Consider the following 288358-nt stretch of genomic DNA (forward strand, 5'->3'; position numbering starts at 1 on the left):
GATGCTGGAAATATTGAGCAATGCACACAAAATGCTGAAGGAACTCAGCAGATCAGGCAACACCTACAGAGAGGAGTAAAGAGTTGACTTTCAGGCTGAGACATTGAAATGCGTATTCCTCTCCATGCCAGCTGCCTGGCCTGCTGAGTTCCTCCAGCATTTTCTGTGCGAAAAAAACCCCCAAAAATCAATGATAGGTTTGTATTCAAATACAAAAAACCCTGCCATTGAAGTGGAGCAGCACCAGTAAATCTCAGCTCCAAAATTTGAGTGACTATTGAAGTAACCTTTGCTAAATCCTAAAAAGAATCCCGCCTACTGTGGCCAGGAAGGTGTATTGGCTCAGCGTCCCAATAATCTTATGTAAATAGAATAGGGTCACTGAACCTGCTTCACTTACATCATTCCATGGCAGTTATCCCAGTTAGCTGGAGTGGCTGATAAATATACTGTACATGGTAACGGACAGTGCTGGTTACAGATGCTTCATTTCACTTTGGAATGTAACTGGTGTAACTATAAAAATGTGCTCAAATACAGGTATCTTGCCAGAATACTGAGCATGTGATGACTTCACTAGTTTAGGGAACTCAGACACACACATGTTAAAAGGACGTATCATGTGTAACCTGGCATTGAAATGTAAGTTTTGCTTCAGGTGAAAGTGCTCTGAAGTTTAGGCAGATAAGGTCGTATCACTCATTCTAACAAAAGTCGTCTGTCTTAAAATTCATTAGCCTGGAAGTAGCACAGACATTTCCTTCTCGGTCATTTGTTTCCATAGAGTATAGTGGTAAAATAATTATTAAAAGGAAATTCGATAAGCCCTTCCCTTACCCTCAGCTAATACTTGCTGACAACTCTCTTGCTCTCCCTTTAGACTGCCAAGATATAGATGCTAGTGATGATAATGCAGACTTCTCTTCCATCAACAGATTAACTGCTTGCCAAAGCAAGCAACAAAAGTCACCGCAAAAGGATCAGTAATTGAATTCTCTATTCTTCAGCCATAGAATTGTGACCCCAGTCAAAGCTTTTCCCTTTCTATTGTAACACTGCCAGTGAAATTGGTAATATTACTAGAATGCCCAGGGCAACAGATTCATCTGGGTCATTGGCCACTTGACCTCTGTGATGCTATACAACAATGATAAATTTAAGGGGAACTTAGGAGTAAATGGTTTAATGACAGAGCAATTGGATTGAGGAGCTAACTACCAATAATAATAATTATTATTTATTTTTTCTCAGCTCAAGCTGGTAAACCCTGAGGTACTGGCATAACCAAGCACACTCATTTCTCAGTTGCTTGGAATTTTCAAACTATTCTAGTAGTGTTTAGTATTGTGACTTTCTGAAGATTTACATGGATATTATTTTGTAGCCCTAATTGTTCAATGCTATTTATAGTCACTTTGGGACGATACCAGTTGTAGATATTATTATTGGGATAACATATACTTTGTTCATGTTCCATAGTCTTTCAATTTCCTCCTTAAATTCAGCATATTTCTGGTGCTTTTTACTTATTTATTTCTGTAAGTTTTGTGTGCTTGGAATGGCTATATTGATGAAATAAGTTGTTCTTTCTTGTTTATCCTGTATTATTATATCTGGACAGTTATTATGGATTGTCCTATTTGTAGTAACTGATCAGTCATAATATTATATGTGATATTTTGACCCTAAAACTGGATGAGGCTTGAACTTATGGTAAGGTGTGATTTTTTTTATGACTTTGTATCTTAAAGCAAGGTTTCGATGAATGATGCTTATCACTTGATTGTGCCTGTATAAGCAATCAGGTTGTGTTAAACTGCTGCAGGATCCTGAAATGTGTTGGATTGTTTCTGGTTTATTTTCTCCATTTATCATCTTGAATTTGTTGGTCTTTTGTTACGTATTTTTGATTTTTTTTTGTGTGTTAACCACCCTTGTATTGCCTCTGGGAAGAGCTCTTCCCTTGGTTAACTTTTTCTTAATTAGTAATAATGACTTCATTTGTCTGGCTTGTGCTTTTATTTAGGATTAGAGATGTATACTCCTTATTGGAATTACATATACTTGTGTGAAATGCTGATTCCTGTTTATTATTATTAATAATAGTAGTAGTAGAGGTAGAAGTAGTAGTATTAAATCTTTTTTAATTTACTCAGTATATCTTCTTTTCATATTGGTTGTTTGTCAATCCTTATGTATAGTTTTTCATAAATTATATTGTATTTCTTTAAATGCATTCATGAAAAGGAATGTCAAGTAAGTATATGGCTAGATATAAATACTTTGACAATAAATTTGACTTTGAGAATAATTATGATCAAAAGCATGGTTTCTTTCTAGGGAGCACTGATAAGTATGAAATTGAAAAAGACAAGCCTCGGATCTAAGTGTCCTGTGTTATTGATTGTGGGAGATAGACTGGGACAAATACCACATGTTACTCTTGATACCTTTCAGCATGGAGTCTCAGCTGATCCAAACATATGTTAATGGTTCAAGTAATAATTTATTTGACCCTGGAAAATTAGGTATCAGTAATGTGTGCATAACAATCTTTTTATCTGCCCATTTAGCAATCCATGGAAAATGAATTTACTTTTTCTAAAAAATTGCTACTTCTGTTTCTAGAATCCTTTCAAGATGTCACAGAGTTTTCACAATCAGAGAAACTCCACCCAGCTGAGAACTCAAAGGTTAACTGAAGCTGGAAGATAATCTAGATGTTAACCACATGATTTGGATTCATGGCTTGGTTAGTTAGCTAATGTTCTGTTAGTCCTACTTTAATTAAGTATAGTAAAGAATATGATCTTTTGATATAAATTATCAGACAGAGATGCCCAAATAGTCCCATTCACCTCTTTGGGGCCAATAGCCCTATTGGTCTTTTTCCCTATTTTGAAACTTGCTTTTGATATTACAACTAAATATGTTTTTACCATTCACAAAAACAATGCATTCAAGATCAAACCCATTCTCTATTCATCATGTCTACTGTTTGACTGCTTGAAGAGCCATTCTTGTCATTTACTGTATCCCAACTTTCCACTGTTTTGAACAAATTTATCAAATCTGCTCTTCACATTCTCGTTTCAAAGAAGAATTGTTATGTTTTGTAACTCCAAAACTAATCAGAAGAATAACATGGAAGAGTAGTGAATACACAAGAATAAGCCCAACTTCTCATATCTTAATTTTCTCTGCATTTTTTTTTTGAGATCTGGCCATTGTTCTTCAAATATGGTACGGCGTCCATTATTATTGACTTTCGGTCAAGATGGCAGCTGCGTATAATGCTCCTTCCGTCAATATCTTATGGATAGATCAAGAAACTATTTATATTTCTTTTATGTCTTTTAGTCAGTTTTTCATCTTGAATGTGACTCTGGAACTGTTGGAGCCTGGGATTTGCAGTCTGAGATTTGACATTGTTTGGGTGTTTCAGTGCTCTGCAGTCTCCAAGAGGATTCTGGGAGGCAGAGGCAGCGTATACAAACCTCATGGTGAGAAGGCTGTGGGATAGGCTACAGCACAGAGATTGAAGAGTTGAGCTGAATGCGGAAGGTGAGTGCCAACTACCTGCCTTTTGATAGCTGGTGGAATCACTCTTCACAGAGAGGGGAGGTTGCCTTTTGATCACTGATGGGATCGCTGGGAAAGCCTGCCACTGGGCTCGGAGAATGTTACCCAGGTTTTCTGCATTTTGCATCTGCATTTGGACTCTGGACTTTTTTCCCCACAGGAATATTATCAAGCAGCTGGGATATGTAGATTATATGGTTGACACAAGATTGTGGGCCAAAGACCCTGTACCGTGCTAAAGATTTTATATTTCGTGTTTTTTGTCCGATCTTTCTCATTTATTTTGTGTGTAAGGGAAGGGGATTTGGGGGGGGGGGGGGGGGGTCAATGCGCCTGTTCCATTTTCGTTCATTTTTTTGAGCAGGGGGAGGGATTTGGGGGTTGACAGCTGTGCTGCCGCTCTTTTCTTTCTTAGTTTCATGGTGACCTGGAGAAGAAGAATTTCAGAGTTGTATACTTCGATAACTTCTGAAATTTAAATATGCACAATAAAACAAGAGCAGAAGCAACCGACCCCCCACACACAGAAATATCCCTTCCATTCAGTATGGTCATGAGTTCAATTCACCTCAATTCCCTTCTCTGCCACATTGCCATAGCTCTCAGTATCCCCATCTTTCGAATAAAAAATATTTATCTCACTTTCAACACCTCCCGTAAGCCAGCTCCACAACACCCCAAGGCAGAGAATTCTAGACATTCACTGCCGCTGAGAGAATGTTTAACATGGACCATACAACACAACAGTACAGTACAGGGCATTTGGCCCACAATCTTGTGCCAACCTTTTAACACACATGCTCCAGTGCCCTGATAATATTCTTGTGGAATTTATTCTAAACAAAGTTACGTATCCTAATACAGGTATAAGTTCAATAGCTACACACACAGACCAGTCACAGAGTTCATGTTAGAGTGTAATTATGCATGAAGAGCTGCTAAAAGACATCACCTGACAAGTATTTTATATATACTATTTTTAAATAGCTGCCTATCGTTACACTCTGTGGTGTCCAGCCTGGAATATTTCTCATTGCAGCACAGAAATCTCAATTTACTAATGAAAGAAAAGCCATCAACGGAATATATGACACCAACCACACTTCAGGAAAGTTACAAAACAAAATAGAGGATTAAGATACAAATCTTTAAAAATCAAGTAATTCTATGATGCTGATGCTCTTTGACCATGAAATACAAACGTACATTCGGTAAAACACGTTTAATACAAAATAACAGTTATTACCATATTAACTTCATGTAAAAACAATTTTGGAAGCAATTAAACTGAATAACAAGAGTCTGATCATTAAATAGCAACCCTTGAAGGGAGAACTCTCAGAACAATCATTATATTCAGCGTTGGAGTGGGACTGGAGAGATAATTGCAGGTATGAGAAGGTATTTACAAGCCAATTATAACAGCCATTGATCAATGCGGTGCAGTTTTGTCTCCACCTGGTTTACTGCATTCTTTGTGCATAACACGGCTTGTGCCTTTCATCAGCAGCAATGGCATTTTGCCCTTTGTTCGCTAAGTGTTCTTTTCCTCCCTAAAATATGCTCCATTAGGGCTTTACGAACTTAGATACTCATGTAGGAAAAATTCTCTGGCATTTTACATCTGAATAGGTCTCTAATTGTCTGGACCAGTTTTCCATGTTACAAACCAGAAAGTCAGTCCGGATTTGTTCCACTTAAATTGAAATTGCAGAAATGTTCCTTTGGGAAGTTGATTTCCCTTAATCAGAAACCACTATTAATTTGTGGCTAATTTTACTAGTTTTAATTCCTCTTTCCCTGCAAATGAAAAAATAAAACTCTAACACAGTCCCAAAAGCTCCTGTGGTCTGCATATTCATCCAGTGGTAATACGTCAAGATTCAAGATTCAGGATTCCACCTGCCCTGCTTAAGGACTGTTTGTCTCATTTCCTTCAGGGTAAAGGCTACCAACATCCACTCCAAGACCACTGAACTGAAAAAAAGGCAGTTACCTCCACCAAGCTATCAGTCTGATCAACACCTCCACACATTAACCACCCCACAAACCCCACCATCCACTACATCCACACCAGCCACTCCTCTCCACTGCCTCTCAGCACCTTTCACTGCCACGATGCACTGCCACTTTATGCACACACTTCACACTTCAAACTTTCACTGACACCATCACTGTCCCACTTTTTCCTCTGCCCTGTTGTTACCTAAAAGAGTTCCTCTTGCCAAGAGTCACTTCATCACTTTATCACTTCAGTTCCCTAATGTACAGATACTCCTGTACATAGCATCACTTTATGTACGTATAGTCTATGAATATAAACTAATCTTACGTATATACGCCCACACTCAAGCATTGCGTTCTGTAGGATTGCTTTCATATGTATATTTATTGTGTTTTTTATGGTGCATCTGATCCAAAGAAACAATCGTTTCATTCTCCTTTACACTCATATACTAAAGAACAACGATAAATAATCTTGAACTGTGAAATGAAAAACAAAAATCTAATTCAGTCCTGTGGTCTGCATACCCATGCAGTTGTGATATGCAAGTGAAGTTATTTCGGAGTTACTTTTTCTTCACAAGTGAGTTGTCTGCCTGTGACAGACGCTGGAGGTGCAGCTGGAGGTGCAGTTCATGGAGGGAACTGGACAGTCAGCATTTCAGGCTGAGGTTCTTCACCTGAACTTGGCCAAGGGGAACTCATTATCTTCAGATATATGAGCACAAGCATAAGCCTGGTGTACCTGGTTAATTAATAGGCATGTGGAGGGCAGGGGAACAGATAAGAAAGGAAAGAGTCAGAATTTATTTAATGAAATCAACACAAAATTTAATAATCAGATTGGACTAATTTCCAAGTGTAAGGAACATTCCAAGTGAACCAACATAGAAACTTGGCCAAGCTTTGTTTTGCTCCCTTGGGTATATGATTTTGGAACGTTTTCAAAATTGAAGCTGTTCAACTGGTGATTGTCCACAAACATGCACTTATGTTTTCTTTGGATAATAAATGTTCATGTTTGGCTGAACAGGAAATCATAAAGTGAACAGAGCTGAACTCTTGAACCTTAGCCTTATCTTGACATGTGCATAATTCTAGGCAGGTCCTAAAATTTGGCTATTATACTGTCTGACTCACTTGTTGCATTGACAAATGTGTGGTCAGAGTACTACCAACCTATTTTGACTAAGGAACCAGCAAATTCAATAGGCCTCCCTATGCAACTCTTTTTCATTCATCCCTCTCTACTGATCTCCCTCCTGGTACTTATCCTTGCAAGTGGAACAAGTGCCACAGCTGTCCCTACACCCCTCCCTCACTACCATTCAGGGCCCAAAACAGTCCTTCCAGGTGAGGCGACATTTCACTTGTGCAAACACGAGGAAATTCACCTGTGAGTCTGTTGGAGTCATCTGCTGTATCAGGTGCTCCCAGTGCGGCCGCCTGTATATTCAGCGAGACCCAATGTAAATTGGGAGACCACTTCACCGAATACTTATGCTCCATCCTCCAGAAAAAGTGGGATCTCCTGGTGGCTACCTATTTCAATTCTACTTCCCATTCCAACATGTCAGTCCACGGCCTCCTCTTCTGCCGTGAAGAGGCAACACTCAGGTCGTAGCAGCAACATCTTATATTCCGTCTGGGGAACCTGCAACCTGATAACATGAACATTGATTTCTCAAACTTCCAGTAATTGCCCCTCCCTTCACCATTCCCCCTTTCCTGTTTCCCTCTCTGACGTGCACATCACCTCCCAGTGGTACTCCGCCCCTTCCCTTCCCTTTCCTTTCTTTTCTTGTCCTATCATATTCTCCCTTCTCCAGCCCTTTATTTTTCACCAAATTCCTAGCTCTTTATTTCACCCGCTCCCCCTCCCAGTTTCACCTATCACCTACTGCCTTGTAGTTCTTCCTCCCCTCCCCCACCTTGTTACATTGACTTCTCTTTTTTTTTCCAGTCCTGATGAAGGGTCTTGGCACAAAACATCAACTGCTTACTCTGGGCTGCTGAGTTCTAACTAAAATGGAATTGGAAATTGGCATGGCTGTTTCAGTCATTCCTCAAAATGAGTTTGAACGGCATTTCAAAGATACAGGACTGAAGCTTGCAGATATCCAACTAAGAACTTATACTGGAAAAAGGATAACTCCTGTTAATTAATAGGCGTCTGTTAGTCTTGAAAGACCATGGATTTGTGCCCATGCTGTAAGTCTCCCCTCTCCATGCCACCATCGTTGTCCAAGGGAAGGGCAAGGGCCAATACAGCTTGGCACCGGTGTTGTCACAGAGCATGATGTGGTTAAGTGCCTTGCTCAAGGATAGAACATGCTGTCTTAGCTGAGACTTGAACAAGCAACCTTCAGATCACCAGACCAATGCCTTAACCACTTGGCCAATATTAGAATGATATGCTGTACGTAACAGCAAAGTGCCTCAACTAATAAGCCGCTTTAGGCTTGTATGTGTTCAAGACATGAAGGGCCAACATTATGGGGACATGAGTGGTTGAGGCAACTACAAATTGATTGTAGATCCATTCACCATTTGCGTGCAACATCCCCTGTAAAAGTCAATTAAAAGAAAATTAAGAAAGATACTGAATTATGCTACAAACTTACCCCATGGTGTACACCATGAACTGTTGCCCAACAGAGGGCAAATATTTGTTGGTGCCAACCTCTGTGCCTCTGCTTGGAAAACATATTGGACCAAGGGAGGCCAATGCTGCTCAGAGGAATCGTGAACACGATGAAAGCAGTGATCCAACTACAACAGTTTTTGTAGGCAACATAGAACATAGAACAGAGCCATTTACAGCACATTACAGGCCCTTTGGCCCACAATGTTGTGCCAACCATGTAAACTACTCTAGGAACTGCCTAGAATTTCCCTGCCACATAGCCCTGAGAAAGCTTCTGATATGTTAAACAGGCTGTTTCTTTAGAAATGTGGCTAGGTTTTAAGCTGAAAGAGAGTTCAAGGAGCCTCAGAAAAGTTACAAGCATTCAGCTTTTGTGAGTATAAAGAACCAGAATCTATTCTTTGTGCACTAAGGTTATTGCGCAAACTTCAAGTAGGAGACTGAGAGCTGCTTGTAAAAGTAGAAGCAAAGACCAAAGCACATCTGGATGAAAGGAAGTCCAACACGAAACGAGTCAATGGAGTAACTAAAGCGAGGATCCATCAGATGATGTGGATGAGGACATCAAGAGGAGAGACCAGGTCATAAAGAGAGCAATAGAAAATACACCAGTGAGCTAAACGCACCTCCCCTAGATCAAGATGCCCACAATATCTATCCTTTGTTTGACAGGCAGTGGAACAAGACAAATGAGTTTCACTCAAAGAGATAAGTGAAATGATACTTTTGACTGCATTAAGCAATGGCTCAGTCAATTGCATTGCTGAAAACAGACTCAGAATTGGGTTTAATATCATTGGCTTATGTTGTGAAATTTATTGTTATGCAGCAGCTGTACATTGCCATACATACAAAGAATTACAGTAAGAAGTATATACATGTTTTAAGTTAAATTACATAAGTAGTGCAAAAAGAGAAAAAAAATGTAGTGCGGTAGTGTTCGTGGGGTCAATGTCTGTTCAGAAACCTGATGGCAGAGGGAAAGAAGCTGTTTCTGAATCGCTGAATGTGTGTCTTCAGGCTCCTGCCTAATGCACCGGTAAAAATCAAATCCAGTAGTACTAGCAGTTGTGTGGCCACTTGAGTCACGTATGATGTTCTCCTAGGGGGTTGTCTATTAGTGGGTCGTCAGGTGGCTGTTGAGGCCGATCCAAAATCCACAAAAACTTACTCTGGGACGTTAATGGAGAATGCCTTACGTGACTTTGTCTAATGTGTGGAGGCTGATACAAGGGCCATCACAACACGGTCCTTGACAGCTCGGGGTTAGGGATGCGATACAACTGGGGCTTGTCTCTACTGTCTTTGTGATGTGTAATCATCTTCCACCAGCTCCACTGTTAAGGTCTTGATTGGGTTGCTCTTTGTCGGGAACCTCACCCTTGACCTTACTGCCATGGGTGGCCCCACCAGGAGCCAAGTGCAAGATGGCTAAACTCTGGACAGCATCACTCTCAGGAACCTGTAAACCTCTTCACCAGGTCAGGATGACAATCCTCAGAGAGGCAATCCAATAGGAATACCCAACCTATGCTATCTCATATGTGACCTGTCTATACCTCAACAAGGCTCAGCAATGGTTTTTCAAAGTTTAAAGCAAAAAGTAAATTTATTACTAAAGTACGTATATACCATCATATACTACCCTGAAATTCATTTTCCTGCAGATATTCACAGTGGAACAAAGAAGCCCAATAGAATGAATAAAGCATGATATAACAAGACTGACGAACAACCAATAGGTTTGTAATCAGATCAGAGTAGAGGTGAGTGAAGTTATCCATGCTAGATAACTTTTAAGGATGTAAGCAATACCTTTAAATTTGAGTGTAGAAAAATATTGAATATTAGGCAATGTACTGTACTTTTTATTATTAATACCTTTTCACAGTAAACTGCATGACTTAACGCTTTAAATTTTATTTTGCTGATTTAACTTTAGAAACTGCAACTCTCAGAGCCTAATCCAATGACTTTCAGATCTGAGAAGTTGGCAACAGTGGCCTGACTGGAATGACTCAATAACTACAGCAGCTGGACAACTGCTTTGCAACTTGGAATAACTAAGTTTCCAGTGCATTAGCTACTCTAGCATCCACAGTCCTCCAATCAAGTTTGCAGCCACAGTATTTGAGAGAAAAAAAAAATGCCATCCAGAACAAAGCAATTATATGTAATGGGTCACCCAGTCCTGAAATGCTAACCTGCAATCTGACCATGTGTAGAAAGATCGGGACTGCTGAAGTTACTTATTTTTCTATTTCTAAGGTCTGGCCTGCTGGACAAGTCCCACAGCCTTGCTCTTAGAAACACATTGCACTGGCAAAGAAGCAAAATCTAATCCAAACTAACAGAAGCTATCCCTTCTGCTGTCATCAACTCATTTGGATTCAACCTATCAAAGATACTCTCTTTGTTCTACCCAAGTATAATCCACCTTCTCTGCTACTGAAAGCTGAAAACAGGAGAGTCTGCAGATGCTGCAAATCCAGAGTAACACACACACACACACAATGCTAGAGGAACTCTGCAGACCAGGCAGCAACTATGGAAAGGAATAAAAATACAGGTTCTGATAAAGGATTTCAGCTCCAAACAGCGGGTCTTGATTCTTCATAGATACTGCCTGACCTGCTGAGTTCCTCCAACATTTACTGAAAACCAACCAGTTTTCTCTCTACCCCAGTTCTGATAAAGAATTAGGGTTAGGGGATATCCATTTGCTTTCCTGCTGAAGTTGTCTGACTTTCTGAATGTCTCCGGCATTTCATAATAACTATTTAAGTTAATTTGACAGCATTCCTCAGCCTGCAACTGGGGACTCGCAATGAAAGTAGCTTTTAAGCTGTTAGCCGGAAACGATAATCAAATTGCTAACGAACACCTGTCAAAATTATGGTTGACTTTACTTCCTAACGGATGCCGATAATCACTCTCTAGGTACAACTGTGCGTCGGTCAATGAGTTACAGGTGCAAAGTTTGTCAGGGTTCATAAACCAAAACATAAAATCCGAGAAACAAATTTATTCCATTTAAGAGAGCGAAGAGAATAAATATCTTACGAAGAAAACTCTAAAAATGCTTTCTCGGACTAAGGAGTACTTCAATCAGAAATGCAGGAGTGAATTATTGCGCATGATTTATATTCTTCAATTGTCTCGGCTATCTGCAACAGTGAGGGTACCGAACATGACTGACAGTGGAATTATCCAATCAAGTTCAGACTGTCCAGGAGTGGCTTTCTTGCTACATGCAGCCGTTATATAGATTCATATCCCCCACACCAACACACGGCCACTGTTTTACTGCCATTTTCCTCACTTTACGCTATGTTTTGATACCGGAGGAACACCGTAACCTTGGCGGTTGCCCGAGGCCTTTACAGGATACCCACCCACCATCAGCAAACTGGTAGAAGTCTGCAGCGGTAACCTGTTCCTTTTAGTTGTGAAATACCCAGTTCAGCAACTGCTCGATCTCGTTTGTGAGTTTGAAAAAAAAAGAGGTCCGCGGGAGTTGCACTTGCAATTTTCAAAGATATTCGGGGATAAGCTATTATTAAAATTCACGCTTCCAAAGTGTAATAATTTCACACTGGAGAAATCCCAGCATTATGAAAATTGAATTCTCTTTACAGATTTATAAATGAAGTTCATCTTTTACGGTGAAAAAGGCAAATGTGTAGTCTGATTGGACAGACCCGCACGGCACTTTTCACTAGATTGTTGACGCCTGCACATAGCGGCGGCGGGAGCATCTTTTTTTTAAAATTTAATACTGTTTCAGCATGTGATCTCGCAAATTTTGATAATGATATATTTATATCCCCATTCTCACCCAACGTTAAATAATGTTCTATCCTGCCTGGCTTATAAACATTCAATGCTTTAGTTTTTATCGGACTTAAACTTTCTAATGACTGTGTTAAATCGGTTGTATTATTCCCATGCGCCAGCCGTTTTTATGAATTCAGGTCAGCTGCTTATTTTAAACAGCTGTGGGTGAGGTGGGCTCCGGGCAGGGGCTTCCAGACAGAACAGGACAAATAATCTGATCGTTCCCGAGCTGTAATCAGCGAGGGAGTTGGTCGGGCGTGTGGACTAGATGCCAGATGTGAACGCGCCTGTCTTCCGATTAAAATTATCTGGCTAATATTAGGGTATAGACAGCTGGTGCACGTCGGGGAGGCGTGGATACCTGCTTTCGCCCGCGCATTCTATTACTTTGGCTGCACCCTCGTCCCCAGCAAGACTTTGCGACCCTAACTATACAACTCTCTCTTATCGCCATTCCAGACGTGGAGGCGGGTGCGCAAGCGAACGATGGGCTGCGGTAAAAGTTTCTTGAGAGCGCTGGCGGCGGCCCTGTTTTGCTTGCTGACGCTACGGCCACTGTCCGTGGATACCAGGAGCCTCCGAGTGAAAGTTGGAGACAAGCATGACGTGAGTAATTTTGTGTAAAGGAGAAAACTGATTCAGGAAGGAAAGATTATATTAATCCGTAGTACATGCTGCCGAGTTGTAGTCAGATGATGGATTTCTGATGCTGATGTTTTAAGGTCATAAGCTAACTGCGGACGCAAACCAACCCACATCCCCTCCACAGGGAGTGTAACCACAATAGCAGAAATGTATGTTCTTTACAGACGGGGATCTCTGAATATTTCGTGCGGTGGAATTACTGAAGGATCTTGCAGGCGGGCTGCATGTGAATCGGTTATTTTAAACGGGATTAAACCACCGCGGGACGCAATGTGTTCTCTTTAGGGAAACTTTTCGGAACGAGAATTTTTGGTTGCAGAATCGCAAACGATGAGTTAAGAATTGTTGGGGGGGGTGCAAAATAGTGCCCTTGTGCTTAAGGCAACACCAAATCCGTGCAGTCTTGTCCATGAGCTTTCCACTCTCTGGGTAGCAATCAGTTCTGGAGCTACCGTATGAGATAATTCCGGACTACCGTGTGAAACGGCAGAGATGGGCTCAGGAACCTTTAAGGCAATTTGCGGAATACGGTAGATCCCCCGGAGAATTACACGCTCGGGGCCAAAGTTGGATCACCACAAAGGGACTTGTGTGCTGCAAGTGCTTGTAAATTATACCGAGAACGGGGACTAGGGGAAGATCGATTTGTATGGACAGTTGATGTTTCGGCTCAAGACGCTTCATCTGTACCATTTAATTGTTGGCTCCAGATGGTAGCGTATGCAGTCCCTGGCATTTCCATCTAAAAAAAATCGGTGAAGCTATTGGGGTTCGGTCGAGCTCCCTGAAGAACTTCAGTTCCCAAGGAATGTGCACACTTCATTTTTTTTTTACGACGCCGTGGCGTTCAGAGTAATAATTCACCAGCAGGTCCATTAGGGCGGGGCTGATTTAATTTTCAATATGAATTATCAGGCCAGATGGTTTGCGAAACATATTGCCAATTCATTATACAGTATGAGCCTACTTCGCAGATTAATGACTCTGCCTGTTCCGACGTCATCCCTCCTGTTCGTTCTTGTGGGCTATTGACATTCAACTCTCTGGAATTCCATCACAGTCCCCAAACCGCCCCTCCCTCCCTCCCATCCATCCCATCCATCCCATCCATAGGATAGTCCTTATGACCTACCCTTCTGACAGCCTTTGAATAATTTTTGATCACCTGCTCCATTACTCAGCACGTGACATGAGTCAAATATTTTTGAGAAGTGCGATACAATAACAGCTGGCATTTAAATAATGCCTAAAATTGGTTGTTATTTAATAATCGCGGTACAGGTGAATATGAATTGCTATATATAAATAAATATATACCATAGTGATACAAGAGAGGTAGAGTTTGGTGAGGAAATGTCATGGTTTGATTTTCAAGGTCCTGGGAGAGGGGACCCAGGGTAGAGTATCTAAGTTTGGGGATGATACTAAATTGAGTTGAAAAGCAAATTGAGCAGAAGATAGGGAGAGTCTGCAGAGCGATAAAGATAGGTTAAGTGAATGGACAAGGGTCTGGCAGATGGAGTACAATGTTGGTAAATGTGAGGCCATTCACTTTGGAAGGAAAAGTGAAAGAGCAGATTATTATTTAAATGATAAAAAGCTGCAGCATGCTGTTGTACAGAGGGACCTGGGAGTGCTTGTGCATGGATCACAAAAGGTTGGTTTGCAGGTGCAGCAGGTTATCAAGAAGGCAAATGGAATGTTGGCCTTCTTTGCTAGAGGGATTGAATTCAAGAGCAGGGAGGTCATGCTACAACTGTACAGGGTACTGGTGAGGCCACACGTGGAGTATTTCATGCAGTTCTGGTGTCGTTATTTGAGGAAGGATATATGGCTTTGGAGGTGGTGCAGAGGAGGTTCACCATGTTGATTTCAGAGATGAGGGGATTAGACTGAGGAGAGATTGAGTTGCCTGGGACTGTACTCACTGAAATTCAGAAGAATGGGAGGAGGTCTTAATTTTATATGTTTCAGTAAGAAAGAGATAGATAAGATAGAGGCAGGAAAGTTGTTCCACTGGTAGGTGAGACTAGAACTGGGGACGTAGCCTCAAGATGCAGGGGAGTAGATTTGGGATGGAGATGAGGAGGAACTGCTTTTCCCAGAGCGTGGTGAATCTGTGGAATTCTCTGCCCATTGAAGTAGTGGAGGCTACCTCAGTAAATTTAATGCAAGGTTGGATAGATTTTTGCATAGTAGGGGAATTGAGGGTTATGGGGAAAATGCAGATAGGTAGAGATGAGTGCATGGTCAGATCAGCCATGATATTGACTAGCAGTGCAGGGTCGATGGGCCGGATGGCCTACTTACTCCTGCTGCTATTTCTTATGTTCTTATGTCCTTGCCTGTCTAGCAGAAGAAAGCTAATTCCATCATGTGGTGTGAACAGTTAATAAACACTTCTTCTGTTCTTGATATAGGATGACAAATTGCTCATATCAAACAACAAAATAAGTTTTTTTTGAGGAAGCAATTCAGTGCCTCAGAGAAATATAAAATGTAATATCATTGCAAGCACTCATGCACAGTTTTTGAGGTGGTTAACACCGAGACGGCCTAGAAAACCTTGGCAGCTGCTATTGTCAATTCATTGCTTCTTCGTTAATAGTCCTAAACTCTTTGTGGGGATGCTGGCTGGACATGTTGAGCAGGCTGTGTGGTATTCAAAAATAGACACTGGTAGTCTTGGCCTTCTTCACTGAAGATTTTAATGTCTCACTGCTGAGGAAGGATAACTCGCATTATTGAGGAATCTCATCCATTGCCAACTTGCATCAAGTTTTGGGTAGTATCTCAGCCAGCTTTTAATGTGTGATGAGAGTGGCCGGAAGTTCTGACAGTGGCTTTTCAAAAGCTGGGCTAATAGCAGTTCATGGACAATGTTTCTTGTTTTGACAAAGATTCAGTAGACCCCTTTGGACTGGAGGTTCTGAGGGTGATATTCAAGTTACTAATTTATCAACACCGCCAACTATGAATGGCAACAGCAAAAATACTTCTATGTTTAAAAAAAAATGGAGGGAACTCCAAATATACTACTAAATCATGCAGTAATTATTTTGAATGAGGATAAAGAAAATATTTCTGCTGATGGCATAAGTAAGGAATTTCTATGAGATAGTAATAGAAACAAAATAAGGCTATTTATTCCCGTGTGCCTTTCAATGAGATCTTGGATGATTTTCACCTTCGCTCCACTTTCCTGCACTTGTATAATCATCGATTTCCTCAAAACCTAAAAATATCTTTATTTTGTTTTAGTTGGTCTTCAGTCAACAACAGTATATTATACCCAACATTATGTTTTCTAATTTAATAACCTCTTGTCAAAGGCCTTTGAAAGTCCAAATGCATGGCTTCAATTCATTTATCTCTGTCTATTTTCTAAATTACAGTATTAAAAACATCTGAAAGATTTGTCAAAACTGATTTGCCTTTCATAAATTGACTCTGCCCAATTGTATCATTCGTTGACAGATATCCTGTTGTCATTTCTCTCTTATTAGATTCCAATGTTTCCCTTCCAGATGTTAGACTAATTAGTCCATGATTCAATTTCCTCTCTCCTTCCTTCTTATAGTGAAGTTTTAATTGCTAACTTTCAACCTGTGTGAACTGATCTAGAATCTATGGATTTGTGAAATATGACAGCTAGTGCATCCACAATCATCACAGCTATCATATGCAAGAGCATCAAGTGCAGATAAGTAGCTCACTGTTACTACTGTTTTACTGAAGTATATGTCTTTGATCTAGTCCTTCATTCTATACATCTGTCATTTCCAAGGCACTTTTGGTGCTTTTTTCCTTTAAAAGCAGACACAAATTATTTGCTTAATTTCTTGCCGTAAGTCCTGATGAAGGAGTTTGATCTGAAACATTGACTATTTATTCCCCTCCATAGATGCTGCCTGACTTGCTGAGTTCCTCCAGCATTTTGTGTGTGTTGCTCAGGATTTCAAGCAATCTGCAAAATCTCCTCTGTTTACTTGCTCTGCCTTTTCCTTATTTGCAGCAGTAATTTTTCCTGTTTCAGGCTGTGAGGAATTCACATTAACCTTTATTAATCTTTTCCTTTTTATCTATCTACAAAATCTCCTGCAATATTTAGTGCTTCTCATTTGCCAGTATTTTTCCTTTCCTTATCAATATTTTATTTGCCTTAGCTAAATCCTGAAAATTTCCTAGTCCTCAGACTTCTATTTTTTTTTTGGTTAAGTTTTAGCTTTATCCTTCGATCTAATAATATCTTTTACTTCTTTTAATGATCACAGCTGGCTTACTTTTCACATTGGATATTTTTGTCTTAAAGGGATATATGTTACGAGACAGGAAATGTGTGGTGGGTGAGGGCTTGGAATAATAAACCACAACACTTCTTGATTAGCCCTGCGATCAAATAAGGGACTTGACCCTGTCTCCTGTTTGGAATCACCACACTCTTTATGTGCTTTCTTTCTTTCCCACCCCCCCCCCACTCCCTCCTTTAACTGGATGGTAAAATGAGTGCCTATCTCACTGGCTTTCCTCAATCTTGAATCTGGCAAGGTAGACTAAATGATAACAACATTAGGTAGTATAGTTAGGTAACGTAACCTGGGTACACGTGGACAAACCTAAAAGCCCACAACAGCTGTTGAATCAGAGGCTGGAGCTGTGCCAAATATAGATGATTTTGTTAGTTTTTTTTAATCACTGCATTTAAAACCTCTGACAACTTAACTAGATAATATAATATTTTTAAAAATAATAATCAAAAACCTGGTACGTGATTATAAATAATTAAAACATTAAGCTATACTAAAATTATTTTGAAAGATAGTTTGCCTTCCTCTTTGCCTCTCAAACTGCAATCACAAAATCCCCACTGGAGGTCCCATTTTGTGGTTCAGAGCAGAGAACTGATTCCACTACATAATGCTGGAAAATCCCAGCAAGACTGCACTTTGTGAGTAGAGAATAGTGAAAGATAAAACGACGTTTGTCCTTCAGTGTACCCTGGTCCTCTGCACTGAAAATCAAGAAAAAATGCCATGACCTGTATCACTAATAATAAACTTAAACACAAGATTCTTCATATGCTGGAAATCCAGAGAAACACGCACTAAATGCTGGAGGGATTCAGCGGGTGAGATGACATCTAAGGAAATGAATAAACAGTCAACGTTTTGGGCCGACACCTTCACCGGGAGTGAAAAGGAAGGGTGAAAAAGCCAGAATTAGAATGTAGGGGGAGATGATAGGTACAATCTTGTGCAAGTTAGAAGGTGCTAAGTAAAGTTAGGTGGGTAGGGAAGGAGATAATGTGAGCAGCTGGGAGGTAATAGGTGGAAAAGGCAAAAGGCTGGAGAAGATGGAATCTGATAGAGGAGAGGGCACTATGGGAGAAAGGGAATGAGGAGGAGCATCAGGGAGAGGTGATATGCAGTTGAGGAGAAGGGAAGCAGTAAGAGGGGGGCCAGAATGGGCGACTGAAGAAGGGGAGAGGGAGAAATTAGCAGAGGTTTTAGAAATCGATGTTCATGCCCTCAGGTTGGAGCTACCCAGAGAGAATATGAGGTGTTGCTCCTCCAACCTGTGATTTCATCATGACAATAGACAAGGCCATGGACTGACATGTCAGAATGGAAATGGGGATTGGAATTACAACAGTTGGTCACTGGGAAATCCTGCTGTTTGTGGTTGGAGTGAAGGTGCTCAACAGTGCCGTTCCCCACCAATGTTCAACAGGCCGCATTCTGGATACAGAAGACAACCCCAAAAGATCCATAGGTGGAGTGTTGCCTCACCTGGAAGGACTGCTTTGGGAGGTGAGGGAGGAGATGAATGGGTAGGTGTAGCATTTCTCTCACTCGCAGGGATAAGTGCCAGGAGAAAAATTAGTGGAGGGGCTCAAATGGGCAAGAGAATCAGGGAAGGAGCAATTCCTGTGGAAAGAGAGGAGTGTACAGCGGGGGGGGGAGGTAAACATGTGGTTGGGGGTAGGAAACCATTAAAAACGTTCAACAGAATTCTGCTTCTCACGCTTTCCCTGTTTCCCCTACCTACCTGGCTTCACCTATCACCTTATACAGCTTGTACTCCTCCTCCCTTTTCAATTCTGGTGAAGGGTCTCAGCCAGAAATGCTATCTGTTTATTCATTTCCATAGATACTGCCTGATCTGCTGAGATCCTCCAACAGTTGGTGTGTCCCTCTGATAATAAATCTGATTCTGATTTGAAAGTCCCACAATTATGGCCATTAAAATGGAGTGTCTGTGGTTTCCATTCTGAAGCAGCAACAAAGCTTAGCAAGTCTCACGCTTTTTGATAGATAACAAAATTGCACTTCATTTTCTAAGTTAAGGATGGTCTGGAATTGAAGATGAGATAATGAGCACATTTAAAGTGACCACATTCAAAGACTAATAGTCAAAGTTTTTTTTTATCGTAAGCTGCAAATTACCAAATACCCAATGAGATGAAAGTGAATCCATATCAAAAAAGGGAGATGCTGAATTACAGAGTTCTTAAGTGAGTGACAAAGATCAAAGCATAGTCTTTAGAGGTGTAATTTGTCTGGTGTATATCCTTTCTGGGGGGAAAAAAGGTCTATTCTGCATCAGTGTTATGCTAAAACCAACATTTGCTTAACTTGGTATTTCTAAATGGATGACACTTGTGTATGTAGGGAAAAAGTCAAAGATTCAAGATTCAAAGTATATTTATTATCAAATCACATATGCAGTATACAACCCTGAAATTCATCTTCCTCGCAGACAGTCCCGAAACAAAGAAAACCATGGAACCAACCCGTTCAGAGAAAAACATCAAACATCAAACCCCATCCCCCCCACACGTGAAAAATAAAATTGCACAAAATGCATTAAAAAAAACGATCAAAAGTACTGAATATAAAACACAAAAGGCATCGTTTCAGTACAATTCAAAAATTGCCCAACAGTAGTCACAAGGAAAAAGCAACCAGAACTAAATCTAGAAATAGAAGACATCGTAAAAACTAAATTAGCGTCCAAATCTACAATCCGTTGCAATTAAACCCAGTTCTGACCCCATCCACTGACATCATCGAGGGAGAGGTCACTCGAAAGCAAGGACCTTTCCTCAGGAGCAGTAAGCAAGACCGCCACACACAGCTACCTTCTCCAGCAGCAGAGAACGAGAGCCTGGTAGACAGTGCTGAACACTCACTTGCCTCGATGTTTTCAATCTTCCTAAACATCGAAAGTGGAGTCGATCATGGGCCTGCGCCCCATCTTCAGGCTTCCCAGCCTCCATGCTGCATGCTTTGGTTGCAGCCTCATGAAACCCTGTCAGAGACAGCAAAGTGCCAATCACAAGATCACACCACCAGCATGTAGATTACAGGGTTTAACATAAGACATAGGAGCAGAAGTAGGCCATTCAGCCCATTGAGTCTGCTCCACCATTCATTCATGGGCTGATCCAATTCTTCCAGTCATCCCCTCTCCCCTGCTCTCACCCATACCCTTTGATGCCCTGGCTAATCAAGAGCCTATCTATCTCTGCCTTAAATGCACCCAATAAATTGGCCTCCACAGCCGCTCATGGCAACAAAGTCCACAGATTTACCACACTCTGTCTAAAGTAATTTCTCCATATCTCAGTTCTAAAAGGATGCCCTTTAATCCTGAAGTCATGCCCTCTTGTCCTAAAATCCCCTACCATGGGAAGAAACTTGGCCATATCTCATCTGTTCAGACCTTTTAACATTTGGAATGTTTCTATGACATTCCCCCCTCATTCTCCTGAACTCCAGGGAATACAGCCCAAGAGCTGCCAGACATTCCTCATACGGTAACCCTTTCATTCCCGGAATCATTCTCGGGAATCTTCAATGAACCCTCTCCAATGTCAATTTCTAAAATAAGGAGACCAAATCTGTACTCAATATTCCAAGTGTGGTTTCACGAATGCCTTATAGAGCCTCAACATAATGTCCCTGCTCTTTTGTTCTATACCTCTAGAAATGAATGCCAACGTTACATTCAACTTCTGCACCACCAACTCAACCTGGAGGTTAACCTTCAGGGTATCCTGCACAAGGACTCCCAAGTCCCTTTGCATCTCTGCATTTTGAATTCTGTCCCAATCTAAATAATAGTCTGCCTGTTTATTTCTTCCACCAAAGTGCATGATCATACACTTTCCAATATTGTATTTCATTTGCCACTTCTTTGTCCATTCTCCTAAACTATCTAACTCTCTCTGCAGGCTCTCCGTTTCCTCAGTACTACCCGCTCCACTACCTATCTTTGTATTGTCGGCAAATTTAGCCACAAATCCATTAATATTGTAGTCCAAATCATTGACATATAGTAGAACCATATCTGAAATTTTTAAAAAGCTGTAAAAGAAGTGAAAGCAATTGCTTTGAGAGTTGTCTTGAGTACGTCACTTTGGTGGCATTGTTTGCTGGTGCTGTCTTCTTCAGAACATGCATTTCAGTAGAAGGTTCAGAGTGTTTTTTAAAATCTTTTAAACGTCTGTCCATTGAAAGCATGTTTCCTAACAAGGGCCAAGGTCAAAGGAGCCAAAACCCTGACCAAATATTTTAACTGTGAGCAGACTGATCATAAATGAGTGGGAGTTTTCTGTTGTTCCAATTCACTTAGTTGGTGACTTCTGTGGGTTGCCTGCACGTGAATCGGGCAGCTGTAATTAGATTTTAAAAGGCAAGGGAAATACAGGCATCCTGTGATCAATGGGAAGGCAGACTGGAGAGACTGACCTGCTGCAGACACAGTGCAGCCCACTGACAGAAGCAATTGAATGAGCAGCAGAAAATTGACCATATGTAGTATTTCCTGGAGGTTAATTACCAGATTTTTCCACCCACTCTACAATACTTTATGGTTGAGGTGGATGGCTGGGATGGAAAATAATTCAAGGACCTTTCCTCTGAGCACCTGTGTATCTTTATGGCATAACCGTAAAATCCATATATACAGAACATGTGTGACTACATGTATCAAGTCAGTAAATGACATCATTCTACTTGTCCTCCAGCACTGGGAATAGGACTGGCTGTATGCTTACTGGGAACCAATTGTGATGGTACAGAAAGAGATTGGTGGGATTGATTGTATTGATTTAGATACAATTTTAATCACGTACAAAACAAAAAAAGACCTGCAGATAGCAGAGTATGATGACCCACGAGTTTGCTTGCCAGTAATTAGTGTCATAGAACAATACAGCACAGAAACAGGCACTTCAGCCCATCCAGGCTGTGCCAAACCATTAATCTGCTTAGTCCCTTGACTTGCACCCAGGCCAGAGATCCCAGTAACCATCCCATCCATGTATCTATCCAATTTTTTCTTTAATATTGAAATTGAACCTACATCTACCACTTGTGCTGGCAGCTCATACCACACTCTCACCACCATCTGAGTGGAAAAAGCTCCCCCCTCATGTTTGCTTTAAACTTACCACCTTCCCCTCTTAACCCATGACCTCTAGTAGTCTCACTCAACCTCAGTGGAAAAAGGCTGCTTGCATTTATCCTATCTATAGCCCTCATAATTTTGTATACCTCTATCAAGTTTCCCCTCAATCTTCTATGTTCCAGGGAATAAAGTCCTAACCTATTCAATCTTTCCTTATAACTCAGGTCCTCAAGTCCTGGAAACATCCTTGTAAAATTCTCTCTGCACTCTTTCAATTTTATTTACATCTTTCCTGTAGGTAGCTGACCAACATTGGACACAATACTCCAAATTAGGCCTCACGATACAATTTCAAGATTATGCTCCAACTCCTGCACACAATACAGTGTACCAAGGTGCCAAAAGCTTTCTTTACAACCATATCTAACTTTGATGCCACTTTCAAGGAATCATGGACCTGTGTTCTGATATCCTGCCGTTCCACTAGACCCCTCAATGCCCTACCACTCACGGCGAAAAACCTACCTTCGTTGGTTTCCCAAAGTGCAACACCTCACACTAGGCTGCATTAAATTCTGTTTTCCATTTTTCATCTGTATGTGCAGCATTACTAATTAGTTACCAGTGAATGAAGAGGAGAAAATCAGTTTCTTTCTGGACATCCACATAATATAACATCTGCCACCAATGTCCTTTTGGTAGTTTTTATTGTTCTCTTTTTGCTCCTGATTCCAGCATCTGCCATCTCCCATATCTCCATTTTCTTCAAAAGGTCTGCTGCCAGTCAAACAAGACTAGTCCAGCTTCCTTTTGACCTCTGATCTTACTACAAACTTCAAAGCATTTTATTCCTAATTATTTCTGTTGGTAACTTTCTAACAGCTGGCCTATAACTGAGTGTTGCTAATTATCTGGCATTCCCGGTGTGTGGAATGGAACTGCGACAATTTGGCTTCAATCTTTTGGCAAAAGTTCTGCTCCTAATGAATTATGAAAAATCAGTTAATCCTCTGCTACTTCCACACTAGGTCGCTCTCAAGCTGCCGACGGCTTACAGAACAACATCTGTGTATTTAAAAAAAATTTCAATAAATGAACATTTTATGCTATTATTTGACAAAATTGAGAGCATAGAAATGTTGCTCTGTACAAGTTGAAGGATGGATGTAGCATATCACAAGAAATCATACATGCCCAAGAAATGAAGATGCATGTATTTAATTCACAATTTATTTCAGTACTTTTCAGAAGAAAACACATGTAGGGCTTGACAGGATTTAAGTAAGGATGACATTTTGTTTGGCTGATATGTCTAGAAAATGGGCTTGCAATTTCAATATCGGCAGATGGCTACTCAGTCCTGTGATAATGAGAAGTTTTCTTCACTCAGAGCACAGTGTCTTTGGAACGCTTTACCTGGACGTTTCTTGAGTCTCAGTCTTGGAGTACATTAAAAACACTGATAGACACAGAGAAAATCAAGAGATATCAGATAAGTGTGGGAAAGTGGTACCAAGGTGAAAGATCAGCCATGACATTGAAAGGTGGACCAGGTCTGAGGGGCAGATTAGTTAACCAACACTCTTATATCTCATGTTCTAGATAAACTATCATCAAACAAATAAAATCAGATCCAGTAATCACTTATGGTAATTGCACCCCCCCTTCACCATTCAACATTCCCCATTCTCATTTCCCCCTCTCACCTTATCTCCTTACCTGCCCATCACCTCCCTCTGGTGCTCCGCCCACTTTCTTCTTTGGCCTTCTGTGCTCTCCTATCAGATTCCCCCTTCTCCAGCCCTTTACCTCTTTCACCAACCAACTTCCCAGCTCCTTATTTCACTCCTTCTTCCACTTTCACCTCGTGCCTACTACCTGGTATTACTGCCTAACCTTTCCCCACCTTCAACCATAAAGGCCAAAAAACTGCTGGAAATGGTGAACAGGAAATGCTGAATGAAATCCAACATTTTCTGTTTTTTAATTTCAGATATCCAGCATCTTCAGTTTTATTTGCTAGCAAAGCCTGTTTATTCCATATTCCCTGTTGCCCCTGAGAAGGTCGAGGTAAGGTAGCTTCTTAAACCACAGCTATCCTCCTAGAAAATGCACTCTCTCAATATTGAAGCAATAGCAAACTATTTCCCAGTTAATACGATATGTTATTTTTGGAAACCAATTTAATGGAAGAGATTTAAAACTTTCAGTCTTACGCATAGTGTCTCATAGTAGATTTTCTACTTACAAAGCATCTCACTGAGAAAAGGCTTCTCTTTGATACTTCCTACTATATTGTGCTGAACTCTGGGACACTAATTGAGGAAGTCCTGAGGTGTAGCAGCATGCTGGTCTCATTCATCCCTTCTCTAAGGGAAACGTTATAATTATTGCCACTCATGCATTCAGTTTCCTCAGTTCCTTCCTGTGGTGCCTCACTTGTCTCGTAAAAATGTTACTTGTTTTTAACTTCATAGGTTTTCAAAGGAAGTAAGGCTAAACCACAAAGCTCCTTGTTTTGGAGCCAGGGGAGACTCCCGCTTAGAGCCATCAATATCTTTGCTTTTTAAATCGCCCACGAAGAACACAGTGTCCTTTGTATTAAAACCTTACCATTACATATTTGCTGATATAACAAACGTCACTGTACTCCCAGAATAATTCATTTTGTCAGTGCTTTAAAATGTTTCCTGCTGCAGTTGGGCGCTTTTCCATTACCTTTTAGTTTTACGAGCCGAAATGGTTAGGTTCCACAGACATTGTTACATGTTGTACAGGGAAACCTGTCCCTATAGAGGCCATTTTGAATCCCTGTTGCCAGTGAGATTTCTTATGATCGGTGCCAGTCAGAAATTTTGTCACAGCGCATGTGTGACTGAATTTCTAATTTGCACCGATGATAAGAAATGGTGAAAGCAGATGTTTGAGAGTTTACGGACAACTAGTGAGAATGTCAGCAGCAGTGTTGACTGATAATAAATAGTTAACACCAGTCCCCTCCCGTGTGCGAGAGATCAGCAGTGGACATTCCCTCAGGTAAACAGGGAGTGCCTTTGGTAACGCATGCACCAGGAATGACAAAGGAATGGAGGACGATCACAGGAGGTTGCAAACCCGTGGGTTTAGGGTCACTCTTTATGCTGCTGATGACAGCTAGCTAAGGCTCAACTTCCACTGTTGCCTGTAAGGAGTTTGCACGTTCTACCTATGATGATGTGGGTTTCCTCCGGGTGCTTCGATTTCTCCCACGGTCCAAAGATGTATCAGTTGGTACCCATTGGTAAGTTAATTGGTCATTGTAGCTTGTCTTCAATTAGGCCCAGATTAAATTGCCGGATTTCTGGGTGGTGTGTCTCGAAAGGCTGGAAGGGCCTATTTCACACTGTATCAAATAAAATAAAATAAATAAATAAAAGTACAAGATGAATCTCCCTCCACTGGCTGGGAAACTACATGCTGGGGCTTAACAATTAACCTGCAAAAGAAAGGGAGACTGTGATCTCCCGATATCGGGAAGTACAGGCTGACAGCTGAAGATTCTCCTCAGGTTTTACGGGGTTGGTGGTTTTACTTGGGTCTGGGCCAACAACAGAGCTGTCCCAACTTAAAGCATCAGATTCTTCCCAACTGGAGACAGACTGAAAGCTACTATCAAAGATCAAAGTAAATTTATAATCAAAGTACATTGTATTACCTTGAGGTTTATTTCTTGCAAGCATTTACAGGAAAATAAAAAAAATACAATAGGATTTATGAAAAACTGTGCATAAAGACTGAAAAACAAACAAAATAAGACACATTGTGCAAATAATCATAATCAAAAAATAACACTGAGAACATGAGTTGTAGAGCCCTTGAAAGTGAATCTCGATTGTGTCAGTTCAGCATTGAAGTGCAAAATTTTTAATTAACATTTAAGGATAAATTTAAATCTTCTAAACTTCAGTGTCCTTGATATCATACTATCCAAACATTTTAATAGAGCTTTAAAAGTACTAATGTTAAAAACAATGTTATAGGCTTATGTTTTGCTATCAATGTTTATGTTTGGCATAAAATTCTCAAACATTTGATCTTCTGAGATCTGGGAAGAAGGCCTAAGGCTATAGGAAAGATGTGGAAACATGTGATCTAATCCTAGATTTAACTGGACTTGGTGAATGATGCAGGAAAGTAAACTTTGCCGTGTGCTTCGTCTGGCTCGAAAAAATCCCCCACAGTCACACAAAAAAAACCTGGAGTCTGATCACTAGAGTTGCCAGACCAGAGCTCTTTCATTGTGGTTCTGTTATATAAGGGTCATTGAAATTGATAATTGGGAATAGTTAAAAACTCCATGAACATAAATCATGTGGCTGCCAGTTTTGAATGCTTAGCCAAGCTGTTAGTCTTTGCCCATTTATTGTTGAGCAGACCTATTTTCTGTTACTATTAGTATCTTGCACTTTTGAACCGTTTTGACTACATTTTGCGTTCTTTCAGGTCCTCCACATATTCCAGCAAGGTTCCATTTTTATAAACTGTTCATAACCTGGACAGTTCACAAGTCAGAAGTGCGACCACAAGCTGGGTTTCCAGGTGGCAGAAGAAGCCTACAGTCCCTTAGCTGCTGGCAAAATATCCTGCTGGTCTCCCTAGTGCTTGATTGTACATCTGGGTTGTTAATAAGTCTGATATTGGTAAACTGGGGATACAGCATTTTAAAATTTAAAAAAAAACATCGTTTTTTTCAAACACTATTTCCTGCCTAAGCATTGAGGTAAATGAATTCAGAGGTGCAATTGTAAAATTCCTCTGGTCTAAGAGCAAAATGCAACAGACGCTGGAAATCTGTAAATGAACAGAAAATGTTGAAATGCTGTGTTGACTTGGTGGTGTCTGTGGAGAAGAAATCATAGTTAATATCAGAGGTCTATCACCTTCCACCTAGTTTAACTAGAGGGCACGAAAGATCATTGACCTGAAACTATCTCTGCATCTCCCTCTACAGATGCTGATTGACCTGTTGAGTGTTTCCACCTTTTACTGTGCTATTGAAAATTCTGTGGTATGGTACTTTTTTGAAAAACAAGTTCAACAGAGAAAGAGCCGGAAACATAATGGAGGTGAATTTCTGCAGCAAATTTCACCCATTTGTCTTTAATACTTCGTTGATGTATGCAGCTCACAGTGAGAACCTAAAACTTGTTTAGTCCTCTGCTTTTCTGCAGACTATAATGATTCACTCTGGCTCTGTCTTCTAGTCCTGCTGAGTAGCTCTGATATCTTACATTTTTTTTAATCCGCCTTTTGTAGTGTTTTGCTGTTGTGGTAGGTTTTCTTTCAGTATCAAAGTCAGAGTTTCATCAGTCAAGTTATGGTGGTTAAGGCACGATTGGATGTTACATATTTAGAAACTAAAGCCACCTGCAGAAATGTGGAATGCTATTTGCTAAATTAATAAACTTAATTTCAAACGGTTATGTATTCAATGGAGAAAGGAGTTGCCCCTTTAACTTTGTATTAGTCCCGTCTGTTCTTTGAGTTCAACAATATTGCCATTCTTCACAGAAAAAAATATTGCCTTCATCTTGATCAGCAGTAAAATTTGAGCTTATCTTTATATGCACAAGTACAATATATGGGCAGGTACAATAAAAAATCTGCTTGTAACAGCATCACAGGAACATATAACCATACCAACAGCGTTCACAAGAAAAATATAATTGAACATAAGTTACACACTTTTTTACAAAAAAGAAGACAATTTAAAAAAGAGTGGTCCTTTTTACTGCAGAATGATCAATGTTGTCATATTGATGCTAAACTGTAGTGATTAGGGTTTTGGTTAAAAGGGAGTAGCTGCTCTTGAATCAGGTAGTGTGAGAATTCAGTCTTCTGTACATCCTTCTCAATGGTAGTGGCAGAAAGATTGCAAGGCCTGGATGTTGGGTGACTTTGATACTGGATGTTGCTGCCTTGATGCAGCACCTCCTGTAGATACTACAATGGTGAGGATATGCAAAGAGGGAATTGAGGCAATGTGGTGTAGGTAAAGGAGGAAATCAGGGCAATGCTTAAGAGGGATATTTAGCTCAAAGTCACAATGTGAAATCTGTATGCATGGAACAAAGAAACACCTAATCACAAGTTAAAGTCACGTGCAGTAAGGATGTAACTGTGACTGTGTGTCTCTTTACAGTAGGTACCTACAGTGGTGTGAAAAAGTTTGGGCACTCCGGTCAAAATTTCTGTTACTGTGAATAGCTAAGCGAGTAAAAGATGACCTGATTTCCAAAAGGCATAAAGTTAAAGATGACACATTTCTTTAATATTTTAAGCAAGATTACTTTTTTATTTCCATCTTTTACAGTTTCAAAATAAAAAAAAAAGGAAAAGGGCCCGAAGCAAAAGTTTGGGCACCCTGCATGGTCAGTATTTAGTAACACCCCCTTTGGCAAGTATCACAGCTTGTAAACACTTTAGCCAGCTAAGAGTCTTTCAATCCTTGTTTGGGGGATTTTCGCCCATTCTTCCTTGCAAAAGGCTTCTAGTTCTGCGCGATCCTTGGGTCGTCTTGCATGCATTGCTCTTTTGAGATCTACCCGCAGATTTTTAATGATGTTTAGGTTGGGACTGTGAGGGCCATGGCAAAACCTTCAGCTTGCACCTCTTGAGGTAGTCCATTGTGGATTTTGAGGTGTGTTTAGGATCATTATCCTGTTGTGGAAGCCATCCTCTTTTCATCTTCAGCTTTGTTAAAGACAGTGTGATGTTTGCTTCTAGAATTTGCTGGTATTTAATTGAATTCGTTCTTCCCTCGACCAGTGAAATGTTCCTCGTGCCACTGGCTGCAAAACAAGCCCAAAGCATGATCGATCCACCCCGTGCTTATCATTTGGAGAGGTGTTCTTTCCATGAAATTCTGCACCCTTTTTCTATTTTAGAAAAATAGAAAAAAGAACTTTTAGAAGAAGTTCTATTTTAACTTCATCCATCCACAGGACTTGTTTCCAAAATGCACCAGGCTTGTTTAGATGTTCCTTTGCAAACTTCTGATGCTGAATTCTGACACAATGAACAAAGGTATGTTTGGAGAAAAGTGTTTACAGACTGTGATACTTGCCAAAGGGGGTGTTACTAAATACTGACCATGCAGGGTGCCCAAACTTTTGCTTCGGGCCCTTTTCCTTTTTTTTGATTTTGAAACTGTAAAAGATGGAAATAAAAAAGTAATCTTGCTTAAAATATTAAAGAAATGTGTCATCTTTAACTTTATGCCTTTTGGAAATCAGGTCATCTTTTACTTGCTTAGCTATTCACAGTAACAGAAATTTTGACTGGGTGTGCCTGAACTTTTGCTTGCCACTGTAATAAAGTGGCCACTGAGTTTATTTCTGTCTGTTTGTGATCTGCTGCTTCTGTAGCCCATCCACTTCAAATTTTGGCATATTGTGCATCCAGAGATGCTCTTCTGCACTCCACTCTTGTAATATGTGGCTGTTTGAATTACTGTCACCTTCCTGCCAGCTTGAAACAGTCTGGTCATCCTCCTTTGACTTTGCTCGTGAACAACGTGTTTTCACCCACAGAACTCCCACTCACTGGATGTTTATTTTTTGTTTTTCACACCATTCTCTTAGAACTCTAGAGCCTGTCATGCATGAAAATCCCAGGAAATCGGCAGTTTCTGAGATACTCAAACCACCCCATCTGGCACCATGGTCACAGTCACTTAGGTCACATTTCCTCACCATTTTGATGTTTACTCTGAACAACAATTGAACCTCTTGACCATGTCTGCACGTTTTTTTAATGGATTGAGTTGCTGCCACATGATTGGCTGATTAGATATTTGCATTAACGAACAGATCTACCTAACAAAATGGCCACTGAGTGTATTTCTAGACTGATGAAACCAAGTTAACAATAACACTGTGGATTAAAGATTAGCTTTATTTGTCACATGTAACACAGTGAAATGTGTCATTTGTGGCAGGTCAAATCAACGAGGAATGTGTTGGGCAGCTCTCAAGTGCCGTCATACTTCCAGCATGAACATAGCATGCCTGCACGTCATTAACCCTAACAGCACATCTTTGGAAAGTCGGCTTAGAAACAAGAACACCCAGAGGAAACCACATGGTCATAGGGAGAACATATAAGCACTTCACAAGCAGCAGTGAGAATTGAGCTCTGATTGTTGATCATTGGCGCAGTAATGGTGTTATGCTAACCACTACACCACTCTACTGCTCCATGTAAAACACAAAAATTAACTATCAAAGCCATTATACCTATGTAAATATAAAAAGGTTAGTGAAGGTAACTTCAGGTCTTTTAAGGTCAGAAATTGAGTATAACATTGTGAGGCAACACGCGATGCATGTGGAAGGGCACGTGGAAGGACAACATCACCTGCCTGTGCTGGTGTTTCCTTCCTGCCAAATGTGTTGAATTTCTATGCTCGTTTCAAGGCGGAAAATGATGTAGTGGCAATGAAGACTACTCCTCCTCCCGATGACCAGGTGCTGTGTCTTACCGTGGCCGACGTGAGGAAAACTCTATGCAGGGTCAACCCACGGAAGGCTGCTGGACCAGACAATACTCCTGGCAGAGTGCTCAGAGGGTGTGCAGAACAGCTGGCAGATGTTCTCACTGACATCTTCAACATCTCCCTGAGCAGCGCCACCATTCCAATGTGCTTCAAGGCCGCCATCATCGTCCCTGTGCTGAAGAAGTCTTCAGTGTCCTGCCTCGATGACTACCATCCCATTGCTCTCACATCCATCATCGAGAGGCTCGTCATGAGGCACATAAAGACCCTGCTGCCTCCCTCACTGGACCCCCTGCAGTTCGCGTACAGTCCCAACCGCTCAACAGATGATGCCATCGCCACCACCCTCCACCTGGCGCTCACCCACCTGGACAAAAAAGACACGTACGTTTGGATGCTGTTCATAGACTTCAGTTCAGCATTCAACACAATCATCCCTCAGAAACTGATTGGAAAGCTGAGCCTATTGGGCCTGAACACCTCCTTCTGCAACTAGATCCTAGACTTCCTGACTGGGAGACGTCTGTCAGTCCGAATCGGGATCAGCATCTCCAACACCAACACACTGAGCACTGGGGGCCCCCAGAGCCGTGTGATCAGTCCACTGCTGTTCACTCTGCTGACCCACGACTGTGCAGCAACACACAGCTTGAATCACATCATCAAGTTCGCCGATGACACAACCGTGGTGGATCTCATCAGCAAGAACAATGAGTCAGCATACAGAGAGGAGGTGCAGCGGCTAACGGACAGGTGCAGAGCCAACAACCTGTCTCTGAATGCGAGCAAAACAAGAGATGGTTATTTTCTTCATGAGAGCATGAAGCGACCACTCTCCACTGAACATTGATGTCTCCCCCGTTGAGATCGTTAACAGCGCCATATTTCTTGGTGTTCACTTGGCGGAGAATCTCACCTGGTTCCTCAACACCAGCTCCATAGTCAAGAAAGCCCAGCAGCATCTCTGCATCCTCAGAATGCTGAGATAAGTCCATCTCCCACCCCCCCCCCCCCATCCTCACCAGAGGATGTATCGAGAGCATCCTGAGCAGCTGCTTCACTGCCTGGTTCGGGAATTGCACCATCTCGGATCGCAAGACCCCGCAGCGGATAGTGAGGTCAGCTGAGAAGATCATCGGGGTCTTTCTTCCCGCCATTACAGACATTTACACCACACGCTACACCTGCAAAGCTAACAGTATTGTGAAGGACACCACGCACCCCTCACACAAACTCTTCTCCCTCCTGCCATCTGGCAAAAGGTACCGAAGCATTCGGGCTCTCACAACCGGACTGTACAACAGTTTCTCCCCCCAAGCCATCAGACTCTTCAATACTCAGAGTCTAGACTGGAATCTACATCATTTATTATTATATTGTAATTTGTCCTCTACTGTGCCTATTATCTTGTTCATATAATTATTGTACTGTCCTGCACTGTTTAGTGCACTTTATGTAGTCCTGTGCAGGTCTGTAGTCTAGCGCAGTTTTTATGTTGTTTTACGTAGTCTAGTGTAGCTTGTGCTGTCTCATAGTCTAGTGTAGTTTTGTGTTGCTTCCTGTAGCACCAGGCTCCTGGAGGAACGTTGTTTCATTTTTACTGTGTACTGTACCAGAAGTTTATGGTGGAAATGACAGTAGACTTGATTTGATTTGACTTGACTTGAACAAAGAAATTAAACACCTACATTGATTCTGTCTTCACAGAGGAGCATACTAAAACCTTTCAGATATATTGGGAAGAAGGGAGAGCTAGGGGGAATGTACATTGTGAGGAGGATGCAAAGACCATTTGGGTGAATAGGCAAATACATGGCAATTCAGTATATAAAGTTGTATATAAAGTTTATAAATGTGGGGTTAGTGATTTTGTTCCTGAAATCTGAAGGTCAAATTATCATCTAAATGGTGATTAAAATGGGAAGATGGTAGGCCCATTGAAACTTGAGTGTCCTTGAACACCACTTGCTGAAGGTAAGCATTCAGGTACAGCAAGGAAGGCAGGTGATGTGCAGGAAGTAATGGTACCAAGAGATGCAGAATGGGTGGAAATTTGGGCTGGAGAAATGCCTGTTAGAGTTAATCTGGATAAGTGTAAAGTGGTGCATTTTTGGAGGTCAAATGCAAGGGTAAAGTATACAGTAAATGGCATGACCCTTATGAGCATTGATGTATGGTGGGATCTTAGGATGCAAGTCGATAGCTTCCTGAAAATGGTAACGCACGCACAGCTGGTGGTAAATAAAGTATAAAGCACATTTTCTTGGTTGGGGCATTAAGTTTAACATTTAGCAAGTTATACATTTTTGTCAACAGGGTACTGAAGTAGATATTTAGTCATAATTATATTTGAATAGTGGAGCCAGATTGCATAGCCCACGCTGATTTTCCGTGATTCTATCACCAGTACGGGCAAGAACTGGGAAGAACTATTCTGTTCTGTCCACCAGGTGGCAGCATCATGCATCGTTTTACCACATCCATCAATGTTCTCAAACTGACACTGCTCAGCCATCTTTTAATTCCCTTTTGCTGTTGTGGCATCTAGGGAGGTGAAAAGTTCTCACTTTACTAGTTAGTGTCACTTTGCTCAATGGAATCTGAATTAGATGATTGAAATTAACTGGAGGTGATCATTGTAATCATGCAAGTTTAAAAGAAAATGCTATGAGCTTTTATGTAAAGTAAAAGCACTGTGGATGCTGGAGGTGAAAATTAAAACAAAAAGAATGTCTTCCTCCAGTTAAAGCATGCTCCAGTTCATATGCTCTACATCACTTAAGGGCCTCAAAGGTGTGATGTTAGAAACAGTACTGGGCAAAAGTCTTAGGCACATATACTGTATATACCTGTGGTGCTTAGGACTTTTGCATAGTACTGTATTTGTCAACGTGGAATGGAGAGTGAGTTTGTAAATCTGGCAGGTGTAAATGATGCTGGGAGTGGCATGGGAAGAGTGTGGGACAGGTGGCAGGGGAGGAGTGTCAGGGCAGAGATTGACGTAAGTGAAGACACACTGAGACCCCAGGCAATATCTTTTGATTCCAAACAATTGGTTTATCAATCATTAGAGAATGTCTCTCTGGTGCTCCCCTCCCCGCTCCCTTACCCTTTTCCCAACTGTGTTTCTCCTATCCCTGTCCGTTTCGCACTATCAGTCCACAATAGAGGCACATATCACTCTTATATGTCATGAAATTTGATCTTTTGTAGCAGTACAGTGTAAAATTACTACAGAACTGTGCAAAAGTTGCAAAAGTCTTGGGGTGTGTGTGTGTGTGTGTGTGTGTGTGTGTGCGCGCACGCGCGCACATACATATACACGCTCATGCACACACACGAATACATACCTACAGGGTCTTTAAAAAGCATTCACCCCTCGGAAGTATTCACGTTTTATTGTTTTACAATACTGAATCACAGTGGATTTAACCTTTTTGATACTGATCAACAGAAAAAGACTTGTGTCAAAGTGAAAACAGATCTCTACAAAATGATCTAAATTAATTACAAATATAAAACACAAGCTCATTGATTGCAGAAATATTCACCCCCTTTAAGTCAGTATTTAGTAGATGCAACTTTGGCAGCAGTTGCAGACTTCAGTCTGTGTGGCGAGGTCTCCATCACCTCTGGACTCTGCAATTTTTCCCCATTCTTCTTTACAAAACTGCTCAAGCTTTGTCAGATTGTATGGGGATCGTGAGTGAGCAGCCCTTTTCTAGGCCAGCCACAAATTCTCATTTGGATTGTGATCTGGACTCTGACTTGGCCACTCCAGGACATTAACTTTGTTGTTTTCAAGCCATTCCTTTGTAGCTTTGGTTTTGTGGTTGGGATCATTGATTTCCTGGAAAACAAATCTTCTCCCAAGTCGCAGTTCTCTTGCAGACTTTCAGGTTTTTCCTCCAGGATTTCCCTGTATCTTGCTGCATTAATTTTACCCTCTACCCTCACAAGCCTTCCAGGACCTGCTGCAGTGAAGCATCCCCACAGCATGATGCAGCCACCACCGTGCTTCACGGTAGGGATGGTGTGTTTTTAGTCTGATGGCCAAAAAGCTCAGCTTTGGTTTCATCAAACAGAGACCCTTCTGCCAGCTGACTTCAGAGTCTCCCACATGCTTCCTGGCAAAATTTAGCTGAGAATTCATGTGTTTTTTTTCTAACTGTGGCTTTCCCCTTGCCACTCTCCCATAAAGCTGCAACTGGTGAAGCACCCGGGCAACAGTTGTTGTATGTGTTGCTCTCCCATCTCAACCACTGAAGCTTGTAACTCCCCCAGTCATGTCATAGGTCTCTTGGTGACCTCTGTCAGCAGTCTCCTTCTTGCACAGTTTTTGGGCATGGCCTGCTCTAGGCAGATTTACAGCTGTGCCATATTCTTTCCATTTCTTGATGATTGACTTAACTGTACTCCAAGGGATATTCAGTGACTTGGAAATTTTCTTGTATCCATGTCTTGTGATTTTCAATAACCTTTCACTGAGTTGCTTGGAGTGTTGGTTTGTCTTCGTGGTGTAGTTTTTGCCAGGATACTGACTCACCAGCAGTTGGACCTTCCAGATACAGGTGTATTTTTACTCTACTCAGTTGAAGCACCTTGACTGCACAGTTGTCTCCGAAAACAGATCTCCATGTAACATCTAAAACCAATTGGGTGCACCAGTGATGATTTGGTGTGTCCTATTGGGGGTGGGGTGAATACTTATGCAATCAATTATTTTGTGTTTTATATTTATAATTAATCTAGGTTACTTTGTAGAGATCTATTTTCACTTTTTCTGTTGATCAGTGTCAAAAAAGCCAAATAAAATCCACTGTTTGATAGGATATTTTAAATACCCTATATATGTAAAATATATATATCCATCCTCTCTTTTGTCATTTAGCGTCACTGCATTTCCTATAGCACCCTTGCCTCTCATACCAATGGAGAACTGGGAGTGAAGATCTCGAAGTGTGCAACTGTGGTGCAATAAGAAGAATTAGGAAAATTAAACAGAGTTAGTTGCATGCATTTTCCTGTGGTCAAATTAATTGAATCCCTACACAGTGTGGCTAATCTGAAATCAAGTGAACCGCTGCTTACTGTGGCTTCTACAACTGCAGTTGCTGATAAATTGGGCCTCTGTTACCTCCCTCTGCAATTGGATCCTCGACTTCCTAACCGGAAGACCACAATTTGTGTGGTTTGGTGATAATATCTCCTCCTCACTGATGATCAACTCTGGTGCACCTCGGGTGTGTGCTTAGCCCACTGCTCTACTCTCTATATACACATGACCGTGTGGCTAAGCATAGCTCAAATACCGTCTATAAATTTGCTGACGATACAACCATTGTTGGTAGAATCTCAGATGGAGACGAGAGGGCTTAAAGGAATGAGATATGCCAACTCGTGGAGTGGTGTCACAGCAACAACCCTGCACTCAACGTCAGTAAGATGAAAGAGCTGATTGTGGACTTCAGGAAGGGTAAGATGAAGGAACACATACCAATCCTCATAGAGGGATCAGAAGTGGAGGGCATCTTTGCTTATGTTAGTTGCTGTACAGAGGTAGTGAGAAGTGGAGACAGAGTTCATTAAGGGGAGGCTAGTTTTCAAAGGCTCATTACAAAACCAGCAGAAGCAGTCTTGAATTCTGGGTCTGCATTCAAGTAAGTGAACACACACTGGGGCGAGTAACAAGCTTAAGCAGCATGTGTGAGCTCCCTGACGAAGAGTCTCGGCCCGAAACATCGACAGCGCTTCTCCCTATAGATGCTGCCTGGCCTGCTGTGTTCCACCAGCATTTTGTGTGTGTTGTCTGAATTTACAGCATCTGCAGATTCCCTCATGTCTGAGCGTAACTGGCTTGGCTACTCATGTGAGAAAACAGATGATAAGAAGCTCAGACATGGTTACTCACAAATAAGCTTTAGAAAGAGGCTGGAAAGAAAGGAGAAACCTAATTTGTGAAAGTACTGGACCCATTCAAGCTGGGCACATTAACCAAAAGCTCTTGGGATTGTATCTCAGAGAAAGACTGGCCCGCTTCCACTTACAAGCTACGTAACACATCAAGGTGGCCATGTTCCTTGTCACTCTGCTTGGCTGTCATTGAAAATGCTTTTATATTGTAAATATAAAAGGAATAATCAGTAACTATGGAAATTTTTTTTAAACTGCAGATTTAGATTTATTTATTAATTGGTTGTTGTCTCTCGGGGTCCGAGGAAGACTAAACATTGTGCAGTCATCTGTGGATACGCACGTGGCATCGGAGGCCGAAGGCCGAAGCACGCGTGAGGTTGCAGTTTGGACACGGAATGGCGGTTGTTTGAGCAGGTGCATACACAGATTTGTGGTGTCAGTCTCGTGCTGCTGCAAGGTGCTGATTTCAGTCTTCAATATTAACAGGCACAGTGAAATGTGTCATTTGCATTGACAACCAACAGTGCCTGAGGATTCACCCGGAGCAGCCCAGAAGTGTCACCACGTAGCACGCCCACAGTATTTGACAGAACAACGCCCAGCCCATATACAACAAGCAATAACAGCAGAACAGACTCCCTTTCCCACCCGTACACAGAGATGGGCCTCCACTCGCAGGGTTGTCTGCCTCTGGGCCTCTGACCTCCAACCCACGGTCCTGCTGGAAATCTAAAACAAAATTATGGAACTACTCGACAAGTCAGGCAGCACCTGTGAGAAAAGGAACAGTGTTAACACTTAAGGTCAAAGACCCAACATCATAACTTAGAAAGTAAAGATTTTAAAAAATGTAGGTTGTAGCAAAGCTGATGGGAGTAATGGATAGGACAAAGGGAATATCTTTTATAGGGTGAAATGGGGTAAACGTTTCAGGAATAGCTTGTTCCCATCTGCATCAGATTTATTAGCAATCCATGAAAACAAGCTCACTATTTTGCTCTCTTTTTGCATTATTTATTGATTTTAATATTTCGTATTGTAACGTAGTAATTTTTGTGTTGTACTACTGCTACAAAATGACAAATTTCATGACATATGTGAGTGATACTAAACCTGATTCTGAAACTGAAATATGCAATTAATAGTATTTTTGTGAATTATTTAGAGCTGGATGATGTGATTTGTTGTCACATTGGCTATGCTGTTGTTGAAATTCATTGTTGTCACATTAGTTATGCCATTGTTGAAATCCATTTCCACAGGACTATGAGTATCAGTTGATTTCACATTCATCGCAATACCAGAGGAATGATCGGTGCCCACCTCCACCTCAGGCATTACCGGACAGTGCCTGTGAGGTTCCCAGCTGCAGGTCAGACTCTGAGTGTGAAAGGCACAAACGATGCTGTTATAATGGTTGCATTTATGCTTGCTTGGAATCTGTGCAGCCACCACCAGGTATACTTAACCTGTGCTTGAATCCTTTGTTGTATTATTACTGTAACAATAGTGTGAAATTGCGACTAAATCACAATGATAGCTGGCAGATGCAATATTCCTTCATTTCTACATATTGCTTGGTCAATTTTATTGCTTAAGGGAAAGACAGGAATCTACACTCAAATTGTCTCTACTATGAGTTGTTTTGTGGATAAAGCAACAAAATACAAGTCTGAAATAAAATCAGAAAACGATGGGGGAGAAAACATCTATGGAAATAAAAAAGTTAACATTTCCTATGTGCCAGAACTGGGCAAGAAAGAAAATGAGTGAGATTTAATTCGCAGAGAACGGGCTGGAGATGGATAAAATAAAGAGAATAGCTCTGACAAGGTGAAGCCGGGGTTGTTGTTGAAGTCATACAGTTAATGGGAACAGTGTGAGTGAGAAAAACATTCTTCTTCTAACTTTACTCGAATCTATCTGCCTGTGGCAATCTACACTGTGTAAAGATGCTTGAAGAACAACAGCTAGCTGGGCAGGTTGGGATATTCCAGTAAGAAAGTACGATATGCAAGTTGATCATGAAAAGAGGCAAAATACAGCAGTGCAGATGATGCACAGTAGGTCAGCAGCGGTAATGGAGAGAGACAAACTAAGCCAATAGCAGATGGATGGCTTACAACACAGCTGTTCTGTCCCGATACAGACCAGGAACTCAATTTACTTGAAGTTGTAGAAATCGATACTGAGTCCAGAAGAATAAAACATGCCCAGATAGAAGGTCAGGTACTGTTCCTTATATTTACATTGGGTAATCAGTACAACCATGTAGGCTGACACAGACAGACAGACGGAATAAAAGGGGAATGGGATACAGTATCAAAGGTTTTCTCTTTGTAAATGTTTCCATTAAGCATTTGACTGAAAACTTCTCTCAATAGCAACCCTGGACACATCCTACCACTTTGTCCTATCCATTCCTCTCCACCTTCTCTGCAATTTTAACTTTATTTTCTACCCCACCCCTGCTGCCACTTCTGATGAAGGTTCTTCAGTATGAAACATTAACACTGTTTCTCTTCCCAGAAATGCTGCCTGGTTTTCATGGCATGAGTTTGATTTGCCTACACAATTTGCCTTCATTAACTTGCCTTTGTACAGAAACAAACTTTGGAACACAATATTCACAAAACACAAATTAATGAACAAAAGCTTGCTCATTGTTCTGGTATGATAAATACAAAATATTTATATATAAATCTATAATACATTCAGCACAAGGAGCAGTAAAATAGTTTTACCTCCACACATCAAACAAATGCTTTTCAAAAAATGATGAAGATTATTAAAAGCATCTTCAATTTCTTAACTAGCGTGGATATCCCAATTATGAGATGATAAAGTGTCTTTGTGATTTTGCTGGTAAACCAAATAATTAGAAGAATTAACTGAGTTGTGTTCCTTCTCATTGAAACATTTGCAGGGAGCACTCTCTTTCTCTCACTCACTCACACATGATCCAGCACAGGAAAAACCGATAGGCATCGATAACAAACAAGTATTCAATCAACAAACTATTGAATGGAAAATCCTACAAAAAAGTAGTGGATACATCCTTCATAGTTAAAGCCCTCCCCACCGTTGAGCACATCTATACAAAATGTTGTTACAGGAAAGAAGGATCCATCACCAAGGACCCTCATCACCCAGGACATGTTCTCTTCCCACTGCTGCCATCAGGAAGGAGGTGCAGGAGCCTCAGGATTCACACTGCCAGGTTCAGGAATAGTTATTCCTCAACCCCCTCAACCATCAACTTCACTTGCCCCACCATTGAAAGGTTGCCACAACCTATGGACTCAGTTTCAAGGACTCTTCATCTCATGTTCTCAATATTTATTGATTATTATTATTTCTTTATTTTTGTATTTGCACAGTTTATTGACTTTTGCACACAGATTGAACGCCCAAGTTGGTGCAATCTTTCATTGATTCTATTATGAATTTATTAAGTACACCCACAAGAAAATGAAACTCGGGGTTGTATATAGTGACATATATGTACTTCAGTAATAAATTTACTTTGAACTTTTCAGTTTTAGATTGGTTGGTGCAGCCAAAGCCCAGATGGCTTGGGGGTAATGGATGGTTACTCGACGGACCAGAAGAAGTGCTTCAAGGTGCTATTTCCTCATAACTTTTAGTGATTTAAATATATGTAATATCAGGCAATATATACAATATTCATTTAAGATAGAGACCAGATGTGCCTAATATTTAGGTTCAGTACTGAAACCCCTTTTTACTGGGCATCTCTAGAGATGTGACTCATTAGCCCCTCACTAATAGCCATTGGACTCAGCAGTGAGAAAACCACCTTTTTCAAACCGTACGTCTAGGGTCAGTATGACTTGGGTCCCACCAAAACCAGGAAGCTGGGATGTCTCAACCTCCCGGACCCCGATCTGTGTAGATATTGACCCATTGCAATTAGCGGTTGGCAAGAAATACCAGATTGTACACTGCATACAATTATTTTTTAAAGAAGTATATTTACAAATTTCAGCTTTATCGACCAGCTAGTAGGAAAAAAGAAGAAAAATTAAAAGGGCCCATTACAGTTAACCCAGTCCAAATGTGCACACGCGATGGAGCTCATCTTGAAGTTGCCTTTAACTCGAGTGCTGGACCCACAGTCTGTGTGAAAGCACACGCCCCTTTCCGAATGTCACTCGGAATCCCTGTCAAGCAAACAGGCTCTCCCATGGTAGTACTGGTTCTTCCTCCTTGAAGCCATTCACCTGCCCAAAGCATCTTGTGCAACAGGGATGGCATCCTCAGCCATCCTCCTTCCTGTCTACTCCCAGCTCCTTCCAGAAAGATCTTGCCCCACACCAGTGTTCATCACAAAAACTTCTCCGCCCAGCATTCTCTAGAACCTTCTCCCAATTCCACCATCCTGATTGGCTGACATAACATTCCTAAGTTGAAAAGGATAGCCCTTTATTTTTAGCTCGAACCCAAACCTGCTAAAAGCAGAACAGCTAAGAAAGATATACCTACAGCATAGCAGTAAAAATCGTAACCAGGCTGTTACAGTACATGTATTAGATCATGAGAAGGACATTTCATTTCACAGCTGTATAAAAGGGACATAAAATTTGGCAAAATCTACATGTAACACAATGTGGGAAAATAGGGATTTTTTTTGACAAAACATTTGGTATTTTGTACATTTTTTTGGAATCAACTGTGGAACAAATTAATTTATGCTAATTGGCCAGTTGAGCAAAATTAGGAATTTATGGCAGGATTAGCTTAAACCCATTTTATGATGTTTTAAATCCTCCTCAAAGAGAAAGTACAGTATTGTGTAGTGATAAGATCTGGCCATCTGACTTCTGCAGGACTCAAGGCTTGCTGCTATATCACTGGCTCTACTCCCCATTTAAAACACTTGTCAAACACTCAGTTGTATTCGGGGATGGCAAATCAATATTGTCTTTAGTAGCAAAGTCCATATCCCAAGATAGTCCTTTCTCTTCCTTGCTGTAATCCAGAAAAAGAACATGATTTCATAGCTGCTCCCATATCTACAGCTGGCATGTCCATTAAAATGCACAACTTGTTCAGACAGGCCTATCTTTTAAAATTTAGCTCTTTTTGCCCTCGGCACTCTCACTTATACTTGAGATCTGATGATCAGCAGGAAAAAAACCTGTAATTCAATGAATACATAAATCCACTAAACCAATGAGCATTTCTGAAGCAGCATATTGCTTGCACATGAAATGCTCTAAATCACTGTTCACTTTTGATGCTTTAGTGGCGGCATTATCCCAAGAAGCCACATTGCTAGACAAATATCATTGATCCATTGGTTATGAGCTTGTCACTAATATTATTTAAGTAACTAACACAATAAGAATAGTTGTTAGTTACGAAAACAATAACAGGCCAGCACGGAAGCATAGCAGTTAGTGTAACTCTATTATAGTGCCAGTAGAGTTTATATGTTCTCCCTATGACTGCATGGCTTTCATTCCGTGTGCTCTGGTTTCCTCCCACGTTCCACAAATGTTTGGATAAGTAAGTTAATTGGTCAGATGGGTGTATTTGCGTGGTGCAGGATCATAGGCTGGAAGGATCCGTTCGCATGCAGTATCTCAAAATAAATAAGCTGTTTTGTTTATTAACATTTGGCAGGATTTATACTGACATCTTAAGCATGGAACTTTATTGTGGATAACTTGGGTTTAAAGAAATTTGTGTGGGGCTTGTTTGCCTCTAAAATTAAGAGTGTTATAACAGCGAGGATTTGCTCTAAGTAACGTGATTTTCTGAAAAATGCGGGCATGCCAAAACTCAGTAGGACTTGCCATTCTGTACAAAGCTACATGGTTTCATTGTTGGGTGCAACATCATAAATATAGACTGCCCAATTAACATTGCCCAAGACATTTCCATGTGGAAGTATGAATCAATCAGTCTAGACCTTAAACTTCAATTTGAACAGTAAATTCTGATCCATAGTTTTAAAATGCTAACCAAATAAAACAGCAGATGGTTAAAATTTGAAATAAAAACAAAAATGCTGGAAACAATAGGACCACATCGGTAGAAAGAGAAGCAGAGTTAATGTTTTAGACTGAATACCCTTTGAGTGGGGGGGGGGTGGAGATGCATCTCTACCAAAGGAGGTGTAAGGTGCTCCTTTCCTCCGCTGGCCTGCGAGTCAGCCTTGAACAAGGTGTAGCACCTGCTTAGCCCCTCGGTCCGGGTCACGTAAAGCTAAGGGAGCTGTTGGTGGATGGTTGTATATTGTGGCTGGTACATATCACAAGTCCTGGTTATGCAACCACTGACGCTAAGCAGACAACTTCTGAAGAGCATTGGTAATGGCTGGGCTCACCTGTCTTTTACAGACAACTGCCCAAACCACTTCTGCAGAAATATTTTCTAAGAACAATCACGGTCAAAGACCAAGATCACCCACGTCAGGCACAGCACAGAATTGTCAGTATTTATTGCATTAGTATTATTTGAAAATCCTTTTCATATTGTAGGAATGAAAAAGTATGTCGATAAAAGCTTTGTTATATGAAAATTATATTAAGCAGTTCACTAAACTTTGTAAGATTACTTACCTTCACTCTGTAATTCTCAGTCTCTTGAAATGAAACAAATTCTTTGCATGATATCTCTGTATCCATAGTGGCTTAGGACGGAGAGTATCGAACAGTACAGTTCAAGAGCAGGTGTCTATCATATCTGTGCTGTCTATGACTATGTATTTTGATATACTATGCAGAATAGGCGCTTTGGCCCTTCAAGCTGTGCTGCCAGCAAGCTTGAAATTAACCCTAGCTGAATCACTGGACAATTTGCAATGACCAATTAGCCTACTAACTGGTACACCTTTGGACTACTGGAGGAAACCCATGCCATCGACGGGAGAATGTACAAACTCTTTACAGACAACAGCAGGAATTGAACCTGGATCATTGGTACTGTAAAGCGTTGTGGTAACCACTATACAGTGCTGCCCCAGACTTAAGTCGGAAGATGAAATAATGCCCAGTTCCCCTGCAGTTAGCCTTCATGGAAGTTTTATAAACAGTACTATGTGCCCGTGAATAAGAAAGGGCTACAGCTTGATTGAAATGTTACCCAGATTTCTGTTCAAGTCCAGAAATCCTTCACATCAAAGTGGGTCATGCTGATACTTCAAATAGAACCATAGAACATTTAGCACAGAAACAGTCCTTTTAGCCCTTCTTGGCTGTGCTGAACCATTTGTCTGCCTAGTCCCACGGAGCTGCACCCGGCCCATATCCCTCCATACACCTCTCATCCATGTACATGTCCAAGCTTTTCTTAAACGTTAAAAGTGAGCCCGCATTTACTACTTCATCTGGCAGCTCATTCCACACTCCCACCACTCTCTGTGTGAAGAAGCTCTGCCTGATGTTCCCTTTAAACTTTTCCCCCTTCACCCTTAACCCATGACCTCTGGTACAAAACTCCCCTAGCCTCAGTTGAAAAAGCCTGCTTGCATTCACTCTGTCTATACCCATCATAATTTTATACACTTCTGTGAAATCTCCCCTCATTCTCCAATGCTCCAGGGAATAAAGTCCTAACCTATTCAACCTTTCTCTGTAACTCAGTTTCTCAAGTCCCGGCAACATCCTTGTAAACCTTCTCTGCACTCTTTCAACCTTATTAATATCCTTCCTGAAATCTGGTGACCAAAACTGCACACAATTGACTTATTAATTTAAATTAATTTATTTTAGATATTAATCAAGCTTTCTTATTTTAAGAATAAAATAATAATAAGGCTATATTAAGTAATTGTTATCTTTCTTGCAGCTGAAGCTTGCAGCACTACAGAGGATGGTGATGAACCCCTGCATTGTCCCACAGGCTATGAATGTCACATCATAAACCCTGGGAATCCTGCAGAAGGAATTCCAAATAGAGGACAGTGCATAAAGCAAAGAGGAAATAGTGGTTAGTTGATATTTTTCACAGCCCATGTTAATATTTCATAATATCAATTGGGAAATGTAGAGTACAGTAGGTAATTAATTTTTACACGCAACTTCAACTCCAGATCTTGATATGATTGAAGTTTATTTGCTGAGAGTAGAGCAGAAGAGTGTAACAACCTGAACTACAGTCAAGTATACTGTAGGGGCCAATAGTCATGTTTGAACACCTGCTGAAACTACTTCTGCAGTCTTTTTTGTAATTCAGATTGTTACTATTATTTATTCTTATCTTACAAAAGCAGCACAGCATATCATAGAGCAAATACAATACAGCATATTTACACAGCCATCCCATGACAGGAAAACACATAAAACTAAGAAACAGAAAAAAACTTCTAATTTAAGTTTAAATTAACATACGACCAAAATTGATCCCACACGTCTTGCACTTTTCCCTCACTGTTAATTCTTCTCAACATGTGTTCATATGATGAAATCTTAACCCTTTCCTCAGTCCATTCCCTCACAGTGGGACATCTGGGTTTTTTCCAGTTTTGCAATATAATTCTTGCAGCTGTGATGAGACCCACCTTTAAAATAGTAAATTTGACATTGTTTACATTAGGTATCATTGTCCTATCACCCAGGAGACAAAGCCATGGGCACAAAGGCAGTGTAGGACCCAACCAATTCCCCAACAAATCAAGAACTTTACACCAAATGGACGAACCATGGAACACTCCCAAATCATGTGAAAATATGTGCCCCTCATTTTTACATTTCCAGCATAAATTATTATCAACAATCCCCATTTTATAGAGTCTAGTTAGTGTCCAATAATATTTGTGTACTATCTTATACTGAATAAGTTTCCCTCTTGCTTCCCTAATATGTCTACCTTTATTTGATAAAATATTTAACCACTCATTATCTTCAATATCGCTTCCAAGATCCTTCTGCCATACTACTTTGAGAATGTTACACAGTTCACCCACAGAGTGCTTTTGATTGAAGGTTGAACAGGGACTTGCCAGGGTTTATGCCCAGCGAAGGTGATGGAATGGTGGCTTATTTCTAAGTGCAGATGCTGTTTGACTCAGAAAAAATTGTGCTGAAGCTGCTGCACTTGTTTGTTTGTGATGGGAAAGGTCAGCAGTTGTCAGAGTAGCAAAGGTGAATACGTTCATTTCAATTTTATGACGATACTTCATACCGCCATGTACCAGTGATAGAGGGAATAAATATTTAGGGTGGTGGACAGATGCTGCTTTTTCCATTTGAGCTTCCTGAGTATCGTTGGAGCTGCATTCATCCCAGCAGTAGAGGACAATCACAATCATAAGAGATCCCACAGATCCTGGAAATTTAGATGAATACACATGAAATGCTAGAGGAACTATGCAGGTCAGGCTGCATCTGTGGGGAGAATTGAATTGAATTGACTTTTATTTCTTGCATCCTTCATCTGCATGAGGAGTAAAAATCTTTACGTTACCTCTCCGTCTAAATGTGCAATGTGGAAATCAGTAATTTGTAATAAATGGTATGTACAGTAAGATATATAAAAGAACAGTCAATATAGCATAGAAATGCAGTCGTATCAGCATGAATTAATCAGCCTGATAGCCTTGTGGAAGAAGCTGTCCCAGAGCCTGTTGGTCCTGGCTTTTGTGTTGTGGTGCCGTTTCTTGGATGATAGTAGCTGGAACAGTTTGTGGTTGGGGTGACTCGGGTCCCCAATGATCCCACGGGCCCTTTTTATGCACCTGTTGCTGTACACGTTCCAAATAGCGGCAAGTTCACATCTACAGATGCGCTGGGCTATCCATACCACTCTCTGCAGAGTCCTGTGATTGAAGGCAGTACAGTTCCCATACCAGGCAGTGATACAGCCAGTCAGGATGCTCTCAATTGTGCTCTGGTAGATAGTTCTTAGGATTTGGGGACTCATGCCAAACTTCTTCAACCATCTGAGGTGAAAGAGGCACTGTTGTGCCTCTTTTTACCACACAGCCAGTATGGACAGACCAAGAAATAAACAATCAGTGCTTTTGGTTGTGACCCTTCATCAGGACCTGATGAAGTGTCTCGGCTCAAAATATCAACTGTATACACTTCTCCATAAATGCTGCCTGATCTGGTAGAAAGCATTCCATTGCATTCCTGACGAGCCCAGTGTATGAATAGACCAGGTTGGAATGTCAGGAAACTAATTACTCATCACAGGATATCTAGCCTCTGGCCTAGTCTTTTCTGTCACTACATATGGGCCTGGCAATTGATTTAATGGTCAATGGTGATCTTCTGGAATGTTAACAGCGGGGCATTCAGTGATGGCATGAATGTTAAAGGATAAGTGGCCAGATTTTCTCCTGTTAAAGGTGTTCTGTGTCTGGCACCTTATTGAACAAAAGCTATTTCCCACTTTTTGACCATGCCTGAATATTGTCGATGGTCAGACACAGACCTGCTACATTTGTTAGTGCGTTATGTATATAAATGAACATTGCTGAATGTCCTCACTTCCAACCTATGCTGTCTGTTAATGGAACAGCCTACGATAGTTATGCCCTGAAGAACACTACAGTAATTGGGATGATTGAATCCCAGACATCATAACATTTTTCCTTGTTAAGCTTCAGTATGACTCGAAGTGCCACACTTTGATGCTTATTGGCTTAGTTTTACCATTGTTTCTCATTGCCACGCTTAGTTAAATGTTTTGATGTCAAAAGAAGTCACTTGCAGCTCAACTCAGGAATTCACATCTTTGGTCCACGTTTGAACCAAGGCTGTTAAACATCTGATCCTGGTGAGAACCCAAGTTGGAAATCAGTGAGCTGATCGGGTTAAATGTGGTTGAACTACACTGTTGAGAAATCTTTCATGATCAAGAGCAGACTCGTTACTTAGCTGAATTGGATTTGACCTGTAATAGGGTCCTGATCACATTTTTTCAGCATTTTTAGGTGGACACTGTATGGAAATTGGTTGTTTGGGGGCTCAGCAATTCTAGAAAGCAAGCAATCAGTATTCCAACGAGGATGTTGAAAGTATTACATCTGGTTTTTACTGTATCCAGTTCTCTTCGCCAACTCTCAGTATCACATGGAATTAATTGAGTTGGCTGTTACGACGGGGACCTTGGCAATAATCTGTTTTATTGACATACAAAATTGCAGGGCATGTGGGTTCAGTGAAAACTTTGTTGGAAGTGACTGGATTAAAAAGCCTGAGGTTGTTTTCCATTAAGCTTAAAGTGATAAGCGTCCAATACATTATTTGCACAGTACATTGTGTTATTGGTGGATAATAATGTGTACTTTTACTTTAGTTTACCTAATAATATTAAGTTTCTACTGGTAATGTTTGCATGTGTGCTGCATTGTAAAGGCAGGATTGCCATCAGCTGCTACTTTCTCCTGTTCTCCTCAGATTCTCTTCTTAGCTGATGTCTTTGATTGCACAGGGCAACTGCTGTCATCTAATAAACAAGTCTTCCTTGGGGTGGGGGTGGCAAAGGAAAATGTTGCCATACAGGTCACCATGCCTGCTCCTTAAGCAATTTGGAAGCTTCAAGTTGTTGGGTCACCGAGTTCCCAAATACCGTTATGATCCTTGCCAATGATGATTATCCGTTAAAAAAGCATCACTAAAATAAATGACCTTGTTATTTTTTCCTTACTGAGATTTTGCCATGTGCAACTTGGCATTTTACTTCCATTGACTGTCCTTGGGATGTTATAAAATCAGGAAGGTTGCAGCATACACACAATCTCTTTTCATTATCCCACAAAATAAATGCTCATCCTTAATTTCCTCATTAGTGTAAACTAAACCATTCCACAAATGTTTTAAATTCACTTAAAAGGTAAATGCTTACAATGTCAACATCCGTTTTGAATGAGAAGAATTACCCGTAAATCATCTTAGCTGATGCAACAACTCAGTATTTCTTTGAATTTCTTTATATCATTCAACATTAACCAATTCTAGCTGTGGAATATTTTGAATAACCAAAATGTTGGCATAAACGCTAACAGTATTCTTACCATGATGATGGAGACAGCAGCCAGAGAGCTGGAAATGAATTGATCCACTTGACCCGAAACAGGAGTGAATGGCACCTGATGATTCTTACCGAGTTGTAACATATTCACTAAATTAACATATTGTTCCAGCTAGGAATCATAAAACCACTTGATTTTGTGAAGCAAAATCTCCAAGAATTAAGAAAATAATTAGTTATTTTAATACATAAAGCTTTAAGAGAGAATGTCATTCAATATCATTTCAAATTTCTTTCTAATTATTTGTTTGCAGATGCACGAAATTTAAGACCGAAAGCTTTCAAAGACTACAAAGATTATTTTGGTAAGAATACATTAAGTACTAAAGTTAATTGAACACACATTGATTGCGACAATTTGTACCTCAATATAAAATGCAGTGGAAATGTAAAATTCAGCTAACCAGTGGGCTAGGAAATTGGGCCAACCAAAATACTCAGAAGCTAAATGACGAAAGAATCAAGAGAAGTGGAGTAACTTAGAACAAACCCTGAGCACATTGTATGGAGGAGCATGTGAGCAACTAGTACGCTTATCTTTTCCACCGCACAAAGCGCAGAACAAGTTAAAGGTGAACCTACAAGCTCAACTTCTTCCTTACAGTGACAGGAATGTGAATAAATTGATGGTTTAAGATCAGCACTTAAACTGGTCATGCAAATAATATGAGGGTGAGGGTTTAGGATGGGATAGGGTCATGGGAGAACTTGATCACTGACTATACCACAAAATTAGTGTCTAAACTACCATAAGGTAAAAAAGCAATGCTGAAATTAAGTGAAGTATTTTGCAGAAAAAAAATAAGAGCCTTAGGAACAAGTAGCTGTCTGTCCCTTTCAACTGTGCAAATAGTTGCAAGGATGTCTCTTCATGCATCAGATTATGCAACTTCATGCTGCATATTAAGTAATTACACTTGTGCTTTCAACTAAGACTATGTGCAAATCTCTTCTATCAGCACATGGTTGTCATGCAATACAATCTAATTAGAACACCTATAACAGCATCAAACCAAATTACATGAAGACTAACTAAAGTGTCCCTCATTAAATAAGCAAAAAGGGAAATTAAATTACTTCATATTACTCTGATTAATTCTAATCACTTGGGCCTTAAGCACTGAATATTATCAACATTTACTTCCCTTATTGCAGATTTCCAGCATTCCTGTTTTTTTCTTCTCTGTCGTTCTTCTCTGATAGAATTAAGGGATACACCTGTCAATTCGGCTTTTCAATGACAAATACAAAGGTTTGATGTATGAAGGAGTGACGTATATGATTTTTGACTGACACGTTGACATGTTTTCTGCTGACCCTTTCTCGCAGCCCACCAGACCATGTTGTACGATTACATCTCCAAGCTAGACTAATAACGTAATATCTATTTCAAAGAAGAGAGTTCACTACAGTTTATTTTGCAGTGCTTGTTAAAATCTTTAAATATGGGTAAATATAAGAGGAACTACTTGCTAAAATCTTTTTTGCAAAAATAATTCTTTTCATTTTTTTTAACCAAAATCTAATATTAAACATTTAATATTTGGAGTCGTGGTTAATGTAACAATACCACAATGCCAGTGACTTGGGTTCAATTATTTTCACTGCCTGTAAGGAGTTTATACCTCCTCTGTGTTCCTGTGGGTTTCCTCCAGGCGCTCCAGTTTCCTCCCACAGTCCAAAGGTGTTTAGGTTAGTAGCTTTCATGGTTGTAATTGGGTGGCAAGGTTTGTAGGCTAGAAGGGCCTGTTACTATACTGTATCTCCAAATAAAAAATAGCTGTGTTCATTTAAATCAACAACTAGACACTGATGATCAGATTTTAGAGTTTTCTGATGCCACTCACATCAAAACTATCAAGTCAAGTTTATTGTCATTTCAACCATAAACAAGTACACAGTAAAAATGAAACAATGTTCCTCCAGGACCCTGGTGCTACATGAAACACAAAATTACACTAGACTATGTGAGACAGCACAAGCTAGACTATGTAAAACAACATAAAAACTGCACTAGACTACCGGCCTGTACAGGACTACATAAAGTGTGCAGGGCAGTACAATAATTGGTAAACAAGACAGTAGGCACAGTAGAGGACAAATTACAATACAGTAATAAATGATGTGGATGTCAGTCTAGACTCTTGAGTATTGTGGAGTCTGATGGTTTGGGGGAAGAAACTGTTGCACAGTCTGGTCGTGAGATCCCGAATGCTTCGGTACCTTTTGCCAGATGGCAGGAGGGAGAAGAGTGGTGCGTGGGGTCCTTCACAATGCTTTACGAGTGCAGTGTGTGGTGTAAATGTCTGGAATAGCCCCTCCTACCACCAATGTACACCTTCCACCCTAGCTTCTTATCCTACCACCCATCCTGTTAACTCTCCACAACACAACTAATTCCTATTCTATCCAACTACCATCCACCAAAATACCTGGGTTCCCTTATTTGGGAGGAAAGGTTCATGATCAGATTTATCTTTCAGAATCAACAACTTAATAGAGCCAAAGATGATTCATATCAGCTCATTTTTAATATGACTGCTCATATTTTGCAGGAACTAACTCCAACAATGCTGTTGGCTACAAAAAGCACCATCATAAACATCTGGGCTAAAGTTGCTCCTGAGACAGGACAGCAAGGTGCAGTGTGAACAGGAACATAGCAATTTCAAATGTTGTAAATTTACAGGTAACCTAGATCATTATTAATGAGTCACAGAAACCACATATTAACATTTTATCATCAAACTACATCCCTGAAATTGCTGGCACAGTAATGGCACAATAAAGTTTCAAGTACATGAAATAAGAGTTTTGTGGTAAGAAAGATGAGCCACAATAAATCACTAGCAACTGCTGGGCCATTTGCCTTTAATCTTCCTGTGAAAATAAAATAAATTGTCACAAAAGTCATAATCTCCATTTAATAATGCAACCATGTCAATGTGTATTTGTTCCCAACATGCTTCATCTGAGAAATGATCAGGAAAAATCAGTTACTAATTAACTGATCAACTAATGATTATTCTACATATCCCATGAAAACTTGCATCCTGGTTCATTGTTTTGTATGATGAAATTGATTTGTTTAAAAATTAAGCAATATTAAGAGTTAACTTCTAGCCTCCAGGATTTGGAAATCCTCACCAGTCCAAAGTCAAACTCTTAAAGCAAATGGATCTGGTAATTTGCAAATAATCAGTGCGCCAATTTCATAAGAAAGGCAGCAGCTTCTCTGATTTCCAAATTTCAGTCATTACCAATATAGTATGCACTTTTGAGCAGAAGGCAGCTTTATTGATATTTGTTTCTGTGGCCAGAAACCTCAGAACTGTACATTTTCTATGAAGATAATTGTTATTTCAATTCACATAGGTTTAAGTTACTATGGCAGTATTTGGATAGCCATTCTAGTCATTAAATTTCACTGTCTAAAGACTTCATTTGACCATTCATAATTTTGCGAGTTAAGTTTGATACATCTTTACTATCTACTTCTGACAATGAGCAGTGTAAGAGCCAAAGAGTAACATCTCCATTAGAATGTGGTCAAAGACTATTTCCATATCAGAGCAATTATGTTTACAGGAAATTGCACAGAATTTTGAAACTAACAATTGATAAAGGTCTTTAGCTATTACCACAGTCATGCCAAACATGGTACAAACCTCTTGACAGTAGGTCCATCCATTTGCAGGTTAGAATCATTTGAAGAAGGAAATTACATCTGCAGTATATTACTTGATATTGAAATAGAAAATGGAGGAAGTTTGAAAAAGTTGAATACTTCGATCTTGTGTAGTACTGTACTTTATACCATCAATGAAACAAAGTACTGGCAAAGCATAGTAAGTCAAATTACATCTATAAAGAAGAAAAAAGTAATAAAATTTATCTATAAAACATCCAATAAGCTAACCTACATTTCATTTAAATATTGATATATGTTTTATATTCAAACTCTATTATGGGACAGTTGTCTCTATTTTAAGGCCTTTTACTTGCTTTATTGTTCTTCATTACAATTTGAATGTTTAGAATAAAATATAGAGAATCCCTTATATACTGGCATAGTTTAAGAACAAGTTATTCAGTAATAAGAATCAATATATGATAGCGTATGTAGTGCATTTTAACCAATGGGACTGATCCAATTGAACTTATAGTTGTCTGTTCTTATCGTTAAGTCAACCTGTTTGTCCTCAGTTACAGTGGGACTAGATATTTATTAATTAATATCAAAATTGAAATAACTCACATAATAGGGTAGGAAAGGAAAAGATTTCCATTTATGTTTTTCATCTTTAAGATCATGACACTTCATTACTAATAACTGGAATGACAATTGTGCGTGAGATAAAATATAACACTTTGCTCAGTTCAAGTATAAACTTTCATGAATCTTCTGTTACACTTATCACATTAGTAAAAGTAAATGTAGACCAATAAAAAGACAGCTGCCAAGAACTCTATTGTAAAGACATTCACTATATTGATTTCTCAGATGTGGCCACATTGAGATATAACTCCCTTCACTAACAATTCCCTTCAGATTTATTTTTAATGGGATATTAGTAAATGGAGGAAAGTGTACCGACCAGAAATTCTGCTCTGGTTGACAGTGCGAAGTGAATGTTTGCACATTGTATTAAAACTTAAAAATGTATTCCAATGAAGTCAATAGAAGTGAACATTATCAATTTCTAAGTGACTCAGTTTTTCCTTTAAAATCTTTTTAATGGTTCTACTTAGCATAATAATTTAGATTAAGATTATTAATGTTTTTCCAGAACAATGTAACACATCCCCACTTTAACTTTGAATTTATCTGGGAGCTCCAAAGAACTGTGTTGCAATGTATGTACGTTGCCCTACACCTCCCTCCCAACAGCTCCTGCCCCCCTACCCCAAATCCTAAAGGCAAATAAATAAACTCTCAGAGTTTAGAGTAAGTGCTGGCATTAATCTCAAATGATTTACCATTAAAACACATCAAGCCTACTTTTGAATCTGTAGTAACCAGACATGAAAATAACTTGACATCAGACATCACTATGCTTCACTTATACTTTGCTTGGTTCCATGCTTCGCTTTAGCAAATACTGCTTTTGACCAGTAAACACCATTAATTTAAAGTGGCCAAATCAAATCAATTTCTTCAAATACTTTCAGATATTTAAATGATACTTTCTCTCCATTGGAAGAGGTCCCACTAGATGTTTTCAAAATTTGTCCTATTCCAAATGATCAACTGAAACAATTTGGAAATTGTTGTAACTAGTATTTATTGGAGGAGAGTTTAGAATCAAATTGTGATTGAGTTCCTAATGGTTTTATCTCAAATACAAATGGAACTGAATTTGTTGGGGTGTGTGATGATAAGGAGAACATTCCTGAGAGAATGTTCAGTACTAGTGACCAAAGATAAGTTTCTTGCTCAAGTACCTAGTAGATTTTGGCTACAAACATTCCTCTTCTAAACACTAATTAAAAACAGTAGTATTCTGCAAACTAGTATTGCTTTGACAAGTAGTACATTGGAACTTTTGGAAAATATGCCATTATGTTACAGTTTAATAAACCTTACATTAATATACATTTTAATTTTCTATGCTTAATCATTGTAATATTATTCATTGTTTTAACTGCCAACTTAATCATTATAATTGTAAGGATTATTTTTAAGTTGTAACACAGGGCTAAATATTGTAAATTGAAATGTTTGATATTTATATTTCCATGTATGACTTGACTTTCTTACTCATGACCTCTGTGGTTATGTCAGTTGTGCAATTACTTTCACAACATTAATTTCATATCTTCTGGCTTTCATTTCATTTTATCTTAAATGACAAGACATCTCCACAAGTTCTTCCTGTCATGATCAAATCTATGTCAATACTTCTCTGATGACCAATATCTCAGGCATTTTACCAGGTGCTAAATACACAGTGTTACTGGTTCTAAAACATTGTGTAACTGTACAAATACCTTTTATTGTTTCACTTTGTACTGATGACAACAAAGATAAAATTCTGAATTAAACATTGTCTAAAATAATAGAAGTTGATGAGTCATAATTTAATCTCTGCTTGCTCAAAAATGTGATGTCAGATTTTGGTCAAATACGCTGCATCTGACTGATCTGTCTGTGACGAGAAGATAGGAGGTTGGATTATGCAAATAATGTTCACTGTGAGTGTTGGGGGGGGAGGCAGTGGGAGTGCAGAATTTTTTGAGGGAAGAAAGAATTTTAAGCTGAAACATGGCGAAACTCGATCAACCACAAAACCATCTACTTCTGCTCTAACTGGGATGTTTTTGAAGGCCCCAAATATTAATTAACCACTATATAAATAAATTCTAATCTATATCTTTTAATGATTATCTAAATTTAGCAGTTGTGAGCCATTCTTCCCAAGACCCCACCCCTGCTAAAAGGAGTTCACTAGCTAGATCCAGCATGTTAGATGAAACAGGAGTAGTTCCTTGGGCAGTCATTCATATCTGCACTACACCCCTCTCCACTACACCTCCATGCAATTGGTTTCCTCCCTGTAACCTTCAGTCTGCTCTGTAGTCTCACCATCTCTCCTTCACTAACGTTCTCGCACCCCTACACTCCATCATGCTTTGATCGTTGGAACCTGTTCTCAGCTGCTTTGACATTTGTCACTGGTTGAACTATCCAGTAGTCAGACCTCAACTCAGCAACACATGCAAAATGCTGGAGGAACTCAGCAGGTCAGGCAGCATCTACGGAAAAGAGTATAGTCAATGTTTTGGGCAGAGACCCTTCGGGCAGACTGAAGTAGTAGAGTAGAAAGGTGGTGGGGGGGAGGGCAGGGAGAAACACAAGGTGATAAGCAAAGAGTTGGAAAATTGGTGAACAAAAATATAGGGTTAGAGAAGGGGGAGTCTGATAGGAGAGGACAGAACTCCATACAAGAAAAAAAGTATGGAGGAGCACCAGAGGGAGGAGTGGAGAGCAGAGCGTGAGGTTAGAATTGGAGAGAGGGGTGTTGAAGTCGGGACGGTTGATATCTTGTCAGCAATCGGTAATGAAAAGGTGCAGCGCAGGCAGAAGACCAGGGTGGGATGTCCAGGAAGAGGATGAGGGTTGAAGACGTGAGAAGGGGTCATCGGTGTGAGATGGCGAGTCCTTGCCAAAGAATAGGCTCAGAGATGAAGACTCTTACTTGGATTTCCAGTATCTGCAGATTTTCTCTTGTTTGTGACTGGAGGCCTCAAATCAGATTCAGATTCATTTACTTTATTACATCTATATTGAAATGTATAGTGTATAGTGGAAGATGTATAGTGGAAGAGATGTTATCACCAATCCACACAGATTGCGGTCTTCTGGTTAGGAAGTCAAGGATTCAGTTGCAGAGGGAGGTACAGAGGCCCAGGTTCTGCAACTTCTCAATCAGGATTGTGGGAATGATGGTATTCAATGCTGAGCTGTAGTCAATGAACAGCATCCTGACATAGGTGTTTGTGTTGTCCAGGTGGTCCCAAGCCATGTGGAGAGCCATTGAGATTTTGTCTGCCGTTGACCTATTGTGGCAATAGGCAAACTGCAATGGGTCCAGGTCATTGATGAGGCAGGAGTTCAGTCTAGTCATGACCAACCTCTCAAAGCGTTTCATCACTCCAGATGTGAACGATAGTCATTTAGGCAGCTCACATTATTCTTCTCAGGCACTGGTATAATTGTTGCCTTTTTGAAGCAAGTGAGAACTTCTGCCCATAGCAGTGAGAGGTTGAAAATGTCCTTGAATACTCCTGTCAGTTGGTTGGCATAGGTTTTCAGAGCCTTACCAGGTACTCCTTCGGGACCTTTCACTTTGTGAGGATTCACTCTCTTTGAAGACAGTCTAAAATCAGCCTCTGAGACAGAGATCACAGGGTCATCGGGTGCAGCGGGGATCTTCACAGCTGTAGTTGTGTTCTCTTTTCCAAAGCGGGTATAGAAGGCATTGAGTTCATCTGGTAGTGAAGCATCGCTGGCATTCATGCTATTAAGTTTCAATTTGTAGGAAGTATCGTCTTGCAAACCCTGCCACAGTTGTCGGGCATCTGATGTCATCTCTAACCTTGTTCAAAATTGTTTCTTCACCCTTAAAATAGCTCTCCACAAATCATACCTGGTTTCCTGGCACAGGCCTGGGTCGCCAGACTTGAATGCCATAGATCTAGCCTTCAGCAGACGGCGTACCTCCTGGTTCATCCATGGATTTTGGTTTGGGAATGTACAGTAATTCTTTGTAGGCACACACTCATTCACACAGGTTTTAATGAAGTCAGTAACAACTGCACCATAGCTATCCAGATTCGAAGATGAATCACTGAATACAATCCTGTCCATTGATTTAAAGCGGTCCTTTAGGTGCTCCTGTGCTTCCCTTGTCCATACTTTCTTGGTCCTCACTACTGGTGCTGCAGTCTTCAGTCTCTGACTATACTCAGGGAGTAGAAGTACAGCCAGGTGATCAGACTTCCTGAAGTGAGGGTGTGGAATAGCACTTTGTCATTCTTGGTGGTGTAGCAATGGTCCAGTACATAGTTTCCTCTAGTATTACAAGTGAACTGTTGATGATAATTGCTTAGTGATTTTTTCAACGTCAGGCAGCAATTAAGGAGAGGAATAAAGAGGCATTGCTGTGCAGAATAATGTGTTACAGTCAAAGAGAGTGAAGTGTAGGTAGACAAAAGTGCCACGTCTTAACAAGGTAGATTGACAAGTCAAGAGTACATTTTATCACATTAACAGACTTATAACAGTGGGACAGAAGCTGTAATTTAGCCTGGATTTTCTATGCACTTTTTGTATCCTCTGCCTGATGGGCATGGGTAGAAGTGAGAATGCCCAGGATGGGTGTAAGTTTTAATTATGCTGGCTGCTTTACTGAAGCAGCATGAGGTGTAGGCGGAGTCCGTGGAGGAGATGCTGATTTTTGTGATCTACTGAACTGTGTCCACAACTCCGTGAAGTTTTTTGTGATCATGGGCAAAGCAGTTGTCAGACCAAGCCACGACGCATCCAGATAAAATGCTTAACACCTGCTTCAGGTGTGGGCAGAGATGTGCTCTATTTTGTTTTTTTATCCATTACGGCATTCAGTATACTTCTGTTGTGTTTACACACAGGCTTTCACCCTTGCTTTTTCAGGCACCTTGATGGTCACTAGAACATGGGGCAAAGCAATGTTGCAGCTATTGCCTTATAGCATCAGGGACCCCGGTGCAATCCAGATGACCCAGTGGTAAAATACAGGGTGGTAAATTAATTGGCCATTGCAAGTTGCCCCTAGTCTGTGGATATGTGGTGAAATTGGGAGGGGGTTGATGGGAGAATGAAGTGGAATGAGTGTAGATCAGGGATTTCCAACCTGGGGTCCATGGACCCTTCAGTTAATGATAAGGCTCCATGGCACAAAAAAAAGGGTTGGGAACCCCTAGTGCAGATGGATGCTCGACGATCAGTACTAATTTGGAAGGCTAAAGGGTCTTTTTCTGTGCTACATAATTCTAGACACGTGAGTTTAAAAATGCATATTTATGTATAATATCTTGCAGAACCACAGGAGACACCAGATAATGAAGGAGGCATGATAATGAGGTTATAATACTGCCAGCAGGCTACACACCGCTCAGAATAACCTTATTGTTGCTTTTATCACAGCCTTCCCGCCCAGTAATCTTTGCTGAAGATTACCTTACACACGCGTTATCAAATATCTTAAGTGAGTTACTTCATGGCCAACAACCATGGAATGCTGAAATACGAAAGTGGCACAAAAGCATTATTTTCTTTTGTAGAAACTTTCCATCCATTAGTCATATCACCTCAGAATGGGAGTGGAAGGAAGTTTAAGTAGTTCACGGGCTGCAGGTCATACTCCTGTGCTCTGCTGTTAATATCACTCTCAGACTGACTAGGAAGGAGTGGATGTCCAATATTAGTGTCAGCAATTATTTAGATAAAAGAGAATTAATAGAATCAGAAACAATTGTCAATTGTGAAAGTTGCAGAACATACCTCTTACTTATGGTGAATCAGGATGAGTCATGAACAAAAACAATAGACCTTATTTGCCTACAACTTATAATCGTACTCCAATATAGATTCTTTTGGAGCCAGCTTTTTTTCTGGATCCATGCTGATCAATGAATTAAAATAACCACATCCAGCCATCTGCTAGTCTCTGGGTTAATAAATACTTTTACTTCTATGTTTACTTAATATTTTGGGCCGAGCACAATGTAGGTCATTTCATAAACACTATGAAGTTAACACCTTTTGAAGTCTTGAACAATCTTCTACCAGGAATTAATACTGTGAACAATTAACTTCAACACAAAAAATGCCATTGACTTCAGAGCCTCTTCCCAAAATGACTTCTATCAGTTTCTCTCATTATTTCTGTTATCTTAATGCATGCTTTTCCCATTTTGTTTTTGTTTCTGTTGTTTAGATATCAGCAGAAGTAATTGTCTAGTTCTGTTTGTGGATCACTTTCCTGTATTCCTGCTTATTCAGAGATGTCTATTTGTATATATTTTTCTTTGATATCTCCAGAGTGATTTTGTAGAGCTGTCTATCCTTTCTGTTGCCGCGAGAAAGCAGCTAAAGTCCACTTGGCCATTCTCTCTTTTTCTCCTTCCATCAGGCAAATGGTACAAAAGTTTGAGGACACATTGAACCAAACTTGTGGACAAGTTCGATCCTCCTGCGATAGGACTCTTGAACAGACCTCTTGTATGATAAAGAGGAACTCTTGATCTCTTTATTTGTTACTTGCACTGCACTCTCTCTGAAACAATAACACTATAATCTGCAATATTCTTCTTTCTTCCTTTTTGAACTGCCTGGCATGCAAACTAAAACTTTTCACATTATCTCAGTACATGTGACAATAATAAATCAATTCATTTCCCCTTATTGGGCTTCATATATCAGGAATGATAGGATTTTTGTTTATTGAATAATTTATTGCTTGTAGAATATTTGGTTCACTTGCACACTTACAGTGATGGCCTCTGAGAGCATGGACAGTTCAGTCAACTAGGTGGAAGTTCACTAGAAGAGATTTCACACACACACAGCATTTATGGAGGAAAATGAATAGTCAATGATTAGGGCCAAGACCCTTCTTCAGCTAAGAACAGAGATGAGGCTGGATGGCCGAAAGGTTTAGAGTAATAATTTTTGCATAACATCTACAGAGCTGTTCATAAGTCTTAGTTATACCTGTATAGCTAGGGTGCCTAAGACTTTCACAAACAAGTGAAAATCTGCAGATGCTGGAAATCCAAGCAACACACGCTAAAAGCGGAAGAGTCTTGCTGAAGGGTCTCGGCCCGTATGTCGACTGTACTTTTTTCCATTGATGCTGCCTGGGCTGCTGAGCTCGTCCAGCATTTTGTGTGTGCTGCCTAAGACTTTTCCACAGTACAGTATGCTATGTCTTTCCAGTTGCCAAATAACACTTAATGCTACTGAGCTAATACAAAGCTAAGTACTCCTATTTCTAGATGTACAAAAAAGCTGGATGAACTCAGCAGGTCGGGCAGCATCTGTTGAAAGGAGCAGTCAACCTTTTGGGTTGAGACCCTTCATCAGGACCCTTCTCGACCCGAAAGGTTGACTGCTCCTTTCAACGGATGCTGCCTGACCTGCTGAGTTCATCCAGCATTTTTGTATGTCTTGATTTGACCACAGCATCTGTAGTGTACTTTGTGTTTAGTACTCCTATTTCTGTTTCCCAACCTCCTTTCTTTCTTAATGAATATACCGTACTGTGCGAAAGTGCTAGGCACCCTAGCTCATATATATATATATATGTACACACACACACACCAAAGACTTTTATACACAGTACTGTAATTATATGAAAAAACAGGTAAAAAGACAAAATGCTTTAGGAAAGGAACTCCAGACCTAGGGGCTCTGGTCATTGATGTTACAGTCACCAGTGGTGTGGCAATGAAATTTGGGGGTTAGTAAGAAAGCAGAATGAGCACCATTGGAGATTATGGTATAGCTGGGGAAAGACGATGCTGTGGAAATTATTTGAAAGCAAAAGTGAGAAATTTGAAATTGAAGTTCTGTTCAAAAGTGAGCTTACTCAGGTCAGAAAGCATAGGGCAATAGGGAAATAGGATTCGGTGCAGGTCAGGGCATTGGAAATAGAGTTTCAGAGGATCCCGGCTTGCAGAGAATAGAATATGGAAGACCGACCAGGAATGTGCTTCAGTGGTCAAATCTGCAAATAGCAAGGTATGAATGAGTTTTCCAGCAGTACACAGCCTGGAAGTGGTCAGAATCAAATGACTGCACAGTGTAAGCAAAAAGGTAAGTCTTGGGTTATGGCAGGAATGTAGCCTAAAACCCAAAATGGTGGCAAATGTAGGCGGCATGCTAGTGTCACAGTTAGCTGAACACTATTACAGCTCCAGGTTCAATGATTCAGGTTCAATTCTGATACAGTGTCTCCCCGTGACCGCGTAGCATTCCTCTGGGTGCTCCAGTTCCCTCCCACATTCCAAAGACGTATGGGTTATTAGGTTAATTGGTCACATGGTGTAATTGGGTACTGGGGGGCTCGTTGGGTCTGAAAAGCCTGTTACCAAGATGTACATCTAAATAAAGTGACACCAGAGTTCTTAACAATCTGCCTCAACTTCATAGAGCAGCCAAGAGAGAGGTGCGTTCAGGCAACTTCAGTCTTCCCAATATTTAATCGGAGAAAAGTTCTGCTCATTCAATACTAGACGGTGAAAATAAAAGATTGACCAATAGGGACAATAAACATAAAGTAATTCTTTGTAAGTAAGAATGCACACAGATTACCTCCAGCGTGGAAATTTTTAAAAAAAAATTAAAGATTAAAATTGCTGACATCACACAGTGATCAGGCAACCACTGTGAAACAGTAAACAGTTAATACTTGCAGAGAAATGTGAACCAGATTAATGTGTTATCTACCTGAGGAAAGAGGAGCTGGAACAAAGGTACCATATGAGGGCATATAAACTAATCAATCTCTCACAATGCATTGTTAAAATATTTCAAAGGTACATTTTGTTCATAATTACAAATGTGGAAATGATACTTAAATATAATTTCTGCTTTGCCTTCCAACAAGAACTTGGTAGTAATGTGAACATAGATTTTTTTCCCCCAATTCCTACCACAATCCCTATTCTCGAAATACAGACTCAGATTCCAGAATTTCAGATTTAATGGAATAGAGTAGAGGATACTTAGTCAGCTCCATCACGGGAACAACCCTCCCCGACATTGAGGGCATCTGCAAAACGCTGTGCCTTAAGAAACAGGATTCCACCACTAAGGACCCTAACCATCCGGGACAGGCCCTCTTCTTATTATTACCAACAGGGAAGAGGTATAGAAGCCCAAAGAGCCATACTCAAAATTTTAGGAACAGCTCCTTTCCTCCCACCATCAGATTTATCTGTGAACACTACCTCAGTATTTCTCTTTCGCACTATTTATTTATTTATTTTGTGCTTTAATGTTTGCATTGTACTGTACTGCTGCCATAAAATAAATTTCATGATTATATCAGTGATAATAAAGCTAATTCTGATTCCGGGATGCTTGAATATCCCGAATGATATGATGCATAGAAATCAACATAGAACAATAAAAGGTTGTGTCAGACACCAAATGATTAACTCTTGCAAGTGTTTTATGGATAAGCTAGAGTTCTGTGGAACACGGGAAGAAGGAAGACTTAACAGAAGTGGCTAAGATTATATGGGCCCTGGAAGATGTAAATGAGAAGACCTATTTATCTTAACGGAAGAGTCAAAGATTTAAGAATAAATGGAAGAAGGAAGATGAACAAAAAACAATAATTGTTTACCCAAAGAATGGATGAGTTCAAGAACTCACTGTTTGAAAGTGTGATAGATGCAGACACCCTCATTACATTTAAATTGTACCTACGCACTAGTTAAAATAGTTGTGATTTAGAAAACTGCAGACCAAGTATGGAATGATGGAATTAGTTTGGGAATCTCTTGCATGACCAGCATAGTTAGGCCAAATAGTCTTCTTTTAATCACACATATACAATGATTTCTATGATTCTATAAGTTTGTGTAACCTTTAATCAATTCCCAAAACATTCTGTGAAAAATCAAAGAATAAACCTGCAGATGCTAGAAATCTTAAACAAAAACCGGAATTGATAGAAACACACAGCAGATCAGGCAACATCATCAGAAAAAGAAACATAACATTCTTTGTCAAAAATCTGGCATCCAGTTTTGATGAACATTTATTGATCCAAAGTATTGTCTCTATTCCTCTTTTCAAAGGTGCTACATGCTCTTCGGAGTGTTTACAGCATTTTTGTTTTCATCCCAGAAAATATTATAATTTCATCATTTACCTCAAATTCTCCCAGAATAATCCTGAACATGAAAAAAAAATCAACAAAACTTTGTGTCACTCTAACACAGATTTAAATTTCTGTGCTTCTAGTGTTGCCATTTATTCTTCCCCTTCACAATAAATGGGAGCTTCTCTGTGCAGTGGGACACTGGAATATACACTAATCAATGTAATGATATGATCTTGTTTTAATTCAAGTCTTTTGTATTTTATTATAATTTATTGAATTGGCCCACTTTGTCCATGCTGACTGTGATGCTTATCTAGTTAATTAGGCGAGCATCCCTCTGTGCCTTTCCTATCCAAGATTAGGGGTGTAGTGGACAGCAAGGAAGGGTTTCAGTGGGATCTGAACCAACTGGAAAAATGGCACTAGTGTGAGGTGTTGCATGTTGGTAGGAAAAACCAGGGATGGACTTACTCAGTGAATGATCAAGCACTGATCTTGAAATATAGATCCACAATTCTGTGAATGGGGTGTCATGAGTAGAAAAAGTTGTAAAGAGAGGTTTTGCCATATTGGCTTCATTGAGTAAACCAGTTGCAACATTACACTGAAGTTGTACAAGACATTGGCAAGGCTGAATTTGGTGTATTGCTTACAGTTTGGGTCACCTACACGTAGGAAAGATATCAATAAGCTTGAAAGTGCGCAGAGATAATTTACAAGGATCATGTGCCAGGACTTGAGGACATGAGCTATAGGAAAAGGTTGAATAGGTTAGGACTTTATTCCCTGGAATGTAGAAAAATGGGGGGAGATCTTATAAAGGAATATCAAATTAGAGTGTATAGAGAGAGTAAGTATATGCAGATTTTTTTTTCCTTCTGAGGTTGGGTGAGGCCGAATTGAGGGGTCATGGGTTTAGAGTGAAAGCTGAAATATTTGAAGGGAATCTGAGGGAATGAGAGTGAGGATGCGCTGCCAGAGGAAGTCATGGATGCAAGTTTGATTGCAACATTTTAAATAAGTTTCGATAAGTACATGGATAGGAAGGGTATGGAGGGCTATGATCTAGATAGAACTAGGTTAAAAAAAAATAGGTTGGGTTAGGCTAGATGGGGCAAAAAGCCTGTTTCTGTGATGTAGTGTTCTACGACTGCAAGTGCCTTTTAAAAGTTTAATTGTATCTGCCACTACACCTCCTCTGACAACTAGATCCAAATAAACATCACCTCTGTTTGAAAGCATAACCCCTCAGATCTCCTTAAACTTTCCCCTCTCAACTTAAAGCTATGCCCTCTTGCTCTAGACTCCTCTGCCCTACTGACCATCTACCCTACCTGGACCACCTTAGTAACATCTATAAGTTCAACCCTTAGCCTCCCACATTTCAGTGAAAATAACTCTAGCATATGCATTCTCTCTTTATGCCTACAGTCCACATCCTGATGACTATTTTCTGTATTTTCTAAAATTGTTTCTACATCCTTCCTGAAGTGTGGAGCCAGAACTGTTGCCCAGTCCTCTGAACAGGAATACAACTGCAACATTATGTCCCAACTGCCCTCGGTCTATGATCGCAAGTATACTAAATGCCTTCTTCACTACCCTACCATATGTATCACCAATTACACCCTAAGATTTCTTTGTACATCAACACACCCAAGGTCCTTACCATTTACTCTATATGTCTTAACAGTTTCACCAACATTGAGCATCTGGATTTCTGGTCTGAATTCCTACTTTGCCCTGACCACAAGGCATAGGAGCAGAATTTGGCCATGTGGCCCACCGAGTCAGCTCTGCCATACTATCACGGCAAATTTATTGTGTATTCAATTCCATTCTTCTGGCTTTTCCACATGACTCTCAGTACCCATACTAATCAAGAACCTATCAACCTCCACCCTAAACATACCCAATGACTTGTATTCCACAACCATCCATGGCAATGAATTCCACCGATTTATGACCCTCTGGCTAAAAGAATTCCACCTAATCTCTGTTCTGAAGGCACATCCTTATATTTTGAAGCTGTGCCCTCCGGTCCTAAACCCTCTCACTATAGGAAACATCCTCTCCCTGGCTACTCTATCTAGGCTTTTCAATATTCTATAGGTTTCAATGATATTCCCCTCATTCTTCTGAACTCCAGTAACTGGAGGTTCAAAGCCATCAGATGCTCCTCAATCATCCTTTATTCCTGCAATCATTCTGCTAAGCCTTCTCTGGACCCTCTGCAATGCCAGCGCAGCCTTTGTCAGATAAAGGTGCCCAGAACTGCTCATCATACCCAAGTGCAGTCTGACCAATGGCTTAGAAAAGCCTCAGCCCCTGAATCGAGTTATAATTGAACCAGGAAAAAGTCTGAAATCGTTTACTCGTAATGAACGCAAAATGCTTGTAGATAATGAACTGATGACAGGGAAGGAGCTACTGCAGGAACTCGCGGCCAGCACGCTGAAGGGGCAAGATGTCCTGGATGAATGGCTGAAATAGGTCAGTGATAAACAGGTTTTAGGGCGCGAGGAACGATGGCGGGTAAGAAAAAACTAAAGTGCTATTGCTACGGATCAGAGAGACTGGCAGATATGTATTACCACCCGCTTTCAACACGTAACCCCTCCCACCTTCCCCAAGTTTTAACTTCTTCCGACCCTTCCCAATTTTCACCGCACCCTAACGCCCATTTATTACCAATTTCCTCCTGGACAAAGCACCGTGTTTCTTCTATCTCCAGAAGCCACCAGTCTCGCAGAATATCTCTGCCAGCTTCGGGTTTTGTTTGACAATCCAATTTGCTACCTTTGTTGATAACGCTAAAGCATTTTTTTTGTTTAAGAGAAGCGCTTCAACAAATGTGCACTTAGCAATGGTTTGACTACCTGAGGCACAAGGGGGAGGAGCAAGAAAATTCGCAACAGGAAGCTCCTTCAATTATTTAAAGGCAAGACCGTCCCTACATAATTCATCCCTAACGTTTCTCTCGGTGGGTCTCACTCCTGTATATTCGTATTTGTGGTTCCCACGATTAAATTAATATTGATTAGAGAGAAATGTTACCATGGCGAAACGGGTATTTCCCACCCTCTTCAAGAAAGTCTCTCTGATCTTCGCGCGGAGGAACTACCAGCAAGTCTTGGAGAACGAGGTGAGGCTTCGTGCTTTGAATCTGCAGGCTGAGCGAATTTCCTGTGTGACCGTCGCGTCAAGTTATCTCTCAGTTTCCAGAGCCGCGGCTGTTTGAGCACTTCACTCCTCCAGCCAGTGCAAACCCTTCTTAGCAAGTTAAAGTCATTGTAATTTGTGAACAGATTCAATCCTCGCGTGTTTCCTGAAGTCCAAGGTTTCTGCTCTTTTAACATGGAACACGGAACCGTGCTGTGTCGGCCTGTATAAACCTATCCCACAATCAACCGAACCCTTCGTTCTCCATAGCCCTCACATTTTTCTTACATTCGCCTGTCTTTTAAATATCGATATCGTATCAGCCTCTACCGCTACTCCTGGCAATGAGTACCAGGCAGACCTGCCGCTCTCTGTGTAAGAATACCTATCTCTGACGTGTCCCTGCTCATTTTAAACAGGTGTATTCTGATATTGATCATCCATTGTGTCCTTTGGTAATCTTACATACCTACCAATTCGACTCTCATTGCCTACACTCCAAGGAAAATGCTATTGGGAGAAAACAGGAAAATAGGGATGAGAGGGATAATAAAATAACCATGCTGGAATGCCGGCGCAGATTTGATGGGCCAAATAGCCTATTACCTCCTACGTATTATAGCCTTGTGGAGAAAAGCCCTAGCTTGCTTTACCTTTCCTCAATATACATGTTCTTTAATCCAGTCAACATCCTAGTAAGTCTAGTTTATACCCATTCTATTGTTTCCACATCCTTTCTAGATTGAGACAATCAGAACTGAGCACAAAATTCCAAGTGTGTTCTAACTAGAGTTTTATAGATCTGCAACGTTACCTAACAGCTCTTGAACTCAATTCTCTGATTAAAGAAGGCAAGCGCAACGTACACCTTCTTAACCACCCTATCAACTTGCGTGGCATCTTTGTGGAATCTATGGACTTGAACCCAAAGACCCCACTGTTCCTCTACACCACAATTAAATATTACCATTAACCTTGTATTCCACCCTCATGTTTGATTTTCCAAAGTATTTCACTTCACAACTTTCTAAATTGAACTCCATCTGCAACTTCTCCGTCATGTTTATTTTCCGTTGTGACCTACAACAACTTTCTACGCAGACTATGATACCTCCAAACTGCATGTCCCCTGCAAACTTAACACCCACATCTCCACTTTCTCTTCCAAGTCACAGAGACCAGGATCCCAGAAAGGTTCCTGAGGAGCCCCACTAGTCACCAACAGAATACACTACCATAATCTGCCTTCTGCAGGCAAGTCAAATCTGAATCCACACAGCCAAGTTCCCATTGATCTCGTGCCTTGAGCCCACCATAGGGAACCTTGTCAAACACCTTACTAAACTCTATATACATGATTTCTATCACTCCAGTTTCGTCAATTTGTCGCCTGGTGAATAAAAGCAAGGGAATACTTAAGAAATCAGGAGGTCTAGAAGAAGACATGAGGTTGACATGGTGAAGGAGAATCCTAAGGGTTTCTACAGATCTGTTAAGAACAAAAAGGATTGCAAGGGACAAAATTGGTCCTCTGGAAGATCAGAATGGTAATCCATGTGTAATGCCCAAAGAGATGGGGGAGATCTTAAGTGGATTTTTTGCATCTGTATTTACTTCAGAGGCAGACACAGTCTATAGAAGAAAGGCACAGCAGCATTGACTTCATCCACCCAATTCAGGTTACAGAGCAGGAGTTGTTTGCTGCCTTGAGGCAAATTAGGGTGGACAATTCCTCAAGGTCTGACAAGGTGCTTCCTTCGATCCTGTGGGAGGCAAATGCAGAAATTGCAGAGGCCTTGGTAGAGATATTTAAATCATCCTTAGCGAGGTACCGGAGGATTGAAAGATAGTCAAAGTTATTCTGCTTAAGAAAGAAAGGCTCCAAAAAAACAGGAGATTTATAGGTAGGATGGCCTCTAGTGGGAAAGTATTGGGAAGGTTGGTGGAAAGCATTCTAATTGACCGGATATGCGAGTATTTGAATAGACACAGGCTGATCAGGATAGTCAGCATTGCGCATGGTAGATCATGTCTAACCAATCTTAAAGAGTTTTTTTTTGAGGAAGCTACCAGTAAAGTTAAAGATAAGGCAGTGGATATTTTCTACGTGGACTTTAGGAAGACATTTGACAAGATCCCATTTGGAAGGTTGGTCAAGAAAATTCAGTTGCTCAGCATTCAAGATAAGGGCTAATTAGATTAGACACTGGCTTTGTGGGACACACCAGAGAGTGGTAACAGACAGTTGCCTCTCTGACTGGACCAGTCAGAAAATGGACTGGAAAATGGCAGATGGAATTAATGCAGACAAATACAAGCCATTGCACTTCAGAAGGAGCAACTAGAACAGGCCATACGCAGTGAACAGTAGGGTACTGAGAAGTGTGGTAGAACAAAGGGATTTGGGAATACAGGTCCATAATTCATTGGAAGTGGCATCACAGGTAGATAGGGGTGTATCAAAAGCTTTTGGCACATTGGCATTCGTACATTAAAGTTTGAGTACAGGTGGTGGGATGTTATGTTGAAGTTGTATAAGATGTTGGTGAGGCCTAATTTGGAGTATTGTGTGCAGTTTTTGTCAGGAAAGATGAAAATAAGGTTGAAAGAGTATTGAGAAAATTTACAAGGATGTTGCTAAGGAACTGAGTTATAAGGAAAGATTGAATAGGCTAGAACTGTGTTCTTTAGAACCTAAAAGACTGAGGGGAGATTTGATAGAGGAGTACAAAATTATGAGGGGTATGGATAAGGTAAATGCAAGCAAGGTTTTTCAACTGAGGTTGGGTGAGACTACAACTAGAGGTCTTGAGTTAAGAGTGAAATGTAAGGATTTTAAGATGAACATGAGGGGAAACTTCTTCTCTGAGAGGGCCCTGAGAATGTTAGCTGCCAGTACAAGTGGTGCATGCAAGCTCGATTTCAAGTTTTAAGAGAGTTTTGATAGGTACATTCAAGGTAGGGGTTATGAAGGGCTATGGTCCTGGTGCAGTCGGTGGGAGGAGGCAGTTTAATGGTTCACATAGACTAATGAACCAAAGGGCTTGTTTCTGTGCTGTAGTTTTCTGTGAATCTGTGACAACCCTTGTGCTTTTAGTTTGTTATAGAATCACAGAGTAATACCGGTCCATCAACCCAACCCAACCCGTCTGTTCTGACTAAGATACTGTTCTAAGCTAGTCTTAGTAGCCTGCAAATTTCATGGAGAGCAGTCTAACTGGTTGGATCACCGAGTGGGGCACTGCACAGGATCGAAATAAGTTGGAAGAAGTTGTAAACTCAGTCAGCCTCCCCAGCATCCAGGCCATATTCAAGAAGCGATGCCTCAAAAGGTGGCATCCATCATTAAGGACCAACTTCCCCTGGACATACCCTCTTGTCATTGCTACCATCAGGAAGGAGGTACAGAAGCCTGAAGGTACACCCTTACTGATTCAGGAATAGCTTCTTCCCCTCAGATTTCTGAATGGATATTGAACCCATGAACACTACCTCACTACTTCTTTTCTCTTTTTGAACTACTTATTTAAATATAACTATATATATAATAGTTTTATTATTATGTACTGCTGCTGCATTACAACAAATTCCATGACATATGCCAGTGATATTAAACATAATTCTGATTCTGTGTTTGCAACACTTAACATTTTCTCTCTATATGCTTATCTAGGTGTCTTTTAAGTATCATTATTGTATCTTCCTCAACCACTTGCTCTTGCAGCAATTGCATATGAACATGATGAAGTTACCCCAATTTTTGATTCCCTTTCCCTGTGAAAATGAATGTGTGCACCCACCTTATGTATGCCCGTTGTATGCCTCTATGAAATGTCCCTCAGTTTCATGTGATCCACACAATAAAGTCCTGGCATGCCCGAACTCTTCCTATATCTTAACCCTTCGAGTTCTGTTAACAATCCTGTAAATATACCTCAAGATCTTGTGGAAAATATAACAAACTAATTGCAGCCATGCTATTATTTAGTCCTCATGAAGTGCCTCAGTCTGAAACATTGACTGCTTTTTCCTCTCTGTAGCTGCTGCATGACCTGCTGAGTTCTTCCAGCATTTTTTTTTCATGTTCCTCATTATTTCCAACATCTGCAGAATCTTTAATCTAATATTTATTATCCTGGCTCTCAAATTCCTAACTGAGTTACAGGTATGATAAGAAGTTGGCTGAGGAATCATAAAACACCTGCATCCCTTCAGTTTGGGATGAATATTAATGCTGCTTTTGCTTTACTCTCACCCACAATTTCCTTCACCATATCCTTAATTTATTAAGTGTGTGGGATCAAGATGATTTTTATTATTTGAAACTTTTCTGCCTCAGAAGGATTAAATGTGATTTCCGGCCATGGAGCTGCTTCTGAGAAATTGGCATCACTTTAGTAGCGTTTGATTGAAGTTGCTGTTGAAGAAAAATGGATGGATAATGGTGTGGGGATTCTGGCTTTGGGATAATACGTACTTTTTATATGACCTCATCAGCTTTCTGTGTTGTGTTGTATAACATGGGCGATCACGGTCTTTTGACCATGATTTTTCTCGGCAAAGATTTTACAGAAGTGGTTTGCCATTGCCTTCCTCTGGGTAGTATCTTTACAAGACAGTTGACCCCAGCCATTATCAATACTGTTCAGAGGCTGTCTGCCTGGCATCAATGGCTACATAACCAGGACTTGTGATATGCATCAGTTGCTCATATGAGCACCCGCCACCTGCTCCCATGGCTTTCCATGACCCTCATTGGAGGGCTAAACAGGGGCTATGTTTTCCCCGAGGGTGATCTGCAGGCTAGTGGAGGGTAGGAGCACCTTACACATCCTTTGGTAGAGACGAATCTCCACCCAGCCACCCCACTTATATAACTAACAACAATGGACATCCATTTCATTAATCACTATTTACAACAATGGACATCCATTTCATTAGTCACTATTTACGCTTTCATGAGAAGCAGCTTGGAGAGTAAGTTGCTGAACATTTTTTAAAATATGAATGGGTGGCATCAGAATGGAATTTTATCAATTCAGTTTCAGTAGAGGTCTGTTTTACTTGCAATACTCAAAGACAATTTTGTTGAAAGCTAACACCTATTAATTAAAAATACAAGAGATTTTGCAGATGCTGCAAATCCAGAGCAACCCATACAAAATGTTGGAGGAACTCAGCAGGTCATGCAGCATCTGTAGAAATGAATTAACAGTCAACGTTTCAGGCCAAGATCCTTCTTCAGGATTGGGAAGGAAGGGAGAAGCCGTCAGAATAAAAAGATGTGGGGAGGAGAAAAAGGATACTTAGAAAGTGATGGGTGAAGCCAGGTGGATGGGAAAGGTAAGGGGTTGGAAAAGAAGGAATCTGATAGGAGAGAAGAGTAGAAGATGGGAGAAGGGGATGAAGACAGGGCAGCAGGGGAGATGATAGACAGGTGAGGAGAAGAGGTAAGAAGCCAGATTAGGGGATAGAAGAAGTGAAGGAGGAAGGAAAAATACATCAAAATGAGAAATCGATGTTCATACCATCATGTTGGAGGCTACCTAAACAGAATATAAGGTGTTGCTCATCTGCTGTGAGGGTGGCCTCATCATGGCAAAACAAGGGGCCATGCCCAACATACTGTATCAGAACAGGAATTGGAATAGGAATTAAAATAGTTGGCCGCTGGGAAATTCCGGTTTGGGCAGGTGGTGCAGAGGAGTTCAACAAAGTGGTCTTCCAATTTATGTTTAGTCTTGCCAATGTAGAGGAGGCTTTACTAGGAGCAGCAGATATAATAGACTACCCCAAGAGATTCACAGGTGGCTTTACCTGGAAGAATTGTTTGGGGTCCTATTAATTAATTCAGGCAGTTGCAATCAGAACTACATTTTCTTGCATAAATATTAGTAGGTTTGGGAATCTGTGAACTGTGAAATCACAAAATAAGTAACAACTCTAGCAACTATTTTCTGGTCATGTCCCTTTGCTGGATTGGCTGATCAATGGTAGAGTGAGGTTAAGAGGTCAGTCTGTGAATCACTACGAGTCTGCTGGGAAACTCAAAGGTCCTTTGTCTGCCAGTCTGAGTCTAAAGTCATAGAGAAGTACAGCACAGAAACAAACCCTTCAGCCCATCTAGTCCATGCCAAAAAAACATTTAACCTGCCTGCTCCCAAGGAATTGTACCTGGACTATAGACCTCCATATCCCTACCATCCATGTACCTAACCAAACTCAGTTGTAATTGAGCTCTCATAGCCCATTTGTGCTGACAACTCATTCCACACTCTGACAGCTCTCTGAATGAAAAGTTTCCCCTCATATTCTACCTTAATCTTCTTACCTATCACCCTTAAGCCATGACCTCTGACTGTAGTCCCACTCAGCCTCAGTGGAGAAAGCATTCTTGTATTTCCCCTATCTATACCCCTCATAATTTTGTATACCTCTATCAGATCTCCTTTCAATTTTTTTTATGTTCTGGGGAATAAAGTCCTAACCTATTCAATCTTTCCTAATAACTCAGGTTTCCTAGACCTGTCAACATTCATGTAAAATTTTTTTCTGCACTCTTCCAACTTTGTTTACATCCTTCCTGTAGGTAGGTGACCGAAACTGCACATACTACATCAAATTAGGCCTCAACAACTTCTTGTACAACTTCAACATAACATCCCATCTTCGGTACTCAATACATTGATTTATGAAGGCCAATATACCAAAAGTTTTCTTTACAATCCTATCCACCCATGAAATCACTTCCAACAAATTATGTGTCTGTATTCCCAGATCCCTTTGTTCTACCACACTTCTCAGTGCCCTACTGTTCACGGTGTAAAGCCTACCCTGGTTGGTCCTATCAAAGTGCAAAACCATGTCCTTGTTTGCATCAAATTCCATCTGCCAATTTTTTCAGCCCAATTTTCCAGTTGACGCAGATTCCTCTTCAAGCCATGATAGCCTTCCTCACTGTCCACTACACTTCCAACCTTGGTGTTATCCACAGCTTTGCAGATCTAGTTAACCACATTATCATCCAGATCATTGATATAGATGACAAACAACAAAAGAAACAGCACCAATCCCTGCAACACACCATTTGTCACATGCATCCAGTCAGAGAGGCAGCCCTCTGCTACTACTCTCTGGCTTCTCCCACAAAGCCAAAGTCTAATCCAATTTACTACATCATCTTGAATGCTGAGCCTCTTGACCTTCTTGACCAGCTTCCCATGCAGAACCTGCAATGATCTGCATGATAATGTGGTTAACTAAAGTTCATGTAGACAACATCCACTGCTTTAACTTCATCCACTTTCCTGGTAACTTCCTCAAAAAACTCTATAAACTTGGTTAGACATGAAATACCATGCACAAAGCCATGCTGACTATCCTTAATCAGTCCATTTCTATCCAAATATTTGTGTATTCAGTCCCTTAGAATATCTTCCAATAACTTTCCCACAACTGATGTCAGACTCACCGGCCTATATTTTCTTGGTTTCTGTTTAGAGCTTTTTTAAACAGCGGATCAACATTTGCTAACGTCCAACCCTCTGGTACCTCTCCTTTCGTTAAGGATGTTTTAAATATTTCTGCTAGGGCTCCAGTAATTTCTGCAATTACCTCTCATGGGGTCTGAGGGAACACCTTGTCAGCCCCTGGGGATTTATCCACCCTGATTTGCCTCAGGGCAGCAAATACCTCCTCTGAAATCTGTACAGGGTCCATGAAGTTGATGCCACTTTGCCTCAATTCTATAGACTCTGTGCCCATCTCCTGAGTAAATATAGATGCAGAGAATGTTCTCCCCACCATCCCCTGTCTGTTTTGGCTCCACACACGGATCACCATTATGGTCTTCCAGAGGACCAATTTTGTCCCTAGCAATCCTTGGGATTCTCCTTCACCTTGTCTGTTAGAGCAACTTCATGCCTTCTTTTAGTCTTTCCTGTACTCCATAAGCATCTCACGTCTTCCAACTTGCCCGAACATGCTATGCTGCACCTCCTTTTTTCTCTTAACCAGGGCCTCAATATAGCTTGAAAACCAAGTTTCCTTACACTTGTTATCTTTACTTTTTATTCTGATGGGCACATATGAGCTTTGTAATCTCAAAAATTCATATTCAAAGGCCTCCCACTTTTCAAGTACTATTGGAGACTGAGGGCCAAATTTGGCCTGCCCTCTAGTTAGAGGGTGGATGTGAGAGAGGATGGAGCTTCAGTTCGCTGTTTTGTTTTTTTTTGCTAGTTGTATTCTGTTCTGTTGTGTTCTGTGTTGTTCTGCCAAGCATGGTAGGTATGCTATGTCAGCACTGGAATGTGTGCTGATATTTGTGGGCAGCTTCCAGCGCATCCTTGGATGTGTTGGTTGTTAAGGCAAATGACGTGTTTCACTGTATGTTTTCAGTGACGTGATAGATAAGTCTGAATCTGTATCTGAGATAACTTGCGAGAGTGCATCTGGTGTGGGGCAAGTGCATTGATTTCAATTCATGGCAATTGTAGGCTATATGAAAGACAAGGTAAGTGATTTTTACTATGCTTCATGGCTTTAATTATTACAAGAGTGTTCAAATGTTTTCAGATATTTAAATTTTTAGTTGAGCTTGATATGTTTCAAGAGTTTTTGTCTCTACAACAGCTACTGTATATAATTTCAATCACACCATGCTGTGAATTCACAACCAAACTTGACTATATCTCCATCCTAAGTAGAAATGATGTGAAACTTGGACAATTTTGTTCTTTCCTCTGTATTCCAGGAACTTGTACAATATTGGGAAACTTGAATGATAAAAAAGATATGGCTCTAGGTTTTATTACTTTATGCAGTATTTCACTGATATTATGATACATATTATATAAAGCCAGTCTTCCTGACTTAAAAAAAGTTAATGCAATCTTAACCTTGAAAAGTGACAATTTAGTAAGAAAAGTTACATATTTGTTCTACAGCAATTCTTTTTCTTTAAAATCATCATGGCTTTTTGCATGTTCCATATAATTCTTACCTGAAATGGAATTTCTTAAGGTATCCACCATATAGCCAATGGAAGTGGAATACAAGGAATTGTTTATCTTTTCCATATTTTTACATTTCTATTATAAATACAAAATCAATTATTTCTTTCTCTAATGTCAATTAGCATAGCAGTTAGCGTAACACTATTACAACACCAGTGATCGGGGTTCAATCCCTCCACTGGCCATATGGCCTTTGTATCTTCTGCTGTGATTACGTAACTTTCCTCCTGGTGCTCCTGTTTTCTCCCACATTCCAAAGGCTTATGAGATAATAGGCTAACTGGTTACTTGGGAGTAATTGAGTAGCATGGGCTACCATTGCCAGAAAGGTCTGTTATTAAGCTGTAAATCTAAATAAAATGAGATATTTATTAACATTACATTGATTTGCTGGATGTGTTTCTTTTTTGACCTTCCAGACTCACAACCCACCATTTTTAATCTGGATACATGAGGGCGTTGAAGGATATGAAACAATTATTTGGCCTGACTTCCGCAGGTGATGATAAACACACATCAAGCCTCGCCCTTTTAATTCTAAAGATGTCTGCAGGAACTTTTCTTCCTATACAATTAAATAAAAATGCTAGAGCATTTAGAATTCATCTGTGTTGAAAGGCCATAATTTCAATGTCTCTCATCTTCCAAACTCACTGTCTGTACTTGCTCAACTTAGGCTGCACCCACTCACTATATCTAAACCAAATTAAAATTTATCTTATTTTCTTGGAAATGTCAAATCCTTCTAGGCATTTCTGCCTTTGGGCTACCTCACATCCTAGAAGGCATTACTTAACGATCTACTCTCAGTTCAAAATCTGTGATCTCAATCGAAGATAAAATGCTACTTCTGCTGGCCATGGGATTCTTGCAGAGGAAATGTCATCTCGTATGCTAGAATGAATCACACCTTCAAATATTGGCAAACAACAAGTATCAGCATAGCAACCTTCTTTTGTCTCATAGTATTGGTGTTTTTCTTGAAGGTAACTATGTAAATTTGTTTCCTTCACTGATTATCAAGTGGGTATACTTGAAGTACTTGAGGAGCTGTGGTAAGTTTTCACAGGAGTAACCAAAGGAAGAGCCAGAGGTTCAACAGACACTGAACTTTGAGCTCTGGCATGTTAATAATCATTTGCTTGCATTGATTGCAGAAGCCCAGCAGATGTAAAACTTAACAACCAATTTCTATTCAAACTTACTCAGCCCCATTTGCTGATAGAAGTCCCAATGATGTCTCCAAATTAGCTAGCCTCTCCCGATCATAGGAGCTACTGGGTAATTTTCCTTAAATGGTTTGGTATGACACCAAAGACTCTCACAAATTTCTCTAGATGTACTGTGGGGAGCATTCTAACTGATTGCATAATTGTCTGGTCTGGAGGGCCGATTGTACAGTATCGAAAAAAGTTGCAGAAAGTTATGAACTCAGCCGGGTCCATCATGGGTACTCACCTCCCCAGCATCAAGGACAATGCTGCAAGAAGGTGGCATCCATCGTTAAGGACTCCAGGACATATCTTATTCTCATTGCTTCCATCAAGGAGGCAGTTCAAGAGCCTGAAGACATGCACTCAATCTTTAGGAACAGCTTCTTCCCCTCTGCCATCAGATTTCTGAATGGACACGACCTCAATATTTTGTTTTGCTCTCTTTTTGTGCTGCTAATTTAATTTTTAAAAATATTGTGATGCTCTTTGGGTGGGGGGGGGGGGGTTTAGTCAACAGCCTGCCTCTGCATTTTTAATGACCAGCACTGTTTATTGTTCTTGTGCTAAAATGCTTTTGTGGGATTATGGTGTAAAGTTCCAGTTTGTTTATTGTTACATTTTAGCTTGGGTTATACAGTTATTCACTAGTGTATTTGTGGATCTCCCCCTAACTGTAACCAAGGTGTGTGATGCTCACCTCCCCTGCCTGTATGAGACTGGTTAGGTTCAATCTCCAGGTCATGCTGTCCAGTATGTTTTGTGTTTATCACAATAAAGCTGTTGTTATTATTATAAATTTTTTTATTGAATTTTCAAAAAGTTACAAAAGGAAAAAAAATCAACCCTTCCCCCCTCCCCTTAACCCCTCCCCCTAACATATCCCTGTAGAAAGAGGAAAAAAAAAGAGAGAAGAAAAAAGAAAGAAAGAAAGAATGCCTGGGTATCGGAAGATCCCCACATGCTCCATGGAGTTCGTAATAGCTTTAGTATATATATTTATTATTTCCCCAAATAACCAATAATTTTATCTTCAGAGCACCTATATATTTAATCCTACCTTTTGTAAATAAGGGTGCCAATTTTCAGAAATATTTCATATTTATAATTTAAGAGATAATTTTTTTTAATTAAGTAATTTTTTCAAGTGGAATGCAGCTGAAAATTTCATTCTTCCAACGATCTATACTTAAATGTGAATCCGATTTCCAAGTAACTGCAATAGCCTTTTAGGCTACTGCCAATGCAATTTTTATAAATTCTTTCTGATATTTATTCAGTTTTGATTTCGGTTTTATCCCTTCAATATCGCCTAGTAAAAATAATGTTGGATTATGTGGAAGTTGTGTTCCAATAATTTGTTCCAATAAAACTCTTAAATTTGTCCAAAAAGGTTGAATTTTAAAACAAGACCAAGTAGAGTGTAAAAAAGTACCAATTTCTTAATTACATCGGAAACATTGATCAGATAAATTTGGGTTTAATTTATTTATTTTTGTGGTGTAATATATAATTGATGTAAAAAATTATATTGCACTAATCTTAACTGGACATTTGTTGTATTTGTCATACTGTCAAGACATAGTCTTGACCAACTTGTTACTTCAATTTTAATATTCAAATCACTTTCCCATTTTTGTCTTGACTTATGAATTCCTTGTTTAATTGCCTGTTTTTGAATCAAACTATACATACAAGAAATAATTTTTTTAATTTTTCCTTTTTGAATTAAAGTTTCTATTTCATTAGGTTTCTGCAATAACATTGTTTGACCCAATTTATTTCTTAAGTAAGTCCTTAATTGGAAGTAACAAAAAGGAGTGTTGTTTGATATTTTGTATTTATTCTTTAATTGATCAAATGACATTAATATACCTCCTTCAAAACAATCTATCTATCTAATCCTTTTATGAAACCAATTGTATAAAAGTTGGTTATCCAAAGGAATAAGTTTATTTTGAATTAAAGGTCTCTTTGCTAATAAAGATTTCTTTATCTCATCATCAACATTTATTTTATCCCATAAATCAATCAAGTGTTTTAATATAGGAGATTCTTTCTTTTCCCATATCCATTTAGATTCCCACTTATATATAAAATCTTCTGGTATATTTTCTCCTATTTTATCTAATTCTATTCTACTCCATGCCGGTTTATCTTCTTCAAAAAAGGATGCAGTAAATCTAAGTTGATTTGCTTTATAATAATTCTTAACATTTGGAAGTTGTAACCCTCCTAGGTCAAATTTCATGTCAATTTTTCCAACAATATTCTTGACATCTTGCCTTTCCAAAGAAACTTCCTCACACATTTATTTAACTCTTGAAAAAACTTCTGTGGTAATTGTATTGGTAGTGTTTGGAATAAATATTGTAATCTAGGGAATATATTCATTTTCACAGCATTTACTCTGTCTACTAATGTTATTGGTAATGCAATCCATTTATCAAGATCTTCTTGAATTTTTTTCAATAATAGTAAATAATTTAATTTATATAAATTCTTTATCATTATTTATATCATTTATATCAATAATAGTAAATAATTTAATTTATATAAATTCTTTATCATTATTTATATCATTTATATCAATAATAGTAAATAATTTAATTTATATAAATTCTTTATCATTATTTATATCATTTATATCAATAATAGTAAATAATTTAATTTATATAAATTCTTTATCATTATTTATATCATTTATATCAATAATAGTAAATGATTTAATTTATATAAATTCTTTATCATTATTTATATCATTATCAACTCTTATACCTAAATATTTTATACCATTTATCGGCCATCTAAATTGAGTTATTAGTTGACATTGACTATTATCTCCTTTAGTAAGGGGTAGAATTTCATTTTTATCCCAATTTCTTTTGTAGTCTGACATTTTCCCATATTCTTTCAATTTAGAAGATAATTTATGCAGCGAATACAATGGGTTTGTTAAATAAAGCAAAACATCGTCAGCAAATAAATTAATCTTATATTTCTCCTGGTTAACTCTGAAACCCATAATATCTGGGCCCGTTCTAATTAATTCAGCTAATGGTTCTATCACCAACACAAATAAAGCAGGTGATAATGGAAAACCTTGTCTAGTTGACATTGTTAACTGAAATGATGTTGAAATTAGACCATTTGTCACTACTTTAGCTTTGGGATTAGTATTTAAGGTTTTAATCCATGTTATAAAAGATACTCCTAATCCATATTTTCCCAATACCTTAAATAAAAAATCCCATTCCAATCTATCAAATGCTTTTTCTGCATTTAAGGCAACTGCCACACTCATTTCCTCCCTCTTCTGTGCCAAATGAATTATGCTAAGTAACCGAGTTACATTATCTACCAATTGTCTATTTTTGATAAATCCTGTTTGATCCATATGTCTTAATTTTGGTAAGTATTTAGATAATCTATTAGATAAAATTTTTGCTATTATTTTATAGTCGGTATTCAACAAAGAAATAGGTCTATATGATGTTGGCTTTAAAAGATCTCTATCTTTTTTTGGCAATACTATTAAAATAGCTGTCGAAAAAGATTCTGGAAGATTATGCGTTCTTTCCGCTTGGTATATTAACTCCATAAAAGGAGGAATTAGTAAATCTTTGAACTTTTTATAAAATTCGGGCAGAAAACCATCCTCTCCTGGGGATTTATTACTCTGAAGTGATCCTAAAGCTTCTTCGACCTCTTTTAATGTAAAAGGCATCTCTAATCCCTTCTGTTCTTCCAAATTCAATTTTGGAAGAGTAATTTGTGATTTTAAAAAAAAAACCTTTCTATCTCGACATTATCATTTTGTGATTCTGATTGATACAATTCAGAATAAAAATTCTTATAAGTTTCATTAATTTCTAAAGGTTTATAAGTAATTTTATTTACACTTGTTCTAATTGCATTTATCGTTTTGGAAATCTGGTCTGTTTTTAACTGCCAAGCATAAAGTTTGTGTGATCTTTCACCTAGTTCATAATATCTATGTTTAGTTTTCATAATTGCTTTTTCTATTCGGTATGTCTGAAGTGTATTATATTGTAACTTCTTGTTAATAAGTTGTCTTCATTTTTCTTCTGTCATATATCTTTGAGATTATTTTTCTAATTTTGTAATCTCTTTTTCCAATTGATCTATTTCTACCATATATTCCTTCTTAATTTTAGAAGTATAACATTATCTGGCCTCTCAAATATGCCTTCATTGCTTCCCATACTATAAATTTATCATCAACTGAATGTAAATTTGTATCTTAAAAAAAACTGAATCTGCTTTTTCATGAAATCACAAAAATCTTGACGTTTTAATAATATTGAATTAAATCATCTGTAAATCGATTCCTCTTTATCCATCATTATCACTGTCATTGTCAAGGGGGAATGATCTGACAATATTCTTGCTTTATATTCCATATTTTTCACTGTCTTGAATATTCATTGATAATAGGAAAAAATCTATCCTTGAATAAGTTTTATGTCTATTTGAATAAAATGAGTAATCTCTTTCTTTTGGATTAATTCTTCTCCATATATCAATCAAATTTAAATCTTTCATCAATGATAAAGCTAATTTTGCTACTTTTGATTTTGTAATAACCTTTGTTGATCTATCTAAAATTGGGTCTAGACAAAAATAAAAATCTCCACCTATTAATATTTTGTCATATGCGTCAGCCAAATTCAAAAAGGCCTCATATAAATTTTACATCATTTTCATTTGGTGCATAAATATTCACGAGTCCATAGTTCTGAAAAAATTTGACAATGTATAATTGCATATCTCCCTGCAGAATCAATTAATACATTTTGTATTTTAATTGGTAAAGTTTTATTAACCAAAATTGCAACTCCCCTCGCCTTTGAATAAAGTGAAGCTGCAATAACATTTCCGACCCAATCTCTCTTTAATTTTTGATGATCTATTTCTGTTAAGTGTGTTTCTTGTATAAAAGCTATATCTATTTTCATTTTCTTAATGTATATTAAAATTCTTTTTCTTTTCACTAGTCCATTAATCCCATTAACATTAAAACTTTAAAAATTCAGTAAATTAGTCATTATTTTTTAACAGGGTTACTCCAGTCTATAGTAATACCTAACTTTTCAACTTTCATAGTACCTTGGGGAATCTTTTCAAAATTCTCCGTGTTGCTATGTGTCTCTCCCCCCCCCCCCCCGATTGTCCAGGCAAAGAAAGAAAGATTAAAGAAAAATAGATTATAAAGAAAGAAATAACAAAATACCCCCCTACTAATGTTGTGAATAAAAAAAATACACATTACCCCCCCTCCATTGTACGGGTCATGGCAATCGCCATGATTACACACGTGAATCCCGTAGCAATCGATCCGAAGTTCCCCCAGCTCCCCTGTAACGTAAAAAAGTATATATAAGAGAAGAAAAAATAATATCACTACTCTCGATTAATATTTCTCAAATTTTTACCTTTCTCCCCCTGTATCATATGATTAAGAATATATTTAAATATTCTTCTGTCCTTAAACATCCATCAACTCCATTCACTGTCCCTGTCTTCACCTTTAATCCGTTTCACTTTTAAATCTTTGGGTGTGATTAGCGAATATTTGGGAGTTCTTGTAACCAAGGTGTGTGATGCTCACCTCCCCTGTCTGTATGAGACTGGTTAGGTTCAATCTCCAGGTCATGCTGTCCAGTACGTTTTGTGTTTAACACAATAAAGCTATTGTTGTGTTAATGAGCTTCTTCGTCTGTCATTATGGAACAAATGCTCACAGCAATATACTGATTATTGTAATTTACATTTTATTATTGTGTGTTGCAATGTACTGTTGCTAAAAACACACCAATTTCACAACATATACCAATGAAATTAAACCTGATTTTTGACTTGGCTGTTTTTTTTTAAATTTGCTTATCCTTTTCATTGGCTTCATTCCACTCCTGTGGCCATGATACTAAACTTGTGGATCATAGTGACTAACGTTACCATTCATTCCCTCTAAGAAACAGCACCACACCCTCCTCCCTGGACAAAAACCAATGTCAATTGGGAATTACAACATGTGAACATCTGCAGATGCTGGCAATCCAAAGCAGCGCACAAAACTGCTGGAGCAACTCAACAGGTGAGGCAGCATCTATGGAAAAGAGTAACCTGTCAAAGATTGGAGCCAAAACCCTTCTTGGCCAAAACCTTTTGACTGTTTACTCTTTTTCATAGATAATGCCTGACCTGCTGAGTTCCTCCAACTTTTTTTGTGTGTGTTACTTTCAATTGGAATTAGGTTATTGTTGTGACATGTACCAAGATGCAGTGAAAATCTTGTCTTGCATATTGTTCATACAGTTCAGACCATTATACAATGCACTGAGGTAAAACAAGGTAAAAACACCAACAAAAAACAAGAGATTCTGAAGATCCAGAACAACAAGAATGCAGAATAAAGTGTAATAGCTGCAGAGAAAGTGTTCTGTAGGTAAACAAGAAGGTGCAAAATCAGAACGAGCTGGATTGCCAGGTCAAAAGTCCAATTTATTGAACGAGGGAACTATTTAATAGTCTTATAAAAGCAGGATAGAAGCTGTTCTTGAGCTTGGTGGTACATGTTTGAGATGTTCTTGAGCCCATGTTTTCCATTATTCGTATATGCCAGTGGAAGTGAACAATGTCCAGCCAGCAGCCTGGACCTGTGACTGAGAGTCAGTCATTGATAAACCAGCTGAGCATGATGGATACTAACCTGTATATTATTCAGCCAGAGCAGCTTGGTTGATGTGTTTCTTCTTGTGCTGCATTGGATCTGGAGTAACATTTAATGCCACTTTCCATTCCCATTCTGATATGTCTGTGCATGGCCTCCTCCACTGTTGTGATGAAGCCACACTGAGATTGGAAGAACAACATCATCTTATATTCCATTTGGGTAACATCCAACTGATGGCATGAACATCAATTTCTTGGACTTCTGGTAATGTCCCCCATCCCCCCTTCACCATGTCCCATCCCCTTTTCCGTCTCTCACCTTATCTCCTTGCCTGCGCATTGCCTCCCTCTAGTGCTCCTCCCTCCCCCACCTTTTTTTCTATCTTCAATGGCCTTCTGTTTCTTTCACTAATCAACTTCCCAGCTCTTCACTTCATCCCTCCCCCTCCAGGTTTCACCTATCACCTGGTGTTTCTCTCTCTCTCTCCTCACCCCACCTTTTAAATCTACTCCTCAGCCTTTTGTCTTCTGTCCTGCTGAAGAGTTTCAGCCAGAAATGTCAACCGTACTTTTTTCGTAGATGCTGCCTGGCCTGCTGAGTTCCTCCAGCATTTTGTGTGTGTGTTGCTGGCACTGTAGAGTGATTACTGTAACCACTGTGCTACTGTGCCACTCCTGTATTCTACTGTAACACAACTATTGGAGCTGCATATTCACCATTATGGTAACATGAGCCAAAAATCTGTAGTATTTTTTGTGCAAAATGAGGCATTTGAGCTATATTTTGGGGCATATCTTAACCTAATATTAATTAAGTGTATTAACCCATTTGAAGAGTTTTTTCCTTTCAACCTGATTTTCTTGGTAAATTATTAGAAAGCTGATATGCTGTAAATTGTGCAAATTGGAAATTTTACTGTAGTTGACATAATACCCACAAACATTTACAATATTCACCAACAGACAGATGCAGAACTTCAGGAACTAAAAGTTAACAGCAATAAAGAATCAATCCATCCAGTTTCTTCCAAGGAAGCCAGCGCACGCCATTTTGATGACTTAATAAGGGACCTTCAGGTAAGAATGAGATGTTGTCATCAATGTTTATTCGTATACTTCTTTGTACTTGCAGTGCACAGTATTGGAGCAAATATTTTTCTTACCTTGAGAAGAATGCCTGAAATTGCTGTTTGCTTATTCATAAAACTATGAATAGTCATGCCAAGCCAAAATCACTGTAATAAAATAAAACTTAGATTTCTTGGATCATAATTAATTCTATAACCTAAAATTTATTCATGAATAGTCAGTAGTAATTGAATCTTTGCAGTCACCCTTAATTTCATGAAGGTTAGTGTCAGTACAATGCCTTCTCAGGCTGTAGCTTGCTTGTGTATCCCAGTGGGAGTTGATAACATTTTTATTTTGGTTTGGATATCCTATATTTGAATTGAAAACTCCCTAGCCCCATCAATTTTTCATTAAATTTTCCTTACCTAGAAAGATCAGATCTTGGGTGGGCCTTGAACTGAATAATTCCAGAATAGTACTTAAAAAGACAAGAAGAAGCAGAAGACATAGGCCTTCAAAGCCAGTTCCAGCATTCAACAAGTGTATGGCTCATCTTCTTTCTCAGCACTATCTGCTTGCACTCCATCCTTTGCATAAAAAAAATTCTCCTCATCTTAGTTCTATTTGGCCTTTCCTTTTCATTCTGTGACTGTATCCCTGGTTCTACCTATGGTTTCAGCAAGGGACACACCCTTCCAACATCCTGCTGTTGAATCTTTCAATCTTCTGAACTCTGGAAAATCCAGCCCAGTTTACTCGATCTGTCCTCAAACCTGTCACCCCTGCAATCACGCCAGTGAATTTTGTTGCACACTTTCTATGGCAAGTATATCTATTTTTTTAGGTGAATGGACCAAACCTATACCAAATATTTCAGCAGCAGTGTCACCAAGCCCCTATATAATTGCTATAAGACATCTTTAGTTGTATGTTCAAATCTACGAATAATAAAGGCCAACCTCACCCATCAATTGCACCTACATATTGGGTATCATTGCCAGTGCCCCTTTCAATGTCAGCAGGATCTAATGTCTCCCACCATTGCATTTTCTATAATTGTGCTGTAACATGAACAATTTCTCATTTTCCAAATATTGCATTTCAACTTCTTACTTCCTCACTGAGTGTGTTTATATTTGAAACTTCTTTACACCCACTTTCCTAATCCCAATACTACATGGTTTGATACTGTAGGTAAATTCAGAAGTATAATGTTTGGTTCCTTCAGCCAATCTGCTCAGTTGTTAATAGCTGGCTCCCATGTACCAACAGATTACCAACTTGAGTATTTTTTTTTTTTGCTTTCCATCCTATAACCAGTTTTCAATTCATGTCCGTCTGTTACCACAAAGTCAAACCTACTCTCACCTTGTTGACTAATTTCCTGTGTGGGGCACTATGAAAGCTTTCTGATAATCCAAATATCTATTTGATCCTGGAATCGGTCAACATGTGAAATGGTCTTCATGGATGATTGCTGCTACATATGAAAAAAGATCACTGGGGAAATAGATGGGAAATAAAGTTACGCTGATAGTTGGCATTGATACTTGTACTGTGTATAAAAGAAATTAAATTTCCAAACTATTATACTACATTACACATTGCACTATACAGCAAAAGAGGTACCTAATTTGAACCATGAAAATTGCCTGGAAGATTATTGTGTATTAATCATATCATTTACAGAAGTGCATTTGTGGTTATAATTTTAAGAAAATAACTTGTCATAAATAATATCTTTGGTGATAGGCTGATTTGGAGAATGGTCTCACAGAGGTTCAGGTGCTCGAGCGACGGCATAAGTTTGGATGGAATGATTTTGAAGTGGACAAACCTGAACCAATTTGGAAGAAGTACCTTGGCCAGGTACTACCCAGCATGGTTATTTTAAAATTTAATAAAAACCTTTACCTTTTAATGTGACAAGTTACCTCTAATGTTGCTTGAACTTCATTATAACTTAATGTGTTAGTTATGATTTTTCCCTCAATCATCCAAATGTGAGAGATAGTTTTGCTTATGATACATTTTATGTATTTCATGAAATTCATTTAGATCCTGTTTTGTAAATGTAAAATGTGGATATTTTAAATGTACCTGCAGTACATTTTCTGTTCGATGCTGTGCACTGTAAAGAACATATTGAAGCCACTGCATTAGTTGTAAGGACTCTAAAGTTGCAAGTATACAGAGCCTTGTGACAGTAGTCTGACAAATTTCAAAAGTGCATTCCTGGCAGGATACTTGGTAGTGTGGAGGAGCAGAGGGATCTGGGGGTACATGTCCACAGATCCCTGAAAGTTGCCTCACAGGTAGATAGGGTAGGTAGAAGTAGATAAATACTTTGTGGAGATTTGTGATATATATGATTATATGATGTATATGTACAATGTCTGGAATACATCTTATGGAAATGTTTCTTTGATGATGAAATTTAAAAAAAAAATTACAAAAAAAAAGAAAGCTTATGGGGTGTTAGCTTTCATAAGTTGACGGATAGAGTTTAAGAGATGCGATGTAATGATGCAGCTCTATAAAACTCTAGTTAGGCCACATTTGGAGTACTGTGTCCAGTTCTGGTTGCCTCAATATAGGAAGGATGTGGAAGCATTGGAAAGGGTACAGAGGAGATTTACCAGGGTGCTGCCTGGTTTAGAGAGTATGGATTATGATCAGAGATTAAGGGAGCTAGGGCTTTACTCTTTGGAGAGAAGGAGGATGAGAGGAGACATGATAGAGGTGTACAAGATATTAAGAGGAATAGACAGAGTGGACAGCCAGTGCCTCTTCCCCAGGGCACCACTGCTCAGTACAAGAGGACATGGCTTTAAGGTAAGGGGAGGAAGTTCAAGGGGGATATTAGAGGAAGGTTTTTCACTCAGAGAGTGGTTGGTGCATGGAATGCACTGCCTGAGTCAGTGGTGGAGGCAGATACCCTAGTGAAGTTTATGAGACTACTAGACAGGTTTATGGAGGAATTTAAGGTGGGGGGTTATATGGGAGGCAGGGTTTGAGGGTCGGCACAACATTGTGGGCCAAAGGGCCTGCACTGTGCTGCACTGTTCTGTGTTCTATGTTTTACATTCAAACTTTATTGAATTGAGAGATCACACCTCCAAAATATCTATCATTCAAATTGATAATGACTTAATCTTTCTTCCCACTTTCCTTCCACCACTTGAAGTCAGCCATTCACTGACAGATTAACCTGTCTGTACTTTAACCATGACATGATTTTATTAATGGAAGATGTCAAATGTTCTTCGGATACAAAAAGAGAAAATGTTGGTAGGTAAAGTAGCATTTCTGGGGGGCTGGGGGTAGTTGAGTTAACGTTTCAAGACTGTGAGAAATGAGAGATAAGGCAAGTTCATACAAAGCAGAGAACGGGGAAGAGAAATGATCAGAGCTAAAGGTGAGGTGTGCAATGGGCTGGCGAAAGTACATGACATTGGGATTAGCTAGGAGAGCATAATGGTTGGGATGGACTGAAGGCCTGTATCTGTGCTATATTACTCTTTGTGACCCATGACAATAGAAACTATAATGCAAATCAAACTCCAGGCTTGGTTTTGCCTCTTTCCTTTCTTTGCAGATTAAAACGTGTTTGACCATTCTGAACTAAGTTTGGCAACCAAATATTTAAGCCCTATTTCTTTATCTGCAAATGCTTCCTGACCTTTTAATATAGTTTTACTATTGGCTCTTTACAATTCATGTTTACAATTTTTGCAATGGTCTCTTGATCTCACAATCCACCTTGTTATGATTTTGTACTTTATTGTCAACCTGCATTGCATTTTCTCTGCAGCTGTTGTCTGTTCAGGAGGGCTTTGGAATAAATGTTTTAAAAAGTGAGGAAGAAAGTGCTCTGTTCTATTTATAAAATCTGTGGAAGGTACAGATATTTCCATTTTATTTCAGATTGCTATTGTTTCTGATATTTTACTTATGGGCTGATCCAGCCTGTGGGAAACTAAAACAATGATCACTTTCAGTAAGTGGTGAAAAGGAAGACCAGGTTTTACAAGAGTGACATGGCGGTACAAGGCTGGCAGCTTGTCGAGCATGTAACATTAAGATTAAAATGGTGATCAGAGGTGCAATGAGAATATGGATTTTAGAGCAAAACCAAAGACAATGGCTTGCCTTTCTCTGTGTCAGATGCACTTACAGTAATCAGAGTAAAAGCAACTATGTATGTGAGTGTGACGGGGAGGGGTGGGCATGCATTACATGTATTGATCATTGGCTGTCAGCTACAGACATTAAAAGACAAGTTCATTGCCAGAGCAAAAAAAGGAGCTGGAAAAATTACTGCTGACTCCACCTACCCTAGCAGTCAACTATTCACCAAATTGCCATTAGGGAGATGCTACAGGTCCACCACCATCAGAACACGTCATCTCCAAAACTTCTTTCCTGCTTCACAACAAACTCACTCAGGGGGAACTCCCTAAATAACTTTCATGAAATTCTTTCCTGCTTGCCTTGTTCTGCTGATAATTATGGAGTCTGTTCTTAAGTTCACATTTATTTGTGTCTGATTATTGACATTTGTGCATGTGACCATTCTATTAATTGTCGATTGCCCTTGGCTGTTCGCACTATTTTCTTGTAAGTAGTTCATTACCATTATGTTTTCTGTTATGGTATTGTCCTGTGTTTTATGCTTGGCACCAATCCACAATCATTTCTGGGATGTTTCATACGCTGGCAATAAAATGATTCTGATTGAGTGGTGATATTGATTAGATTAGATTAGATTAGATATTAGATAGTTGGGCTTGCCATGGGTAAATAGATTTTTCATTTTATAAAGCTTGCCTCTGTTTCATCTGATATTCTACATCAAAATATTTGTAAATAAATATCTCTGGTTTAGAATATCTGTACATCTACTAGCAATGTTGTCAATCAGGTTCATGGGTGAATCAATTTAATTTTTTTGTCAAAATTGTTTAATGTAATTTCCTTCACAGAAGTTTAAGAAGAACAATGTAATTATAGCTCTGGATCTGATGCAGCACAACCCATCCCACCCTGCACCCACCCACAGAAGTAAATAACATAAAAATAATAAAAACACAATGTAAATATAAATACACTGGATACATAGATTAATTATATTCAATAAAGTGTTGCTAGGCTGTACATAAGCTGAATGATGAGATACAATAAAGTAGTGCTGGAGTTGGTTGGTGGAAGTTTTGGTCAGTCTTACTGCTTGGGGAAAGTAAATCCTTTGTGATGTTGCTGGCCCTTTTCCAACACCTTTCTGTACGTATATTCTTGATGGCGAGTAGGCTGGTGCTAGTTATGTGATGGACCAATTTGACTACCCGTTGTAGAGCACTCCGATCCGCCACAGTGCCGTTTCTGTACCAAGCAGTGATGCAGCTTGTTGGGATGCTCTTTACGTGTCTTTGCGTGTCTCTAGAATGATGTGAGTATGAATGTGTAAAGCCCAGGTCTTGTCAGCTTCCCCAGAACGTAAAGGCATTGTTGAACGTTCTTGATTGTGTAAGGTACATGAGGGGTAATTGATAAATTCATGGCCTAAGGTAGAAGGAGTCAATTTTAGAAAACCTAGCACATTTACTTTTCAACATAGTCCCCTTCTATATGTACACAGTTAGTCCAGCGGTCATGGAGCATACGGATCCCTGTTTTGTAGAAGTGGTCCACAGCAGGGGTGATTGGTAAGTTCGTGGCCTAGGGTTGAAGATATGAGTTATTACCTTCAAACTTTCTGCATTATCACTCAAAGAGTTGAACTGCATGTGCATGTAACGAGAGTGTCTTGGACCTCCTGGTGATCCACAGCAGAGATGACTGATAAATTTGTGGCCTAAGGTGGAAGGAGATGAGTTATACAGCTCTCGTTATGTGCACGTGCAGCTCAACTCTTTGAGTGAAAATTCAGAAAGTTTGAAGTTAATAACTCATCTCATTCTACCTTACGCCACAAACTTATCAATCACCCCTGCTGTGGACCATTTCTGGAGGTCCAGGACGCCAACTTCTACAAAGAAGGGATCCATATGCTCCATGACCACTGGACTAAGTGTGTAAGTGTAGGAAAGATAAATGTGCTCCATTTTCTCAAATTGACTCCTTCTACCTTAGGCCATGAACTTATCAATTACCCCTCATATTCTAGGACCAAGATAGGTTTTAAGAAATGTACACTCCTAGGAGTTTGAAACTGCTTACAGTTTCTACTGCTGTGCTGCTAGTGTAAAGCAGGGTGTAAGTGGAGTGACTTCTCCTGAAGTCAATGACCATCTCCTTTACCTTGTTGATATTAAGGAAATGGTTTTTTGCCTGGCACTAGGTGACAAGCTCTTCTGCTGCCTCTTTGTAGGCCACCTTGCCACTGTTGGTGATGAGCCTTACCACTATCGTTCATCAGTAAGCTTGATGATGTGATGGTTCAGATGCAGTCAAGTGTAAGCAGAGTGTACAGCAATGGGCTCAGCACACTGTCCCAAGGGGCACCAGCGTTGAAGATGATGAGGAAGGAAGAACGGTTGTGCATCTTGACTCTTCAAGGTCTATTGTTTAGGAAGTCCAACATCCAGTCGCACAGTGATGTAGTTAAACCAAGGAGCTGTAAAAAATTGATTTTCATCACAACTTGTTATCTATTATCAGGCGCACACACGCGCGTGTGTACACTTAGTCAAGCATTGGCATGAAGGAATTAGAAACTATTAGTTTTGTGTATTGATTTTGTATTGCAGAGTTAGAGGTTGAGTGTTTAACTAAGATCTTAATCCATTTTATACAAACTTGGTTCTTAAATTCTGGATATTTTCCTGTACTGAGATATATTTTGCTTCTCTCGCACAAAATTGATGCATTGTTCATTAAATTGTTGGTCACAAGGAAAAGTGAACCATTTTCAGAGTGGAACTGTGGGCACTTTTGTTTGTGCTGCCAATTACCCAGCTATACTCCACTACCGGATTCCACATGGTGAAGCATAAGCTTACTTATTTCTCTGGGAATGGGTGTAATATCTGCCAACTAATCTTCTGTCGGTTCATACGCAAGGTCCATGAACCCATTTACTTGAATGAATAGGATCAGCTGCAACAAAGAAGTGTTTTATTATGCTTAATTATGCCTGCTTTAACATTTGATTTTATTTGTGTTTTACATAATTCGAAATTCAAATGTTTTATTAGTTTTTGTTTAATTGATCTTTGCTAGCTTTGAATGCATGTCATTGGAATCAAGTACATGCAAATTGTAGACAATTATAATAAGCTGGGGTTTTATTATATTCATATGTAATATATTTAGTCTTATTATTTTTTTTCAACTCTAGTTCAAAGATCCCCTTATTCTGTTGCTCTTGGCATCAGCTGTTATTAGCCTCATCACTAAAGAGATTGAAGATGCAGTGAGCATAACGGTGGTATGTAAAATTATGTATCATTCAATTAATATTAAATATATTCTCATGTTCCACTGTAACGTTTAATCAGAGTTGGGGAGTTGGCTGAAGATGTGTTCATATAGCTGGTCCAGTTGAATTTCTGGTCAGCGGTGGCACCTGTCTGTAGATACTAGGGTCTGGCATAGTAATATAGACAGCTGGCGAGATTTTCTCTAGTTGTACATAGTCATGAATAAGGAGAGAGAACACAGAACAGAACAACAAAGTATAGGTCCATCTACGCATGATGTAGTGCTGACTTATGTAAACCTATCCCATGATCAATCTAACCATTCCTTCCTATGCAGCCCATAACCCTCCATCTTTTTTTCTTGCATCCATACTTCTTTTAAATGTCTCCATTTGTATAGGCCTCTGCCACAGGGATTTCCAACCTTTTTACTGCCATGGACCAATACGATTGAGCAAGGATCCCACACTAGGAACCATTCCTCCACCACCACACCCAGCAATGTTTTCCAGGCACCCATCACTCGCTCTGTTTTTTTTTATATAAACTACCTCCTGATATCTTCTTTAAAATATTTTCAACTCACCTTGCACTGATGTCCTGTGGAATTGGCCATTGACAGTGGGATAAAGACTCCAGCACACTTTCTATGCTTCTCATAATTATATAAACCTCTATCAATTTGCCTCTCATTCTCCATCACTCCAAAGGGAAGAGCCCCAGTTGCTCAACCTTTCCCCCTAAGTCATGTTCTCTAATTCAGGCAGCATTCTTGTAAAATGTCCTCTGCACTCTCTCTAAAGTTTTCACACCCTTCTCATAAGGAGGTGATCGAATATGAATACAATGTAAAAATGTGGTCTAACCAGAACTTTATAAAGCTGCAAAGTTATCTCACAGCTCTTGAACTCATTCCCCCAACTAATGAAGACCAGCATACCATATGAGTTCATAATCACCCGATCAACTAGCAAGACAACTTTGAGGGATCTGTTGGCTTGGACACAAAGGTCGCTCTGTTCTTCTATACTGCTACAAATCCTGCCCTTAACCTTGTAATCTGTCTTCAAATTCAGTCTTCCAAAGTTGCTTCATGCTTTTTTTGCATCGAACTCCATTTGCCGTTTCTCTACATCCTATCAATACACTGTTATTGTTGTGTCTGTGCACAGCTACATATCAATTAAATAAAAGTACGCATGTGGGAGATGGCTTTAACTCGTGTATTCACATTGCAGTGAGAGAGAGACAGAGAGGGAAGAATTTGCATATGTAGATAACAGATCAATATATAGTGCTCAGGGGAGTCATTGCTCTGAAAGAAATAGATCCATACATTACACTTCCTCCCCCCTTAGATAAATGTAACATAAAACTGTATGTGTACAAAACATTCAATTTTCCTTTCACAACCCATATTCCAAATAACCATGCTTTCACAGTAACAGTCCACAACTAACTTCACAGTTCTAAAGGTTCAGTCTTTTGGGTGGTGCTCTGTTTCTTTCAGGATAGAGCCTCTGGACCCATGGAGTGGCATCACATTTGGCAGGTGTCTTGTCAAAAACAATGTTTTCAGTTACCATTGTCATGTTGCTGTCAGTGACATGGTCATCACTGAGGGGCAAGTCCGGTGGCTGTAATGTGTCCCATTTTGTCGGATGCAATCTAGTCAGTGTGTTGTTCAGTTGCACGTCCAATAGCTCGTCCACGTGATGTCTCCATGTATGATCTCCAACATCTGCTTTGTACATCACTGGTCCAGTTCTGTAGCTATCCTACCAGGTGGCTACTTGTCTTCTCGGAAATCATGCTCTAGGACTTCCTGTCCAATCTTGAAGCTGTTTGCTGCTTTACTTAGCAACCAGCTGAACTATTTATTCTTCACTTCCCTCCGTGGGTCTGTGCGAGATCTCAGATTCCTACTCATGAACAGCATAGCAGGTGTTTGGGAGTAAACCCCAAGGGAAAAATCCAGACCTGGAGTCCCTAAAGCAGTCCAACATTGAGTTCAATACTGACTGGCAACTCCTGTGATGCTACTGGACCCAAACTGTATTGGTTTCTGCCATCAGTTGCGTGGAGAGGGGGAGCTTGGACAAAAGCTTGCTCTCCACATTGTACTGCCCAGGCTTGTGTATCGAGACAGCTAGGATGCAACACCCATGGTCAACTCTGACCAACGAAGGCCTCGTGAACATCACACTACTGAGCTATTTTCCATACCAAAGGGCAAATGGCAGTGTTGACAAGGTATTGAAACAGCTTGAGGCAGAGATAATTCTGGAGTGAAAGACCTCTACTACAGTTGGATCATTATCTGGTCCCATTGTATTTATGGTTTCCCATACTCTCGGCTGTTTTATGTTGTCAAAAGAAGTGTCTCTGATTGTTTGGAGATTGTGGTGGGAACTTGGGGTATGTGGGGGAGGTAGAAAGCAAAATGGATCATTCACCTGGCACTCCTTTATGAACGTGGTTGTGAATGCATAAGCCTTGTCTTGAACACTAGGAGTCTACCATCACTGAGGATTGGGGCATGATGAGAAAATGAGGATAAGGACATGTCTGTTGATGGGACTGAGAAACGGACATGGTAAAACAGAAAACTTAAGCAAGACCTAATGGTTGGCAGTTCAATGTGCTGGATTTTAAGACCTCAGTATCAATTTAGAAGCTTCTGCAAAAGTGTAATTTATTTAATATCAATTGCCTTTACCTGATTATGAAAATGTCTCAATATGTGGAAGGATTTCTGGAGCAGTTCTTCTGATAGAATACCTAATTTAAGATAGCTGAACTTACGTTCTGAGCTTTTCTGAAGAGGAAAGAATTGAGTTTAGAAACCTCTGGCTACCTTTTGTGCTCTGGCCCCTTAATGTATAAAAGTTTAAAAAAGACAGAAGGTGTGTATAATTTGTGAAATTGGAATTATATCATTTACAACAATTTTATATTTTTCCCTTTTACAGGCTATAATAATTGTGGTTACAGTTGCCTTTGTGCAGGTAAGTTATTAGTTTAATGTCATTCCTTTGTGAAATTAATGACATAATACATCAAAATATTATTTAGAAATGTATTTTTCTTTCAGGAGTACCATTCTGAAAAATCTGTACGAGAGCTTGGTAAATTAATCCCTCCAGAATGTAACTGGTAAGTGTTACCTTCAGATATCTCGGACAGACAAGGAAATATTGCAAAGAAACTTATTTTTTTAGAAGATACTTGAATACTGTAATTGCAGTTTTTAATCCATGATAGGAACCCACTTTGTGGAGGTAATAGTTTTCAGACAGTACCCTGAAATAGCAGTTAAAAATGCCCTTTCAGTTATTTTCAAAGTTCTATATCTGAGAAGAGTGGCTGCTCAAATTGCTGTGATTGTCCTCTCATTCATAGCATCCGTGAAGGCAAAGTGGAACATATACCAGCAAGGGAACTTGTGCTGGGTGACACCGTGTGCCTCTCCATTGGTGATCGTGTCCCTGCAGATATGAGACTGATGGAGGTTTGTTCATTCGATGTTAAAATAAAAACGTATGAGATTGTGAGGCCTTGTATCTTTCTGCCACTCAGGTAGATTATGACAGATCTGATCTTGCTCTCAGATGCTTATTCCTTCCTGTCTCCATAACCTGATCAAAAAATTTTTCTCTTGCTGCCTTAAATACGTTCAGTGATCCATTCTCCGCTGCTCCGTGCAGTAGAGAATTCCAAAGATTCACCATAACCCGAGAGAAGAAATTCTTCCTCATCTGCATTTTAAATGGGTAACCCACATTCTGAAATTACACCCCTAGCTACAGATATCTCTGAAAGGAAAACATCCTCTCTGCATTTCAGCTCTCATTTTTCTAACCATTCAGCAAATTGAAGAACTGGTCTGTAATTTGGAATTCCTGTTCAGTTCTATCTATTCTTAAAAATAATGATGAATAGCAAATCAGAACTGGGGAAAACTGCACAGAGCTTTGGAGAATTACTGGTGTAGCCACTGTAAAGAAGTGGAGAGAGTGAGCAATTTCAAGTTCCTGGGTGTCAATATCTCTGAGGACCTAACCTGGTCGCAACATGTATTTGCAAGACAGAAACTATATTTCATTAGGAGTTTGAGGAGATTTGGTTTGTCATCTAAAAACATCTAGAAGTGTACCATGGAGAGTATTCTGATTGGCTGCATTACCATCTGGCATGGTGTAGGGGGTGGGGGGAGGTGGTCTACTGCACAGGATCGAAATAAGTTTCAGAAAGTTGTAAAATCAATCAATTCCATCATGGATACTAGCCTCTGTAGAATCCAAGACATCTTCAAGGAGTGGTGCCTCAGAAAGGTGGCATTCATCATTAACGTCCCACCACCCAGAATGTGCCTTTTTCTCATTGTTACTGTCAGGAAGGAGGCACAGAAGCTAGAAGGCACACTACCAATGATTCAAGAACAACTTCTTCCCCTCTGCCATTCGATTTCTAAATGGACACTGAACCTATTGACACTACCTCAATACTTTTTTTAAAAAAAAATTTACTTCTGTTTTTGCACTTCTTATATCTATGTACCCCCGCTCGCTATGAAACAGTGACACCTCTTTTTCCCTTATTAGGGAGAGTGAGAGCCTGTGGTATGTGGAATTACCAGGTGAACGAGTAGCCTTCGGGGTACTGCAAGTTTGTGCCTTTATTGATGCTTTGCTGCACGCTTGAGTGCTCGGTGGAGGGGACTAATGCTTTTTTTTGCTGGTGGGAAGGCGGTTGTTGCTTTGCTGATGTTTATGCATGGAAGGGGGCAGCTGTCATTCATTCTTTCAGGCACCCCTCTATTTTTGTGTCTGTTTGTGAAGAAAAAGAATTTCAGCATTTATATTGTATACATTTCTCAGGCATTAAATGTACTTTTGAAGCATTCAAACTCATTTTAACTTGCCTATTTAATATACATGTACTCACTGTAATTCAGTTTTTTTCTATATTTATCATGTATTGCAACATACTGCTGCTGCAAAGTTAAGTTTCACGACATATGCCAGTGTTACTAAACCTGATTCTGATGGCTAGTGACATTCTCCAACAGGGTGTGAGAATAGTAGTTTTATTTCTAGAGAATTGTGTTTTTACACATTTATTATCTTTGATGTAGCATATGCTGCTCATTCATGTACTTCAGGATGTCATTTGGGAGTAGATGTAAGATTTTACAATATTTGCTTTTGAATAAATGTTGAAGCAGATATTGAGGAAGAGTCAACACAGATAACTGCATAGATCACCTGAAGCATCATATAATGTTCCATAAACATTCAACACGTCTTTGTCTTTGTGTGTCATAGATGCAACTGTGAGCATAATTTACTTTTAGTTTTCCATGATGCATTCAGAATTGGCATCAACTGAGCTTGTCACAACACACACCATTCTTTTTATTTGCTTTCTTTTTTTACAGCTTTTACTTAAGATAAAGCGTAAAATATTGTTTTCTCTTGGTGGACCATTAAGCTTAATGGGCCTGTTAAACAGTGTTTACAGGATATAGTAAGAAGCTATATTAGAACAGGGAGTTTTAAGATCAGTTTCACCAGGTGCATTTCCAAGTTTCTTCCCTGCCCCAGCCAAAGATATCAAGTGTTTAAAGAATTTTTTTAAATGAGCATTTTCCCCAACCTTTAAGATCTACCTTAGAACTCACAGGAGGAAAGGTCCCAACATAGAACATAGAATAGTACAGCACATTACAGTGCACAATGTTGTGCCGACCCTCAAACCCTGCCTCCCATATTAAACCATATTAAACCCTGCCTGCCCCATCTTAAATTCCTCCATATACCTGTCTAGTAGTCTCTTAAATTTCACTAGTGTATCTGCCTCCACCATTGACTCAGGCAGTGCATTTCCACGCACCAACCACTCTCTGAGTGAAAAACCTTCCTCGAATATCCCCCTTGAACTTCCCACCCCTTACCACTGTATTGAGCAGTGGTGCCCTGGGGAAGAGGCATTGGCTGTCCACTCTGTCTATTTCTCTTAATATCTTGTCCACCCCTATCATGTCTCCTCTCATCCTCCTTCTCTCCAAAGAGTAAAGCCCTAGCTTCCTTAATCTCTGATCATAATCCATACTCTCTAAACCAGGCAACATCCTGGTAAATCTCCTCTGTACCCTTTCCAATGCTTCCACATCCTTCCTATAGTGAGGCGACCAGAACTGGACACAGTACTCCAAGTGTGGCCTAACTAGAGTTTTATAGAGCTGCATCATTACTTCACGTCTCTTAAACTCTATCCCTCGACTTATGAAAGCTAACACCCCATAAGCTTTCTTTAGTACCCTATCTACCTGTGAGGCAACTTTCAGGGATCTGTGGACATGTACCCCCAGATCTCTCTGCTCTTCCACACTACCAAGTATCCTGCCATTTACTTTGTACTCTGCCTTGGAGTTTGTCCTTCCAAAGTGTACCACCTCACACTTCTCTGGGTTGAACTCCATCTGCCACTTCTCAGCCCACTTCTGCTTCCTATTAATGTCTCTCTGCAATCTTTGACAATCCTCTACACTATCTACATCACCACCAACCTTTGTGTCATCTGCAAACTTGCCAACCCACCCTTCTACCCCCACATCCAGGTCGTTAGTAAATATCACAACAAGTAGAGGTCCCAGAACAGATCCTTTTGGGACACCACTAGTCACAACTCTCCAATCTAAATGTACTCCCTCCACCACGACCCTCTGCCTTCTGTAGGCAAGCCAATTCTGAATCCACCTGGCCAAACTTCCCAGGATCCCATGCTTTCTGACTTTCTGAATAAGCCTACCATGTGGAACCTTGTCAAATGCCTTACTAAAATCCATGTAGATCACATCCACTGCACTACCCTCATCTATATGCCTGATCACATCCTCAAAGAACTCTATCAGGCTTGTTAGACATGATCTGCCCTTCACAAAGCCATGCTGACTGTCTCTGATCAGACCATGATTCTCTAAATGCCCATAGATCCTATCTCTAAGAATCTTTTCCAACAGCTTTCCCACTACAGACATAAGGCTCACTGGTCTGTAAATACCTGGACTATCCCTACTACCTTTTTTGAACAAGGGGACAACATTCGCCTCCCTCCAATCCTCCAGTACCATTCCCGTGGACAATGAGGATATAAAGACCCTAGCCAGAGTTTCAGCAATCTCTTCCCTTGCCTCATGGAGCAGCCTGGGGAATATTCCGTCAGGCCCCAGGGACTTATCCATCCTAATGTATTTTAACAACTCCAATACCTCCTCTCCTTTAATATCAACATGCTCCAGAACATCAACCTCACTCATATTGTCCTCACCGTCATCAAGTTCCCTGTCAGTGGTGAATACCGAAGAGTATTCATTGAGGACCTCGCTCACTTCCACAGCCTCCAGGCACATCTTCCCACTTTTATCTCTAATCGGTCCTACCTTCACTCCTGTCATCCTTTTGTTCTTCACATAATTGAAGAATGCCTTGGGGTTTTCCTTTACCCTACGCACCAAGGCCTTCTCATGCCCCCTTCTTAAGCTCCTTTCTTGCTACCCTATATTCCTCCATCGACCCATCTGATCCTTGCTTCCTAAACCTCATATATGCTGCCTTCTTCCACCTGACTAGATTTTCCACCTCACTTGTCACCCATGGTTCCTTCACCCTACCATTCTTTATCTTCCTCACCAGGACAAATTTATCCCTAACATCCTGCAAGATATCCTTAAACATCGACCACATGTCCATAATACATTTCCCCGAAAAAACATCATCCCAGTTCACACCTGCAAGTTCTAGCCTTATAGCCTCATAACTTGCCATTCCCCAATTAAAAATTTTCCTGTCCTCTCTGATTCTATCTTTTTCCATGATAATGCTAAAGGTAAGGGAGCGGTGATCACTGTCCCCCAGATGCTCCCCCACTGACAGATCTGTGACCTGACCCGGTTCGTTACCTAATACTAGATCTAGTATGGCATTCCCCCTAGTCGGTCTGTCAACATACTGTGACAGGAATCCATCCTGGACACACTTAACAAACTCTGCCCCATCTAAGCCCTTGGAACTAATCAAGTACCAATTAATATTAGGGAAGTTAAAGTCACCCATGATGATAACCCTGTTATTTTTGCACCTTTCCAACATCTGCCTCCCAGTCTGCTCCTCGGTATCTCTGCTGCTACCAGGGGGCCTACAGAATACCCCCAATAGAGTAACTGCTCCCTTCCTGTTCCTGACTTCCACCCATACTGACTCAAAAGAGGATCCTGTTACATTACCCACCCTTTCTGCAGCTGTAATAGTATCCCTGACCAGTAATGCCACCCCTCCTCCCCTTCCCGCCCCCCCTATCCTTTTTAAAGCACTGAAAACCAGGAATATTGAGAATCCATTCCTGCCCTGGTGCCAGCCAAGTCTCCGTAATGGCCACTACATCATAATTCCATGTATGTATCCAACTTCTCAGTTCATCACCTTTGTTCCTGATGCTTCTTGCATTGAAGTACACACACTTTAGCCCTTCTACCTTACTACCTTTATACCTTTTATTCTGCTGCTCTTTCCTCAAAGCCTCTCTATATGCACTTATTTCACTGCTCTATCGTTCCAGGTCCCATCCCCCTTGCAAATTAGTTTAATTGCTTAGTTTAACAGCCATCAGCTGATTGCTATGGACAGCAAAATCTTGACGCGTGGAAGTAAATATATTAAAAAGAGACTTTACATGTACTTGATTCATGACACAAATTCACTTGAGATGATCAGATATGTAAAAAGTGCATCCCTTGTTTTGTTTATCATAAATGGGTTTTTCAGCAAATTTGCTCAGGTATAAGATGCAATTCAGTTTTACATTTGCTCATTCATTATGGTTTCAATATCCACTCAATGTTCTAGAATTTTGCTATTGACTAATAGAAATCACCTGTCAGTTTTTGCAAGTAATGTATTTTGTTTCCAACTGTATGTTACAACTAATTGGTTTATTGTTTTTAAATTAGGCTATTGATTTACTGATTGATGAGTCAAGTTACACAGGCGAGTCGGAAGCTAATAATAAAAGTATCACAGCCTTGCCCGAACCTGGTGATTCAACTTCTCTTCAAAATATTGCATTCATGGGAACCCTAGTACAATATGGGAAGGGAAAGGTACGTTCTTTATTAAATTGCTCTTTTATAGTGCTGGTAAATGGATCTATACAAGCAACATTACCTTAAATCATGCAATATTAGGCTAATAAACTCTTCTTTCATCTGTTCCTGTTAATTCCTATTTTTATTTTGAAGCGCACTCACTTATACTCAAACTCTTTATTGCATTCTGTCTAGCTTCTAGAAATGCGCATATGCCAAGCTGTTAATGCAAAATATGCATTCAATGTACCTTAGGCTGCATGTAAGAATGGACCATAAGAGTAAATCATAATATTGTTTGTGTTAAATTCCAAGAAGCCTTTGAACCACAAGAATATTGGATGGCAGAGTTTAGTATTTTGCTCCACCTAATAAAGATCACCCATGGTAAACCTGGTATAAAGTGCATGAACCAAATGCCAAACATTCAGATGGATTAAGTTTGTTCTTTTGTATTGGTTTCAATGACATTCATGATATTTTAGGATCCATGTATTTTATTCCATATTTCCAGCACATTAATTTACTTATTTCAGGTAGTCATTGTGTATTCTTGCTTCCTACAGGCCACCACTCACAATTTTCCAATTTTGTCATTTAATTATTCTGCCTTTATTACTGACGTTGCTTTTTGCTCTGAATTTGGCGCTACCATCATCACCAGCCACTTTCTATGTATCTCCAATTCTAGTTCTGATGAAGGGTCTGCCATCTGAAGCATTAACTTTGCTTCTATTTCCAGGGATGCTGCCTGATTTGCTGAGTATTTAGAACATTTTCTGATCATATTTATCATTGAAAGTTCTGTAGATATATAAATGAATAACTTAGAGACTTTAGTTATATAAACTGGATTTTTCTGTCAGAACATAAATTTCAATCATCTGTTTTTATCTCTTTGGCTTTCTTTTATCCATATCTTCATAGCTGCTTTCATCTTCGTAATGGTTTATTGATTTGTTTTAAGACAAGAGAATGCAGATGTTGGAATCTGGGATAGCAAATAATCTGCTTGAGGATATTTCCCAGGTCTATCAGCATCTGTGGGGGGAGAGGGAACAGAATTGTTGATGTTTTGAGTCAATTCTGCATCTGAACTGGGAGTGGAATTGGGAGCTGGCCAGTACAAAAAGGAGAAAGTGAGTGGCGAGATCGGAGTCTGAGGTGGCGAGTGGATAACGGAGGAGTTAAAGATTATAAGCAGGGTGTGTCAGGTAGGACATCGGTTGGAAGACTGAGCAGGTGAATGGTAGATGGAGGCAAACAAAGGGAGAGGATGAGTGAGACATGCATGATTGGCATATTACTCATTACTTTATGCCTAGCTTACCATGGGAGACCTTTACTATGTTCCTAACCAATGAAGGTGTGTATTTATAAGATATACATATGTACACGTACTTTTAAGCATCTTTTCAGGTACCAGATTTGAAAGCAAAGAAGAAAAAAATTATGTTAGAATCAATGCTATGGTTAATCTATATCAATTAATTCTGTGGTAAATCAATACTGTGTGGCTCTATATAGATTTATTTTTACTTGCATTGTATCCAGGGAATTGTGATTGCAACTGGTGAAAACTCTGAGTTTGGAGAAGTTTTTAAAATGATGCAAACTGAGGAGGTATGTGTTTACTAGCTTATTATTCAACACCTCTGCTTTTTAGTTATTTTTGTTTATATTTGTCCAGTGTATGTTGATCCTAATGGCCAGTGCTATCATGTTTGCTGTTTGCTGGGGCAGCAGGCTGAGGGTAGCAGACATCAACAGAATCAACAGACTCATTCGTAAGGCCAGTGATGTTGTGGGGGTGGAACTGGACTCTCTGACGGTGGTGTCTGAAAAGAGGATGCTGTCCAAGTTGCATGCCATCTTGGACAATGTCTCCCATCCACTCCATAATGTACTGGTTAGGCACAGGAGTACATTCAGCCAGAGACTCATCCCACCGAGATGCAACACTGAGCGACATAGGAAGTCATTCCTACCTGTGGCCATCAAACTTCACAACTCCTCCCTCAGAGTGTCAGACACCCTGAGCCAATAGGCTGGTCCTGGACTTACTTCCACTTGGCATAATGTACTTATTATTTATTTATTTATGGTTTTATAATGCTATATTTCTAATCTATTCTTGGTTGGTGCGACTGTAACGAAACCCAATGTCCCTTGGGATCAATAAAGTATGTCTGTCTGTCTGTTTACCCCTCACCCTGGAGCACATTGCCCAAAGCTTGCTGCCCTCTGCCTCTGGATAGTGCTCTTTATTCTAGTGTGACCCTGGGCACAATATTCAGCTGGGGGCAAAATGTGGCGGTGGGCAGTCATGGAACTTTCACAATGCAGACAGTCCCCTGCACTCAGAGTGGCTTTGACAGTCTGTGTGGCCTTTCTCAGAGATGATGCTGATTGTTATTGAACATCCCAAGTGTGATTTCACCAACAGCTTGTATGGTTGTAATATGATGTCCCAACACTTCTGCCCAAAACCCTGGCTACTGAAGGCACACATGCCAAACACCATCTCTCTAACAATGTCGCCACTTCCAGAGAGACAACTTGTACCTGCAAGTCACACTTTTCTACAGCAGTCTCCGAGGACCTGCCATTATACTGTCAGGGAATAAAGTCATGTGAAGAATTTGAATAACAAACAGTGGAAGTGTATATACTTTTAATCTGTGAATTTTTTTTTCTCCTCTTGTCTAGGCTCCAAAAACCCCTTTACAAAGAAGCATGGATAAGCTAGGGAAGCAATTATCACTGTTTTCATTTACGATAATCGGTAAGCTGAATGAAGTAAATTTAAAGCCTTAATTTTACTTCTGTCTCATAGATAACATTTCTCAGATCTTTCTAAATGGAGTAGCAGCTTCTCAGAGTGAAACACTAAGAGCATTATTCAGTCATACAGATTTCTAGTATCTTAATATCTCAACCTTAACTCAGGGCAAGTAAAGAGAAGAGTTCAACCACGAATGTTGATTTCACATCTGAGCAGATGTTGACTTAAACTGTAAGACTATAAGATGTAAGGGCAGAATGGGCCCTTTTAGCCCATGGAGTCTGCTCCACCATTCCGTCATGGCCGATTTATTACCCCTCTCAAATCTATTCTCTTGCCTTCTTGTAAACTTTGATGCTCTTACTAATTAGAACTATCAACCTCTTGCCTCAAATATATCCAATGACTTGGCCTCCACAGCCACCTGAGGTGATGAATTACATTAATTCACCACCACTCGGCTAAAGAAATTCTTCCTCATCTCTATTCGAAAGGGACGTCCTTCTATTCTGAGGGTGTGCCCACTTGTGGTAGATTTCCTCACTACAGGAAACATCCCCTCCTTGTTCAGTCTGTCACAGCCTTTCTGTCTGGGGTTTCAATAAGATCCCCCTCATTCTTCTAAACTCCAGTGATTACAGGCCCAGAGCAATCAAATGAGAGTTCTAAGCCTACTTAAATCACACTTTTACAATATAAATAGAACAGTGGAGCATAGGAATCGCTTCTTCATCCAACACTATGCCAACCATGATGCCAAATTAAACTTGTGTAACCTGTTTGCACATAATTTGTACCCCTCCATTTCCCTGCAAGTTCATATGCCTGTTGAAATGCCTCATAAATGTCACTAGTGGATCTGCTTTCAACTTCCCCACCACCCCCCGCCACCAATATGTTCCAAGCACCCACCAGTCTTTTTTTTTTTAAACCAATGTTTGGCCCACACTCCTCCTTTATATTTTCCTCTCTTTCCTAATGCTGTACCCTTTGGTATTTAACATTACACTCTGAGGAAAAAGAGTCTGACTGTATACTTTCTCATAGATATAAACTTTGATCAAATCACCCCTTGGCCTATGATACTCCAAAGAAAGCAATCTGAATCTGTCCAACTTTCCCTTGATGCTCATGCTGTCTAATCCAGGCAACATCCTGGTGAACCTCTTCTGTAGCCTCCCAAAATCGTTGACATTCCTCCAGAAATATACACCAAATGTGGCCCAACCAAAGTTTAATTTGACTTGATTTGTACACTCAGTGCTCTAATTGATGAAGGCAAGCATGCTGAATGACTTTTCTATCATCTTATTTATTTTATTTTCACTTTCAGGGAGCTATGGACATGTACCTCCAAGATCCCTCTGTATATCTGTTCTTATGCTACTCCCTGTATAATTTATTCTAACATTTCAGGTCTCAAATTAAAACTCCTCGGGTTGCTCTCCCTATAATCATCTTGAAACTGATATGTTACAAAATATGTTATAATTGAGACAATGGTTGCATGTGAACGTGCTTTCCCCATGACACTGTTGATGTGCTTAGCCACAAGTCAACATACTTAAATTCCGGCATTGCTCTCCCTCAAGCCCAAGGTTAGTGCACACACCTTAGAAGATTTGGAATTTCACAGCCCACTCTCTACCAATGTACCTAAACAACATAATTTCTCTTTTTGTTCTATCTTATTGCATTGACTACATGCCAACATTTTAATCTGCTGCAGAAGACAATCTCCCATTTCATGCTTTAATTTCTTCCTTGTATGTTGCTGTGCTTCAGGCAACTGTTAGCACTTTGGGGTGTGGCTGTTCATTGGGTAAATGAGTTCATACAAAATTTAAAATGATTGTCTTTAGCCAACCTGTAGTGACTTTCATTGTCCTAAGAGACCTTAAGGTACTACAATGCATATTTCAACAAGTTATGAATATCTTTCAATCACTGTTTTTGGGTGGATTTGCAAGGTATACTACGCTACAGTAATTAACATGCGTATCATTGTAATGTCTGCAATAAGGTTGGTAATACATAATTTTAATATAGAATGGAACTTTATTTCATTGCTCAAGGCAAGAAGACTGTGGTGTTACTCTAGTCCATGCCAAAACAGTTATTTACAATGCAAGCAATAAGGTTTCATTTTAAAAATACAAATATTTAATTAATACCACTCCATGATACTCAAAGGCCATTGGCAAGCCAGGGTGTAGCATTATTCAGCTGCACAACAGCCCTTGAGAAGAAGCTGTTTATCAGTCTTACTGTCTTGGCTAATATGTTGCTGTGTCTCCTACCAGAGTGCAGGAGATTGAGCAGATAGTGCTGGGGATGGAATGGGTCTTTAATGATGTTACGAGTGCACCGTAGGCATCGAGAGTTGTATCTTTACATCTTTTGGAGGTCTCTTTACAAAAGTTAGAGCATACAGTCGGACAAGGATATAGAGGCAATCAAGATAAAATTAAGCACTTTTGAAACTTCATTGCCAAGAAGTTATCCACAGCTATTAATGCTAACTGTGCTAAAACATGGTAAGATAAATGATCATGGTGTTGCTTGCATTCCATTGCTGTAATTTCTCTTTCATTGATTTTACAGTAATAATAGGTGGAGCAATCACTGTAAAATAGAAAGTCTTAAGTAATCACACGTAAATATGGCTATCAAATTGTCTCCTTCAGGTTTAATGATGCTGATTGGTTGGTTACAAGGAAAGCATCTCCTTAGTATGTTCACTATAGGAGTTAGGTAAGAACATAAACATGTTGTTTATTAGCATAATGGACCATAAAACCTATGGCTGTTATTCTGCATTGTATGATCCAAAATTTGTCCTGCACCAGGAAAGGCTCATTAAATTGGTGATCTACAGAGGACCAAAGTATATCTTAAGCCTGGACTGCTTGCATTACTCCATGCAAAATGGCTACTTTGTGTGTATTATTTTCAGTTTTGTATATCTATGGGCACAAATAACTTTTATCCATTCACTCCCCAATGAACTGTGGTAGATCTTGGGTCATGGTGGCAGTAGGGTGATGTGAAGAAAGGCACAGTTTATGGGAGGGCTGAAGGTTTAGGAGGCAAGATGAAGTGAAAACCTGGCCAAAGGGGGAGGGTGGGGTGCAATAGGCTGTGTAGCATTTTTTGACTTCAGTCAGAGACCCATATTGTTGCACAGGATTTGGAGTGCTTCAGGGTCTAGTTCCAGGAGGGTGTTTTGGTAGAGGTGTGCAAAACGATATGAGGCATAGATGAAGTGGATAGCCAGTGGAATTTCACAGTTTGTAATGATTAATGTGAGAGAGCATAATTATAAGGTGATTGGAGAAAAGTGTAGGGAGCATGCCAGAGGCAGCAGTTCTTTACAGAATTCAACATGGAGGCTTTGTATCTCTGCTACAAGCCCCTAACAGTGCATTCCACAGTAAGTGCATGGAACACACTATCAAAGGTGGTGGCGGAGACAGATACATTAGGGACACTTAAGAAACTCTTAGGAAAGTACTTGGATGAAATGAAAATTGAGGGCTAGATAAGTGAAAAGGGTTAGATTGATCTTAGAGTAAGTTAAAGTTCGGCACAATGTTGTGAACTGAAGGGCCAGTGCTGTGCTGTAATGTTCTATATCCCTACTAATATGCACCACCTTGCAATCCTCCACATTAAACTTAATCTACCCGTGCTACCACCCAATTGCAATTGGGCGCCACGATAGTGTAGTAGTTAGCGCAACACTATTACAGCGCAGGACATTCCAGAGTTCAGAGTTTAATTCCAGTGCTATTCAGTAAGAAGTCTTTGTACTCCCTGTAGAATGCATGGGTTTTCCCCCAGTACTCTGGTTTCCTCCCACAATCTAAAAAGGTACCAGGTAGGTTAATTGGTCATTGTAAATTGTCCTGCGATTAGGTTAGGATTGCTACAGATGTGTATTTCATTAAATATATTATTTATAATATAATAAATATAATAATATATTATTAATAATATTATATATAATTCTATTTCATTAAATAATTTATTAAAAAATATTCTTTTTCCACTTTACCATGCCAAGTACTACTGTATGTCATCCTCAAATTTGTGGCATGCAATCGCAGGTTGTTAAAAATGAATTTTTTAAAAATATCAGTGGTCCTAATACCGATCCCTGCTGGCTACTGTTCACTTTCCTCGGGTCAGAAAGAGAACCACGTACCATTTGTCTGAAACTTAGCCATGTTATTAAGCCAATCATAAATCTCTTAAAATTGTCCAATGTTTTCTGTGGCTACCATCTCTGATTGCGATCCAGTGTCCCCCACCCCCACCTACTTCCTCTATCCCCAAGTCCTGTTGTCACAGACGTTGCAGACGTTCTGAGTTGGAATAGTATCAGCCTTGACATGGTTTCTTGTTTCTTTGGTAGCCTGGCAGTTGCAGCTATTCCAGAAGGCCTACCAATTGTTGTCACAGTAACATTAGCACTAGGTGTGATTAGAATGTCCAAAAAAAGAGTCATAATAAAGAAACTTCCCGTGGTCGAGACGCTGGGTAAGTCAACAACTTATCTTGTTAACTTTAACTGATTAAATTTAATATTGTGATTTATTCTAGCAGTTGAAACATTTGTATTTTGTTATTTGCATCTAAAATAAAAAGACATGCAGAGACCTTACTGAATGCAGCAGAGTCAATTTGTTAAAATATATAGTATGTTTATCAAGATATGTATAATTCTGTACATTTGCATTCATTTTACCATGTACAAAGTCTCCATCTGTGAAAGAACTCTGAATTGCCAAGACACCAGAAATACCGTGTCTTAATAACTTAATTTCTGAATTAATCCTTGAGTATTGAGATAATTGAGAACTGATTCTAATACAGGTAATTATTAATCATGCTTTTAAATTATAGGTTGTTGTAATGTCATTTGCTCTGATAAGACTGGCACCCTTACAGCTAATCAGATGTCTGCAACGCGGTTAATTACGTCAGATGGCATACAGGCAGAGGTTGGTATTAAAGTACCTTGACATTAAACCATGAAGGAAGTTATAACCTTTATCAATAGAAGAAAACAGGTTGTGGAAAATGCTCCAATTCTTATTGGCCTTGTACCTGATACATACTGTATGTTTGCTTAGTTTGAGGCAGCCAACAGAACTAAATTTTGCTCTGAATGGCAAGAAATGGCTTTAACTTTTCATTGTGTACACAACTGTCCACAGATTCGTTACCACAGACATCCATTTTTCCAGTTAAAGTAATGTTTTCTGTGAGGAATAAAAACCATAGGTCATATAATCTTTTATTCCAGCTCTGGCATTCAATAAGATCTCAGGTGACCTTTTGCCCTGTTGCCACCTCGCCTTCACTAATCAATATCTCTTGATTTCTACACTGTCTAAAAGTCGATCAACCTCTCCTGAATATACTTTGTGATTTGAGCCTCCACAGAACTTTTATGTAGTGAATTTCAAAGGTTCACCATCCACTGGGGGAAGTAATTTCTTCTCATCATTGACCAGACTTGCTAACTAATTACTTTTAGAATGTGACCCTTGATTCTAAAAATTCCAGCCAGGAGAAGTCGTTCCCACATTTACGTTGTTAAGCACTGTAAGAATGTTGCATTTAAAAAGAAAAAAAAAAGATGAGGCACTCGAGAGCGTCTGTGGAAGCAGAAACAGAGTTAATGTTGTTTCCCAGAAGAATGTTATAATGTGAGCCCATAGAGGAGGGATGTAAGGGTTTTTCTGGTTGCTCTCTCTGCAGAACCTACTCCCTCCTTGGCATTGGGGGTGGGCTGCAAAGAAAAGAGCCATCAGAGTAGCCACAGAGGTTGCTGAGCGAGCCTCAAGATGGCTATGGATCAAGAGGCATGACCTGTGACCCAGTGCTGCCTGGACACAAACCAGGACCTGATCAACTCTGGCTGTGTCACCTGGGCAAGGGTGTCTAATGTTGAAAGACCCAAAACCACCCATTGACACCCAGGATACCTCACTAATGATGAGTCCCTGTGCAGCCTAGGATGTATTTTAGCATCATGTTTCAATGAAATCATTTCTCATTCTTCTGAATAAGTAAGAAGACTGGGCATAAGCAATCTAATCTTAGACAATCATCCCAACTTAGCAACCGATCTGTTGAACTATCGTTTTGCTCCCTCTATTGCAAATATAATATTCTTCAGGCAATGAGACCAAACCTCCACACAATATTCAAGAGCTCCAAATAATAGGGTGGCATGATAGTGTAGTGTTTAGCACAACGCTTTGCAGTTCTGGCAGCCTGGGTTCAATTCTCACTACTGCCTGTAAGGACGTGTGTACGTTATCCCCATGAGCACATGGATTTCCCCTGGGTGGTCCATTCTTCCACAGTCCAAAGGCAACCAGTTAGTAGGTTAATTGGTCACTGTAAATTGTCCCATGATTAGGCTGACATTAAATCACAAGTTCTGGCTCAAAGGGTCAGAAGGGCCTTCTTCATGCTTTATCTCAATAAAATAAAAATATTTGCATTCCTACTCTTCAATCTGTAGTGGGTGGTTTTCTTCAAACTGCTGCACATGACAATTCTCACTAAATTACATAGATCTCCAAGTAGAGATTAAGCCACATGCTTTGTGTTAATACTCAGAATTTTGGATGTTGATTACAAGTATTGTCATTATTCTTTAGCATACTTGTTTTTTCATTTACGCCACTGGTGTTTAGGGCACCAAATAAAGTCCTCCAACTTTGCCAGTGTTCAGGACTTCCCTCATCATGTCATTAGCTTCCTCTCAGTTTTTACTACTGTCATTCATGCAAGACCCCAGTTGAAACTCAGGAATACCATCACAGTCATATGTAGGAGGATTCTTCTTTGCTGTTTCCATAACAGTTTTGTTTTGACCAGTCGGGGTTGTTGACCCCGAGCTGAACCCCACAATGTGGAGGACCAATAGACCAGATTGAGTCTGGTCTCTACCCTTTGACCTGTTTGGCAAGGGTGACCCTACCAAGAGCCAGATCATAAAGCCCTGACTCCAGTCAACATAGCTCTCTGGGTCATTGGGGCATTAAATCCTCCAAACTTGCCCCATATCGCAGAAAGTAAGTGTTGTCATTGGAGAGAGTCTAGAGGAGGTTCATGAGGTTAATTCTGGAATGGAAGGGAACATGTGAGGAGCATCTGGCAGCTTTGGGCCTCACTGGAATTTAGAAGAATGTGGTGGGATCTCATTGAAACTGAATGTTGAAAGGACAAGATAGGGTGGATGTGGAGAGGATGTTTCCTATGGTGGGAGTATCCAGAAACAGAGGGTACAGCCTCAAAATTGAGGGGTGACCCTCTAGAATAGAGGTAAAGAATAATTTTTTTTTTAGCCAGAGAGTAGTACATCTGTGGAATCTTTGCAACAGCCACAGACTGTACTGGAGGCCAAGTCCATGCGTATATTTAAGACAGAAGTTGATTGTTCCCTGACTGGTCAGGGCATCAAAGGATATGGCGAGAAGGCCAGTGTATGGGGTTGAGCGGGATCTGGGATCGGTCATGATAGAATAGTGGAGCAGATTCGATGGACTGAATTACCTAATTTGCTCCAAAGTCTTGTGATCTTATGGTCTTAAACCCAATAACAAGGCAGTGGTCCTTTGGAGGTCTTCAGCATTGGAAGTACTACAAACAACAGATGGATTGCAGGCATGAGAATGAAGCACAGGAGAATGGGGGAGATTCTATAAGGGTATTCAAATTTATAAGGGGTGTGGATAAGCTGAATGCCTGCAGACTTTCCCCTCAGGTTGGGTGAGATTAGCACTGGGGGTCATACGTTTGCAATGAAAGGTGAAATATTTAAGGGAGTTCTGATGGGGGATCGACTTCACTTAGAGTGTTGTACAATTGTAAAACAAGCTGCCAGCAGAAGTGATAGAGGTAGATTCAATTGTGACACTTAAGAGAAATTTGGCCAGGTGCATAGCTGGGAGGGGATGGAAGCTGTGGTCGAGATGCAAGTAGATGGGACTGATTCAAAAACCAGGCTGACATGAAGTGTATGGGCAGAAGGGCCTGTTTCTGAGCTCTCTGTAGTTCTCTATGACTCTGCAACTCTATGAAAATCACATTTAAAATGGTACCCTTAATTTAAGTCAAAATGTTAGCTGTTCAACTGGAATGGTAGGTAATTTGTGTAAATACATGACATTATAGGCCCTTAGGCATGTGTCTTTAGAGAAGAATGCAGAGGTGCAATCTCCACAATAGCAGGCTAGTACGAACAGCAAGTTTAATATTTTAATTTTAACTGCATATATAATATATGGAGATGACAAAAGTTACCGCTGGTTGTATCAAAAAATAAGCACCAAGTGCAAAGTGCCTCACTAAATATTAGATTAAAGATCTAATCTTTAAAGATTAGATTTGTCGCATGCACATTGAAACGAAGAGTGAAATGTGACTGTGTCAAATCAAATGAACAAGGATTGTGCGGTGCAGCCTACAATTGTCAGCACGTTTCCAGTGTCAAGTGTGTCTCTGGAATGTGGGAGAAAACCAAGAAGCCCACCTGGTCACAGAGAGAACAGACAAAATCCTTGCAGACAGCAGTGGGGATTGAAAGCTGATTTTACAGATGCCATAAAGTGTTGGGTTAACTGGGATGCTATCACGTCACCTCTTTTACCATGCCACTAGTATTTGTACACAGCAGTATAACAACGGGCTCAGAGTTAGCAGGAATAGTCTACTAAAAGTGAAAAAAAGGTGATATTTTAAAACCATGAGAAATGCTATTTGGCTTCAATAATGCTTGTGTTAAAAGATTAGCAAACATTGAGATGGTGATGGCTAATATTACTTTAATTTTGTTCACATCATATGTTGACATAAACAGTTTCAATGATGACAAAAGTACACTCGGTGGCCACTTTATTAAGTACACCTGTTCACTAATGCAAATATCCAATCAGCCAATTATGTAGTAGTAATTCAAAGCATAAAAGCATGCAGCCATGGTCAAGAGGTTCAGTTTTTGTTCAATCCAAACATCAGAGGGAAGAAATGTGATCTGAGTGACATTGACTGTGGAATGATTGTTGGTGTTAGACAGGCTGATTTGAGTACCTTAGAGACTGCTGATCTCCTGGGATTTTCAAGCACGACAGTCTCTAGAGCAGGGGTTCCCATCCTTTATGCTATAGACCAATACCACTTAAGTAAGGGGTTGTTGGGAATCCTTGCTCTAGAGTTTACAGAAAATAGTGTGAAAAATAGAAATCATCTGATGAGTGACAGTCTGTGGGTGAAAATACCTTGTTAATGAGAGAAGTCGGAGGAGAATAAACAAACAAGTCCAAATTGACTAGAAGACAACTGTAACTCAAATAACTACACATTACAACAGTGGTGTGCAGAACAGCATTTCTGAAAGTACAACACGTTGAACCTTGAAATGGATGAGCTACAACAGCAGAAGACCACAAACATACACTCAGTAGTCTTCTTATTATGTAGAAGAGGTAACTAATAAAGTGGCCATTGAGGGTATATATTTATTTTACCCCAAAGAAAGCCTATTTCAAATTATTAAAATTATAATAAGTGTTTCAAGGCAGTTGATTGACATCATTATTATTCTTACACATTTGTATAATGATCATAGTACAATTTGAAATACAAATAACTGGAATTGTACTTTTTCAATATTTTTAATTTTCACATAGAAGAATACAGAGTACATGAGGATATATATCATGAATCAAAAAAAAAGAATAGTACTGAATACATTATATTTAAATCACACTTGCAATCACAGTACCTATATTCATGATCAAACACATACATTAATTAAATTGTAATTTGAATTGTAATAATTTTATTTTAAAAATGAATCTAAACCCACTACAAAGATCGAAGCTGTTTGGTAAAGAAAGACGGAAAAAAATCCTTACCACATAGTGATTTATGTTATTAGCCAACATCTGTACTTTAACACCAAATCAAAGGTTTTGAAAGTAGTTCAAAAACGGTCCCAACAATGTTTGAAAGTCTTGGTTAGAATCAGAAATTGAACAATGAATCATCTCTAAATTTAAGCATGACATAACATCACGTATCTATTGATTGTGAGTAGGCAGAGCATTTAAGCAACAACGCCCTCCTAGTTATAAGAGAAATAAAAGCCAATATATGCAAATCAGATGTCTCCAAAGTTATGCCTTTTCTCCAACAATACCAAACAAGGCAGTCAAAGGGTTAGGTTTAAAATTTACTTTAAAAAGTACAGAAAAAGTTTGGAATACTTCCTTCCAGTATTTTTCAAGACTCGGACATGTCCAAAACATATGGATTAGTGAAACCTCTCCATTGTTACATCTATCACAATAGGGAGATATATCTGGATAAAAACAAGATCGCTTGTCTTTGGACATGTGGGCCCTGTGAACCACTTTAAATTGTAGGAGGGAGTGCCGAGCACATAGTGATGAAGTGTTAACAATTCCTATGAGCCATGATAAGAACTTATCAGATGTAATTTCTAATTTGAAACCTTTCATAATGGCTCAATATCCAATATTTATAGTATGTTGTTGAGAATAAGAGAGGTTCCTTTAGACAAAATTAAAGATGCCTGGGAACAAGATTTACGGATTTCAATTTTTGAGGAGACTTGAAATGAAACTTTTAAATAAGAATTGTACTTCTCATATAAAAATATATAATATAAAACTACCTAAACAGTCTCAGAGCATTTTATTGAAAGAATTTTGGCTAGATGCTCTAAAGTCAAGTATTCCTGAGTAAAGGGTGATTGATATGTTACCTTGGGTGTTGTGAAATTTTGAAGCATTTCTTTCTTTTATTTGCTATAGGTAACAGGTACAGGATATAATGGAAAGGGGAATGTGCATTTATTATCTACTGGAGAAGTCGTAAAGGCATTTTCCAATGTGTCTGTAGGAAAACTAGTTGAAGTAAGTTGTTTAAAATGCTCTGTTTGGTTGTTTCTATTACTAAGGTGCAAGACTGATCTTCGTTGTCCATGCTAAGCTGCCATTGTTGGCAGAGGTGTCAAGTATGGAATTAATGTGCTAAAAAGATTCCCACAGATTTTCAGGCCACATCTATAGAGAGGAATAAAGAGTTATGTTTTTGGCTGAGACCCTTCATCAGGACTCATCAATTGTGATGAAGGGACTCAGCCTGAAATGTTGACTCTATCTTCCTCTCTTTAGATACCGCCTGATCTGCTGAGTTCCTCCATGTGTGTGTGTGAACTTACAGCATCTGCAAGATCTCCTGTATTTATGTTCCATGTGAAGTTCTCTCTGAAAGTTAGACCTAGGTGTTGTCCCAGAGTGTAATACAATCTATCGGGACCCAAAATTAGGAGTAGGGCTTTCAGTGAGTGAGTGTAGCATTTTCATCTATGTATTGATGGAAGTGAACACTTCCCCCAACCAAAATTGTTTGCGTTCTGAAAACTAATGAAAGAAAAAAAGTTTTATGTTTTAATTAAGGACTGGTTCTGAGGCCATTATATTGAGGAATCTGTGGCCTTCATACAGCATAGTGACACAAATGATTCTCAGTGTCACCTGATCTGAATTGCTTTTGATAAAGAATAGCAGTAATATAGGGGTTTCAGTAGGGCAGCTGAGAAGTCCACCTTCTCAGTAATCTGAGAGACGTAGAGCACAGAGAAGGTCCATTGACCCAGCAAGTGCATGCTGACAATAAAGCAGCCATTTACATCAATCCTTCATCAGCCCCATTTTATTCTCCCCACATTCACATCAATTCCTCACGCCACCCTCCTCCTGCAAGATTCTATCACTTCTCAGCATGCATGGGGCAATTTATAGTGGCAAGTTAACCTGCTGGCCTGCAATTCTTTGGGATATGAGCGGAATCTGATCGCCTAGAGAAAACCCTTGCAAAGGGAGAATGGGTAAGCTTCACCCAGATGACATCTGGTCACTGGACCTGTAAAGGAGTAGCTCTTCGAGCTGCCCTGTGCTGAGTGCATGTGTTACTACATTTACAGTCAAATAAAGTGTATTATTTCAACATGTTTTAACATTAATAGCTAACCCGTGCTGAACACTTGTTTGTCATAGGCTGGATGTTTATGCAACAATGCTGCGATTACCAAAGACTCCTTTATAGGACAACCAACAGAAGGAGCCTTAATTGCACTTGCAATGAAGGTAAAGCTGAAGTAATTTTAATTTTAATGCTTTATCCGAGACAAGCTTTCAACTCCACATCAGAAAGTGCAGCTGAATCATTAGCATAAGTTGGAAGATCAGAACCTTGATAGGTGAAGGACACAGCTGTTTGCCAAAACTTAAGTGTTTTACAATCACCATCTTGATGTGAACTGCACTGAAGAGCAGAACACCACAAACAAGGGCAAATGGCCACGAAGTTGGTTGATTTAACCCTCTTGGAAAAATAGATATGCAATAGCTAAATAGTTCTGAATCAGAATTGGAATCAGACTTATTAACACTGACATACATCATGAAATCCATTGTTTGTGGCAATATTACAATGCAATACATTTTAAAATTTACTATAAGTTACATTAAGAAATATATAAAGAAATAAATAATTTTTAAAAAGCAAAATAGTGAGGTAATCTTCATGGGCCGTTCAGAAACCTGATGGCAGAGCTGTTCGAAAAGCACGGAGTGGGAACCCTCAGTTCCCTGTACCTCCTCCCTGTTGGTAGTCATGAGAAGAGAGAATGTCCTGGATGGTGAAGTTCCTTAGTGATGGATGCAGCTTTCTTGAGTTACCACCTTTTGAAGATGTCCTTGTTAGTGGGAGTCTTCTTCCTGTGATTTAGCTGGTTGAGTTTGCATCCCTCCACAGCTTTATTCGATTCTGCGCATCGGAGTGAGGTGAGAAAGTGGTGGAATTGGGTAACCAATCGGCTGTCCGTCACTGATAAGGAGGTAGTTTGCAATGTTTATCAGCAAGTTGTAATCAAGTTTACTGATGATGTACAGCTTGGTGAAAGTATGGACTGTGAGGAGGATGCATGGGGGGGGATATGGAGAGATTAAGGGAGGCAAGGACAAGACAGATAATGTGAAACAATGTGGAAAATATATAAAATCATTCACTTTGCTAGAAAAAATGGGTGGAGCATTTATTCAAGTAGTAACTGATTGAAAGCTATTGAGAGGAACACAGATCAGTTCAACTTAATAAGTCAACTCTTGGCTCCCACCTCCAAATTATTGATGTGGCCCAATTTAAAGTCATAAGCAAACTTGTGATGTATTTATGTTCCTTGACCAAATGGTATATGAGACCCAGTCACTGATCCCTGTGGTTTCCTATTAGTTACTGCCAAAAATTCCTTCACTGTTTTGTCTTTCAAACATTTTTCAACCTAGGCCGATGTATTACCCCCATTAATATGCTCCTTAATTTTGCACACTGATTTTTATGTGGAAAATCCATGTACTATACTTCACATCTTAAATGTTTCCAAGCATACTCATGAATGCTTTTTCTTTGCTTATTTTTGTTTTGAGTGACATTTTCACTCAATATAAATCTGAAAGAAAATTGCTTCACTATCACTGAAGAATCTTGATTTTAAAGTAAAATAGTTTGCATTTTACATTAAAGATGGACCTGGATCAGGCTGGGCAGAGTTATACAAGGAAGAAGGAATATCCGTTTAGTTCAGAAAAAAAATGGATGGCTGTTAAATGTGTCCACAAAGATCAGGTGGGAGCTATCTTGGTGTGGAAATTCTAATATGTATGCTGTTTTAAAACATGTCTAAGTCAGCGGTAACCTTGTTATGTGATTTAAAGGAAAATGAAGAATTGTTTTTCATGAAAGGTGCATATGAGGCAGTTATTCAGTATTGTACCAAGTATAACCTCGGTGGCACGTCAATACCACTCACACCACAACAGTGTGCTGTATACCTTCAACAACAAGCAAAGCTGGGAGCAGAGGGCCTTCGTGGTAAGATCTTGAGTTTTGCCAAATCTTCTAATCCAACGTGTGTAGTTTTATATTTTAAATTCTATTGCATTGTGTGTCATAATATAGTGCAAGTGTCAAATGTAAATTTCTGCTGTTTTTCTTTAGTATGTTATTGTAATGTTGTTAGTGCAAAACTGTCAAATATATTTTCATCTATGTTCTGCCAAGATTAAAGGTAAATCTTATTCTAAAAATGGGATGGTTTGAACCATATTAGAGATTATATAACAGTATATCTGGGACAGGAATTAAACCCACTTCATCTCCATTCAAATTGTAATGTAGCCAAAATAGCACAAGGTAATCATGGATCATTACAGCCAACATTTTTACATTTTTACAGCTGCACAGACCAACCGTTGCTCTAAGCACAAAATTTTTACATGCCAACAAACTGCTCAGCACTACTTAAAAGTTTTTTTGTAATAGACATACTTTGGATATTTAGAATGAAAACTGAAAAATCACATACTTTTGACTTTATTAACTTAAGGTTATCATGAAATATAGTACATCAAAGAAAATATTTAATATTTCATAAACTCAAGCAGTCAAAACAACTGACAGACACAATGGCAAAAAGTAAAATGTTTTGACTAGACAGCATCAGCATTCAGTGGGCTGATAGTTTATTAACAATGAGCTACTGACTTCCATTGTGGGTTTATTGTTACAATTTGTAACAGTGCTGCAACCTGAAAAACTGACAATACAAATGCATTGAAGCTCTAAAATGTTTTCAAGTAAAAGCTGTGGTATGTTTATTGCTTAGAAAACATATAGACTATATTCAAAGTTTAAAAGAAATATCTTTTCAGTATACATACTCATCACCAGGTACAACCCTGAAATCCCTTTTCCTGTGGTCATACTCTGCAAATCAATAGAACAGTAACTGTAACCAGGATCAATGAGCAACGAACTGTGCAAATGCAAATATAGATAAATAGCAAGATATATAGATAGCAAGATCAATAGCATGAAATAACAAGATAAAGAGTCCATAATGTGAGATCATGGTTGTGGGAACATCAGAAATAGAATGTATAGTTATCCTCTTTTGCTTAAGAGCCTGTTGGCTGAGGGGTAGTAACTGTTCTTGAACCTGGTGGTCTGACTCCTGAGGCACCTGTACCTTCTATCTGATGGCAGCAGCCAGAAAAGAGCATGGTGTGGATCTTTAATGAATGTCGCTTTTCTATGACAACATTTCAAGTAGATATGCTCAATGGCCTGGCAGTCTTTCCCCATGATGTACTGGGCCGAATCCACTACGTTTTGTAGGATTTTCTGCTCAAAAGCATTGGCATTCACAATCCAGGCAAAACTGCAGCCGGTCAATGCACTTCCCACACAGTCTTAGAAGTTGGTCAAGTATATTCATTAACATAACTAATTACAGGGTGTTTCACAGTTGCATTAATCCAGATGACAAAATTATATTAACATTGTTAAAGAAAATTCTCGCTGTGTGTCTAAGCACAAAATTTATACATGCCAACAAACTGCTTAGCACTAAAAAGTTTTTTGTAATAGACGTACTTTGAATATTTAGAATGAAAACTGAAAAATAGCCATGTAGCTTAGAGGAAATAGTGGTTTCAGCAGACAAGTTCATTATTAAAAACTTATATTGACAGATGACCTCCATTTTAAGCAATTATCCTTAATTTATCTCAAAAGACCTAAACTGTGGAGAACTGTGGAGGAATGTGAAGGATTGAATCCATGAGGTTTGTGAACAGGACAAAGATGCAATAGTCCCACTCCCAAGCCCAAATACCTTGCCTTTATGAGCACCTTTTGTGATCTCTCTACACTTGAGACCTTTAACCACCATTGAACTCACTGTCCTAACACCAAATCTTCCTCTCAATAACCTATTTGCAAACTCTCTCCCTTCATAATCCTATGAAGGCCTCGTCTCACACCTGCTGATAAGGTAGCTTGTTTACAGGATTTTCCTTTGACTGCGAGCCAGCAGTTAAATTCTGCAGCAGATTTGGAAAATCGGTTTGGATTAACGAAGACCCAGGCTAGAATTCAGGCCAACTTTTTTTTTATCCAGAGGGTGGTGAATCTATGGGATTTGTTGCCATGGGCTGCAGTGGAGGCCAAGTCATTGGCCTTAAGGCAGAGATTGACAGGTATCTAAGTAGCCAGGGCATCAAAGGTTATGGTAAGAAGGCGGGGGAGTGGGACTAAATTGGAGAATGGATGAGCTCATGATAAAATGGCGGAGCAGACTCAATGGGCCGAATGGCTGACTTCTGCTCGTTTGTCTTATGGTCTTATGTTTTAAACAATGGATGTGTGTGTTTCAAACCTTGATTAATTATCATTATAAACCATCCAGGGCAGGTAGTATATGATATCAATAATTATTGATCCCAAGTGGAAATTCATGCTCTCGTATTGTATTTGGTCAATATTACCACATGTACCAAGATACCATGAAATGCTAGTCTTGCATACTGTTCATACAGGTCATGGGCCAAATGGCCTAATTGTCCCCTATGTTTTAAGATCAAATAATTAAAGAGCACTGAGGTAAACAAAGTAAAGCAATAACAATGTAGAATGAAGTGTAACAGCTACCGATAAAGGTCTTAGAGGTGTAGATTCTGAGGTCAAGAGTCTGTCTAATCGTACTATTGGACCATTTAATAGTCTTATTATTACAGTGGGGTAGAATCTGTCCTTGTGCCGGGTGGTCTATGTTTTCAGGCTTCTGTATCTTTTGCCCAATGATTATTTTTTTCTCCATGATGCAGGATATATGTACATTAAAAGATCAAGACTGGTATTAATTGTCAGTTTCCTGTTTGTTCTTTCCAGTGCTTACACTAGCCTCTGGGCATGAATTAGGTGAACTTAACTTCTTGGGATTTATTGGCATTATTGACCCACCGAGAACTGGAGTCAAAGCAGCAATTCAAATGCTTCAGAGTTCAGGAATTGCTGTTAAGATGGTCACTGGAGACTCCATGGCAACAGCCATCTCTATAGGTACAATGAATTTTGGCCTATTTTGCTCTTGAGTAACCAATTATTCTGTCTATCTTCTTTTCCAAGTTTCAAAGGTACATTTAATGTCAGAGGAATGTATACAATATACATCCTGAAATGCTTTTTCTTTGTAACCATCCATGAGAACAGAGGGATGTCCCCAAAGAATGAATGATAGTTAAATGTTAGAACCCCAAAGTACCCCCCAGCTTCCCCCCCCCATGCGTAAGCAGCAGCAAAGCAACGATCCCCCCCTCCCCCACCAGCAAAAAAAAGCATTGGCACTTGCCCCCGAGCACTCAAGTGTGCAGCAAAGCAACAGCAAAGGCATAGACTTGCAGTGCCCCAAAGGATACTTGTTCACCTGGTATTCAATATACAAACACCTCGCTGATTTACGATGTTAAAAGTCCATTGCCTCACTTTTTCCGAGCCCTGAGCCCAAAGTTCTCAGGTTACTGGGCACACAGCCAGCAACGTTCCATCTCCCATGACACACCGATTTCCTGCCAGGACACCGACCTTTGGTCTGCCCGTCCCCGGAGCCCCAAGATCCTGGAACTCCAAAGGCAAGCTAATCTCATAGGCTGCATCCTTTGCATATCGAATAACGTGAAACCCCCGAAAACAGGTCCCATTCCTGCAAAGAACTGAAGTCAGCGTGTAACTCCAGGTCTTCAAAAGAACCCTGAAAGTGGAAAATAGAGATATTAACAAAGGAAGTAGAGCTGTTTCCGAAGATGCAAGCAAAGGAGTTGCTGTTGGGCAGCATTGTCTCCTCCTAAGCTTGCCTTTAGGTTTAATGCAGTTGTATTGAAGTGTGTGCTGCTCTAACGCCTGACAGAATTCAAAGCAACAACAAGTTTTACATTTTATACCCATTACAATTTATAAGTTTTTGTTTATCATTCTGTTTTTACTGTGGCAAATAGAAAATAAAGCTAAGAGTCTGAAAAGGATGAGTGGCATCATATGCTTTCTAGCAGGGATATACCATGTTGGTCCTCAGCATTGTCCAGTAGTAACCAATTGTTCCATTGGTTTAGCACTGGACAATCTCTTTATGTTCATTCATGAAATGAAAACACTGCTGAAAAGGCCAAACATTTATTGCCCATCACCCAATGCCCTTGAGAAGATGACAAGGACAACCTCCTTGTACCACATGATGAAAGTATATTTGAATAAGCTGCTTGGATAGTGAGTTCCGTTATGTGGACACGGTGTTGAGGATTGATCAGCAGTATTTTTTCTGAGTTGAAGGATAAGTGACTTGGTTAGGAACCAAAAGGAAGTGATTTTCCTTTTGGCTGTTTGTTCCTCTTGAACGAAGATGCTGTTGAAGACTTGGTGATTTACGGCACTGAATTATGCTGTCATAATGACCCCAGGGTGTATGAAGAGAATGTTCGGAGTGCAAGATGGGAAGGTTATCAAGATGCTTTATCCTGGATAGTGTGAAAATTCTCAAATCTTGGCTTATGTTCAAGCTCTATATTATATGCTTTTGATTTTTAAAAAGAAGTGTAATTACTGAACTGATAGGACCTGTGATATGGGACTAGTTAATGAATGCAGATTACTTCATTTAACACAAACACAGCTGTTATCAAATTTGAAATGCTGGAAACTATCATTCATTGTAGCCATAATTTGGTTCCCTGTGACAGAGTAATAAACTTCCATCCAATCAACAAGTCTTTATTTTCTCCTTTGTGGTGCTTTGTACGCTCCTGCATGTAATGAAGCATGTAGTTTCTGGATGTTCTTGGACTATACTGACATTTTTCATATAACTTTTATGCTGCTTTAGGTCATTTAAATTAGTAATAATTTTAAGTGGATGTTGAGTAGAACTTCAGTTATACCATTAAAACACAAAATTATTCTTCGTGGGCTACTTAAACTGTAATAGAGCTGAGACATTCAATAAATCACTGAATCCAATAAAGGAGAATAATCACAGCAGGCTAAATAGCTCCATTTATCCTCAACCTTTCCCTATCAACAAAAAAAAAGTTTGCTCCACTTGGTGCTTTATTATTGTAATGATTTTTTATTGTAATGATTAAGCTGCTGAATAACATGCTCATGGTCAATGAATAATGTACCATATTACTTAATCATATTTCTAATATAATGATTGAGGTTTGGGGCTAGCAGGCTTTCAGTCATATTTCTCATTTCCCCCATAAAATCCAGTCTACTGTGACTTTGAGTTTCCTCCTGTCATTAACCTGGACAATTTACTCTCTCTCCATAGACCCTGCCTAACCTTCTAAGTATTTGCAACATGACATTTCTATCTTTGTGGTGCTGCCAGATGTTTGCTTTGGAGTAGTAAATTGAAGCAAAGTAAATAATTTGAACAATGATATTTAAATGAAGTAGTCCATGTTGTAAAATATAACCCCAAAGTATAGCTGGAAATAATCGCTTTCAACTGCATATGCTCATACAGGGAAAAGTATAGGAATTTACAATGATGATATGGAGGTTATGTCTGGGGAGCAGTTGGATCAAACAAGTGATGAGGATCTTTCCCGTTTGGTCATGAAGGTATGATGCTGACTCGAAGTTACTCTAAATTTAATTTCTTTAAGATAATATAAAGTCACTTCCTTAGTTGTATATTCCCCTTTAATAAATATCCAAAATTTGATTAAACATGAGTTTATTTTTCAACATTACAAATAAAGTCGTTTAGTGTTGTAGCCTCCAGGGTCTTGGCACTGCTGTTTTAATGAATTTTAGCAGTATGGTTAAGCATCAAGATAGTTTCTCATAACACTTCCAGCAATTCCCCCCCCCGCAAAACAAACACCCCCCCCCCTTCTCCTTCATCATGACTTAGAGTGCAGTTTCACTAATTACTTTCTATCTCACCTATAAGCAGTGCAGCTGAGATCTAATTAGCACTATTAATTCAGGTCCCCTGCTGGTGCATGCAGCAATTAGTGCAAGTGTCATACAATAGTCCTGATAATCACCTGACATCTAGGTTTACATCATACAAATATGAGCTGAATCTGCACTGCCTTCTCTGCTTGTTTTTGATTGATGCAGTTACACTGGGATCTTGTCACACCCCACCAATATAATTCTCATTTTATTACACATTTTGAAATAAAACATTAAAACTGTAGAAATAGCATTTTGTGGCAATTATCTTAAAAACTAAAGTATTTGCTTTTTTCTCCTCTCTCTCCTGCACATTCCTCCCCATTCCCTCTGTTTCCACTTCCAGGTTGCTGTATTCTTCCGAACAAGTCCAAAACACAAGCAGAATATTGTAAAGGTATTAACCTCTTCATAATGTATATTGTAAAAATGTGTTCTTTCACACTTTCTAAATGTATTAGTCCACTATCTTGAATGACACAAAACCACTGTAATGGTAAGGTAATTGAAACTGCTACTAATAGAAGCTATTCGAGATGTCCTTCGGATATCAGCCGATATTGTTTAAACTTGATGTGCGTGTTGGTTGACCAGTAAAATATGCAACCGTTTACATCTTTCCATGATGCTCTACAGGCTCTCCAGAACAATAATGCAGTGGTGGGGATGACAGGAGATGGTGTGAACGATGCTGTTGCTCTCAAGTCTGCAGATATTGGAATTGTCATGAGAGGAACCGGAAGTGATGTCAGTAAGGAAGCGGCAGGCATGATTCTACTGGACGATGACTTCACATCTATTTTGTAAGTATTCTTGCGGTTCTGCTTAACAACTTCTCAAAATGTTAGCAATAGCATGCAAATTATTAATTACTGTAAGCTTTTACATAATGTGTGTAGTGTTTGTACATTTTGATTTACTTTATAGGTCTTTATTTTAGAAATGCAGAGTAAAATTTCTCTTGCTAAAGTGGTTAATGAGATTCCTGTGCAATGCCTGAGCATAGACTGTAAGCTCAAAGATGAAAACAGCTATTATTATACACTAGAAGGGGCTTCCTGCTCTTTTACATAGAAAACCATGTTAAAATGTGAAAGAGGAGGGGAAATCTAAACAAATACTAAAATTTATATAATCATTTCCATGAAATGGAATAACCTGGCAAGCCATTATTTTGTAGGTCAGCAGTGGAGGAAGGCAAAGGAATATTCTACAACATTAAAAACTTTGTGATGTTCCAACTGAGTACGTGAGTATAAATTTAGCTATTTAATAGACACTAACCTGTCTTTGTAGATTACACCATTGTCAAACATCTGTCTAAAATTTAAATGCTTTGTTTTAAATATGCAGGAGTATTTCAGCATTGGGTATGATTGCTCTATCGACTATATTCGACTTGCCAAATCCACTAAATGCAATGCAGATTCTGTGGATCAACATCATTATGGATGGGCCTCCAGCTCAAAGGTAGGGTCATTGTTAGTTACCCCAATTTTGTATTGAAGGCATGATCCATATCTGCGGGGCTGTACAGTTGGAAACATATTTCATTATCTATGTGTCAAGGGTGAAATTAGTTACTTAAATTTCTTTATACTCAATTTATAACTTGGGCTTAATTGTCTATGCTCAAATGAAATTGACCATTAGAGCACTACAGCACAAAAACAAGCCATTAGGGCCTTCTTGTCTGTGACAAACTATTATTTTGTCAAGTCTTATTCATCTGCACCTGGACCATAGCCTGTCATATATCCTTCCTGTCCATGTACTTACCCAAACTTCTTTTAAATGTTGAAATCGAACCCACAGTCACAACTTCGAATGGCAGCTCGTTCCACACTCTCATCACCCTCTGAGTAAAGATGTTCCCCTTAAACATTTCACCTTTCATCCTTAAGCCATGGCCCCTAGTTCTCATCTCACTCAATCTCTGGTGGGCAGTAGGTTCAGTACCATGTGCATCCACATCTTGAACACACTCAACTGAATCAAATACCTCAGACTTTTTCTGCACTTGTCCAATTTATACACCCCTTGTAGTAGCTACCTGAACAAACCAACACCACTGCCAGAGACCAAATTAGGGAGTTAATCCAGTATGATGCACTTTCTGATCCAACTCTGTAATAACGTTCAACATCGAAGAAATACATCTAATCCTTTATTAAACAATTAGCAAAACAAACTATCTTGAAGAAATATTAAGCGTACCTAAGGGACAAACAAGGAGTTATCACACCCAGTCCCTAACTCTAACTGACTAACTAAATCAGGAACACGTAACCAAACTCTTTGCTTTCATCACACCCCCATCCATGTGACTATCCTAATGAACATAATAAATGGGTAACACAGAATACAATGCAGATAGAAAACTGATGCATGGCTTCTACACCCCTCATAATTTATACCTTTATCAAATCTCTCCCCATTCGAATATGCTTCAGGGAACAGAATCTTAACTTATTCAACCTTTTTCTATAACTTGGGTCTTTCTATAGGCAAATAGTCACCCCAACAACTCAGGAGACAGGTGAGTGGGTAACAGTCAGGAGAGGGAAGGGCAAGAGTTGGATACTAGAGAACACCCTTGTGGCTGTCCCCCTTAACAATAAGTACTCCTGCTTGAGTACTGTTGGGGGGGCCTACCTGGAGGAAGCAGCAGTTGCCATGACTCTGGCCTTGTGGCTCAGAAGGGTAGGGAAAGGAAGAAGGAAGCACTAATAGGGGCTGTATTGTTAGACAGGTGATTCTGTGGATGCAGGAAAGAAACACAGATGGTAGTTTGCCTTGCAGGTGCCAAGGTCTGAGATGATCCTGATCATGTCCAAGATATCCTGAAGCAGGAAGGTGAACAGCCAGCGGTCATGGTACCTATTGGTACCAATTACATGGGTAGGAAAAGGGAGGAGGTAGGAGGTCCAGAAAACAGACCATAGGGAGTTAGGAAGTTAGTTGAGAAGCAGGACCACAAAGGTAGTAATCTCAGGATTACAGCCTGTGCCATGCGAAAGTGAGTATAGGAATAGAATGAGTGGACGATAAATGCTTGGCTGAGGGATTGGAGCAGGGGGGCAGGGATTCAGATTTCTGGATCATTGGGACCTCTTTTGGGGCAGGTGTGACCTGTACAAAAAGGAAGGGCTACACTTGAATCCGAGGGGGACCAATATTCTGGCAGGGAGGTTTGCTAAGGCTATTGGGGAGAGTTTAAACTAGAATTGCTGGGGGTTGGGAACTGAACTGAAAAAACAGAGGAAAAGGCAGTTGGCTCACAAATAGAGAGAGCTTGGAGACAGTGTGAAAGGGAGGTGATAGAGAAGGGATGCGCTCAGACTAATGGTTTGAGATGTGTCTATTTTAACACAGGAAGCATCATGAACAAAGTGGATAAGCTTAGAGCGTGGATCAGTACTTGTAGCTATGATGTTGTGGTCATTACAGAGACTTGGATGGCTCAGGGGCAGGAATGGCTACTTAAAGTGCCAGGCTTTAGATGTTTCATAAAGGACAGGGTGGGAGGCAAAAGAGGTGGGGGCATGACACTGCTGATCAGAGGTAGTGTCATGGCTGCAGCAAGAAGAAAATCATGGAGGGATTGTCCACTGAGTCTCTGTGGGTGGAAGTTAGATACAGGAAGGGGTCAATAACTCGACTGGATGTTTTTTATAGACCATCTAATAGTAACAGGGACATCGAGGAGCAGATAGGGAGACCGATTCTGGAAAGGTGTAATAATAACAGGTTTGTCATGGTGGGAGATGTTAATTTCCCAAATATTGATTGGCATCTCCCTTAGGGCAAGCGGATAAGATGGGATGGAGTTTGTTAGGTGTGTTCAGGAAGGTTTCCTGACACAATACATAGATAAGCCTACAAGAGGCGAGTCTGTACTTGATCGGATATTGGGAAATGAACCTAGTCAGGTGTCGGGTCTCTAAGTGGGAGAGCATTTTGGAGATGGTGATGAGAATTCTATCTCCTTTACCATAGCATTGGAGAGGGATAGGAAGAGACAAGTTAGGAAAGTGTTTAATTGGAGTAAGGGGAAATATGAAGCCATCAGGCAGGAACTTGGAAGCATAAATTGGGAACAGATTTTCTCAGGGACACGTACGGCAGATATGTGGCAAATGTTTAGGGGATATTTGCGTGACGTTCTGCATAGGTGTGTTCCAATGTGATAGGGAAAGGATGGTAGGGTACAGGAACCATGCTGTACAAAAGCTGTTGAAAATCTAGTCAAAGAGAAAAGAAAAGCTTACGAAAGTTTCGAAAAACTAGTTAATGATAGAGATCTAGAAGATTATAAGGCCAGCAGGAAGGAGCTTAAGAATGAAATTAGGAGAGTCAGAAGGGGACATGGGAAGGCTTTGGTGAGCAGGATTAAAGAAAACCCCAAGGCTTTCTACAAGCATGTGAAGAGTTAAGAGGATAAGACGCGAGAGAATAGGACCAATCAAGTGCGACAATGGAAAAGTGTGTATGGAACCGGAGGAGATGGCCCAGGTACTTAATTCACTATGGAAAAGCATCTTGGCGAACGTAGGGGTGGTTTACAGCAGATTGAAAAGCTTGAGCATGTAGATATTAAAAAAGAGGATGTGCTGGAGCTTTCGGAAAGCCTCAAGTTGGATAAGTCTCTAGGACTGGATGTTATGTACCACAGGCTACTGTGGGAGGTGAGGAAGGAGATTGCTGAGCCTCTAGCAATGATCTTTGCATCAACAATGGGGAAGGGGGAGGATCCAGAGGATTGGAGATTTGCAGATGTTGTTCCCTTATTCAAGAAAGAATGTAGGGATAGCCCAGGAAATTATAGACCAGTGAATCTTACTTCAGTGGTTGATAAGTTGACGGAAAACATTTGGAGAGGCATAGCTTTGTCAAAGGCAGGTCATGTCTTAAGAGCCTGATTGAATTTTTTGAGGATGTGACTAAACACATTGATGAAGGTAGAGCAGCAGATGTAGTGTATGTGGATTACAGCAAGGCATTTGATAAGGTACCCCATGCAAGGTTTATTGAGAAAGTAAGGAGGCATGGGATCCGAGGGGACCTTGATTTGTGGATCCATAATTGGCTTACCCACAGAAAGCAAATTGTGGTTGTAGTCGGGTCATATTCTGCATGGAGGTAGGTGGCCAGTGGTGTGTAATCTGTTCTGGGACCCCTTTTCTTCGTGATTTTCATAAATGACCTGGATAAGGAAGTGGAGTGATGGTTTAGTAAATTTTCTCATGACACAAAGGTTGGAGGTGTTGTGGATAGTGTGGAGGGTTGTCAAAGGTTACAGTGTGACATTGATAGGGTGCAGGACTGGACTGAGAAGTGGCAGATGGAGTTCAACCCAGTTAAGTGTAAGGTGGTTCATTCTGGTAGGTCAAATATGAAGGCAGAATATAGTATTAATGTTAAGACTCCTGGCAGTGTGAAGGATCAGAGGGGGAATCCATAGATCACTTAAAACGGATGCACAGGTTGACTGTGGTTAAAAAGGCATATGGTGCATTGGCCTTCATCAACCGCAGGATTGAGTTTAAGGGCCAAGAGGTAATGTTACAGCTATATAGGACCCTGGTCAGGCCCCTCTTAGAGTAGTGTTCAATTCTGGTTGTCTCACTATAGGAATGATGTGGAAACCATAGAAAGGGGGCCGAGGAGATTTACAAGGATGTTGTCTGGATTGGGGAGCATGCCTTATGAGAATAGATTGAGTGAACTCAGCCTTTTCTCCTTGGAATGACAGAGGATGAGAGGTGACTTGATAGAGGTATATAAGATGATGAGAGGCATTGATCGTGTGGATAGTCAGAGGCTTTTTCCAAGGTCTGAAGTGGTTGCCACAAGAGGGCACAGGTTTAAGGTGCTGGGGAGTAGGTACAGAAGAGATATCAGGGTTAAGTTTTTTACTCAGTGGTGAGTGCGTGGAATGGGCTGCTGGTAACAGTAGTGGCAGCGGATACGATAGGGTCGTTGAAGAGGCTTTTGGATAGGTACAAGGAGCCTAGAAAAATAGGGGGCTATGGGTAAGCCTAGTAATTTCTAAGGTAGGGACATGCTCGGCACAACTTCGTGGACCAAAGGGCTTGTATTGCGCTGTAGGTTTTCTATATTTCTATAACTTGCCTACTACTGACGTCAGGCTCACCAGCCTATAGTTATCAAACTCGTTCTTATAACCTTTCTTAAACAATGGAATAAGATCAGCTATCTTCCAATCTTTCAGAACCACACCCGTGACTAAGGAAGTTTTAAATACCTCAGCTAAGGCCCCTGTAATTTGTGCACTAGCCTTCCACAAGGGGGCACCTTATCAAGCCCTGGGGTTTTATCCACCCTAACCTACCTCAGAGCAGCAAGCACCACCTCCTCTGTCACCCTCATATGGCTCATGACATCACTGATGTTTTGCCTCACTTACCTCACCTGAATCATTTCATCATATGTGTTCTATGCTTTTGTCTTTACATTTTTTTCTTGAGTTTGTTTCTGCAACCTATTTTCTTGTAAAGAAGCAATCCAATCTTATTTACCTGTAGTCCGTGGAGCTCGATGCCCTTCCTTGTTATGCTTTTATTGTTCTGTGAGATTCCTCATTTAGTGCTCTTACTATAAACCCGTCTGTGTACTTTGGCATCATGTTAAGCACAGTCCATTGTGCTGTAGCTTTAAAGCTGAAGTTTAAAGATGAACTCAGATTACATAGGAAACCAGGGAACAGTAGCAGTTGAGTTTACTATTCCATTCAGTAAGATACAATAACTGTTAATCTGAACCTTATCGATTCACTTTCCTAACTAATCCCTATCATTCATGATTCCCTTAAGGTGGAGAAACTTGTCCCTCTCAGCTTTGTATGTACTAATGACTTGAGCAGGGTAGTGATCTTCAAAGATTCTGAATCTTCTGAAAGAATTGTGGGACGGCATGGTAGTGCAGCAGCTGGTGTACCTGGGTCAATTCCGCCATTTGCTGCGAGGAGTTTGTTTGTTACTATGTGGGTTTCCTCTGTTATTTTCACCATGTTCCAAAGGCATACAGATTAGTAGGATAATTAGTCGATGTGTAACTGGGTGGGCAGGAAGACCTGTTACTGTGCTGCCTCCAAATCAAGAAATTTCTCCTCATCCCTATCTTAATGAATAGACTTATTCTAAAATTATGCTCACTAGGTCTTGATTCACCATCCAGGAGAAATATTCTCACAATATCACCTCTATCAAGCCCTTTAATAGTCTTATAGACCACCGTAGAATCACCTCTTTCTCTGCAAAACTCCATGCAGCATGGGCCTATTCTTAACGATCCTTCAAAATATTCTAACCTAACACTGCTGTACAAATATCAAGTAAAACCTACAGGAAGAGTAAACACTGGACTTAGAAATAAAAGTACACTTGAGATGTTCCAAGTCATTGTGTCAAGTCAAGTTTGTTGCCTTGTGCACAGGTAGAGTGAAGTACAGTATAGATCCAACAAAAACTTGCTTTCAGCAGCTTCATGGGCATGTAAATTCAGACAACACAGAACAGAAATCCTTCCACTTCTGCTTCCAATCATGGTCTACAATCATGATTGTTCTTAGCAAATTTTTCTACAGAAGTGGCTTGCCATTGCCTTCTTCTGGCAGTGTCTTTGCCATTATCAACACTCTTCAGAGGCTGTCTGCCGGGGGCCAGTGGTCACATAACAGGGAGTTATGATATAACTCATACGACCATCCACTACACCTGCTCCCATGGCTTCACACGACTGTGCTTCGGTGGGGAAGGGGGTAGTGCGAAGCAGATGCTGCATCTAATCCAAGGGAGACCTGCAGCTAGTGAAGGGAAGGAGCACCTTACGCATCCTTTGGTATCTCTACCCAGCCACGCACTATGCAAGATAATGAGAGAAAAAGACTGTGCAAAACAAGACATCAGTGCAAGTCAGTTCAAGAACCTCATGGTAATGTAGAACCGTACAGCACAAGGACAGGCCCTTCGGTCCACAATGATGCACCAAATGTATTAAACCAGAAATTAAAGGCCTAACTAAACTAAACTAGTGGAATTTAAGGGGGGGGTTATATGTGAGGCAGGGTTTGAGGGTCAGCACAACATTGTGGGCTGAAGGGCCTGTAATGTGCTGTACTATTCTATTCTATGTTCTATCCCCTCTGCCTACAAAATGTCCATACTTTTGTATTCTCTGCACATTTCTGTGCCTATGTAAAAGCATCTTAGATGCCTCTGTCGTATTTCCCTCTACTATCACAACTCCAGGCACCCACCACTCTGTGCTAATATTTTAAAAATTGCCCCACACTTCTCTTACACCCTTTTGTCTTAAATATATGTTCTCCAATATTGGACATTTCATCCCTGGTAAAAAGATACAGTCTATCTGTGTTTCTCATAATTTTTAAATCTCCACCAGATCTCTTCTCAGCCTCTATTGCTGCAGAGAAAACAACCTAAGTTTGTCCAACCTCTCCTAATAGCACATGGCCTCTAATCCAGGCAGCACCCTGGTAATCCCCTTCTGCACCTTATCCAAGGCCTTTATGGGCATCCTATGGGGCAATCAGTTGAATCAATAATCCAGATGCAGTGTAACTAATTTTATAATGCTGCAATGTCACTTCCCAACTCTCGAACCCAGCATCTCAACTGATACAAACAAGTTAGACTTAGACCCCAGATTCCCTCTAAAGTGTTAGGAAAATAGCTGTTCCTGAACCTGGTGGTGTGGGAATTAAGGTTTCAGATACCAGTGTAAATACTATTATATATGAAGTGAAATGTATAATCACCTATTTCATTGCGATAAGGTCTTCCCTTCCATTGAGCACATCTACATGGAGCGCTGTCACAATAAAGCAGCATCCATCATCAGGGACCCCATTACCCAGGTCATGATCTCTTCTTGCTGCTGCCATCAGGATGATGATACAGGAGCTTTAGAACTCTCACTACTAGGCTCAGGAATAATTATTACCCCTCAATCATCAGGTTCTTGAACTAGTGTGGATACTGTCACTCAACTTCACATGCCCCTACAGTGAACAGTTCTCACAACCTAAGGACTCCTCATCCCGTGCTCTTGATATTTATTGTTTATTTCTTTTTTCTCTTTCTTTTTGTATTTGCATGGTTTGTTATCTTTTGCATATTGGTTGTCTGTCTGGCCTTTTGGGTGTAGTCTTTTGTTGATTCTATTGGTTCTTGGGGTTACTGAGTATGCCCACAAGAAAATGAATCTCAGGGCTGCATAGGGTGACAGACATGAACTTTGATAATAAATGTACTTTGAACTCTGGACTTCACAATCTAATGCTTATGGCCTTGCACCTTAAGGTCTGCCTGCACAGCACTTGGTAATTGTAACAATGTTTTCTGCAGTTTCTAATTGTGTTTGCCTTGTTTTAACTTGAGGTACCAATGTGATGAAATGATCTCTATGGGTGACATTTCACTGCACCTCAGTACTTGTGAAAAGATGTCAGTTTAGATCGGGGTGGCGATCCTTTTACATTCCATACAACTATTGTAGCCCCATTCAATTCTTGTAAAAACATGTTAATATAGACATATTTAGCATTTTTACATGAGATATTGATTTAATATAAAAACAAGATAAACATTACTTGCCTTAATGAGAAGAAGAAGAAGAAGAATAGCCCTTAACTCGGCAGTGGAGTTATCGGGGCACCGTCTTTTGACGGTGTTTTCGTAACAAGCTATTCTTGTTTTTAAGAGGCCAAGTTGCTCAACCCAACTTGGATTCAAACTCAGGAATGTTCGTTCCGGAGTCTGACACTGATATTATACCAGCAAGTGGGACTTACCTTAATGAGACTTTTAACAAATATATTTTGTCTTCTTTTAATTTCTTCCTTTTTCTTAATCACATTTTCTTTCTGTAACTCAGACCCAAGCACTAGCTTCAGTTTTCCTTCTATTTCACTCTGATATTGTGTTTTATAGTGTCTATTAAGATCATGTCTTCTATTATGTAAGAAAGTGTTTTCAAAAACAATGCACAATGGTTTTCCTGACGGACCCGCTGTAAATAAGAACTAATTTTCCCTCTGTTCATTGAATTCACTATCACTTTCTGCTTTTCTTTTGCACTGTGATGGGTAACTGAATGTAAAAACAAGGCTTAATTTTTGAAAAAGTACAAAACTGCAAATGTTCACAAAGGATGAACAAAGCACAACTCCACAGCGCACGAGTGTCAATTGTAAAGTGACTGGCAAAAACCTGCGACGCACCGCTGGTACAGACTCAATTACTTTTCTACAAATTGGTTTTTGGTTAATACTTTTTGCATGAGTAGGTTTACTTTTTTAATTATTATCACTGATGTGCAGTGTGCCGCTTCTAATCATCCAATGCACCACTTTTGGTGCATGCACCATGGGTTGGCCATCCCTGGTTTAGATCATTCAGCTCATTGACTCTGTACCAGACCTCGGAGAAATCCCACCATCCCTTCCATTTCTCATATACTCAATATACATTTCTACCAAAGAATTAATAATTCTGGTTGACTACAGAGCATCCAAATGAGTAGAAAATAAATAAAGTTTTTTTTTCATTCCAGATTCCAGCATTTGCAGTCTTGTGTCTCTCTAAGAATTAACCCTGGTGTATATGCATTTGGCTGGTAATTTATTTCTGCTCTTCTTTCAACAGCTTGGGTGTTGAACCAGTTGATAAGAATGCAATTAAACAGCCTCCAAGAAATATGAATGACTCTATTCTGAATAAGAGCCTAATTATGAAAATATTATTCTCATCAGTTATAATGATGAGTGGTACCCTTTTTGTTTACTGGAAAGAGGTGTGTACAATTACAAACTTTAATAAATAATCTATTATTAACTGCCTGAATCACAATCAAATAATCTATGTTCGTGCTTCCTCTATTCAATCAAAGTTTAAAAGTTAAAGCCTTATAGGCTCATCAGGCTGGTTCTTATGCCAGTTTCTGTGGTGTGAAGCAACTGAGAGTACAAGACGCCCCCCCCACCCTCCAGATAGGATGCCCCTCTATCACGAGGCTGACCCCCAGCATTTTGCCGGTACCCATTTTCAGCTAGGTGGACTAGACCAATGTGTGGTTAAGTGCCTTGCTCAACACAACACACCATCTTGGCTGAATTTCGAACTCACGACCTTCAGATCACTAGTCCAACACCTGAACCACTTGGCCACGTGCCACCTACAAAATGTAACTTGTTCATTATTATTTTTGGGAATGATAACTCACTTGTAAATTGAGAAGTGAAAAAGTGCCGATATTTTTCAGAATCCAGTGTGTTCTGTGCCATTGTACAGTGGAGGCCACACTAAAATGCTCCCATTGATTTTACAATGTGCCTAGTTCCCAGCTGTGCTTTTACATCATGTAAAATCAGAATCTGGTTTATTATTTATTTATTTGCTTTTGTTTCTTTGTTTATTTACCACTGCAGCAGTGAGTAGACCTTTTGGGCCATGCCACCCCAGCAACAGCAATTAATCCTAACCTAATCATGGCCCGCCCGATGTGTGGACGATGCAAAGCACTCTTTGCTTTTATTTCAGTCTCTAATTTCTTCCTATATTTCAGTCTACCTGAAAGATTGAGATGAGTGGTAGTTTTAAAGAGCATTAGCTGGAAAGAGTGAAGAAAGGGCCTGAGGATATTGCCAGGCCTAGAGGGCCCGAGTTATAGGGAGAAGGTTTGTCATGTTAGGTCTTCATTTCTTGGAGCACAAGAGAATGGGGATAACCTTATAGAAATGTTTAAAATTATGAGAGGGTTAGATAAGGTGGATGATAGGGTAGGCAAGACCAAAACTAGGGAGCATGGAGCATGCATTCGTCTCCCTCTCTCTCACACAGAGGGAAGTGAATGCATGGAACGAGCTGCCAGAGGAAGTGATTGAGGTAGCTACAATACTATCATTTAAGAAGCACTAGGATAGGACTTGGAGGGATATGGGACAAATGCAGGAAATTGGGACTAGCTGGGTAGGCACCATGGTTGACAAAGGCTTGTTGGACTGAAAGGCCTGTATCCATGCTGTATTGCTCTATGCCTCTATTAATTTTATGGTTATTTAACCTTAAATCTTTCATTTTATTTAAAATAGCTTCCAGAAGGGAAGATTTCCTCAAGGACCACAACCATGGCATTCACCTGTTTCGTCTTCTTCGATATGTTCAATGCTCTAAGTTGCCGCTCACAGGTACTACTAGGCAATACCTAATTATTTTGGAATTGATTTGTGTAAATTTTAAGTGTCAGTTTTTAGTGGAAGCACTTGCCACCAAAGTCTGCATTCATGTCCTAATCTTATGACAACCAAACTCTAAGCTGGCGTATTACCAAGGAAGGAGCCACCTTTTGGGTGACAAGTCAAACCAAGACCACACCTGCACTTTCACATGCAAGTGAAGTATTGGATCATATTATACCATTTGGTTTTTGCTCCTTTTTGTTTTAGGGTATGGTTTAGCCAGCTATGTCAGCTTTTATTGTCCATCCCTAGTTGAACTGTGAAGGAGGTGGTGAGCCCCCATTTCAATCACCGCAGTCCATCAGCTGAAGGCACCAATGCTAAGGTGTTGCATAAGGAGTTCCAGGACTAAAGCGAGCAAAAATGAAATGACAGTAATAGTAAATGGTTTGTGAATAGGGGAGTACGCTAGTGGTGGTGTTACCGTGCATGTGCTCTCCTTACTGCAGCGTGGCACTACTTGGAACACTTGACCCAGACTTGCGAAGTTGAGAGAATGGAACTGCCCCAGTGTGATGGTTCTTCTGCTTTAAATACTCTCCCACTCAGGTTTCCTGTCATTGTTAGATACGATAGACATCATCACTAGCGTAGTGATTAGCGCAACACTTTACACCAGACAATCCCCAATCGGGGCTGAATGTAATGAGTTTCTATATTCTCCCCGTGACCACATGCATTTCCTCCAGATGCTCCGGTTTCATCCCCTATTCCCAAGACGTACAGCTGGGGTTAGTAAGTTGTGGGCATGCTAGTTCAGCACTGGAAGCGTGGTGATGCTCACAGGCTGGCCTCAGCACTCTCCTCTGGCTGTGTTGGTCATTGACACAAAATGATATTTCAATGTACCTGTGTCATGTGGAGCTAATTGCTCTCTGTGCTTCAGGTTGCAGGTTTGGGAAGTGCTTTCAAATTAGTGGCACTAGATTTTGTAGATTTTGTAAGCCCGAGGTGTAGGGAGCGACTGTTATTGTCGTTCAATGAGATGTTAGTAAGCTGCTTTGATCTGATTGTGTTGTGCTTCTAATAAATTGCAGACTCATTCACAGTCCTGATTTGTACCGTGTAGATGGAAAAAAGGCTTTGGTCTGAAAGCGAGTCAATTGCTGTAGGATTCCCAAACTCTGACTGGCATTTGCAACCACAGTGATGTAGTTGGTCCAGTTGAGCAATATCCCAGTAAGATATATGGCAATGGTAATTCAATTGAAAGGCCAGGGGTACGTTGTTGGACTCTTTTTACATTGAAGATTGTTATTGCCTGCCACTTGAATGAAACTGATAACATCCTTACAAAGCAGATTTTCGGAAGTAAATACAAAATGCACGTGGGTCTTAGCACTGTGTTATAATGATTCGCATAATTTGAACTAATTTTGTTCTCATTTCTAGACAAAATCAATATGTGAAATAGGCCTATTCCGTAACCGTGCATTTACTTACACGGTGCTTGGCTCACTTCTTGGGCAAATAGCTGTCATCTACTTCCCACCTCTACAACGAGTCTTCCAAACAGAGAACCTTGGGCCACTTGGTATGTAATTGGAGGGTTTTTATTGCATATTCAAGTTTATTTACATTCAAAATTTTATTTTACAGAAGAATGTTGCCTATTTTTACATCTCTGTTCAGTGAGCATAATCTAGCTATTATTGTACTTAAGTTGTTTCCATTAAAGTTATTTTTTTTTATTCAGCAATCCAGGGACAGCTTCTTACCCTCTGCCATCTGATTCCTTTTCAAATCTTTTTATTATTATTATTCAAAAATAACACAGGTACATCGAAGCAACAGCACTTACAATGCCTCAAAAGAAATTATCTTAAAGATTGAAAATTTTGTGAATAAAAAAAGCCATTGAGGGCACAACCCCAGAGCCATGCTTCATACAGAAAGCTTCTAAAAATAAACATCAAACTGCCCACAAGAAAGAAAGATATATCCAAAAAAATTTACATTTAGATCATGGAGGAAATCTATCAGTTAACTGAAATGATAATAATGAGTAAATGAGTGCCATCTCTTCTCAAAATCAAATAAAGGTTCAAAGGTTCAACTTCTAATTTTCTCCAAGCTAAGACACAGCATCACTTGAGAGAACCATTGTGACAAAGTAGGAGCTGATATATCCTTCCATTTCAACAAGATGGCCCTCCTAGCTATCAATGTAACAAACACAATAACATGTTGGTCAGACACAGAAATACCATGGATATTTTGAGGAATTATTTCAAAAGGCAGTCTATTTATTAGGTTATAAGTTGATTCTGAGTGCTTTAGAAATTGTCAAAAAGACTGACTTCCAAAACTGTTTTAATATAGAACATGACCAGAACGTATGTGTCAGTGTAGCTATCTCAGTTTTACATCTATCACAATAATTGTCAACATTGGGAAATATTTTAGAGAGTCTCTCCTTTGTCACCTGGTAACGATGTACAATTTTAAATTGAATCAGTGAATGACTAGCACAGATTGAAGAACAGTTAACCAGCTTCAGAATCCGTGTCCAATCCTCTCATATAAAAGTCAAATTGAGTTCCTTCTCCCAATTGTGTTTAATTTTAAGTAAAGGACGCTTATCCCTTGTAATAATAAATTATAAATTTCTTCATGGACATTGAAGCTTTGGACACTACCTCACTTTTTTAATATACAGTATTTGTTTTTGCACATTTTTAATCTATTCTATATGCGTAATTGATTTACTTGTTAATTTATTATGTTTTATTTTATTCATTATTATTTTTCCTCTCTCTCTGCTAGATTATACATTGCATTGAACTGTTGCTGCTAAGTTAATAAATTTCACATCACATGCCGGTGATAATAAACCTGATTCTGATTCCTTGGCAGAGTGTTTCATTTTTTAAATACCAGAAAATAAAGCAATCAGTTTGAAAGTGGTTATTGTCTATAGGGATGGGATATGAATGCTAGGTTAATTTTCCACCATTATTTTAGTAAATATGGAAAAATTATTCCACCATTATTCTAGTAAATATGGAAACTTAGCTTAGAAAAATAGAGGGCTGTGGATAAACCTAGTAATCTCTAAGGTAGGGACGTGTTTGGCACAACTTTGTGGGTCGAAGGGCCTGTATTGTGCTGTAGGTTTTTTTATGTTTCTATGTACAAAGTGCAACAAACAGAATGGCCCACTCATACTACTAAATGTAGAAGAAAATAACATTTGGAGATTAATTATGCAAGTTAAAACGGAATCTTTATTATATTGTGGTACACTGAAAGGTTTTTAGTCACACCTCTGTCCAGCAACTAAGTTTCAGACTGTACAATAATTTTCAAAGTTTATTTATCCTGTCCTGAGAGAATATATACATTATTATAAATAACTGGGTCTAAAATACAATTAAAGCAAGAATCTACTGAACATTCTGGTTATTTTTAAGAGCTAATCAGATTGATTGCATTCTTAATCTTTTATAGATCTGCTATTCTTGACTGGCTTGGCCTCTTCGGTGTTCTTTGCTCTGGAGCTACTGAAGCTCATTGAAAGGATATGGCTGGCAGCTACTGAAAAGAAAACTAGTCCAAATTGATAAGTCATCCACATAAATTGGAATGTAAATACACATTATAGGACCGTACACCTCCATTTTATGAAACTTAGCAAGGTTTGTGAAATGTAATGCTGATTGACATAAAGACATGTTCTACTGAATCAGCGAAATTACACTCAAGGGAACTGCCTTTGTCTCCAGGAGGTAGTGATGATGTTACATAAACAAAATTGGATTAGAAAATGTTGTTATCTACAAATCTTCATTACAAAATGGCAAGGAAAAAACAAGTGACTAGTGAGCGAGACTTGAAAAGGGGCCGTGCAGAATGCCACATATCAGCCAATCACGCATTGGACATTTACAATACTGAAGGTGTGAAATTTGACTCCAGCCCTTGCATTTTTTGAGAATGAACATTGCCAAACTGGTTACAAAACTTCACCCAAGCACTTTTAATCAAACAAGCACACTGGAAAATACTTGAGGGATTAAGTAAAAAGCAGAAGGAGGAAGTTAGAACAATTGTTTATGCTAATCAACATGCAATAACGGTTTGATACCCAGCATTGCTATTACTTTGGACCGCAACACCACCATTAACTCAGACACAGAAACATGATCAGTAATTAGAACATACAGCCAGTGCCATTTAAAAATTATCATCAAGTATTTTCAGTTTATTTGTTGATACATTTCCACAGGCTGTTACCATAATTCTCACAAGTGTTTTTTTTAAATGTTTGTAAAGAGTGCATTTAAGTTAATACATTCTAAATGGAATGTTGTAACAATTGCTGGAGGAATACATCCCAGTTTCTCAGTCCCTTCCCAGAGTTGTGGATTTATAGGCATTCTTACGGTGCAAGGCAATTTGGACAAGTGAGAGATCACTGCAGAGTAGAACGAGGTTATTGGGGGTGGGGGGGGTGGAGATGATAAATTAATTCAAAGATTTATGGTGGCTGGGAGATGTGGTGGAAACAGATAAAACAGTGACTTTTAAGAAGTATAAGATTGACAAGAATATGCAGGGAATGGAGGGATATGGTCTATGTACAAGCAGAAGAGAATTAGTTTCTTGTTCAGTGCAGACATTATGGGTCGGTAGGCCTGTTCTATTACTGTACTGTTGTTTTAAAAATGCAAGTCCAATTCTCCATTCACCAGCAATTTCACAACTTCCTCTTTTGATGGTATCAACAAAAATGTTTGAAAACAAAATTTACGGATCAAGATAGCTCATATTTTGGAAGAACTATGTACTTATTGCTTTTCTCACCTTGCATCATTTCAATAAACTGTAGTTTCTAAATTTACAAAAACTTTGGTAATCATTAAGGATTGTTAATTTTAATATTTTTTTACACTGGCTTGGCTATAGTTTATAATCATTCTATAACTGTACCAAATGGCTTCCTGGACTATTTTAGGTCAGTTATCTGAGAGGACACAAATAGATCAAACAAGTTAAAGAGCAGAAAATTTTCTAATATCTTCTCTCATGAACCTGGTGGACACTGTGATCACTATTACTGATACTAGTACAGTTTTCCATTTTAGATTTATTTAACAAACTAATCTCTCATATGCACTAGTGCACTTAAATAAACAAATGAAAACAAACACTTTTTTTTGCTATAGGTCAATGACTAATTGCAATCAGATTTATCTCCTTAAATATAAGACTCCAAATGACTACAGGTTCTCACCCTTGGAAAGACACAACCAATTGCTGCAATAATAAAGCTGATTCCAGGTGAAAATGGGTTGACTTCTATTAATGAACTTTTTCAGGAAGATGAATTGCATTGTACAACAGGTGTTATGGAGTTCAGATTAAATTGTGATTTCCTTTCTAGTTGAGTAATATTCACTGAGTGACACTGACTTCCCTAATCAGAAGGTAGCTAGGAATTTGTGAATAATAGTACACTGTTCAATATACTGTATATCCAACAAAACGGGTAGTCTGGAGTGCACTTAAATCTCAATTTACTTTTTAAGCTTCCAAGCCAATTTTTAAGTATATGTTGGTATTTCAAGTTTGGTCAATGACATCTGAGTTAATTATTTCCCATTCTGTTCGTTTTCCAAGTTGCTTAAACAATACAGTTATCATTTATAGGGGTGTCTGTAGAAACCGGGAATAGGTCAAGTGGGATACACATGGACAAGTTAGGCCAAAGGGCCTGTAAAGTCTGTGCAATTCTGACTCTGTTTCTACATTAATCAATGAATTGAACATGGTTAGCCTTAATACATGATACAGAATAAATAGTAATTAGCCAAAAAAATCAAAATATATTTCATACCAAATTCAAATTAAACAGTCTGAATTTTCAGTAAATATTTTTAAACTAGGCAAGGAAATATTGAAGTTTAGCAAGAATTTACAAATAGCTTTAAATCAATCTGGAGCATTTTGACTAAGGGGAAATTGGATCAAAGACATTTGAGCTGAATTTATAGCTGTCTGTATGTGTTTCAGTCACAAAACCATGAAGTTTGAATATTGAAACTCACTGATTGTTTGGTTTCTCCCTTTGATATTTATTCATCCCATTACTGTTTTCCATTTTCTTCTGCAGCTTTGCATGGATGTTGCCTGGAGTCAATTCCATTGGGGAATTGGCCCATACTGAACCTTTGTTAAGAGTATCTATTCTATTTTGTTCAAATCTTCCCAGAACCGTTAAGTGCAATAACATAACAAATCATGAAAAACTTTAAAATTTGGATAGGTAGTAAGTGGAAAATTACATTTCTGCACTATTTATAGTGATATTAGACAATTAAAAGAGAAATTAAACAAACTGTATCAGGGTACCTGACTTCAACAGATCTCAAACTCAGAGGATTCAAAATTAGTACTTGGTTGGGAGATTGGCTAGGAACACCAGAAGCAGCAGACATTCAGTGGAAGTGGCACCATAAGATCACCTGCTGAATACAAAGAAAGTTGCAGAATGAAAGTTTCCCCCAAGTTGTACTCAACTTGGACCAACTTTGACTTGGGTAGAGAAAGTTTAGTTCTTAAATGCAAACAGACAAAGATACTCAAGTCTGTTATATGAGCTCTGAATCTTTAGGTTGGCAGTCATTCTTCCGAATCTCCCTTGGACCGTTTCCAAGTCCAGGGAACACTAGAGAGTAAAATTAAAACTGGGCGTGGGTACCCCTGACAGGCAGCTTCTCAAATGTTCATAGTCCTTTGATATAGTTTTACATTAAGTTAGCAAAGGACTAGGTTACATTAGATACCAGAAATTTGAAATAAAGAAAATTCTAGAAATACTCATGCAGCCTCAGTTAATTTCTGACCATTGACCGTTCATTAGAAAAAAGTGTAGAGTTACATTGTTTTTCAATCATTTCCAGTTTTAACTATAGCTTTTGCTAGTTCTCCATAAATCACTGAAGTTTCATAAACTGCATACAGCATCACCCAGATCTTTTTTCTTCATGATCTCTTTATAATATTGATCCAATCAACATTCAAAACACCAATTTAAACACCATCTCCCATTCTACAGCACATCGGAATCTATTTGGAATTTGACTACCGTCACCTGTCAAAACTTTGGCATTGTCTACACACTTCCAATGCTCTCGACGCCACCGCTACCCAGATCACTACGTAAAACTAAGTTTAAAAAGTCAGGGTAAAGAAAGGTCTCAGCCAGAAACATCAACTATTTATCCTCTTCCATAAATGCTGCCCGACCTGCTGAGTTCCCCAGCATTGAGTGTGTGCTGTTTTGGATTTCCAGCATCTACAGATTTTCTCAAGGGTAATATCTGTTAACTGTGTAAACATCACCAGTGGTAAACCAGATGTGAATTGCGGGGTTGAAACCAGGTTCTAGCCAAGCATTTCTATTTCTATTGATATAAGGCATCATCTTGTGGCATGAGATATCTTGTACAAAGCTTTGTGCAAGTATACTAGATTTTCCTCAAATAAATGAACCGATTTGATGGAGCTGCTTACTTTGGAAATAATTTAGTTTATTTGTTCAGATAGTTCTCTTTGTCATCATAAAACTCTCCTAAAGATTTGACTAATTGTCTAAACAGCATGTATCCAATTGTAATAAAAACTTTCAGACCACAAGTCATTTCCAGAATTCAAAGTGATGCAAATACAGATTATTTCTCAGAAATAAATAGGACTCAATGCACCTTTAATCATTGAAATAAAAATAGAAAATGCTGGAAATAATTAGGCAGTCAATCAGCATCAGTGCCGAAAAAAAAAAATCAGTTAATCTATCAGGTCAATGATGCACGTGCTTAGGACAGCATGATTTTGCTGCTGCTGACTTGCATCTATTCAATCTTACCCTTGTGCACTGTCTGGACAGAATTTGCACACTGCCCCAGTGGTTGCCCGCAGGGCCTCCAGCTTCCCCCCAACGATACATGTTAGGTTCATCAACTACTGTAACTTAATCTTCAGAGTAGGTTAATGTCAAAAATAATCAAAAGGGCATTGATGGGCATGGGCGAGACAATAAGTGGATACAGGGAAATAGAGAGGGACAATGCAACAGTTGTGATTTTTCCCCTAGAAGCCATAATGGAATCAATGGACCAAATGGCCCGTGTTTTATAAAATCCTATCTCTACCATTCTCTCTATTGCTAACACATTGTGGTATTTCAGTTAAGATTACAGAAAGCAAGGTTTAATAGTTCAAATTCAATATAACGAGCTGTATTTTAGATTTTACTCCCTTTCTATTCATGCACTTGATCCTATTTATCAATATAACATTAATTCAAACCATTGCTAGTATACTAATACCGTTGCATTCAATTCTTGAGTGGTTGAGGAAGTTGAGTGGTACTGCACCAATCTGAAATAAATCACAAGTACCGTAGAAGGGCTTCACCAATAACAAATGGTTAAGAGATTCTCTTTCCACCACAGTCACCATAGGATGTAATGATAGGAACAGTTTGGCAAGAACAGGATCTTACCGACATGTTTAAAATTGAGAAGCACAGACAGGGCTGATGGGTAAGGAATATCAAATTAAAGGACATAGATTTAGGGCAAGAGGGGAAAGATTTAAAAAGGGACCTGAGTCACACGAAGGGTGGTGAGCACGTGGTTGCTGCTGGTATGGTAATATCATTTAAGAAGTTCTTGTACAGGTAGATGGAGGGGTGAGGCTTAGGGAAGATATGGACCAAACTGCAAAACCGGGACAAGCTGGATGGATGCCGTGCTCAACACAGACTTGCTAGGTCAAAGGGCCCGTACCTGCTCCATGACTTTATGGCTGGGCAGAATCAACAGAAACTTATGGCTAATCACTAATCTGCTGGAGTTCTTTGAAGAAGTGATTAGGAGAAAAGGTGCAAACAATTCACATGCTGTTTTACCTTTTTCAAAAGGATTTCCGTAAAGTTCACACAGGAGATTGATCAACAAGGTTAGAGTACATAGAGTTGGTGGTGATATACTGACATGGACTAAGAATTCTTTGTCTATAAAAGCGTGAGAATAGATGGATTATCCTCAGGTAATCGAGATTCAAATACTGGAACACCACAGGTATAAGAGCCTAGAGACCAGCCCTTCACAATCAGTATCAATGATTGCATGAAAGTAGTAAATGCTGTATTTCCAAGTCTGCTGATGATACTGAACTAGGTGGCATTGTGAGTATAGAGGATGATGAGAGGCTTCAGGAAGACACAGACAAGCTGAATGAGTGAGTCAGAAAATGGTGGATTAAATACAATGTAGGTCATCCACCGTGGTATACTGTGGTAACCTACGTATATCTGTCTGGACACGACCCTCTGCTGACTGCTCCTGTCGATCCTCCCACAGACCCCTGTATAAAGGCGATTGGAGGCACTGGGCCTCCCTCAGTCTCCAAGATGTCGTGGTCTCTTTTGCTGCTAATAAAAGCCTATCGTTCACCTCCCGTCCCCGAGAGTTATTGATGGTGCATCACATACAAACCAGAAAAACTGTATTATTTACAAAACTGAGAAATTTCGCTGTTTTGTTGTTCAAAACACCACATTTAGGTGCAACTAGACATTATATCAGTTAATAGTGTGTTAGCCTTTACTACAAGAGTATTTGAATACAAAAATAAGGGAAATCTTAATGCAAAGACTACGGCCTTGCTGTGAGCATACCTGGCTATTGTGTACTCTTTTCAAAGAAAGGTTGTACTATCCACAAACTGTAAGCAACTAAGAGGCAACTCAGGGAACAGGTGAAGAGAGATTAAGTAGAAGTGTTCTGTGTTCCCTACAGACTTAGAGGACATTTAAGTGAAATTTATAAATTTCCTACAGGGCAGGGTGGAAGAAGGAAGAATATTTCCTTGGATGCTGGTCAGGGTTGCAGACCAAGGGAAATTTCTTCACTTGAAATGTGACGAATCACTGTTACAGAGAACTGTGAAGACTCTGTCATAGAATTAATTCAAAAGAGATGTTGGTAGATTCCTGGATGCTAAGGGAATCATGGGACATAGAGAAAATACAGGAAATGGCGCAAAGGTATAAGATCAGCCCTGACTTGATAATGGTTCAAAAGGCAGGATGGTCTGTACATTACATATCCTGTTAGTGGTTCTTCTAAATCAGTTCCTCTATTTCCTCATGATGCACATTATACTGACTCCTGCAAATGTGGAAATCAGCAAACATAAGGAGGAGCAATAAAGGGGAACTACAGGTTATGGGTAACCAATATTCATGAGCTAGTTTGAGAATTAATGCACGTATATCGATAAAAAAAATGAGAATCACTAACTGCACAGATACCATCTCAAAAACGTCATAAATAAAACCATTTTATAGAACAAGCATAGATGTTTCAATACTGAGCATGAATATATACTTTTTTAAGCATTCTCAACTTTGTGGAGACACTTACGAAAAGAGATCAAATCATTACATTTTGCAGCAGTATTAAGCATATTTTGCAGTTAGTAATGTTGTATTAATCACAATAAAATGTAATTAAATAACCAGTACTTTAATCCATATCATGAAATTATTGATTAAATATAGAAAATATACTACAAATCTGAAGACTCCCATCCAAGGCAAATATTCATTTGGTACACATTATAATTGCAACCTTAGCAATTTACGCCTTAACAATCATAACAAATTTAATTTGCGCTACTCAGTTAGGTGATGGGTGAAATATACTGAAATAGGTAGAATAACTTAGGTGGAATTTCTTGCTCTGAAAAAGTTACCCAGATCTTCCTTTCCTCCTGGTTTCCTGCAAACCTGTTATGTTAAGATCAGAATCATCTAATTGCTGTTACCTTACATAAAACACAGCTCAGGAATCAATTGACGATGCCTGTACGATAAAAATAAGCAAATCTTTTAATGTGTTTTGTTTGATTATTATTTCTTAAACAGAAGATTGTCTTTATCAGCTGGTTCATTTAGGATTTATCCTCTTATAAGGAATAATGGTGACATCGTACTATTTATTCTGCACTTGATCTTTAGGAATCACTTCATTCTTTCTCTTCATCTCCACCAGGATCTCGCAGTCCATCACTTACCCTCGTCTTTCCAACCATTTCCAGCAAGGCCTGAGCCTCAGGGTCTGTGTCCAGTATACTCTTGGTCTTAGACTAGAAGCAAAATGAAGCAATTATTTGAAATTAAAACTTGAATTTGAGTGCAGTAACTGAAAGCCACTTGAAATTTGGGTGACAATGAAAATTTAGTTGGTAAGGAATACTTTCACCTATAAACAATGAATGGGGGTATACTAAACTCTGTTGAATGTCAGAATCAGGTTTATTATCACTGACATATGTCATGAAATTTGTTGTTTTGAGGCAGCAGTACAGTGTAAAACATACAAATTCCTCGAACAAATATAAAACAAATGTAATGCAAAATAAGGAGGTAGTGTTCATGGGTTCATTGACTATTCAGAAATAGGATGGCGGAGGGGAAGAAGCAGTTACTGAAACATTGAGTGTCTGCTTTCAGGCTCCTGTACCTCTTCCCAGATGGTAGTAATAAGAAGAGGGTATGTACGAGGTGGTAGGGCTCCTTAATCAGAGATCACTAATGAGCACAGATGATAGTGAATTACATTGAAGTCAAAACTACATTTCTCAATATTTTTAAAATCACCCATTTTTTGAAAAATATAGACTGGGAAAAAATAAAGTCCAGACCTGATTCTGACACTTAGAATTAAGCTATTGATTTTGTAAAACATTATTTTTTTTTTATTAAGTGCAATCGTGAACAATAGCCAGATCAGAAATGCTGATCAAGTCAACTAATTCCCAAAGATAATTCTGATAAGGCATTCAGATGGTTCACTGCTGCTCAGCGATAGAACACAAAAAAAATCATATGTACAATTAAGAAACATTAAAAATAGCAGAAATACAGGAGTCATGATGATCATGATGAAGTCTACTGGAGAGAGACATTTATACACACGCTGTCCTCCACAATTCAAAGAGATTGAAGCTTAAGGTTGCAGGGTGACAAAACGTGACAGGAACACTTGTAACTAAAAACTTATCCCTACCGGGAGAAAGCAACACCTGATCTTTCCGCACTGTTCTCCAGCAGTTTAAGGACTAAGTCCAGCTGGAACATAACTCACAGGTGCTCTTGAAAGTCAGGTATTAACCCTACCTGCCAACAACCAAGCATTGCCATCCTGGTCCCCTTCATGACAGCTTATGAAGAAGCATGTGACTTCCCTCCCAGAGATGATAGGTCTTTGTGCACTTGACTCTTGAAGGCTTGGACCCCATCGTCGCAGGTGTTTCCAACCACAGCATCTGGAAGGCTGTTCCAAATTCTGATAGCACAGTGAAGGAAGCTTCTACCCAGTGTGTAGGTTCTCGCATCAGGCATAGAAACAGCATGAGCAGGCATAGATAAACTCGATCGTGTGGTGTGCCGTCTCTCATAAGATGAAGGCAGCATGGTGCGAAGGTCTGCAGGGCTGTGGCTGGTCTACATTTTGTATAGCAGAGTAGCTACAGCAGCCTGTCGTCTGTGGTGTAAGCTACTGATGGCTAGCTTATCTTACAGCCTATCTTTGAATGGAATCAAACTGGCTGAGGACATTCTGTGAGGTGTTCATCCATGATAAGCAGGCATACGCCAGGTTACTTCGTACCTGGACTTTATAAACCGTGGCTCTGCCCACTTTGTCTAGTTTGGATGCTACTAATTTTGCTTTACCTCATGATTCGGAATATGAAAATTCGACAGTACCAGATGCAACTTGTATATACTAGTTCAGATACACATGAAGCTTTCTTGTTTACCTGCTTTCTCTGAAACACTCAAGACATGGACCATAAAGACACAAGTTTCCACCATTTATACTCAGGAGACCAAATGATAATCAGGAGCAGCTCCCAAATAGTAATTCATAAACACAAGAGATTCTGCAGATGCTGAAAATCCAGAGCAACACATAAAAAATGCTGGAGGAACTCAGCAGGTCAGGCAGCATCTATGGAAAGAAATAAACAGTTGGCATTTCCGGGCAAGACCCTTCCTCAGGACCTCAGAAAGGGTCTTGGCCTGAAACACTGTCTGTTTATTCCTTTCCATATACGCAGCCTGACCTGCTGATATCTCCAGTATTTTGTGCATATTGCCCAAACAGTAATTCCAGGAGTAGATTTAACAATAATTCCAGCAGCCTCATCATTAACCTTTTGAAGCAAACGCTATCAGGAATACAATAAGCATTCATGCATTTTGCAGTTGGTCCTTTTTGTCAAATCATCATTCTCCCTGACATTTTGTGAACTTTTCATAACAGACTGGACTCAGACCTACAGAAATACAAAGGTTGTCCAATAAAAGGAATAATTTTAGCAAATATGTTCCTTGGCAAGGGGGTTACAAATGGCATTCTCTATTGAAACAATAACCTATTATTAAAGCCACAATTACCCAAAGATCTACTCTGACTCACCGAAGGTGTATCAGTTGGAGTAATTCCATAATTTTATATGCATGTAAGAGCTGGCTGGCCTTTGGTTCAACTCCGGTTCAAGGTTTTCATTTATTCCCTCCTTAACCACAGTCAGATATACAACTCTGAAATCCAGATTCAACTCTTTGCCCACATACAATTTCTCTATACAAATCTGCAGTTAAGTTTCATTCTTGAAGAAAAGCTAAAATGGTATCGCTTAGGGATGGTGCAAAATTCCTTAAGGAATTAACTGGCAATGGAATTAGGGAGGAACAATGATGGATGACATTGCTGTTATCATTGGTTGAGAACACAAAAAATACATATTAGTGAAAAGGAAAAAAGGGCAAACTATGAAAAAAAAACTTTCCTGCATGGTTTTTTGATCACAGCTAGCCACAGAACATAAAACTGTTGTATTTTTACCACACTGACTGTTGTGAAATGAGTCAAATCACTTCCCTCAGGTGTCTAAGTGCAACAGCATAAAAGGCTGCCATGGGGTAACAGGAAACACCAAGGGGGTATCTCACAGGAGGTGCACTGGCCTGGTTTTAAAAATCAATTTAAAAGAGTTCTATTGAGTTATAATACTGCTGGCCAATTGAGCAGTGGGGCTGAGGTTGATATGACAGTACTCCATTCTCCAAACATACACAAAAGACTTTAAAAAAAATAGTTATTAACGAAATTCACAGATTTCCCCCAAAGGTTCCATTTTTCTATTGGGTGTAGGGGAAAGGTGTATAACGGTAGGCAACATCAGTGGCACTGAAATTACATCCAGGAGTACTCAGGACTGCTTCTTGATGGGCACCAATCAACCCGGAAATGATTGCTAATGCTATCTAACAAGCACAAGTCAGCATTAATTCAAATAGGATCCTAATTAATTAATTGATTTAGCAATACTGTGTATTGCTACTGAGCCCTACTGAGACACCCCACCTCAGCAACCTCCTAACCCCAATTAACCCTAAACGAATCATGGAAAATTTTACAATGACCAGTTAGCCTACCTGTAACCTTTGGACTGTGGAGGAAACTGGAACGCCCAGGGAAAACCCATGCATTCCATGGGAAGGACATACAGACTCCTTACAAAACAGTGCCAGAATTGAACTCCAAACTCTGGAACAGCCCATGCTGTAATAGCCTTGTGCTAACTACTAGGGAGGAATACAAGATGTACAGTATGTACAGGTGTACAACATATTAAGAGGAATAGACAGAGTGGACAGCCAGCACCTCTTCCCCAGGGCACCCACTGCTCAGTACAAGAGGACATGGCTTTAAGGTAAGGGGTGGGAAGTTCAAGGGGGATATTAGAAGAAGGTTTTTCACTCAGAGAGTGGTTGGTGCATGGAATGCACTGCCTGAGTCAGTGGTGGAGGCAGATACACTAGTGAAATTTAAGAGACTACTAGACAGGTATATGGAGGAATTTAAGGTGGCAGGTTATATGGGAGGCAGGGTTTGAGGGTCAGCACAACATTGTGGGCCGAAGGGCCTGTAATGTGCTGTAGTGTTCTATGTTCTATGAATGCTCAGATACTGACTCTGAAAACAACTTTGACCATGAGAAATATGAAATCAAGATAAACTAGGCCAACGCAAAAAAAAAAGTAAAACTTATACGGTTCTCACTGAACCGAGGAGCTAGAATTAATTTGAGAAGCTGATATTTTCAAAGTTCCCACTACTAGAATTTGGATTTTGTAACTTGGTGTACAGGTTTTGCAGATTTTGCAATCAATGAAGAGCCTACAGCGCCCTCTGCTGGCCTTGGGGGGGGAAATCCATGTTCACCTTCCTTTCCATGACGTCCTTCATGTGCATTTTGGGCAAAATGCTAGGAAGTTCTTCAATGGAAAGTAGTAAGGTGCAAGCATAAATAAAAAAATTAAATGGAACTGCCAAAATTAATCCTGCCTACAAAATCAGGATAAAGGAACTGATCACCTAGAATAATTAAAAACTTAAACACTTTCAAAGAGCATTTAGAACGCTCTAAATTAGCACCACATTAGAGGTTTTTAAGATCAATTTTTCAAATTATCAACCAAGGAAAAATGTTTAGGGGACAAAAGTTTAGGGGTAACATGAGGGGGAGCTTCTTTACTCAGAGAGTGGTAGCTGTGTGGAACGAGCTTCCAGTAGAAGTGGCAGGTTCGATATTGTCATTTAAAAAAAAAACATTGGTATAGGGACAGGAAAGGAATGGAGGGTTATGGGCTGATTGCAGGTCAGTGGGACTAGGTGAGAGTAAGTGATCGGCACAGACTAGAAGGGCCAAGATGGCCTGTTTCCGTGCTGTAATTGTTATATGGTTATATGGTTTTTAAATTGACACACTGTGGGGTTAGGAACAGCTCACAGCTGTTTGAATAAGACCGTAAGACGATAAAATATAGGAGCAGAATTAGGCCACTTGGCCCATCGAGTCTGCTCTGCCATTTCATCACAGCGGATCCATTATTCCTCTCAGCCTGAATTGCCTGCCTTCTCCCCATATGCCTTCATGCCCTGACTAATCGAGTATCTATCATCCTCTGCCTTAAATATACTCAATGACTTGGCCTCCACAGCCACCAGCAAATTCCACAGCTTCACGCCACGGAAACCTGCATAAGCACCGGCCTGATGACCCTATAAGGCTCAGGACAGACTTTAACTTTTAACTTTAATTACTAAAGCACAAGGTTCTCTCTGACACAAAAAGTTAGTTACAACGTACCAGTTCACTTGCAGGGAGATTTCCCACCATCCAAACTTCCAGGGTATCGATAGTAAAATGCTCCTCGGCAGACAGCTGAGGACTATTGTAAGTTGTACACCGTGGCTTGGCTTTGCTGTGACCTTTACCATAGTTACTGTCAATCCACAATCCAAAGTAATTGTGCTGGCCTCCCATGCCCTGTAACACCATAGGAAAGATGCAATTTATAATTAATCCATTTTAAACATTAAAATTGATCTCATGTACTGCAACCAGCAATTTTTTAAGTGTACTGAAAATGTGATTATATGTGCAGAGGGAGCTCCCACAAACCACCATGGAATATGACCACACTATTACTGTTTTGGCATTGTTGAGGGGTACATATTAGACAGAAAATTAGGGTTAAGTCCGAGTAGTTCATTAATGTTATGGGATTTTTTAAATTCACGAGTGATAACAAAACCTCAGATGGACTTCATTTGAAAAGTAGCATTTCCAAGAGTGCAACCCTCTCTTACTGGTCTATCAGATTTTACTTAAACCACCTATGCGACTACAGAAATAACTTGCTATTCCTAGCAGTTTAAAGCAACTGGAATTTTAAAACAAAATTACTTGTCAAAACAATGGGAACTAAAAAGCTGTTGTTCTACCTTTGGGCAGTGTGCTTAGCCCCCAATTACTCACTACATACTTCTGACTGTGAGGCTCCAAAGCTATATTTAAGTTTGTTGTTGCTGGCCAAAACAAAGGTGGTGACAAATCTGTATATAGGAGGGAGATTGAAAATATGATTGGGTGGTGCCACACAACTTAAATTAACTCAATTAATGTAAGCAAAACCAAACAGCTGATTTTCATCTTGAATTGGAATAAGTCAGAGATCCATAAGCCAGTCTTCATTAAGGGAATGGAGGTGGACAGTGTCAATCGCTTTAAATTCCTTGGCACTAACACATCGGATTATCTGTCCTGGGACTAGCACATTAGTGTCATAATAAAGAGGGCACTACTGTGCCTCTACATTCTTAAAAGTTTGCGTAGATTCAGCATATCACCAAAAACTTTGTCAACCTTCGAAAAATGCGCAGCAGAGAGAACCCAATATTACTTTTCACTTAAATACTTCTACACTGCAGTTTGGCTAGCCCAATACTCACAAGTCCATTTGGCATGGTTTGTTGGCCAACATTCAGGTACATATAGTGTTCATTGTATCCGGTACAGCTGTAGATCCCCAGCTTTGGATTAAGAGTAAATAAGAAGCATCTGCTATCCCCTGCAATATACATCAAAATTATTTATTATTGGAAAATAACAAATGTACATTTATATAACAATTTATCACAGCTCAAGGATGTACCGAAGTGATTACTTGTTCACGTACTTGTTGGTCAAGTAAGAAAACACAGCAATCACTTGTATACCTTAGTTTTCAAAAGCAGCGAATGAATAATGAGACCAGAAGCAGAATTAGGCCATTCGACACACTGAGTCATGGCTGATTTATTATCCCTCTCAACCCTATTCTTCTGCTTTCTCTCCGTAACATTTGACATTAAACCTTTCAAAGTAAATTTATTATCAAAGTACATACATGTCACCTTATAGAACCCCGGTTTTCCGATAGGCGTACACAGTACAACCAAGAAACACAAAAGAATCAGTGAATGACCACACCCAACAGGACAGACAAACAACCAATGTGCAAAAGACGATAAACTATGCAAATACAATAGAAAAAATATGAAATAAATAAGCAATAAATATCGAGAACATGAGATGAAGAGTCCTTGAAAGTGAATCCATAGCTTGTAGAACAGTTCAGTGATGGAATACGTGAAGTTGAGTGAAGTTATCCCATCTGGTTCAAGAACCTGATGGTTGAAGTGTAACAACTATTCCTCAACATGGTGGTGTGGGTCCTGAGGTTCCTGCACCTTCTTTCTGATGGCAGCCACAAGAAAAGAACGTTGCCTGGTGGGTGTGGGGGCTAATGACTAATGTTGCCCTCCTGCAACAGCACTCCACGTAGGCTAGAGATGTCAGTGAACACTTCAGCCAATCGATCAGTACAGGTCTGTAGCACGTGGCCAGGTACCCCATTCTGGGCAGAATACTTTTTGTGGGTTCTCCCTCCTGAAGGATGTTCTCACATTGGCCTCAGAGGTTGAAATCACAGGGTCACTGAGACCAGTGGGAGTTCGTGAAGATTCTACCATGTGTTAATCGTCAAAGCGAGCACAGAAGGTAATGAGCTCACCTGGGAGCAAACCTTTTTGTCCCCTATGTTGCTTGGTTATCACTTTGTAAGAGGCATTAGCATTAATGCCCTGCCAAAGCTGACAAGCATCTTTAAGTGATTCACATTTGGTCCACAATTGTCACTTTACAAATGAAGTGGCTTTCAAAGGTTGTACCTGGACATCTTGAGTCTTATTTGTTCACCAGACCTGAAGCCACTGATCTGGCTGGCCCTCAGCAGATTGTGTATCTCATGGTTCATGCAGGGCTTCTGGCTGGGGAAGACTCTGAATGGTTGTGTGAGGACACACTCGTCCACGACTGCTTATTTAAAGTCCGTGCCAACCATGGTGTATTCGTTCAGATCCTTCGATGAATCCTTAAACACAGCCCAGTCCACAGACCTGAAGAAATCCTGGAGCTGCTCCGGTGCCTCCCGCAACCACCTCTTTATTGTCTTTATCTCTGGAACCTTGGTCTTTGCATCAGCCTCCATGCAGGTAGAAGGACAGCCAAGCAATCATATTTTCCCAAATTGCGGTCTAGGCATGGAACGGTAGGCATTCCTTATTGTAGAATAACAGTACTCGAATGTGCGGTGTCCTCTAGTACAGCAAGTTATATGTTATTGATAGTGATTGGGCAGAGATCAATACAAACAAGCCTGATTGAAGTCCCTGGAGGAAACACATGTGGTCACGGGGAGAATGTACAAAGTCCTTACAGACAGCAGCAATGGAAGCTGGGTGGTATGATACTGTAAAGCATTATGCAAACCACTATGCTGCCATGCCACCCCTATTAGTCCTGTTAGTGCTTCTAAGAGGTTAAGTGGGGGGTGCGGGGTGGGGAAGCCGAGAGTTCATATCATAACCTCGTATCATAACATACTAGAGATCTACTCCAAACGCATACTGCACATCTTTTTCAGCTCTAGCAAAAGGAACATTAAAACAAGGCTATGAACAGGGAGGACAGGCAGGTGATAGAGAAGCGCGCTCAGACCGGTGGTTTGAGATGTGTCTATTTTAATGCGAGGAGTATCATGAACAAAACAGATGAGCTTAGAGCCAGAGCATGGATCAGTACTTGGAGCTATGATGTTGTGGCCATTACAGAGACTAGGATGGCTCACAGGCAGGAATGGCTACTTACAAATGCCAGGCCGTAAATGTTTCAGAAAGGACAGAGAGGGGGGCAAAAGAGGTGGGGACATGGCACTGCAGATCAGAGATAGTGTCGTGGCTGCAGAAAAGGAGAAAGTCATGGAGGGATTATCTATTGAGCCTCTGTGGGTGGAAGTTAGAAACAGGAAGGGGTCAATAACTCTACTGGCTGTTTTTTTTTATATATAGACCACCCAATAACAACAGGGACACTGAGGAGCAGATAGGGAGACAGATTCTGGAACAGTGCAATAAAACAGGGTTGTCATGATGGGAGACTTTAATTTCCCCAATATTGATTGGCATCTCCCCACAGCAAGGGGTTTAGATGGGGTGGAGTTTGCTAGGTGTGTTCAGGAAGGTTTCCTGACACAAGATGCAAATGAACCTACAAGAGGAAAGACTGTACTTGATCTGATATTGGGACATGAACCTGGTTAGGTGCCAGGTTTCTCAGTGGGACTGTATTTTGGAGACAGTGATCACAATTCTATTTTTTTTTACCATAGCATTGGAGAACAGACAAGTTAGGAAAACTTTTAATTGGGGTAAGGGGAAACTTGGAAGCTATCAGGCAGGAACTTGGAAGTATAAATTGGGAGCAGATGTTCTCAGGGAAATGTATGGCAGAAATGTGGCAAATGTTCAGAGGATATTTGCGTGGTGTTCTGCATAGGTACGTTCCAATGATACAGGGAAAGGATGATAGGGTACAGGAACCGTGGTGTACAAAGGCTGTTGAAAATCTAGTCAAGAAGAAAAGAAAAGAAAAGCTTATAAAAGGTTCAAAAAACTAGGTAATGACAGAAATCTGTAAGATTATAAGGCTAGCCCAAAGGAACTTAAAGAAAACTCCAAGGCATTCCACAAGTACATGATGAGCAAGAGGATAAGACGTGAAAGAATAGGGCCAATCAAGTGTGACAGTGGAAAAGTGTGTATGGAACCGGAGGAGATAGTAGAGGTACTTAATGAATACTTTGCTTCAGTATTCAGTACGGAAAAGGACCTTGGCGATTGTAGGGATGACTTAAGAATGGACTGAAAAGCGTGGGCATATAGACATTAAGAAAGAAGATGTGCTGGAGCTTTTGGAAAGCATCAAGTTGGATAAATCACAGGGACCGGATGACAAATACCCCAGGCTACTGTGGGAGGTGAGGGAGGAGATTGCTGAGCCTCTGGCAATGACTTTGCATCATCAATGAGATGATGCAAAGAGGTTCTGGAAGATTGAAGGATTGCAGATGTTGTTTCCTTATTCAAAAAAGGGAGTAGAGATAGCACTAGAAATTACAGACCAGTGAGTCTTACTTCAGTGATTGGTAAGTTGATGGAAAAGATCCTGAGAGGCAGCATTTATGAACATTTGGAAAGGCATATGATTAGGAATAATCTGCATGGCTTTATCAAAGGCAGGTCATGCCTTACGAGTCTGATTAAATTTCTTGAGGATGTGACTAAACAGATTGATGAAGGTAGAGCTGTAGATGTAGTAAACATGGATTTCAGCAAGGTGTTTGATTACGGTATCCTATGCAAGGCTTATTTAAGAAGTGAGGAGGCATGGGACCCAAGGGGATCTTGCTTTGTGGATCCAGAACTGGCTTGCCCACAGAAGGTAAAGAGTGGTCGTAGACGAGTCATATTCTACATGGAGCCGAGAGGTAATGTTACAGCTATATAGGACCCTGGTCAGACCCCACTTGGAGTACTGTGCTCAGTTCTGGTCACTTCACTACAGTAAAGATGTGGAAACTATAGAAAGGGTGCAGAGGAGATTTACAAGGATGTTGCCTGGATTGGGGAGCATGCCTTATGAGAATTGGTTGAATGAACTTGGTCTTTCTTCCTTGGAGCGATGGCACATGAGAGGTGACCTGATAGATGTCTACAAGATGATGAGAGGAATTGATTGTGTGGATAGTCAGAAGCACAGCATTGTGGGCCGTAGGGTCTGTATTGTGCTGTAGGTCTTCTATGTTTCTAACATAAATAAATCTTACAGAATCCCCATAGAAGTACAAACAGCAAATTATTTCTATATAAGTTATTAGAACATTATTACTTTGAATTTATAAGTTCAATGATTACACCCACATACTTTCTATAACATGGATGTAAAATCTCTGCTAAAAACAGTTACAATGCTAATTTATATACACAAATTGCAGCTCCAATTGTACTAGTATCCCCGACAACAACTGTATCCTACACCAAGTATGAATCTGGCTGTTGAGTGAACGCTACTTAGGGTGAGCAGAATCTCCTTTGCGTTCTTGCCAGTTAACTTTCACCATTGAAGCCTGCTGGGAAGCTCATCCAAAGGAACCATGGAAACATATTCCTAAAAAAACTAACTTTATAGCAGTGTCTGAAGATGATTCTTTTGCACTTCCTTCTCATTAAGTTTTTTTTTAAAATTAATAGGTAGTTTTCAATTTGAATTCTAGAGTGACATCCTGAACCAATGCTGTGTTGACAGCCATAATTCAGATTCAAAGTTTGCCTGGTTTTGCAGGGATGTGGTGCTGAATTCTGAAGCAACATGTAGCCCTAATGCATAGAATTCTCGGTATTTAATGCTGGCAACAGCAATAATCTCCATCTCACGGAACTAAATTAAAAGAAAATGGCTTGTTGTGTTGAATAAGGGTTCGAAATGTGCCTTGGACTTTCAACTTACTGGCCACTTAAAACCAACTTCGTCAACTTTGAAATTAATATTGATAGAAGGTACTTGCTAATTGGTTGCCTAAGCATTTAGATTGAGAATAATTTGTACAGTGAATCAGATTCGACACGCACAGAGACCAGCCCAAGGCATGAGGGTGAATTTTAATGCTGGGTCAGCTAATAGCTCAGGATCAGAATTTTCAGCATAAATTTAACAATAGAAAAAATAAATACTGTTCCCGATTAAACATTACACCATCACTTAATGGTATTTTACCTTGGAACTGTGGCTTCAGCTCCCAGCTGCAGGAGGCAAAACCACCAAAGACGTATCCAAGTGAATCCTTCACAACCAGCAATGTTGGGCCTTTGTGAAGAATCTGAGTGGAAAGGCGAGAAAAACTTTCCCCGTGGGCTTGAGAGGAGAACAACAGCTTCCATTGTCTCTGGTTCCTTGAAGGCAAGTTGGGTTTGAGATAAATGACAGAAGGGATATCCAAAACAGTAACTATCCCAGAATACTCTATACCCAAACACAGTGGCAGCACCTGGTTCGGACTGAAGAGTTCACCTTGGTACTCCGATTTTGTAAGGTGAAGAGCCAGAGCAACCAGTGCATGGAGAAAAGTAATGATCACAGAGGCTCTGCACATCCAATCCTTTAAGGCATCCTGTCCAAGTTTTACAGTCTGCAAATGCTCCAGAGACAGATCTTCTCCTGTCATCATCAAAAGAAAGTGAAAAAATATTAAACATCATTGATCAGTGAATCAGATTCTCTATGAAACTGAACATCATCAGCAAAAATATTATCAGGTCAGCCAAGCTTTTGTGCAAGAGAGCATTTCTTTATAGCAATGAAAGGTAAAAAAGCCAAAACACTTCTCCAGTGAAGTGCTGAGGCACCATTACATTACACTGAGAAATTCACTTTATTGTTGGCACTGAAACGCTTTTCATTGGAGCAGAGACAAATTTGAGCAAATTTGACAGAAATGTTTAAAACTGTATACTGCTTTAAGTATGTATAGGTGAAAAATGTGTTTTCAGTGTTGCAAGTGTCAACTAGCAAGGCTATCTGATGCAAGGTGAGACAACGAGGAAACAAAAATAGAAAATGAGAGCAGGGCTCAGCAGATCAGCTATTATCTGCAGGAGGAGAAAAAGAGTTAACCTATTAAAAGACTTTGTCCTGACATAACTAAAACATTCACTCTGTTTCATTTTTCCTTTATCTTGTCTGATCTGCTGAGGGCTTCCAGCAGTTTTTTTCCAGATTTCCAGCATACTCAGCTTTATTTTTTTTTATTTTCAGATGATAAAGGAATATTACAAGCTGAGATCAGGAATGCAATGTCATAATAGGGGATTTGATCGGATCTTTCAAAAGGATACTGAATAAATATTTCCAGATGAAGGGTCTTGGCCTGAAATGTCAACTGTTTACTCTTTTCCATTGATGCTGCCTGGCTTGCTGAGTTCCTCCAGTATTTTGTGCCTGTTGCCAAATATTTCTTGAGATTTTTTTTAAATAGAGGAGGACTAGAGAGAAAGTAGAAAAACAGTATACAAAGAAGTCAGCACAAGCATGATACAGCAAATGGTTTCCTCTGCACTAGATTACAGAATGATTCTATGCTACATGGCCTGCTTGCAATTTAGTAATTCCATGGATCTCTAAGGAGAGAATGAGTGAGAGAGAATAATTAATAAGTCAATTACAAAGCATATTTTGCATCAATGTGGATAATTATTTGAAAAATCACCACCTCAGTGGGTTTTTTGACACTGCAAATGTGGGCCTAGAATATTAAGATTCTGTTTCTTATCATCTGAAAAAGTTATGTCTGCCCTGTCCTCTAATTCCTTAATTTTGTTGCCCTGCAAATGATGCACAAAATGCACCTTCCATTAACATCTGCCCTTCATTCAAAACAAAAACACAGGAACCATATACAGGCATTGCATTTCTCTGCAGCAATCAAAATATCCTTCAGGCGATTTTAGTCTGCTCATTTACAAGTAAAAAGTTGATATTGATTTGAAACATTAGCTCAATTTCGCTCTTCCCAGGACCTGCCAGGCTTGTAGTGTTTCCAGCATTTTCTATTCGGATTGTGAAATTTTTAGGATGTGCTTTGAGCAGCGCCCAGTCGGACAGATCAGAGGCCTGAGAAGTCATAGCTTACTCAGATTTACCGATTAAGTAGAAAAAATAGCCACTTGCAGCAATTTGGAGCTTTGAGCAGCGGCCAATCAGCATTCGGGCTTGATAGGCAAGGACAAATTAAATTATACCCACCATTGTCACAGTGGCCATTGTCAGAGGGGTCAGAGTTAGAGTGGAAATTTGGAGGCTTTAGCTTGTCAAGGTTTCCACAAGTATAGGCTCAAGTCAGAGAGGGCAAAAAAGCTGTAAGTAGACTCTGGATCTTTCCGGAAGATGGGGGGTGGGGTAATAGAGGTAGTTATACCCAATGTCAGGAAGGGAAAAGGGGTTAAACAGCCAGTGCAGAGTAGCCCTGTGGCCATCCCCCTCAACAATAGTTATACTACTTTGAATATAACTGGGGTGGGGTGGGGGGGCAGTGGTGACCTAGCCCTGGGAAGTCGCAGCGGTCAGGTCTCAGGCACTCATTCTGACTCAGCGATTCAGAAGGGAAAAAAGGCACACTGTGGTGATTAGGGATTTGTTCGTTAGGGGAACAGAAAAGAGATTCTGTGGACAAGAATGAGATTCCCAGATGGTAGTCTGGTCTTTTTTAGGATCAAGTCCTCAGCATTCTTATGTGGGAGGGTGAATAGCTGGAGACTGTGGTCCACGTAGGTACCAATTACATGGGTAGAGTAAGTGATGAGGTTCTACTAAGAGAGTTCAGGGAGTTAGGTGCTAAGGAAAAAAGCATGACTTCCAGGGCGGTGACCTCAGGATTGCTATGCACACCACATGCTGTAAAGCCAGCAAAAGGAAGATAAAACAGTTTAATACACAGCTGAGAAGCTGGCATAGGAGGGAGGACATAAGATTTTTGGATCATTAAGCTCTCTTACAGGGAAGGTAGGACGTGTACAAAGGAAATGGTTTGCACCTGAACTGGAAGGGGACTAATATCCTATTGGGAATGTTTGCTAGTGCTGCACTGTGGAGTTTAAACTAGAGTTTTAGGGAGATGGGAACCAGAGTGCCAGAACAGTTAGTGGAGAGGTTGTGGAGACAGATGTTGTTAAGACTTCAGACAAAGTCAGCAATCAAAAGGATGAGCACGGCGTGACTTATGTCCAGAGCTGCTTATATTTTAATACAAGAGGTATCATAGGAAAGGCAGATAAGCTCAGGGCATGGATCAACACCTGGAATTATGAAATTGTAGCCATTAGTGCAACTTGGTTGCAAGAGGGGCAGGACTGGCAGCTCAATATTCCTTAAATTCCGTTGTTTTAGACGTGACAGTGGGAGGGAATACAGGAGGGGTGCCGATACTAATCAGGGAAAATGTCACGGCAGCGCTCAGTCAGGACAGATTGGAGAGCCTGTCTTGTGAGGTATTAGGGTGGAACTGAGAAATAAGAAAGGTACGACCATGTTAGTAGAGCTATGCTACAGACTACTCAACAGTCTGAGGGATTTATAGGAACAAATGTTCAGAGATCACACGTTTGTTTTTGTAGGTGATATTAACTTTCCACATATTGACAGGAAATCCCATACTGTAAAAGGACTACATGGGATAGAATTTGTCAAATATGTTCAGGAAAGTTTCCTTCATTAGTACTGTATGTAGAATTCGCAACGAGAGAGTGCGTGATACTTGATCTATCAGGGAATGAGACAGGGCAGTTGACAGAAGTTTGTTTTGGGGAACACTTTTCATCAAGAAATCACAATGCCATTAGTTTCAAAGTAACTACGTGTAATGTATGGATCTGGTTCTTTTACCACAATGACTCGCCCTAGCACCTCTTATCAACTGGTAACTTATGCATGAGCATTGATGTTGTTCTGTGCACGTGCCTTGTGCCATTCTCTCTCTCTACAAAGTGAATAATACCAGTTAAAATGCCTTCCTCATGTTTAATTTAACTGATAAGTAATTGTACAGACACAACAAATTTCAAACACAAAACTGAACAAATCCACAAAGTGAATGAATGTCAAACTGAATCAGACAACACAGAGTCAGACAAAGGTGAGCTGTAATGCCTAGAACTGAATAGCATTACTGAAGCAGATCACAAAATCATATAGATAAGAAATGTGTTTGGTATAAAACTGAAAATGGAGCTGGATACAGGGTCAGTGTTGTCTATAATTTTCGAGATTGACTACAATAGACTGTTTTCTAAGCTACTATTAGAAAAGACCTCAGTGATGCTAAAGACCTACACAGGCATAAAAGAGTCTCTCAAAGGCAAACTGAAATTAAATGTGAAGTGCCGAGGCAAAATATAGTAGTTAGAACTTTATGTGTTGAAAAATGGAGGGTCAGCACTTTTCAGACATGAATGGTTGAGAAAAGTCCAATTAGACTGCCACACAATCAAGGCTCTCAATGTGTCATCAACAGTCAACTGCAGCCCCAACAGTAGCACTAACCAGAGACTGTCACAGCTGTTTAATGTTAATGAGGTATTTGAGAAAGGTATTGGTAAACACAGAGCCATGAAGGCCAGAATTGAACTAGATGAAGCACCACCACCAAGATTCCATAAAGCGCGTCCAGTGCTTTACACACTATAATTTTAAAGTGGATGCTGAACTTCAGAGCTTGGAGATGTCTGGCATTTTCTCCAAAGCTGAGTGGAGCAATTGGACCATGCCCATTGTCCTGGTGATCAAGAAAAGGAAGGCCAGAGCTGTTTGCATATGTGGGGACTTCAAAGTGAGCATCAACCCTGAGCTACGTATTGTGCAGTGTCCCCTGCCACAAATAGAAGACATTTTTGTGTCTTTGGCAGGCAGGGAGAGGTTTTCAAGATTGACTTGTCACAAGCCTATCTGAGAAGTCAGGCATTTTCCTCACTCACAAGAGACTGTTCCATAATAAACATTCCGTCTTTGGCATCGCATCAGCTCCAGTAATTTGGTAAAGATCAATGACCCAAGTGCTCCAACATATCCCAGGGCCACAATGTTACCTTGGTGACATCATCATGACTGACAAAAATGACGTAGAACACCCCCAGAACCTTGGTAAAGAGCCTACCAGGCTGAGTGAGTACTGTCTACGCACAATGAGAGAAATGTGACTTTTTTTAAGAATGAAATCTCATATTGTGGACACGTCATTGAAAAGAAGGGATTATACAAGTCAAAGAGAAGACGGAAGCAATGCTACAGGTGCTCAAACCGGAAATTATGTCACAACTGAGGTCATACTTGGGCCTTGTAAACTACTACACTGGTTTTTCCCAAACACTGCTACAGCGCTGCATCCATTGCATGCACTGTTACAGGCAAGAGCAAAGTGGGACTGGTCAGAAAAAATATGAAAGAGCATTCAAAGAAACAAAGAGACAAATAAGATCCGATGAACTGCTCACCCATTATGACCCATCTCTGCCCGTCTGACTGGCATGTGATGTGTGCCCTTATGGCGTTGGTCCTATTTTGTCACACACTACGAAAGATGAATCTGAACATCCAATTGCATTTGCTTCAAGATCACTGACAAGCACAGAATGCAACAATGCACAGATTGACCAAGAGGCCCGTAGTCTAGTATGGGGAATAAGGTTCCACCGTTACCTCTATGGAGAAAAGTTTACTCTAATGACAGAACACCAGCCCCTTGTGTCCATTTTCAATCCCAGGAAGGGAAACCCAGTAGTGTCCGCTACCTTGTTGCAACATTGGGCATTGTTCATAGGAGCCCACTTTTATGACATCGAGTTCAAGGGTACCAACCAACACAACAATGCTGACAGCTTGTCGTGTCTTCCACTGTTGACAATGGAAGAAGAAAACTCTTCATTCTGTGACCCGGCAGAGATATTTCACACAGCACTGGTGGGCCAGTTGCTGGTAACAATTTCTGAGATACAAAGAGAAACAAGGAATAACTCAACATTGTCAAAAGTCTATGAAATCACCATTCAAGGATGACCAGCTCATGGTAACCCTAAGTTTCCAGAGTTCTCAGTGGGATGGGACCAACTATTGGTACGTCGAAGAACTCTGACTTGTGGATCTCGTGTTGTGGTTCCCTGTAAACTGTGCACCAGAATGTTAGAGAATCTGCATGAAAGACACCTGGGTACAGTCAAGATGAATCTTGCCCAGACCTACATGTGGTGGCCAGAAATAGATAGACAGATTGAAGACTTGGCCAAAATCTGTTCAGGATGCCACAAAATTCAAAAGGCACCCCGACAAGCACTGTTACACCCATGGAAGTGATCATCTTCACCGTGGCAAAGAGTGCATATTGACTTTGCTGGGCCATTCATGAACTCCATGTTCCTGATTGCTGTAAATGCTCAGTTGAGGTAGCTGGAGGTAATACCAATCAAGTCAACCATCTCAGAAAATAATATTTCCTCTCTGAGGACTACCTTCTCCAGAAATGGCTTAGCTGAACAAATTGTGATTGACAATGGACCACAATACACATCAGAAGAGTTCAGACTATTCATGTAGAAAACTAGCATCAAACATTTCAAGTCATCTCCTCCCAACCCAGCAATGAATGGGTTAGCTGTAAGGTTTATTCAAACCTTCATGAAGTCCATTAAAGCTATGGGCAACGAGGACATTTCTCTGCAGCACCAGGTGGCCAACCTCCTTTCTGTATATTAGAACTCTGCTCAGATGACAACAAATCAAATACCTGCAGTGCTGTTCATGAGCAGATATCGGAGATCTCACATACACCTCCTGAAAACAGACCTACAGAGGGAACGGCAGAAAAAATAGTTCAGCCAGTTGCCAAGTAAATCAGCAACAAACTTTGAGTTTGTGTAGGAAGTCCTAGTGTGTGATTACCAAGAAGACAAGTGGACACCCGGTTGGAGAACTACAAGAACTGGACCACTGATGTACACAGTGGATGTTGGAGATCAGATGTGGAGGCGTCATGTTGGCCAGGTCCTGGATGCTCAACCAAACAGCACACCTGAGTCAACTGCATCCAACAAGCAGACTTACCTCTCTCTGATGATCATATCACCAACAACAATGCAACACTTGCAATAGAGAAAATTGTCTTTGACAACTGCCAGACCTGATGGCACTCCACAGCTACAAAAATGCTATCCTGAAAGAAACAGAACACCACCAAAAGGCTGTACCTGTAGAAATGTGAAGTTAATTATGGACTATTGTGAAAGCATGTTTATTTGGAATATGGGCTTATGAAAGGGAATTGAATGTTTTGTATATATACCGTTTTATGTCATATTAATCGAAAGTGGGAGGAAGTGTAATCTATGGATCTATTTCATTTAGCGCTATGACTCCCTTAGCACCAATAATTGACTGATAACTTACCCATGCATATTGATCTGTTGTCCTGCGCATGCGCCTTGTGCCATCTCTCTCTCTACAAAGTGAATATACGAGTTTACCTGCTCTCCACGTGCGTGTTTTTATTGAATTGATATATGTTGTACAGACACAACAATAAGCAAAAAGATACTTCTGGACCAAGGGTTTAGATTCAAAATTGGAGAAAGGCCAATTTTGATGGTATCAGAAAGATAGATATGTAATAGAAATGGACTTATTAAGGATAATCAGCATGGCTTCATGCATGGTAGATCATATCTAATCAACCTTGTAGAGTTTTTTTGAGGAAGTTATCAGGAAAGTGCATGAAGGCTAGCAAGTGGATGTTGTGTACATGGACTTTAGCAAGGCCTTTGACAAAGTCCCACGGTCAAGAAGGTTTAGTCGCCTGGCACTCAAGATGAGGTAGCAAATTGAATTAGACATTGGCTTTATGGGAGAAGCCAGAGAGTAGTAATAGATGGTTGCCTCTCTGACTGGAGGCCTATAACTGCTGCAGAGATTGGTGCTGGGCCCATTGTTGTTTATAATCCATATCAATATTCTGGATGATAATATGGTTAACTGGATCAGCAAATCTGCAGATGACACCAAGATTGGGGGTGTAGTGTACAGCACGGAAGGCTATCATGGCTTGCAGAGAGATCTGGACCAGCTGGAAAAATGGACTGAATATTGGCAGATGGAATTTAATGCAGACAAATGCAAGATGTTGCACTTCGGTAAGACCAACCAGGGTAGGTCTTACACAATGAACGGATGGGCACTAAGGAGTGCGGTAGAACAAAGCGATCTGGGAAAACAGGTCCATAATTTGGTGAAAGTGACATCACAGGCAGATAGGGTTGTAAAGAAAGCTCTCAGCACAAAAATCAATGTATTGAGTATAGGAGGTGGAATGTAATGCTGGAGTTGTATAGGACATTGGTGAGGACTAATTTGGAGCATTCTGTGCAGTATTTGTCACCAACCTACAAGAAAGATGTAAATAAGGTTGAAAGAGTGCAAAGAAAATTTACAAAAATGGAGGACCTGAGTTAAAAGGAAAGATTGAATAGGTTAGGACTTTATAATTTGGAACTCAGAAGTTCAAGAGGAGATCTGATTAAGATATACAAAATTATGCGGGGTATAGATAGGGTAAATGCAAGCAGGCTTTTTCCACCGAGATTGGATGGGACTACAACCAGAGGTCATGGGTTAAGGTTAAGGTGAAAAGTTTAGGGGAACATGAGGGAAAACTTCTTCACTCAGAGTCATGAGAGAGTGGAAGGAGCTGCCAGCACAAATGGTGCATGCAGACTTGATTTCAGCGTTTAAGAGGTGTTTGGATAGGTTCATAGATGGTAGTAGTATGGAGGGCTATGTTCCTGGCGCAGGTCAATGGGAGTAGGCAGTTGTGGCTTTGCATGGACTAGATGGGCTGAAAGGCCTGTTTATGTGCTGTGCTTTTCCATGATTCTAAGAATATTCCCGAATTCCTCAGACCTGTTCAATTTTCCATGTTTAAATAGAGCAGCAATACAGTGCAAGTACACCCTATCCTCATTATACACGTCTTCAGATAATTCTGATTCACAGTTATGCAAGGAACCTATTTCTACCAACTTCTTATATGCGTCCAAAGCTCACAGTTATGCAAGGCTATTGGGATGGGAAGCACTGCTTTCCCGCCAATAAAAGTCACGCGCGCACGCCTCACGGCCTTCCACCAGTCTCGCATTGGTTTTGGCAACTTGTTGATGTGCGATCTTGTGCTCTTAAACTTCTGTTGTTATTACCTACGGTGCATTGATTTTGTGCTTCAAATATTTAACTAAGCCTCCTAAGTGTCTTATGTCAAGTCCTGGGCCATCAGCTGAGTGGCAGAGAACCACTTTAACACTTGAAAAAAAGTTGGAAATTATAAACAGGGCCGCGTCAGGTGAAGGTAACACAGCTATGGAACGTTACATCAGCCTGGGTGAGTCCACAATCAGAAACATAAAGAAAAGTGCTGAGAAAATAAGAAGTGCAGTGATTGATTTATCACAAGTGTCTTCAAAGATTGTTAACAAAGTGCGTAACCAGATTATGACAAAAATGGAGAAAATGTTGAGTCTGTACATTGAGTATGAAACAAAGAAAAAAAAAACAACACTCAGTTCTGATCATCTTCGTGTGAAAGCTTTGGAAATTTACGGTCCCCTTTGTTCAGAGGTTAGTGAGGAAGTATCAAGTGATATTGTTAGCTTTAATGCAAGAAGAGGATGGTTTTCTAAGTTTGTTAATCATCACAGGCTTCACAACTTAGCTGTGCGTGGTGAGCAAGCTAGTGCTGAGCACAAAGCTGCTGAATGCTACCTTGAACCAAAGCAGGTGCTCGATGCAGACGAGACTAGGCTTTTTTGGAAGCGCTATGCCGAAACGCACTTACATAAGTAAAGATGATAGACTGCGTCAGGGTTCAAGGCAGATAGGATAGGTTGACTCTGCTTATGTGTTCCAATGCCGAAATATAATACGAATGTTGCCTTGTGGTTGCCTAATGCATCTCTACTTTTTGCTAAGGCTGAGGAAAGTCCATCTCCCACCCCCCCATCCTCATCACATTCTACAGGGGTTGTATTGAGAGTGTCCTGAGCAACTGCATTACTGCCTGGTTCGGAAATTGCACCATCTCAGATTGCAAGACCCTGCAGCGGATAGTGACGTCAGCTGAGAAGATCATCGGGGTCTCTCTTCTCGCCATCACGGACATTTACACTACACGCTGCATCCGCAAAGGAAATAGCATTATGAAGGACCCCATGCACCCCTCATACAACCTGCTCTCCCACCTGCCATCTGGAAAAAGGCTCCGAAGCATCTGGGCTCTTACGACCAGGCTATATAACAGTTTCTTCCCCCAAGCTATCAGACTCCTCAATACCCGAAGCCTAGACTGACACCTTGCCCTACTGTCCTGTTTATTATTTATTGTAATGCCTGCACTGTTTTTGTGCACTTTATGCAGCCCTGTGTAGGTCTGTAGTCTAGTATAGCTTTCTCTGTGTGTTCTTTTATTATTACGTAGTTCAGTCTAGTTTTTTGTACTGTGTCATGTAAACCATGGTCCTGAAAAACGATGTCTCATTTTTACTATGCACTGTACCAGCAGTTATGGTTGAAATGACAATAAAAGTTGACTTGACGATTTGAGTCGTATTGGTATGAAAATGTGAATAAATTACAGATAAAACATATTTAGGAAGCCCTCCAAAACGCATCCCTATTTTCTCCATTTTTAATTATTCACATTATGCATCTTCCATGCTATGCGTCGACTGCGAGGAACGTATCCCCTGCATATAATGGGGATAAGGTGTATAGGAACTTTTCACCTTAAAGTCATCCTGCAGCTTATGTTACCTTAATAGGGAAATTGCAGAATTCAGAAAGCTCCAAATCGGCGTTCTATACTGGCGCCTCAGCAAGTTTTATAGCAAGTTTTGAATTGGCTGAGGGTTGCCACTGAAATATACAAGGGTGTAATCTAATCTTCCAGATTCTAATCTTTCGTGTTGCAGTTCTAACAAAGTAGTAATCTCGGTTGTGATGCAACTTTGAAGATGCAGTCTCTCAGAAATAGCCTCATACCATTCTCCCAGTCTAGCTCCCATGAGAAAAGTACAGGGATCAGACAATGGGCTTTTTTTAAATACACAATTTTTTCATTAACTAAGTTTCAGGCGATCATTAAAGGGGATATAATTTAAAGATAAGCTGTGGATTTCATTAACAGTGAGTACAAATAATGTAATACATGTAATACACCAGCAAGATCTCTGATTCAATGATTAACCTGTGCCAAGTTATCGTCCTCTTTAAAATAATAACTGTGACATGTTGAACACATAGAATTTTTAGTAATTTAGAGATACAGAATGGCAACAGGCCCATGCTCAACAATTATATTCATGTAGCCAATGGACATGCTAACCCATACAACCTTGAAATGTGGGAGGAAATCTGAACACCCTACAGACAGCACAACAATACCTTTAGCCTTCAACTCAGTCATCAGATAAGCAGTCAGACGTGATGTACCCAAAATGCAATCTCCAGTTTTCTCCATCTTCCAACCCATTAGCATCTTCTCTTTATTTAATAAGTGGATCACTGATACGATTACATCCTCTGTGAACTACATGGGGACATACAACAGTAGTACATGTCATGACAATGCAAAAATAAATCAAGCAAAGTAAGAGACAGATAAAGCACTTGAACTGGCCTCAGATTCTTTAACCTTCTTTCCATACAAAAAAAATTAGTAATTACATTATACAGCCACAGTGGAGGTTACATCTGAGCATTTATACACAGAGCTCAAGATAATTTTGGATATAAGTAGCAGTGGGTCCAGTAAGAAACAGATGAGTTGTCCAAACAACTGCACCAACTTTTTGGTACTCTTCAGGGAAGAGCAATGGCAAAGCATGATAGGTTTGGCTTTCAATTGTTGATCAGCACCAGAATGATTTTATGTCAAATACATGGTTAGTTTCTGCAACCAAATAAAAGGGGTTGCTCGTTGCTATTGGTGATCTCACACAAAAATTGCTGAAAGCTTCAATGGGATCATTGGGACTCCGCCTCCCTCTTGTGGACACAGAAGACAGTTTCTTTCTGTCCGCCTTTAGTCTCTCCCTTTTCTGACTTAAACTCCGAAATTTCAACTTTATTCAGTCAGATCCTGTAGAGCTACAGTTATAATTATGTCTAACCTAAGAAGCTCCAAAAAGAATCCGGAAACAGGCAAAGGTATCCTTAAGAAAGCTGACGAGATTTCAAAGGAGCCACCCTGGGTAAATAGATTAGAGTCTCAAATCAGCTTTATTGTGGCTGAATTAACTCAAAGAAAGATTTCTCTCTTTGGAGGAAAAAATTGACTCTTTGAGCCTTGATTTTAAAGAGGTTAGTCGAAATGCGGCTGATATTTCTTCTCGTTTGGAAAAGGCTCAACAATGGATCGTGGATTTGGAGGCTCGCTCTTGTCAGAACAATATTTGAATTGTTGGATTAAAAGAGAAATCAGAAACTGACACACTGGATTATTTTGCTAAAACGTTTCAATCTTTATTTCCGGAGGCTTGCCTACAACCGCCAGAGATTGAAGTGGCTCATAGAGTCGGTGCCTTAAAATCCTTGGGTCAAGGTAAAAACCGGCATGTGGTTGTGCATTTTTTGTTTCAGAGACAAAGATGGCATTATTAAACTTGCTAGAAAACAAAGGTTGTTTCAATTTCAAAGCTCTAAAATTCGCTTCTTCAAAGGTTTTCCACGTGAAATGGTTAGAAATGTTCTGAATTAATAAGTATCACTTACAAAAATCTAAAAATGATGGTGGACTTGCACTTCCCAATTTAAGTTGTATTATTGGGCTGTTAATATTCGACAATTTTGTTTTTGGCTATATTGTCTCGACAAGAGTTTGGATTGACAAAACCAGCCTGGATTGATTTGGAATTAAAAGCTATCAAACAATTTCATTTAACCTCATTATTAGGAGCTCCATTACCTTTACAACTCTCTAAAATTCCAAATTTAAATCTCTACCCTGTTAATAAACAGTCCTTAGGGATTTGGTTTCAGTTTTGTAATTTTTAAAATTTTAAACAATTTAAAGTCTAGCTGTTTATATAGAAATTTTTATTGAAACCTTCAATAACTGATCCCATTTTTCTCTTATGGAGAAATAAGGGGATCTGTTTTTTTGCAGATTTATTTTGTGATGGTCGATTGATGACTTTTGAAGAGTTAATTAGCAAATATTCTCTCTCATACACACTTTTTGCAATATTTTCAGATTAGACATTTTTTTTACAAAAATACTTGTCTAAGTTTTCATATATGCAATAATCTGATTTGTTGGATATTATTTTGAATATGAATCCTTTAGTAAGAGGTTCCATTGGTAGAATTTATAATTTTTATTTTTACTACAAAAAGATAACCTCTTACTAAAGATTAAACAAGATTGGGAAAGAGAACTTAATATGATCTTTGTTAACGAAGACTGGTTGCGAGTTCTGAAAATGGTCAATTCTTCTTCGATATGTGACAATCACTGTTTAATTCAATTTAAAATGATTCACCATTATTACTTAACAAAGGAGAGACTATCCAAAATATTTCCTTATATAGACAATTACTGCAATAGATGTAAAACTGAAGTAGGCACTTTGTCACGTATGTTCTGGTCATGTCCTTCATTAAAATCTTTTTGGAAATCTTTATTTTCTACAACTTCTAAAGCTCTGAAAATTAATTTACACCTTAATACATTGACTGTCCCATTTGGAATAGTTCCGCATCATATTCAGGGTATTTCATCTTCAAACCAACATGTAATTGTATTTGTTACATTGTTAGCAAGAAGGGCTATTTTATTAAAATGGAAAGATACCTCTGTCCCTACATTAATTCAATGGTTTTCTCAAAGTAATGTTATGTCTTAGTTTGGAAAAAATTAGTAATAGAACTTTTGATCCTCGATTTGATTTTGAGAGAAGATAGGGCTCTTTTGCCAAATATTATCATTGAATTTGAATTATTTTATATGGATTCCTTCCAATTTTAATTTATATAAACATGAATTGACGGCTGATGATTCTTCTTTATATATATATAGACGATGGTAAGCCGTATTGCTCCTGGAGTTGATTCCCAATGGTTTTTTTTTCAATTCCTTTTTTCCTTTTTTTCTTTCTTTTGTAGTTAGTGGGGTTTTTTTTAGTAAGTTGGGATTCTCTTTTATCCTTCTTTTCTTCATAAAAAATATTATATTCATTATCAGATATTATCCCTTTTGATAAGTTTTTTCATCAGCTTTATTAATTGTACATTTATCAACTTGAAGTTTTGTATCATTTTATAGCTGTAGAAGATTATGTATCAATAAAAAGATTCTAAAAATGAAAATCAATGGGATCATTGACTTGAAACATTAACTCCAATTCTCTCCACAAATGTGGTCTCTATCTGTCCTGCCAAATACATCCATCATTTTTCTTTTGTACTAGGAGCATTGTTATCAATTTAATTGATGCTAATTCAGCTTCTACAATTTACTGGAGTCATTGGTATCCAGGCTGGTTATTTTAGAGTTTAAAAGATATTAAGTTCACATAAATTTATGTTTAGATGCTGAGAAAGGTCAGGGGAAGACGTAAATGTCCGGAGCAAAGAAGCAGGCAGGCCAAATCACTGCGGATTCTACTCACCCAGCCAACTGCCTTTTCTAAAAGCTCCCTTTTGAAAAGCACTATAGGACTAATAATAGAAAAAACTTCACTCCATTTTAAAAGTTATTTCCGTCCGGGCATTTAATCTAATAATCCATTCTAGTTAGTCCCCTCTATTACCTCTGTCACTGTACAGTAATACGTTGAACTATTTTTATAATGATGTTTACATTATGTATTTATGCACGTCATATTCCATTTCTGTACTTCTAACTGTATTTTTATATTATTCTTTATTCTTTACAATTGTGGAATGTTGTCTTTTTGTTGCATTTAGCATCAACACCCCACAGCAATTTCCTGATACTAATATACACTCAGTGGCCTACTTATTAGACACCCTCTGAACTTCATAAAGTGAACACTGAGCATATGTTCATGGTCTTCTGCTGCTGTAGGCCATCCACTTCAAAGTTCGAAGCATTATGCATTCAGAAATGCTCCTCTGCACACCACTGTTGTAACGCATGGTTATTTCAGTTACTGCGACCTCGCCTTCCTGTCAGCTTAAACCAGTTTGGCCTTTCCACTCTGACCTCTCTCATTAACAAGATGATTTTGCCCATAGAACTTCTGCTCACTGGATGTTTTTTTTTTGCATCATTCTCTGTAAACTCTCGAGACATGCATGAAAATCCCACAGATCAGCAGTTTCTGAGATACACCCCATCTAACATCAACAACCATTCAATGTTCAAAGTCACTTAGATCAGACTTCAATAGACAATAGGTGCAGGAGTAGGCCATTCGGCCCTTCGAGACCACACCGCCATTCAATGTGATCATGGCTGATCATCCACAATCAGTACTCCATTCCTGCCTTCTCCCCATATCCATTGACTCTGCTATCTTTAAGAGCTCTATCTAACTCTTTCTTAAAAGCATCCAGAGAATTAGCCTCCACTGCCTTCTGAGGCAGAGCATTCCATAGATCCACAACTCTCTGGGTGAAAAAGTTTTTCCTCAACTCCGTTCTAAATGGCAAACCCCTTATTCTTAAACTGTGGCCTCTGGTTCTGGACTCCCCCAACATTGGGAACATGTTTCCTGCCTCTAGAGTGTCTAATCCCTTAATAATCTTATATGTTTCAATCAGATCCCCTCTCATCCTTCTAAATTCCAGTGTATACAAGCCCAGTTGCTCTAATCTTTCAACATATGACAGTCCCGCCATCCCAAGAATTAACCTTGTGAACCTACGCTGCACTCCCTCAATAGCAAGAGGGAGTTTTTCTTCCCCATTCTGATGTTTGGTCTGATCAACAAGTGAACCTCTTGGCCATGTCTGCATGTCTGCACTGAGTTGCTGCCACATGATTGGCTCATTAGATATTTACATTAATGAGCAGGTGTACGGGTGTACCTAATAAAGTGGCCACTGAGTGTAGATTGCAGATAAAGCCTGATCCTTCAGAATGAAGTTGAAAAGAATCATCCCTTGCAGACAGACACTAAACCAACTTAAAAAACTCAAAGTTTTGTAGAGGCTGGTGGTCCTGGCATGCCTATTTTCTAGATAAAAGACAGACAACTGCTGAAAATTAGGACAGCTTCAGTGACTTTACCTCTTTTACCTGCCTCCCTGTTACAGGGCCGTCAGGTTGACTGGAAATCATATGCTGAATGACAAAACTTCTTTCTTCCACGCTGCCTCGCATGGTGTAGTAAAGAAAGGAAAGAAACTGTTTCTTGCTTACAGAGTCAGCGACGTTTAACTTTTTCATTGGATGTATGTTCCTCATTCCATTGTACATTCGAATAATCATTCTCCCCGTTACTGCTCCTTTGATATAGGCCTAAAAAGAAGTAAAACAACATCACCTACCTTTCTACAAAACTGGGGCAGCAGTGTGCAATTAGAAGAGTTAGAAACCTAATAGCTTCAGAGATCTGGGTTCAATCCAGACCTCATATCGCTACACTTTGCATGGTCACCCCAAAACCGCATGGGTTTCCCACAGATACTTCTGTTTCTTCCTATATCCCAAAAATGTGCAGATGGTAGGTTAATTGGCTTCTACTGAGTAGTTAAGAATTAGAAGCTGGCTGGAATTGAAGTGAATGTGGAGAGAACAAAATGAGCGGGTGATATCTAAAACTTTGGCAGACGGGTTGCATCGCAGCCTGGAATGTAAACAGCAAAGCACTTGAACAGAAAATCTGACAAAAAGTGGTAGATACAGCCTGGTTAATCATGAGTAAAGCCTTCCGCACCATTGAACACATCTACGTGGAGCATTGTTGCAGGATCCATCATCAAAGACCCCACCACCCTGGAAATGCTCTCTTCTCACTGCTGCTATCAGGAAAAAGGAACAGGACATTCAGGACTCTCACTACCAGGTTCAGGAACAATTATGCCCCTCTTGTCTCATTAAAATGTTCCCACAATCTATGAACTCATTTTCAAGGACTCTTCATCTCACATTCTCAATATTTACTGTTTGTTTATTTAATTATTTTGCTTTTTGTGTTTTTGTGGTTGTCTCTTGTACACTGGTTGAATGCCCAAGTTAGTGGAGTCTTTCACTGATTCTATTACGGTTATTATTTTATTATGGACTTACTGAATATGCCCACATGAAAATGAATCTCAGGGTTGTACATGGTAACATATATGTACTTTGAAAATAAATTTACTTTGAACTTTTAAGTATTAGTTTACAAAAGGTGTGCTTAATATGCTGAAGAGCCAGCTTCCAGGACTCCCTCCCTAACTTACCCGCACATTAGCTTAGCAAAAGTTCCTAGTATCTTCCACTCTGTTGTTTATCTCAAAGAGTTCCATTAAAAACTTAAAATTATATAGCAAGGTGTCTAAATCATTGTGGTCACTATTAAAACTTTGGAACAACCTCCATCAAAGCACCACCATTCAGAGGTGCCAAGCAAAATTAGAGGAATCTATACCATGGGAACCCATGAAACCCACCACTAATACTTCAGTCACATTGTACAGACTTCAAGAAGCCGACTATAATTCAATCACCTTCCAGTATTAATCAATTAGAGATGTGAGCCAGCAGGTGTAATACTTAAAAAGAGGGAATTACTCTCACAATTTTTTGAACAATTTCTTTTCTGCGGTATTCACTAAGGGGAAGGACGTTGAATTGTGTAAGGTAAGGGAAACAAGTAGGGAAGTTATGGAAACTATGACAATTAAAGAGGAGGAAGTGCTGGCACTTTTAAGGAATATAAAAGTAGATAAATCTCCGGGTCCTGACAGGATATTCCCTAGGACCTTGAGGGAAGTTAATGTAGAAATAGCAGGGACTCTAACAGAAATATTTCAAATGTCATTAGAAACAGGAATGGTGCTGAAGGATTGGCGTATTGTTCATGTTGTTCCATTGGTTAAAAAGGGTTCTAAGAGTGAACCTAGCAATCATAGGCCTGTAAGTTTGACGTCAGTTCTGGGTAAATTAATGGAAAGTATTCTTAGAGATGGTATATATATAATTATCTGGATAGAAAGGGTCTGATTAGGAAAAGTTAACATGGATTTATGTGTGGAAGGTCATGTTTGACAAATCTTACTGAATTTTTTGAAGAGGTTACTAAGAAAGTTGACGAGGGTAAAGCAGTGGATGTTGACTATATGGACTTCAGTAAGGCCTTTGACAAGTTTCCGCAAGGAAGGTTAGTTAGGAAGGTTGAATCTTTAGGTGTTAATATTGAAGTAGTAAAATGGATTCAACAGTGGCTGGGTGGGAGATGCCAGAGAGTAGTGGGGGATAACTGTTTGTCAGGTTGGAGGCCGATGACTAGTGGTGTGCCTCAGGGATCTGTACTGGGTCCAATGTTGTTTGTCATATACATTAACAATCTGGATGATGGGGTGGTAAATTGGATTAGTAAGTATGCAGATGATACTAAGGTAGGAGGAATTGTGGATAATGAAGTAGGTTTTCAAAGCTTGCAGAGAGATTTAGGCCAGTTAGAAGAGTGGGCTGAATGATGGCAGATGGAGTTTAATGCTGTAAGTGTGAGGTGCTACATTTTGGTAGGAATAATCAAAATAGGACATACATGGTAAATGGTAGGGCATTGAAGAATGCAGTAGAACAGAGTGATCTAGGAATAATGGTGCATAGTTCCCTTAAGGTGAAATCTCATGTGGATAGGGTGGTGAAGAAAGCTTTTGGTATGCTGGCCTTTATAAATCAGAGCATTGAGTATAGGAGTTGGGATGTAATGTTAAAAATTGTACAAGGCATTGGTAAGGCCAAATTTGTAGTATTGTGTACAGTTCTGGTCACCGAATTATAGGAAAAATGTCAACAAAATAGAGAGAGTACAGAAGAGATTTGCTAGAATGTTACCTGAGTTTCAGAGGAGTATTAAAAGGAATAGACAGAGTGGACAGCCAGCGCCTCTTCCCCAGGGCACCACTGCTCAGTACATGACTTTAAGGTAAGGGGAGGGAAGTTCAAGGGGGATATTAGAGGAAGGTTTTTCACTCAGAGAGTGGTTGGTGCGTGGAATGCACTGCCTGAGTCAGTGGTGGAGGCAGATACACTAGTGAAGTTTAAGAGACTACTGGACAGGTATATGGAGGAATTTAAGGTGGCGGATTATATGGGAGGCAGGGTTTGAAGGTCGGCACAACATCGTGGGCTGAAGGGCCTGTAATGCGCTGTGTTCTATTTTCAGTACCTAAGTTACAGGGAAAGAATATATAAGAATATAAGAATAGGAACAGGAGTAGGCCATCCAGCCCATCGAGACTGCCCTGCCATTCATTAAGATCATGGCTGATCTGGGTTGAACAAGTTAGGTCTTTATTCTTTGGAGCATAGAAGATTGAGGGGGGACTTGATAGAGGTATATAAAATTATGAGGGGGATAGATAGAGTTGACGTTGATAGGCTTTTTTCATTGAGAGTAGGGGAGATTCAAACAAGAGGACATGAGTTGAGAGTAAGGGGGTAAAAGTTCAGGGGTAACACGAGGAGTAATTTCTTTACTCAGAGGGTGGTAGCTGTGTGGAACGAGCTTCCAGTAGAAGTGGTAGAGGCAGGTTCGATATTGTCATTTAAAGTAAAATTGGATAGGTATATGGACAGGAAAGGGATGGAGGTATATGGGCTTAGTGCAGGTCGGTGGGACTAGGTGAGAGTAAGCATTCGGCACAAACTAGAAGGGCCCAGATGGCCTGTTTCTGTGCTGTAATTGTTATATGGTTATATGTGGGCAATAAATGGTTTTGCCTGCATCACCTACATCAAAATTCACAGGAAATTCTAATTGCACCACAGTCATTATAGACAGAAACTTCAATTTGAATACATATCAGGATAGAATCAGCTTCACAATAATGGTCAATTTCTAGATTTTAATCTGAATTAAATCTATAGTTGCAAAATGGTCTTGTTTAGATTCTGCCAAATTAGTATATCTCAGCCTGTAACATCCAAAATATTCCTATATATTCAGTTACAAATCTTAAATAGATAGGGGGGTAACAGAGATTCTCCTCAAGCCTGGAGATCTTCTGAACTGCAGCCATATAGCTCAAGGGCATAGTAAAAATCCCAGCACAGAATCAGGGCGAAATCACCAGCAGTTAGTTAAAGGGATATCAGAGTGGATAGTCAGAGGCTTTTTTCCAGGGCTGAAATGGTTGCCACAAGAGGACACAGGTTTGAGGTGCTGGGGAGTAGGTACAGAGGAGATGTCAGGGGTAAGTTTTTTTACTCAGAGAGTAGTGAGTGCATGGAATGGGCTGTCGGCAACGGTGGTGGAGGTGGATACGATAGGGTCTTTTAAGAGACATTTGGATAGGTACATGGAGCTTAGGAAAATAAAGGGCCATAGATAAGCCTAGTAACTTCTAAGGTAGGGACATGTTCGGTACAACTTTGTGGGCCTAAGGGCCTGTATTGTGCTGTAGTTTTTCTATGTTTCTATTGTAGAGTAAACAAAGGAAAACCGACATTTATTTCTGTTTTCAGTATATTTGCAATGTGAAGTTTGCAGACCTACAGCACTGGCCTTAATCTATGGCAACATCCTCATTAACTCTTTCTGAGTGCTGGTAACCAATATTTGCACAGCAGGAAAAATATTTCCTTCATAAACATCCGCAAAGGAAATGGTTCACACTTGGCCTAGGTTCTGCCACCTTGCTTCTCTTGTTAGAACTGTTCTCCAACAAAAGAAGTCGTAGAACCAAGGCAAAATGTGAACATGAGGATTTCACCATGCTTCCATCTCACTTGGGCAAGTTAAACTGTGCACTGAAGCTAGAAAGCTTGTACAAAAAGGGTACAACTTTACAGAATTATATGAGAGACCACCGATAGTGACTATGCTCTAACATCTTAACGCTTGACATATGAGTCCATTCTTTTTCCAAGTGCATACATTTATTTTACATATAATCAAAAGCTACCTGGAAAGCAAATATCCATTGTCGTTAGTGATACAGAACACAACCACAACCTTACTCAGGTGATCTACTACTGATGAAAATGTTATCAGGAGAGCTCTTATCTATAGCCAGATACATTAAAAAAAATGTATTTGCTCATCAATGTACTCTCTTTTGTCAATAAGAATTTTTATCTTTTAAGCTCCAGGATTTCATTTTATCCACAGGAGTCTCAGAATCACTGTCATAAAATTATGCAGCACTGGCCCAACTCATCCATGCTGGCTAAGCTATCTACCTGAACTAGTTCCAATAACCCGTGTTTGGCTAGTATTCACGTATCTATCTAAATATCCTTTAAATTTTATAATTGTACCTTTTTTGCATAATTGTAACTTCCTCCTGTAAACTGCCTCTACTACTTCCTTCGTCAGCTTGTTCCTTGTACCAAGCACCCTCATTTCAAAATGTTATAGCTCAGATCCATTTTTAACCCTTTGCCCTCCCGCCTTAAACCAATACCCTGCAGTTATAGACTCTCCTTTCAGATTCATTTCTGCAGCAATTAACAGCCACAAACAGGTGATGGATGTCCATTCCTCAAGCTGCTGAGCACAATTGTATTCCAAACCAGCCAGTAACGAGAAGAGGGCACGAACCACACAGTGGGGGTCCTTAATGATGGGACGCCGCCTTCTTGAGGCACGGCCATTTGAAGATTCCTTGATGGTGAAGAGGCTTGTGCCTGTGACGCAACTGGCTGAGTCTACAATCTGTTTAGATCCCGTGCATTGGCGCCTCCACACCAGCTGGTGATGCAACCAGTCAGAATGCGACCCACACTACTTCTGTAAAAATTTGCTAGAGGATTTGCCTTTGTTAAAACTCTTTTCCTCTAGTTTTATATCAATGGCTTCCTTCACTAGGCAATACCAAAACCCATTGGTGCTGCACAGTAGTGTGGTGCTGTCGAAGTCAATCCTATGGCCGTTACGAATGTAATGTTCTGCTAATGCCAACTTCTCCGGGTAAGCCAAAGAGATATGTCTGTGCTTCTTGATGCAGGTTTCGACAGAGTCCGGCTAATATACACTGCTCACAGGGAATCCACTAAGCACCAGCCATCTGACTCCCAGGTCATCTTTGACTGGCATAAGCTGCCACTTGAGCAGGATGGCTGATGAAGGAAGCGAATGATACAGAACTAGAGGAGCAGAACTTTAACAAAGACAAAGGTCTCGTTCTAAGTAAGAACTGGAATTTGATTGTAAACAAAGTGGGAAACCTGATTGGATGAGGACTAAGGAATCAGGAGGGATGGACGATGGGGATATAAATACCACTGGCCTACACATATCCGGGCATCATCCCTGATGAAGATGGCAGAGTTTGTCATTGAAACTTCGGTTGAAATCAATACCAGTACCCGGCTGGAAATCTAAGAAGAGTTTATACATCATCTTTTAATCTTCTCCCTTTCACCTCACCTTTTGGCCTCTCGTACTTGACATTTCCATCCTGAGAAAAAGACTCTTACCATCCACTCTGTCTGTGCTTCTCATCATCTTGTATACTTCGATCAGGTCATCCTCCCCTACCTCCCGCCTCCCGTGCTCTTGAGGAATCAATCCAAGTTTGTCCAATCTCCCCTTATAGCAAATATCCTGTAATCCAGGCAAGTTCCCGGTGAAACTCCATTGTACCCTTCCTGGAACATTGTGACCAGGAATACACATACAATACTCCAAGTATGGCCACACGATAGTTCTATAAAGCTACAGCAAGCCTAATTTTTATACTCATCACCTTGACCTTGTCACATTGTCTTTACCACCTTATCTACTTGCATGGCCATTATTAGGGAGCTCTGGACTGCACCCCAAGATCCTTCTGTACATCAAAGCTCTTAAGGGTCCTGCTATCTACTCTGTACTTTCCTCTTAAATTTAACCTTGCAAAGGACAGCACCTCATACATGCCTGGATTAAACCCCACTTGCCATTCCTCAGTCTAGGTTTCCAACTGCTCTATGCCCTGCTGAATCCTTTAACAACCTTCCTCACTTTCTACAACTCGTCCAACTGTATTTTCTGCAAATTTGCTAATTTGCAGATAATATATATTTGGATTCTTTTAACTTGCCTAGAATATTTAATGGCCCTTTTTAGCTTTCCCAGTTTTCTATTTAAGTTTTCTTCTGCTTCCTTTATTACCCTCAAAGATCCTGCGCAATTTCAACTTCCTAAACCTTGCATATGCTTGCTTCCTCACTTTCATTAAATTTGCAGTATCATCTAAGGTTCCTGAATTTTGCCATCCTCGTCTTTCTTCCTCACAGAAAAATTTTAGTCCTGAATTCAGACCATTTTCGTGTACTGATGCGAGCCCTATAATAGTTCATGCACTGAAATAAATACACTTCAGTCCATTAACCCCATCGTGGCCATTAACTTGGCTCTGCCAGTCACAGCACTAGCCTCCCCTGTGTTGAAGACACCATCAAAAGACGATGCCTCAAAAAGGGGACGTACATCATCTAGGTCTTGCCCTCTTCTCATTTCTATCAGCAATAAAGGTACAGGAGTCTGAAGACACACACTCAACATTTCAGGAAGAGCTTCTTCCCCTCCACCATCAGATTTCTGAATGGATATTGAACCCACGAACACTACCTCACTCTCATTTGACTCTGCATCCAACACATCACTCTCTGAAATCTCATCTTTAAAAGGATCCTACCACCAAACATATCTTTCCCCAACACCTCTCTCCATTTTCCACAGGGATCATTTACTGCATATTTTCTTGTCCATTCATTCCCCCCCCCCCCCACTAACCTCCCTCCCGGCACTTATCACTCAAGTAACCAAAATACTACACCCTGCCCATTCACCATCTCCGTCACCTCCATTCGGGGCCGCAAACAGTCCTTGCAGGTGGGGCAACACCTCACCTGCAAATCTGCTGGGGTTGTCTATTGTGTCTGATGCTCTTGATACGCTCTCTTCTACATTGGTGAGACCTGCCATAAATTGGGGGACCACTCTGTCGAGCACCTCTGCTCAATCCGCCAAACGGGGAACTTCCTAGTTGCCAAACATTTTAATTCCAATTGTCATTCCCATTCTGACATGTTGGTCCATGGTCTCCTCCTGTGCCAAGATGAGGCCACTTTCAGGGTGAAGTAACAACACCGTTCATTCCATCTGGATAGACTCCAACCTGATAGCTTGAAAATGGATTTCTCCTTCCATTTAAAATAATTCCCAACCCTTCCCTTCTTCTTCTATTCCCCACTCTGGCCTCTTACATCTTCTCACCTGTCTATTGTTTCCCCCTGGGTCCCCTCCACCTTCCCATTCTCATTCGGTCCACTCTCCTCTCCACCCTTTACTTTCCAATCCACCTGGCTTCACAGATCACCTTCTAGCCTGTCCTCCTGCCCCTTCCTCCCAACTCATTGTTCTGGTGAATTCCCCCTTCCTTTACAGTCCTGAAGGGTCTTGGCCCAAAAAGTCAACTGTTTTTTCATTTCCATTGATGTTGCCTGACCTACTGAGTTCCTCCAGCATTTTGTGAGTCAATATTTTTTGACTACTAATTTACTTCTTATATTTACTTCCTTATGTAATAGATAGTTTTTTACTATTATGTATTGCAATGTACTGCTCCTGCAAAACATCAAATTCCATGATGTATTCCAGTGTTATTAAACCTGATTCTGATTCTTTCTGCGTTATTTGATTTAAACTCAGCCTTCTCCTCAATCCCTCCACTGGCTGATCTACGGCTCTGATTCTCGAACTTTACATTGCCTGCTTGCTTCCACTGCATTTCAAGTATGCTAGGACAGAAAGACAGAAGTGCATTTATGCTTTGTGAACAAATACAGATATAATGCAACTTACGTTTTGGACAATTTTCAAGTAATATCTTTGAAAATTCAGCAGAATCTCAGGATCAATTTACTTTCATTGTTTACCATTTTGGTTCATCTGGACATTTACCTCTAACATGCTGAGTGTAAGCTGCTGCTTGGGAGCTTTTCCACCCTTTGTTTCTTCAGTGGTATTGGATCCAGACATAATGTCAAAAATATCACCCAGATATGTCCGTTCTTCAGCTGAAAATTGATTTCGCCAGACTTCCTGCACAGACTGACTCTCGGAATTGCCCATCTTTCTTCACAGGTATCCGCCAGGTCTCCACAAACTATAAACTGCAGTCAAAAAAGGATGAGCCTCTCCATTTTCTGAGCCGCCCTGCATGCAGAGTGTAAAGTGAATCAATCCCTTGCAAGCAAAGACTGATCAATAGTTGTTGCTAATTTTTTTTTACCCATGAAACAATTTATCCTGAGGTGCAAAATAGATTAGTACACTATTTCAGAATTGTACAATGCCCATGAAGGAAGGGGTACATAAAAATATTGCAAATAAAAAAAGGTCTGAATATAGCTTTTCACATCCAGATGCCAGACAATCCTTAGTTTGAGTACTAATGTAAAATTTTATTTTTCATGGAAAGTCTTGCATCCATGCCTCCCAAATCTGTCAGGATATTGCAAAGCGAGTATTCACAATGATGTGTTCCTGAAATGTAGTTGTAATGTAGGAAATCTAATGATCAATCTGGTATGCAGCAAGTTCCCAGAAACAACAGTGAGATAATGACCAAATAATCAATATCAGCGATATTGGAACAGCTTTTTCCCCTCTGCCATCTGATTTCAGAGTGGACATTGAAACTCACTACTTTTTATTTCTGATTTTATTTTTTGCACTACTTATTTTAATTAAATTATTCAATAGACTTAATCTAAGTTTTTTCCTCTACAGTTATTTGTCATGTATTTCATTATACTGCTGCCACGAGTTAACAAATTTCACAACATATGTAAGTGATATTAAACCTGAGCAACAAACACAAAATTCTGGAGTAACTCAGCAGGCCAGGCAGCTTCTATAGAAAAGAGTACAGTTGGCGTTTCGGGCAAAGACCCTTCATCATGAATCCTGATGAAACATTGACTGTTTACTCTTTTTCATAGGTGCTGCCAAGTCTGTGGAGTTCCTCCAGCAATTTGTGTGTGTTGCTTGGATTTCCAGTCTCTGCAGATTTCCTCATGTTTGATACTAAACTGGATTCTGATTCTGATATCACATCTGTTGTGTATAAATTACTGGAAGGTATTCAAAAGGGGCAGGGTAAGGCTATACGACATGGGAGCAGAATTAGGCCATTCAGCCCATCAAGTCTGCTCCACCAATCCATCATGGCTGATCCACTCAACCCCAAATACTTGCCTTCTCACCATATTCTTTGATGCCCTAACCGATCAGAAAACTATCAACTTCTGCCTTAAATATTTGCATGGACTTGGCTTCCACTGCATTCTGTGGCACAGCATTTCGCAGACTTTCTACTCTCTGATTAAAAAAATTCCTCCTTACCTCTGTTCTAAAGGGTCACCCCTGTCGTTCTGGATACCCCGACGTTAGGAAACATCCTCTCCACATCCACCCAATCTAGTCCTTTCAATATTTGATAGGCTTCAATGAGATCCCACCCACCCCTCTTCATTTTTCTAAATTCTAGTGAATACAGGCCCAAAGCTGCCAAACGTTCCTCATATGTTAACCCTTTCTTTCCCAGAATCATCCTCATGAATTTCCTCTGGACTCTCTCCAATGACAATACATCCTTTCTGAGATATTGGGCCCAAAATTATTGACAATACTTTAAATGCAGCCTGACTAGTGTCTGATGAAGGCTCAGCATTATCCCCTTGCTCTTATATTCTTTTCTCCTTGAAATAAATGCCAACATTGCATTTGCCTTCTTTACCAAAGACTCAACCAGTAAATTAACTTTCTGGGAGTCTTGCACAAGGATCTTTGCATCTCTGACGTTTGAAACTTCTCCCCATTTCAATAATGGTCCACACATTTGTTCCTTTTACCAAAGTACATTACACAAGTATAGATAGACAGCACCTTATTACAGACAATCATTGTGGTTTATAGCAGGTCATCTCTAATCAATCTTAAGAGTTTTTCCAAGAAGGTTGATGAAGGAAAGGCAGTGCAAATTGTCCACATAAATTTTAGCAAGGTTTTTTTACAAAGTCCCGCATGGGAGGCAAGTCCAGAAGGTTAAATTGCTTGGCAACCAGAATGAAGTAGTCAATTTCATTCAATGGTGGACTGGCGAGAGAAGCAAGAGGGTGGTAGTACATGGCTGCCTCTCTGACTGGAGGGCAGTGACTAGTGGCGTGCAACAGGAATCAGAGTTAGGTCTGTTGTTGTTTTTCATCTATATTAATGATTTGAATGATAATGTGGTAAACTGTACCAGCAAATTTGTGGATGACACCAATATTGGGGTCTATCAAAGCTTTCAGAATAATCCACAGCTGGGAAAAATGGCTTGAAAAATGGCAGATGGAATTTAATGCAGACGAGTGTGAGGTGTTGCACTTTGTGAGGACAAACCATGATAAGAACTACACAGTGAACAGTAAAGAACTGAGATGTGTGGCTGAACTCAGGGATCAGGGAATATAGAACATAGAACATGACAGCACAATACAGGCCTCTCGGCCTACAGCGCTGTGCTAACCTTTTAACCTATTCCAAGAATAATCTAACATTTCCCTCCTACATAGCCTTCCATTTTTCTATCATCCATGTGCTTATCTATGAATCATTTAAAAGTTTCTCAAGTATCTGCCATCTCTGGTAGGGCATTTTTTCCCTTCAGATTGAGTGAGGCTAGAACTAAAGCTCATAGGTTCAGGGGAACTAATCTGAGGAGGAACTACTCACTCAGAGGATGGTCTGAGTGTAGAATGAGCTGCCAGTGGAAGCGATGCAGGTTCATTTGTAACATATCAGAGCAGGTTGGATAAGTACTTAGATGAGGGAGGTATGCAGGGCTTTCATCGAGATGCAAGCAGATGGGCACACGTTACCAGAAACCCAACAGACATGGATTAGATGAGCTGAAAGGCCCATTTTTGTCCTGTAGTGCTCTAAGCCTCTATCATCAAAAAAAAATCAAATTTAAGGGGTAAATACTGTTCAGGATGCAATAAATAATACCTGTCCTCCATCCCCCCAAAATAGGCTCACACAAACGTTTTATCTCAAAGTTACAGAGGAGACAGGCTCTTAGTTTAAATCTCAGCCAGAGGACAGAACTTTCGACGAGCCACCTTCTGCTCTGTGCTCGACAGCTAAACAACACTGCTGTGCTCATGTACTTGGTGAAAGATTTGAAACTAGAACTTGCTGATTCAGAAGCAAAGGTACTATCAGCAAGGGCATCTCCGACTGAACCTATGGAATTGCCCAGACCACTCTAAGAACACCAAAAATAGTAGTTCGTTTTCTTATAGCACCCTTAAGATATTCCAAAGAGCCAAATACTTCCAGAAATTAGATACCATTGCTTTGTAGATAATTACTATGGTCCATTACTGTTCATCTGAGCCCTAAGAAATGCCACAACGGCTTATTAAACTGTTTCCTGACATTTGGTCTTGTCAGAACAGTAGAGTGGTTCAGTTTCAAATTAAAGGAAACTGGTGTGTGATCTATTTTACCCTCCAAAAGTGGGTTGCAAACTTATTCAGATTTTCAACAACATAGCCTACCTTAATGCAAAATTTCAAGCTTTGATCTCAGGGCCAAGGCAAAGGTAAGATTGAATCCATAACTTCCCGGCTCTGAGACCATGGTAACAACCACTGAACGTGCTCACAGTCAGCTCCCAACAATACAGAAGAGCTAAGGTTTGTCCCACCCTGAGCCATCTTCCAAACGGCAAATGTTTGTGGTCATACATACTTAAATATAATGTTTTATTTCACTGAAATTAATTCTTGACAATATTAGCAGATAACTATTCGAGAATAATTATCAAGAAAACAGAGACCAGAGAAATTTGTTTGAATACCAAACATTTGCTATTTTCAGATTAGACAAAATGCTCTATTTGCTAGAAACTATAAACAAACGCAGTCCATTCCTATAGCTTTACAGGAAGGGAGACAAGATCAGGACAGAAAACAGAAAAATTTAAGGCTCCTTACCTGACATTAGAACTTTTCAATTGGTTCCCAGGTTCTGACTGATCTTCAGTGCATTTTGCCATCATGTTCTGCTTTTGATTTAGTAGTTCATATTCCTTTATAGTTCTGATTTTTATTTTCAGCAAGGCAAAACCATCAGAAGATAAAGGAATAGTGCCTTGATAATGGGCAGAAAAGACAGCAATCACATCAAATATCTAGTTGTTAGAATGGCAATTACAACAAGTGTCAATCTACTGTGACATTCAATAGCATTACTGTTACTCCAGAAACAATTATCTGGACAGATCAGAGATTGGGTTCAGAGATTCAGCTCCTAATAGTCCGAAGCCTGATTACCAGTGTGATAGAATACTCCCCACTTACCTGGTGATGCTCATGAAGTAGCCGCTAATAGGTATCCCATCTACCATCCTAGTCTTTCATTACCTCTACCAGTATGTCTTTTTTCTGTAACTTCTGTGAAATAAACTGCAGTTACTTACCCAAGCTTCTTTGACAGCATCTCCCAAACATTCAATCTCTGCCATTTAGGACAGGGGCAGTGGGTATTTGGCAACACCGTCTGCACACACCACCCAAAGTCAGAAATGTATTCTTCACTGCTGCTGGGTTGTGTTCCAGGCAATATTGTAAGTGACCTTCACAACAAGTAACAGTAGGCATTCGAGAAGGTGGATCACCACCAACTTTTCACTGTACTGTTAAGACTGGCAATAAATACTGGCCTTGACAATTAAAACTCACACCCTGAGAAAACTTTCAAAGAGTGGAGTTTCCATACATCCAAATCTTAACATGCAGATTTAAAAGTTGTGACCTGCATTATCCCTTTTTAAGCTGTTTTGCTAGAATTAAATAAAATCATAAAAGTAATTATTTCATTCTTTTTACACCGATTTACTAGATATTGGTGACACTGGCAAGGCCAGCACTTTTCATCTCTTCATAGATCGAAGTAGACATTGTACAAGGTTTAAAGGCCGACACAATGCTCTAATGTTCTATGCAGGGAGCCTAGATTTAAAACTAGAATGTCTGGCTTAAAAGGATAAGCATCAGAAAGCTTGGAAAAGACCGGAGGAAGAAATATTTTTCACCCAGAGAATAGTTAGTATCAGGAAGGTAATATGGTGGAGGCAGAGACTCACTCAATGTGTAACAAGAACTGGGCAATCACTTGAAATATTACCAAGGCTCAGAAGGCTAAAGACCAACTGCTGGAAAGTGAGATTAGTGAAGATGGGTACTGGATGGTTGGTATGGACATGGCAAGGCCCACTTCTGGGATGTATAACCATATGACTCAACATTTTAAAGTAACAATCAGCTGCTAGATTCAAGTATCCAGTCTGGGAAGGAACAGTCCCATCTTCACATAGTCGTCTCCTTTCCTTTCAGCTTGAGATACGTGACCTTCCTCCTTCTGTGACAGTAAGAGACCTTTAATGAGGTGTTCTTCACACTGCAAATCAGATTCCTTAGAGCCTCTTCAATCACAACCTTGGAAGTTAACTACTGTTTTCAAAGATACCCCTTCATTGAAGATACCCTGTCTACTCCTCTTTAGATCACAATCAGTAGATTGTGGAACACTGTTGCCATGGGAACCCAAAACCTAAAGCCTGGATGCTAACAACGGTGGCTGTGATTTTCCAGCATTTATTGAAATTGGCAGTGCCATTGATTACCAGCAGGGGAAAAAAATACGGCATGCTGGCTCTTTATGTTGTTAAACAGTGTGCCTGAAGCAACAATTAGAGGTCACCTTGGGTGTAAAATTACAATGTGACAGAAAGCCTATCTGTTCAAAACCAATCAAAACCTGGTCTGAACCTTGCAACTTAGTCTCTTCCAAACCCAACTATTACTATTATTGTAACAATTTCTAACATGTTATTCATGTACAATAATAGAAAGCTAATCACCCTGACTGTGATAAGGTGATCAGGCAATGTATTACTTGAACATCTTTCAGAATATATACTGATGCAATCCAGTTACTGTGTAATTCAGCTGTCAAGATCTAATAATGATTGGTCAAAACTAAAATTACAAACCGGTGCTATCTCCACAGATCCTGCCAACTTGATGACTGTTCCATTGCTTCTTACATTTAACAATTATCTGTTTCAAATGAGATTTTAGGTGCATTTTAATTTTTATTTTACAAAGTATTGAAGGTAACAACTGTCAGATTGAAGTACGTAGTAACTGGTCTCAAATGCTTTCCCACTCGTGAGTAAAGTGAACGATAAAATTATAGACTTTGACAACATCCTTTCTGTAGTAGAGGCATGGGCAAGATAAGCCTGTTCTGATGCAGCATTCAACAAGACTTCAAAGGTTCTTGTCTTCAGAGAGCCAGACAAATCTAAACCAGCTAATCACCACTCATTTAGTTCACTCTTCACCAAAACAACAGGAGGTATCATTAACAGAGCTTTTCAACACCTGCTTATCAACCAATAACCATTTGCTTTTCTCATTTTGACTTCTGTAAGGGTCATGCCTCCAAACTCGTTTGGATAAACAAACGAGGATAAAACAGCCGAAATAGGAGGGAGGTGGAAATGACCTGATTTACTCTCAGCTCCATATTTGTCCATACATAGATCAAGATGTCATAGTAAAACACAATGCATATTATCAACAGAATCCTGAAATCTGTACCAATTCACTAACTATCAATACCGGCCAACATTCCTTTCCCCAGACATTAACTGGATAACATAACTACAAAAGAGACAGTTGTTCCCCCCCACCCCCAGAAACAACCCTTCACACTAATAGGCCTTCAGATAAGTTTTTTTACTTCAGCCTTTGATATCTCATAAGTATTCCAGACCCCTCTCGACACAAATATGCAGTGACTTTGAGGAAAGTGTGGGATGAAACCATCAAAGTAAACAGCTAGTTTCCAATCCAATAATGAAGATATTTATTTTTCATTTATCTATTGAGATTCAGCAGAGAATAGGCCCTTCCAGCCCCTCGAGACACACTGTCCAACAATCCCCAAATTAAATCCTAGCCTAATCACAGAATTGATTCCCTAATGACCAACTAACCTATCAATGTCTTTGGACTGTGGGAGGAAACTGGAGAACTGGAGGAGACAGTCAAGGGGAGAACATACAGGTGGGAATTGAACCAGACTCGCCTGTTTTGTAAGGCATTATGCTAACCACTACACTGCCATGCCGATTCATTGATATTGATTTGTTGCCTTGTAAAATACATACAGACTCTTATCCAGATGTTAACAGGTCATAGTTTCTTCAGCTACTTATTAACACAGAAGACGTGAAGTTTTTCACAGAAAGCGAGCCCAGCAGACCTGGTTAAACAATGCATCCAAGACTAACTCAATGGTGGCACGAGAAACTACAGAAGCAGGAATCAGAGATAAACTGCTGGAAGAACTCAGCAGGTGGAACTACCTTTGTAGAAACAAAGGGGTAGCCGACGTTTCAGGTTCCGACCCCGATTGCAGATTTAACTGGTTAAACACCTTCTAAATGTACATAGAACATAGAATAGTACAGGCACATTACAGGCCCTTCAGCCCACAATGTTGTGCCAACCCTCAAACCCTACCTCACATATAACCCCCCACCCACCTTAAATTCCTCCATATACCTGTCTAGTAGTCTCTTAAACTTCACTAGTGTATCTGCCTCCACCTCTGACTCAGGCAGTGCATTCCACGCACCAACCACTCTCTGAGTGAAAAACCTTCTTCTAAAATCCCCCTTGAACTTCTCTCCCCTTAACTTAAAGCCATGTCCTCTTGTACTGAGCAGTGGTGCCCTGGGGAAGAGGTGCTGGCTGTCCACTCTGTCTATTCCTCTTAATATCTTGTACACCTCTATCATGTCTCCTCTCATCCTCCTTCTTTCCAAAGAGTAAAACACTAGCTCCTTTAATCTCTGTTCATAATCCATACTCTCTAAACCAGGCAGCATCCTGGTAAATCTCCTCTGTACCCTTTCTAATGCTTCCACATCCTTCCTACAGTGAGGCGACCAGAACTGGACACAGTACTCCAAGTGTGGCCTAACTAGAGTTTTATAGAGCTGCATCATTACATCGCGTCTCTTAAACTCTATCCCTCGACTTATGAAAGTTAATACCCCATAAGCTTTCTTAACTACCCTATCTACCTGTGAGGCAACTTTCAGGGATCTGTGGACATGTACACCCAGATCCCTCTGCTCCTCCACCCTACCAAGTATCCTGCCATTTACTTTGTACTCTGCCTTGGAGTTTGTTCTTCCAAAGTGTACCACCTCACACTTCTCCGGGTTGAACTCCATCTGCCACTGCTCAGCCCACTTCTGCATCCTATCAATGTCTCTCTGCAATCTTCGACAATCCTCTACACTATCTACAACACCACCAACCTTTGTGTCATCTGCAAGCTTGCCAACCCACCCTTCTACCCCCACATCCAGGTCGTTAATAAAAATCACAAAAAATAGAGGTCCCAGAACAGATCCTTGTGGGACACCACTAGTCACAACCCTCCGATCTGAATGTACTCCCTCCACCACAACCCTCTGCCTTCTGCAGGCAAGTCAATTCTGAATCCACCCGGCCAAACTTCCCTGGATCCTGTGCCTTCTGACTTTCTGAATAAGCCTACCATGTGGAACCTTGTCAAATGCCTTACTAAAATCCATGTAGATCACATCCACTGCACTACCCTCATCTATATGCCTGGTCACCTCCTCAAAGAACTCTATCAGGCTTGTTAGGCATGATCTGCCCTTCACAAAGCCATGCTGACTGTCCCTGATCAGACCATAATTCTCTAAATGCCCATAGATCCAATCTCTAAGAATCTTTTCCAACAGCTTTCACACCACAGACGTAAGGCTCACTGCTCTATAATTACCCAGACTATCCCTACTACCTTTTTTGAACAAGGGGGCAACATTCGCCTCCCTCCAATCCTCCGGTACCATTCTCGTGGACAACGAGGACATAAAGATCCTAGACAGAGGCTCAGCAATCTCTTCCCTCACCTCGTGGAGCAGACTGAGGAATATTCCGTCAGGCCCCGGGGACTGATTCGTCCTAATGTATTTTAACAACTCCAACACCTCCTCTCCCTTAATATCAACATGCTCCAGAACATCAACCTCACTCATATTGTCCTCACCATCATCATCATTGGTGAATACCGAAGAGAAGTATTCATTGAGGACCTCGCTCACTTCCACAGCCTCCAGGTACATCTTCCCACTTTTATCTCTAATTGGTCCTACCTTTACTCCTGTCATCCTTTTGTTCTTCACATAATCGAAGAATGCCTTGGGGTTTTCCTTTGCCCTACTCGCCAAGGTCTTCTCATGACCCCTTCTTGCTCTTCTCAGCCCCTTCTTAAGCTCCTTTCTTGCTACCGTATATTCCTCAATAGACCTAGCTGATCCTTGCTTTCTAAACCTTATGTATGCTGCCTTCTTCTACCTGACTAGATTTTCCACTTCACTTGTCACCCATGGTTCCTTCACCCTACCATTCTTTATCTTCCTCGCCGGGACAAATATATCCCAAACATCCTGCAAGAGATCCCTAAACATCGACCACATGTCCATAGTACATTTCCCTGCAAAAACATCAACCCAATTCACACCCGCAAGTTCTAGCCTTATAGCCTCATAACTTTCCCTTCCTCAATTAAAAACTTTCCTGTCCTCTCTGATCCTATCCCTTTCCATGATAATGCTAAAGGTCAGGGACCGGCGATCACTGTCCCCCAGATGCCCAACCACTGACAGATCTGTGACCTGACCCAGTTCATTACCTAATACTAGATCTAGTATGGCATTCCCCCTAGTCGGTCTGTCAACATACTGTGACAGGAATCCATCCTGGACACACTTAACAAATTCTGCCCCATCTAACCCTTTGGAACTAATCAAGTGCCAATCAATATTAGGGAAGTTAAAGTCACCCATGATAACAACCCTGTTATTTTTGCACCTTTCCAAAATCTGCCTCCCAGTCTGCTCCTCGGTATCTCTGCTGCTACCAGGGGGTCTATAGAATACCCCCAGTAGAGTAACTGCTCCCTACCTGTTCCTGACTTCCACCCATACTGACTCAAAAGAGGATCCTGTTACATTACCCACCCTTTCTGCAGCTGTAATAATATCCCTGACCAGTAATGCCACCCCTCCTCCCCTTCCCCGCCCCCCTATCCTTTTTAAAGCACTGAAAACCAGGAATATTGAGAATCCACTCCTACTCTGGTGCCAGCCAAGTCTCCGTAATGGCCACTACATCATAATTCCATCTATGTATCCAAGCTCTCAGTTCATCACCTTTGTTCCTGATGCTTCTTGCATTGAAGTACACACACTTTAGCCCTTCTACTTTACTACCTTTACACCCTTTATTCTGCTGTTCTTTCCTCAAAGCCTCTCTATATGTTAGATCTGGCTTTACTCCATGCACTTCTTTCACTGCTCTATCACTCCGGGTCCCACCCCCTGCAAATTAGTTTAAACCCTCCCGAACCATGCTAGCAAACCTACCAGCAAGGATATTGCTCCCCCTCAAGTTCAAGTGCAACCCATCCAATCTGTACAGGTCCCACCTTCCCCAGAAGAGATCCCAATGGTCCAAATATCTAAAACCCTGCCCCCTGCACCAACTCCTCAGCCACGCATTCAACTGCCATCTCCTCCAATTCTTACCATCACTATCACATAGCACTAACAGCAATCTTGAGAACACCACCCTTGAGGTCCTGTTCTTCAGCCTTCTGCCTAGTTCCTGAAACTCACACTTCAGGACCTCATCCCTCTTCCTGCCTATGTCGTTGGTCCTAACATGTATCACGACTTCTGGTTGCTTTCCCTCTCGTACCAGGATGTCATGCACCCGGTTTCCTTCTCACGTCCACAAAATCTCCTGTCTGCTCCCCTGGTATAGAGTCTCCAATGACAACAGCTCTCCTCTTCTCCATCCCATCCTTCTGCACCACAGGGTCAGACTCAGTGCCAGAGGCCCTGCCACCGTGGCTCACACCTGGTCAGTCGTCCTCACCAACAGCATCCAGGATGGTAAACTTATTACTCAGGGGAACGGCTACAGGGGTGCTCTGCACTACCCGTCTACTCTCCTTCGCTTTCCCCCCTCGGACTGTCACCCAGCGACCTGCTTCCTGCAGCCTAGGTGTAACTACCTCCCTGTAGCTCTCATTTATGACTGTGTCATTCTCCCTTATGAGTCGAAGGTCATCCAGCTGCTGCTCCAGATTCCTCACACAGTCTTTCAGATCGCTCAGCCGCATGCACTTCTGGCAGATGTGACTCTGCGGGAGAGGGGAGTTCCCCTAAGACTGCCACCTCTCACAGGAGAGGCACATCACCGTCTCAGGAGGCATTGTAAAGACTAACTGGGAACAAGCTCATCCTCCGCCTCTTCTCATCACAGCCTCTCGAGCCAAAGCCTCAAAGCTCCACTCCTTCACTGGCCCACTCACTCACAGGCCGCTTTCCACTTACAATTGTTGCTTCAAGCAGCTATGCCGTGCAATTAAATCTGTAATGTAACTGCACTATTTAATAAAGATAGAACTTGTGGTGAACTACAGTCCGCTGGCCCAAAGAGTCTATTATAAATACTATGATAACAGGATACTCAGGAATATTATTGGAAATAGACAAAGAGAACATAGATTATGAAAGGGAAATTCAGTTTGACTAATCAGCCATAGCTTTTTGCAAATGTAACTGAGAGAATAAAGAAGGGACAACAACGAATGTGGTGCACCCACCTGGATTTTCATGAGGGGTTTTGATAAAGTCTCACATAAGAGTTTAGTGTGAAAAATTGGAAAAAGGTACAGAAAATATTCATAAGAATGTTTCTGGGGCTAGGGGGTTTAAGTCATGAGGAGAGGCTGGATAGGCTGGAAATGTTTTTCTCTGGAGCAGAGGAAGGCTGAGGGGTGACCGCAGGTACATGATATCATGAAGGGCATTGATTAGATGGATGGTCCTTTTCCTAGAGCAGGGGAGTCTAAAGGTAGAGGACAAAGTGTTATGGTGTGAGGGGAAAGAGGTAAAAATGGCCTAAAAGACAATTTTGCCCCCACAGAGGGTGGAGTGTATATGGAATGAACTACTAGAAGAAGCTGTAGAGGAAGGTACAATTACAATGTTTTAAAGGCACTTGGATGAGTACAAGGATAGAAAAAGTTTAGAAGGATATGGGCCAAATGGAGTTCATGAGGGTCTACACAGACTGATGTCTTGGTAAATCTGAATCTAATTAAAGCACATGGGGTTGGGGGTAATATATTTGCAGAGGTTTTAAAACACTGGTTGACAGAAAGAAAACTGGAGTAAAAGGGACTTCCGCAGGATGGCAAGTGAGGAGTCACAGTAACGCGGTAAATGCGAGGTACATCAATCATTTCAAAGTTCAAAGTAAATCTATTATCAGAGTACATGAGTCGCCATGTACAACCCTCAGATTTGTTTTCTTGTGAACATACACAGTAAATCCAAGAAACACAATAGAATCAATGAAAGTGCGAACACGAGGAAGTCTGCAGATGCTGGAAATTCAAGCAGCACACACAACATGCTGGTGGAAAGACAGCACCCAACAGGACAGTCATAAACCAATGTGCAAAGGACAACAAACTGTGTGTGTAAATACAAAAAGAAAAAAATGCACACAAAATAATAATAAACAATGAACATCAAGAACATGAGAGGAAGACCCTCGAAGGGTCAAACATAGGTTGTGGGAACCGTTCAGCAATGGGGCAAGTGAAGTTATCCCCTCTGGTTCAAGAGCCTGTTGATTGAGGGGTTCCTGAACCTGGGGGTGTGGGTCCTGACATTTCCTGTACCTTCTTCCTGATTGCAGCAGCCAGAAGAGTGGGTGATGTTATGAAGAGTACAGACAGTGCAAATGCAAGCAGGCTTTCTCCACTGAGGTTGAGCGAGACCACAGTGTCAGCTGAAATGTTTAAGGGGAACATGAGGGGGATGTCCTTCACTCAGAGGGTGCTGAGAGTGTGGGGCCGGCTGCCAGCAGAAGTGGTGAATGGAGACTGGAGTCAACATTTAAGAGAAGTTTGGATAAGTACAAGGGTGGGAGGGGTATAGAGGACTATGGTCCAGGTGCAGGTCGATAGAAATAAGCAGGATAATAGTTCGGCGTGGACTAGATGGGCTGAAAGGCCTGATTCTGTGCTGTAGTTCTCTATGACCCCTATCGCTATCAGCTAACCTGAACACAGGCGGTGACACTGTTGGCTCAAGAACTGACGAGTGTTGTAAACTTTTGGGGGAACTCGGGTTTACGAACGGTAGATTATGCAGAACATAAGCAAACGTTTTATATTAACTTAAAAACTTGACAATGAAAGACGCATGCAATCAGTGAAACTCCTCCACCAGGGTTAGACATTACTTACAACTTCGCGCTCCTGAAATGTACATTAAACACACTTACGGTGCCAGTACTTTCGCCTGCCCGTGTAATTCTTTAGGCAGTCAGTGCAAGCACGGGGGTATCGTGAAGAACCATCGGCGACCGCTGTTGGTTCCACAACCTGACAGCTCACGTCACTACGGAAATTGACATCAACAGCGACCAATCCAACGGATGGAAAGCGTTACAATCCCATTGAAAATCAGGGACTTTCCGTCGGGAAGACTAGTAGTTCCGCTCTGCTCAGACACAGGGCTTAGTGAGTTCATGTTACAGCGATAGGGATAGTTTTTCCACAAATATTTAGAGACGGTCTTTGCCTCGAGGTGTTCTAGTTGAGCCTGGCATTGTACACTCATCTCACACTGACACCTGGTTAGAGAGTAGTTTAGTTCATATAACTGGTGCATTCCCACTGACGCCAGTGGTCTGGGAGAGGATTCCTGCCCCGCAGCCTCTCAGTTTACAGCGGTAGCTGTGCGTTACAACTCCCCGACTGCGTCTGTTACCGGGTTCTGGCGCTGCATATGCGGCATCGATTCCAAACGGCCGCCCGTTCTACAGCAGCTACGGCGAGAAGAGTGGGATATAATATTTTAAATAATTTTGTGCATGAAACAATTTCCTTAAAGTTTCACTTCGTCGTGATAGATCTTTGCTTGTTTCATGATCAGCATTCCGTTAAGCGGCATGTGTTCACTCCGACGCTGACGAATTAACTCATTCAATGCACAATCGAAATCTTAATTTTTCGCTTTAAGCAGTGTTTTTCTTCTTTTCGTGAACTTCTGTTCAATACTTACGTGAGGTCATTCCAGAACTGTATGTGATGCCTTGTAATTTTTTTTTGAATTTGGGACATCATGTCAGCGCTCAAAAAATAAGATTTCGGAGGTTTTCAAATTATTGAATTTCAGATAAGGAGTACGCAACCTGTCATGAGTAGAGGGCATATTCCTGTTAGTGAAGGTTGATGGATGTACTGAGGCACTGCCTTTTAAAGATGTCATTGATGTTTGGGGAAGTCTTGTGCAGACTAAGTCTGCAACATTTGATGTTGTGTATTTAATATTTGAGTAATTTTGTAAATATTTAAATAATGTATTAAATTACGTGAGTTGCACACGTCATAATGCTACCACGTGATAAGTGTATGCCTCGTTCAAAGTAAGGAACAAAGTTCGGAGCATAAGGCTCCCATGTCTTTCTTTGAATTAGTTTAATGTTTTGAAGTCACAAAACATAACAGTAGCAACGAGGTGTTTTTAAAACAAACATAATACAACAACCGATCTTTTGAAGTACAGCAAAATATTCGAGTTTTAAAAATGCTCAGTGAGAAATGTCAAGTAAAAAACAATGCGGTAAGTGTAGACAGCGGAGTTTAAAAACAGCAGCAAACAGAAGAATTCAGGGTTCATAAGCAGTGAGTAACAGGTGATAACAATCCCAAAAAAAAATCAGAAATGGCTGGCTACATTGTACTGTAACTGGCTCATGTATACTGAGCTATTTGAACAATATTTTGAAGTAAATGAAATAGCCAATAAGAAGCAAGTACCAAATCCTGCAGAATACTTTGGGTTTAAGGCATATAGTTTGCTCCAAAGTTTCACTGTTCCAGCCAAGATGAGCTTTGCTGATGTCATGAAAGTACTGCAGCAACATTTAGAACCAAAGCCATTGCTGATTGCAGAATACTTTAAGATTCATATGCTGAATCAAAATGAAGGGGAGTATGTGGCTGAATTGAAGAGATTGTGTGAACATCGTCAGTTCAGTAATCCTCTTAATGGTGAACTAGGAGGTCACTTGGTGGAAATTTACAAGGAAGTATTCAAAAACAACTAATTGAAGTACAGCTTGTATTTAAAAAAAAAGCAGTTGAAATAGCCATATCAATGGAAACAGCAGGCAGAGACACAATTGAGGTGTAGTCAGGAATGAAAGTGAGCATGAACAGAGTTGCAATGTCTAAACAGAAACCTGAACAAATTGTGTTACCATTATGGCAGGGGCACACAAACACCAGTCCAATGCAGGTGTAAAAGTGAAACTTGAAGAAAATGCAACAAAGTAGGACTCATACTTTGAACAGCACCCAATCAGAGATCAGACGCCTGAGAAGACGCAGTTCACTCAGCTTCGGCGAATAAGTAGAAAACACAGCAACTCGCAGCAGTTCAGAGCTTTGAGCAGCACCCAATCGGCGAGTTCGGAATTGATTGTCAAGAACAAATTAAAGTAAGGCAGCAGCAAGTGGAGCGGTGGACAGAGTTAGAGTGGGGATTTTCAGGCCGAAGCCCCTTGAGACTGCAGCCCCACAGTTTGTTGTTCTTCCATCTTTATATTTGCTAAGTTAGAGCTGTAGGGATGCCAGACAAGATAGTGGAATGATCCTCTTGGAGGATGTGGGAAGGCAGAGAGACCTCCAGTGTCCCTGATGACTACACCTGCAAGAAATGCATCCAGCTTTACTTTGTAACACCCGACATTAAGGAGTTGGAGCTGGAACTGGATGAATGCCAGATCATTCAGGAGGCTGAGGGGGTGAGAGATAGGACACAGAGAGAGATAGTTACACCCGAGGTGCAGGATAAAGCGAATTGGGAGACAGGAAGGGCAAGGGAGCTAAATAACTAGTACAGAGTACCCTTGTGGCCATTCCTCTCAACAACAGGGTTAACACATTGGATATTGTTTTGGGGTGGGGGGAAGACCTAGTAGAGAAAACGCAACACTCAGGTCTCTTGCACTGAGTCTGACTGAGGTTCAGAAGGGAAGGGAGGAGAAGAGGTGAGCTGTGGTGATAGGAGATTCATTAAGGATCAGAAAGGAGCTTCTGTGGATGAAAACAAGATTTCCAGATGATATGTTGCCTCATGGGTGTCAGGTACCAAGACATCTCAGATCGAGTCCTCAGCATTCTTTAGTGGGAAGGTGAACAGCCAGAGGTGGTGGTCCATGTAGGTACCAGTGACATGGATAGGAAGTATGATGAGGGACTGCAAAATGAGTTGAGGGAGTTAGGTGCTATGTTAAAGGACAGGACCTACAGGTTGTGATCTCCGAGTTGCTACCCATGCCACGTGCCAGTGAGGCCAGTTTAACACATGGCTAAGGAATTGGTACAGTATGAAGGGCATAAGATTTTTGAATCATTGGCTGTCTTCCAGGGAAGGTGGGACCTATACAGAAAGATGGTTTGCACCTGAACTGGAAGGGGACCAATTCCCTAGCAGGAAGGATTGCTACTGCTGCACGGTGGAGTTTAAACTAGAGTTGCAGAGGCCTGGGAATCATAGTGCCAGAACAGTTAGTGGAGAAGTTGTGGAGACAGATGTTGTTAAGGCCTCAGGAAAAGTCAAGAACCAGAGGTTGAGCATGGTGCGACTAATGTCCTGAGCTGAATGTATTTCAATGCAAGGAGTATCATAGGGAAGGCTGATGTGCTCAGAACATGGATCAACACCTGGAGTTATGAGATTGTAGCCATTAGTGAGACTTGGTCGCAGGAGGGGCAGGACTGGCAGCTCAGTATTCCAGGGTTCCATTGTTTTAGAAACAACAGAGCAGGAAGGATTGAAAGAAGAGCAGTGGTTTTACTAGTTAAGGAAAATGTCATGCCAGGTCTCAGTCAGGACAGACTGCAGATCTTGTCTAGTGAGGCATTATGGGTGTAACTGAAAAGTATGGCTATATCAATAGGCTACATCACAGACCATCCAACTGTCTGAGGGATTTGGAGGAACACATTTAGAGAGAGATCACAGATTGTTGCAAGAAACATAACGTTGCTATAGTAGGTAATTTTAACTTTTCACATATTGACTAGGACTCTCATTCTGTCAAAGGGCAAGATAGAATAAAGTTGGTCAAATGTGTTCAGGAAAGTTTCCTTAATCAGTGCGTGGAAGTCCCAGTGAAAGAGTGGGCGACAGTTGATCTGCTGTTAGGGAATGAGATGGGGCTGGTGACAGACGTTTCTGTAGAGGAACATTTTTGCATCTAGTCACCATAATGCCATTAGTTTCAAAGTAAATATGGAAAAAGATAGGTCTGGTACATATGTTGAGATTCTAAATTGAAGAAAGGCCAATTTTGATGGTATCAGAAAGGATGTGGATTTGGACAGATTGTTTTCTAGCAAAAATATGCTTGATAAGTGGGATTACTTATCAGAGGTGAAATAAGTGAAATTTTGAGTGTTCAAATCTTGTATGTGCCTGGCAGAATAAAAGATAAAGATAACAGGTACAGGGAAGCTTGATGTTCAAGAAATATTGAGGCCCTGACTAAGGAAAAAACGGAGGTTTATAGCAGTTTTAGGCAGGTAGGAACAACTGGGGTGTTTATGGAGTATAAGAAGTGTAAGAGAACATTTAAGAAAGAAATTAGGATGGCTAAAAGAAGGCATGATGTTGCTATAGCAGACAAGGTGAAGGAGAATCCTTAGGGATTCTATTGACATGTTAAGAGGAAAAGGATTGCGAAGAACTAATTTGGTTCTCTGGAAGATCAGAATGCTAATTCATGTGTGGAACCAAAAGAATTGGGGGGAGATCTTAAATATATATATATATATACTTTGCAACTCTATTTACTCAGGAGATGGACACAGAGTCTAGAGAAGTGAAGTAAAGTGGTATGAACTTCATGGACCCTGTACAGATTACAGAGGATGACGTGTTTGCTGTCCTGAGGCAATTAGGGTGAATAAATCCCTAGGGGCTGATAAAGTATTCCCTCGCACTCTTGCAGGGGAGGGGGGCAAGTGCAGAAATCGCTGAGGCCCTAGCAGAGATATTTAAATCACCCTTAGCAATAGGTGAGGTACCAGAGGACTGGAGGATAGCCAATGTTGTTCCACTGTTCAATAAAGTCTCTAAAAATAAAGGAGGAAATTATAGGCCAGTGAACCTGAAATCGTTAGTAAGAAAGTTATTGGAAGGTATTCTGAGGGACCGGATATGTAAGTATTTGGATGGATGTGGACTGATTAGGGATAGTCAGCTTGGCTTTGTGCAGGTAGGTCACATCTAACCAATCTTATAGAGTTTTTTCAAGGAAGTTACCAGGAAAGTTGATGAAGGCAAGGCAGTGGATATTGTCTACATGGACTTTAGTAAGGAATTTGATAAGGTTCTACATGGGAGGTTGGTTAAGAAGGTTCGGCTGCTCGACATTCAAGATGAGGTAGTAAATTGGATGAGACATTGGCTTTGCAGGAAAAGCCAGAGTGTGATTGTAGATGGTTGACTCTCTGACTGGAGGCCTGTGACTAGTGTTGGCTCCGGTGTTGTTTGTCACCTATATCAGCAAATGGGATGTGGTTAACTGGAATGATGCTCATGACAGTGAAATACAATAACCAACAAGCCACATATGGTAAGAACAGCAGGACCAGCATTGTGGGGGCATGTTTGGCAAAGACAACTACAACATAATTGCAGATCCATTTACCATTTGCATGCCATATCCCCTGCAAAAGAGTCAACTGAAAGTGAATTAAGGCAGTTACCAAATGATGTCACAAAGGTCTCCATGAATAGTTGCCCAGCAGGGAATAAACAGGTGTTGGTGCCAACCTCTGTACTTCTGTTCAGAAAGCAGATTTGAGCAAAGAAGTACCACGCTTTTCAGATGAATCATGAGAGTGCAGTCATCAAACTACAATAGTTTTTGTAGGCAATGTGTCTGCGGAAGTTTCTGATATGTTAATCAGGCAGTTATTTCTGAAATGAGGCTTCGTTTGAAGTAGGAAGAGAGTTCAAGGAGCTTCAGGAAAGTTGCAAGTTCAGAAAAGTTTCAGCTTTTGTGAGTAAAAAGCTGTGTGCATTAAGTGAGAAACAAAAAGATTCATGTAAAAGTAAATGCAAAAACTAAAGCATAGCTGGATGAATGGAAGGCCAAAAAGAAAGGGGTACATGAGTGGTATAAATAGGGTAAATGCAAGTAGGCTTTATTCACTGAGGTTGGGTGGGACTTCAACCTGAGGTCATGGGTTAAGGGTGAAAGGTGAGAAGTTTAAGGGGAACATGAGGGGAAACTTCGTCACTCAAAGCATCACGACAGTATGGAATGAGCTGCCAGTACAAGTGGTGCATGCGACTTTGATTTCAACCTTTAAGAGAAGTTTGGATACGTGCATGGATATTAGGGGTATGGAGGGCTCTGGTCCCTTTGCGGGTTGATGGGAGTTTCTATTTAGTTTAAATGGTTTTGGCATGGACTAGATGGACTGAAGGGCCTGTTTCTGTGCTGTACTTCTCTATGACTCTATAAAGGAGCCAAAGGAGATATGAAAGCAGAGGATTAGTGAAATGTTGTTGTGAATGCAGACACCAAGAGTAGAGATCAGATTGTCAAGGGAACAATAGAAGGATTAATAAGAGAATACTCCAGTGACCTAAATGTCCTACCCAAGATCAAGAAACACAGCCTAGAAAGAGGCAAAAGAGCGGGAAAAACCAAGAAAAGGAGAAGAAAGTTGTCCAGAGGCTGCCTGAACTACCTTCAGCAGTCTGAGAGTCTAACCTCCATGGAAGGAGGACTCAGAACCTGAGATTGTTTTCGCAGCCATAACTCTCACCTGCCGAGCAGAATGATCTCGTTTGTCAGAAAAGATGTTATCCACAGGAGTAAGAAAGCCTCCACAGCAAGTAAATCTTTAGGCCTAAATGGAACAATTTAAAATTTACTATGCTGTAGTTGTCTGTATTATATTGAATGCTGTGTATATAGTTGTGATGCATTCTATATTAGATTTTACAGCTAAGCAGGGAGCAATGTTGTGTATTTGATATTTCAGTAATATTTGAGTAATATTGTAAATATATTGTTTGGGTAAGCATTCGTTATTTGTTTGAATAATTCATATGGGTTTAAGTAAAAATACGTGAATTGTATACCTTGCTCAGCGTAAAGGAGAAAGTTAGAGTCACATCTTGGACTCCTGTGTTTTCCTTTGAATCAGTTTAATGTTTTGAAGTCACAAAACATAACAGCAGCCTCTTTTGATCCTGTGCCTTGGAGCCTTCTTATCAGGCTGTGATGCAACCAGTCAGAATGCTCTCCATTATACACCCATAGATATTTGCAAGAGCCTTTGGTAACATACCAAGTCTCCTCAAACTCCTGATGAAGTATAGCTACTAGTGGTTGCCTTCATGATTGCGTCAAAATGTTGGGCCGTGACAGATCTTCTGAAATGTTGTCACCCAGGATCTTAAAGATACTCACCCTTACCATCGCTGACCTCTTAAAGAGGACTGATGTATGTTCTCCCAATTTCCCCTTCCTGAAGTTCACAATCAATTCCTTTGTCTTGTTGAGTGCAAGGTTGCTGTTGCAACACCACTCAACCAACTGAGCCATCTCACAGTATCCCTTTCAGGACATCTTGCTGTGTTGGAAAACCAGTATGTTTCAGGCAGATTAAAGGCCGTCTTTCACCAAGTTGACAATCTTCCTGCAGCAGTTGAAGTCTGACTTTTGGGTTTCTCTGAAAACAGCCCATAGATCTGACACAGCTGCACAAGGAGAACCTTACATCCTTTTCCAGACCTTCTTCATAAATACACTGTCCACAAAAGGTTGGGTGATAGTCAACTTGCTAAAGCAATTGTCTCAAGAACTATCCCACTGTTATCAGACTCTGGAATGGATCTCTTAGATAGTGAGGTCAAGAATCCATCTTATATATCTTCTAATGATCTTGTACTTTATTATTTACCTGCACTGCACTTTTTCAATAGTTTTTACACTTTAGAAAGTGTAAAAAGTGACGAGTATACTGACTAGATGCATCACTTCCTGGTATAAAACCGCCAATGCCCTTGAATGGAAAAGCTGACTGAAAGCAGTGGATACAGCTCAGTCCTTCACAGATAAAGCCCCTCCCCACTACTGAGCACTTCTACAAAGAGTGGTGTTGCAGGAAAGCAGCATCCATCATCAAGGACCCCCCCCCCCCCACCCCACCATCCAGGCCAGCTCTCTTCTCACTATTGCTGTCAGGAAAGAGGTAGAGGAACCTCACATCCCACTCCACCAGGCTCAGGTACAGTTATCACCCCTCGTCCATCAGGCTCTTGAACCAGAGGCGATAAAAACTTCACTTATCCTACCATCGATCCCACAATCCAAGGACTCACTTTCAAAGACTCCTCAACTCATGTTCTTGATATTTATTATTATTATTATTTACTTTTTTATACTGTATTTGCACAGTTTGTTGTCCTTTTCACTTTAGTTCATCTTTGTTGTGTACAGTTTTATATTGATTCTATTGTGTTTCTTTGTATTTGCTGCAAAGGAAATGAATCTCAGGGTAGTATACAGTGACTTATATACGTTGCTAATAAGTTTACTTTGAACTTCGAACTTTATTCTGATTTGTTACTGTTTTTTCCTTATTCTAGCTCAACACACTGTGTAATGTTTTGATCTGTATAAACAGTATGCAAGACGAGCTTTTCCCTGTATCTTGGTACATGTGACAACAATAAACTCATCTCAATAGCATGCATTGGAATAAGACTTTGACCATACAGGGGGAGCCCCTCTTACAGCTAACCAAGCAAGGTCTGGGAGTTTGTTGGTGAGCTCTGGTGATAAGGCTGTCTAACAAACGGCTCAAGAAAACATCCCATTGGACCTGTACTTCTCACGCAGGCATTCCATGCTGACCACAGTCTAATTAGACTTGTTGTCAAGTGTACATTCCGGAAGGAGTTTTTTCCCCAAAGGACAGATTGTGAAAGAACTGAATGTAAAACTGCATAGCAAGGCCAGGCCCATCTTTCACACACCATGGCAGCAGGGATCTCAGTGAATTTGTGTACTTTGGTTCTACACATGGTGAACCAGCTATTCAGAGCCCTTTGGAAACTGTGGATGGGATTAGGATGTGCCTCAGGTTTGATGCCCGATGCCAGGGCCGGCCAGTGCATGAGTGGGAAACCTATTCATTTGAGTCAAGTTGCTGTCCCGGCAAAAAACAGTCTTTGATCTGTTTAATGTGGCTTTCATGAATTATAATTATTTGTGAAGAATGTGGCAGCTTTTACATTCTCAATATTTATGTGTCATTTCAAACCTGCTAAAGGCGAGTGGGACCTCAGGATACCATGTGATTCTTCTACCTTGACCCCTCCATCCCCCCACAAGCTCACTGCTCCGAGCCCTCACTTGGTTACTGAGGGGCAGCCTGCACTCTAGGAAGTTTGCTCTTTCAATAAAATGGCATTAAATTGAGATGCACATTGTTCACATAAGGTTGTTCAGTACATGTTGCATACGGTACTGGGGTTTTCAGAAGGCCTTTGACAAGGTGCCGCACATGAAGCTGCTTAGCAAGATAGGGAAGATTCTAGCATGGATAGAGCATTGGCTGATTGGTAGGAGGTAAATAGTGGGAATAAAGGGAGCCTTTTCTTGTTGGCTGCCGATGTTTACTGGTGTTCCGCAGGAGTCGGTGTTGGGACTGTTCTTTTCACGTTCTATGTGAGCGATTTGGGTGATGGAGTTGTTGGCTTTGTGGCCAAGTTTGCAGATGGTCGGAGACAAGTGGAGGGGTCGGATTCCCTAAAGGTTAACTTGCAGGTTGAGTCAGTGGTGAGGAAGGCAAAAACAATGTTAGTATTCCTTTTGAGAGGACTAGAATATAAAAACAAGGATGTAATGCTGAGGCTTTACAAGGCACTGCTGAGGTTTCACTTGGAGTATTGTGAGCAGTTTTGGGTCCTTCATCTAAGAAAGAACTGCCCTTGGAGAGGGTTCTTGCAGGCATAACGACCATATCAATCTAAAGAAGTTTGTTGAAGTTTTAGATGTCATGCCAAACTTCACAAACTCCTAAGGAAGTAGAGGTGCTGTCATGATTCTGTGTAATTACACTTGCAAGCTGAGCCCAGGCCAGGTGAGATGCTCCAAAATGATAACACAGAGGAATTTAAAGTTGCTGGCCCTGTCCACCTCTGATCCTCTGATGAGGACTGGCTCATGGACCTCTGATTTCTTTCTCCTAAAGTCAATAATCAGCTCTTTTTGTCTTGCTGACATTGAGTAAGAAGTTGTTGCTGTGGCACCACTCAGCCAGATTTCAATCTCCCTCTCATATGCTGAATCCTCACCACCTTTGATTCAGTCTACGGCAGTAGTGTCATTAGCAAGCTTGAATATAGCATTGGAGCAGTGCTTAGCTACACAGTCATAAGTGTAAATCAAGTAGAGCAGGGGGCTGAGCACACAGCATTGTGGTGAACCTGTGCTGATGGAGATTGTGGAGGATATGTTGTTGCTAATCCGACTGACTGTGATCTGCAAGTGAGGAAATAGAGGATCCAATTGTACAAGGAGGCATTGAGGCCAAGGTCTTGGAGCGTATTGATTAGTTTTGAAGGGATGATGGTATTGAATGCTGAGCTGTAGTCAATAAAGAGCATCCTGATATATTATTTTTTGCTGTCCAGATGTGCAGGTTAAAGTGAAGAGCCAATGAGGTCGCTCCGGTGGGCAAATTGGAGCAGATCCAAATCGTTTCTTGGGCAGGAGTGATACATTTCATCACCAGACTCTCAAAACACTTCATCAGTGTGGATGTAAATCTTTGATAAGATGGATAGATATAAGGCTTCTTCTTGCATGCCTTATTTTGGATCTGGCAACAAGGCAAGTTGAACCATGATGTCTCTCAGGTGGAGTAGGTGACCTTCGAGTATCTTCTTTCAGCTGGAATTTTAATTTATATGATCAATAATTTAAATTCACAATGCTGTCTAGCAATATATTAAATTTCAATAGTGGCATCAATTTTACTTTACTGCTCTTTAAAAAATATTTACATCTGATTTGTGGTGGAAGACTTACATAAATGCCTTAAATGTTTTGCTTGAACTGTTACAAAAGAGACTGCAATTGCTACATGTCTCACTCCATGTCAGCAAGCTCCAGTATTTACTGGAAAGTGTTGGCTTAGCACACTTTGCTGAGAACATTACACTGAGAACATTAATATGGAAAACCTGTAAATCTACTGCAGTGAGTGCATCAGCTATCTTCCCTTTACAGCCAAGATAATATTGAGATACAGTTTAGTTTGGATGCAGTCTTATATCAACTATTCATAAACCAAATTCATGGTCATGGCTTAAATTATCATGCAAAGATGAAGGGATGGCCAATTCTAGCAAACTTGAAATGCAGGTCCAATTTATGTATATAGTTAGCGAATGACATTGACAAGGATCTTAGGGGAGATTCTTCATGCTCTCAAATGATTTGCATAGATTTCTACAAGTATAAGAGCGGGCTGTTTAGCCCCTTGAGAATGCTGACATTCAGCGAGATCGTGGCTGATCTGTCACAACATTCCAGTCCCACCTGAGTATCTCTTAAAACCTCTAGCTGTAAAAATGTTTCAGTCTCAGAATTTGAATTAATAATTCTCCTTGCACTGAGTTGCCAATTGCTGAGATAGTTTCAAATTTCTAGCATGGGTGTGTACAGTTATTTCCTCAATTCACTCCTGTAATGACTGGCTGTAATTTTTACTTATTTCTCCATAGTCATGGAGTCTATAACCAGTGAGCATATTTAGCTTCAATAATGTCATTAATATCTTCAATTAAACTTTCTAAGTTGTTGGGAAAGTACCTACAGTTTGTCTCATCTCTCCTAGTAATTGGATCTGTTAAATATTCCCTTCATTCCCTCAAAGGCATTTATATTGTTTCAAAACAGTAATGTCCATTCTGCTTAGCGTGAAAAAGAAGAATCAATTACCAACACAAGATTCTACAGATGCTCGAAATCCAGAATAACACACACAAAATGCTGGAGAAACCAGCGGGTCAGGCAGCATCTGTGGAAAAGGGAAGAAACTGTCAATGTTTTGAAATCAGAATCAGATTTAATATCACCAGCATGTGCCATGAAATTTGTTAAATTTATGGCAGAGGTACAACTAAATACATGATAAAAATATGGAGAAAAACAAACTGAGTTACATTAAATACTTAACTTAAAATAAGTAGTACAAAATAACAGAAATAAAGAAGAAGTGAGGTGGTATTCATGGGTTCGATGCCCATTTAGAAATCAGATAACAGAGGGAAAGAAGCGGTCCCTGAATCAGTGAATGTGTGCCTTCAGGCTTCTGTACCTCCTTCCCCATGATAACAGTATGAAAAGGGCATGACCTGGCCAGAGGGGATCTTTAACAATGGACGCCAGCTACCTAAGGCACTACTACTTGAAGATGTCCAGGATACTATGGAGACCCTTCAAAAGGACTCAGTGATCATCTGTAGACCTCTGGATTAAAGAATGCTAAGATTTACAACCTTCTGAATTGTCTCAGTATGAAATGGCTGACCTCTTCATGAGTTTATGCCCCATTGTTCCAGACTCATCAACTTCAGTAATGCCTTGCAGAATCTTACATGTTTCTGTGAGACCAGCATTGTGCTTGTAAACTCAATTGAACAAGAGCCAATCTAACTCCGTTTCTATTTCTCATTGTCGAAACTAAATTAATATAACTATGCTGCACTGATTCCAAGGTAAACATCTTTTTCCTCAGGGAGAAAGAGCAAGCCTACACACAACTTTCTCAACTGCAGCAAGGTTTCCTTAATGTTGTAGGTGAATTCACTTCCACTGAAGATCAACTTACCACTTACCTTCTGAGCTGCTCTCTGTCCTTCTAAGTTTATGCATTTTGTGAACCAGCACACTGGTAATAAATGCACACCAGTGCCTTACTAACTTGTTTGGCAGTTAAGAACAAAACCTATGCTGCCATTAGTTAATCTATAATAATTAAGTTTTAATTTTGAGATTGTTATCGAAGTGATTTTGAAGTAAATGTACCAATTTCTATGATGGCCTAAAGTGTTAGGCAAAATGTTGTAAAGTTTACCACCTGAGATGTGCATAGACCACTGGACATATTGCAGATAGCTGGCAAAATTTGCTTCCTTCTCTGCAGCGTCTTTTCCGCTCTGACCAGAATTACTTTACGTACACCTCATCCAGAACCACTCTGGTTCAACTGGAAACTAAGGAATAGAGAGATGATGAAGTAAAGAAGTAAATGGAATATTATCATTAAAGGTAAGGACATAATTTTGAAATTCAATGGAAAGTGGAGTTCTACAATATGTACTATGGGAAAAGATCACAATAGTATAAACAACCAAAATTGTGGTATTTCTCGTAAGTCATTGCTAATTATCCAATGTATAATGCTTGCATTTGTTATCCTTCTTGTTTACAGTGACATTCCTAACTCTGAACGCCACTTAGATTTCTGGATAGAGATCCAGCAGTAAATGGATCACCTTTCCCAAGTGACCATTCATTATTCATTGTGGATATCCAGATCACAGCTGAGAGGCAACAAAGATAAAAACAGCCAAGGCTCGGACCCTTGGCAAGCATCACAGACATAAATGTACCTCAGAGTGTTAATCATGGCAAGACAGACTAGTAGTTCAAAGTTCAAATGTTATTGTCGAGGAATGTTTATGTCACCATATACACTACTACCCTGAGACTGATGTTCTTGAAGGCATTCACGGTGGAACAAAGAAATGCAATAGAATTAATGAAAAACTACACACAAACTATGTCGGATAAACAAAGAATGAGTAAAAGACAAACTGTGCAAATACAAAGAAAATAATAATACTCAGAACATGAGTTGTAGAGTCCTTGAAAGTGAGTCCATAGGTAGAGGATACCATGCAGGGTTGAGGTGAGTGAAGTTATCGATCATGCTGGTTCAGGAGCCTGATGGCTGAAGGGTAATAACTTCCTGAACCTGGTGGTGTAGGGCCTAAGGCTCTTGACCCTCCTTCCTGATGGCAGCAACAATGACAGCTTCCACTTACATATACAAACGTAGAATACCCTTGGTAAAATCCCTGCAGAATTTTTGGCCATCTGCTTGATGCACCATCAATAACTCTCTGAGACATGAGGCGAGATATAGGCTTTTATTGGTTGGAAGAAAGAACAAGCAGCAATTGACCACCATACAACATCCTGGAGACTGAGGGCAGGTCTCAGGCCCCAATCGCCTTTATACTGGGGTCTGTGGGAGGAGCCACAGGAGCAGTCAGCAGGGGGGGGGGCATGTCCAGACAGGTATATGTGGTTCACCACATTCACCCCCCCCCCCCTTTGTTTTAAAAAAGAGTCCCCATGGGGCGAAGTTTCTGACAAGTATATTTACAGGTTAAGTCTATCAGGTGGTCGAATTTGTCGCTGCGATCTACGTAGCACCCAGCTGTGATTGCACAGGTGCCGGTGGTGGCGATTGCACCAGAGACGGTGGTTGTGCTGGTTCTGGCCTAACTTGAGGTGTCAGCCCACTGGGCGTCAGTGATCCCTCATGCATGTGTGAGGCGCCTGGTATATGCGTGTGCGAAAACACCCGGTATTGGAGTGTCGTGAGGGGTCAGTGTAGGGCTCGGTGTGCGCGGTGTCACCTCGGGTACAGGGTTCTTAGTTACCGTGGAGTGTTCGGGGCAGTGGTCTGCTGCTCCTGTAGGCGCCAGGTCGTGGATGGAGACCGTGTCCTCCCGCCCATCAAGTAAGACCACGTAGGCATACTGGGGGTTCGCATGTAGAAGGTGAACCCTCTCGACCAGCGGGGAGTATTTATTGCTCCTCTCATGTTTCCGGAGCAGCATTGGCCCTGGGGAGGTCAGCCAAGCTGGTAGGGTGGTCCCAGTGGCAGACTTCCTGGGAAAAGAGAATAGGTGCTCGTGAGGGGTGGCATTGGTGGACGTACATAACAGGGAGCGGATAGAGTGGAATGCCTCGGGGATGACCTCCTGCCATCGAGAGACCGGCAACCCCTTTGACTTAAGGGTTAAAAGTGTGGCCTTCCACACTGTGGCATTCTCCCTCTCCACCTGTCCATTTCCCTGGGGATTATAGCTCGCAGACTCGAGTGGCCGAATGGTCTACTTCTGCACCTATTGTCTATTGTCTATTCTGGTCCTACTAGTAGCAATGCCCCTAGCCAGCAGGTACTGGCGCAGCTCGTCACTCATAAAGGAGGACCCTCTATCACTGTAGATATAGCAGGGATATCTGAACAGAGTGAAGAGCTGGCGCAGGGCTTTTATGATGGACGTGGCAGTGGTGTCGGGGCAGGGGATGGCAAAGGGGAACCGCAAGTACTCGTCGATAATGTTGAGAAAGTAGACATTGCGGTCAGTGGAGGGAAGGGGGCCCTTAAAGTCAACACTCAGTCACTCAAAGGGGTGGGTGGCCTTGATAAGTTGCGCCTTTTCAGGACGGTAGAAGTGCAGTTTGCACTCAGCGCTGACTTGGCAGCCCTTGGTCATTGTCCTGATGTCCTCAAGGGAGTACGGCAGGTTCCGGGCTTTCACGGAATGGTAAAATTGGGTGACCCCCGGGTGGCAAAGATGTGCATGGAGGGCGTATAGGTGGTCGAGCTGTGTGCTGGCACACACTCCCCGGGATAGGGTATCAGGGGGCTCATTGAGCCTTCCAGGTCGGTACAGGACATCACAGTTGTAGGTGGAGAGTTCTATTCTCCACCGCAAAACTTTATCGTTTTTGATTTTGCCCCGCTGTTGGTTGCTGAACATGAATGCAACTGAGCGCTGGTCGGTCAGCAAGGTGAACCTTTTGCCGGCGAGATAGTGCCTCCAGTGCCTAATAGCTTCCACTATGGCCTGGGCTTCTTTCTCCACTGCGGAGTGCCAAATTTCAGGGCCTTGAAGAGTATGAGAGAAGAATGCTACTGGCCTGCCTGCCTGATTGAGGGTAGCAGTAAGCGTGAGATCGGAGGCGTCACTCTCTACTTGGAAGGGAATCATCTCATTCACCGCATGCATCATTGCTTTGGCAATGTCCCCTTTAATGCAGCTGAAGGCTGCGCAGGCCTCGGCAGAGAGGGGAAATGTGGTAGACTTGACCAGGGGACGGGCCTTGTCTGTGTAATGGGGGACCCACTGGGCGTAATAGGAAAAAAAGCCCAGGCACCGTCTGAGGGCTTTGAGAGTGGTGGGAAGAGGGAGTTCTAACAGGGGGCGCATACGGTCGGGATCAGGACCAATGACCACGTTCTCCACGACATACCCAAGGATAGTGAGTTGGGTGGTTCCGAACACACACTTGTCCCTGTTATAAGTAAGGTTCAGGGCTTTGGCCACTTGGAAAAATCGTTGGAGGTTGGCATTGTGATCCGACCAGTCGTGACCACAGATATTATCCAGATAGGGAAATGGCACCGGTCCACCATCCGGTCCATTTCCCTCTGGAAGACAGAGACACCATTTGTGACACCGAAGGGGACGCGCAGGAAGTGATAGAGCCTGCCGCCCGCCTCGAAGGCGGTGTAGGGGCGGTCCTCTGGGCGGATGGGGAGCTGGTGATAAGCGGATTTCAGATCTATTGTCGAGTACACCTTGTACTGAGCTATCTGGTTGACTATATCCGCGATGCGGGGTAGGGGGTACGCGTCAAGCTGCGTGAACCTATTAATGGTCTGGCTATAGTCCACGACCATCCTATTTTTCTGCCCCGTCCGAACAACGACCACCTGGGCCCTCCAAGGACTTGTGCTTGGCTCAGTGATCCCCTCTGAGCAGCCGCTGCACCTCCAACTGAATGAAGGCCCTGTCCCCCGCGCTGAACCTCCTGCTTTTAGTTGCCACAGGTTTACAGTCAGGGGTCAGGTTGGCGAACAGTGGTGGGGGAGGGGACCTTGAGGGTGGAGAGGCTGCAAGTGGTGTCAGTAGTGCAGCTGTCGGCATGGTGCTGGGTGGTATGTGTGGTTCGGTGTGTGTGTGTGGTCAGTAGCGGGGTATATGGCGAAGTCCCACAAAACTGAGGATTCCTGACAGTGAGTGGTGGGAGGGGCCTGTCATATGCCATAGTCACACTTTCAAGGTGGCTCTGGAAGTCCAGCCCCAATAGCACAGGCGCGCACAGTTGAGGCGTGACCAGTAGCGCAAAGTTCCGATATTCTGTGCCCTGCACCACCAATGTCGCTACACAACCCACCCGGATGTCTGTGGAATGCGACCCAGAAGCCATGGTGACCCTCTGGCTTACCGGCCATGTCACGAGTCCGCAGCGTTGCACCGTGGCCGGGTCAATAAAACTCTCAGTGCTGTCCATGTCAAACAGGCAGCTAGTCCTGTGCCCCTCCACCAGGATGTCCATTATTGACCTTGCAAGCTGGTGTGGGGCGCTTTGCTCGAGGGTTACGGAGGCCAGAGTTGAACTGCCATCTTGGTGCCCGGTAAGCACCGGTAGGTTGGGGGCGGGGCGATGTGGCGCAGACAAAGATGGCAGCCCCCATGTCTTGCACGAGGCAAGCAGGCAAGATGGCGGCCCCCATGCCTCATGCACAGCGCTGCCCGACCCCGCTCGTGGTTTAGACTTACAGATCTTGGCGAAATGGCCCTTCTTCCCGCAGCTGGAGCAGGTTGCTTCTCGAGCCGGGCAGCGTTTTTGAGGGTGCTTTTTGAGTCTCCAGAAGTAACACTGCATGGACTTACTCTAGATAGTAATATTTTGTTCTTTGTGGCAGGCTCAGTCACTGGAATCTGTTCCAAGTATGATTGAAAGCATGAAAGCCAGAGTTCAAAGGCAAGAGCTGCTTCGGAGTCTTGAGGATCAAGGTCTAATTTTTCTGGACGTAAAATGCTGTCCATGTTTTAAACTTCCAGCCAATAAAATTGATGCACCATCAATAACTCTCTGAGACATGAGGCAAGATATAGGCTTTTATTGGCTGGAAGAAAGAATAAGCAGCAATTGACCACCATGCTACATCCTGGAGACAGAGAGGCCGGGCTCAGGCCTCAATTGCCTTTTTACCGGGGTCTGTGGGAGGAGCCACAAGAGCAGTCTGCGGGGAGGGGTGGGGCATGTCCAGACAGGTATATGTAGTTCACCACACTGTCATGGAAAACTACTTGGCTGGTACTGCAGCATGATAATGATGCCCCTGTGTTCTGTGTTTAAATAATTAATTAGTATACATATAAAGAGCAGTAATTATTCTTCTGCCATTTTATTCCATTGTTTGTTAAAGCTGTGCAATGCCCAGGTTAAGATTTCTACTGCAATGCTGCAGATACTTCATTTTAGCAGTTTCTGCAAAAGCAATGTGTCCTGCTGGTAGAATGTTTTGGTTTCGGCAGAGGTAAGAAGCGCTGCTGTTCAATTTAGGAATATTGCATCAGCCAAGCAGGATGGCAGAATCAGGAGAAAGTTCTAGAAAGCGCGGGCAGAGAGAGACTTGGGATGGGCAGTAGTATGGTTCGGGGTCTTCTTTCCAGGAGCTGCAGAGAGGACAGGAGCAAAGGTGCCTGAGAATGCCGCAGGAAGAAGCGAAGGGTTTTGTGCAGAGGAATGGTTCCAAGGAGGAAGGGTCAATACTCCTGAGAGAGAGCCCGTTTGTTCGAGGTGGATTTTGAGTGAAGTTTGGAATATGGTGTGTGCTTTCACACAGATTGTGGGTGTCGTGTTTTGAGTAAAGTCAATCCAGAATGAGCACCAACTTTGTGTGCACATTGGACTGGTTTAACGGTAACAGGCCCTTTTATTGTGTTTTTTTTTTCTCTTTCCTACTGTTCGAAAAAGCTGAAATTTGTAAATATAGTCTATAATTTTATGTGTTGTACAGTCTGTTATTTCTTGCTGACCGACAGTTGTGTATGGGCAGTATTTACACAGCATTTGCTCCAATCGAGGTTTTATTCATCATAACATTGCTATGTTCCAGTTTGGTTGAACCTCAAATCATACTGACCCAGGCTGTACATTGTTCATGAAAGGTGGCCTTCTCTCCACTGAGTCACATAGCTGTTAGCAGAGCCGGCTAACGAGCAAAGTTTGCATATGAGCCTGGTGAGGGGCTACAGCTGTAGATCCCAAACACACATGTCATCTCCACTCTCTCTAATGTTCTAGATCTTGGTTCTCAGGATCAACAGTTTCTGCTTACCAGGTTTAAAGTGGGGAAAAGAAATAGAGAAACTGAGCTGGATTAGAGTCAATCAAATGCAAAAAGTGAATTAACAAGAGGGGAGAAAAATACAGAACTGAAGAGAGGCAAAACAAGCATTAAAAAGTTTAAAAATCTGTAAAAGTACATAACTTTTATCAGTGTGCAGGAACAACTTACTATTTACAGGAATGAGGGACTGTGGTTTAATTTTCCTCTTCTGGGGGACCAAATTGAATGGCGTTATTATATTAATGTTATTCACTAGTATCCAATATTTTAAAATAATCTAATATCCAGCAACAGGACGAATGGTCCGGCATCCTTAGTCATGAAGTTGGACTGGTGATCTTGAGCGCAGGTGAGGTGTATGGCCAGGACTGGAATCTGGGGTGGAACTGGAACTGGCCTTGGTGTGTGGCTGAGGACCCGAGCACAACCAATCAGAACATGGGTGGGTTTGCAGCAGGGTCAGAGCCCAGAATGCTCACGTATTTCCTGTTCCTCTTAAGCTTACTGGTTTCACTGGAAACCTATTATTGCATAAAAAAAATTAAAATATGTATAAAGTATAGGAAAAACATAAAAGTTTCTGAAAAATGTACTTGTCAGTCGTGACCAAAGTTTGAGATATGCTGGATGATCAGAGTTTTGCTATGGTTAATGTACCTACCTTTCTTATCACTTCAGTTTTTATTATTTTGTCCACATGGTGGCAACATTGTGTGTTTGAAAGGATACACAAAGTACTGAAACTCAGGATCTGCCAAGAACATCATCAAACTTCCATTGCTCTGGACACTCATAAAGGATTTGGTATGTCCTCCAAAAAAATTTATATATATCTTGCACATCCTACCATATTTCCTTAAATTGTAGAGCTTAGAACATGAATTACTTATGACTCCCATCCATTAGAAACCCAGCTGTCGCCAGGAAGATGAAATTGCTTTAATTTCCAGATTTAATGCCAGTTTTTTCTGATTGTGTGTGTGTGTGTGTGTGTGTGTGTGTGAAGCAATTCCCTGGAATAGGTCCATCTGCCAGGTTGAAGAAAACTGTGCTGTGTTATGAAAATAATTAACATATGTATATATAACAGCACCAATTATCATACTCCCATTTCATTCCCTTATTTGTTAAAGCTATATACTGTATTTCCTTAACACACAGGTTGTCTGCACTCTCTCTAATCCAATATCAATTGGCTAATGTAGATGCAGGTTAATTGTAATAAAATACACTACTATTAAGTAACTGTAGCCTCAACATTAATCAACATCTCTAATCTTTGAGTCGATCAGCACAACATTGTGGGCCAAAGGGCCTTTACTGTAATGTAATGTTCTGCGTTCTATGTTATAAGTAAAAAATGAGCTGATTTATTCTCCGCCTGTCATCCCAAGGGCCAGAATTTTGTGTTGTGTTGCTGACTGCCAGCCAAATAGACTCAGAGTTCAAATGAGTTTCTCAGGTCTGGATTATCAGCCTTGGCTAGGTGCAGAAGAAGGAGGAGCCATTCAGTCGTTGGAGTGGGAGGAGCACTTGGAAGGAAACCTTTACCCAGGCTGTATCACTGAAGAAAAACAGATGGTAAAACTATCAGTGCCATTCCTGATAAGATCCTTGGAATGTCAAATGTCTGGAGGAATGTAGGGCTGATAACAAGTCAAGAGACTGATGATGTTGTGTTATCGTTAATTGTCTGAGCATCCCAGGGAAAGTCTTGCAAAAGTAATTAGCCCTTTTCTTTTGAATTACTGTAATTACAGATCTAGCTAGCACAACTAGAATTTATTGCCTCTTAAACTTGCTGGGCCATTTCAGAGAGCAGTGAAGTGTCAACAACTGAAGTGTTATGAGTTCAGCCAAACAGGTAGGGATGACAGATCCCCATAAGAGGTTAATGAACCCAATGGGTTTCCACAGGCAAACCACAATTATTGATCAAATTGATTAAAATTATATTCCCCAGAGCGAAAGAATGCTCTTAATCTATTAGTCCTGATTATTGCCAGATAACCAGTTAATAAAGTTAATCATCCAGCAATGAAATTATTCCAAAAATAAGAAAAGAAAAATTAAGTCCATCATTAATGTTTTATTGATCCTGAAGTAGAACAGATGCATTTCTATATGCCCCAGAGAGATAGAAATAATTCAAGTTAATCTCTGATCATTTCAGCTAAATTGCTTGATGTAATTAATGTATGTTGAGAGAAATGTAATGTTCAAAGTAAATTTGTTATTATTTATCACCATATATGACCTAAAGTTTCATTTTCTTGCATGTAGGAACAAATAAATACAATAGAATTCCTCTTTTGAGTGCAAAGTTGGAAACATCTAAAAACCATTCTCTTGATAAAGTATTTTACTGGTAGGGAAGAACATTAATGAAGGTTATCAATATAAGATCATCGACCAGAAAATAGAACAAAGATTTCAGTGTTTTATCTAAACACGGTGACAATATGGAACTCACTGCCTCAGAAAGTGGTTAGAGAGAATAGTACTGACACATTTGTAGAAGCTGAAAAAGCATAGAAGAAAGAAGGTAACATTGGATTTGGCTGAGAATAAGTGGGGAAAGCAGCAGTGGAACATAAGTGCCAACAAGGACTATTAATATTCAGTGTAATCTTGTGTAAAAATGAATTGAGAGAAGTTACAAGAGGTAATTGGGTTTAGAAACATAGGATAGAAGTATCACTAAACCCAGAGCTCATTGCCCATCCTTTCTTGGCCTTGAGAAGCTGGTGGTGAGCTGTCTTCGTGAATTCCAGTGGATCTAATCAAGATGCTTTAACAGTGCTGCTGCAGTTCCAGGTTTACCTATAGTGAATAAGAACACAAGAAATTGGAGCAGAATTAGGCCATTAGGCCCATCAAGCCTGCTCCGCCATTTCATCATGGCTGATCCATTTCCTCCTCAACATTTCATGTCCTGATTCATCAAGAATCTATCAACCTCCACCTTAAATACAGTCAGTGACCTGGCCTCCATAGTTTCCTTTGGCAATGAATTTAACAATTCCTCTATCTAAAAAAATTCCTCCTCATCTCCGTTCTAAGTGGATGTCAATTCTATTCTGAGTTTGTGCCCTTTGGTCCTTGACTCCCCCACTTATGGTCTTATGGCCTTAAAGGAAACATACCTTCCACATCCACTCTATGTAGCCTTTCAACATTCAATACGTTTCAATGAGATCCCCCTCCCCCCATTTTTCTAAATTCCAATGAGGACAGGCCCAATAGCCAGCAATATTTTTAAGTCAGGTGGTGTGTGGCTTGAGGTGAAGAGAGTTTGTACTGTTCACAGCTACCTGCTCTCCTTGTTTTTCATGAGAGCACAGTTTTTTTTTGCCTGATTGATCTGAAATCCCTGAAGTAATCATTTTAGGAACTATCCTCTCTAAAGCTGTGGGGCAAGAAAACTGTAAATGCCACATAATTTATAGAGGTCAAAATTCTTGTTTGGAAATATCTTGTGCCATGTGCAATTTATGTTATGAAACTTAAATAATGCAAAGAGACTTTAAGAGTGAACTGTTATCTTGAAAATAAATTTGTTTCCACAGTATACTCGAACCCTTAGGGAGAGCAAAACTGTTTATTTTAAAAACTGTGGCATTATTTGATATAAATCAAAATAAATAGAGGGTAATGAAGAGGGCTTAGGATGGACATTTCATTATTATTCATTTTCTTCCTCTTTTTCCTGCTGGTTTCCTACCCACTTTCTGAAAGACTTTGTGATTTTGACAGACTTCCATATGTTGTCCTGCAGAACCTTATCATGTGATTCTCACAATAATTGAGCACAGGCAGTGAAACAAAATAGGGGATCCTAACTGAGCAAAGATCTCTTTGCTTCCGTGAATTCCTGATACATTCTTCCAAAATGAACCATTCTGGACAGTGATCAACCTCACCAAATGCTTTCTTCTTAAAATGAAGGCCAACTGTGCTAAGTTCCTCTCATGCTTCTCAGCTAATCATTGTCATTATAACACCATACATCTGGGAGCTGAATCTTAAAAAAATGCAATAATGTGGATTCACTTATAACTTTTTATTAATTCTAGCTGGTGAGAATTGTTTAATATTAACTGATAATTGACAGATTTAATATTATTTTGTAGCCTGATGGTTGAAATGTTAACCAGCCCAATCTCTTTGGGGAAATGGTCAAAATAGATCTACATCTCAATTAGAGACAAATTATTATTGTTATTGGAAATTTCCCTGGATTGGCAGATGCTTGGCTCCTCTCCAGGTTATTGCAAGGTCCAAAAACAACAGGACATAGCTGTGGTTCTTTCCTGTGTTTTTTAAAAAAGATTTTATATAAAGTGTAATATCCTGGTTCAGATGTCTGCGGTGTGATGCCTAGAGCAGGACACAACTTCTAACAAACATTATTGTAACAACTTTTTCACTGATGTTTCAGTTCATCAAAAATATTAAACTAAGGGAAATTTTGAATATGATAGGATGACTCATTTGAGTTCATGTGAAGCCCATAAAAATACTCTACAATCATCAGTCAGCACAGAACAAAGCTCAACAATTGTTCTTTAGCTCAACCCACATGACCCTATTCAGAGTTCTCAAAGGACATTTATTATCAAGGAATGTATAAATTATGCAACTCTGAGATTTGTTTGCTTACAGGTAGCCAAAAGCAAGAAACCTGAAAGAACCAAATTTAACAAAAAATAACCAAAACACAATATACAAAAGAAAGGGAAAAAAACAAATCATCCGAGCAACCATTCCGAACCAAATTGCATCCTTAGATCCAAACCTCAGAGCAGCCTGGAGCAGGCCCAAAGCCTCAGTATCAGCTAATCATATTAATGGGCACGGAGCTCAGCAGCCAAAGCAGTCTTCATAGCCTCAGTGCCATGGAGAGAGGTGTGAACAGCGTGGAGAGCAAGCAAAATCCTAACGCCCTACCTTTCCTAGTCTATGTGATTGATGCACCGTCAATAACTCACTCTGAGACGTAAAGGCGAAATATCGGCTTTTATTGACTGGAAGAAGGAACAAGCAGTGGTTGACCACCATACTACATCCTGGAGACTGAGAGGCCGGGCTCAGACCTCCATCACCTTTATACAGGGGTCTGTGGGAGGAGCCACAGGAGCAGTCAGCAGGGGGCGTGTCCAGACAGGTATATGTAGTTTACCACACTGATCCAGCATTAAAATTGTCCAAGCAGCATATAATTCCTCACATTAAGACTCAGGCACTGCTGCAGCGAAAGGCTCCGGGCCTAGACTATGCTACCCAGCGACTCACTCCAGGCCCAGATTTCACTGCCCAACTTGAAGCTGCTCTAAAACTATTCAAATTGGCTCAGTGCCTGGAGCGATCCAACCTTGCCCCTAGCCAGTGAGTCAGAAACCCTCTGCCTCAACTTCTCCTCTTCGAAATTCTCACTCCCTCTGTGTCAATTCTGCGATGCACCAGCAAAGCTCATCCAGCAAACTTGCTTCACCTTCGCTCACTTTTTCATTGTTTACAGTGATAATTTACCATAATTTACTTCAAATAAGGTATTACTAGTAATGTTTTTAGTCAAATCTCTTGCTTTTTGAACTACCAGTAAGCTGTCACACGTGTCCAGCAGCACCATCTTCAATTGAAAATGATTCTTTAAGCATTGGCCTATGAAGGAGGCATGGAGAGACCAGGTTATTGAACAAGTTAGCACAGCCCAAATCTGCAGTGTTGAGGGAATAAAGGTCTGATGAATATTTTGAAGAATTAGTGAGGACAACTTCAAGAAGCTGATCAATGCACTGTTGTAGAGAAATAATTACACTGAAGTCTGAGTGTTTCCTGGTTCTTAACAAAAATACAAATATGTTTTAGAGTTAAACTGGGCTTGTTCTCAAAAATGGTCGCAACTTTTCCAATTGATAATGCTTTCTGCGCTGATTTCCAAGCTCTCTGAATTATCTGTATCCAGTTTCAGATTCAGATTTATTTAGTTTTCACATATGCATCGAAATATACAGTGAGATGCCTCATTTGTGTTAACAACCAACACAAACCAAGGATGTACTGGGGACTACCCTTAAGTGTCACCATACATTCCAGCACCAACATTGCAGCAAAATAAGCCCCTTTCCTCCCTCCCACCCGCCCACTCACACACATTGACAGTCCTCAAGTCTAGGGCAGACCAGCTGAAAAGAAAACACTGGAGCTTTAGTTCACATGATGTCAGATGGCTCCAACCAATTGTTTCAGTGGAAGGGATCCATTATGACTTACCAGATTACCTACCATCATATCAATCTCCTAAACTGCAGTAGCTCTGCAGAGCTGTATCCTAGGCTTAACCATTATTTGCTGCTTCATTAATGATTGCTGTACTTATTTGATCAGAATTATCAATGTTTAGTGATGATTGTACAATACTTAGCCCCCCAGCTTGACAGACAATTCAAAACTGTACCCAACAAGTTCTTAGCCACATTCAGAGGGGCTGATAAGATGCAAACAACATTTGTGCTGCAGAAAATATCACTCAGTGACCATTTTTAACACGGAGCAGTCTAAACAGCTTATAATGCATAATAAACAGCATTACCATATTTGAATTTGCCACACCAAAATCCTAGATGTCAATGTTGATCAGAAAAATAACTGGTGTTAAATAAGAACTTAAATAAATTTCCTACAAGAGTAATTCAGAATCAGGGGTATTCTGTCATTAGTGTCTTGCCAGAGCCTATCCTCTATCTATAAGGGCATACAAGGAATGTGTTGGGCAACTCTCTGCCTGGATACATATTATTCCAATGACACCGAAGAATCTAGACATCATTCAGATCAAAGCAACAAACTTCTATCATCTGGAACATTTATTTCTCTACAAACCTGGGGCACCAGAGCTATAATATACACTATGGCAATGTGCTATAAGGAATATTAAAAAGGAAATGCCATCCCTACATCCACACTTACAAACCTCCTCAAAAATCTTATTTGTTTCAGCAAGATCATACAGCCTCCTTGTGCAGATATCCGATACTCACCATGTTCTGAAGAAATTTCCCCTCACTTAAGAACTAACCAGCCCACTCCTTATTCTGAAATTCTGTCCCCTGGTCCAGGATTCTTCAGACAGGGAAAACAACCTGCCTACATCCAGCCTGTCAGGATCTTTGTAAATTTCATTAACACTCCTCATTCTTCAGACTTGAGAGATTACAGTCCCAGTTGACTCAATCTCTGTTGAATTGGCAAACCTGCCATGCCTGGACCCCTTGCACTTTTTCAATGACAATTACTAAAGTAGGGAGGGCAAAGTCATGAACAGCACTCAAGAAGTCTCCTGAGGCCCTATAGAATACAATAAGACTTTCTTACCCTTGTACCCAACCATGTCATATTAAAGGCTACACATGTACCGTCAATAACTTGTATACCAGCACTTCCAAATCTCTAACCATTTCTCATGATTAAAAAATATTCTGTTTTTCTTTGTTATGTGCCAAAGGTGATGACCTCATATTTGTCCACGTTATAATCCATCTGCATATTCCCATTCCTTTGCTTATATCTCTTTGATGCCTCTTTATATCCTTTGTACGAACAATTCAAAGGTTCAAAGGTTAATTTATCAAAGTATTTAAACAATATACAACTCTGAGATTCGTGGCTATCTGGAGACTTTAGTACTGCGGTGTTGTATAATGCATACATACTTTGATAACAAATAAACCTTTGAACAATCTCATCAAGTTTAGAATCTTGGATAAGCCTGTAAATATGATACTTGATTCTCTTAGCCAAATTATCAATATATATGTGTTAAAGCTCATGCCTGACTATTGATCCCTAACTGTACACAAGTAGTCAAAGCCTTCAACCCGAGAACTTTCCCTTTGTTTTGGGACCAGGTTGAGGATTATAACAGAGCAGATTAAGCAATGGTCAGTGCATCAGTCACCAATAACTAAAATGGCACTGTGTCGCTCAGATGAACAGCTGCAAGGGCTTGGAATGGGATTGCCGCCCCTCTCAAATGACTCAGTAAGGACGTAGTTTGGGGCCACTTTTGGATGAAAATTTCATGTGGCCTTGGGAGTGAAGTCCACACGTCATGCATGAATAAATTTAAAAAGAACTTCTCTAAAGACTAAATCCAAACTTCAGCCAAGAGGAAACCGGAAAGGTCTGTGTAACTATTAATCCAAGACAAATAATCTCTCCACATAGATTAAATTTTGATAACCATGGGAATGGATCACTCACTGGGAGGAATTTGACTCAACCATATGCAATAAAACATAAAGTACTAATCTTAAACTTATGTTGAATGAGGAAGTTCTGAACATTTCAAATTAAGCGAGTGATGAAAGATAAGAAAACAAGTTAAAAGATTTAATACCAACATGTGCATCCAAACTCTGCCAAGGATGGTCCCATGCTCAGCTGGGAATGGGGCCAGCAACCCCACCCTGTAAATCCCAGAGCTACACCAGCACCAACAGCTCCAAAAAATTAATCATTGCTGGGAGAGGAAGGAAACCAAGAAGATGGGATACCTGGGGACAATTTGAAACAGGACAGACGAACTGCTCTCAGTGACCTATCACCTAGTAGAGATGATGAACAAATGGACGATGTGCATCCATTTCCTCATCTGCATGACTTGGACAAGTAATTTCAGAAACATGGAGGTTTAAAAGCCAGTTCTTTTCATCAGGGACAATTAGGTGGATTGTTTCAGTCTATATGTAGTACACAAAGGCTTTGAGTTGCTGTGCCGCTCACAGAAAGCATCTTTTGATGAATCTTTGATGTCCCATTTCCTCAATAATTTGCACATTGCATATAAAAATACAAATATATGCCGCTGGCAGAAATCCAGAACCCTGAAGTAAAGAGCCTTGTGTGAATTTTTGTCTGATATTGGTGCTGCAGAACAGAGATCCCTGTCACCTTTCAGCACCCAACTGACAATTGTGTGTAACCGGAATGATTTTCAGGGGCCAGTCTTCACATCTGAATATAAACTGTTCTCCAGTGCTGTTTCCAATCTGCTGTGCACCTACCTAGCAAAGAACACCTATGTCGATCCATCAGTCCAGAAGAGTGGCATTTCAGGGATGCCGGGCTGTCTGGAGCGCACTGGTGTGGTGACACAGCTCATCAGGGAGGCCAGGGAGAACACGGGCAACCTGTCAGTGCCGTGGCTCGACCTGGCAAATGCATATGGCTCCATTCCGCACAAGCTGGTGCAGCTCACACTGACCAAGTATCACGTCCCCGGCAGAATCAGAGAGGTTATCACTGATTATTACAGCAACTTCATGGTGAGGGTATCTTCAGGAGCAATTACATCAAGCCAGCACAAGGTGGAGATTGGCATCATGACAGGGTGCTCTATCTCAGTGACACTATTCTCCCCAGCCATGAACATGCTCACTAAGTCTGCTGAACCAGAGTGCAGAGGGCCTGGAATGAATTCCGCTCAACGGCAACCACCCATCAGGGCATTTGTGAATGACCTCACAGCCACCACAGAATCAATCCCAGGCTGCCGGTGGATTCTGCAGGGGTTCGAAAAGCTGGTGGAGGGGCCCGGGTGCGTTTCAAACCAGCCAAATCAAGATCAATGGTGCTGAGGAAAGGGAAGGTGGAGAACAAGTTCTGTTTCAGCATCGCAGGCACAGCCACCCCAACCATCACAGAAAAGCCAGTCAAGAGCTTAGGTAAGGTTTTTGACAGCTCTCTGAGGGACACGGCATCCATTCAGGCGACCTGCACTGAGCTGGATGGCTGGCTGAAATCCGTGGACAAGTCTGGCCTACCTGGGAAGTCCAAAGCCTGGGTATATCAGCATGGCGTTCTTCCAGAATCCTGCGGCCCCTCCTCATCTATGCAGTTCCAAATTCGACAGCCGAAACCTTGGAGGGGAGGGTCAGCAAGCACCTCAGGAGATGGCTGGGGCTGCCAACGAGCCTGAGCAGCATCGCCCTCTATGGACACCACAACAAACTGCAGCTGCCCTTCAAATCCTTGGAGCAGGAATTCAAGGTAACAAGAGCCAGAGAAGTGGCACAGTACAGGGACTCAAGTGATCCGAAGGTGGCTCGAGCAGGGATCCAAGTGAGGACCGGCAGGAAGTGGAGGGCAGAGGAAGCTGTTCAGGAAGCAGAGGAAAGGCTGTGTCACAGGAGGCTGGTGGGAGCGGTCACAGGAGGCCGAGCTGGGCTAGGATCCTTTCCAACTCCCCAAATGGACACCATCAGAGGGAAGGAAAGGCGCTGGCTAGTTCAGGAGGAGGTGAGAGCAGCAGTGGAGGAGAGGAGAACCTGCAAAGCAGTGGTAATGAAGCAACGGGTAGCTTGGACAAGATGGGAGAATGCTGTTGTGAGGAAAGCCGAGCCACACCGCATCCAATTTCTCATCCAGGCAGTGTATGATGTGCTTCCAACCCAACATGGGGCAAAGCAGAGTCATCAGAGTGCCCACTGTGTTCCAAGCGAGGAACCCTGGAGCACATCCTCAGCAGCTGCACAAGGGCACTAGGTGAGGGACGGTACCAATGGAGGCATGATCAGGTCCTGAAGACCATCACCGAAGCCATCAGGACAGGATTTGAGTGGGCGAAGCGGTCCTGACCCTCCAAGCAGGCCATTGCCTTTCGTCAGAGCTGGGGAGCAACCAATACCCACCAAAAGAACATCTGCAGGCATCCTGACCTCGGCAAGGGACTGGCAGCTGTTGGTGGAACTCGAATGGCAGCTGAAGTTCCCCAAACATATTCCAACCGCCATCCTGCGACCAGACATTGTCCCTGTGTCTGAGACTACCAAGCAAGTGGAGCTGCTGGACCTGACAGTCCCATGGGAAGATCGCTTGAAAGTGGCCTTTGAAAGGAAGCTCTTCAAGGACCTCAGCAGCCCAGGCAGAATCTATGGAAACAAATATAGTTGACGCTTCATCAGGACTGGAGAGAAAAAGATGAGGAGTTAGAAGGTGGAGGGAGGGAAGGAAGAAACACAAGGCAATAGGTGAAACTAGGGTGGGGAGGGGTGAAGTACAGAGCTGGGAAGTTGATTGGTGAAAGAGATACAAGGCTGGTGAAGGGGGAATCGGATAGGAGAGGACAGACAGCCATGGAGGAAAGAAAAAGGGGAGGAGCACCAGATGGAGGTGATGGGCAGGTAAGGAGATAAGGTGAGAGAGGGAAAAGAAAATGGTGGGGGGTGGTAATTGCCTGAAGTTTGAGAAACCCATCAATTTGGAGGCCACACAGACGGAATATAAGTGTGTATGTGTTGTTCCATACACACATGTAAATATACACAGATAAATAAGAACTTAGTTTCATTTCTTGCAGGTAAGTATTATAAGACTCTGACAAGTAAATACTGCAGATAAATAGTATGTGTAAACCATTAACATATAGGTTAGTGCCTAATAAACTCAAAAATAGCATTCTATTTCAGCAAAATATTGATACCTTTAGGTTAACTTCTCAACAACAAAACATCAACTTAAAAGCAATGCTTCTGCTGAGGAAACCACGGGACGGTTTTATGAAGAAACCCCTTTCGCTCCTAATATAAAACTTTGGCTTTCTGCCAATGAACGTGTTTTCCTACTTACTACTTTCTAATTGCACAGGAAGTGACCTAATACAGATATAAAACTGCTCATTTCAAAATAAAAGCTGAATGTGCTTATTCACATAGTAAAAGCAAATCAATTGCCCAAAGGACAAATCAGAATACTCATATACATAGATTGATGTAAAGTGATGGTAGGCACGGATGTGCTTGTACATACGGTGACTGACAGAAAATTATAAAATAGTGGTATTTGGGGTGTGGGGGGGGGTTCATTAGTGAGTGGAGATGTTACTCAGCCTTACTGCCTTGAGAAAGTAACTGTTTTGGAGTCTTCTGCTCCTGGCATGGATACTGCGTAGCCTTCTCTCTGATGGGGAGTGGAAGAAACAGTCCATGAGCAGGGTGGGTGGTATCCTTCATGATGTTACTGGCCTTTGTGTGACACCTTTCTGTATATATACTTCTTTGTTAACAAGTGGGCTGGTGCTGGTGATGCAGTGGGCAGTTTAGACTACCTGTTGTAGAGCCTCCTGTCCACAGCAGTATAGTTTCTGCACCAAGCAATGATGCAGCTTGTTAGGATGCTCTCTACTGCTACTACTATTTGTGATCACTGACAGTCCCACTGAAGAAATGAATGTATTTATTGAGTTATACTTGATCACAAAATAGTGCTGAGACCAGATGAGGTGGTATAAAAAGTGATTACCATAGAAGCAATGGGATACGAGTACTAGTATTCTTCCATGATGTGCAGAATGATTTCAAGCAATTAATTCTATGAGCTCAAAAAGCATTACTTTGTATGACTAATGCAATATCATCACAAAAAGTAGATTTATTTGAGAAATTAACTTGTCTGTTCATTGCATTATGCACCCTGACCTATGCAAGAGGTAAATTAAGACATCCAATTAAACTTTGATTTAGATTTTTCCACTTTAGTGACTTGACAGATTAGATGATGTTGCATTGGCAGCGGTAAAAGGTGGATCAAGCTACTCGGAAAAGAAGCAGAAAAGCACAGTTTAATGAGATGGAACTGTACTGGGAACAGTTCAGGAGAGAATTGAGAAGTCGGGGAGTCATCGTCAGTCCTGGGCTGTCATTGCTGAAAGGTCGATTGGCTTTCTAAAATGTGCAAGACAGCAAAACAGAAGTCGATTCAAAGAGACTGATGAAGTTCAACTGCAGTAAAATCAGGAAGTTTCTCCTTGTCTTAGATTCCTGGGATACGCTCATCACCAAGGAGCCATTAGTAGCTGCTATTGAAAAGATGATAATGAAGCAACCTTCCTAAAAGTACCAAGTACAAAGTAAATTTGTCTCCATATACAGCCCTGAGACTTGTTCTCTTGCAGGCATACATAGTAAATTCAAGAATCAAGTAAAGACGGCACCCAACAGGACGGACAAACAATCAGTGCACAGGAGACAACAAACTGAGCAAATACAAAAGAAAAAAAATATGATAATGAATAAACAAGCAATAAGTATCGAGAACATGAAATGCAGAATCCTTGAAAGTGAGTCCATAGGTTGTGGAATCAGTTCAGTGATGGGGTGAGTGAAGTTATCCCCTCTGGTTCAAGAACCTGATGGACGGGGTTAAGTACTGCAGTTTGCATAGTAACACTGTTCACTATACAACACAGTGCCATGTCTGAAACCAGCCACGATAAAACAATTATAATAGTTAGAATGGTAGGTGACTTGGACCAATTGAGACTTCTCTGAATCTACAGCTCTTGTTCTGTTTGCTAAACTCCTCCTCTGATTTGTATATTCCTTAATTGAAAATCAATAAAAAGATTGGAAAATGAAATGAGAATATGGATATAGTGTTTTGGAGATGCTATTAAATAGGAAAGCCAATTAAAAATGGTAAGCAATTTTAACATGATGAAAGCAAAATGAATAAGAAATTGAGAGCAAATACCTTCATTACCCTGGAAGCTAAACCTATCAATTGAAATTGAAATGTCATCACTGTTGTTTTATAGAGTCACAGGGTCATAGAGAAGTACAGCAAAAAAAACAGGCCCTTTGGCCCATCTATTCCATGCTGAAATCATTTAAGCTGCCTTTTCCCAACAAACGTTACACCTTCCGGCCTTAACCTATGACCTCTAGTTGTAGTCCCACCTAATCTCAGTTGAAAAAGCCTGTTTGCATTTACCCTATGAATACCCCTCATAATTTTGTATACTTCTATCGAATCCCCACTCAATTTTCTACATTCTGAAGAATACAGTCCCAACCTGTTCAATCCTCGCTTATAACTCAAGTCCTCCAGACCTGGCAACATCCTTGTAATTTTCTTTGCACTCTTTCAGCCTTGTTTACAGTTTTCCTACCTCTTGACCTTCTTGATTAGCCTCCCATGGAGGACCTTGTGAAATACCTTACTAAAGTCCATATAGACAATATCCACTGCCTTACCTTCATCCGCTTTCCTAGTAACTTTCTTAAAAAACTCAATAAGATTGGTTAGACATGACCTACCATGCACAAAAGCCATGCTGACTATCCTTAATCAGTCTCTGTCTATCCAAATACTTATAAATCTACTCCCTTAGAATACCTTTCAATAACTTTCCCACAACTGATGTCAGACTCACCGGCCTGTAATTTCCTGGTTTCTTTTCAGAACCCTTTTTAAACAGAAACACTTTTGTTATCCTCCAACTCTCTGGTATCACTCCTGTCACTAAGGATGTTTTAATATCTCTGCTAGGGCCTTGGCTTTTTCTGCACTTTCCTCCCATAGGACATGAGAGAACCCCTGAAGAAAACACCTTGACAGGTCCTGGAGATCTATCCACCATGATTTGCCTCAGAGTAGCAAACATCTCCTCCTCTGTAATCTATACATGTTCCATGCTCATGAGGCATGTTTTGAAGGCCTCCCACGTTCCAAGTACACCTGTGCCAGAGATCCACCTATCCCAATCCACACTTACCAGATTATTTCTGTTACCATCAAAATTGGCCTTTCTCCAATTTAGAATCTCAACCCACATATGGAAATATGTTTCCATATTTTCTTTAAAACTAATGGCATTGTGGTTACTAGATGCAAAGTATTCCCCTACAAAATATTCTGTCACCTATCCTGTCTCATTCCCTAATATCAGATCAAGAATCACACACTCTCTTGCTGGGACTTCTACGCATTGATGAAGGAAACTTTCCTGAACACACTCTATCCCATCTAGTCCTTTTACAGTACGGGATTCCTACTCAATAAGTGGAAAGTTAAAATCACATATTATAACAAACTTAGGCTTCTTCAACAATCTACGATCTCTTTACTAATTTGTTCTTCTAAATCTCTAGGACTGTTGGGTGATCTGTAATTTATGCACCATCAATAACTCTCGGAGACGAGAGGCAAATGATAGGCTTTTATTAGCTGCAAGAAACCACGATTAGTAGCAAGAGACCACCACACAACATCCTGGAGAATGTGGCCGGGACAGTGCCTCCAATCGCCTTTATACAGGGGTCTGTGGGAGGAGCCACAGGAGCAGTCAGCAGAGGGGCGTGTCCAGACAGGTATGTGTAGTTCACCACAGTAATACAGCCCATTAACATGCCGTACCTTTCTTATCTCTCAGTTCCACCCATAATATCTCACTGAGTTCCCCAGTCTGTCCTGACAAAGCACTGCCGTAACATGTTCCCTGAGTAGTATCACCCCTCCTCCTTTAATCCCTCCCACTCTGTCACATCTAAAACAAAGAAACCCCAGAACACTGAGCTGCCAGTTCTGCCTCTCCTACCACCAAGTCTTACTAATGGTTACAAAGTTATAATTCCAGGTGTTGATCCATGCTCTGTGCTCGTCCGCCTTTCCTACATTACTTCTTCCATGGAAATATACAAAGCCCAGGACACTAGTTGCACCATGCTCAACCTTTTGATTCCTGACTTTGCCTGAGGTCTTATCAACATCTGTCTCCACAGCCTCCCCACTAACCATTCTGATACTTTGGTTCCCATCTCCCTGCAACTTTAGTTTAAACCTCACCGTGCACCATTAACAAACTTTCCCAATAGGATATTAGTCCCCCTCCAGTTCAGGTGCAAACTGTCCCTTCTGTACAGGTCCCACCTTCCCTGGAAGAGAGCCCAATGATCCAAAACTTTTATGCCCTCCCTCCTACACAAATTCCTTAGCCATGTATGGAACTTCATAAACTTCCTAGTTCTGCCTTCACTAGCACGTGGCATGGGTAGCAGTCTTGAGGCCACAACCCTGGAGTTCCTGCCCTTTAGCACCATACTCCCTGAACTCTCAATGCAAAACCACTTGTCCTACCCATGTCATTAGCACCTACATGGACCACGACTTTTAGCTGTTCATCCTCCCGGTTAAGAATGCTGAGGACTCGATCCAAGATGTCCCAGGCCCTGGCACCCAGGAGGCAACATACTGTCCAGGAATCTCGTTCCCACCCACAAATCCTCCTGTGTGTTCCCCTAAATAACAGATCCCCTATCACTACAGCATTTCCCTTCTTCCCCCCTTCCCCCTGAGTCACAGAGCCAGACTCAATGCCAGAGGCCCAACCACTGACTTTCCTCTGTTAGGTCAACACTCTGCCCCCAACAGTATCTAAAGTGATGTCCCTGTTGTTGAGGGGGATGACCACAGGGGTTCTCTGCACTGGCTCCTTAACCCCATTCCCCTTCCTGACTGTCTCCCAGTTTCCTGTGTCCTTGCCTTGAGTGCAACTACTCTTCTATATCCAAATCAGAATCAGGTTTATTATCACTGGCATGTGATGTGAAATTTGTTTACTTAGCAGCAGCAGTTCAACGCAATACATAATATAGCAGAGAGGGAGAGAAAAAAATAAAATAAAACATAATAAATAAACAAGTATATCAATTACATATATTGAATAGATTATTTAAAAATGTACAAAAATAGAAATACTATATATTAAAAAAACTGAGGTAGTATCCAAAGCTTCAAAGTCCATTCAGGAATTGGATGGCAGAGGGGAAGAATCATTGAATCACTGAGTGTGTGCCTTCAGGCTTCTGTATCTCCTACCTGATGATAACAGTGAGAAAAGGGCAAGCACTGGATGCTGGAGATCCTTAATAATGGACGCTATCTTTCTCAGACACCGTTCCCTGAAGATATCTTGGGTACTTTGTAGGCTAGTTCCCAAGATTGAGCTGACTAGATTCACAACCTCCTGCAGCTTCTTTCAGTCCTGTGCAGTAACCCCTCCTTACCAGTCTCTTGGTGTCATTCAAGAGGCTCTTCAGCCTCTTGAATGATCTGGAGTTTATCTAGTTCGAGCTTCAGCTCCTTCGTGCAGTTTGTTAGAAGCTGCAGCTGGAAATGCTTCTCACAATTGTCATCAGGGAAGAAAGTCAAGTCAAGTCACTTTTATTGTCATTTTGACCATAACTGCTGGTACAGTGCATAGTAAAAATGAGACGATGTTTTTCAGGACCATGGTGTTACATGAAAGAAGATTATTATAGAATTATTGAGTGGCCTTTATCTTTTTGAATGCCTGCCATTGGGATATTACTTCATTGCCATTGGATCTAAATAATGGATCCCTATTCTAGAGTATTATCTTTACCTCACCAGTTCATCAGTTCATTCCCACCTTCTCCTGGCAGTTAGAACAGGAAGTAGTCACTGGTCTTGGCAGGGATGGGTACATCCTGTAAATCAGTGTAAGAAGACCCTGAAGGAACATGTCAGCTGTGGATCAAGCTGACGTAAGACATACTTGGCAGAGTACTATTCAAGGTCAATGATTTGAGGGGCTAGTTTGTGTTGTGTTGTGTGCCATACTCTACCAGAGCCTCGGCGACCACTTTCTTTTCAAGTGGTTGTCTCGGAGGAAAGATTCTGTGAGTGGTCCCCCATGTCCTTCTCACAGCGCAGTTGTTTTTTTTAAGAGGCCGAGTTGTGAGCTCGACACTCAACCTTGCACAAATGGAAAGCTCGTTTACTTTATCTAAAAACTGGAACTTACACAGATGACAGACAAATTGATTACTTATTTGTTCCAGCATCACCTCCACATCCTTGTGGACCACTTTGAGCCAAGCTCTTCTTTGTGACATTCATTTTCAGGTGGTGATTGGAAGGCATTAACATGCTTGAACATTCCAAAAAATGTACACCCAAGATCAGTTCATGTCCTTTTCCCTGCACCATGTAAGTACATGAAAAGAATCCCCAGCCAATATACTCTGTAAATACAACAAAAATTAATCAAAATGAATTTAACCATTTCTTCTTTGGACTAGGATTTCTGTGTCATAATTAATATGTTTAAGTAAATTGTTTTGGACAAGTCAAAAATTAAAGGAGTTTAGCCCAAGAAATAGAGTTGGGTCTTTTGCAAATTGGGGTTTAAGGTAATCAGGTGAAGAAGTCTATATTCCTTTCACAAAATATAGTGGAACCCTAGATCTCTGTTCACCAAAAAATGATAAAGGTAAGAAGCATCAGAAATTAGATTTATGCTGGGAAAGCATAGTCAGTGGTATACATGTGAAAATTGGTGCTGTTCTAAAAGCAATGTTGTGACAAGAAGAATGGTGATGAGCAGTAGAATGGGTCAGCGGCAGATAATAGTGGGTGATGTATGGCTCGACTGAGACATGACTTGATCAATAAAATTAGGCATTTTTCGTCAATTATTTACATACGTCAGGGAAAATACTGCATTTCCGTTCCATTCCAATAGAGAAAAAATTTGTTCATAATTTTGTAATTGGTAAACAAAACATGCAGCATTCCATTTCAAGTAAGAGACTTTGTAGAAGATTTTCTTTAAGAGAGTGGTCAAAGTTTAATTATTAGAATGGGGCAGAAAACTGGCTCCCTTCCACAAGGAATACAAGGTAGTCATTGTACTGGGAACTAGTCGCCCTTGCACCAACCTTCACTGGGAGTTTCTGACATGCAAGGAAAGAAGAACCAAAATTACTAATTTAGGCTGTAAGCTATTTCAAGTTATTTGCCTTACAACTCAGTTTTAAAAATAAATTATCACCACTATTTAAAAACTGTGTAATATAAAGAATATAAAGGCCAAAGATTCTTGGAACTTCCAGCCCGCTGCTACTACAACGCCAACAGAAATAAAGTCAAAGAGCAGCATTTCATCTTAGTTTTTAAGGAAAGGCTCATTGGTTGAATTAGAAATTCAAAGTGGTCCCAGTTGGGACAAATCCATTTTTAAGTAAACAAAATAGAAGAGGTCTCAAGAGGCAATGAACAATCCACAGGAAGAATTCAGTGTGTTGAGCAGCATCTGTGAGAGAAAAGAATGGTCAATATTATGGCTTGAAACCCCATGTGGAGAGATGATATCCTAAGAACTTTGGTATAGTCATCAATGAAGTCACAGATGGATTTATTTCAAAAATTTACGCTATTTCTTCACCCTATCCCCATTTCAGATCAATGGTAATTTTCACCACCCTCCTCATTTCAGATCGGGCACAAAAGCTGTCCTTTTGGGAATTTCAGCCCATAGTTAGATACTGCTTAGTGTTTTAACTTCCTAATTTTCTCTTTTCCTTTGGAAAATTCTGTTTAACTGGTGTTGATATTATTCAGATTATCCGTATGTCAGTGAGCATTGGTGCATTAACTGCCCAGCAACTTCAGCATTGTAACTAACTCTAGGTCTTTATTTAGGGTGCCAAACTATACACTTTCCAACTGGAATTACTTGAAAGCCATGAGGCTAATAGTTGTCTGCCACCTGCTGTGATCTGTCATTTCAAGTGGGCTTTTGATTGAGAACAGATGTAGTTTTAAGTAGCATTTTTAGACATTTATCATTATAAAGAGAAAACATATGTCAGCTCAGGTTAAAGGTTAACAAGGATATTAAGGATCAGGTACATTCCAGTCAATCTGAGGGGATTATTTCTTCCTGTAGAAGTAATGTCAGTCCTTCATGGGGTCTTAGAATGGTCAAGTCTATGATGTTAAGAGCCAGGAACATTGTAGTTTTCTGCTGCTTGTGAATCATTCTGCATATTCTGCATGTTCAATGTCGTAAGTTAAACTTTGATTTACTGTAACAAAAAAAAAATCAATACTTAGCCAAGCACCCAGTGGCCACTTTATTAGGTGCACCTGCTCGTTAATTTAAATTTTTATTTTTATTTAGCAATGCAGTGTGAAATAGGCTCTTCTGGCCATTCAAGCCATACTGCGCAGCCCCAGTCAAACCCGACTAACCCTAACCTAATCACGGGACAACTTACACTGACCAATAACCTATCTGGTTCGTCTTTGGACTGCAGGAGGAAACTGGAGCGCTCGGGGAAATCCCACGCATTCCATGGAGAGGGAGCACAGACTCTTTGCAGTACAGCACCAGCTTTGAACTCCGAACTCCAGAACACTGTGCTAACTGCTACACTACCGTGGCACCCTCGCAAGTTTCTAATCAGCCAATCATGTAGCAGAAGAAGGGTCAACTTGTTACTGTGGTGTTCTTCAATTCACAAAAGTCTTCAATAAAGTGTCACACCAGAGATTATCAAGCAGAATTAGAACATGTGCGTGTAGATTGGTGATTTTTTATGGGTTATTTTTAATTTTTATGGGTTTTTTTCTTATGGGCATGATGTGGTTTTTATTCCCTGCACACTGGGTGTTTGGCAGTCTTTTTTATCTTTGATATATTTTTTAGGGGAGGGGACTGTTTTTGTTTCATGGCTGCCTATTAGGAGATGAATCTCAAGGTTGTACAATATATAAACTTTTTGATAATAAATGTACTTTGAACTTTGAGATATAAAACAGAGAATAAGAAAAAAAACAGAGCATCTTCAAGTTGAGAGGCTGCGACCGGTTGAGGGGAGGGCGGGAAGTGCTGTGTGCTGGAATTGGGCTGTTTCCAATCTGCGTCAATGATTTGAATGAGGGTATCAAGTGTAGTGAATGCAGGTCTGTGGATGATACGTAGCTGAGTGGGAGTGCAGTGAGACAGAAGGATGGATGTAGAAAGGCTTCGGGAAATATGGACAACTTAGGTGAATGGATGAAGACATGGTAGAAAAAAATATAATGAAAAACACAGACAATGTGGACTGATCTTCAATAGTGAAAGATTGGAAAGTGCTTGTCTTGAAAGGAACTGGGTGTCCTTGCAAATAAATCATAGGAAGTTGACATGCATGTATTGCCAGTATTTAGGATTGGCTATTCTTGCAAAAGGATAAGTGTACAAGAGCAAGGAGGTATTGTTCCACCTACATAGGGCTGTGAAGAGACTGCTACTGGATTATATAAAGGACTAGTCTCCCTGTTTAGGGAAGGATATGTTTTTGATAGAGGGTATGTGACAAAGGTTCATGAGGATGGACCCTATTTGAGACAATGTACTTAAAGGAGAGATTATGCAGGCCTATTGAGTTTAGAAGAATGAGAAATTACCTATCTGAAATGGGTAAAATTACTACAGGACTTGGTAGGGTAGATGCAGAGACGATCGGCTGGGGTTTCTGGAATCAGGGCTTGATGTTCAAGAAAAAGATGAAATGAAATTTTTTCACACAGAAGGTGGTGAGTTTTTGGAAATGTCCACCCAGAGATCTGTGAGAGATCAGTTGCTGAATATATTCAAGACAAAGATCAATAGGTTTTTAGATCCCAAGAGAATCAAGGGATATGAGGTAGGTGCAGGGAGATGTCTCTGAGGTGGAAGGTCTGACATAATTTTATTGAATGGCAAAGCAGGCGCGAGGTGGTCAAATGTCCTACTCCTCCCTTTGCAGACAAACCATGGAGAGACTTTTGAAAATGATAGTGACGTTGATGTAACAGAAATGAATAGAGATTATCTTTATGATTTGTCACATGCACATCGAAACATACAGTGAAATGTGTCATTTTTCATCATCTACCAACACACTCCACGGATGGTGCTGGGGACAGCTCACAAGTGTCGCCACACTTCTGGCACCAACATAGCATGCGCACAATTGATTATCCCTAACCATGTGTCATTGGAATGCGGGCGGAAACTGGATCAGCCAGAGGAGACATGAGTGGTCATAGGGTGAATGTACAAGCTCCTTTGGCATGGGGACAAGCCCCAATTGATGATGGCTGCTGCTGTAAAGCAACTGCGGTAGCCACTATGCTACTGTGCCAAGAGGAAATATCTAAAAGGTAAAATGGCGGCAAATCGGACTTGCTTAGGTAGGCATCTTGCTCAGCATGGACTAGTGGTCTGAAGGGCCTTTTAATGTGCTATATGACCCTATAACTCTTAGATTCTACGTAGCTGGGAAGGACAAGGAGATTGAATGCACTCTGCATAATCGGTTTAAATGTCTTTCCGTCAGAGTCTAATTGACATCAGTCTAGTCGGTAACTATTATCAGACAGATCTTCTGTCCCAAAACTAGTCCTCAAGGTGCAAAGTACTTCCGCATCTCAGTTTCCATCACTGATCTCAGCGTGAACTGGCAGCAACATATCTCAGTTTTACTGCCACTGGATTCCACATGGAGTTCAATGGAATATTCCGATCTTCTTCAGGCTTCCCAGCTCTCAGGCTGAGACATCCATCTACAGAGCCTGGTCCGAGTGAAACGCTGCACAAGCTCAGCCGTGCCTGTCCAGATAAATGGCAGATCTGCCCCAATATTTATCGTTACTTCCAATTGATTAAAGGCCAATCCACTTAAAGGAAAGTTGCCGAGTCAAGTTCAAGCTCAAGTTGAAGATCAAATTTCAATCACAAAGCAGCATTCCTACAGACCAAGGTGCCCAATCCAGTACATATGAACTCACACACAACACGTGAAGTAATATTACCACAAATACCAAGGTGCATTTATGTCACAAGTTAAAAAGTAAACAGCATTACACGACGTTCACTAATCATGGTGAAATCTGGGTGGTGGCAGCCATCTCACAGTATGGGGGAAGGAACTGTTTCCCATCCAAACAACCCTTGCCCTAATGCTACAGTACCTCCTGCCTGAAGGTAGGGGGTCAAAGAGGTTGCTGCATGGATGGGAAGGATCATTAACAGTCACATTTCATGCTGCCTTTAGCAAGTACAAATATTATATAGTGCACCAATGCAAGACAGACTGAAACAGTTAACTGCATTGCAAAACTGTCTTGGTATAATGTGTAACCAGGTTAAATTAAAATTACGTTGAGCCATTGTTTTTTTTGTAGTGCCATAAAGCAATGCTGATTTAAGGTCCAGTTCACTGAAGTGGAACTTGGGGCTCAGTGACCTGTAATTATCGGTTGCTTCCCTGAAATAGCCAAAATCAAATATGCATTTCGCTGACACCACTAGAGGTCGCTGCTGAGCAATAAGTCATCACAGTGTCCATTGATTCAGAGCATTTCTGCTTTTCCAATTGGCGAATGAGGTATTTGCTTGCCTTTTAAGGAAATATACATCTGCTCGCTGCTCTCTGTGTCTCAGTTTCACTTAGAAGGGGCAAGGGATTTGGTGCTCTTATTGCTGCTGATTCTGTTTGAACATGGCATCTGATGGGCACATGCACATCCATGATGAGTTTCACCAGACACCTACTGGTGAGGGGCGTGAGTGGGTGTGCGACCAATGCTCACCAGAAACATGCAAATCCGGCAGATTCTGATATCAAGCAGCATGAAATTCTGGCTTAGTGCTGGTGCTGAAGCTTTGGAGCAGGGCTGCCCAGTTAACACCCTGTATTATTGCTGAGTGTCCATTCCACTCTAAAAGTATTTGTCCCATCTTCAAGGTTTCTGCACACCGGTTATCATACCTCTATTAGCAGGCATTTCTTTTGAAATACAGCGTAACTGGGAAACCAAGCGAAAGGCAAATGGAGAAGACTCCCTTGGAGAATATAATTTGGGTACACTTAAAGCAGAGGTTGATCGGTTCTTGATTACTAAGGTCATCAACAGCTTTGGGGAGAAGACAGGAGAATGGAGATTAAGAAGCGAAAAAAAATCCAACCATGATTGAATGGTGGAGAAGACTAGATAGGCCGAACATAATTTTTATGTTCTTATGGAGAAGGGAAGAGGAGGGGGCAGCTAATTCCTCAGTAGGGGGTCATGTCTAACCATGGTGCTCTAGAAGCAGTTCTCCCAATGGAACTTAAGGATACAATAGTACTCCACAAAGACCATTCTCACTGACTGTCTCTTGTTCCTGCAAACCGCTGTGAGCTGTAAACCAGTGCTCATATCTATTAATGTCATTGTGACCATGAACTTCACTACTGTGGACTGGGGCTGGAGATATCTGCAACACTGTTGTATTGGTTTGAGGGTGTCATTCAAAGGGAACTGACTACATTTCATCCCTTCTGACACAAAGCAGAGCACAGCAACTTCACAAGAATATTGCAGGTTCTCCTACAATGCTGGCTGCTTCAAATATATTTGCATAATTTGAAGATAACTGAATTAGAGTCTTGAAGCTATAAAGCATAGGGATGCTGTCCAAATAGAAAGGGTTCAGTCCTATATTATGCAGCCAATGTGCAACCAAGGGAAGTGTCCAGTTTGTTCCCTGCCACCAGCTCAATGATGATCTGTAAGGAATGTTAGGAAGAGAAAGGCAGGTGGTAAAAGACAGTAAGATCATAAGACATGGGAGCAGAATTAAGCCATTTGGCCCATCGAGTCTGCTCCACCATTTGATCACAGCTGATTTATTTTCCCTCTCAACCCCTTCTCCTGCCTTCTCCCTGTGACCTTGAACATCCTTAATAATTAAAAAAACCTATCAGCCTCCACTTTCAATACACACAATGTCATGGCCTCCACAGCTGCCTGTGGCAATGAACTCCACAGATTCACCACCCTATGGTTACAAATTCTCCTCCTTATCTCTGTTCTTACTTACTTTCTGCCCTTACTGGCACTTAAGGTAGCATTGAAGGTACTCCATCTCTGTGTCCTTAGTTAGCTTTTCTACTGCACCCCAGGTCTGGTTCAGGGTCCTTACTTCTGCCTGCACGGTACAGCACCAAGTTGTCTTCGGTCTCCCACATTTCCTCTGAACTTCAGGGGTCCCGTGATGGAGTTGGCCTCTCTTCTCATCTCTTGCCCAATCTACCTCCAACATTTCCTCATGGTGATTGTGCCCATGTCCTTTTGACACAGAAGGAATAGGGCATAGCTGGAGATCTTCATTAGCCAGAAAATACAGAGAAACTTCCGGAGGCTCATGGTGGGATGACGACAGCTTACTCTTGTACAGATCAGAATGCTGGTGCATGACAGAGAGTGACCGTGCCAAGCTGTCGTCATCTCTATTCTAAAACATGTAAGTACAAGCTGCTGTTCCTACTTAGCAGACAGAAAATCTGCTACTAGTATCTGCCTACAAGGACATGTACAGGATCCTTTACCAATATAGAGTGCCACTCTACAGAATCGGTAGATAATTCAATAACCTGTACTTTACTCTGATGAGCTTCCATGCCAAGAGTAAAGTCCTGTACAATTTGTTCTTGGCTAAGGGTAGGACTTCCATTATTGTCTGTGCTGTAATGGTCTGAGTTCTTCAGCTGGCTTTCTGTGGGAAGTGCAAAATTTCACATTCAAGCCAAATCAATAGAAGATAACACTGAATAGGTTACTGATGAATGGAAGAATGCTTGTAGCTAGGGAACTAAAAAGAAAAATCATTCAACGTTATGAAACTAATAAATCTAATATCGTCCCTAATTTTTTCCCCTTTATCAAACTGTCTGTCTGGATCCAGCTGTTCATATCAATTATGCAGAATGTAATATCCACAAATTGCATGTTTTTTTGAGTCCAAAATCAAATAAAATAATGTGGTCAGGTGTAGTTTCTTCACAACAGTGCTTTGGATATGGCAGGGTCGTTAATAAATATTGTTATCTCACTAACAGATAAAAAGACATACTCCTGTGACCCTGTATGCCGGTCCAAAGCAAAGGCTCAGTTGACTGTTCTACAACCTTGTAGATGCACTTGTTATCCATCAAAGGAGGCAAGAGGAAATGGGAACAGAATCAACATTACTGACAATGCATGGCGTGCCATTGTTCTTTGCTGCTCACGATGGTAGGATGTGGCTTGTACCTCAACGCGCTTTGAGGTCTCACTCTTGATTGTGCTTTCACCAGATGCCTTCTGAGAACCGTAGCTGCATTCTAATTAAGTAGGGTGGGTAAACCGAAATTGGATTATATTAAATAAGTGGTACTCACAGAGCACTATGAAAACTGAAATGGGTTTTCTCTCGTTTGAGGGATAACAGAAATGGGAAACATTTATCAATGAAGAAGGAAATCAGTAAAACTTTTGCGAACACTAGCAATGACATAAAAGTAAAAGGCTCCAAAACTAACTTTGCTATAATCAGTCAGTGATGAAACATTTAGATAACTCCTCTGTCAATCAAGCTTAGTGACCTCACCAAGGGGTACAGGATGCTTGTGAGGCCACACTTGGAGTATTGTCTTCAGTTTTGGCTGCTCTGCTACAGAAAAGATGTTATTAAACTGGAAAGAGTGCTGAAAAGATTAACAAAGCTTTGAGGGACTGAGTTACAGACAGAGATTGGACAACCTAAGATCTTACTGAATGGAGCATAGGAGACTGAGATCTTATAGAGTTGTACAAAATCATGAGGGGCGTAGATAGGGTGAATGCACTTAGTCTTTCTCCCAGAGTTGGAGAATCAAGAAATAGGGAGTATAAGTTTAAGATGAGAGAGGAAAGATTCAATAGTACTTGAAGAGCAACTTTTTTACTCAAAGGTTTGAATATACATATATGGAACGAGCTGCCTGAGGAAATGTTGAGGCAGTTACAATAGCAACTTTCAAAAGACAATTTTTCAGGCATGCTGATTGGAAAGGTTTAGAGGGCTGTGGGTTAAATGCTTGAAAATGGGATTAGCTTGGATGGGGCATCTTGGTTGGCGTAGATGAGTTGGGCCGAAAAGCCTGCCTTTTGCTGCATCACTCCATGACTTAATGGTTACGAATCTTTTTGAGAGCATGTGCCCAAATTAGCAATAGTCTTCTAAAAAACCTATCTCCTGTGCCATGGTATCTTCCAGTAGAGATTATTGTTGATTAATGAATTAGTAAAAATAATTATGATGCCTTTTAAGGAAAAAGGATGAGTCTTCCTGCTTACTTACATGTATTCATTGTTTTACAAAACTCTCCATGCTGATGAACTTATTTTAAGTGAAGAAAAGTTCATTGAACTGGTGACAGCATAAACAATTAAGAATGAATAGTAAATGCCAAGGAAAATAGAATAATTTTCCTAAAAACTGCAGTGAATGGAGGAGAGTCACACTGAAGTTATGTGGGGAAAATTTGCAGCAGGAAAATTATAGAGCAGGAGCAATGAACCTACAGCACGCATGTTCAAGCGGGCATATATTGCAGTGTCACCCCTCAATTCTCAAGAGAGACAGATTGAAACAAATGAAGCTTTTAGAAAACCTGTTTAAAAAATTAATACTATATTTTTAAGAGACAATTGAAAAAATATATAATTTTTAAATAGAATTGTATTGTAATCATTTACTATACCAATACTGTTGTTTCCACCAGGTCTATGAAGATTTCAAATGTATCATCCAATGTCACGTACTCTCCCAACTGTCTAGCTGGCACAAGCTGGCAGGATGTTACTGGTGAAAACATTTCATGGCTCTCAGGATGCAAAAATTGTTTGTTGCTTCATTTGGTAGTAAAGAAAATGATTATGTATCATTTTATTATGATGGGGTTTAAAGAATTGAGGGATGACACTGCAATATATGCCCCCTTGAACGTTCGTGCTATAGGTTCATTGCTTCTGCTCTATAATTTTCCTGCTGCAAATTTTCCCCACATAACTTCAATGTGACTCTCCTCCACTCACTGCAGTTTCTAGTAAAATTATTCTATTTTCCTTGGCATTTACTATTCATTCTTAATTGTTTATGCTGTCACCAGTGCAATGAACTTTTCTTCACTTGAAATAAGTTCATCAACATGGAGAGTTCAGGGGATAATTGATAATGTTTTACCACAACACAGCAAGTTACTCTGGCTACAGGTTTTCGCCATGACTACTGTTCATACGATTTTTCTATCCATTCAGTCTATAAAGTGAAAACAAGTTTTTAGTTCTTTAGTCATTTCTGTTGTGTTCATCTGACCCTGATCCTGAATGTCATAGAGCAGAGAAACAGGCCTTTTGGCCCATCTAGTTGATGCCAAACCATTTAAACTGCCTACTCCCATCGACCTGCACTGGGTCCATAGCCGTCCATTCCCCTCCAATCCTTGTACCTATACAAACTTCTGCTGAACGTTGAAATCGAGCTTGCATGTACGACTTGTGCTGGCAGCTCGCTCGACTCTCTCATGACCCTCTGAATGAAGAAGTTTCCCTTCATGCTCCCGTTAAACTTTTCAGCTTTCACCCTTAACCCATGACCAATAGTTGTAGTCCCACCCAACCTCAGTGGAAAAAGCCTGCTTGCATTTCCCCTATCTACTCCTCATAATTTTCTATACCTCTATCAAATCTACTCTGAATCTTCAAGGTTCCAAGGAATTAAATCCTAACTTATTCAACAGTTCCTTATAACTCAGGTCCTCCAGACCCAGCAACATCTGTGTACATTTTTTCTGTTCTCTTTCAACCTTATCAACTCTTTTAATCTTCCCTGTAGGTAGGTGACCAAAAGCACACGCAGTTCTCCAAATTAGACCTCACCAATGTCTTACACAACTTCAGCATAACACCTCATTTCCTGTACTCAGTACTTTGATTTATGAAGGCCAATGTGCCTTCATAAGTGATGTGTTAACACATGAATCACTTTTCCAAAAGCTCATCCATATACCCATAAATGATTCCCTGAAATATCCACCTCATGCCAATTGCAAAGAGGCCAGATTTTAGTTATTTGATTGGATAATTTTGCTTTTTTTTTGTCAGGATGATTCCATGTGCACCAAGTTCAGTCTTTAACCATAAGACCATAAGATATTGGATCAGAATTTGGCCATTCAGTCCATTGACTCAGCTATGGAATTTGATCATGGCCAATTTATTTTCCCTCTCACTCCCATTAACCTAATTTCTCCCACTCACCCCAGCTTTAAGTATAGCCATACTCTGTGGCAATGAATTCCATAGATTCATTACCCTCTGGCTAAAGAAATTTCTCCTCATCTCTGTTCTTAAGGGACGTTCTTCCATTTTGAGGCTTTGCCTTCTGCTCCCAGACTCTTCCATTATTAGAAGCATCCTCTGTATGTCCACCCTGACCAGGCCTTTCAAATAATAACTAAATATTGGTTCTCTCACTTTTCACTCAGCAGCATTGGAGCATTAGTATAATTCTTGGATTGGTGCTATTGTCAGAAATTAAATTCCAACTTTCAACCGGTCAGAATTTTAATGACTACCCCCCTCCTCCCCCAGTGACCTTGGCATCCACTATCATGAAATGTTTCAAGGGGCCAGTAATACCAAGCATAAACTCAAGCCTCCCGAAAAACCTTGACCCATTGCAATTCCCCTACAGCCAAAACAGGTCTGCAACAGATACCATGTCCCCAGGCCTACACACATCTCTGGAGGATCTGAACAGTAAAGACACATACATGAGACTACACCTCTACTATCAATACTATAATTTCAAACAAAGTCATCTTCAAATTCTGAGGCCTGGGAGTCAACATTTTACTCTACAAATGGATCACCTTCTCGCTGACCACCAGACTGCAGTCAGTAACGATTGGCAGCAACACTTCCGCCATGATTATTCTCAACACTGGTTCTGGACAAGACTGCATTCTAGCCTACTTCTGTGCTCCCTGTACACTCGTGACCGCAAGGTCAGATTCCGCTCTAACTCCATCCACATGTGACACCACTGTAGTGGGCCTTATCCCAAATAATGGTGAACTGAAATACAGGAAAGTCATGGTGAGCTTAGTAACATGGTGTCATGAAATCTTCCCTCAGTGTCATCAAAACAGAAGAGCTTATCATTGACTTCAGGTAGTGGGGAGGTGGAGGTCTACATCAACAGTGTTGAGAGCTTTGAATGAACATCACCAATTGCCTGTCCTGATCCAACTACATTGACTCCTCAATCAAGAATGTTCAACAATGGCTCTACTTGCTCAAGATGTTAAAGCAATTTGATGTGTCCTGATTGACTCTCATCAATTTTATCATTGCACTGTAGAAAGCATCCTATCTGGATGCATCACAGCTTGGTATTGTAATAGTGACTGGAAGGAACTGTAGAGAGTAGTGGACACAGCTCAGCACATCATGGAAGCCAGCCTCTCCCCCATCTGTATGCATTGCTGCTCAGTAAAACAGCCAGCACAATGAAAGACCCCACTCTCTCTTCCCCTCCTCTCCCATTGGGCAGATGATACTAAAACCTGAAAGCACACATCACCAGACTCAAACACAGCTTCTACCCGGCCGTTACAAGACCATTTTAAATGTTCCCTAATACAATAACATGGAGTTGTGACTTCACTGTCCACTTCACTCTGACCTTGCACCGGAACTGCTTTTTCTCTGCACTTCATTCTCTATTCTGTTATTGCTTTGTCTTGTTCTACCTCAATACGGTGGTAGTACCAGCAGCAGAAAATGTATGCAAGACAAGCTTTTCACTGTATCTTGCTACGTGTGACAATAATAAACCAATTCCAATTCTTGTTTTCTTTGTCTTGAGCTCAAAATTAAGAAACTCATAACATACAAGTAATAGTATTTGTTCATCGGGTTGACTCTAGTCCCAACACCTCATTATTTATTTCCTGCTCCCACCATGCATTTATTCACTGTGGTTCCCCTTTGTCACAGTACTGTAGCAATTTTATGCAATCGTACTGCTGCTGCAATAAAACAACACATTTCTTGACATATGTGAATGAACATAATCCTGATTCTGCTATGGGTCTCTATTGTGGTCTGACAGTGGGAAGGGGACAGGGAGAGGGAAATCATGGTTGGGAAAAGGGGAAAGGAGAGGGGAGGGAGCAGGAAGCACCAGGAAGACATTCTGTAATGATCAATAAACCTATTGTTTGGAATCAAGTGACCTCGCTTGGTGTGTCAGGGCTGGTGACCTGTCCCTGACATTCATGCTCTGTCCCACACCCCTACTACAGCGCTCCACTCTCCCCGTTCCCAACATCCTTTGCTCCCACCAGATTTACAAACGCACTCTCCGCTCCACGTTGACATATACAGTACTGTGCAAAAGTCTCAGGCACCCTAGCTGTATTTATGTGCCTAAGACTTTTGCACAGTACTGTATGTATGTCAGGGACCATCTCATTCATTTCAAGATTCATTTTGTATGATCAATACTTTGATGTTTAAATCTTGGTACCCAACGAAATAAATATTTAAATTATGTGGTTTAATATGCATGGAAGCGTACTCCATGTTGGTCAGTAAAGACTTTGTTGTATCACACTGATCACGATATAACCTAAAAATACATAATAAAATACAAAGACCTCAAAGCTCTGTATGCATCATGAGTTGTAATAAAAGGTAAGACAGCTTTTGTCATCTTTTGTATGTTGTAATGAGATAGAACTTTGATACAGATCTTAAAGCTAATTGAATTTAACTGAGTTCCATATTAAAAATCCATTGTTATGCTTTGAACCTGAGCTGAGTTTGTAACAAACCAAAGTGTTTTTTTCCCTTATTAGGAATAAAGATTTCAACTAATGAGCCTGACGACTGGACTGATGCGTATCTGTGTTTCATTCATCCCCATTTCAGCAGTCTGTGGTTAGCTCTGCCTTCTCCCCAGTGTCTACTTGTAACCACCCACCTACTGTGTCACTCTAAGTACCTTTTACCATATATGGTAGAATCACCCAAGCTTCCAACAAATCAACCACTCACTAAACCCACAGTCCCTAAATGCAGCTCAGAATGAGCCCAAATTATTGGTTTTATTAGCAAAATCGTCACAGTTATTAAAAAGTGACACAATAGCATTGTTAAAATATTTGTATAGCGAGACACATGAGCATTGTTAAATGCGATGGCTTTAGTACTTCTGCTATTTATATGCAAATAAGTTTAACATCAACTCTTACTCAATAGACATTGTGTCAGTCTAATGCATACAACTGTCTCGAGGAAATGTTTTTTGAATACATATATAATTCAAAGCTCATTCAAACCACCATTTCCTTTCCAAGATTACCATAAAGCATAAAACACAGGAGCAGAATTAGGCCATTTGGCATAACAGGTCTGCTCTGCAGGATTACTTTTCTAATCCTCATAAAAATAAATCAATCTGTAGTATGCTTTCATCAGTTATAGTCCACATCATGAACACATAATTATTAAATGTATCAATGAAAATCTTACTGCCTGTACATCTAAAAAATGTGTTAAATATATTCAACCTCAAAGCCAAAAACTTCATAGCTAGGGTTAAATTGGTATAACTAACTTGCAATTTACAGCCATAAAGCAGATATAATTCCAACTGATTTCTCCCTCCAAATGTTTAAAAGAAACACCAATAAAGACAGAAGATGGTGGAGACCCTCAGCAGGTCTGGCAGCATCTCTGGAAAGAGAAGTAGAATTAATGTTTGTTGTCAAAGACCCATCATCCTGTATGACTAGGCATAGCTTAAACACTATCTATTTATTTGCCGATGACATACAGTAATTATCATTGACATAATTTCAAATGGTGGCAAGAAGGCATACAGGAGTGAGATAAATAGCTGATTAAGTGGTGTTGCAACAGCAATCTTGCACTCAACTCAGTAAGACAAGGCATGATTGTAGACTTCAAGAAGGGTAATACTCACCAGTCCTATTCCAGGATCAGAAGTGAAGGCTGAGCAGTTTCAAGTTCCTGGGTGTCAACATCTCTGGAGATCTATTCTGGACCCAAATCATTGATGCAATTACAAAGAAGGCTTGGCAACAGCTATACTTAATTAGAAGTTTGAGGAAATTGGTATGTCACCAGAGGCACACACTAACTTCTACAGATGTACCATGGAGAGCACTACTCTATCTAGTGACATCAGTCTCTGGTGTGGAGGGGTCAATGCACAAGATCAGAAAAAGCTGTAGAAATTTGTAAACTCAGCAGCGCTATCATGAGCACTAGCCTCCCGAGCATCGAGAATATCATCAAAAGGCGATGCTTCAAAAAGTTGGCATCCATTAGCAAGGAACCCAATCCCCAAGATACGCCATCTTCTCACTGCTACCATCAAGGAGGAGGTATGGGAGCCTGAAGACACACACACAACGTTTCAGGAACAGTTTTTCCCCTCCGCTATCAGATTACTGAATGGACAACAAACCTATATGCACGACGTCAGTATTTTTTTCTTTGCTCTCTTTTTGCACTACTTAGTTACTTTGTTTTATTATTGTAATTTATATTTTATTATTATGTATTGCAATGTACTGGTCCTGCAAAACAACAAATTTCACAACATATGTCAGTGATATTAAACCTGATTTTGATTCTGATTCTTTGACTCTTTGTTAAAACTAGAAAAGAGATAACAGCAAACACAAGGAAATCTACAAATGCTGGAAATTCAAGCAACACACACAAAATGCTGGTGGAACACAGCAGGCCAGGCAGCATCTATAAAGAGAAGTACCGTCAATGTTTCAGGCTGAGACCCTTCGTTCTGACGAAGGGTCTCGGCCTGAAACGTCGACAAAGAGATAACAGATTAGTTTTAAGTTGCAGAGAAGGTGTGGTGGGGTAATGCAAGGGGTAGATAGGACAAAGCAAATAAAGCAAGGCCATGACTGCTGCTGAAATAAGTTGTTGGGTTCAACTGGTTGTTAAATTATTGGAGGAAAAGAGAGAAAGAGGTAGACAGAGAGAGAGAGAGTGAGAAAGAGTTGATCAGAACAAGAACTCACTTTCTCTGTAACAGAACTTCCTATTTCTGCTCTAATTCATCCACCTTCTTCTTTTAACTTTTAATGGCAGTTGGCAGTCATTACTGCCACCAACTGGACTGGAGTGGAGTGTAGAGAATTAGCTGCTCTTTTCAAATGAAAGTAACATTACCCCAAAGTCCCTGTAGATTGTAAGTAATGAAAGATCATACTGTCAATTAAATTAAATTCACTCTCATAACTTAAAGTTTTTAAATATATACTATCAATCCCAAAAGATTGTAATGAAACCTGCATTTGAGTTCTTTCGACCTTATATGTTTCACACTGTAATATGTTCAATTGTTTTATAATGATGGCAAACTACACAACCCAAAATGATGTTTTCAAACAAGATGAGAGGAATGTAAGTGGTGTCAAAATAATTTCTTCTTTTCTTGTTTTACCCCCTTCTCTCATAAGCCCAACAGTTTTGTGTTCTCTGTAAAGGTGTCTCCTCTTGTGCCCGTTATCCCACAAGTCTTGCCATAACCCCCTAATCCTTAACCCTACCAACTGCTTAGCTCTGATTGATTCATCCACCTGTGATATTGGCTCAGTTTTTCTATCTCTATTAATATGCCTGACATATCCGGTATGCACTAGACTAGAGTTTTGCATTTCACTGGTTTTATATTTTTGTTAATTTTATCACCTTCTAACTGTCTTCATTTCCAAGCTTTCTCTCAGTTTACCAGTCTTCAATAAATCATCAGGTAATCTCTATAAATAATCATCTCAGCATCCCTGGCCTCACCCAATGAACTATACAATCCGTGGCCACTTTATCAGGTACACCAGTGCACCTGCTCATTAATGCAACTATCTAATCAGTCAATCCTGTGGCAGCAACTCAATGCATAAAAACATACAGACATAGTCAAGAGGTTCAGTTGCTGTTCAGACAAATTATCAGAATAGGGGAAGGAATGTGATTAAAGTGAATATGATTGTGGAATGATTGCTGGTGCCAAATGGAATGATTGGAGTATCTCAAAAACTGCTGATCTCCTGGGATTTTCATCCATAATAGTCTCAAGAGCTTACAAAGAATGGTGTGAAAAACACAAAATAACAACATCCAGGGAGCAGAAGTTCTGTGGGCAAAAATGCTTTAGTAAGGAGAGAGGTCAGAGGAGCAGGTGATATTAACTCAAGTTACCATACGTTACAACAATGGTCTGCAGAAGAGCATCTCTGAGCTGACAACACATTGAACCTTGAAGTGGAGAGGCTACATGAACAGAAAACAATGAACATACACTCAGCAGCCTCTCTATTAGATACAGGAGGCCACTGAGTGTATTCTTTCTGTCTTATGAATCCCTTCCCCATCTTCTCTGCAGCTTGAAGTTAGCTTGTTTCCCTTTTTCCCAGATCTTCAGCCTGAAATGTTAACTCTATTTCACTTTCCATCAACATTGCCTAACCTGCTTAGAGCTTCTTCCGCTTTGGGGTTTTATTTCAGATTTTCATCATCTGCAGTTTTCTTGATTTTCTTGAAAATGTTGTTAATCATGTTATTTCTTTGTACGGCAGGCAAACAACAATTCTTCAGAGTAACCTAGAGGAGTCCATGTTATGCCAGAAAAAGTAGCTTGCGGTGACGTTCCTTTCATCAGCTGCCGTTTGTCCACTGATGACAGAAAGCCATAATTGAGCTAAAACTATTGTTCCACAAGTACACAGAACTGGAAGACTGAAAGCTGATGTGTTCGTATATACTTGTCATAACTGTCAAGAAGAGTGTCTTTATTGTTGCTGCTGTCCTGAGATACAGTATCAGTATAAAACAGGCTGTAGTGACTTGAGAAACGCCATCATGCACATTGAGGCAAAAAACTGAAACAGGAAATATAAAATACAACAGCTTATCAAGCAATTGTTGTTGAGAGAGAATCAAAAACAAACCTTCCAACTCAATGACTCCCTCATCAGCATGTTTCCTATATCTTCTGTTTCTGTTTAATGCCTGTTGGTGCAACTGTTACTGTAAATATGTCTGAAACAGTGTTCATGAAGTCATTTCTGTACCAACTTTTGGATGGAAGCGTTAATTTAACACTCAGTTGTTAAACCAACAGATTAATTCATTACTTGAGTAGCATCTTGATTCTTTCTACTTTTATTGTGTAGTCTAATTTTTTTGCACATGTGTTACGTGAAAGGTCTGGGGGAAATCTGGGACTTCTGGTTTAAGATGGTGCTGGTAAACTTCAGCGACTTCTGGCTGGTGGCTAACGAAACAAAGAAAACAACTAAATACTTCGTTATTCACACTTTTTCTGGCAAAGAGTTGTCACAAGTAATAGTCTTCCCTTTGGACTTGAAGGCAGTTCATTGTGGCAGAACCGAGGTGAAGCAAAGAGGACCCAAGGTGCCATAGGCCAAATCAAGGCGGCGAGGTTCAAGCACCAGAAAGTTCTGATTTGACTGAACTCGATGTTTGGATGGAAACTTAACCGCCATGCCAAATCAGAAAGGTCAGTTACAGGCCGAATTGAGGTGGTGAGGTCCCGTCTCCAGAGCTTAACGATATGATTCAACGGAACTTAGTGTTTGGACGGAGACTTAAGCACCGTGCCGAATTGGAGGAGTCAGTTAAGGGCAAAATCAAAGTGGTGAGGGCTTGGTCCCAGAGCATATCGAGGGGATTAAAGCCAAAGTTTAGCCGTCCATTTAGGTGCCAGGCCAGATTGAAAAAGTCAGGGTGTTGGGGCCCAAAGGGAGGGTCAAGCCAGTTCAAATCACTGCTCCATGAGGTTTACTCGTCCGTGTGCTGAACTCTGGGACGCTCTTGTGAACTTCAGTTCTGACTGCTATTTGTTTGCTCTCTTTTTCTGCACATTGAGTATTCGACAGTCTTTTTTTATATATATGTTTCTTTTTGGGTGTCTTTGTTTTGTGGCTGCCTGTTAGGAGACGAATCTCGAGGTTGTATAATGTATACATATTTTGACAATAAATGTAATTTTAACTTTTAAATAAATTAATTTGAATAATAATAAGTAGTTGGTTTTGCCTGTTATCAACTATTTTTACCAGACATATAGAGAAAGCTTATCAGGCCTATTGATTAATAAAAATGCATCATTTATCTTTTCCAAAGAAAATTCCCTTCGCAACATGACCACTGTAATGTTGACGTTGTTCCTTAATGTGTTTAACATACCTCTGCTATTTGAGTACAAGTATCAACATGTTAGTGCTTTACTCCGACACCTTGCCAAGTATTGTACAAAAGTAAATGAAGCTCTTACAATGTTATTTCCTATTAGCATAAACCTGTGGTTTTCTTTCCCTTACTTGCCTCTCTGGCCACTCTTGGTTTCAAGCTCTGATGGACACCGATGGTTCTGCCATTGAAATAAACATCAAAAGTAGCACAGCCATGGCCTTTTCTCTGGCACTTAAGATAACATTCATTAGAATTGTGTGCTATTTGCTCCATACATGAAACTAGATGATTAGAAATGAAAACAAAAACATTCCATCAACAAGAAAGGAGTTAATTGATTGGTTTAACTATTACTTTCCATGATTTACCAACACCAATTAAATGCAAGCATGCCATGTTGTTGATTTGCTTCCACGAGCTGAGGCAAGAAAATTTGACAATGTGGAACAGTTTTCTATTTTAGGCCTCTATCGTCATCATGGAGCTCCCCTGGTGCATCTATAAGAAGGATTGTGCAGAATGTACCTCTCTGTACTCTGTCCCAACACAATGGCTTAACCTAGTCCAATGACAGCATACCTGCTGAACTGGTCTACGGTGTACCAGCAGCCAATTGATTTCATGCCCATGAAATTCTGCCAGCTATGTGTCAGATTGTGTACTAGCTTTGCTCTGACTGAGCACTAACTCTGCAAAACAAATTGTGGTAAGTTATCAATCAGTTTCTCAGCATAACATTTTCATAACATAATTCATGAGATCATGTTAAACCTATCCTTGACTAATTCTGTAGGAAAAAGCATCAAAAACAGCAAGTTGTTTTGAAGCAGTGGAAGTGTGCAGAGATATTGAAAAAACAGCATTTTTCAATTTTACAGTATTAGCTAATCTTGTAATGTGTTAATGACATAATTCTGAAATTTAACAGAAAAGAAGAGCATTAATCCCATCTTAAACACTGCACTGTTACAAATTCACTGGGACAGCAAGGGAGTAGTTAGAAGCCTTATCATGTTGATCTGAAAAATAAAAATAATATTTCCATTGTCTGCAACAACCTCTGCCTTTAGATGTCTTTTGGTTTGAATAACAACTTGCAAAGATTTCCTTATTTGTCTTCCATTTCTAATAACTTGTTAGTGTGACTCTTGACTGGAGGCCACAGTCTCACCTGACATGATCTCCAGGGGTTTCTCAAGATCTTTCAGGTGTTTCCAAAGCTCTCCAGGGCATTTTCTGACCCTCAAATAGCAGCACGAAATTCGATGTTGTTGATCAACAAGTCACACAAACTAATCTACCGTATTTTTGCATTGCTAGCTGACTTCCTGTTGTGTTGCTCAGAGTAAATCCATGGACACATGTATTTATTACAAGAGTGCTGCTACAAAGGACAGAATGAATGGAAAGTGACAGGAGTGTGTTCAGATCCTTCAAGTCCTTAACCAGTTATATATGGAGCGAGAGAGAATTTAGCATTGATTTCCATATGTTACCTATTATAGGTTAAATTCCACTCAACATGCAGTTAATGTTTCATTAATGGAATTTTTAGATGAAAACAGTTTTGTACAACTGCTGAATAAAGAACTTTACTCATTGTACTTGCCCATGTGTAACCAAGTAGTGTCTTCCACCCATTATTTATTTATTGAGATACAGTGCAAAATAGGTCCTTCAAGCCCTTTGAGCCGCGCTGCCCAGTGACCTCCAATTTAGGTTCAATAGGTACACTTAATATCAGAGAAATGTCTACAATATACATCCTGGAATACTTTTTCTTTGCAAACATCCACAAAAACAGAGGAGAATTAATGACAGTGAAACATTAGAACCCCATAGTCCCCCCAGCTCCCCCCTTCCATGCACAAGCAGCAGCAAGGCGATGACCCCCCCCCCACATGCCCCACCAGCAAAAATGCATTGATGCCCTCCACCGAGCACTCAAGTGTGTAGCAAAGCATTAATAAAGACACAGAATTGCATTACCCCAAAGACAGCTCATTTACCCAGTAATTCGACATACCTCAGGCTCTCTCTCTCTCCCTAATAAGGGAAAAAGTGGTGTCCCCATAACCTAGCCTAATCACAGGGCAATTTACAATGACCAATCAACCTACTGACCGATATGTCTTTGGACTGGAGGAGCACCTTGAGGTAACCCAAACAGTCATGGGGAAGAACGTACAAACCCCTTGCAGACCGCAGCGGTATTGAGCCCCAGTTGATGGTACAGTAAAACGTTGAGCTAACCACTATGCTACCATGTTGCATACAGGGCACACATTGTTTAGTAGGAAATAACATTCCATTGTACATATTATTTTAAAAAATGGAAGAATAGCTTTGAGAGTCTATCTTAGGGTTTAGATAAAACAAATCTATTATAACCATATAACCATATAACAATCACAGCACAGAAACAGGCCATCTCGGCCCTCCTAGTCTGTGCCGAATTCTTAATCTCACCTAGTCCCACCTACCTGCACTCAGCCCATAACCCTCCACTCCTTTCCTGTCCATATACCTATCCAATTTTACCTTAAATGACACAATTGAACTGGCCTCTACTACTTCTACAGGAAGCTCATTCCACACAGCTATCACTCTCTGAGTAAAGAAATACCCCCTCGTGTTTCCCTTAAACTTCTGTCCCCTAACTCTCAAATCATGTCCTCTCGTTTGAATCTCCCCTACTCTCAATGGAAACAGCCTATTCACGTCAACTCTATCTATCCCTCTCAAAATTTTAAATACCTCGATCAAATCCCCCCTCAACCTTCTACGCTCCAATGAATAGAGACCTAACTTGTTCAACCTTTCTCTGTAACTTAAGTGCTGAAACCCAGGTAACATATATAAATTATATAAATAATATAATTTATTGATATCTTTCCTATAATTTGGTGACCAGAACTGCACACAATATTCTAAATTTGGCCTTACCAATGCCTTGTACAATTTTAACATTACATCCCAACTTCTGTACTCAATGCTTTGATTTATAAAGGCCAGCATTCCAAAAGCCTTCTTCACCACCCTATCTACATGAGACTCCACCTTCAGGGAACTATGCACTGTTATTCCTAGATCTCTCTGTTCCTCTGCATTCCTCAATGCCCTACCATTTACCCTGTATGTTCTATTTGGATTATTCCTGCCAAAATGTAGAACCTCACACTTCTCAGCATTAAATTCCATCTGCCAACGTTCAGCCCATTCTTCTAACCGGCATAAATCTCCCTGCAAGCTTTGAAAACCCACCTCATTATCCACCACACCTCCTACCTTAGTATCATCGGCATACTTACTAATCCAATTTACCACCCCATCATCCAGATCCTATTATTATTTCCTCTAATGGTTGTGAGTAATCCTTTGTGGTCCCACTGGACATCCTTAATGCTTGCATTAGAGGAATTGCCGTGGAAGCAGATGTTGAAGTGTGGTGTTATTCAGCAATGGGGAAGTTTGAAGGGGTAGCGATGACTTTGGAGAAGGGCAAGAGCAGCATGAGAGAGTCCTAAAAACTTCTTCTGATTCCTCCAATCGTTTATTCTGCATTCATCAGTAGACATCATCGCCTTGGATAAAATGATGGAAGGGAGGTCACTGATGAAGCAGCCGAATATGGTTGAGTATTGGGAACTTCCCTGAGGAATTTCCACTGTGATGTCCTAGCAACGGGACGACTGACTTCCACTAACCATCTGCATTTCTGGTTGACTCATTATGGGAAGAATATGGAAGCTTTGGAGGAAGGTAAAAAAGAGGTTTACCAGTATGCTGGCTGGATTAGAGAGTATGAACTTTAAGGCGAGGTTGGACAAACATGGGTTGTATTCTCTGGAGTATCAGACACGGAGCAGAAACCTGAAAGAAGTTTATAAAGTTATGGGAGGTATTGAAGGGGTCAGAAAGAGTCTGAATTTTTTTCCCCATGGCAAGAATGTCCAATACTAGAGGATATCTATTTAAGGTGAGAGAGGTAAAGTTCAAGGAAGACGTGCCGATCAAGTTCCTTTACACAGAGAGTGGTAGGTTCCTGGAACATACTGCCAGGAGCGGTGGTGGAAGCTGTTATGATTGTGGCATTTAAAAGGCTATTAGACACATGAATTTGCAGGGAATAGAGTGATGGTGTGCAGACAGAAGAAATTTAGATTCATTTTGCATCATAATTGGCACAGATATTGGCCTAAGGCCCTGTTGATGGTCTGCACTAACCATGATTATTTTCCCTTGTCCGAGCTATGAGTCCAGCCATCAGAGTGCATTCTCTTTGAGACCCATTGACTTCAGCCCTAACGTGACTGCCTGCTACCACACGTTCACTCACCTTGGCCTCTTCTGGCTTCCTAGGAGCTTCCTACTTGATTTTAAGTTCATCTTTGTCACCAAGACTCCTTACACAAATTTAATTGTGGTACCAATGGCATAATCAGGGTGCAGCTTTTTACAGTCAATTTAGGCTCTCTGCCATCTAAAGCAGAAACTTTGCCAACTTTAAATACATGAGATCTTCAAAAGGCCATGTCTCAAAAAGGTGGCATACATTACTAAGGACCCCACTATTCAGGTCATACCCTCTTCTCATTGTTACCATCAGGGAAGAGGTATGGGTGCTTGAAGACTCAAATTCACTGACGAGCTTTTTCCTCTCTCCCATCAGATTTCTGATTGGTAAACTATGAACACTGTTTCTCTATTTTTGATCTCTTTTTGCCCTGCCTATTTATTTACCTATATACTTCTTATTGTAATTTATAGTATACAGTATTTTATGTATTCCACTGTATTACTGCTGCAAAACAACAAATTTCATGAGATATGTCAGTGACTATAGACCAAAACATATGGTATGGAGGCCTGGAAACCAGGAAGCCTGGAGATACGGCACGAGCCCATGATCATCTCCTTTCATGCTTATCTCATCAATTAAAGAACCAAGGAAGATTGAAGTAATCAAGGAAGGTGTGGAAGCTGAGAGAGTATTCAACACCGTCTATTAGCCTTTTGCTCGCTGCTGCCAGAGAAGGTGTCTGCATCTGGTGGTCGCTCGCTCGCCTGCTGCTCCTGAGGGAAGGTCCTTGCATTCAAGTGATCTCTTTCTCCCTCAGTACTGTTGGTGGATGGTTCTGGGGCAAGGTTTAGTTAACACTAATTGGTCTCTAATTGAGGTTTCTGATGTCTTTTAGTGTCTAGTTCTAGTCCTGGCCATTCTGTTTTGCTGCTACTTTTGGGTGATTTTTGAACTGGGGCAGCCTGTAGATAATGAACACTGAGCCGAACAGTACTGAAATATGTCTTTTGATTTTGTGTTTTTTGCTCTTTTTTTTGTTGCTGTTTGTCCAATTTATTTGCACTGGGGTGGGGTTTGATATTTGATGGGTTAAATCTTTGTTTCTAGGAATTAAAATGGTTGGTTCCATTGTTCTTTGTTTCTAGGAATTAAAATGGTTGGCCAACAGGAAATTCTGCTTTTGGCAGATGGAGCGGAGGTGCTCGACAAAGCGGTGGGGAGGATGAATTTCAGGGTTGTATACTACATACAAACTTTGGTAATAAATGTAACTTGAATCTTTGATTCGGATTCCGTTGCTGCGTAAACCCAGACTGATCCTAATTGCTCCCTCACACTATTGCACTAGAAGAAGGGGTATCGAACTGACACTATTAAAATTATTAATTATCTATTTACCTCTACCCTTTGATCTTCTATTGGAAAAAATATCCTAAATATCTTTATAAACATGTGATTTTAGTGCAAAACTATCAGAATCTTTTCCAGACAATGCAGTTTGCAAAAATGGAAACACCAGATAATAGCCTCCATATCCAAAACATCATTCTCTGCATCTTCCGCCATCTTCAACATGATCCTACCAGCAAGCACATCATTACCTTTGCCCCCTTGCATTTCCTCCTTCCATGATTTCTTTGTCCATTCACCTCTCCTCACACATGCACAGAAATGCTACACCTCCCCATTAACCTCTCCCCTTACCTTCATTCAGAGCCATAAAAAGTCCTTCCAGATGAGGCAACACTCCCCCTGTGAATTTGTTGGGGCTCATCTATGGTATCAGGTGCTCTTGATGTGGCCTCCCACCACACTGGCGAGACCAGAGGTAAAGTTTGTCAAGCTCCTCCGCTCCATCTGCCAAAAGCAGAATATCCCTTTGGCCAACCATTTTAATTCCTAGCCGCATTCTCATTCCAACATGTCAGTCCATGGTCCTCTTCTGCTATGATGAGGCCACCCTCAGGGTAAAGGAGCAACACCTCATTTTCTGTCCATGTAGCCTACAACCTGATAGCATGAACATCAATTTCTCCTTCAGGTAATTTTTCCTTCCCCCTTCCCCCTTCTTCTATTGCCCACTCTGACCCTTTACTTCTCCTCTTCATCTGCCTATCACCTCCACCGGATGGGTTTCCTTCTTCCCTTGCTCCTGTGTCTACTCTCCTCTCCTATCAGATTCCTTTTACTCCAGTCCTTTATCTTTACCAGCAAATGGCTTCATTTATCACTTTCTAGCTAATCTTCCTTCCCCTCACTCACCATTTTATTCTGGTGTCTTCCCCCTTCCTTTCTGGTCCTGATGAAAGGTCTCAGCCTGAAACATTGACTGTTCATTCCTTTAGATGCTGCCTGACCTGCTGAGTTCCTCCGGCATTTTGCGTGTGAAGCTCTGGATTTCCAGCATCTCAAGAATTTCTTGTGTTTAACATCAAGTAGGTGTTTATTTTCTAAAATTAACCACTTGGGTTGCGTCTCATGATTAATTATAGTATTCCTTAACAGGGCCTCCCAAAGCCACAGCTTCATCATTTAGAAGAGCAAAGTGCACAGGAACAAGGGGAAGGCCCACATGGAATTTATTTTCCAAATCACACTGTATCCTAATTTGAAAATATCCTTAGTCAGGTTGCGGTCTTGGACTTCATGAACAATCTCACCACATGTCTATAGGAGTACACAGTAAGGAAGGTGGACTGGTAAAATGATCAGACAAGCAATCCAGAAACCCGGATTAACAACCTAGAGATTAGGCTTAAATCCTACCATGAATTCAACCATCTAGATTCTGCAGACGGAGACGCAAGAAAGTGCGCTTTCTGAAATCTGGAGCAACATTAAAATTGCTGGAAGAATTCAGCATCTCTGGAGGAAAATGGACAGTTGACATTGTGGGTCATGAAGTCCAGATAAACTGTCTCTATTCAAGGTGTTGACTATCCATTTACCTGCATAGATGCAGCCCAATCTGGAGAGTTCGAACTTAGAGAATAGATCCTGCTGATGACAGGCATGTGCTCTGTTGATGTCAGGCAGGGGAATCTTCCCCTTGTTGTAGCTTTGACTTGAAACCATTTTAATGATGGGTAGTTTTAAATTGCAATTGGACTTAAACTGATTTCACTCAAAGAAAGTTTCTGTTTATGAAACCATAAATCACATTTGGCGCAAACCATCTGGTTAAAAATTACTTGGTTTGTATTTCTCTCAGAGTCCACAGATGTCAGAGCCGATCCCATCCTTCAGAGTCAATGACAGTCACATGCAAGTGACATCGAAACCTGTGTTTTATAACCGAATATTAATTATTATTAGAGTCCTAAAGCCATAGAACACTGCAGCACAGAAACAGGCTATTCAGTCCATTCAGATCCATTAATAAAATTATTACAAATCAAAGCTACAACAAAGGAAAGATTCTCCTGCCTGACATCAACAAAGCAGAAGCCTGTCATCAGCAGAATCTATCCTCAAAATTCCAAGGGAACTCTCCAGCTCAGGCGGCATCTATGGGTCAGGCCCAACTAGTCTGTGCCAAACCATTAATCTGCCTACTCCTATCAACTTACACCCAGACTATAGCCTTCCAACCCACCCATCCATGTACCTATCCAAAGTCCTGGATAAGTAAGATTTAGAAACAGATTCAGGTTTAATATCATTGGCATATGTTATGAAATTTGTTGTTTTGGTGGCAACAGTATATTGCAATACATAATAAAAGTGGTAAATTACAGTAAAAAGTATATATCTATGTTTAAAAAGTTAAAATAAATAAATAGTACAAAAAGGGAAAAAGTAGTGAGGTAGTGTTCATTTACTTTTAAACTTTAATTGTGGAAGTAAGTTGAACGTGTACTTCTCTTTCTCACGCTGTTACTTCCTTATTTAAGTGTTTTAAAGCAGTTCCATTGCATTAAAAAATTCAAAGCAGAAAGTGGTCCTTCTTTGGAAATCCCTTTTTTACATCTTACATTGGTGCAACGGTAATAAAGGTCAGAATTAATTTCAGCTGATGCTTACTTGTTCAGTGATATATAATGTCATTTTTTCTGCAATAACTATTTGAAGTTTTCTGACTTTGACTTCATTCCATCATATTACAAATGGAACCATGCACCACTTCCTCTTTCAGACACCACATCCCCCTCCCTGTTCAAGAAATGATTAGTTACTGTAAGCTCGAGCAGTTCCTGTACGATATCAGTGGCTACTTCATGTGTTTTGCCTTAAAAGTGTCTGAACTTGAAGGAAGATAAAGACTAGTTTCTGCACGTAGAAGGACAAATATTCATGCTGCAAAATATCTAGGCCATTGAGTTATATTTGAATTCTGAGAAAAATGACAGAAGTTAACAGTTGCTATCCCTATGATCACACTTCCCTCTCTCAGCATGGTTGAAAACATTCATGATTTTAATATTTGTAACTTTTGAGAGCCACAAAATTTCTGCCATATTAAATAATGTTTCAAAGTCAATGCATTTCAGAGAAATTAAATGCAAGGAAGATATTTTGGAGAGTTATTAAGAAAAATGATCTAATGTGATATAAAGTCAAACATTTCTTCCTCTTTTAATATTCAGCAACGTTCCATTGCAACACCAACAAGAGAAGATCTGCAGATGCTGGAGATCTAAGGAATACACACAAAATGCTGGAGGAACTCAGCAGGCCAGGCAGCATCTATGAAAAATATCACACAGTCAACCTTTCAGGCCAAGACCCTTCATCAGGACTGGAAAAAGAAATTAGAAGTCAGAGTAAGAAGGTGGGGGAGGAGAGGAAGAAGTTCAGCATAGTAGGTGATGGAAATCCAGGAGAGGGGGTGAATTAAAGAGCCAGGAGATCAATTGGCGAAAGAGAAAGAGCTGGAGAAGGGAGAATCTGTTAGGACAAAAGGCCATGGAAGAAAAGGAAGGGAGATGAGCACCAGAGGGAGGTTTTGGGCAGGTAAGGAGGTAAGGTGAGAGAGGGAAATTGGAATGGGGAATAGTGAATTGGGGGGGGGGGGGGTGGAGGGCAATTACCGGAAGTTTAAAAAAATCAATGTTCCTGCCATTAGGTCGGAGGCTACTCAGACAGGATATAAGGTGTTGTTCCTCCAAACTGCTTGTGGCCTCATCACAGAGGAGGCCATGGACTGACATGTCAGAATGGGAATGAGAAGTAGAATTGAAATGTGCGGCTACCAGGAGATCCCACTTTTTCTGCTGGGCAGAGCAGAGGTGCTTGGCGAAATGGTCTCCCAATCTACACTGGGTCTGACTGATGTACTGGAAGCCACACTGGGAGCACTGGATACAGGAGATGACACCAACAGACTCGCAGATGAAGTGCCACCTCACCTGGAAGGATTGTTCGGGGCCCTGAATGGCAGCGAGAGGGGAGGTGTAGAGGCTGCTATAGCACTTGAAGTCATAAAGAATTGTTTGCTGGACACAGAGGCTGATCAGGTGGTAGGTGAGGATGAGGAGCCCTCTCCCTGGTGGGTTGGCTGAAGGATGCAGTGAGGGCAGACATGCGTGAATGGAAGAGATGCGGGTGGGAGCAGCACTGATGGTGGAGGAAGGAAACTCTTATTTTTGAAGAAGGCAGACATCTTATTAGTTCTGGCATGAAAAGCCTTATCCTAAGAGGAGATGTGGTGGAGAAGGAGGAATTAAGATAATGTAGTCATTGATATAGTGTAGAAAAAGTTGGGGAGTGATACTGGTGTAGGCTTGGAACATAGACTGCTCCATGTAGCCGACAAAAGGGCAGACATAACTGGAATCCATGCAAGTGCCCATGGGTGCACCTTTTGTTTGAAGGATGTGGAAAAAGCCTGAAGTGAAATTATTGAGAGTAAGGACCAGTTCTGCCAGATGAAGGAGAGTGGTGGTGGAGGGGAAATGCTTGGGTCTGGTGTCCAGAAAGAAGCAGAGGGCTTTGAGGCCTTCCTGATGGTGGATGGAGGCGTATAGAAACCAAACATCCATAGTGAAAATGAGACGACCAGGGCCAGGAAGCTAAAAGTCATTGAAAAGATCAAGAGCATGTGAAGCATCAGGGATGTAGGTAGGAAGGGACTGAAGCAGGGAGGATAAAACAAAGTCACGTTATGCATATATGAGTTTGGTGGGGCAGGAACAAGCAGAAAGAATGGGTCTACCTGGGCAGACATGTTTATGGATCTTGAGAAGGAGTTAGAAATGGGAGGTGCAGGTTAAGGGGATTATGAGGTTGGTGGCAGTGGATGGGAGATCCCCAGAGTTAATAAGGTTTGTGATGAACCATTAAATCTGGGGATCTCCATCAGTCACCCTATGACTCTACAAATTACCTATCACTTTGTACTTCTTCCTCTCCTCCCCCCACATTCTTTATCTGACTTCTAATCTCATTTTGCCAGACCTGATGAAGGGTCTAGGCCCAAAGCATTGACTATTTATTCTTTTCCATGGATGCTGCCTGGCCTGCTGAGTTCCTCCAGCATTTTGTGTGCATTGCTTCCATTTCAACACCAACTGCTTGACTGAATTCTTCAACATTATGACACCCAGAAGGGTAATATAGACTTGTAATATTTACCTTTAATAAAAACTATGATCAGTTTTTCTGAGTATCATTCAGTTAGTGATGTATTTTCTTATTTCAGAGCACATCACTTTTGCTCCTTCTTTTTAGTCCTTTAAAATCATTACATTATACTTTTATAAATTTGGAATAAAATAATGTAAAATTCAAACATGTTAACTGAGCTAAGTTTCATTGTCAGTGATTTTAGTGTCTTATACACCCACAACCTCACAAATATCTTAAGAGCTTGTCTTCAAGCCCACCCATGGAGCTGCCAAAAGTTCATTCACAATTTTACTTTAGTCCATTTTCCTAATCTTCATTTATGCCATGGATCCCTACCGTTAGTCAAAGGGTGTGTGGATCCCAGGTTGGAAACCTGTCCTTTTGACTTAGTCATGGTTACATCAATAGTGTGGTTACACTCAAACATTGATCTCAACCCAGCCTCAGAAACAGGTCATTTAAAAGGCTACATTGAGTACAACATGAACAACACAGATGAATTATTCCAAACAACCACCCAGGATATTAAATCCAATACCCTGATCCAACCTAGTATATGTTGGCGCGTGTCCAAGTAGTTAAGGCGTTCATCTAGTGATCTGAAGGTCACTAGTTCGAGCTTTGGCTGAGGCTGCATGTTGCGTCCTTGAGCAAGGCACTTAACCACACATTGCTCTGCGACGACACCGGTGCCAAGCTGTATGGGTCCTAATGCCCTTCCCTTAGACATTGGTGGCATGGAGAGGGGAGACTTGCAGCTTGAGCAACTGCCGTCTTCCATAAAAAATCCTTGCCCAGGCTTGCACCCTGGAAACTTTCCAAGGCGCAAATCCATGGTTTATCAAGACTGACGGTGACCTACACATACATTAGAGATTTTCCTCATTGCAATTCATAATAGCACAATCTTTAGATTGATAACAAATCACCTGCAAGACTGGTTCCATTGAGGACTGTTAAGTCTATATGAGAGTAGTTCTCAATAGACCTGAGGTCCTTCTCAAATCTGTCATTTGATGGGGAGGGTTTGAAGGAGGTGTGCACCTGGTCAAGTCCTCCTCCTCCTCCCTTTCCCTTTCCCAGGTAGAATTAATTTAATAATTTAAATCACTGCTACCACTGTGAAGAAGGTAGTGGAGCCTTTGGGCCCACACCACCAGGTTCAGGAACCATTATTACCTTTCAACCACCAGGCTCCTGAACCGGCATAAATAACCTCCCTCATCTTAACTCTGAAATGATTCCATAACCTATGGACTCACTTTCAAAGATTCTACAACTCACGTTCTCTATATTATTTATTGTGCTTTATTATTATTATTATTATTATTTGTTTAGTTTTGTACTTTCACAGAGTACCTTTTGCACATTGGTTCTTTGTCCATCTTTGTGTGTAGCTTTTCATTAATTTGATTGTGTTTCTTTGTATGTACTGTGAATGCCCACAAGAAAATGAATTTCAGGATAGTATATGGTGATATATATGTACTTCAATAATAAATTTACTTTGAACTTTGAAGTAAATGACGTATAGTCCTATTACAGCTCCTACCAATGGAAGAAATAAAGCTTCGTTTTCTCTGTTGCCTCAACGTCTCTGCATTTGATAATATCAAACAGATCCTTACATGATTGAAAAAAAGCATGCCTTTGAATTTTACAAGAGAGAGATCCTGCTTGTTTGATGTGTTTCTAGGCACAGCACTGACAGTATTTCATAAGTTGCTTAACACAGTTTGCTGTTGCCAATTGTTAGTTCATGAGGAGGAGGAATCTTGTCAACAGATTTCTTTGCAATGATGGCTAAGCTGTGTTCACCGAAATGACTAACCCTGTGTAATTACTTGAAACCGATTTCAATTGCAGTGTAAACCATGTAGACTTCCTGTGCAGTAACTAGAGTACGGATTACTTAACTTGCCACCAAAAGTCAGTGTTAAGAGTTTGCAAAAGAAATCATGGAAGAAGAACTGGTCACTAAAACAATAGCTGTAGCAGTGTGTGATCCTGGTCATTGTGGGTTCCACTTGATCCACTTTGTATCCTGAGGAATGCTTCTCCCTGCTGCCCAGCGGTACCATAACAAAACTTCTGCTTTTTTGTTGATTATTAAGGATGTTGAAAGTTACGGGAAGAGGGAAGGAGAATGGTGTTGAGAGGGATAATAAATCAGTCATGATTTGACAGCAGAGCAGACTCGATGGGTCAAATGGCTTAATTCTATTCTTATATCTTATGGTCATTTGTACAGAGCCTATAACAAGTATTCACCCCCCCCCCACCCAGAAGTTCTCATGTTTTATTGTTTTACAACATTGAATCATAGTGGATTTAATATGGTTATTTTTGACACTGATCAACAAAAAAAAATCCCTTTGTGCCAAAGTGAAACTGACAATCCCAATGCAATCTGACAGAGCTTGAGCAGTTTTGTAAAGAAGAATGGGGAAAATTTTCAGTGTCCAGATGTGCAAAGCTGGTAGAGACCTATCCAAACAGACTCGAGGCTGAAATTACTGCCAATGGTGCATCTACTAAATACTGACTCGAAGGGGGTGAATACTTAAGCAATCAATTATTTTGTGTTTTATATTTGTAAGTAATTTAGATCACTTTATAGATATCATTTTTCACTTTGACACCAAAGAGTACTTTTCTGTTGATCAGTATCAAAAAAAACCCTATTTAAATCCACTGTGATTCAATGTTGTAAAACAATAAAACATGTAAACTTCCGGGGTGGGGGGGGGGTGAATACTTTTTATAGTCGCTGTATAAGCAGTTGCCTTTCGTGACATGGTATTTCCCTGTGTCCAACATTGTAGGGAACCTTATGTTTAACCAAAAAGACTATGAGTTCAATGTGAACTTCTTTTAAATCTATTTCTAACTTGATGTGTTTTAAACATACTCTGCATAATAATGATCAGTTTAGATAATTGAACATAGTACAACTCAAAATAAAAGCCCCCTTTTCCTGGCATGGATTTTGTGTTCGCATGCTCTGGACCTGACCTCACATTGTAAGTTAATCAGGTGTTTTGTATCTACATTATCAATTCCTTTCAGAATTTTAACTACATTGTTTCTATCCCCTCTTAATCTTCTTTTGACATATTAAGACATACTTTGTTTTGCAATTTTCTCTTCACTCATCTAAATTCTTTCAGGTCTTTGTAAAGCATCAGCATTCAACACTGTGAAGAATTCGTCACATGTGGCATCCCCCTGATCTGTATAACATTAGAATTATTTACTGTGATTAGTTGCCAGATATTCTTGGCATACAACTAAGTATCTAGTTAGATATTCAATCCTGCAGTTAGGCTCAAAAGAAATCTGATCGACCTATTGTAATTTGGGGCACAGCTATTGGACAGAAAATGGTTAATTTTAAAGTATTTCCAAACAAGCTATTTCACCATTTTGCTGCTAAATCTTTTCAAGATGAGGCTTGAAATGTGTGCAAGTTCCAAACACGAATGAGGAACAGAGGCATTGAACATGTCTGCCCCCACCCCCATGTGAGAATCCTGCTTTAACTTGGTGTGTGGAAAGAATGTGCTTTTGCCTTTGAGACTTGGATGACTAACTTCTACAGAATCTGATTTCACACTAATTACAGAGAGATAAAATGCGCCAAAATATTTACAGTTGTGGAAAATCAATCGTTCTTCAAATAACTTGCTTCAAATGCTGGAAACACTCATTGTTATCAGACAGTATCCGTAAAAAGAGAAATAAGAGTAATAATTTTAGCTTGGTATAAAGAAATAGAAAGCAATGGTCTGCTGAAGGTTAACAATATGCAAGGACTGTAAATCTATTTACCCAACCATTATATTTCAACAATGTTCTACCAGCAATGAGTGAGCAATCAGCTAACCACTAAATTAAGTGCTTTAATAGCAGTTCTGCCACATTAAAAGGCTCATAAGACCTTTAACGTTATTTCATCATTCCTATCTGCTTGGTAAGTTTTAGAGAGAATATCCAGTTATTTATCCTGAACCAAAAGTTTACAAAATTTAATTCTATAATGTTTGTCCTTTGAGTTTTATCAGTCTGAATTCAATGTTAATCAGGCCACAAAGTGAATAAAGCCCTGTGAATTATGCCAGACATCATTTTAGGGTTGATGTCAATGAGAATGCTTGATTCATTCGGTGTACAGACCGGATTTGATATCTCTACTGCAAAGTTGATGATCCAGCTAAAATTCTCTCTTGCACAACAGGACACGCGTTTAGAGCCTAGATGGATTCAAACTTCACAAACCCCAAATCAGCACCATTTACAGGAATCAGTAGATTGCACATTGATCAGCTGCTGATGGATTTCTACAAATTGCTGCAAAAATTATATATGCATGAGGCTTGCTAAAACTATTATAGATTACAGGAAGTGTTGTGGCAGTTTCTGAATTGAATTTTGCAAACCAGGTGCTCCCCAACATTGGTGCATTAGTAGCAATTTTCTTTGCAACATACTGGGAACATGTTGGAGGGCATGTGGAGAAAGGTAAACTGCTAGAAGAAGGACCAAGGTCTTGATGACTCACATCTCTACCCATGTTGTTCGGAGAGCAAGTTCTCCATCTAAACCTCAAAATGGAACTTTGCTCAAGGTTCTTCCGTAATATGCTCAGGTTTAGCGAGGAAAATCAGTCCCTGAATACCATGGCTAGAAATGATTTCTTATTGAAAGCAATGAGTAACTTGCTAGGGACAATATGGACATTAATTTTTATGGGCTGGTTCCCTAAGGGTGAGATGGTAAAACCAGAAACAATTCCTAGTTTGCAATTTGCAGTGACATAGCAAGTAACATGGTGATAACTATATTTTGATCACTAAGCAGAGTGACGTATTGACTGTGAGTATGACATATCAATCTGAAGGTATCTCTAGTCAATATGTCAACTGAAAGGGGCTCCATTCCCTCAGCGACCAAAAATATTCAGTAGGGCATCAAGATTGGTACCAGGCATGTTTCCCTTCTTCAGAAAGTCATAGAGTCATGCAGAGGAGAAACAGGCTCTGTTTTAGCAGGAGTATTTTCTTCCATCTCCATCTCACCCACCACGACCAGCCTAAGGGTGGCTTCGGGTTACAGTGACAACCTGTTTACCTCTGACAGCCTGAGCTCACAAGCATGCAATAAGAAACATACAGCAGATGCCAGGCTGCCATTGAAAATATGATCAATTAAACGATTAGTTTGCTAGACCACTTCATGGACCCCTCTGAAAGATTCCTGCAGCAAGAGGCTTAGGATCTGTTAGCAATCTGCTAAATGTCACACGAATCGCCATTACATGGCCCAAAAGACAGTGAGAGAAAGGAGTGAGTGCAGTAACAAAAGGAAGTGAGCAGACAAGTGCGACACACACAAGGTGCTGGAAGAACTCAGCAGGCCAGGCAGCATCAATGGCAAAGAGTACAGCTGACGTTTCGGGCCGAGTTCCCTCATCAGGATCAGGATCTTTTTTCCATAGATGCTGCCTAGCCTGCTGAGTTCCTCCAGCATTTTGTGTGTGCTGCTTGGATTTCCAGCATCTGCAGATTTTCTCTTGTTTGAGACAAGTGCGACAAGCATTTCCTGGCCAGTCCATGAGAAACACAGCTAACTATACTCCCCAGGTATAGTGCTTCAGTGATTCAATGTCTGGGCAATTAGGACCTTGTATCCGGAGATGTGAAATTAAATTCTAGTATGGCAGCTGTGGAAAATAAATCCAGATAATATAGTCTGGATATTAAAGAGGGCTGAAACTCTCTTTAACAATGAAACCTCTGGAACTGACATTTTCTCACAAAAGGAAATCTGCTATCCTTATTTAGTGTGAACTAAATGTGAGTCCAGTCTTAACAATATATCTCTCCCTCAGTTAAGGGACAAATGCAGATGCTGGTGATTCCAGCAACATCTAGATCATGTAAATGAATAACTAAACAGTAAACATCACCCCAATACCCCATTTAATAACAGTCCCAAACTTTACCCTCTCTCTTACAGTAGACCAAAATCTCCTCTCCTTGACTGATATTCCAGGACGAAAGCCAGGACAAAATAAAGATACCAAATAAAATTTATAAACCAAAGCATGCCAAATACCATACAGGCATCAACAAACCTTTCACACTCTCATCTTCTTGGTACCAGCATTGAGCACAATGCCTTATCAATGGTTCCACAAAGCTGTTGGAAGGCTGATGAATTTCAGAGGAAATTGAGAATAACATATTTCCCATTTAGAACTCAAATCTGCAGATGCTGGAAATCTGAACTGGAAACGGAAAATAGTGGAAACACTCAGCAGGATAGGCCTCAAACATTGAGCCTGTTCCTCTCAACACAGACCTGCTGTGTTCCCAACAGTTTCTGGGTTTGCATCTAGCAGCTTTAGGTCAGGACTGCCTGCCTTATGGTTGTACCTTTTCAACATGAACAAGAGAAGTCTTTTCCAGAGTGGCAGTAATGCAGGTATCCTAAGTGAGAGCAGCAGATTGGTGCAGCATGGAACTATAGCCACTCACTCAGGCGGTACCTTGACAACCCTAGTAAGTAGCTGGAGGGAGCGATCTCTCTCTCCCTCCCTCTCTCTCTCTCTCTCTCATGAGAGAGAGGGTCTGTTCAGATGTCAAAGTGTTGGGATGGGCAGTAGTTTTCGTTGGACTCCAGACCATGGTCCCCTTGGGGGCTTTGCTGTGCTTGCATGGTGAGTGGTGAGGCTGATGCTCTTTGCTGAAATAAGTGGAGGGAGGGGGAGGGGGGAGGAAGATGATTTTGCTGCTGCTTGTGTGTGTGGGGGGGGGGGAGGATGGGCTTTGGGGTTCATGTTTTATTCCATCATTTGTTCTGAGGGGCTTTTCTTCTGTTTTGTGGATGTCTATGGAGAGTAAGAATTCCAGGTTGGTATTGTACACGCTCTATGATATAAAATGAAACCATTGAATAATTGAGCCTTTGAACCATTGAAATGTGTGATGCTTCCAAACCAATCGAACTCTGGTATTCACAATGGTAATGATAACTGTCTGAGCTTGCATGGCAACAACCTAACTGAACTGTGAGAAATCTTGTGTTTCTAGTATAATATCCAGAGGTCAAATGTCTTCTGCTAATGCTGCAGTAAAAGCTGGAACATCCACCATCATATGTCATGGTTAGGTGAAATGGGCTTTCCTCCCGGTTCTATGCTGGAAAGAATGGATTCCAAGCTCTTCAGAGAGCCCGGCACAAGGATGTTGTTTGCCTCCACTGATAGCTGGAATGAGTTGCTTATCTCCTGAGGAAATCCAGGATAGACAAGGCTTGCAGCCACTGGAGTTCAAAAGAATCACTGAGTCATACAACATGACTCACCACATGCTCACCAACCAAACGACACTCTGCTGCATTAACCCTATCTTTCAGCTCCAGGCCCATGGCCTTCAAGTGCCCATCTAGACCCTTCTTAAATGCTGTTGGTGACTCAGTTTCCAGCAGTACAGTCCAAATAATTCCACCCCAGTTCCCTCTAAATGGGTTATTCCCTACTCTAAATCTTTGTAGTTTAGTTTAATTACCTCTGATTAAAAAAATAATTCCCACAGTCTACCCAATCCATATTGCTCATACTTATATAAATTTCAGTCATGCCTCCTTCTTGATCTCTTCTGCTCTAGCAAAACAGACCTAATATTTCCAGTCTCTCCTGATAGTCAAAGCAGTCTATTACAGGCAATACAATGGTGAATTTCCATTACACCCTTTCCATAGAATCACATCTTCTCCAAAGTAATAATGGTTGAAGCAGCAGTAGTGCAGTCACTCGAATCAAGTATGATGTTCACTCAAGAGGTTGTCTATTGGTGAGTCTTCAGGTAGCTGCAGTGGTTGATCCAGAATCCACACATTCTGGTGCTGTACAGACAAGAGTAACCACCTTTACCTACTTTCATTTGTCTTTTGTAAACCCAACACCTTGGACAGACCTGACAGTCCTGCCCCTTTCGCCTCTTGCTGATTACCATGGTACATAATCTGGGACTTTGTGGTGGATTCCCCTTAGTGGAGAATGCCTGTGCATGACTTTGTTTGACATGCGGAGGCTAAAGCATAGGCAGCCTCCTCTCAGCCTTTGATGGATCAGGGTCAGGGTTCAGTGGCATGGCCTTTACTGCTGCAGCCTTCCTCTGCCTTCAATGCCATAGTGATGTGTCATCATTTTCTGCCACCTCCACAGGTGAGGTCTCAGTTGGATCACACTTTCTCTGGAACCTCCCCCTTTATCGTACCAACTTGGGAGACCCTAACAGTGACAGATCCCTAATCTCCAGATTGCTCAGCTCTTGGGATCGCAGGAACTCAGAGGCATCTCCATCATGACGAGGCAATGATTCTCTGAGAAGTTCCCCAAAGTATGGGGTGACCAGCCTGCATGAGGTCTGACCAATGTTTTATAAAGTTAGAACACTATAGGCTATCTTTTTTATTCAGTATCTGCTAATGAAGGCCAGCATCTCACATGCCTTCTTAACCATGCTATCTTCCTGCACTGTTACCTTTGAGGATCTTTGGACTGCACACTAAAGTCACTCATTATTGAGCGGGAAAAGCAATGTTAGAAACGTGAATATTAATCCGCCCATTGTTTCCATGCAGGTCTTAGTCATAAGTTGAGCAATGGTGGTGGAGAGCATTGCTTAATGGGTTGAGGTGGCTCTGGTTGGTTTGCATTATGTTCCCTGCGCCTATTTTGGGGTACATTTGAATTTATTAATCTAAAAGACCTTCCTGTGTAATAATTTAAGTTAATACTCAAAAGAATAAGATTTGTCACAGCACAGTTGTGTCAGGTGAGAGATGTTGATGGCTACAAGAGTCTGTATATTATGGAAGTATCTCAAATGGACAAGGATATAAAAAACAAACTGCTGGAGCAATTCATAAGTTTAGTGCATCTTTGGAGGCAGAGAGATGGTCAACCTTTTGAATCTCCGCAGGTGCCTTTATTGTTTTTTCTCAGATCTGGAGGCTTGTGAAGGCCAAAAATCTAACATGTCCATAACCTAAAGAAAATAAAGTGGATATAAAGAGAGGGCAGGAGAGCCAGCAGTTCACCAAAAAGCAATACGTGCGCAGATTCTTCATCCTTAACAAAACAATTTATGGCCCAAGGACCAAAGAATGTCACCATGTGGAGAGCCAAGAATGAGAGCCAAGCCACAAAGCAGTCGACCCCAATGGCAAAGTACTTTGAAAATCTCATTAATCAAGACTCTGTCCTTGACCCAAGTGTCATTGTCTCTAACCCACAGCACCCCATGAAATGGATTCTTCAGCTCAGCAGAAGGTCATCCAGCAGTTATAAAAATAACACGTCTCTGGATCAGACAAATTCTCAGCTGAACTACTAAAACAGAGTAAAGAAGTATTTCTGATGTGAATACATGACTTCCTTGCTGTCATCTGGGCAGTGGAGAACATGCCAGCAGACATACAAAATGTCATGATCATCATTGTTTTCAAGAAAGAAAATATCTGATTGTGGTCATTATGGGGCAGCCCCCTGCAATCATCACTGAGGAAGTCATTGTCATCTCCTCAAAATCTTCTCCCAGAGTTGGAATGAAGATTTCATCTATCAGGATATACATTTTCAACATGCAACAAGTCTAAGAAAAATGCAGAGAGCAGAATCAACCACTATTTATCCTTCATAGATTTCTCAAAAGGGGTGCCACCGGGATTTTCCTAAATATGACTGTCAGTCAAATTATTTACTGTCAGATTTACTGGTGACTCAAATCAATCAACCCAATCCCATTATGGACTAGAATTAAGTTTCTGCTAGCATTTCAAATCTTCTCACTTGTTCTTGCTACAATATTAAACTTCTCCAACAAATTTTCTGATTGTGTGGAGCTACAGGACAAATCTATTCAAGATTTCTCAACTCCAGTCCAGACCCACAATCACTCCAACCTCAGTCACCAAATTACAGTGTACAGAAACTGAGAGAAAAGCCATCATTGATCCTTCAATGAAGCATATAAAAGGATGGGCCTTCCATGAATACCCAGAAGGCTGAAAACATCTCAGTTTGCTCTCCATTCAAGTGCAACACCACTTAGAGATCGTCTGGAAGGTGAGACTCACTTCCCATATCTCTGGAATCATCTTGCAGAAAAGTCAGATATTCATGACAAGATTCATCATCAGTGTGTTGTACCAGCACACATGAAGGAAAAAATAACAAGACATCAATGCTGACACCAATTTCATGGTCTGCCCAACAACAATGATTCCTACCTCACTGTATGCTTTGGAGGCATGGACAAAACATTAAGGGCCCCATCATGACAACTATGCCCTCTTCTCATCGCTGCTTTCAGGCAGAAAGTACAGAAGCCTGAAGACACACATCTCATGGTTCAACAACAGTTCCTTCCCCATGACCATAAGCTTCCAGAGCAGACCTGAAAAACTCTAACATTACCTTGGACTACATTTTTCTTTCTCTCTCTCTCTCTCTCTCTCTCTCTCTCTCTCTCTCTCCCTCTCTCTCTCTCTCTCTCTCTCTCTCTCTCTCTCAATTTGAGCTAATGTTGTTATGTTATCCTGTTTAATTATAAATGATGTAAGTTATGTATAATTCAGTTTAAGTTTAAGTTTATGTAAACTAATTTTTGTCTTCTTTGACTGTACTCTGCTGCTGTTTCAAGAAGCTATATTTCATGGCATTTATACCCTGGATATGTATGCCCGTTAAAATAAATTTGAACTTGAGAATTCTCCAAAGTCATTGGCAGAATAGATGAACCAATATCAGTGACTTCTTCCAAGCTGATGCCATCAGCATCACAGTTAATCAACTCCAGCAAGTATCATCTACATCCCTGGCTCCCAAACGATTGCCCTACTCTGAACACTATCAATATGAGGGATTTCTCAGTTGAGAGAAAAACACTTCAACAACATTCATAAGGATTTGAATATATTTTGATTTAATCTGAGAATGGGAGGGTTTGCTGAATAGGTTCGCGAAAACAAAGTGGGAAAAGATTGTCATTGAGTATAAACCTATTAAAGACAAGTTGGGTTTAATTAAAAACACTAAAACATCAGGAAACCCTCCTGATGAAGGGCTTCGGCCCAAAACATCGTCACTACCTCCTCCCATAGATGCTGTCTGTCCAGCTGAGTTCTGCCAGCATTTTGTGTTTTTATTTATTTCCAGCATCTGCAGATTCACTCGTGTTGCCCTTGGGTTTAATTATGTAGCTCTATGGTGTAAATAAAATATTATGGTCAAATTGCTCATTTAATCCATACATGCAATAAAAAGAGGTGCAGTATTCACATACAATCTGCATCAGACGAAATAAAGCCATTGCTTTTAAATGTCACAGTGGAAGCTGAGTTATTCCATGATCAAAGAGACTTTTGTAGCTTGCTGCTTTAATTGACGGCACTTCTCTTCATCGACTGCTGTGCCAGCTTTTATAAAAGCGAAGGGCTCAACAAAACCCATTAGTATTCAACAGCACAAGACCATGAAATGCTCCTCTTGCATCAAGACATATTTTTATAATGACTGCATAATTAATTTACCTTGTAGGTCTTCCTAAGAAAATGCTTATACCTTCTGCCTGCTTTTAATAGAATCTGGAGTATTTAGCAGGCTACCAAAATATATAACAAAAACAATAGTCTATCCCCATCTCCAAAATATTTTAGTTTATGTTCACATTATAGCCATAATTACTTGTCTCTTTGCCCAATTCCACAGTGCACCAACTGTGTGGTTCATGTTTAATAGTGGTTCTGCCACAACTGTATTTAAACAGCTTCAAAGTTTCTGCTTAAAGAGACAGAAGCTATTTCAGAATGGCCTTATGATAAGCTGTTCGTCATCTTCAGAAATGCTGCTTGAAGTGTAATCAAGCAGAATTCAAACCTTTTATTTGGAATATGTGAAAGTTGCCAGCAGTTCAGAAGGGAAATTTCGCCATTCAAGCACTCCAACTTGAGAGCTGGACATTCATAGACCTGCTATAAAGTGCCAGGTCACTCCATTCCATCACCGGGCTCCATGTGCAGCCAAAAGAATTAACTCTCTCTTTCAGAGCACTTGACTTGTCAGCACGTAAAAGTCTATGAACCAAGTACTAATGGGATAAGGAAAGACAGGTAGCTCAGCATTGACATGGCGGGCTGAAGCACCTTTTCTGCACTGTGTGACTATGTCTCCCTCTCTCCAAGTAACATGTAAAACTAAGAGTTAGCACAGACTTAGCACATACACGTATGCACACAATATTCTGATTCCTTATTCCATGAAGTCTATGAAACTATATGCCATCATGTGTGCAAAAACCACGCACTAAAAAAACACACACAACAACAACTTGCCCTCCTCTGAACCTGAGTAGAAGCAAATCATCCTCAATACAAAGAAAGTTATCTTCTCTGAAGTTAAGTAGTTGTCTAGTCTTAGTTCTGGAAATGACTAAATGCTTTCATAATTGCATCCTCTAAACTGAAACTGGGACAACATTTATTTTGTTTTGCAAATTGTAAGGTCTTTTTATTAATCCTCCTGTTAATTTTGTGCTATGTCATTGATTAAATAAAAATGGCATTAGAAGCCAATAAATGTCCATGTTTTCACTATTGATTTTAAGTTTTCATTGGTTTTCATTCATTGAACCTCTGCTTCAGTGATCATAATTGAAATGGCAGTATTTTAACAAGGAAAATTCTGAGGCATTTGCAAAAGCTTATTAATTCATTTGTAAGGAAAAAAATAATAAATGAAATGTAATAAATAAAAATAAGCAACCATGTCTTCACATAAAATGACATCAATTTAGAAGCCTCTTCAAAACTATTTCACCACTAGAAATTTACCCATATTAGACATTGATAAAACTGCTAACTGTCTGTACTGTCACAAGTTGTTGATCACAATATGCACTTGGCCTTGTTAGACATAACTGCCATCTGATGTCTATGAGTGTCAAATTACAGGACCTATTCTCCAGCCACATAACATTTTAATCATCTTCATGAAACTACTTACTTGCATTTTAACACACAGGATTTACAGGATTGCCATTCCTGTAACAGGCTAACTGCTGCTTATTGATCTGAGTAGAATGGCAGAATGGAAAGTATTATCTTCACATGGTCCTTTCATTATTAAATCTAGTATGTGTAATCCCAGCACCAAAGTATCTTGAGATCTGAACCTCAACACAGTCAATGATGATAGTTTATTAATATGGAATCTAGAAGTCCAGTTTATGGACTACCGTATTTTCTTTAATATTTGTGTTCTTTAATTCTGTTCAACTTTGTATGGCCACCTAGCCACCTGGTACACACCTGCATCCGTAGAGTAATCTAAGTAACTTCAGTTAGACCACGTAAGACCATAACACCATAAGACATGGGAGCAGATTTAGGCCATTCAGCCCATCAAGTTTCTCTGCCATTCAATCATGACTGATATATTTTCCCTCTTAACCAATTTCTCCTCCTTTCCCTACAATGTTTGACACCATTTCTTATTAAGAACCTACCTTTGCTTTAAATATACCAAATTACTTGGCCTCCACAGTTGTTTGTGGCAATAAATTCCACAGATTTATTACCCTCTGGCTAAATAAAAATTCCTCTTCATTTCTGGTCTAAAGAAATATCCCTCTATTCTGAGACTGAGCCATCTGATCCTAGACTTCCCACAATAGGAGCATCCTCCCCACATCCACCCTGTCTAAGCCTTTCAATATCTGATACATTTCAATGAGATGCTAACTTCATTCTTCTAAACTCCAGTGAGACCTGGCCCAGGGCCATCAACTGCTTTGCACATTAACACTTTCATTCCTAGCTCCATTCTCCTAAACCTCTGGACCCTCTCCAATGCCAGACAGCCTTTCTTAGATATAAGGTTCAAACCTGCTCACAATAGCCCAAATATGCTCATAAAGCTTCAGCATTGCATGGTTGCTTTTATATTCTGGTCCTTTCAAAATGAATGCTAACATTGAATTTGCCTTCCTTGCTATGGATTCACTCTGTGAGTCAACTTTTAGTGAATTTGCAAGATTGTTACATCAGAGCGAAATGAAAGATTCACAAGCACCAGAAATTTTATGGATACTGGAAATCCAAGTCAACACACACAACTCTGAAGGCCAGGCAACATCTGTGGAAAAGAGTAAACAGTAAAATTTCGGGATGGGAACCTTCATTAGGACTGGTGAAGGGTCTCGGCCTGAAACTTTACTCTTTTCCATAGATGCTGCCTGGCCTGCTGAATTCCTCCAGCATCCGCTTGTCTTGAAATGGAAGATTGTTGTGCTCTATGATTGATTGAGTTGTGGCTTACTCCCAGCAAGCCAGGTACGCCAATTAAACCCAAGAGCTTCTCAATTCACAGGATTGACTAAATTGCTGATTTGGAAAAGGCAAAAGATGGAGGTATGTGTTTCATGATAAACTCTCGGTGCTACTCCGATGTAGTGGTTTTGTTAAACTTGTGTTCCTCCAAATTTTGACACCTAACAGTCAAATGCCATCTGTTCTATTTACCTAAAAAGGTCCCCATAATGCTGATCGCAGTATGTATACCACCAGAGGCTAACTATAATCAAACGTTTGAGATACTGCATGAAGTCATCTCCAAACAAGAAAGAGTCCATCCTGATGCATTTCAAATCATAGTTGGGGACTTCAATAAGGCTTGTTTGAAGAAAACCCTGCTCAATATCCATCAGCTTATAACTGGTAGCACAAGATGTCCCAACACACTAGATCACTATTATACTAAAGATAAGGAATGCCTACCATTCCATGTTCAGACTGCACTTGAGTAAATCTGATCACTTGGTTGTCCTTCTATCTGCATACAGGCAGAGAGTAAAGAGCAAAACTCTAGAGATTAGAACAATGAGTTAGTCGTTATCAGGCAGAGGAGCGGCAATGGGATTACTTCAGGTCAGTGGACAGGGCTATGTTCAAGGATTTATCTATGGATCTGAATGAATGCTGTCAAGGTTGTAAAGGACTTTATTAAAACAGCTGAGCATGTGCCCACAAAATCATTCAAGCTCTTCCCAACCAGAAGCCGTGGATGAACCACGAGATCTGCAATCTGCTGAAGGTCGGGTGAGAGGCATTCCAGACCAGTAACCAAGAAAATTACAGGACATCCAAGTATGATCTCCAGAAAGCCATCTCATGGGTGAAGTGACAATTCTGGATTATCTTGAAACAATGAAGAATATTCAACAGTTGTGGCAGGGCTTGAATGTTATTACCTCTTATGAAGTTACACCAAGCAACATAAGATAAAACACGGCTTCACTTCCAGATGAGCTTAATGCCTTCTGTCCTCACATTGACCATCAAAACATGGAGGAACCATCACAAACTCCTGCAGCCCCAGATGATCCTGTGATTTCAGTCTCTGAGGCCGACATGTGAGCAGCCTTCAGGAGGTTGAACACACAAAAAGTATCCAGCCCAGAAGGGAAATTGGCCAAGTATTAAAGACCTGTGCTCATCAACTGGCTGGAGTCTTCACTGAGATCTTTAACCTCTTGCTTCAGCAGTCTGAGGGACCCACCTGAGTCAAGCTGGATTCAATTATACCAGTGCTGAAGAAGAACTTGGAAACATGCCTCAATGACTATTGTCCAGTAGCAGCATTGAAGGTTTTTGAGAGGTTAATGATGAAACTTATCAACTCCTGGCTGAGAGGTAACTTGGATCCATTCCAATTTGTCTAGCAGAGCAATAGATCCACAGTAGATGCCGTCTCTTTGGCTCTCATTGAACTCCAGAACATCTGGACAGCAAAGATGTATACATTCAGATGGTCTTTATCAACTACAGCTTGGCATTCAATAACATCATTCCCTCAAAACTAATAATTAAGATTCAAGACTTTGGCCTCAATACCTCCTTGTGCAATTGGATCCTCAATTTCCTCACTTGTAGTCAGTTTGGATTGGCAACCATATCTCCTCCACAAACTCCATCCAATACTATATTCAAGTTTGCTAACAGCACCACTGTTGTAGGCTGAATTTTAGGGATGACAAATCTGAATATAGGAGGGATAGTGAAAATCTGGCTGAGTGGTGCCACAGCAACAACCTCTTCCTCAATGTCAGCAAGATCAAGGAGCTGATTATTGACTTCAGGAGGAGGAAACCAGAGGTCCAGGACCTCTTCATCAGAGGATCAGAGGTGAAGAGGGTCAGCAACTTGAAATTCCTCAGTGTTATCATTTTGGAGGTCTGTCCTGGGCCCAGCACGTAAGTTCAATTACAAAGAAAGCACAACAGTGCCTATGCTCATTAGGAGATTCAGCATGATATCTAAAATCCTGATGAACTTCTTTAGCAGTATGGTGGAGAGTATATTGACTGACTGCATCACAGAGGGTATGGAAGCACCAATGCCTTTGACACCAAACCCTACAAAGGGTAGTTGATAAGGCCCAGTCCATCACAGGTAAAGCCCTCCCCACCATTGAGCATATCTACATGAAGTGTTGCCACAAGAAAGCAACATCCATCATTAGGAACCCCCACCATCCAGGCTATGCTCCATTTATCAGGATGAAGGTACAGAGCTTCAGGACTCAACCCACCAGGTTAAGGGACAGTTATTACCCCTCAAACAATAGGTTCTTGACCCAAAGGGGTAACTTCACTCTTTTCACCTGCCTCATCATTAAGATGTTCCTACAACCTCTGGATTCACTTTCGAGGACTCTTCATCTCATGTTATTGATATTTAGTGCTTAGTTATTTATTATTATTATTCTTTCTTTCTTTTTGAACTTGAACAATGTGTGTCTTTTGCACACTAGTTGAACACACAAGTTGGTGTGGTCTTTCATTGTGGTTATTATTATGGTTGTGGTTATTATTATGGTTATTATTCTATCATATACTTATTGAGTATATATTGAGTAACCCTGAATCTCAGGGTTGTATATGGTGACTTTGTTAAAAAAAATCTCTTTGAACATTGAACAAAGACTCCAAAGTCCCTTTGCATCGCCAATTTTGAATTTACTCACCATTTAGAAATTAGTCTACACCTTTATTTCTTCTACCAAAGTGCATGACCATATACTTCTCATCTGCCACTTCTTTGCCCATTACCTAAGCTGATTAGGTTTGGAGTACTGCATTCAATTCTGGTCACCCCATCGTAGAAACATATGGGGCTTTGCAGAGAGTGCAGAAGAGGTTTAGCAGGATGCTGCCCGGATCAGAGATCACGTGCTACAAGGATTGTTTGGACAAACAAAGGTTGTTTTCTTTGGCAGCTGACAGGAGAAATGATTGAAGCTCTTAAAATTATGAGAGGCAGAGATAAGGTAGACAGCTGCTATCTCTTTCCTAGGCCTGAAATGTCTAATATTAGAGAGAATTCATTTAAGGTGAGAGGAGAAAATTTTAATGGAAATGTGTAGGATAAATTTTTTACACAGAGAGTTGTGGTGCCTAAAGTGTACTGCTAGCAGTGGTGGCAGAGGCAGACACAATAGAGACAGGTAAATATACAGGGAATGGAGGGATATAGATTTTATGTAGACAGAGGAGATCAGTTTAGTTGGGCATTTAATTTCTAGCTTAATTAGTTCAATACAACATTAGCAATCGATGGGTTCATTCCTGTGCTGTACTGTTCTATGTAAAGAATGCAGGCTTCAAAATAAGAATGGCATAGGCAATATTGACATCAGTCACAGAGTATCACACAGGTCAAAGTATTTTGGATTATTTCATGATTTTGCCTATTTGTCATGTTTCAGAAGGGTTTTAACTTGAAATTGATTAGCCAAGAAGTGACAAATATAACATCCAGAAAGAAATCCTGAGTCCAATCCTGTCTTCTCACTGCACGATATCCACAATCTCCAATAACTCTAGTCATTCTAGTGATTAGTATGTGTGCTTGTATGACTGCCTCATTCTGCTATTCTGTGTTTCTGGATTGCCAGGTACTCAACGTCACCCCCATCCCCACCATGTCGGTACTGCTATTCCATTACTGTGCCCCACTGAACAGTAATTCAACCGTCTCCTCTGAGCTTCAAAGCACTGACCTTTGCTGAGGCGAATCCTCTACCTCTGACTGCTTGATGCGCCTGCTGTAGTTCATTAACTATCTGCACAGGTAAAATATCCTCTGAAGCCTTCTTGACTGTAACACAACACTAAAAATGGACTTCTTTTAAACACCATCACTGAAAGTCACAAATTTATTGCCATGATATACCGGTAATCATAAAGCAGAACTGATAACCCTGCCATAGTCCATTAACTATCTCACAGTAACAAAACAGTTTTCTCCCCCAAACTTTCACAGTTCGTCCTCATTAAATTAATCAGTTTACAGGTATGATTCAGATTAAAATAGCTTCATTAGTTTGTGCGTTTACAAATTCCTTTCTCTTTTGTTTTAGGTTTAAGAAACAGAAACACCAGATAGTTGGCCCATTTTTTGAAGGGATCTTAGGTCACAAATGTACATTGTTAAACAGTCTGTTTACATAAACAAGGGATTCTGCAAATGGTAGAAATCTTGAGCACTACACGCAAAATGCAGGAGGAACTCAGCAAGTCAGGCAGTCTCTATGGAGGGAAATAAACAGTCAATGTTTCAGTCCTTTGGAAGGGTATTGGGCCAAAATATCAACTGTTTACTTCCCTCCATAGATGCTGCCAGTCTATGTTCACTGCATAGTTAGTTGTCTCTACATTTTCACCAAGAGTAACAAGGAAAAGTAAACATGATCTCCATGAGTTTTATTTGTTGCAGCTTTCTATTTCTAACTTTGTCTGTGAAATTCTTTCAGAAGTGCCATTAAGTGATGGAAACCATCTGCAGAACAGACCTGAAATAAACTTTGTTATTTCATTCATCTGCTGAGTTTTCAGATGCGATTGTCAATAAGTACAGCAATTTAAATGGTACATCTGTGCAAGAATGAACAAAGATGTGGCCCTTCCAAAGACTCTCAACGGCATGACCTATTTTAGTTGTTAGTTAGTTCTGTTCCATGAAAGATTTTTTCCACAAGAGCCGTTGGCCTGGAAGTTTGATGGCACCATGCCTTTCCCTGAAGTACTCAGCAGACACGAAAGCACTCAACAGTCACACGCTGCTGATGGCACAGAGAATCAGAATCAGAATCAGGTTTATTATCACCGGCACTTGACATGAAATTTGTTAACTTAGCAGCAGCAGTTCAATGTAATATATAATATAGAAGAGAAGAAAATAATAATAAATAAATAAATCCATTACAGTATACATATAGAAACCTAGAAAACCTACAGCACAATACAGGCCCTTCGGCCCACAACACTGTGCCAAGCATGTATTTAGTTTAGAAATTACCTAGGGTTACCCATAACCCTCTATTTTTCTAAGCTCCATAGAAACACAGAAAACATACAGCACAATACAGGCCCTTTGGCCCACAAGGCTGTGCCGAACAGGTCCCTACCTTAGCACTACCTAGGCTTTACCCATAGCCCTCTATTTTTCTAAGCTCCATGTAGCCATCCAGGAGTCTCCTGAAAGACCCTATTGTGTCCACCTCCACAACTGCCCTGGCAACCCACTTCATGCACTCACCACTCTCTGTGTAAAAAACTTACCCCTGACACCTCCTCTGTACCTGCTTCCAAGCACCTTAAAACTATGCCCTCTCATCTGGGTTGAACTCCATCTGCCACTTCTCAGCCCAGTTTTGCATCCTATCAATATCCCACTGTAATCTCTTTCAGCTCTCCACACTATCCACAACACCTCCAATCTTTGATTCATCAGTAAATTTACTAACCATCCATCCACTTCCTCATTCAGGTCATTTATAAAAATCATGAAGGGGTCCCAGAACAGATTCCTGAGGCACACCACTGGTCACCAATCTCCATGCAGAATATGACCCATCTACAACTACTCTTTGCCTACTGTGGGCAAGCCAATTCTGGATCCACAAAGCAATGTCCCCTTGGATCCCACGCCTCCTTACTTTCTCAATAAGCCTTGCATAGTGTACCTTATCAAATGCCTTGCTAAAATCCATATACGCTACATCTACTGCTCTACCTTCATCAATATGTTTAGTCACATCCTAAAAAAATTCAATCAGGCTCATAAGGCATGACCTGCCTTTGAGAAAGCCATGCTGACTACTCCTATTCATTTTATATCACTCCAAATGTTAATAAATCCTGCCTCTCAGGATCTTTTCCATCAACTTACCAACCACTGAAGTAAGACTCACTGGTCTATAATTTCCAGGTCTATCTCTACTCCCTTTCTTAAATAAGAGAACAACATCTGCAACCCTCCAATCCTCCGGAACATTTCCTGTCTGCATTGATGATGCAAAGATCATCGCCAGATGCTCAGCGATCTCCTCCCTCACCTCCCACAGTAGTCTGGGGTACATCTCATCCGGTCCCGGAGACTTATCCAACTTGATGCTTTCCAAAACCTCCAGCACATCCTCTTTCTTAATATTTACATGCTCAAGCTTTTCAATCTGTTGTAAGTCATCCCTACAATCACCAAGATCCTTTCCCTTAGTGAATACTGAAGCAAAGTATTCATTAAATATCTCTGCTGTCTCCTCCGGGTCCATACTCATTTTTCCACTATCACACTTGATTAGTCCTATTCTTTCATGTCTTATCCTCTTGCTCTTCACATATTGAATAGATTCAAAATCGTGCAAAAAACAGAAATACTGTATATTAAAAAAGTGAGATGGTGCCGGTTCAATGTCCATTTAGGGATTGGATGGTAGAGGGGAGGAAGCTGTTCTTGAATCAGTGAGTGTGGGCCTTCAGACTTCTGTACCTCCTACCTGATGGTAACAATGAGAAACGGGCATGCCCTGGGTGCTGGAGGTCCTTAATAATGTGCACTGCCTTTCTGAGACACCACTCCCTGAGGATGTCTTGGGTACTTTGTAGGTACCCAAAATGGAGCTGACTAAATTTACAACCCGCTGCAGCTTCTGTGCAGTAGTTACCCACCCCCTCTATACCAGACAGTGATGCAGCCTGTCAGAATGCTCTCCACGGTACATCTATAGAAGCTTTTGAGTGCATTTGTTGACATGCCAAATCTCTTCAGACTGCTTATGAGAGTATAGCCGCTGTCTTACCTTCTTTATAACTGCTTGCTCCACTCAATATACATTATAGAGTCTAAGATATATATGTTTTCAAACCCCTCTAGGGTAGTAAATCTCTGTATAATTCTACCCCCAAGAGTGCTGAGGCTGGATCAATAGGTAAATTTAAGTTGGAGGTGGATAAATTTTTTGGAACATCAAAAACTTGAAACAGAAGATACAAAAACTTGAAAGCACATACCACCAGGCTCATGGACAGCTTCTATCCTGCTGATAGAAGTCTATTGAACAGAGCTTTTGTATGACAAAATGGACTCCGGACCTCAGCATGGCCTTACATCCTAGTCCCTCTGAGCATTACGCTTTCTATTTAAGAGTAATGCTATACTCTTCCTTACGTTATTGCTGTTCCCTTGTGCTACCTCGATATAATGATGTGATGAAAGAATCTGATGGATGGCATGCAAAGCAAAGATTTTCGTGGTGTCTCAGTACATGTGACAATAGTTCAAGTTCAATTTCATGTTAATTGTCATTCAACTATGTGTACAGCTAATGGCTAATGGCCTCTGGGGCCAAGGTGAAAAACACAGTACATGTAGTTACAGATAGCACATACAGTTACAATACAGATATTGTTATGGTAAAGCCCAATCGTTCATTTATTATGTGCCGTGTTGTATGAAATGGAAAATCATGGTCTTTCCATGACCATGACTGTTCTCAGCAAATTTTTCTATAGAAGTGCTTTGCCAATGCCATCTTCTGGCTAATGTCTTTACAAGATGGGTAAACCCAGCTATTATCAATACACGTCAAAGATTGTCTACCTGGCATCAGTGGTCGTATAACCAGGACTGGGGATATGCACCAGCTGCTCCCATGGCTTCATGTGACTCTGATCAGGGAGCCAATCAGGCGCTACACCTTGCCCAAGGGTGACTGGCGGGCTAGCAGAGGGAAGGAGCGCTTTACACCTCCTTTGGTAGAGACGCATCTCTGCCCCACTCCAGAGCACAATATAGAGACAAAATAACGTTAGCACAATTCTCTGAATGGTATGGCCTAAAGAGTGCATGGCATGTTGGCCTGGAGCTATGTTTCTGTAAGAATAAGCGGTTCCTCACCTTGCACTGGGTCAGTTACAGATGAAGGTAATTCAGTTTGGTTTCCAGTGAGAAAACTCTGGAGAGCAGTATTGACAGGAGAGCTGGCCTGAAGGGGTTAAATGTAAAATCGAACGATTTTGGTGTCATCCACAAGATAACTAGTTATATTCTCATCCAAATCTTTAATATAGGTCACAAACACGAGTGAACCCAACACTCATCCCAGTGACACACCACAAGTCACAGACCTCTAGTGTGCAAAAAAAATCCACTTCTTCCACGGCCTCATCTCAGACTACTTTATAGCTAATTATTTTAAATGAGATTACCACCGAAACACATTTTGTGCACAGAGGGATTTCTCAAAGAAGAATGAGATGAATGATTTTGTGATTTATTTCCTTTTCAACTGCTGGATTCAGAGATGAAAGTTTTCATGACCCAATGAATGCTACGGTCTTTTTTAGATTCACGGAGGGTGATCCCACTATAAGCACCTGGCCCAGATGGGGTGCACTGGCTGAGTACTGAAGACCAGTGCTATTCAATTAGGTGGGATGTTCACTGATTTCTTTACCCTCTCACTTCAGCAATCTATGGTACCCACCTGCTTCAAGCAGTCTCCAATTATACCAATGTCTCAGAACATGGTAACTTGTCTATTATCCACCAGCCATTACATACACTTGTGATTAAGTGCTTTGAGAGGCTGCTAATGAAACATATCAACTACTGTCTGCGGAGCAACTTGGATCTGCTCCAAGTTGCCTACCGTCACAACAAGTCTACAGCAGATACCATTTCATTGGTTTTCCACTCAACCCTAGAATATCTGGACAATGAAGGTACATATATCAAGATGCTCTTCATTGGGTACACTCTGCATTCGGTACTACCACCCCCTTAAAACAAATCAATAGGTTCCAAGACCTAGGCCTTAATACCTCTTTGTGTAATTGGATCCTTAGTTTCTCCAGGTGAGGCAACACTTCACCTGTGAGTCTGTTAGTGTTACATACCAGCAGCAATAGATCATAAATTGAGCCAGGTTTTAATGTCAAAACCATTATCTTTATTAGTATTTACTCAAAATACAGAAAATTAAACAAAATAAACTGAAGTTAACAGTGTTATGTGTGTGTGACTCCCAAACAGTTAAGCATAGGAACAGTTCTTAAACTCATGTACTGTATCCAGTGCTCCCGCTGTGGCCTCCGATATAGATGGGTGAAACCCGATGTAGATTGGTAGACTGCTTCGCCGAGCACATACGCTCCGTTCATCAGAAGTACCCACCCATTTTAATTCCACTTCCCATTCCCGTTCTGATATGTCAATCCATGGCCTCCTCTACTGTCACGATGAGGCCACACTCTGGTTGAAGGAAAAACACCTTATATTCTGTCTGGTAGCCTCCAACCTGGTGCATGAACATCAATTTCTCAAACCTCTGTTAATGACCCCACCCTTCCTTCACCATTCCCCATCCCCCTTTCCCTCTCTCACCTTCTCGCCTGCCCATAGCCTCCCTCTGGTGCTCCCCCCTTTCTTTCTTCCATAGCTTTCTCTCCTCTCCTATCCCCCTTCTCCAGCTTTTTAATCTTTTAAATCTACTCCTCATCTTTTTTCTCTCCAGTCCTGCCAAAGGGTCTCGGTCGGAAATGTTGACTGTACTTTTTCCGTAGATGCTGTCTGGCCTGCTGAGTTCCTCCAGCAGGCATGACTTATAACTGTGAGGCTAAACACAGCTCCAATGTCATATATAAGTTTGCTGACAACACCATTGTTACTGGCTGAATCAAGGTGATGACGAATCAGCGTATAGGAGGGAGATCGAAAATCTGGCTGAGTGCTGCCACAACAATAACCCCTCACTCAATGTCAACAAAACCAAAGAGCTGATGATTGGCTACAGGAGCAGGAAAGCAAAGACAGTCCTCACTAGGGGATCAGCAACTTTAAATACCTCAGGGTTATCATTTCAGAGGATTTGTCCTGGGTCCAGCACATTAAGTGCCATTATAAAGAAGGCACAACAATGCCTCTACTTTATTAGACGTTTGCAAAGATTCAGTATGTCCTCTAAAACTATGACAGATGCGTAGTGGAGAGAATACTGACTGGCTGCTTCACAGCCTGGTATGAAACCACCAGTGCCCTTGAATGGAAAAGCTGACAAAAAAAGTTATGGATACAGTCCAGTCCATCACAGGTAAAGCCCTCCCTACCACTGAGCACATCTACAAGCAGCAGAGTCACAGGAGTTATAATCCCTCAACTATAAGGCTCTTGAACCAGAAGGGATATCATTCACTGAACCCAGCAGTGAAATGTTCGTATAACTTAAGTAACACACACAGAATGCTGGTGGAACACAGCAGGCCAGGCAGCATATCTTCATCAGTCCTGACAAAGGGTCTCGGCCCAAAACGTCAACAGTGCTTCTCCCTATAGATGCTGCCTGGCCTGTTGCGTTCCACCAGCATTTTGTGTGTGTTGCTTGAATTTCCAGCATCTGCAGATTTCCTCGTATAACTTAAGTACTCACTTTCAAGGACTCTTCATCTCATGGGCTTGTATTTATTGCTTACTTATTTATTATTATCATTTTGTTTGTTTCTTTTACTTTTTGTATTTACGCAGTTTGTTGTCTTTTGTGCATTGGTGTTTTGTTCATCTGTCTGTGGTTTTACATTGATTCTGTTGTGTTTCTTTGTACTTACTGTGAATGCCCTACATGGC

General features: G+C 40.4%; 3 protein-coding genes and 1 long non-coding RNA gene across 13 annotated transcripts; 3 read left to right on the plus strand and 1 right to left on the minus strand.

Moving 5' to 3' along the window:
• Positions 1-11481: 11481 nt before the first annotated feature.
• Positions 11482-54644, plus strand: wfdc1 (WAP four-disulfide core domain 1). Of its 4 annotated transcripts, none has more exons than XM_059993165.1 (7): positions 11482-11661; positions 12530-12676; positions 37844-38039; positions 40121-40204; positions 44400-44540; positions 48845-48895; positions 51146-54644. In XM_059993165.1, exons 2-7 carry the CDS (start codon positions 12557-12559, stop codon positions 51202-51204), a joined length of 651 nt encoding a protein of 216 aa, XP_059849148.1. In that variant the 5' UTR covers positions 11482-11661; positions 12530-12556; the 3' UTR covers positions 51205-54644. The 4 variants fall into 4 exon arrangements, with proteins under 4 accessions (XP_059849148.1, XP_059849145.1, XP_059849146.1 ...); XM_059993162.1 differs by having other exon boundaries at positions 11483-11739; XM_059993163.1 differs by having other exon boundaries at positions 11483-11718.
• An 11175-nt stretch (positions 54645-65819) lies between these two features.
• Positions 65820-139270, plus strand: LOC132406986 (calcium-transporting ATPase type 2C member 2-like). 3 transcript variants are annotated; one of them, XM_059993166.1, is made up of 27 exons: positions 65820-66116; positions 84021-84134; positions 85881-85997; positions 91468-91557; positions 94522-94557; positions 94644-94705; positions 94952-95060; positions 100560-100709; positions 102249-102317; positions 103404-103479; positions 106167-106233; positions 107897-108021; positions 108388-108485; positions 114342-114443; positions 115590-115679; positions 117118-117219; positions 117309-117465; positions 120325-120495; positions 122957-123054; positions 123743-123793; positions 124033-124199; positions 124577-124645; positions 124750-124866; positions 134088-134235; positions 135533-135628; positions 137072-137213; positions 139130-139270. In XM_059993166.1, the coding sequence occupies exons 1-27, from the start codon at positions 66030-66032 to the stop codon at positions 139240-139242; spliced, it is 2823 nt and encodes a 940-aa protein (XP_059849149.1). In that variant the 5' UTR covers positions 65820-66029; the 3' UTR covers positions 139243-139270. The 3 variants fall into 3 exon arrangements, 2 of the variants coding, with proteins under 2 accessions (XP_059849149.1, XP_059849150.1); XM_059993167.1 differs by lacking the exon at positions 117118-117219; XR_009516327.1 differs by lacking the exons at positions 135533-135628; positions 137072-137213; positions 139130-139270 and having other exon boundaries at positions 124577-124641; positions 134088-134218.
• On the minus strand, positions 90667-196844 carry meak7 (MTOR associated protein, eak-7 homolog). 5 transcript variants are annotated; one of them, XM_059993168.1, is made up of 10 exons: positions 196719-196844; positions 187233-187389; positions 183145-183399; positions 174327-174557; positions 169514-169658; positions 158267-158707; positions 153064-153182; positions 151919-152098; positions 146768-146839; positions 90667-90744 (listed from the first exon to the last, which is right to left on the minus strand). In XM_059993168.1, the coding sequence occupies exons 3-10, from the start codon at positions 183313-183315 to the stop codon at positions 90682-90684; spliced, it is 1422 nt and encodes a 473-aa protein (XP_059849151.1). In that variant the 5' UTR covers positions 183316-183399; positions 187233-187389; positions 196719-196844; the 3' UTR covers positions 90667-90681. The 5 variants fall into 5 exon arrangements, with proteins under 5 accessions (XP_059849151.1, XP_059849155.1, XP_059849154.1 ...); XM_059993172.1 differs by having other exon boundaries at positions 174459-174557; positions 196719-196834; XM_059993171.1 differs by lacking the exon at positions 90667-90744 and adding an exon at positions 139420-142146 and having other exon boundaries at positions 196719-196834.
• A 56171-nt stretch (positions 196845-253015) lies between these two features.
• Positions 253016-263295, plus strand: LOC132406990 (uncharacterized). The gene is made up of 4 exons (XR_009516329.1): positions 253016-253165; positions 257908-258020; positions 259108-259197; positions 261349-263295. It is a non-coding gene; the product is annotated as an uncharacterized LOC132406990 (long non-coding RNA).
• The last annotated feature ends 25063 nt before the right edge of the window (positions 263296-288358 follow it).

Source organism: Hypanus sabinus, chromosome 17 (genome assembly GCF_030144855.1).
Source record: "Hypanus sabinus isolate sHypSab1 chromosome 17, sHypSab1.hap1, whole genome shotgun sequence".
NCBI classification, from domain to species: Eukaryota; Metazoa; Chordata; class Chondrichthyes; order Myliobatiformes; family Dasyatidae; genus Hypanus; species Hypanus sabinus.

Excerpts from the sequence above, each read along its gene's own strand:
- wfdc1 (XM_059993165.1), top strand. The coding sequence starts at position 12,557 with ATGGGCTGCGGTAAAAGTTTCTTGAGAGCGCTGGCGGCGGCCCTGTTT. Across the intron at positions 12,677-37,843 it reads AAGTTGGAGACAAGCATGAC|GACTATGAGTATCAGTTGAT; the intron begins GTGAGTAATTTT and ends CCATTTCCACAG. Across the intron at positions 44,541-48,844 it reads AAAGCAAAGAGGAAATAGTG|ATGCACGAAATTTAAGACCG; the intron begins GTTAGTTGATAT and ends ATTTGTTTGCAG.
- LOC132406986 (XM_059993166.1), top strand. The coding sequence starts at position 66,030 with ATGGCGAAACGGGTATTTCCCACCCTCTTCAAGAAAGTCTCTCTGATC. Across the intron at positions 66,117-84,020 it reads AGCAAGTCTTGGAGAACGAG|ACAGATGCAGAACTTCAGGA; the intron begins GTGAGGCTTCGT and ends ATTCACCAACAG. Across the intron at positions 124,867-134,087 it reads GATGGGCCTCCAGCTCAAAG|CTTGGGTGTTGAACCAGTTG; the intron begins GTAGGGTCATTG and ends TTCTTTCAACAG.
- meak7 (XM_059993168.1), bottom strand. The coding sequence starts at position 183,315 with ATGGGCAATTCCGAGAGTCAGTCTGTGCAGGAAGTCTGGCGAAATCAA. Across the intron at positions 174,558-183,144 it reads TTACACTCAGCATGTTAGAG|GCCTATATCAAAGGAGCAGT; the intron begins GTAAATGTCCAG and ends ACTTCTTTTTAG. Across the intron at positions 146,840-151,918 it reads ATCTCCCTGCAAGTGAACTG|TCTAAGACCAAGAGTATACT; the intron begins GTACGTTGTAAC and ends TTTTGCTTCTAG.